The sequence below is a fragment of the Mus caroli genome, unplaced genomic scaffold (assembly GCF_978045245.1).
Source record: "Mus caroli unplaced genomic scaffold, Mus_caroli_1 scaffold_9, whole genome shotgun sequence".
NCBI lineage: Eukaryota > Metazoa > Chordata > Mammalia > Rodentia > Muridae > Mus > Mus caroli.
In genome coordinates this window covers 19118110-19386541 of record NW_028227264.1, presented here as the reverse complement: position 1 = coordinate 19386541, position 268432 = coordinate 19118110, and the positions used below count along the sequence as shown (strand labels likewise).

The following is a 268432-nucleotide window of genomic DNA, read 5'->3' as shown; positions in this document are numbered from 1 at the left end:
GGGACACCTTCATGATATCAGGGATTTTAAAGTATGGCTTCCCATGAGAACATACACCCCTCAAATGAACATTTGCACTTAGCCTTGTACAAAAGACTATGGCTTGGACCTAGGGTCTAGATTGGGTTCATTTTCTCTGCCAGTTAAATAACTAAAACAGGAGAAATCCACAGCATTACAGGCAGCAGTGTTGTGGGGATGTCCATTAAACCAATAGAAAGTCTTTATTAGCCAGCAGGCAGTAGTGCTGGGTGTTAGGGATCCCAGGGTTTCACCAAACCTTTCCCAGGGCGAGTTTTAAATACCAAAGCCATATTCTAGGTTGACATACTTCAAATGATAAGAACAGTTAGCCAGAAGCAGAAGTACAATAGCCAAAAACTCTGGTTAGTACATTTAGGAACCTTCTCAGAACTATGGACTTGATGGATTTTGCTTTTGTTTTATTTATGGTAAATGGTACTGTCTATGTGTTCAGTTTTACAGTCTGAATAGTAATTGTATCATATAGACAGTTGTGCTAACTACTAAGTGCCTACTAAGATCTATGGCCTGGTTCTATAACCCATTGGCCTTAGTTAATGATTTAAACCATGAACTCATCCTGCTTTAAATAGGCATAGTTGGTCCTAAGATGCATTTATATAATTAAAGTGCTACATAACTGGCCATATAGATTAACATGCAAGAACCTCTTGTAAACCAATCAGAAGGAGAATTAATGGCCCAGTAAGAGCAGATAGTGGAGTAGCTAACCAAAGGTAACAAGAGAACAGGAACTACGATCAATTCTTCCCTCTCCCTCTCCCTCTCCCTCTCCCCCTCCCCCTCCCCCTCCCCCTCCCTTTCCCTCTCCCTCTCCCTCTTTTCCTTCCTCCACCTTCTCTGAAGGCAGCAATCCATTTTTAAAAGGAGGCTCCATTGCCTAAAGGTTCCACAACTGCATAACAGCATCACCAGCTTTGGATGCAGTGTTCAAACTTATGAACTTTGGATATTATTTCACATCAAACCATAAAAACTAAATTTGGAGTCAAATGTCAGTGACCATGACATAGTAAAACAGATTAGATTAATAAAAATTTACTTTTCTGTATAATAAGAGTCTCATAGGCATTTTTTACCTACAATAAGAGAGCAAAGACAGTTAATAATAAAAGCATTTAAAATACATTAAGTGAAAGCATGACATAGGTGTTTTTCATCAAAGTAGAGAAATCCATCTTATAGACTTCAGACTGAACCTCATGAAAATGTTATTTGTCTGTAGGTGAACACTAAAGCATAATAGAAATGGGCTATGAGCCTCCTACAAGTTATGTGGACCTCAGAACAGATTACTTACAATATCACCATGAAGTTCAGTGTTTCCGTTCTTTTTTGGTGTGCTTGATCCACTTGTAAATGGAACCTAACAGAACCCTATCCCTACCTATGAGTTACGTTAACCTTAACCCTAACCCATTGGACACTTGGTCTTATTCGTGATAATTTACCATTTCCTATAAGTTGTGTGTAAACTTTTTAAAGTGGCCAATATGGACTTCAAGACTTTTGGGAAAGTATACTAACATCAGCTCTTGTATCCACCAAACCTTCTATGTCCATACCATTAATTTGGGTCTCTGATCATTGACCACTGTTTGCCAGAACACATATTTTCCAGGACTTCCCAAATCTCCTGTCCTTTCTATTAGAGAAACCACGCCCTTGATGTAAGGAAACAACAACAGTTGAACAATTCTATCTCCTGCATCAATTTACATATTTTCCACATATACCATAATTTTTATTTCTTGCTTGCTATTCTCATCTATTATGTCTAGATGTACAATAAATCCTTGAGAAGGTGTCTAAGCATAACCAGCAATCCTGTCTGGTTTCTGACTGGATTAACTCTATCCCCAGGGCCCCTTCCTGTGGCATAGAGTATGAGTCCCCTGATTTCCTGTTGCCCAAAGGTAAGAATGTATTTTTAAAAGAAATTTCTAGATTTTTTTATTTTATAGTTGTTGCGGCCCGCCCGCGGTCCACAACACGAACGGTTCACTGAGAATGGCAGTTCCCTGCAAAGAGAGGTAACTAGACGGGGCGGAAGAAACAATGGAGTCAAGACAAACAGATTCTGATCAAGACTCAATTTAATATTTCCAGACACTCAGTTTATAAAGGAGGGGGGAGGGAACCCAATTTCCCGCCGAGTAACTCAGGGTCCAGTAGCAGGACGAACACGTGTGTGCCTCCAGGCAGCAGAGTCAGGTTCCAGCAGTGGGCGTGGCAGGACGAATGAGCCGGTAGCTCCGCCCTAGAGCAGGCAGGTTCCAGGCTGGGGGAAGGGAGACCACATTTCCCCCCATTAGATAACAAAAATAAAAATAAAAAAGGGGTGGCCTGTGGCAGAAAGATTATCTATGTTCAATCGTTCTGCCTAAGTTCCTAGGGCTAAAGAAAAAACCTATTTCCGTGGGATTTCTTAACTATTCTAATGGTAAACTGTATCTGGCTAAGGCTGTAGGCTCTGACTTTATAATGCTAATTAGTGCTGAATAGGTAGCTACCTGTTTGCCTTTTAAGTAGGGCGTTGGAACCCTGGCTGAGTTTAGCTAAACAATTTTAGAATAACACTGAACTGATAATTATCCACAATTTTGGGTGACAGGCAGGGGAAACAGTGAGAAGCGAATAAGACTGGCTGGCTCCTAGTACAAGGCCAATTGGCTTTTTTATTTTTTGGGTGGGAGGCAGTGAAGGGCCTGCTCTTACGACAGCAAGGTCTCCAATCTCTCTCCCCCCTGTTAATTAAGTTTAAATAGGCAATGCTTAACAGAGGTGATCAAAAGATTTTCTCATCCGTAGATGAGTGGGCCTTAACCTTGACTTGGGTGGACATTAACCTGATCCTCCCGTGAGTAACAACTCACATCTGTGGCTCTTGGTATCTTTTGGGGAGGGGAGGCAGAGCCGTAAGTATTTTTGTTTTTATCTGGAGTCAGATACCAACCTCTTTTTAAATCAGGTGTGTCGCACAGGGAACTCAGAAACGGTCAAGCTGGACCTTCCCTCCGCAGTGATCTCCTGCGCCAAGCGGTACCCATACCGTATTCATATGATTATGAATTAGTATCGCAATTCTGAGTTATTGCGAGGCCTCTATGTGAGACTTGTCAACCTCAGATTTAGCAAGGCCTAGACAAGAATTATGTCAGTATTAACACCATTAATTTTGGTTAAAATAGGAGCTAAAAGTCTTTTCTCTTCAACTCTGTTATTCCCAGTAGCCTGAGGAACTAAGGACACCTTGCAGTAACAGCAAGGGTGAAAAGCCAGAGGCCAGTTAAGGGACTAAACCTATATCTATCAAAATAAGAACTAATCTTTGTAAATATATATGAAATTTCTACTTCCCTAGCTCTCCTGGTAAATCTAAATCTATCTTAGACTGAAAGGCCACATGCTGAGATTAGCAGAACCACCTGTTTGCTCTTAGGGGCGGAGAATGTAGATTTACCTGCTTGAGAGAAGAATACTAAACAATTAGAGTGTAGTAATGTAAATTTTGTGTTTGGAGAAGTCAAGGTACTTTATTTAGATGCAAATTGTAAAGCTAAAGTTTATCTCCGGCCTTTTGTAGGGGAATTGGCTCAGAGGAACCAGTGTTTTTTGAGAGCTTCCACTCCCAGCTCAAGAGGAAATTTTAGTCCTCAAGGTGAATACTTACGAGGAGAGACAGAATCTGTGTTTACCTGACGAATTAATCTCTCTGGTAGCCACCGTGCTTCATCTTCATCTCGTGAAAAAACACAAACCGACCCTCTTCCCCAAATTAGGACTGGATCTGGACCCTTCCATTTATTAGTCAGGGGGTCCTTCCATTTTACCAATGTATAAGAATTAGAAGTAACTGGGTGCCAGCGGCGTTCCGCTGCAGACTGACCTTTATTGTCAGTTTGCAAAAAGTTTAGGACAAATAAGGTAAAGGCAAGATGAGCCTTTGCTCTGAATTAACTTTGCTAGGTAATTTAGAATATAGGAATCTCTAATAATTGAACTGAATATTAGACCAGTTTAAGATTGAGTTAGAATGGCTGGTCACACTTAAGAAGAGTGAAAAATCATTATGACTCTATTAAATGACTAATTTTACTAAGTCTGAATATACAGTCTCTGATGTACTATTGCCATAAAGTTAAAAGGCTAGAAGCTAGTCCAAACTGGAAAAATGACAAGCAAGGATGGATCTAAAACATGAATTTAATCTCTTAGTCCTTTTAATCAGGACACTGAGTTAACTTACCTGTCAGCTCAGCACACGAATTACCAATATGCTTCTGTAGAGTTCTGTGGAGAGAACCTGTTTTTCCCTTTCCTAATAAGGTAGCTGTTTTAGGATCAATTTATAAGCCAATAAGTAGATCCTTTTAAGATACTAAAAGGCATTTATTAAATTTGACATTTTAATTTCAAATTATGAAAATAAAGGTATGTTTTAAATAGTGTGCATGGAAATGCACTAAATAGTATATATGGGGATACAATTTCTTTCTTTTGTCTTTTAAGAGGTTAAAGTTTAAAATTTTACAATATCTAACCTTTTGAATTAATAACTTTTTGGACAAAACATTTTAAATATTTGGCTGTAAAGGGGCAGTGACTAATTGCACTTTCAATCATTTTTCTTAAGGAACAGTTGTAACTAGAAGGCTTGAAAAGTTATTAAGAGTCACACGTGCATAATTTATTTATTTATTAACTAAAAATATGTATAAGCAATTGTAAATTTGAGCATTAATAGTATCTGAGGGACGAACAATTTTAGGTAATTATGAGCTCAGAGATATAGCATTGACTATTAATATATAAATTAAGGTTTGATTGTTCAGCATTTTAAAACACCATCTACAGCACACAACCAGATTATTTGTGCTGGAATAGGGGCAACTGTGTCTTAAGACTCCGCTCCACAGCAGCTAGTTGGGCCTACGTGGGCTAACGATTGGCTGGGAGGATGAGAAAAATGACTTTACAATAATGTTTTTTCTGGCCAAAGAATTGTCTTGGGCACAACTAATTTTTAATTACCAATTAACAACAATTATAAAAGCTTTCTTTATTTTTTGCAAAACCCCTTGCAGCAAATCAAAACACCAAATAACAAAAGGATACTGTCTCTGAATCTTTTGGGTGAGAGCAAGGATTTAAGGTAAACTTCCCTTGAGAAGCATTAGTTAATAAAATATTTTCCACGTAGGAAACAATATATACTGAAAGATTAAAACTTTTGGCTTCTTGTAAAGAAGCAGAAACAATAAACATTTTTCTTACATAATGTAAAGCTATATTAGCCATACATAGAGGCAAAATTTTCTAGTGAGTACCAGTTTACCAGAAGCAAAAATCTTTGAATTTAAGCATTATTTTAAACATCTGAATAGATCTGTAACACTGTTAAAAAGAAATTTTCTTGAACACAGGGAAAAACTTTTTTAGGCATTGTTTGCAAAACAAAAGAAAGTTCACAAGCCGCTCTGGGACTGCCCAGAGCCCTGTATTGACTCAAAGGTAAAATACTTTTTAATCTGAGCATCAATCTTAAATTTGCAATCAAACTGCAAGCTGCAGTCAATGGAACAATGGCAGATTTAACCATAATTTTTAAGTTTTTGTGCAAGGTTAGGATAATATCTACAACTTTGGGAAAGCAAAACCTATGTTTAAAACAATTTATCACTGTTAAAATCAATATTAGAAGCATTACTATCATATTACGAAGTTTGGATATCAATTAATACCTATGAATACCTATTAAAGCAAGCTTTAACGCTTTAATAAAGAGGCATTGCTTTGTATCTTATCTTAAATTTTACTATTTAGGATAGGAACCACATTTATCATTATCTAAACTAGAAATATCTTAAGAGACTCAGCCTCTAGGGCTGCCTTAGGCCACGTGTCGGAAGGACTCTAAACTTGAGTTATCAAATTTAACATTAACCATCTGTAGCAATGTAACAATTATTAATTTTAACCAACAACTTATGAGCTGAATGCGAAAACATGCAGAGCACATTTTTAATAAAGAACCAAATGAAGCAGTTAATTTTAGACCAATCAGAGAATATTAATCTTTGTAGCTACAATCATAGAATAAAAAAGCACTTTACCATTGTCAAACACATTAATTATGAACCATTTATCAGATTTGAAACTAAGAGGCTGTGTACTCGCTGCTTTTTCTTAAAACGAACATTTTTTCCATCAGGGGCCTTCCTGCCACGTGTCTGGTTTTTGGCTGAAACACGTGGCAGCTCTCGGCCTTGCAGATAAAGATTTTTATACCATTTTTATTATCCAACATAAAACATAGAACATTCATTCATACAGACTGGACACGAACATACATGAATTGAACACGAGAACAGATTGGTGCACCAGACATAAACAAGACACAAAATGGGGCAGAGTACTCCTGCTATTTGAGACAATTTCCTCCCTCATGATGCAGTTTTTATAACTGGGGCAATCCGCCTGTATTAATTTCCTTTTAATAAACCCTTTCCTTTCTCACACCTAACAATGTAGCTTTTTTCTAGCCACGGCCTACCGCCTGTGCCTAGCTCCTCTTAAGCTTCACTGCTGAACCTAAGTGAACCAGCGCTCGGGCTTAACGCTGTCTCAGCTTAGCCCATACCTTCTCCGGTATGAATTTCCTTTATCCTTAAGCAACTCCTGAAAACTAAACACAACGGCCTAATCATGATTTTGAACCCTTCTTTCCTCCACCTAAGCAGTTTTTTCTAAAAAAAACTGCGGCACACCGCCTGTCTCCGTATCTAGTTCCGATTTACGAACTGCTGAACCCAAGCAGAACCAGTGTTGGGTTAGCACTGCTTCAAACTTGCTTCGTATCCTACTGCATCCCCGCAACACTTTCAAAACTGAAAATTTTTTTGGGCTAGCGCTAGCATGTGTACCTGTCCGTTGCTCCGATGCTCCTCCTCCGATACGAAGATTCTTTCCTTTCTTGTGGAGCTCCACACAGCAATCGTTTCTCTTAGCATCTCTCTGCCATTCTTCAGGTCCCAGTTCTGGCGCCAACTGTTGCGGCCCGCCCGCGGTCCACAACACGAACGGTTCACTGAGAATGGCAGTTCCCTGCAAAGAGAGGTAACTAGACGGGGCGGAAGAAACAATGGAGTCAAGACAAACAGATTCTGATCAAGACTCAATTTAATATTTCCAGACACTCAGTTTATAAAGGAGGGGGGAGGGAACCCAATTTCCCGCCGAGTAACTCAGGGTCCAGTAGCAGGACGAACACGTGTGTGCCTCCAGGCAGCAGAGTCAGGTTCCAGCAGTGGGCGTGGCAGGACGAATGAGCCGGTAGCTCCGCCCTAGAGCAGGCAGGTTCCAGGCTGGGGGAAGGGAGACCACATATAGTCATCAGGTTATATTTTCTTACTTGTACTTTTGGGAGGGGGCTCTCTTTCTATATACCTGTTTTTGTTTGTTTGTTTGTTTTGTTTTGTTTTTTAGGAAGTCTCTGTTTTACAACCCCAACTTTGCAACGGAAACTTCTTATTTCTGGCAACTAGGATAGCCTAGACACAGGGCATTCATAGAATTTGTGCCATGCACTCTGGTCGAGTCAGCTTAAGCCGAGAGATTTGAAAGTCACTCATGAGGCAAAGAGTTTCAAGGAAGCTCTCCTCCTGGAGTCTGGCATTCCCTCTAACCCATACATTAATTTTCCATTCCCGAGTTAGTCTAGTGTATGGATCCACGTGCTCTCTTTCAGTATTTTCCTATTATAAGTGCCTTTTAAGATTGAATTCTGACATAGCTAAAGCCTTCTGCCAGTGTTCCAACAGTCCTAGACCGTCCTTGAGCAAGACCTTGGGCTTGAAATTCAGTAAGAATGTAAAAGCTAAGTCACTCCCTTACACAGGAATTTACCATCACTAAGGAAGAAGGAAGTTTCAGACCAAAGGAGAAACCAGAATAGATACTTAGAACTATAGCAGAGTTACACCCATACACACGTATTTACAATGGCCTAAGGGGAAGGTGGACTATACAATAGACTAAAATAGGAACTATGGCAAGGGCACGAAGCCCTTGACCCTGGCTTCCAAGATTAAGTGGGTCTTGGGTGGAGCCCTTGTTGAGTCCAGTTGTTAACTATGAATTCTATCCCAGGTGGTTCCTGTTAGACCTTCTGTGTTTGCATTCCTCTGATTTATGTAAGAATCCAGTAACCTTTTTGTACCTTGCTGGTGTGTCACCCAACTTCCTTATTGTCTTCTGCATAAAAAGTCTGATGCTCGATTTGACAAATTACATTCAGATCCAACACGACCTCTCCTGTGTGCATCTGTCTGTTGAATTCATCCGATGCTTTGCCCACCCGCGACTAGAGACCTGTTCCACACAGACATAGGGGCCCAGAGGGTCTGTGGCAGAATTGTAAATTCTGAATTCCTATCACAAAAGATAAACTCCCACATCTTTCCTTTCTTCAATACAACCAGACATTTACAGTACACATCAGTGAGCAAAGGTTACAATGAATATGGGTTGCTGGTCTGTATTCACATTAGCTAATAATACCTTCCCTATATCTGTCTTCCCAGTTCCCAGATACAGGACTGAGGACAGTGGGGATAGAACCCTATATTCACACCCAACACAAGTCTCAAAAGAAGGTAGAGGGGTAGGGAGTGGAAGGGCCTGGGGCCTCTATAAATACCTTATTTTAATGGGTTCATAATCTGGAGACAGTCTATTTGGCAGCAGCTGTGGCTTTCACTTCCTTGACCTGGGAATGGTGGATCCATGGTGTAATGCCAGCTACCTTCCCAGTCATAGGAATGGAGAGAATCACTGTGCATGGATCTCCCTAGACTTGTGTCAACTTGACACAGGCTAGAGTTACCTGAAAGAAAGGAAACTCAATTGAGGAAATGCCTCCATTAGATCCAGCTCTAAGGCATTTTCTTAATGAGTTGTTGACTGGGGAGGGCCCAATCCATTGTGGGTGGTATCATCCCTGGGCTGGTGGTCCCGGGTTCTATAAGAAAAGAGACTGTGCCAAAACATGGGGAGTAAAACAGTAAGCAGCACCCCTCTATGGCTTCTTTTTTGTTGTTGTTGTTTTGGTTTTGTTTTGTTTTGTTTTGTTTTGTTTTTCTCAAGACAGGGTTTCTCTGTATATCCCTGGCTGTCCTGGAACTCACTTTGTAGACCAGGCTACCCTTGAACTCAGGAACCCGCCTGCCTCTGCCTCCCGAGTGCTGGAATTGAAGGCGTGAGCCACCATGTTCAGCTCCTCTGTGGTTTCTATCAGCTCCTGCCTCCAGGTTCCTGCTCTCTTTGAATTCTTGTCTTGACTTCCTTAGATGATGAACAGCAATAAGGAAGTAGAAGTGAAATAAAACCTTTCCTCCTTAACTTGCTTTTTTTGTCACTGTGTTTTGTTACAGCAGTAAAAACTCTTAAACAGGGAATTTGAACAACACTATCTGACTGTGAACAACCACACTTGAAATTCAACTTTAGAGCACTTTCAGGTTCAGGAACAACCATGCTTGGAAGAAACCATTCTGGGGATGTTTGGTGGTAATTGAGACCTTAGAAGGGGAAGGAGAGGGAATCAGGGAAGGGAGGGAGCCAGGCCACACCCACCCAAACTGAGCTCAGCTATAGTTTCCAGAGCAGGCTTGTGTCTCTGCACTCTCTCAGTGTGAAGCTACTGCTTTGTGTCTTCTGCCCAGTGTGGACCTGTGGAGTTCCCTTTGCGTTCCCCAGTCTGTTGCTTTCCTTTTCTCCACATTGGTATTTCTTTTCCAAGACATACAATTAATTGTCATTTCCACACAATAAACTCTGCAGTGTCCTAGCCAACCACCCTGCACCCCAAGACTCCTGTAACAAGAATTAGAGAGGCTTCTGAGCTCTTTGGGCTCTTCTTTCCAAGGAACATTTAGCTACTGTCTCAAGAGTGTTTTTCCTGAAGGATCAGCCAGGTGAGATGTTGATTTGTATACACCCTGCCTGAGAAGCCGCACAGGTCCAGCTCAGGCTGACAGCTCAGCATCATGGGGTTTCAGTACCCTGCCCTCTAAGGCTGGGCCCTAGTCACTGCACACTCCCTTCCCTAGTGAGCAATCGGTCCTACTTCCAAAAAAGAAAAAATTCCTCAAGTGTGTCAAGCAAGAACTTCAGTTCTACCCTGGAGCCTCTCAAATATAAGATGTTAATATAAGATGTTTGGAAGGTATCTTTGAATTAGTCAAGTTCCTAGGAATACAAAAAGGACAGAGTGGGTCAAGAATATAGATGTTTTGCTCTCCGGCACTGCAGGTAGAACCCAGGGTCTTACACATGCCAGGCAAGCGCTGTACACTAACTGCATCTCTCAGCCTTCAAGAATACTTTCCTGAACTTAGGAGCATTTTTGACAGGGAGGATGCTAGGGAGTTCATGATACATATTTAAGACATACTTCAACAAATCTTCAATAATAATCTATTGTTGTTGACACTGAAAAGCCTGTCATTCTCCAATCTGATTTTCACCTTTCAGTGCTACACACAGGCTAATACAGTAACTGCATTAAATCATTATAAAAATGTGAGTTTTCATTGTGGTGTTTATATACTATTTCAATTTCTTTCTAACTATTGCTTACTATTAAGTTGAATTTCCCTGAAACACCCATTGATTTTGTTTGGTTTGTTTGTTTAATCCTCTACTTCTTCTGCTACTGGAACTGCTAAAGTTTTTTTTTTCTTTAAAAATTATAATTTACTAAAGGTACAAAGAAGACCAATACAAGCTACAGGTTTCTCCCAATTTTAAACTATAATATAATATTAAATAAGGCAGACTGAAAAAAATTTTTAAATATTTTAAATCTCAGAGCTTTATCTTTGAAGTAAAAAAAAAAAATCAAACTGCCCAAATTTGAGTCATAGTTTTCCTTTAAATCAAAAATAAAAATAAACTGGATTTGAAAAGACATAGCAAAGACTCTAACATTAGATGTTTTATGTTAGAATAAGCTCAAGGTTAAAGGTCTCTGTTTTAATTCAATTATGATGCCTGACCTCCCCTCAAAAGCCTGTATTTTTAGTTCTAGTGGTGGTAATAAGTTACTTTGAAACAGATGTGTAATTCTTCTGCCTTGGTGGCTTTTTTTTTTTTTCAGAGCTGTTTACCATGAAATTTATGCTTACCACCAGAAAGGAGCTCAAAGTCATAGTGACTGCTGAGGTAAAAGACACCTGCTTATGTTCCTTAACTTTCATATAATTACAGTGAAATTATCACATTTTGTATGAAATTCTGTAAGGACCACATACGTCTGACACTTGCTGTAGTACAATACCAAATTCCTCTGAATTACTTAGTGATGACCAGTGCTCACTAATGAAATATAATCTCTGTGCTCTGAGACATGGAAATTCAGAAGTTGGTTTTGGGTATATAAGTATTAATGCTAACAAAACCAGATGATCAGTAGAAATTCCTTGTCATTTTAATGCAGCTCTTGTGGCTCTGGTGGGCAGAAAATGCCTGCCAGCTGGACAACAGAAGCCATCATTAGTGTTTCTGCACCCATTATCCTATTCACACACTATTGGACGCCTGGTCTCTAATGATCTGTTCTCTTCTTATTCCCTGCTCATCTATAACCATAGGGGAAGTACCTTCCAGCCTTTCTGCTGATTAACTGTGATCTTCCAGTCATTCAGGAAGGGCAGATGGGCCAAAGTCTTCTCTTTATTTCAGATACATGAACTGAGCATCACAAAGGGCTAGCCCTCTAAAATAGTCCCTGATCAACTGAGGCCTGAAAGACAAGACCTGCCAACAGGGAACGCCTCAGTGGACCATTTCTCTTCTGGGAGCTTCAACAGCATAGTTAACACTTCTGACCAGCACTGCTGTTCTTGACAATGGCTAGAGATTTCAGGAAAATCTGATCATGAGGAAAACTGTCTAGTACTAGGCCAAGTGGTTAAACTGTAGACTCTTCCTTTGTGCAGACATTGCTACCAGTACAAATCATGACAGTTCTATGATAGGGGTCCTTTAAGATTGATCATCCTACTATAAGACATTGTAAACAGATGAGGAAAGGAAGAAAATGAGTGCCTTTATCTAGCTAAATCTGAATGTAGAATTCAGTTTGTACTTGTTTATAAATAACATTTTGGTTTAGAATTTCTTGACTTGTTTAATTATATTTCAAGTGCCTAAGCAGGCCACTGCATCAGGTGGCCTTAGGGGGAACAAAATACCCATGGAAGGAGTTACAGAGACAAAGTTTGGAGCAGAGACTGAAGGAATGATCATACAGAGACTGCTCCACCTGGGGATCCATCCCATAAGCAACCAACAAACCCAGACACTTGTTGCAGATGCCAACAAGAGCTTGCTGGCAGGAGCCTGATATAGCTGTCTCCTGAGAGGCTCTGCCAGGGCCTCACTAATACAGAAGTGGATACTCAGAGTCATCCATTATACGGAGCACAGGGTCCCCAATGAAGGAGTTAGAGAAAGTACCCAAGGAGCTGAAGGGGTTTGTAGCCCCATAGGAGCAACTACAACATGAACTAACCAGTACCCCCAGAGCCCTGGGACTAAATCACCAATCAAAGAAAACACAGGGAGGGACTCTAGCTACATATGTAGCAGAGGATGGCCTCATTGGTAATCAATGGGAGGAGAGGCCCATAGTCCTGTGAAGGTTCTATGCCCCAGTATAGGGAAACGCCTAGGCCAGGAAGCAAGAGAGGGTGGGCTGGGAAACAGGGGGAAGGAGGACAGGATAGGGGATTTTTCAGAGGGAAAACTAGGAAAGGAGATAACATTTGAAATGTAAATAAAGAAAATTCTAATAAAAAAATCCCAAACATTAACAAATGGGAAAAAAAATACAAGGTTTCAAAATACATTTCTGAGAATGCACCATATGTGATTTTCCAAACATCACAAATCTGAAGCAGGTCTTGGGAGCTACTTTAATTATAGCTTGGAACTGGACACTTGTGCCCTTCCTTTGCTTCAAAAAAAAAAAAAGTGTAAGAAAGAATAATGGGATCGACATTCGCCATTCTTGGATCTTCTGCAAATTCAGGGTCAATGTAGAAAAACACTGGCATATCCACTTCTTCTTGAGGATTCAACCTTTGTTCTTCAAAACAGAAGCAGTGTATTTTATTGAAATACTGCCCAGCTACAAACGGCACAACATTATATGTATAAATTACTGGTTTGTCAGTAGGATTCTTTGTTTTAAAAGATATTTTCTTTATTTACATTTCAAATGCTATCCTGAAAGTTCCCTATACCCCCCCCCTGCTCCCCTATTTACCCACTCCCACTTCTTGACCCTGGCATTCCCCTGTACTGGGGCATATAAAGTTTGGGAGACCAAGGGGCCTCTCTTCCCAATGATTGCGGACTAGGCCATCTTCTGCTACATATGTAGCTAGAGACATGAGCTCTGGGGGTACTGATTAGTTCATATTGTTGTTCCACCTATAGGGTTGCAGACCTCTTCAGCTCCTTGGGTACTTTCTCTAGCTCCTCCATTGGGGGCCCTGTGTTCCACCCTATAGATGATGGTGAGCATTCACTTCTGTATTTGCCAGGCACTGGCATAGCCTCACAAGAGACAGCTATGTCAGGGTCCCTTCAGCAAAATCTTGCTGGCATATGCAATAGTGTCTGAGTTCGGTGGCTGATTATGGGATGGATCCCCGGGTGGGGTAGTCTCTGGATGGTCCATGTCAGTAGGATTCTTAACTTTATAAAATGCCAGTGCAGTCTCTACTGGTACCACATAGATCTCTGTTTGCTGAGGTCTGAAGTTGCACTGGAGACGGCCATGAACGTCAGCATTAAAGGTGACTTTACTGATCGATCCTTAACAGGCACCCCGTTTTCAATCTGGTCCGATGAGTGCCCGGCCACTGCTGATCCTCAAGTCCAGTAGTCTGGCAGTAGAGCCTATAGAGGGGCACCTCAGCATAGGAGGCCCCTAGCATGCCCACGGGGGCTGCGGCCACGTAGGTGAGCACCATCTTGTTCCTCCGACCGCCACTCGTCCTCCTGTGAGCACTGGAAAGGGTTGCTGCTTCTCAACCACCTTGATGGCTGCGCAGGCGTTGGGACTCTGGCCTGCGTTTGGGTGCTTCTGTGTCCCCAGGCTTCTCAGTCCATGCCCCGCGCCTCCGAGCTCATTCCACCCGGCCCTAAGAACCAGCTCTGCATTCACCACAATCCTCCCTGACCATCGGGGCTGACTCCAGCCCTGGCCACACAAAGTTACAAACCTCCATTCCAGACACCAGAGCCCTCCAATAACCACCCCACCCCCAAAAAGCAACCTTCAAAATTTTTAGGTTTAAAGTATTTTCATAATATTAATGCTTAACACTGTTCACAACTGAGGTGACCTATTGGTTTAAACAATTGTTTTCTTGCTTTTTTATGTTTTGTTTGTTTAAAAGTTTCAAGCCTACAATGTAAATTGGTTCCTATAGGTGCAGGATGCCACAGTTGGCAGCTCCAGGCACTAAGAGAATCAGGAAAGATTACCTCTATCTCACGATGTTCTGAAAATGTTTTTATTCTTTAAATGTGTTTGTGACTAGCTGAACTCCTCATTTTCTATTTGCCCAAAGTAGCAGGAAATCTGTCTGAGATCCCCATTCCCAGCAAGTTGAGTGGACCAAGACTGTGACTTCTCAGAGCTGGTGATGTGACATGAACTGCAGAGTCAGCTTCTTTTGTATCGCAGACAACTGGCTTTATAAGCAGAGATGACCTTGAACTCTTGATTCTCCTACCTCTGAGACCCCCACCCCACCCCAAACGTTGAGATTACAGTCATGTATAACCACTGGACAATTTCATGCTCTCTGCACTTGGGGATGAAGTGAATAAGAGCAGAAGTGCTGTTTCCCATCTCTTATTTTCCAACAGAAAATGTGATTTAGAAATAAATGGCACTTTAGGTAGCCACCATCTCATGCATTTTACAGATAGATTTCATTCCTCTCAGGACTGTTTGGCTCATTTTTCTTAACTGAATGAAGGACAGTTAACATTGAATTGAGTACATACTTTTCCAAACATTTTCAAGTACAAGGCCTGGTACATTTCTTGCTGTTAGTGTCATCATCTGTCAGTATAGTCAGGGCACAGAGCAGCTTTGGGGAGGAGAAAAATAGCAGGCTCTGCTGGCTTATGAGAGCCACTTTCTTTGTTATATTAGTCATGTAGAACTCCTTGGGATATGGAAGGACTGTTAAAACTTTTAGTTAATGTCTCTCATAGTACATTGACTCTGAATGTATTTGTCAAGTTTTGGTACAGAGCTACTACAATAGACAGCCTTGTCCAGTTCCAAGCCTAGGCTGCTACTCAGATGTTTTGCCACATGTGTTGAGGGATACCAGTAGTCTGTTGCTGCTGGTTAGAACTTATTTTCTCCTGATGTTGTACTTCAGTTTATCACATGATGATGATGACTGCTGCCAAATCCAAGACTAAAGAATCAAATCCATCATTTTAGGTATCTCCATTTTCCTGTCACCTGTGAGGCTCTGGATGCATAGTTTTATACTTGAGTGTTTGCCTAACTAGTTTAAACTCTCAAATAGCAAAAATTTGGCATGCTAGTTCATATCTTTGGGAGTTAACATCAGGAGGGCCAGAAGTTCAAAGACATCATCAGCTGCATAATAAGTCCAAGGTCAGCCTTAGTTACGTGACCCCCATCGAAAGCAAACACATGCAAGACTGAAATAGAATCAGTATACAGATCCAAGAATAGGAATGCACTGTTTCTGTATGTAGGATATTGACCACAGAACAGAAGGGAAGCCTGCCTCATTCCAGTACTGCTGCATGTGAAGTGAGTAGTGGCCACTGTCCAGAGAGGTTACCTTTGGGAACTGCTGTCCGGCCAGCAGATCACAGCCTGGGTTCTAGCCTGGAAAGGCATTTTGGAAACCTGGAAGAGAAGAGGGGCTAGGCGACGAGAGAAAGAAAGGTAGCTAAGTCAAACAGATTCTGTTCAAAGCTCAATTTTACTGTTCCGCATGCAGTTATGAAGCAGGGGAAGGGGGCCCGATTCCCGCCAAATAATCTCAGGGTCCAGTAGCAGGGTGACCACATATATGGCTCTGAACAGCAAAGCGGCAGGTTCCAGCAGTGGGCATGGCAGAACAATTGAGTGGGAAGCTCCACCCCTGAGCAAGCAGGTTTCAGTCTGGGGGAGGGGAGACTACATCTCCTCCCTGTTGTTAATTAAAAAAAAAAAAAAAAGGCTGGCCTGAGGCAAAAAATTTATCTATGCTCAATAGTTCTGCCTGAATTCTTAGGACTAAAGAGAAAGCCCGTCTCCGTAGGACTTCCTAACTATTCTTATAGAAAACTGTATCTGGATAAGACTGCCCTTTCTATCCTAGTAAACAAATAACAGAAAAGCCCTGAGCAGTAGGCTCTGACTTTATAATGCTAATTAGTGCTGAATAGGTAACTTCCTAGTTTAATTTTAAGTAGGGCGTTGGAACCCTGGCGAAGTTTGACTGAACAAATTTGAAATGCACTTTATTAAGAATAACACTGAGTTGATATCCCTCCGCATTTTTGGATGACAGGTGGGAAACAGGGAGGAGGGGTATGACCGGCTCAGTAGTACAAGGCCAATTGGCTTTTTTAGGGTGGGAGGCTGTGAAGGGCTTATCCTTCCAACACTATGGTCTCCAACCTTTCTCCCCCCGCCCCCCTATAATTAAGTTTAATAAGGCCATGCTTAACTGAGGTGATCAAATGATTTTCTCATCCATAGATGAGTGGGCTTTTAACCTTGGCTTGGGTGGACATTGACCCGATTTCTCCCGTGGGTGCAGACACGACCCACACCTGTGGCTCTTGGTATCCTTTGGGGGAGGGGAGGCAGAGCCTTAGATATTTTGGGGTTTTAGCTGGAATTAGATACCAACCTCTAACAAACCGGGTATATTGCACAGGGAACTCGGAAATGTTCAGGCTGGACCTCCCCCTGCAGTAATTCTCTGCACCAAGCGATACCCTTACTGTATTTGTATGATCACGAACGAGTATGCATAGTTCTGAGTACTGTGCAGCTCCTAAAGGAGAATTGTCAACCTCAGATTTAGCAGCAAGGCCTAGACAAGAATTATGTCATTAGTAACACCACGATTTGTGGCTGAAATAGGAGGTGGAAGTCATCCTTCTCATCTCTGTTATTCCCACAGCCTGAGGAACTAATGGGACCTTGCACTAACAGCAAGGGTGAAAAGCCAGAGGTCAGCTAAGGGACTAAGCCCGTCTATCAAAATAAAAACCAATCTCTTTTATTATTCGAAATATCTACTTTTCTAGCCCTCTTGGTAAACCTAAATTTCAATTTAGACTGAAGGCCACGTGCTGGAATGTCTTTGGAATGAAGATAGCAGTTGCCACCTGTGTGTTCTTGGGGGCAGGGGATGCACGCCCACTGGTCTGGCTGGAGAATGTTGATTAACCTGCTTGAAAAACACAAGATCTAGACAATGAGAAAGTAGGAAAGCAGATCTTCTTTTGGGGAAGTCCAGGTACTTTATTTAGTTGCAAATTGTAAAGCTAAGGATAGTCTCAGGCCTCCTGTCGGGGAGCTAGCTCAGAGAGTAGCAGGAAAACTGCTTCCTGGGAGCCTGAGTCCCCAAGCTGAATTTTAAGCAAAAGAGGAATTTTAGTCTTTAGAATGATACTTAGGAGAAGATTCAGAATCTGTGTTCATCTGACAAATTAATCTCTCTGGCAGCCACTGTGCTCCATCTTCATTCGTGAAAAAACACAAACTGAGCCCCTTCCCCAGAGTAGAACTGGATCTGGACCCTTCTATTCCTTAGTCAGCGGGTCCTTCTATTTTACCAATGTATAAGAATTAGAAGTAACTGGATGCCAGTGGCGATCCGCTGCAGACTGACCTTTAATATCAGTTTGCAAAAATTTTAGAACAAATAAAGTAAAGGCAAGATGATCCTTTGGTGACCTTGGGGGATATAGCTGCCCCTGTTCTGTCTTAAAAAGCCAATTCTTTAAGGTGTGATGAGCATGTTCAACTATTCTTTGTCCCATGGGGTTATAAGGAATTCTAGTTTTATGTTTGATACCGAATTCCTTACCGAATGAAATAAAATTTTTACTACAATAGGATGGCCCGTTATCTGTCTTAATACGTTTAGGCAATCCCATGGCATTAAAGGCTTGCAGGCAATGATCAATTACGTTTTTAGAAGCCTCTCCTGTATGCAGAGAAGGGATCTTCACGGCATATTGAAGTTAAATGTACCACAGGTCTCAAATAAGGGTACTGATTGTGCAACATATAAACTGTCAGTAAAGATATTAAAAGCCTCATGTACAGACTAAAAGATCTTTTGTACTGCTGTTAATTCGGCTAACTGAGCCGAAAGGCCAGGAGTCTCTATGATAACTTGTTGATTATAAATAAGATATCTAGCTCGCCCTTTAGAGGAGCCATCAGTAAAAATCAATAGAGCACTATATAAAGGCTGTAAGGAAGTCATTTTAGGAAATATCACATCATGTACATTTAAAAATTTTATCAACCTATCTTGGGGATAGTGCTGTCTATAGTTCCCTTAAAAGTCTGAACAATGATATCTGGCTCTTTGCTGAAATAAGTTAATGTCTGCCTTCTTCCAGTGATCATCATCTGTGCCACTGCTTTGTGATATGGCAAAATATTCCATTTAGGAGAAATCTTTGAGTGTATCCACATTATAGGAAATTTTTTGCTATAGCAGTTCCATAGGCACATGAGTCGTATTAAAAATTAACAGATGCAACGGCAAGGAGTAATCTATATAAGTGACAAATTGCTCTTCAATAGCTTTTTCCACTAGCTGTAAGGCCAGCAATCCTTCTGATGTTAGGGATCTAGGGGAAGTGGGGGGTGTGCTCTGAATTAACTTTGCTAGATAATTTAGAATATAGGAATCTCTAACATTGGACTGAATAATTAGACCAGTCTAAGACTGAGTTAGAATGACTGGTCACACTGAAGAAAAGAGAAAAATCATTATGACTCTATTAAATGACTAATTTTACTAAGTCAGTACATACAGTCTCTGATGAACTATTGCCATAAAGTTAAAAGGCTAGAAGCTAGTCTAAACTGGACAAATAACAATCAAGGATGGATCTAAAACATGAATTTAATTTAGTTTTTTAGTCATTTCAATCAGGACACTGAGTCAACTTACCTGCCTGCTTGTCACACAAATTAATATGCTTCTGCAGCGTTCTGTGGAGAGAACCTGTTTTTCCCTTTCCCAATAAGGTAGCTGTTTTAGGATCAATCTATAAGCCAATAAGTAGATCCTTTTAAGATACTATAAAGCATTTATTAAATTCTTGACATTTAAATCTCAAATTTTGAAAATAAAGGAGAGAAGGAGGGGAGAAAGAAAGAAGGAGAGAAGAAGAGAAGTAGAGAAGGACTAGAGAAGGACCAGAGAAGGAGAGAAGGAGGGAATGAGAAAAGGAGGAGATAAGGAGAGAAGGAGTGAAGGAGGAGAGAAGGAGAGAGGGAGAGAAGGAGAGAGGGAGAGGAAAGAGGAGGAGAGAAGGATCTTAACAGTTCCATTTCCCCTAGAGAAATAGAAGTAGTCATCAATAGTCCCCCAACCAAAAAAAGCCCACAACCAGATAGGTTTAGTGCAGAGTTCTATCAGATCTTCAAAGAAGACCTAATTCCAACTCTCCTCAAATTATTCCACAAAATAGAAACAGAAGGTACTCTACCCAATTCATTCTATGAAGCCACAATTACTCTGATACCTAAACCACACAAAGATTCAACAAAGGAAGAGAACTTCAGACCAATTTCCCTTAGGAATATCGATGCAAAAATCCTCAATAAAATTCTCGCTAACCGAATCCAAGAACACGTCAAAGCAATCATCCATCCTGACCAAGTAGGTTTCATCCCAGGGATTCAGGGTTGGTTTAATATATGGAAATCCATCAACGTACTCCAGTATATAAACAAACTCAAAGACAAAAACCACATGATCATCTCGTTAGATGCTGAGAAAGCATTTGACAAAACCCAACACCCCTTCATGATAAAAGTCTTGGAAAGATCAGGAATTCAAGGCCCATACCTAAATATAATAAAAGCAATATACAGCCAACTAGTAGCCAACATGAAACTAAATGGAGAGAAACTTGAAGCAATCCCACTAAAATCAGGGACTAGACAAGGCTGTCCACTTTCTCCCTACCTGTTCAATATAGGACTTGAAATCCTAACCAGAACAATTCGACAACAAACGGAGGTCAAGGAGAAACAAATTGGAAAGGAAGAAGTCAAAATACCACTATTTGCAGATGATATGATAATATATATATATATATATATATATATATATATATATATATATAAGTAACACTAAAAATTCCATCAGAGAACTTCTAAACCTGATAAATAGATTCAGTGCGATAGCGGGATATAAAATTAACTCAAATAAATCAATGGCCTTTCTCTACACAAAGGATAAACGGACTGAGGAAGAAATTAGGAAACAAAACCCTTCACAATAGTCACAAAGAAGATAAAATACTTCAGTATGACTCTAAGGAAGTGAAAGATCTATGTGATAAGAACATCAAGTCTCTGAAGAAAGAAATTGAAGAATATCTCAGAAAATGGAAAGATCTCCCATGCTCATGGATTGGCAGGATTAATATCGTCAAAATGGATGTCCTGCCAAAAGCAATCTACAGATTCAATGCAATCACCATCAAAATTCCAAATCAATTCTTCACTGAGTGAGAAAGGGCAATTTGCAAATTCATTTTGGAATAACAAAAAACCTAGGATAGCAAAAACTATGCTCAACAATAAAAGAACCTCTTGTGGAATCACCATGCCTGACCTCAAGCTGTACTACAAAGCAATTGTGATAAACACTACATGGTACTGGTACAGTGACAGACAGACAGGTCAATGGAATAGAATTGAAGACCCGGAAATGAATCCACACACCTATGGTCACTTAATCTTTGACAAGGGAGCTAAAGCCATCCAGTGGAAAAATGACAGCATGTTCAACAAACGGTGCTGGCACAACTGGCAGTTATCATGTAGACGAATGTGAATTGATCCATTCCTATCTCCTAATACAAAGCTCAAGTCTAAGTGGATCAAAGACCTCCACATAAGACCAGAGACACTGAAATTTATAGAGGAGAAAGTAGGGAAAAACCTCAAAGATATGAGCACAGGGGAAAAATTCCTAAACTTAACAGCAATGGCTTGTGTTGTAAGATCAAGAAATGACAAATGGGACCTCATAAAATTGCAAAGCTTTTGTAAGGCAAAAGACACTGTCAATAAGACAAAGAGGCCACCAACAGATTGGGAAAGGATTTTACCAACCCTAAATCTGATAGGGGACAAATATCCAATATATACAAAGAGCTCAAGAAGCTGGACTCCAGAAATTCAAATAACCCCATTAAAAATGGGGTACAGAGCTAAACAAAGAATTCTCAACTGAGGAATGTCGAATAGCTGAGAAGCACCTGAAAAAATGTTCAACATCCTTAATCATCAGGAAAATGCAAATCAAAACAACCTTGAGATTCCACCTGACACCAGTCAGAATGGCTAAGATCAAAAATTCAGGTGACAGCAGATGCTGGCGAGGATGTGGAGAAAGAGGAACACTCCTCCATTGCTGGTGGGATTGCAAGTTTATACAACCACTCTGGAAGTCAGTCTGGCGGTTCCTCAGAAAATTGGACATAATACTACTGGAAGATCCACAAATACCTCTCCTGGGCATATACCCAGAAGATGTTCCAACTGGTAATAAGAACACATGCTCCACTATGTTCATAGCAGCCCTATTTATAATAAGCCAGAAGCTGGAAAGAACCCAGATGTCCCTCAACAGAGGAATGGGTACAGAAAATGTGGTACATTTACACAATGGAGTACTACACAGCTATTAAAAACAATGAATTTATGAAATTCTTGGACAAATGGATGGATCTGAAGGATATCATCCTTAGTGAGGTAACCCAATCACAAAAGAAGTCACTAGATATTCATTCACTGATAAGTGGATATTACCCCAGAAACTTAGAATACCCAAGATGCAATTTGCAAAACACAAGAAAATCAAGAAGAAGGAAGACCAATGTGTGGATACTTCATTCTTCCTGAAAATAGGGAGCAAAATACCCATGGAAGGAGTTACAGAGACAAAGTTTGGAGCTAAGACGAAAGGATGGACCATGCAGAGACTACACCACCTGGGGATCTATCACATAATCAGCCACCAAACCCAGACACTATTGCATATACCAGCAAGATTTTGCTGAAGGGACCCTGATATAGCTGTCTCTTGTGAGGCTATGCTGGTGCCTGGCAAACACAGAAGTGGATGCTCACAGTTAGCTATTGGATGGATCACAGGGCCCCCAATGGAGAAACCAGAGAAAGCACCCAAGGAGCTGAAGGGATCTGCAACCCTATAGGTGGAACAACAATGTGAACTAACCAGTACTGCCAGAGCTCGTTTCTCTAGCTGCATATGTAGCAGAAGATGGCCTAGTCGGAAAGAGAGGCCCCTATGTCTTGCAAACTTTATATGTCCCAGTACAGGGGAATGCCAGGGCCAAGAAGTGGGAGTGGGTGGGTAGGGGAGCAGGGTGGGGGGAGGGTATAGGGAATTTTCAGAACAGCATTTGAAATGTAAATAAAGAAAATATCTAATAAAATAAAATAAAAAAACTTTAAAAAACAGTCTAATAGCATTATTTTCTACTTGCCATGAAACAATTGTACCTTCAATTAAAAAACTTGAGCTCAATTATAATCAGTAGTAACTGCTTTACAGAACATAATTCTAGTTTCAACAGAAAAACAGCTTACCAACATTTATAATATCCAAACCAAATTTGCAACCCGGCCTAGAGAGCCAACTGGCTACATGATACCTGAACCATAGAGAGGTTCATTAATAATTGAGAAGTATGTTAAAGTAAAATTTGTCATTGTCTTTGGATAATACAATTAGGTTAAAGATAATGTGTGCAGAGCTGGGGCGTGGTGGCACACGCCTTTAATCTCAGCACTCGGGAGGCAGAAGCAGGCAGATTTCTGAGTTCGACGCCAGCCTGGTCTACAAAGTGAGTTCCAGGACAGCCAGGGCTATACAGAGAAACCCCGTCTCGAAAACATACAAACAAAACAAAACAAAACAAAACGATAATGTGTGCTTTTATACAACCTTTTCTACTTCATTTAAAAGCATACTATGGAGCTGGTGAGATTGCTCAGTGCTCTTCCAAAGGTCCCGAGTTCAAATCCCAGCAACCACATGGTGGCTCACAACCATCCATAACCAGATCTGACTCCTTCTTCTGGAGTGTCTGAAGACAGCTACAGTGTACTTACATATAATAAGTAAATAAATAAATAAATAAATAAATAAATAAATAAAATAAAAGCATACTACATTCCTAAAACAAAATTTCAGTGGTGTCTCTACTCTACAAACAACACTGTCAGTAAAGCAAGACCCAAAACTATCACTAGGTAATTCCAAAGAAAGATATTCTGAGTACACTGCAATAGCACACAGTTAAAAAACTACTCACTACCTCTTTTCATTTAAGTGCCTCAATGCTCTATGAAATCAGCCAAGTTATTGCACCAGCAGAAAAACACAGTAGAGCATGAGACTTAATCTCAGGTTCATGGGAGCCTGTAAGGAATTAAACACTCTAGTAGCCCATATAAAAGACACAGTATCCCAGTATTTTATTTACAAGCTGTAAGCCTAGATCAGGCAGGTTTAGAACTATACTAACCTATTTCCCAACCATAATGTCCCTTGTTACTTGCTGTTCCATGCACCCCCAGTGCCCTGGACTGAGAGGCAGCACCACAGTTTTCCCTTTCATTGGCCTAGCTAACCTGTTCCACAGTGCAGCAGATTGCATGGGTTTCTCCACCAACGGAGTGAGCTACTTGATGTGAGATTCATGGAAATGCAAGGATACACTGCCCTTTCTGGGGGCCAAACACATGACAGGTACATGGAGAAAGAATATGGAGGAATGGCTGGAGAAATCAGAAGCCAGGACACAAGAGTGTGAAAAACAAACCATTAGTCTATGACTAATAGGATTTTTAAACTTTGTTCTGTGGAATGAAAACTAAAGTTTCTATCCTGTTCTATAGAAAACACCTGCATCCTGGGAATCCAGGCAGGGGTAAAAAGCCCCAACCATATGCAGAGGTTAAATAGCTGTAAATGAAATCATCAAAGAGATGATTCAGGAAACAGCTCACAAAGGAAGACACAGATGGATCAGACACCCTGGTGACATTGACCTAATTTCTGAATATAAGGAACAAGAAATCAGTTTCCAACAAAAGCCACTAAGGATGCCCCATCTAACAACACAAGTCAAAATACTAGACCTAATTTTTATAAAGCTAGTGTGTAGAAGTCAACAATCCTAACTTCTAAACTAAAAGACAATCTAGTGGTTTCATCTATAGCAAATATTTTTACAAGCTCCAAATGAGTCAAAGATCTTAAGATATAAAAATGAATGTCATAAAGTTAAAACAAGGATATAGTATCAGGGTATAATATCCAGTTTTTCTAAGGAAAGATAATCACATTTTGTCAGTTCTCAATATCAAGTGGAACTTAAACATGTCCTCTAATATTTGGCTTCTGGTGCACCACTCAACATGAATGAAGGAGATATAAATTATAAAAGGCTATTAAATATTATAAAAATCCAGTGGCTAAAAAGATGAAGGTAATTAAGTAAACAAAGAAAATATTCTGCTGAAAAAGCATGTATAGCCAGACAGTGATGGAAAGCAAGACAAAAGATTAGTTTCCCGCTGCTTTCAAAGAACAAGTTCCTACCAAGGCCAAAATCTAGATGCAGACTTTTAAAACAAGCAGCTGACTTAGACTCTACCCACCAGACTGAGGAACAAAGGAATTTAGAGGTGCTACCAAACGTGCACATCTGTTTGTTTTCGGGTTTTTCCCCCCATTTTGACATATACTCACTAAGTATTTGCTTAGTGTTCAACATGAGAGAAATACTGTGTACTTCCTTCAGCTACACATTTCTTTGTGGTTTTAAAATTTATTCCACAAGTAAACCAATTAGAAAGACTTGCCAGTTTCTTTGGAATTGTAATGCAGGGTAGCAAAAACACATGAAGATATTATGATTGTAAAGAGTCTAGTTTTCCAAGAAAGCTATGAAAATATTTCTTGTAAGAAACAAGTTCACTCAAATAGGGTATACCATAATCCAGGCATTTAGATTCTGGTTCCTATAGAAGTTGTGTCTTTCCTTGAATCATGGTTTCTTTACTCTGTCTCCTTCCCTTGAAAGCACTATTTTCCTGGTGCCATCTCCCAAAGGCTGGGATTAGGCGCCATTGTTGTCTACGTTTAAATTCTTAAAAATCCTGAAGAACACAAACTTCATTGTCTTCACTGTGACATAATCCAAATGGCTAATAACTTATCTTGTTAGTACAAAAGAATCACCCCATGCTTTTCATTCCCAATCTAAATTTATACAAAGTAGACCGAGTTTCAGGAAAATACGTGAGGCAGTGCTGAAGGGCAAGCCTGCCCCCTCCCCACCAATCCATGCCACATAGCCACTGACAGGAGAACTGCTGCAGACTGCCAGTGCTTGCTGGCCACAAGGCCCCACTGTTCCCAACTAAGAGGAAAGGCAGAAAATTCTTGTAGAGGCTAGGAAGAAAATCCTGGGCACTGCCTATCAACATGGATGCTGGGTTCACCTGAAAGTCTATCACCAGGCTCTAATGGCTGGTCTCCGTGGGGCTGCGAAGTGTTCCACCAAACTGACCAAGGTAAAAGGAAATTATAGAAGTTGGAAGGAAAGACAGGGTAAGTCAGTAAGAAACTTTTGCAGGTTGATAAGAAAGTCCAGAGGAGGAGAAATGAAGGAAGGAAGGAAGGAAAGCGGCTAAGAAGTGAGCCAAGCAATGAAGAAAGAGAAAGACAAAGAGGATGAGGAAGATAGAGGTCTGGTAAGAAGAGAGAAAGATTAAACTCATAGAGAATCTAGGCAAGGAGATTTCAAGGGTATGAAAGAGCAAAGCTTCAGCAGACTCAGGAGAGATGGATGACAGCGGCAAATGGAGAGATTAACAGTGAGGAGAGGTGGAAATAGAGATGAAGGGGATTAGAGAGAGGTAGAGATGGTATAGGCGGGCAAGAGAAAGGGTTGCTATATAGAAATAGGAAGCATGATGGGAAGAAGGACAAAGCACAAGTGGTGAGACACAGCGACAGGATGACAAAGACAGAGACCAGTGTCAGATTCAGAGAAGTGCAGTGAGGCAGAAGGATAAACCAGGGCAGAGGCAAACTATAGGGGAGGGTGGGTCACAGGATGGGGATATGATAATTATATAACATCAAAAGGCATCAAAGACAAGGAGGAGGAAAAAAGGAGAGGTGGGGAGAACATTATATGAGATCTCTATTATAGTCAGGAAAACAGGAGCAAAGAGAGGTAAATAACAAAGATTAGAGCCTGGCAAGGTGTTTACAATGAGAGTGGCCACTACTCAAATCCTATCCATTGATCCCCTACCTGAAAGCCTATGTTCACATTAATTCACACTGTGAAGAACCTGCTTCTGTAATACACAAGGGAACAGTCTGATGAAGAGCTTCACTCATGGCTTCCCTGTCCAGAGATTCACCCATCACATCTTTGTCTAGCCTGTAGGTTATCATCACAAGAGGCTTCCTTGCAGAAGACTTGCTGGGGATTTCACACACTTTTGAGGTATTAACCAAGCAGCCTGGAGTTCAATACCCAATCTAAAAGCTGCTTACATAAAGAGAAAATCAGGAAAGAAATAAGTATGGTTATCAGGGACTTAGAGCCCTGCAGTGACAGCCCCTAGAAGTACCCAAAATACCAAGCAACCACCAGGAGAGAAATGACTGATCCTGTGGTGCCAATGATCCCATTGTACCTTGCATTTTTCAAACGATCTGAAATGTTTGAATGAACTGGCAGAGCTGAGAAGAAGGATGTACCCGAGAGCCCAGGGGACTCAGCCAAGAACATCACCAGATGTTGGGGATCAACACCCAAGGGTCCCTTTGCTTCCACTCTAACCGGTGCTGGTGCTGTTGGTTACACTGCTTCAAGTAATCTGGAGCAGAGGTGGAAGGTCCAACCTGGGAGGGTTTGTGTGTGCCCAGCTCGAACGAGGTGTTCTGTGGGAAAGCAGACATGAGCAGGGCAGCAGAGGTGGTGGTGCAGGGCAGAAGTGAGCAGCACTCTGGAGTCAGACCACACTAACTCAGTGTACAGCCTTAGGGCAACACACTTCATTGCACTGTACCTCAGTTTCCTGCCTGTAAAATAGGTACCAAGTTATCAACCCTATTTATGAGCAATGGTTTACAGTGCTGAGCACATCCTCCAGTTCCAAAATACATGCATTGGCATTAACTGACATGAACAGAGGGGAGAGGCTAGTGAGCTATGCAGTAAGGTTGGGAGGTCCCCACAACAATTGGCCACCACAGATGGGAGAGATCAGAGCATGAAAGACAGGGAAGAGATTTCTCTTGAAGGTTGAGAAATATTTATTGATGTTATTTCTTTATTTTTAGGCACTAGGATTTGTACCCAAGCTTGGCAAAGGATGGGCAAGTATTTTCATCCCATAGGCAACAGCTCCATCATGTTTTAGATGAGCACATGAGAGGAGTCTGACTGATCCTAGTTGGGGCAAACAAACCCATGTTTTGACCATACTTTTCCCTCTAGCCCCACTGTGATCAATTTAACCTCAGGCTGGCTGCATGACTGTAGTATACAAGGAAATCTGCTCTCAAGGAGAGCAGAGGAAACCAAGAAGCCTGGTGTAAGTCTCTGAGCCAGTGGCAAGAGTCTGCCTGTGAAGATAGGAACCTCTGTTTGCAGTTCCCAAACAGCCCCAGCCTTCTCCCTAGCTTGGTGTGGGTCCATGGCCAGACAGGCCCCTGGAGGTAGCATGGAGGGAGCCTCCTGGCTGTAGGAAAATGGCAGACACACCCTTTTCCGTGACACAAGCTGTAGGTTGGTAATGATGTTGAGTCCTAGTGTTGTTGAGCACAAGCTTCCCCTCTGACCTGACCTCAGTGACTTTACTTACTTAGAGGCCTATTGTGCAAAGAGTTGCCATAGAAGAAAGCAACTTAGGTGGCTCTCTACTGGTGGAGTGCTACCTTGGCCAGTAGGAAGGGGAGCTGTTTCTGCTGTTCCTCCCTGCTTCCAATACACCTGAGCCTAGCCTTCCTGGCTCACTGACTGCCTATAGCCTTCCATGACTAATAATGTCCTTCCTATTCCCTAGTGGCTACCTATGGCTCACTTTCTAAGAGACCTCTAATAAGTACCTCCTCTCATAAGCACCTCCACTGTTTGGTCTTGGCTGCGTTGTACCCACCCCAGGAGAACTCACCTTACAAAGTCCATAATAGCTCATCTCTGTGGAACTGACAGTGTCAATGATGGCAGTTTCTGTTGCGTGAAATAATAAAAATCAAATCACCATGTTCCTGTTCATGAGCTGGCAACTCCCTGTTCGTGTGGTCTAGCTGGCCATGCACTTTTGGACAATGGCCGACCTGTTTCAATCTCTCCACTAAGCTCGCTAGGTTCCCTCTGGTGGGTCATTATCACACTGACCCCATACTTCAAATCCCCCAAGGCCTTTGTGGTGTTCTTGGCGCACACCCACACTTTGCTGTCCTACCTCTCTCTCTTGAATCTGGATGATTCGCCACGTGACAGAAAACACAACACAACCTTGGGTTTCTCTGTGTAGCCCTGGCTGTCCTGGAACTCATTCTGTACACCAGGCTGGCCTCGAACTCACAAATTTGCCTGCCTCTGCCTCCCAAGTGCTGGGATTAAAGGCCTGTGCCACCACACCTGGCTCTAAAATCCTAATCTTGTAAGCCATATTAAATCTAAATCGTCTGCTGGCAACTCCTGACCAATCCACCATTGAAACCAGGAGATACTCGTAGCTACATCTTGCCCTCATGCTGTCAATGTCCAAAAGGAGCCTAACTCTCTCCTGCTTCCTCTTTTCCCCTGTCCAACCAGGAAGTCCTGCCAACTAGCCCAGGGATTGGCTCCTTTATTCATTAGGAGACTTGTTCACAAGAAATCCCCTGAGTATGAATCACTCATTGTCCACCACACCTCCCAGAAGAGATGAATTAGCCTCAATATACAAATAGCACCAGGCCCATGCACAACAGGTCTCACTATCTGGCCTGTGCTGTTCTTAAGCTTCTGGGTTTCTGTGAACCTTGCCTCAGCTTTTCAAGAAGCTAGGACTCCAGGCAAGCCTACCAGTTCATTTTAAAGAAGAAAGTGTGGCCTAGAGAGCCCAGCTAAGTCACTGTGTTTGGTAATGCATTTGTATACTTGCTGTGTCATACTTAACTTCTGAAGCACTTCAGACAATGAGAACATGCCAAGGAGCAAGGAGCAGAGCCCCAGGAGCTTCCTTTTGACTGAGGAAGAAGAAGGAAGTGACCTGTCGGTTATGGGAAGAGGAACGGAGAGCCATCAAGGTCCCTCAGAGGGGGCTGCGGAGGCCCAACATTGGTGTCAGTTTGTGAAGATCATGCAAAAAGATGTCAGAAGGCTGAGGGGGCAGCACTTCATGTTGAGAACTATAGGTCGTAGAGGGAAGAAGTGGATGGAAGTGTTTCGGGCATCAAGAGGAGACCCTGAGGAAAAGAGGAGGTTGGCCCACAATGAAGCTTTGCATTTTGTTTTTTGTCTACTCTTAAGAGTTGGGAATGGGGGCTGGTGAGATGGCTCAGTGGGTCAGAGCACCCGACTGCTCTTCTGAAGGTCCAGAGTTCAAATCCCAGCAACCACATGGTGGCTCACAACCATCCGCAACGAGATCTGGTGCCCTCTTCTGGAGTGTCTGAAGACAGCTACACTGTACTTACATATAATAAATAAATCTTAAAAAAAAAAAAAAAAAAAGAGTTGGGAATGGCTTCCCTATGGGGCCAGAGCCCAAGCAGTAGAATCAATTACACTTTTTATTTACTTAAAAGGTCTTACATGTCTGCTGTAGCATTGCATTTTTACTATATAAGCCAATGTCATCTCACCCTCTTTCAGTAAAGGCTGCTACAGACATGAAGGCCTTTGTGTATATTTCTTTGCACAGGAATGATAGAATTCCACACGTTAATAGATCACAGACACCAGCAGCTGGTGTGTCCTGGAGCAGGTATACAAATGAACAAGTACACACCAGGGAGGCACACACTGGGCAGGTGCACATGAGAAAGGCTCAGTGAACCATGGGTACAGCAATTGGCCAGTGCTAAAGGTCCTCTGCTAACACTTTACAGTGCTACTGACTAAGGGCACAGGATATAGTCAACATTCCTCAAACACTACAGTTAAATCAGCTACTGGAAAACCCTCGGAGACAAACTTCCAGCCAGCATTACTGTTTTATCCAAGAATAAGTGCATTACAAACTACCTAGGCCCTGAATAATCTATGGTCATCACTTTGCTGAGCCTCCAGCAGGGGGCTCCTTGTTCCATTTTTGAGTGCACAGCCCTGTGTACCTAATGGAAGAAATGGAAACAGAAATCATTTTATTAGTTCTGAAGAGAGGGGGTAATGGCAGGGCCTGCGGTAAAGGTGTGAACCTTACTCAGCATCTCCAGAGCTCTAATTCAGGACGTGACACAGACATAAAATGGCTTACTTGTCCGTAAGCAGCCCAGGACAAACTTATGGTGGGAAATCACAATGGTATGATTGCTAAGCTCATGTGCCACTCTAGTAGGTCACACCCAACAGCTACTCTTCCTGGACATTAGGACACTCTGTCTACTCTCTGGTATATTCCATCCTTGCAGGGGGCCTTTCCTCCATGGAAAAGCACTGGTGCATGAGGCTGACATCCACATTAATAGGAGTTGGATGACATTAAATGAGTGTGTACTTCTTTAAGTCCTGTGCCAAATATGGGGCTCTGGTTCTCCCATCCAAGGATCAAGAAGGCCAATTTCTAGACATTTATTAGCAGTAATCTCCTCTCTACAAAGAATTTCTTTTTGACCATTTTATACGTGTATATATGTTGAACATAGCCACCTTGAATTCTGCCCAGTACTTCCCTTCCCATCTTCATAGCTTTTGTCTTTTTCTTTCTTTGGTTCCCCACATGTCTCACTGCATCATGCAGAAATGTAAGGAGAACTCATTTATTCCACAGCACTCCTGGGCACCTGGCCATATCGAGTGCTCTACTGTGCTAAACTGAACTAGTCTGGGGTTCAGAGAGGTCTGATGCATAAGCCCCACCTGTACCTGCTGCATCTCTCACTCTGGTCCTGAGCAGGATTTGATGAGGCCTTGCCTGGATGACTGTGCCTACACTTCAGTGGACTCATTCCTCTTAGGACCTGACTCAGGAAGGACAACAGATTCTTCTTTGGGTTGGGAGTTGGGGACATGACTGAGAGGAGAGGTTGGGGCTGAGAAGAGAAGCTATGGTCAGCCCTGTGCTGAGATGTGGTGTGTATAGGGAAAGAAGAGTTGGAGAAGCAGGAGTGTGATTTGCTGTCAGTGGTAAAGGAAAGGTTTTGGGGCTAGGGGAGGTCAGCTGCTGCTCTTCACAGGGAGATGAGGATGAGGATGGAGAAGTGACACTTACAACATAGACCCCTGTCTCCTTTTCAAATAACAGGACCAGACCCCTGTGTTTTGAGAGACCATGGTCTCTCACAATAACACCACAATTCCCAGCTTCCACACTGCAGTCCAATGTGGTTATGTTTGGCAAGTGGATGTAAACATATTTCTAGGAAGGAACAAAATTCTAGGGAATTTTAGGGAGTATGATGTGATGTCTGAATGTAGAATAACTATGTAGGAGTATAGCTACATTGGACTCTGAGATGACCTTAACTGGCAATTACTCAGGACAAATCACAAAGACCACTGCTCTAAGAGATTTCATATGGAATACATTTTTTCCTGTTTAAGTCATTACAATATGGAATGGCACAATACTTAGCAATCAAACTTAATTCTAATCCATGACAGTATTCAATCTGGTAACAAATTTGGAGGCACCACAGTTAAGGCAAAAGGAGATGATACTAATGACAATGATGATGGCAAAGATGATGACAAGGACGATACCTACCTATACCTAACAAAACTTGCCATCCTGTCTCAGCCTTCCAAAGGCTTCCATTACAGGCATTCGCTGCCACGCTCTGCTCGTCCTTGCACTTTACAGTTTACAAAGCCCTTCTACAACATTTTCTAGCTTGATGTCCACAGCTGTACTGTGTTCTTGCAGATATTCTTTTTATGGACGAGGAGGCTGGAAGATCAGTGACTAACCATGGCCTCACTGTGTAATGTCTCTACAGGCGTGTGTGTTTAAACACTAGGTCTCCAGCTGATGGCGCTGTTCTGGAAAGTTGCTGAGCCTTGCTGGCAGTAGTATCCTAAAGCCAAGGCTTGAAAGTTACAAATCAGCACAGTTCTCTGTGTCCTCATCTACCTAAAGGTGACCGAGCTGTGCCACCAGCCCCACTGCTCTTGGAGTGAGCAGTTCCTGTTACCATATCTCCCATAACACCCTGTGATCCCTCAAACCATACCTTGCTTCTGACTGGTATTTTATCAGGGGCCAGAAAACTTACATACCTAGAAAATACATTGCAGACCTATTGCCTCCCTTGGCTCCTGGCTCCTCCTTGGCCAGCTCTTTGGAAAGCAAGTGAGCTGATGGTGCTTAGGCTTTTCCTGAAGCTGGGTGAAAGACTGGAAAGCCCAGAAGAGATACAATGTAGAGGTGGGAGGAGTTCAGTTGTGGAGCACTAGCCTAGCATATATGGCCCTGGCTTGCATCCAGGAAAATAAAACAGAAAATTAAAACAAGAAAAAGAAAGCTTTTTGTTGTTGGCTTTTGTTTTGGTACAGGAAACACCTTGTACATAAAGGACTTCTGCTGTTAAGGATGATATGGTGGCCAGGAGGCTGTGGGGCTATCAGAGAAGGCAATAGCGAATGGCCAGCTCCATTGGAGGGAAATGTGTTTGCCAGTTTCCTGGCATGGGAGCTCATTCTAGAAGGAAGCAGGAGTCCTCAGATGATTAGCCAGAGTCTGTGAGTGTCCTGAGACCTTTTATTTATTTATTTATCCTTCAGGCCAAGCTGGGAGTTAGAAAGTTGCCACAATCTTTTCATACTGCCTTTCCCCTTTAGTTACATTGTTTTGAGACAGGATTGTTCACATAGCTCAGGTTGGCTTTGAACTCAACATCTAGTGGAGGATGACCTTTAACCTTGACCCTTTTAAAGACTGGGATTGTAAATATGTGCTACCACCCTTGCCTTCAGTGATGACTTAGCAGACTTCTTTCCAGTCTTGAAATCTGCCTGAGAGGTGACAGTGAAACTGGGCTGGTATATGCCAGTTCTTTGGCCACAGTGCACAAAGACTGATTCCTGACTTCAGGCTGCTTACCCAGATTCTCACTCCCCTTGCAGATGGCCCTCTTTCTCCTATCTCCACATACAGTTTTTCCAAGTTCTGCTCTGGGGAGCAAGAAGCTACAGAAATCCCATTCTGCCCAGGCCCCATGGTCTCTGTAACTTTGAGTTGCTCACCCCAGCTTGGCTGTGGAGGCACATTAAAGCAAGCCTCACCCCATCCAACTGTAATCTACCAACTTGCTCTTTCTCTTTATCTCTGGTCTGGGATTCCTGCCTGTGCAACCTGGCTTTGATATTTGTTTCTGAGTTCTCTGATTTGACAACTTACCACATTGCCCTGTAACTTTGGGTGTCTCAGGATATTGATGGTGTGCACTCTGCTTTGTCCCCTGCTCTATCTTATCTACTTGGCCCTTCATGAGAAACATTCTCTCTGATTTGGGTGCTACCAAATCCTACAGCTAAGTAGTATTGTAAGTGGCCTTGCAGTCGCCTGTGGTACCCAAGCTCTGTCCCTGGCTCTAGTTGACCCGTGAGGGAGACACTCGGCACATCCCATAGCCATTTCTGGTTGTTCAGGAAGGCTCTACTCTCTCTAGCTGCTAAGGATGCAGCTGAGAAGAAATCCAAACCCCCTGCCCTCAAAGAGCATTTGCATGGAAGTCACAAAGTGTAGTCTATTAACTCCACTCATAAATGGTGACCATTGAATCCATCCCCTAATTTGGGGGTCTGTTCTCTATTAGAAGACAGCAACACACAATCAGCAAATGAAGTGAGCCACGAATGACAACAGTCCTAATATCTTAAATGAAGGTCCAGCTGTTGTGCTCCATGGGCAGTGATAGGATGGAGCTGAGGGTAATTCCTGGTGGAAAAGATCCTTCATGCCCCCAGGTGGTCTCCAAGGAAGACTGGCCACTTCCAGGTGGGGCTTGAGCCTGTGTGACCTGGGAACTCTTTTGAGCTATAAGGTCTTGCTGACAGTTTTGGGACTTTAGACTATCAGGTGACTTCTAAGCATGTTAAAGTTTGAGAAGTCACTGGGTTAGACTTTTTCACCAATTCCAGAGGCAACTCCACTCCCAGGCTATAATGACAATTTTTGTTGATTTCTTCTTCTCAATAGAGCAGACATTTGGGATGGAGTACAAGAGCCTGGGAAAAGTTTATGGTCAAACAGTATAGTCATTGGTGTGAAATTACTTTTCCCTTTTAGAAAGCGATAACAGGGGCTGCAGAGATGGCTCAGTGTTGCCCTTGCAGAAAATCTAGTTCAGTACCCAGCACCTACTTGGCAACTCTCCATTACCTGCAACTCCAGTTTCAGGGGACCAAGTCATGTCGTCTCCCATGGGCATTGTGTGTATATGGAGCACAGGTTTGCATGCAGCAACACACACATATGGAGAATAAAGGTAGTAAGAAAAATCTTTTCAAAAATAACAATAAAAAATGAATGTAAGAAAATGAAATTCCCAAAAGTTACTTTGACATATAAAACTTTTGTTTGTTTTTCTATAAGAGAATCTTGCACTGTAGCTTACCTGAACTAATTCAAGATTCTCGTTCTCCTGCCTTCATCTCCAGTGTGTTAGGCATATAGTAGTATGCTTTGCTATGCATAATCTTTTCAACTGTCCACATTTCAAAAAATCACATCATATGTACTGGTATTGTGTCTTCATTGATGTCTGTGTACCACATGCATGCAGTGCCCTCAGAGGCCCGACGAGGGCATCAGGACCCTGGAATTAGAGTTATAGACAGTTAGGATCTGACATTTGTGTGTTGGGAATCAAACCTCAATCCCCTGGAAGAACAGCCAGGGCTCTTACCTACTGAGCCATCTCCCCAATCTCCTATCCTTTCTAAACAAACAAACAAACAAACAAACAAACAAACAAACCTCTTTCTTCATTGCCCATGCAGATTTCATTTTCTTGAGAATTGAAAAAAAAGAGCTAACAGGTCTGACTCCACTGTATCCCCTTGTAACTTAAAATTATCAGCAGGGATTTTAAATTCTGAAGAGAAGTTTTTCCCAAGGGAAAGTGTACTTGAAGATCTTTGTCTATTTACTCATTTTGAACAAAGGAAGGACTAGTTTTGTTGGGTTCATCTTGCACACCATGTTACTTTGTGTATCAAGCTAGTGTTGTTATATTGTCTCCATCTTTTGCTCTTTGACTGATGCTCAGTTACCTCACAGGTCCTCTCAGATTTTAATACCACTTACAAGCTTATTTAAATTATTTTAGACTTCAGAAACTAATTTAACATGGTGGAACATGGCTCTAATTCCAGAACTGGGACACTAATGAGGTCTACTCCTGCCTTGTCTATAATGTAAATCCTATCTCACAAATCAAAACAAACAAAAATTTAAGAGAAGAGAGAGAAATATAAAATTTAGGATTTTAAACATTTACTATCTAACCTGTTATCTTAGGGTTTTATTGCTATAAAGAGACACAATGACCAAGACAACACTTATAAAAGGACAGCATTAAATTGGGGCAGGAATACAGGTTCAGAGGTTCGGTCCACTGTAATTATGGCAAGAAGCATGGTAGTATACATGTAGTAGACATGATGCTGGAGGAGAGTAGAGTTCTACTTCTTGATCCAATAGCAGCCAGGAGGAGGCTGGAATTTTACACTGGGTGGAACCTAAGCATAGTAGTCCTATAAGCCCAACCCTATAGTGCCACACTTATTCCAAGAAAGCCACACCTCTTGATAGTGCCATTCCTCTGGGCCAAACATTCAAACACATGAGTCTATGGGGGCCAAACCTATTCAAACCACTACATATGTCTAAAGCTGACGTGAAAATCTAACAAAATCTTCTACATTCAACATTATCACTAAATTAACTTAATACTAATCAAGTTTTGAAATGATTTTAGGAAAGGAGTGCTATGCCAATTAATTTGAACATTTAGAGAAAATAGACAAGTTCTTGTACAATATAACCTACCAAAAGGAAATAGAGGGGGAGAAGAACATTTATATAGCCAGTTATAGCCATTTATATAGAGAGTAAATCATTGCCACACCCACTCCAGTGAAGTCTGAGTGGCAAGCCCAAAAGCTTGGATGCAATCCTAACATATAAAGTTTCATGGATCTTAGTCTCCCAGAGCCTTGGCATCCCATAGCACTAATGCTCCAATCCTGTCCTTGCGTTAGTTGGTGAATGGATGTATGTGCATTCTTTCAGTATTGTTTTCTTATAGGTGCCTCTAAGAAATGATTTGTCAAATACCTAAATTAGGTTGAACTTTTTTCCTGGCGTTCACCATTGTCCTAGGCAATCCTTGATCTGACCCTGGTCTTGGAAATCAGTAAGAGAGTTACCTATTCAGACAAATAGCCTCCAGTATTGAAATAGAGACAGTAGAAGAAACCAGGCCTTACTATCTACTACATAGAGTTAGAAATTTCAGGGCTGGCACAGAGGCAGACAGCTTCTGGGACAGGCGGGAGCCACAGAGCCGCTGAGGCAGCACCCTTTTGGGGCCGCAGACATCCAGCACCCTCCCAGCCGGAGGACAGTGACCTGCCCTGCACGGAGCGCCATCTTGGCTCCGGGACTCCGCTGAACTTAGTCTGTACAGGTTAGAGTGGTGACCACAGAGGCAGACAGCTTCTGGGACAGGCAGGAGCCACAGAGCTGCTGAGGCAGCACCCTTTTGGGGCCGGAGACTTCCGGCACCCTCCCAGCCGGAGGACAGTGACCTGCCCTGCAGGGAGCGCCATCTTGGCTCCGGGACTCTGCCGAACTTAGTCTGTACAGGTCAGAGTGAGGACCACAGAGGCAGACAGCTTCTGGGACAGGCGGGAGCCACAGAGCCGCTGAGGCAGCACCCTTTTGGGGCCGCAGACACCCGGCACCCTCCCAGCTGGAGGACAGTGACCTGCCCTGCAGGGAGCGCCATCTTGGCTCCGGGACTCCACCAAACTTAGTCTGTACAGGTAAGACTGAGGACCACAGAGGCAGACAGCTTCTGGGACAGGTGGGAGCCACAGAGCCGCTGAGGCAGCACCCTTTTGGGGCCACAGACATCCGGCACCCTCCTAGCTGGAAGACAGTGGTCTGCCCTGCACAGGAGCCCTCTGCCTCAGGAGCAGGGAGCACATCTTGGATCCAGGACTCCACTGAACTTAGGAACTTAGTCTGCACAGCTGAGAGTGTGCACCACAGAAGCCTACAGCTTCTGTGACCTGCCAAAGCAACACAGCATCTGGGAAAGGTCCTGTTTTCCGCCTTCTTCTTCGGCCAGGAGGAGAACCAAAAGCCAGATATCTGTACACCTTCCCTTTAAGAGGAAAGCTTGTCAGCAGGGAGTGCTCTAACCACTGAAACTCGGAGGAGAGAGCCTGTCTCCCAGGTCTGCTGACAGAGGATACTCAGAATCACCAGAAGAACAACCTCTGAACAGAGACAACTATAACAACTCCAGAGATTACCAGATGGCGAGAGGTAAAGGTAAGAATCTTACTAACAGAAACCAAGACCACTCACCATCATCAGGACCCAGCACTCCCACTTCGCCCAGTCCAGGGCACCCCAACACACCTGAAAAACTAGACCTAGATTTAAAAGCATATCTCATGATGATGGTAGAGGACATCAAGAAGGACTTTAAAGAACTACAGGAGAACATGGCTAAAGAGTTACAAGTCCTTAAAGAAAAACAGGAAAACACAACCAAACTGGTAGAAGTCCTTAAAGAGAAACAGGAAAACACATCCAATCAGATGATGGAAATGAACAAAACCATACTAGACCTAAAAAGGGAAGTAGACACAATAAAGAAAACCCAAAATGAGGCAACACTGGAGATAGAAACCCTAGGAAAGAAATCTGGAACCATAGATGCAAGCATCAGCAACAGAATACAAGAGATGGAAGAGAGAATCTCAGGTGCAGAAGATTCCATACAGAACATCGGCACAACAATCAAGGAAAATGGAAAATGCAAAAAGATCCTAACTCAAAACATCCAGGAAATACAGGACACAATGAGAAGACCAAACCTACGGATAATAGGAGTGGATGAGAATGAAGATTTTCAACTCAAAGGACCAGCAAACATCTTCAACAAAATTATAGAAGAAAACTTCCCAAATCTAAAGAAAGAGATGCCCATGGACATACAAGAAGCCTACAGAACTCCAAATAGGCTGGACCAGAAAAGAAATACCTCCCGACACATAATAATCAGAACAACAAATGCTCTAAATAAAGATAGAATACTAAAAGCAGTAAGAGAAAAAGGCCAAGTAACATATAAAGGCAAGCCTATCAGAATTACACCAGATTTTTCACCAGAGACTATGAAAGCCAGAAGATCCTGGACAGATGTTATACAGACACTAAAAGAACACAAATTCCAGCCCAGTCTACTATACCCAGCCAAACTCTCAATTAACATAGATGGAGAAACCAAAGTATTCCACTACAAAACCAAATTCACACATTATCTCTCCAGGAATCCAGACCTTCAAAGGATAATAACAGAAAAAAACCAATACAAGGACAGGAACCACGCCCTAGAAACAACAAGAAGGTAATCCCTCAACAAACCTAAAAGAAGACAGCCACAAGAACAGAATGCCAACTTTAACAACAAAAATAACAGGAAACAACAATTACTTTTCCTTAATATCTCTTAATATCAATGGACTCAACTCCCCGATAAAAAGACATAGACTAACAAACTGGCTACACAAACAAGACCCAACATTTTGCTGCTTACAAGAAACTCATCTCAGAGAAAAAGATAGACACTACCTCAGAGTGAAAGGCTGGAAAACAATTTCCAAGCAAATGGTCTGAAGAAACAAGGTGGAGTAGCCATTCTAATATCAGATAAGATTGACTTCCAACCCAAAGTCATCAAAAAAGACAGGGAGGGGCATTTCATACTCATCAAAGGTAAAATCCTCCAAGAGGAACTATCAATCCTGAATATCTATGCTCCAAATACAAAGGCAGCCTCATTCATTAAAGAAACTTTAGTAAATCTCAAAGCACACATTGCACCTCATACAATAATAGTGGGAGACTTCAACACACCACTTTCACCAATGGACAGATCACGGAAACAGAAACTAAACAGGGACACAGTGAAACTAACAGAAGTTATGGATCAAATGGATCTGGCAGATATCTACAGAACATTTTATCCTAAAACAAAAGGATACACCTTCTTCTCAGCACCTCATGGTACCTTCTCCAAAATTGACCACGTAATTGGGCACAAAACAGGACTCAACAGATACAAAAACATTGAAATTGTCCCATGCATCCTATCAGATCACCATGGACTAAGGCTGATCATCAATAACAAAATAAATAATAGAAAGCCAACATTCACGTGGAAACTGAACAACACTCTTCTCAATGATACCTTGGTCAAGGAAGGAATAAAGAAAGAAATCAAGGACTTTTTAGAGTTCAATGAAAATGAAGCCACAACATACCCAAACTTATGGGACGCAATGAAAGCATTTCTAAGAGGAAAACTCATAGCTCTGAGTGCCTCCAAAAAGAAACTAGAAAGAGCACACATTAGCAGCTTGACAACACACCTAAAAGCACTAGAACAAAAGGAAGCAAATTCACCCAAGAGGAGTAGACGGCAGGAAATAATCAAACTCAGGGGCGGAATCAATCAAGTGGAAACAAGAAGAACTATTCAAAGAATCAACCAATCAAGGAGCTGGTTCTTTGAGAAAATCAACAAGATAGATAAACCCTTAGCCAGACTAACTAGAGGGCACAGGGAAAGTATTCTAATTAACAAAATCAGAAATGAAAAAGGAGACATAACAACAGATCCTGAAGACATCCAAAACACCATCAGATCCTTCTACCAAAGGCTATACTCAACAAAACTGGAGAACCTGGATGAAATGGAGAAGTTCCTAGACAGATACCAGGTACCAAAGTTGAACCAAGATCAGGTTAATGATCTAAACAACCCTATATCCCCCAAAGAAATAGAAGCAGTCATTAATAGTCTCCCAACCAAAAAAAGCCCAGGACCAGATGGGTTTAGTGCAGAGTTCTATCAGACCTTCAAAGAAGATCTAATCCCAGTTCTTCACAAACTATTCCACAAAATAGAAACAGAAGGTACTCTACCCAACTCATTCTATGAAGCCACAATTACTCTGATACCTAAACCACAAAAAGACCCAACAAAGATAGAAAACTTCAGACCAATATCCCTTATGAATATTGATGCAAAAATACTCAATAAAGTTCTTGCTAACCGAATCCAAGAACACATCAAAACAATCATCCATCCTGACCAAGTAGGTTTCATCCCAGGGATGCAGGGATGGTTCAATATACGGAAATCCATCAACGTAATCCACTATATAAACAAACTCAAAGACAAAAACCACATGGTCATCTCGTTAGATGCAGAAAAAGCATTTGACAAGATCCAACACCCATTCATGATAAAAGTCTTGGAAAGATCAGGAATTCAAGGCCCATACCTAAACATGATAAAAGCAATATACAGCAAACCAGTAGCCAACATCAAAGTAAATGGTGAGAAGCTTGAAGCAATCCCTCTAAAATCAGGGACTAGACAAGGCTGTCCACTTTCTCCATACCTATTCAACATAGTACTTGAAGTCCTAGCCAGAGCAATTCGACAACAAAAGGAGATCAAAGGGATACAAATTGGAAAAGATGAAGTCAAAATATCAATTTTTGCAGATGATATGATAGTATATATAAGTGACCCTAAAAATTCCACCAGAGAACTCCTAAACCTGATAAACAGCTTCGGTGAAGTAGCTGGATATAAAATTAACTCAAACAAATCAATGGCCTTTCTCTACACAAAGAATAAACAGGCTGAGAAAGAAATTAGGGAAACAACACCCTTCTCAATAGTCACAAATAATATAAAATATCTTGGCGTGACTCTAACTAAGGAAGTGAAAGATCTGTATAATAAAAACTTCAAGTCTCTGAAGAAAGAAATTCTAGAAGATCTCAGAAGATGAAAAGATCTTCCATGCTCATGGATTGGCAGGATCAACATTTTAAAAATGGCTATCTTGCCAAAAGCAATCTACAGATTCAATGCAATCCCCATCAAAATTCCAACTCAATTCTTCAACGAATTAGAAAGTGCAATCTGCAAATTCATCTGGAATAACAAAAAACCTAGGATAGCAAAAACTCTTCTCAAGGATAAAAGAACCTCTGGTGGAATCACCATGCCAGACCTAAAGCTTTACTACAGAGCAATTGTGATAAAAACTGCATGGTACTGGTATAGTGACAGACAAATAGACCAATGGAATAGAATTGAAGACCCAGAAATGAACCCACACACCTACGGTCACTTGATCTTCGACAAGGGAGCTAAAAACATCCAGTGGAAGAAAGACAGCATTTTCAACAAATGGTGCTGGCACAACTGGTTGTTATCATGTAGAAGAATGCGAATCGATCCATTCCTATCTCCTTGTACTAAGGTCAAGTCTAAGTGGATCAAGGAACTTCACATAAAACCAGAGACACTGAAACTTATAGAGGAGAAAGTGGGGAAAAGCCTTGAAGATATGGGCACAGGGGAAAAATTCTTGAATAGAACAGCAATGGCTTGTGCTGTAAGATCGAGAATTGACAAGTGGGACCTCATGAAACTGCAAAGCTTCTGCAAGGCAAAAGACACCATCAATAAGACAAAAAAACCACCAACAGATTGGGAAAGGATCTTTACCTATCCTAAATCAGATAAGGGTCTAATATCCAATATATATAAGGAACTCAAGAAGGTGGACTCCAGAAAGTCAAATAACCCCATTAAAAAATGGGGCTCAGAATTGAACAAAGAATTCTCACCTGAAGAATACCAAATGGCAGAGAAGCACCTGAAAAAATGTTCAACATCCTTAATCATCAGGGAAATGCAAATCAAAACAACCCTGAGATTCCACCTCACACCAGTCAGAATGGCTAAGATAAAAAATTCAGGTGACAGCAGATGCTGGCGGGGATGTGGAGAAAGAGGAACACTCCTCCATTGTTGGTGGGATTGCAAGCTTGTACAACCACTCTGGAAATCAGTATGGCGGTTCCTCAGAAAATTGGACATAGTACTACCGGAGGATCCAGCAATACCTCTTCTGGGCATATATCCAGAAGATGTCCCAACCGGTAAGAAGGACACATGCTCCACTATGTTCATAGCAGCCCTATTTATAATAGCCAGAAGCTGGAAAGAACCCAGATGTCCCTCAACAGAGGAATGGATACAGAAATTATGGTACATTTACACAATGGAGTACTACTCAGCTATTAAAAAGAATGAATTTATGAAATTCCTAGCCAAATGGATGGACCTGGAGGGCATCATCTTGAGTGAGGTAACACAATCACAAAGGAACTCACACAATATGTATTCACTGATAAGTGGATATTAGCCCAAAACTTAGGATACCCAAGATATAAGATACAATTTGCTAAACGCATGAAACTCAAGAAGAATGAAGACCAAAATGTGGATACTGTGCCCCTTCTTAGAATTGGGAACAAAACACCCAGGGAAGGAGTTACAGAGACAAAGTTCGGAGCTGTGATGAAAGGATGGACCATCTAGAGACTGCCGTATCCAGGGATCCATCCCATAATCAGCTTCTAAACGCGGACACCATTGCATACACTAGCAAGATTTTGCTGAAAGGACCCAAAGATAGCTGTCTCTTGTGAGACTATGCAGGGGCCTAGCAAACACAGGAGTGGATGCTCACAGTCAGCTATTGGATGTATCACAGGGCTCCCAATGGAGAAGCTAGAGAAAGTACCCAAGGAGCTAAAGGGATCTGCAACCCTATAGTTGGAACAACATGATGAACTAACCAGTACCCCGGAGCTCTTGTCTCTAGCTGCATATGTATCGAAAGATGGCCTAGTCGGCCATCACTGGAAAGAGAGGCCCATTGGACTTGCAAACTTTATATGCCCCAATATAGGGGAATGCCAGGGCCAAAAGAATGGGAATGGGAGGGTAGGGAAGTGGGGGGCGGTATGGGGGACTTTTGGGATAGCATTGGAAATGTAATTGAGGAAAATATGTAATTAAAAAAAAAAGAACACACACACACAAAAAAAAAGAAATTTCAGGGCTGGCTTAGCAAAGTAAGTTTAGAATTGTTATCATAGTTATGTATGGCAGACTACAGTACTTAATAGAAAGCCCCCCCCCATCACTTAGAATAACAGCAGATTCACTCCCATATAGAGGAATTTACAATGGTATAAGTAGATCGGGTTGTGGTATAAGAAGGAACTCCAGTATTGCATTATTCATGAAAAGTTCAGCAAGAACAGAACTCCCTGGTGCAAGCACTCCCAAGGCTCAGAGGAATAGCATACATTGTGACTAGGGTGTGAAATCCTCACCTTGCTCCGCAATAGCTGACTTTAGAAAGGGCCAATTTTTATCTCAGTTGTAACAATTGCCTGGTTCCTACCAGTTTTATGTATGAATTTCTCTGTTTTGTGTCAGATAACTTCAATGTAACTTGGCTGATGAATCACCTAACTTCTTTGTTTTCTTCTGTATTATATGTCTGATGCTCACTTTGAGAAAATATATTCAGATATGGCACTCTATGTCAGTGCCTATTTGTCACTTTCCACTGAATCCTTGCTCACCTGAAAACAATCCCTGGTTCCCTGCTGGTTAAGGGACACACTGAGTCCAGTCTGAGGCAATAAGGAGTTATAGTGTTTCCCCCAAAAGAAAGCACCAGAAATAGGTATCTTTCTAGAAAGTTCTGCCATACATCCAAGAAATATAAATCCACTAGAAAATAGCTCATTTGTAAAGTCTGTGTGAGATTCTGAGTTCATTCCTATGAACACACACAAGGACACTTACACACACACACACTCACACACATGGTGAAGGAGGGAAACAAAGTCATTCCCATTGATCCAAACTATTAGAAACTTTTGAGTAAACAACCACTGGAGACTACCAGGCTGGGAAATTGTGATGCCAAGACAAAAAAGGAAAAGCTAGATGTACGGTTACATGATTGTAATCTCAGCAATGTGGAAGCTGAGGCAGTAGAATCCCAAGTTCAAATCCAGTCTGGGCACCATAGCAAGATTAAGGCCAACAAAGGCTACATACGAACATCCTGTCACAAAAAAAAAAAAAAAAAAATAGACAAATAATAAAGTAGGGGAAAGCCAGGAACATGTTGATGTGATTCAATAAAACATGCAAATGTAGAACAAAAACAAACAATGGTTTAAGAAGAAATATCATCATCACATTCCAGTTCTTCCTAGGATCCAGAGCTGTTGGTGTTAGATTAAAAGGGGAAAATGATACAGTTGTCTCAAAGAGGGGGGGGGGAACCCCGGACAAATGTAAACAGCCATTAATAATTTAAACAAAACAAAAACAAAAACAAAATCTGTCTAGGTAGTACTATAAGAGAAATTTATTGACCTAATAAAACCTACAGTGGGTGGAGAAATAGCCAGAAGATCCCTTTCAACATCAGGAAGAAGTGAGGGCTGTGCTGAGGCTAAGCACCCTTGGTGAGGTGCCTGCCAGAACAGCCAACCAAAGGAACAGAAGTCTAAGAACGAGAAACTTTACTCTAAAGAGCTTGGACAATGAAGAGAAGGTGCTATGGGTCTGTGGTCCTTCAGAGATTCACCATTCTGACTCAAGTTTGCTTTCAGTAAATCAGAGGCATTTTTATTAAAAGAAGACTGACCGGAGCCAACAAGGAGAGAATTCTCTAGATTAGGCCCGGGCTATTTCAAGCTAAAGGATTATATGGCAAAACCTACCAAGTAACAATTTTGGGAAGCCAAAGTAACTCATATCTTCTCCCAGAGCAGGCTAGGCTTGATTTAGTGACATGTCCAGCAGATGCCTCAGACATGCAAGCAAGCAGGCAGTTTGTAAACAGCAGAACTTAACCATGAGCCTGTGTAATCTTGTGTAACCCATCACTTTATAGGAATAGCGGAGGCACTGAAATATTTTGCAACATTCAGCAATTATTTTGAAAAGTACCTCAATTGGTACCAAGAGGTGGTCCATCTCAGCCTACCTGACAGGGTTCATTCAAGATAGAGTAATTTCTTCAGGGCTTATGCAACTTAAAAACAATTTTGTTTTTACAAGCCTAGCACAATAAATGTATCCTCTAAACACAATGTTCACTATCACAAAGGCAGCCCTGCTAGGTTATTCAGAGATATAAGAATAATGTGGCAGTTTCAAGTTTTTTTTTTTCTTGGTATGGGAACAAATCCCTCCATGGTGTAATTAGAAAGAAGAGAACGAGGTCTGGTACAAACAAAATGATACCTCAGAAAATAGCAATCACAAGAAATTCAAACCTTTTACAGAAAAAAGTACATTTTTTCCTTACAGTAAAACAATGGTATAGATAAATGTGCACATTTTGTTAATATTTTCAGAGGAAAAAAGAAACATTTTGTGTCTCAACTCTTTTCTCACATTTTTGTAAAAATATCTCCATACCTTTGAGAGTAGATCAAAGAGATGCTCAAATTGTGTGTGTGTGTGTGTGTGTGTGTGTGTTTGTGTGAAATGGACCAGAAGGTAAAGTGCTTGCTGTTTAATCATGGCGGCTGGAGTTCAGATTCCAGGACCCATAGAAAATACCCACCTCTGTAACTACAGCTACAATTGAATTCTGCCTACTGTTTTCTAGGGAGGAGTTCAGGGATTGTGTTACTGCTAGGATTGTAACTGAAGTAGTTATGTATCTTTCTCAATGGATACTATTGACAATGGAGAGGTTTTATTTATTCTCTTTGGGATTGATCCTTGGTGAATTGGTCCCAGTTTCTCAAGTTTCCTCCCATATTGAAACTCTGAACCACTCCACCCTTCATTCGCTATGAAAGGAAGCTCATCAGGCAGGAAGGCAACTCAAAAGGTCTCCAAATGGTCCCTGAAACTGATCAAATTCATTAGGCTCCTTCTCTGCCAGAGAGCAATAAAAGTTGAGAGTCCCTCTCAGATGAAAGGAAGCTGAGCTGCCAAGAAGACTCTCAAAAGAGCCACCCTCATACCAGCTGTCTGGAAGAAGTTTAGACCAACTGAGCCACCTGAAAAGGACATTCTCCAGTCCTTTGAGCCATCTATAGGCTGTGCAGTTTCTCCCAAGTTCCCAGGTTTTGTGAGCTGTCACCCATGCTGGGTAGGGTTTGGCGATGCAGCTGTTTTTGACTCTTTTCTGCTCCTGTAAGTAACCCCTCACCCATATTCCTATATGTAACCCCAATAAAACATATCGGTTCATCAAGTAGGACTTTGGTGGTATGGGTACTTTGGTCTGTCCTGGGTTGTTTATGCAGAGGAGAAACACATTTTGTCACACAACACTACCTACTAGGTTTTATGACTGTAAAATTCTATTTATTCTTTGTAATTAGCAAGCATATTGTGTGTGAGAAGATATTTAGAAGGGCACTTAAATTTCTATAATTGACCATAATGGGACAGTTTCCCAAAAGACACATGTCCTAGTCAGGACCAGCTGAACTGTGCTGAGAGGATTTAGGTAACCCTGTACTCTGCTGAAGAACTGAGATATGTATCAATACATTCACATTTCCCACTGGGCAAGGGAGTGCTTTGAAACCCTGGACCAAGGTGGGGTTCGGGAGGGCTTCCACCCTCCAAAAACTTTGCTTAGTGTTCTCTCAGGTGACATCACACCCATCTATGGAACCTTGAAGGCTGTGTCTAGGGGCAACCCTGTGAGTTAAACATCATTTGTGAACTTGCCTCCAAAGTGTTAGCTGCTGGGTTTAGGCCTGGTGCCTTACTAGTGGTTAACTAGGACCATTAGTCTGAGTTGGAAATTTTCTACAGTTAGCTGGTTACAGCACCCAAGAAGGATACTTCTGAGGAAGCATTCTCAGAACTCCTCTGAGTTTTGCAGAGTGAACCCCTGGTGAACTGCCAGTCTCTGACTATATACCAATAGGTCTCTGATATTGACAGCTTAATTATCCCCATCCTTTGACTGACCCTGACCTGCAAAGTCAACTGTTTATAAAGGAGCCTCATAGCTTTGCGCCTTGGACCAACCATCTACTGGAAGAAGTGATTCTTTGGACATCAGGGTGAACAACCCAAGAATATCCACCCAGAGCCAGGTATAAGGTTGCTTTCGCTTGGTACTATACCGGAGTGAACACCCTCTAAAAAGCAGTCCAAGCAGTTGTCCATGTGGCAACCTAAACAGCCTGGGTTGGAGATCAAGCCTGAAGCTTCAGGAATAGGGCAAAAAAGAAAATACCACCATGAAAGTGGGACAGAGATAGAGTCTGAAGCTTTGGGACAAGGTCCAAAAAGGAAATGCCAGGATGGAACAGGGATGGTATTTAAAGAGCCCGGCAAGGCTCAGAAGAAGACCCCTCGGGAGCCTCAAGACCTAGAGCTCCCGAGAGAACAGCCTAGCAAGGGTCAGGTACGGAAACCCCAGGGAAAGACTCCAAACCAACTGAAACCCCTAGAGTTGACCGAAGGACCTCCAGAGCAGGCTGTAACTGGGAGGAAGCCTGCTGATGGTGGCAAGGGTCGCAAGCAGCTCTATTCCGTCATGGAAGAAAACGAACAAAGCCCCCAAAAGGAAAAGTACGGAAGGTTGCTTCAACACCTTCAGTGCGACCAAGATGTGAGGTCAGACCAACACAGGCCTCACCCAATCCTTACAAACACCTGGAAGATCAAAGGGGGCAAGTCAGGAGACAGTCGTGGATCAGAAAGAACCCAGAGCAATCGAGAACCATCTATTGTTGCTGCTCTAAAAGAATGACTTTCACCAGAGGAGGGAGAGAAGTGCTGCTCTGAGGAGAAATCTGTTACAGAGAAGAAAGATTGCATAAAGGGTGAAGGAAGAAGGGGGAACAGCTTGGAGCCTGATTTACCGGGAACACGGCGTCAGATCATCCTGGATAGTGGCAGAGGCAATAGCTTACTCCCCAACAAGGTGGCAGTACTTGTGGCAGAGAAAAAGCCTATTACAGACCAAGGATAGGGCAGAGAAATGGAACAAATCCTTGATATTACAGAGGACATGGAGAAGGAAATTGAGAATGCATTGGGTCCAGGACCTCAAGACGAAATCCTAAGTTCCAGATTCAAGTTGCAAATTACCAGAGGAGATATCCAGACCCTGAAGAACGGTCAGTGGCTCAATGATGAGGTCATCAATTTCTACATGAACCTTCTGGTTGAGAGAAATGAAAACCAAGGCTACCCGGCTCTGCATGTCTTTAGCACTTTCTTTTACCCCAAGCTAAAGCATAGCAGTTACAGTTCCGTGAAAAGATGGACTCGAGGCATCAACGTCTTTGAAAAAGAACTCATCTTGGTGCCTATTCACCAGAGGGTACATTGGAGCCTGGTGGTAATCGATTTAAGAAAAAGAAGTATTGTATACCTCGATTCCATGGGACAGACAGGGAAGTCTATCTGTGAGACCATCTTCCAATATTTACAAAAGGAGAGCAAGACACGCAGGAACATTGAGCTGGACCCTTTGGAGTGGAAGCAGTACAGTGTGACATCAGAGGAGATTCCTCTGCAACTGAATGGGAGTGACTGTGGAATGTTTACCTGTAAATATGCAGATTGCATCGCTAGGGACCAGCCTGTGACCTTTTCTCAGCAACACATGCCCACCTTCAGGAAGAGGATGGTCTGGGAAATCCTGCACAGTCAATTACTGTAACAACATCCACCTGGTTGCTATGGTCCCCATCCCTGTTCTTTTCCATCCCTGTTTCTAATATACCTCAGGGAGGATGAGTTGAAGAGATTTGAAACAGGTACTGAGCTGCCTGACTGGATGAAACCCACTCTCTTCAATATAGTCCTAACGTGGGATGTGGGACTGATGCCCTAATGCCATCTCTAGGATGCATGCAACTATTGCAAGCTTAGAAACTGCTGCTGCCAACCCACAGGAAACCACAGGTTGAAGAAAAACTGTTTTAATGCTGGAATTAGGCAATCAATTGTTGTTGTTTGTTTGTTTGTTTGTTTTGTGGTTTTTGCTTTGGTTTTGGTGTCTATTTGTGTTTTCTTTTTTTTCTTGTTTGTTTTTTATTGTGTCTTTGGTTTTGTCTTTTGTTTTTGATTGTTTGGATTTTTTTGTTTCTGTTTTTGCTTTTGTTTGTTGTTTTTGTTTGGGTTTTGGGGGTTTTTTTGTTCTTGCTTTTGTTTAGGTTTTGGTTTTTGGTTGTATTTTATTTGTGTTTTGGTTTTGTTTCTTATTCATTTGTTTTTTTTTTTTTCCTTTTGTTTGTGGTTTTGTTTTGGGGTTTCTTTTTGGTTTGTGTTTTCAGTTTTGTATTTTGTTTGTGTTTTTATTTTGTTGTTTTTTTCTTTGTTTGCGGTTTTGATTTTGTTAATTGTTTTCTTTTTCTGTTTGTTTGTTTGATGTATTTTTGTCTTTTTTGTGTTTTTGTTTGGTTTTGTCTTCCTGACCCTAACCCACTTACTGTTTTATTTTCTTCATTTTCAAACATTGGCCATTGTCAAATTCCAATCCTAGAGTCCTTTTTTGAACTATTTCTAAAAGGAATGTTCATCATGGTGCCATTTCCTGTTGAAGATCAGGAGGGACATCAGCAGGAAGCCACAGAAGCCCTTCACTAGCATCTCTATGTTAAATTGAATCAGGGGATAGTGGTGTGTTTTTTTTTTTTTTATGTTTTCATTTTTTTTAAACCTTGAAAATCGTTTGAGAAATGGAGTTGGGTTTCACAGACTGGTGCTGTTCGGCACCACTGTACTCTGCTGGACTTCTACAGGATGTAGAACTGCAGCCAAGCTACTGACTGGACTCCAGGACCAGTAAGAAAAGCACCAAGGTCATTTAAAGACTCATTCTTTCCCAGACCAGCCTTAGTTTCGGAAGTTGATTTGAAGTAACTATAATGGCAAAAGTCCATTTCTATCTCAGGTCTCATTGAATACAAACCCCAACTATTGCTGTACTGAATTATTTTTTGAAAAGTTCTATTCAATTTAATTTTTCACAAAGAGTTTTGGTATATATTAAGATGAAATTGAGATTTTTTCTCATTAGATTAATATTCCCACTGTGCATAATGGGGTATTTAGTATTTAGGTTTGAAACCCGCAGTTATCTAATAATTTCCATGTGATACTTTGTATTTAACTTTTCTACTCATTATCTTATGGTTTATGGTGTTTATGCAATTTTTACTTAATAAAATTTATTTAAACATTTCACATGATCTGGTGTCTCCTGTTTCTTTCATGGCATAGTAATAAAACCTGGTTTGTGAGGTGACCTGAGAAGCAGGTGTTGAGGGTGTGAGTCACCAGCTTAAGCCTTAGAAACATTGAGCACACCAGTGATTGTTACTCTGGTCTGGGCCTCTGCAGTGGAGTAGGAATGTTCCAGAGAGCATCTACTCCTTTACGTGGGTTGTAGAGGGAGAATATATGTGCAGCACAGTTGAGCAATGTGCAGGTGAGCTGTAGAGCGGGAGCAATGGAGAAACCTTTTGATGTCCATGGGGCCACTTGTCATTGAAGCTACTCTGTATTACTGTAAATGGGAAGTCAGGCAGGTCCACTCCTGACCCCTACCACAGACTGGGACTGAAATGGAATAGGAATCAGTATCTTCATAGTTTGGCCCAGAATGGGGGAGAAAAAAGTCTCAATTCTCTTTTGTCTATAGCACCTTTAGGATGTATAGAAAAGACAACACAGAGTTGGGGGAATGGATCAGTTGGCCAAGTACTTGCTAGTAAGTTTAAGGAACCAAGTTGCACCCAGGGCCCCATTAAGAGAAGCCATGATGGGTGGCTGTGAGCCGGAAGAGCCCAGGTCCGTTATGGCAGAGTGGTTTTCCATCTTATCTCTTTCCTCCTGCCCAACTCCTCCCTTGGGAATAGCTTTCTTCCTAATCAGCCATTCTTGCCTTTTCTGCAAGTAGAAGTCTGTAATGGATTCCTTGAGGACAGAAGATCCTCGAAATCCTCTGGAAGGTCTTCTGAACCTTGCTGTCATCCAATATCAGCAGTGTCTATTTTCAAATGCTTAATATGTTTGTGGAGAGATGGCTGACAAACCTGAAGCTAGGTGGTAGATGGGAGAGCTTACCCATGTATGATGTGTGAGTCCATGTTTTCAGTCCTCAGCACCTGAGGAAAAGGAAGACAAACAGAGTTTGGAAGGGTAATGAATGCATAGTAAAGGAAGTTTTTTCCATTGTCAAACTGCTAATTAATAAAAGCTACAATCTAAAATTTTATCATGAAATAAATACAACATATCAATAGACATACAATCTAATACATAAGCACTCAATAACAAAACGAAGTAAGGACACAAATGGGGGGAGGGCAGTCTCTAGAGTGATGGCTCATCAGTTAAGAACACTGACTGCTTTTCCAGAGGACATGGGTTCAATTTACAGCACCCGCAATATCACAGCTCTCTGTACCTCTAGTCCCAGGAGATCTGACACCCTCAGAAAGACATACATGCAGGAAAACACAAACCAATCAATGCTCATACAATAAAAATGAATTATAATTAAAAAAGGCTGATCATCATAAAATGTTTAGAAACCAGTCAGTTATCAAGAAAACACCAGAATAAATGTGTGTGTACAAAAAAACAGCAACCATGGCAGAGAGTTTTGAGCTAAAAATGAGAAAATTACAAAGACAAAGAACAAGAGCTTCTAAAGCAGAAAAGTGGATCAGAAATTACAAAGAAGAGAGAGTGGTATATTTAGTTCTGCTTAGAAACTTAAAATAAATGTGTACCTAAAGACAAGCACTAAGCCAGAAGTGGTGGCAAACACCTTTAGTCGCAGCAGATGTAGGCAAGTCAGAGTTTGAGGCCAGCCTGTTGTACAGAGTGAGTTTCAGGGCAACAAGAGCTATACAGAGAGACCCTGTCTTGAAAATTAAAAAAAACAATAACCCAAAAAACCCCAAAAGGCATGCAATTAAAATGCAAACAATATAAAAATTCATAGCAAATGTGACTAAAAAACCTCTATTGTCACATAGTGAGGATGTAGATCTCATAAAAGTCAGTAAAATGCTAAGACCTTCCCCTCCCCAAGACAACAAAAAACATACAATTGATGAGTAATATGTAAATAGTCTATAAGCATGAGAAAAGATAAACAAAACCAGAACAAAGCAAAGTTTTTCAACCTATACACAGACACGTGTTATCAAACACTTAAAACCAACTGTAGATTTATTTTCTGTGTAGAAGTGTTTTGGCTGCATGTATGTCTGTGTACCACGTGGATGACTGCTACCCTCACAAGTCAGAAGAGGGTGCTGGATCCCGTGGAACTGGAATTATGGGTAGCTGCCATCTGGTCCCCAGATTCTGGGAACCAAACCTGGTTCCTGTGCAAGAGCCACAAGTGATCTTAACTGTAGAGCCAACTCTCCAACACCTCCCTCCCATTTTTAAAACATTTTTAAAGAACGCACTTGAAAATGCTGAGCTAAGGGAATGGGGATTGAGCCTAGTGGTAGCATGCTTACCCAGCATGCATAGAGCCCTGGGATTGGTCCATAGCACACATGAACCAGGCATGGCTGTGCATTCCTAGAAATCCAGCCCTGGGGAGGCAGGGCCAGGGAGATCACAAGTTAAAGCAATCCTCAGGAACACGGAAGTCTGAAGCTAACCTGGGGTACATGTGTGTGCGTCTCCCTGAGTTTTCCATCGGCAACAATACTGCTATAGACCTGAATACTGCCCACAGATCCAAAGTCAGTAGTGCCAAGAGCTGGATGACACGAAGGATACTTTTACAGAAACCATCAATGGAACAACTGTGTTCTGAAGCCACAAAATAACTTAAATTGAGGTTATTTCTCATACCCTGTGTTGCCAATGCCATTAACACTCTTATTAGAGTACTAGCAGTGTCTAGTAGTTAAGATCCTGGCTATACCCCATGCCAAATGGCAGAGAAAGAACATCTGGATTGCTGGACTGAAGGACCTGACAGCTAAAAATCTGTTAGGGTATTCCAATAACCAAGAAACATCTGGAAATCTGCTGACATCTCTCTTCCCAGGATAAGTCCCTGAGAGCCTCTCCATCGAAACCAAAGACTGCAATGCTATTAATAGCCCTGTCTGTGCAAAACAGCACTGAGGCCTGGCAGCTTAAGAGACCCAGAGATGGGTACCTTTGGTGGGACAAAAAGCTGTTCCTTTAAAATGTCTGTGGATGTTTCACTCCACAGGGAGCATGTAGCAGACAGCCAAGCTCAGTAAGAAGATGAAGTTTCCAAACAGTGGTTGTATGCAGATGGCTCGGTTCCTTCACAGGACGACTCATCATGTTCATGTGGTGTGCCATTCGATGTATCTGGCCTTCAGTAAAGGCAATGCAGTCTTTGGAAGAGCAAAGTGGGCCTGCAAGAGAAGACATGATGTTACAGTTATGATTGGCATGCTTGAAGAAGCTTGGAGTCTCGGTGAGAAGCCAGACATGACAGCAATGAGTGGAGTCCCAGGACTGGGAGGCAGAGATATGGTCAGACAACCTAGTCAGTCAGTGAGCTACATGTTCAATGCACAAGACAAACAAACATACACTCAGGCCACACACATGAGATAAAAACAAATAAATCTTTAGGAGCAAAAATCAAGATGAAACGTCAAAGAGGGAAGAATTACATGTCTTGTAAAAGAGCTTACTTTAAATCAGGATATGGTGGCCTCTGCCTCTTATCACAGCACCCAGGACAAAACAACAAAACAGAGTGAAACAAAACCCAGGCTGTAGAGAAGGCCTAGCAGTTAAGGTCGCTTGCTGCTCTTCCAGAGGATCCTGGTTCAGTGCCCAGCACCTACATGCTCACTCACGACTGTCTTAACCCCAGCCCATGAGGATCTGATGCGCCCTTCCGGACTCTATGCATAAACACATAGAGCGAGAAAACACCAGAAACATTAAAAACACAAATAAATTAAAAAATATGAAACAGACTCAGAGGAGATGGCACAGCAGTATTCACCCTTAACTGTACATTTTTGTGCAGTTTTACTCCATGTAATGAAAATGTTCTACTGTGGATATCTATTCCTTTGCAATGAGGAACAACTATTAGAAAAACGACTCTGCAAATGACTTTTTATTATCTATCTTGTGCTTGGTCAATCAACTTTGCCAAAATATGATTTCCGCTCCCTGATTAGGACACAAACATGCTTTCAAATACAGAAAAGCGAGTACAATCTTCTGCTTGCTTACACAGATCAATACTCTCTGCAGTGCTCCCCCTGAGGATCTGCCAGTCACACTGTATGGGGTCCTTGGGAATAAAGCAAGGTCTGCAGCAGATCTTGCTGATGCAAACATGCCTTAAATGCTATGTTTACTGCAGCTGAGACACTAGGATATCGGAGGAGCCTGTCAAAAACCATTATGCAGCAGCTTTCCTTGAGATTTGTCCTGATTTAAAATCTGCCTGCTTTTAAAAATTCTTTTCCCTCTCAACATTGAAGTTAGATCTGGGTTCAAGGTTTGTACACTCTAACTCTCAAGCAGGAATAGCCTGAAAGGGATACACTCTGGCACCAGACATGCTTTGTCTACAAGGAATGTGCATACTCAGCTATGCCTTCATGAGAGTTTACGTTACCATCTGACATTGGGAACAATGTTATTGTATGTTCATTGAAATCAAAATACCAAACTGACATGAGATAGATTGATGCTGGTTAAAACAAGGGAAGAACTTGTAAGTCGACCAGAGGCTTATGAAGTTAGTATATTACAGTTAGACCAGAGGATGATGTAGTTAGCATGTCACAGTTAGACCAGAGGTTACTGCTGTTAGTATGGTACAGTCAGACCAGAGGCTGGTGCAGTTAGTATATTACACTTAGAGCAGAGGCTGTGGTACTTAGCATATTATAATCAGACCAGAGGCTACGGTAGTTAGCATATTATATTTAGATCAGAGCCTGGCGTTGTTAGTATATTATAGACAGACCAGAGGCTGTTGTATTTAGTATATTACTGTTAGATCAGAGGCTCGAATAGTTAGCACATTTCAGTTAGAAGAGAGGCTGGAATATTTAGTATATAACAGTTAGACCAAAGGCTTCTGTAGTTAAATATTACAGTTCAACCACTCAGACTTGCTGGGACCAGCAAGGCTGACCAAGGTGACTGTCAATCCTTCTCTGCTTTATTAAAATTCTATGTGCATATTATTCTTTGCCTTTACAATTTGCAGTTCCCAACATGCACCTGACACCATGGCACATCAGAATCCTGACACCATCAGTGTAGAAAAGGAAATTAAACCCTATTCTGGAAAATCCCAAACCCATCCCTGGATTTCCCATCTTGCCTCACTTAACTCACAATTTTCCCCATTAATGTTTTCCCATAAATTGAGCTTCCCAAAATCCTAAGATGCAACTCCTTCAGGAAACCTGAAACAGGCAGGGCAGAGGGAGATGCATACTTTTAATTCCAATACTTGGGAGACAGAGCAGGCAGGTCTCTATACATTCAAAGCCAGCCTGGTCTACAGAAAATTTCCAAGACAGCCAATGTTCCATGGAGAAGCTTAAAACAAAGTCCCTCACCAAAAAGAAACACGATCCACCCTTGGGGTGGGAACCTTTGTCCTATAACAGTCTTCACCCAAATTCCGTACTTTATCTCTGAAGTCTTTCTTTGATGGAGACAGGGAATACTGGAAAGAGATTTCTCCCTGGTTTCTAACTTTATGGCCTTCCCAGCCTACCCCACACATATACAATCTATGAAAAGTCACTGAAAGTACAAGGTGTAAATTGAAACAGTGAAAATAGCAATCTACAAAGGATACCCATTGCCTATTTTTATCTGAAATGTGTATTTTAGGGGATTTGACTGGTTTTTGTTTGAGACAGGGTGTGTTTATGTAGCCCTGGCTGTTCTGGAACAGTTATGTAGACCAGGCTGGCCTCTAACTCAGAGATCTGCCAGACTCTTTCTCCTGAGTGTGGGATTAAAGTCATGAACCATGACCACTCTGCTGAGTTTTTTCTTTAAAACATTGTGTATTTTTATTTCATATGCAATGATGTTTTGTCTGTGTGAGGGTGTCAGCTCCCCTGGAACTGCAGATATAGACAGCACTGACCTGCCATGTGAGTGCTGGGAATTGAACATGGATCCTCTGGAAGAGTAGCCAGGGTTCTTAACCCTTGAACCACTCTACAGCCCTGAAATGTATATACTTCATAATGGAATTACTGTAAACAGAGAACTGTCCATACATCAAAGCTGTGTTGGTTCATAAGTGATTATTGCTAGATAAAAGGAGCTGAAACAGACATCCAGCCTTCAGTGAGAAACAGAAAACCATCAGCTTGGTTACTGTGCCAACAGGCATGTATGCCCTCATCCTTCTCCTCAGGGAATCCAGCAAAGCTTACCCACTTCCAGTTGAACCCGGGTCCAGTTCCCAGCACTCACGTTCAGCACACATCCCGAAGCCTTAGGGCTCCCCACTCAGTTTGCACCTAAGGTACTCACAGTGAACCATTTTCTCTGGCCTGGTGTGGCCAGCAGGCTCTGTTACTATCCAATCATCTTGTGTGATTTCACTCTCTGCTGGAGCAGCCAGCAGCTCTTACTCTAGGGGATCTCCCAGCAATCTCCCAAGTACCACTTAGTTTGTGTTAGTATTTTGGTTGCAAAGTTATATATCTTCATTAAGTGGGCTTCCGCCGACTCTAGACATTCTAATTATATTTTATTCAACTTGATGATTCTTAGGCCATAGAATAACATCCTGTTATAACACTAGAGACTCTTGTTTGTTTCTATGTAACTCTGGCTGACTTGAGACTTGCTGGGATTGGCTTTGAACTTGCTGTGATCTTCCTGCTTCTGCTTCTGGCATGCTAGTGTTCCAGGACTACACTATAATACTGGTATTTTACAATAAAACTTGCCATAAAACAATTTAGTGGTTGAGAGTAAACTTTTTTTTTCAGGAAAAAGGAAAAAAATCCACAATAAGTACACTTCCCATAAAAAGAAACAATTGCTATATTATGAAATGTGTGTGTTTTGTTTTTCTTACACAGGGTCTCACTCTTCAGCCCTGGCTGGCCTGAAAGTTGCTATGTAGCTCAGAATTCACAGCGATTTTTGTGTCTTATTTTCCTTTTGAATGATGGGACTAAAGGCACATGCCATCAGGCACACCATAAAATATTCTGATTTTTATATGGGTGATAATTGAAATGGTTCATTTCAAATTAACATGTATTCCTATAATATTTCAAAATACAAGACATTGCAAAGTGGCTTAAATTAAAATCTTAGTGTTAGATCCTGAAATGTTATAGAAAATTTTTTTTTATAGAAATGACTACTACTTTTAGATTCAAAATGCTACTGAAGGAAGGAATATGTTAGCCTTGTAATTTCCTTCCTTCTATTCTTCTTTCCTTCCTTCCTTCTTTCCATTCTTCTGTCTTTGGATTTCTTTTATCATGAACTGACACCATGACTACTGTAACTCTTTAAAGGAAAACATTTCATTGGGACTGGCTTACAGTTCAGAGGTTTAATCCATTATCATCATGGCAGGAAGCATGGTGGTACGCAGACAGACATGATGCTGGGGAAAAAGCCAAGAGGTCTATATCTGCATCAGCAGGCCAGGGGAGAAGAGTACCACACTAGGCCTGGCTTTGAGCATCTTAAACCTCAGAGCCTGTCCCCAGTGACACATTTCCTCCAACAAGGCCACACTTCCTAATAGTGCTACTTGCTCCCTATGAGCCTATTTCTTTCAAATCAATGTTCATTCATCCTCTCTTTTCTTTCTTTCTTTCTTTCTTTCTTTCTTTCTTTCTTTCTTTCTTTCTTTGATACGGGTCTCTCTATGTACTCCAAGGTGTACTGAAACTTCCTATGTAGCCCAGGCTGGCCTCAACCTCATAGAAATCCCTTTTCCTTTGCCTCGTGTGTGCCAGGATTAAAGGTGACATGTCCAATGGTGCAACATTCGTAATGGACCAGTCAAGACTGAAACACCCACATTGGACACAATGAAAAAAAGGATTATTTTTCTAGAAAATAATTATTAACTGTGAACCCAACACTGCCTAGAGGACCTCAGGAAAAAAAGGAAAAAAAAAAAAGAAAAAAAAAAGGGTCTCAACTGAGTAATTAGTTGTATAAAGCTGGGCTGTGGGCATGTATCTGAGAGCTTGTCTTCATTATCTTAATTGATACAGGAGAGTTTAGCCCATTATGGGTGGCACTATTCCCTGGGCAGGTGGTCCTGGCCTGAACAAGGAAGCTAACTGAGCATGGCTGGAACATCTTTCCTCCACGGTTCTTCCCTCCAGGTTCCTTCCTTCTCTGACTTTATTTAAACATGAATGTGACCTAGACATGTAAGCCAAACGCACTTTTTCTTCCCTAGGCTGATGTTGGTCAGAGTGTTTTATCACAGCAACAGAAAGGAAACTAGGACATGTATGTTTAAGGAGAAGTTAGAATAAGGCAAATGTGAAATAGGTTATTAGGTTTCTTTGCAAGTTCAAAAAATAGAACTGACTTACTCTTTCTTTGAAGTAATTCTTCCATACCAAGTATAATATATAGCATATATTTAAACATACCCAGATAAACAATACCGAGGTTTAAAAACAAATTTTCAAGTACATCAATTTTTCTTCAGAGCTGGGACTGAATCCAGGACCTCACTGATGGGGGGGGGGAGCAAGCACTCTGCCAATTTACAATACCAGGAACAACAAAAAACCTTCCAGTCGTGAAAATGAAAATATAAAAAACAAAATATCAATTCTAGTGGAGGGTGAAGCACATTCTTCAAAGCAGAACATGATTATGATCAGCTGCTTCTAGCTGGTGATTTTCAAAGTAGAAACTGTGGCCCAACAAATCTTTGAGTCTCACTTTCACCTACCTAGGACATAGAGCGCCCCCTACTGGGAGTTCCTGACTGAATTCCAAAACTCACTTTTAATATATACTTGAGGAGTTTAACACCAATGTTTGAAACTTTCAGGGATTTTACAACTCATCGATGTATAGTTATTTGTTTCTTGGACCCATAAGATCATTTTTAACATATCCCATCAGAACCATCCTAGCCTCACCACAAACGTTAGGGCTTCCATATCTCTCTGCTTTTCCACTACTGCTCTGCAACATCTCATCATGCCTTCCATTCCCTCCCACCCTAGGTGAGTCTTGACCTGGGTGCTGAGAATGAAACCCAGGTCCTTTGCAAAAACAAGTGCTCTTAACCTCGGAGCCAACTCTCCATCAGCCTCCCACACTAGGAGTCGCACCTTCCAAATCTCACTTCAACTCAGACCCCCTGAGCCCCCGTGAGTTTCCGGAGCTCGGCTGGGTGGGTGGGAAGGTGGTGCCCTGGGTAGGGATTGATCCTTTTGCTCAGTTCCTGCCCGGAGGGTTGCGGAAACAGCACCCACAGATCCTCCCTTCCCAGCCATGGCCTAGAGCGACTAGCTTGGGCACTGGGCACAGACCGAGTCTGGCAGTTCTAAACCCCACCCCAAGCTGACCACTGTACCCCCGGGCTCCGCCTCTCACAGGTTGTTCAGTTCATCCCTCAGGTTGTTGCACCACTCACCAGCAACATACAGTCTGCCCCCAGACTGTCCTGTTGCTCCACACTCGGACTCCGCCTCTCACGCTCCAAGCCCCGCCCTCAATCTAATTGCTCTACTCCTGGACTCCACTTTCCGTGCTCCTAAGCCCCGCCTTCAGCCCAATTACCACAGACCCGGGCTCCGCCTTCATGGTTTCTAAGTTCTGCCCTCATAACTGTTGCTCCCCTCTGGGCTCCGCCTCTCGCGCACCAAGCCCCGCCCTCAGTCATTTTCTCCACATCCGGGCTCTGCCCTCTGGGCCCCTGAGCTCCGCCCTCAGCCTCTGGCTTCACACCGAGGCCCCGCCTCCCACGTGCGGGTGCTCCTCCCCCAGTGCTCACTGGTCCTTCCAGCAGTCCTCCTGTTGCATGGGACCAGCAGTGAACTTTACTGGGTAGGGGTGAGAAGCCAGTGGCTCCTGCAGCCATGATAAAACAGCACAGAAGTAGAGTCGCATTTCGGAGCGTCCACCCATAATGTGGCTTCTCGCACACGGAGCCCGTAGTCCAGGGGAGAGGAGGCCAGGGCGGCCCTGGACAGGTTATAGGTGCATGCAGATCAGCTGAGGAGACCCCTTCGTGCTCAGGAAGGCACTGTGAGCCACATGGAGCTGAACCCCTTTGCCAGACAGTAGAGTCTCCCCTGCCCCTCTGGGGAACTTTACCTGTCACCTCCTGAAGGATCGAACAGAGATTGTCCACTAAAGTGGCCTTAGGCACCATTTGTCTAGGGCACGCTGGTGGGCCTCAGAACTTAGTACTCTGGGCCATTGAGCTCTCCATGGAGAACAGGGAGCATCACTTTTATGTAGGGATTGTGCCTGGGGCTGTGGCATGGGCTGGAGCTGATGTCCACAGGCAGTGCCAGCAATATGCCAAATGCACCAAGCACCGAGGCAAAGCCACAAGGCTGCAGATGCCTTCTTTCAGGCAACTCAGCTTTGTGCTAAACCTCAATAGACTTTCTTTTGTCAGGACCAATCAAAGAGTGGAACACCAGCTATTCAAGGATGTAGATGAAAGTTGCTCCTGAAAACTAAGAGTTGTGTGAATCACATTTAGTCCCTGTCTCCAAAGGTTTATTAGGATAACCTAAAATGCCTTTGAGATGACAAACGTTAAGACTCATCATTTTACTTAGATTTGCCTCCTACCGTTATAATTTTAGGCTCCCTCATAGTCCAACTAACACTTTACTCTCTCGGTACTATTTTTTCATTAATTCATCAATATCATTTCATCTTGGCCAGGTTCTTTCAGCTCTTCCTTCCCTGCATGCACTTGGGTTTGCTGTAGACTCCACTCCCTTCAGTACCACAACAGGACTTCTTAATCCTTAGACGATGTACAGCCAAACAAGGTGACTAGCTGCCAGCCAGGAGAGCTTATTAAAAGATTTCATTTCTTCGCATCCAGGTAACTTACCCACGAAAACTAATTCTTCTTTTTTTTCTTCTTCTTCTTCTTCTTGAATTTTAATTATATGTATATTGGAGTTTTGACTGATATATGTCTACATGAACCTTTGGAGCCTTGGAACCCTTGAAACAGGAGTTACAGACATGAGCTGCCATGTGAGTGCTGGGAATTGAACCCAGGTCCTCTGGAAGACCAGCCAGTGCTCTTGAGTCATCTTTCCAGCCCCTGGAATATTTTTCAAGACATTTCTCCTCAGTGCCTTAAAGTCTAATAAAACTGTAAATTAAAAGTGTAACTCAAAGGGCATTTTTTCCCTTGAAGAAATGCTTATCGAATAAGGAAATCAATAGTCTGAAGGTAATTAAAATATTTTTAATTTATGCAAAAGAGGCTCATGTTTATGAAAGTTTTCATTTGCTGCATCTTAGTATTCAAGAAGTTCGGGAGAGGGCTGGCAAGATGGCTCAGTGGTTAAGAGCGCTGACTGTTCTTCTGAAGGTCCTGACTTCAAATCCCAGCAACCACAGGGTGGCTCACAACTATCTGTAATGAGATCTGATGCCCTCTTCTGGAGTCTCTGAAGACAGCTACAGTGTACTTACATATAATGAATAAATAAATCTTTAAAAAAGAAGAAGAAGAAGAAGAAGTTCTGGAGAATTTCAGATTTTCAAGATTAGGGACATTTAATCTTTTGGTTTTCTACTTTTTGTTTACTTTGGAGATTTTTGGTAGGATTACTTTCTAATACTTCCACATCTGGGGATGAGTGGTGTTGCAATATATTGCCTGTACCTGTCACTAACTCCAAGGCAGAAGCAATTCTCCAACCCCATCATATGCTGGAATTACAGAGTTGTGACTTCATATCTTGTACCTATATTTGATAAGACTTTGGATTTACAGTTTGACAGTGAGATGGGATAAGAATTTGAGGGCTGTCAAAACACACACACACACAAGAACTTAGAATTCTGGAGAGCAGAGTGTTATGGATTGAATTACGTTCCTTTAGAACTTATATGTTGGACTGGTATAGTGGCACATATCTGCAATGTCAGCACTTGGGAGATAGAGGTAGTAAAATTACAAATTCAAGACCATGCTTGATAGATACACACACACACAGTGAGTTTGAGGCCAGGCTTGGATACATGAAGCTTTGCTTCTAAATTAATTAAATTCTGCCTGCACATCTGCACCTCTGTTGAATATATTATTTATTTTATAAGAATCTCATGGTCTAGCACACAGAGGACTGTAAGCAATACTGATTGGTGAGTTTGGTGCAGTGAGAAAAGCCCCCACACAATCTGAGGGTCACTCATTGGTGGTTCCAATATTTCAGTTTCCTCTCCAAAAGATCTCTAGACTGTTGTCAGAAGCATGATGACTGCATGTCTCCCTCCTAAGGGATCTTGGGGCAAATTTCAAATGCTAAGCACAAGGCTTCATGAGTGTGGCCCCTACCACACACCCACACTGCAACCGGCCCTGCAGGCTCAGCCTGGATGAGAATTCGTGCACCTGTACATGAGGAGAGAGGAGTGGATTTTGGCTGCATATTCGAACTGGTATGATTTCTCAGTAGTTTTTAATGGCTCATATTGCTGATTGAGGAACATTTAAGGTCGGATGAGATATTTCTGAGAAGGGTTTGGAAAGGAAACACAGAGTTAGATATGTAGGAATTACTTAGGTGTTGCCGATCAAGCCTAGAAGAAACCCTGGCTTTGGAAGGAGGATATGCTCAATGGCTATGCCCCAGGAAAGGGCAGCTCAGCTTCCTGTCAGTACAGGGAGAACATTAGCAGTGAACCAAAGGCTCTATGTAGTCCATGACATCAGCAGTCCCTTCCTGAACATTCTATTGTGTCCTGGAGAGTTCTTAGCAACCTCTGTGATGTCACCAGTGTTGTAGTTACAACAAGGTGACTGAGATTTCTCAGTCAGAGACTGGACATTACAGTGATGACCATGCTTGCCCGACTTAGCAGACTTTTTCAGAGAGCCAATGTGGATGGGAGAGAGACCAGAGAGGGGAGGAAGGATGCTGGCCTTCCATCTGAGAGTAATGAAGGACGAAGGAGGTGGACTTGGCGAATGTGGAGTAAGTCCTGTGAAGTGGATGCTGAGCTTCCTGGGAGGGGTGGCCTGAGCTGGCCTTTCTAGTAATGTGGAACTGGAGACTCTGGTAGTGAAAAAATTTCCATGGTTATCATAATTCTTGAACATCATGGATTTCACATCAGTACTTTCTCCATCCTGTAAGGCAGGCGTTGGCAAGGTCAAACCTGTTATGCTATGAACTTCAAGTCTTACTTACACTGGGTATTGTGGGTGTTACATGGGGACAGAATGAGACCATCAGGAGTGACAGCGGGTTTAAGCTATGCCATTTTGGGGGAGGGAAATCCTGCACTTCAGTCCATGGCTTCTTTTAGCTCCTGTAGTTATCTGACATTAGTGCAGGGAGAGAATGGTGCCCCAGACCATGACCTCATGTTCTCAGAACTACTCTGACCTCCTGTTTGTGACAGTTCCTACATTACCTTCCTTTATCACCAATTGTGGGTGGAAGGCATTTCTATACTGTAAACAAAGAATTATCAGTTGATACACCCAGACAGAGGGGGATTCTATTGCTACTTCTGGGGTGTTTGGTGTTTCAGGAGGGGAAATGGATCATTGTGTTGACCATGTTCTCCCCCTGCATGGCTTTTTAAGCCAATTCCTTGGCTTAGAGTAACAGGTAGGATATCTGATCATCTCCAATACTCAAAGACTTTTGAATAGTGAATTTATCATCTGACTTGTGAAACCACAGGGCTCAGAGCTCTGAAGCCAAGTTGTACCCTGTGCAGTTGATAATCATCCTGGAGAAGACATCTCTGGTCCTCATAAGCATGTTTAGGGAGACTGAGGAAACATCTGGCTACTTACATCACCTGATCTCTCTAGAGTGATGGTAGAACTGAGATCCACTGAGAAGACATCTCATGCTGGGACCAATCTCTTGGTGGTGTCATTAGGTTACAGGCATGTTTTCCTTCTCTGTGGTCAGTCTACACTCTGCATTCTCATATCAGAGATTCTTGTATCCATCTACCTACAGTGGCCCACAGACAGACATCATCCCCTGTACCTGTCATAAGCAAGAAGCAGTTTGAGAAGGAAGAGGAGGAGCTGACCAAAGAGATCCAGCTCATTACCAAGGAGACAAAGGAGCTGAGAGATCGCCTGATTTACGTGACAGAGGGATCCATGAACAAGATGTATGTATACATTGCTCCAAAACCTGTGCTGTCAGTCTGGGGTCTGCAATGCCTCCCTTATTTTATGCTTTTAAAGGGGTGGGTTCTAGGAAGCTCTACCACCAGAACATAACTGGGCCCCACTTCCTGCCCCTAAATACTTCTTACAGGAGAGGCAGCACCTGAAGTTTTGTCAGGAGTGAGAAGGGAAATAGGCTCTTCTGCTCCCGCTACTTGAAAAGAGGAACTTGGAGTCTGAGTGAAGAACTCAGGACAGAGGCAGTGATGAGTCCCTAGAGTTCATTTGGGAAGCCTTTGACAGGAGGTTGCTAGGGGATGGGAATTTGTAGTTGTGTTTTTACTTGTCTGGCAGGTGACTGAATGCTGGAACCTCCAGGTAGCAGCTGGAGGGGCCTGGTCCCACATGGTTTTTCTCAGTGCTTGATTAAAATGCCTGAGGTTCATGCCTGTTCCTCTTTGTCTGTGTGCCTTATACTCTGAGGCAGTAATGTTGCATACATTTCTTCTACCTCTCATTGTGTTCTCTTTGTCTCTGTCTCTGTCTCTCTCTCCCATTCTCTCACTCTTTGTTTCTCCATCTTGTGTACAGGTCTAAGTCTGTGAGTCTGTGTGCGTGCACAGGTACAGTCCTGTGAATACGTTTTGTATGTTTTTATTTCTCTCCACAATTTGGAATCTAGGGGTAGGTGTTTTGGCCTGAGGATTTACCTGCCTAACAGTTTCCAAGTAATGTGGGTCCTGAGGTCTGGTAGTCCCCACTTTAGATAGCATTGCACTTTGACTATGTGGTCACAACTGTGCATATATTTTTATCCCTTGGGCAGATTATAAATCTGTGGTGATGTCTGGTCTCATCTCCAGAATTATGTGTAATATCTGCCTCTACAGTATTAGTTATCCAGGATTCAGAATCTCCCTTTTATGAAAACAGGGGAAATACAATCACAGGTGTCTGGTGGGCAAAGACTTGTAGCCTATGCTCCCGAGAGCATAACTGGTTAGTTTGCCCTTCCAGCCCTACTGAGTAACACAGGGAGCCAGGGCACCCTCCATCTGGATGCCTAGTGTACTGGCTAGTTTTGTGTGAACTTGACACAGCTGGAGTTATTCCAAAGAAAGGAGCTTCAGTTGAGGAAATGCCTCCATGCGATCCAGCTGTAAGGCATTTTCTCAATTAGTAATAAAGGGGGAAAGGCCCCTTGTGGGTGGTGCCATCTCTGGGCTCGTAGTCTTGGTTCTATAAGAGAGCAGGCTGAGCAAGCCAGTAAAGAACATCCTTCCATGGCCTCTGCATCAGCTCCTGCTCCCTGACCTGCTTCAGTTCCAGTCCTGACTTCTTTCAGTGATGAACAGCAATGTGGAAATGTAAGCTGAATAAACCCTTTCCTCCCCAAGTGCTTCTTGGTCATGATGTTTGTGCAGGAATAGAAACCCTGACTAAGACACCTAGCTTCTGGTGTTCTGGGGCCAGGATAGCAAGTTCCCCAAGGTTAAGAAAATCCCAGCATTTAGAATGCAGAGTGTGCTTTCCATGGCTGCAGTAGTCCAGGACCCGGCCTGAGTTCATGTGTTACTAAAAGCCTAAGTTCATAGAGTTCTGTCTTCCTGGGGCCAGGCCCTACCACAGGCAAAATCCTCTTTATGAACAAATGAAGTTAAAGGAGAAGGAGATCGTGACATTTCTACACAAATTAGAGATGGAGACCATGGAGCCACGAGAGAACTTCCAGGAGCTGGAGAAGGAGATAAATTTCTATCGGTAAGTTCTTGTCAGGGAGGCCAACACTAGTGAAATGGCCATTTCTACCTTCCTTTGTTTCTGGACTGGAGAGTCTGCAGGTCTGGCTCTATCCTTTCTGCTTTTTAGCCATCAGTGTGCCTTGGATCTTTTGGACTCAGTTTTCCTAGGTCTCTAAGAGACTGTTACCACTGCCAGTGTTCTCTAGGCATCCTCAGGAGCCTCTAGATAGACAAGTGATTCAGATCATGAAAAGGTTATTATGCTGTCCTGGGCCTCTGGGGCTCAGGCAGCGATTTACAGAGCTGAGCGAGATGTAAAACAAGGATAGAGCGCCCTCCCTTTGGTTCTACTGACTACCCTGATTGCATTGGCACCCTAATTGGTGTTGCCCCAATGCGTGGGCTGTCGTGGGTACATGGAGATCCCTCTTCCTTTGGAGAGACATGGACCCTTATTGGTGTTTGGGCTGCAGCAATAATTTCTTTTTCCCTGAAATGGCTGTTTGCTGTTTGTGCAGCTGTCATAGATGTATTGAGGTGGACTGTATTAGGTCTTCATGGGAGCCAGGGTACAGGTCAGGTTAATGGGACCTGTAAGTAGAAATGAGAGGAGGAGGCTGCAGGATCTTATCATGCAGAGTGTGTTTCCAGTAACCTGTCCAGCCGGCTCCTGATGGAGAAGAATCTTATAAAGAAGAATTTGGTGATATTGCAGCAGGACAGCAAGGAAGTACAGGCTGATTGGGCCATCATCCATCAATATTTAGTGGCCTTGAACCTGAGTGGTAAAGACGAACAGGAGAAGAACAGCAACCTTGAGACTCAAGAATATCAGGTAGGGACACACAATTCGGTCAGTCTATGACCGTCTGATACCATTGGCACATTAGTTCCTTCTTTGTTCCCTCCACCACCTTTCTAATCCATGTTCCCAAGCAGCCACCCTCCCCATGGAATGTATCTGTTCATTGCTCTGTCTTCACATAAGTATTCTGGGAAGTTAGCCTCTTGTGAGACACTGAATTAGCCTCTTTTGAGACACCATTACCACTGGCAAGTGTACCTTTCAACTCTGCTTTAATCTGCAGTCAACTAAGGGTGACAGGTGAATAACATGTCACATTCTTGCATGTCCTCATGATAGGTGGAATGCTATGCAGAGGTTTGAGTGAGGTCTGGGTCCTTAGACAGGAGACAGGCAGACGTCATATGACATCCCAGGTTCATACACCTTGGAGGGATTAGAGCCAATTACAAATGTCAAATGAGTGCTTCTCATTATCATTGATCTGGGTGTCATGTGCCCTTCTCCATTCTTCCTGTAATCCATTGAGGTCTCTTCCTTTGCCATGTTCTTGGTTGGAACTGATAGAAGCCTGAGTTGATCTTTGTCAGTCCATGTTTTTGTGACTGTTGTTGAATACTTTGCCTGTCTTCAGATTTAACATCAATAATTTCAGTTAAAATATTAATGTTGACTGTCAAGTACAGGTGAGGTGGTGGGAGGCAGCAGCCTCACAGCTGACATGCTGTCTTAGTAACTGCCTTCCTCTCCCAGGTCTCAGAAACTGCAAGAGAGCTGGGATTGGCCACAGCAGAAGAAGAGAGCATCTTGCAGAATGAGTTGCCACACCAGGAGGCCCCTACTGAACACCGTCCCCAGCATCCACAAACTTCCTTGGATGAATCTTCTTCCATATAATTCATTTTCTTAGGGTGAATAGGCCTTTTCTACGAAGCAATGGCTGATTCAGGGTGTTGTTCCCTTTTCTCTTCAGACAACTCCTCTAGGCAGAGAACTGAGGCAACTGCACTGCCACCAAGTGTCCAAGAGGAGTAACAGGCTGTAGGTCTGTGCTGCTAAAAGTGCAGAAAGAGAAAGCAGCTGCACAATCATTTTCTATTAAGAGTTTTGGTTAGAGTTTTGCTTTTTGTTTGAGTTGTTGCAATGTTATTTAGAAGTTATGTGTTCTTGTTCTTGTTTTGCCTTTTTTGTTTTTACTTTTAACTCTATATTAATTGAACTTTTATAACCTGTTTTTGAAATTTTCTATTTCTTATGAATAAAAATTGATTTGCAAGTAGTGACTCTTGAGACCATCTTCCTTATTCAGGTGTTCTGTCCCCTGCTGCAGACCTAGAATTCACAGCCAGAGATGGATCTCTGTAAGTTCCAGGCAGCCAGGGCTACATAGTAAAGTCATAGCCACCTAGGGGTATACGAGGTGATGGATGATCTTTTGTGTGTGGATAATGTCGTTTACCCCATGAACACACACTTTATGATGTAATCACTGCCATACTGTATCCATGCTTTCATAAATTCTCGTACTCCTAACATATAGTACTCTGTAACACACATTCATTCATGACCCTGTGGACCAGATACTGAGTAATATACTGTCATTAATGTAAAGCTGCTGAAATAAAAATATTCACAAAGGAATATAAAATAAATGAGGAAGGCCAGAGCCATGTGCCTCAGTTTTGCTTGCAATACAGCATCAGTGACAACCACACAGCAGATATAATGAGCTTCCAAGTCATACTGGGAAATAGCTTTTGATAGATGCTGCTGTCCTTGACCATAAACTTGCTGTGTTTTGTTGTTGCTGATTAGACTTATGTTTAACATTTATGTGAATGGGTGTTTTTCCTACTCAATGTCCTACTGTATGGGGCTCCTCCTTAGGGCAGTTCCCTCAGAGGCCAGAAGAAGGAATCACAGCAATTACTGCAGATGACTGTTAGGCACCATGTGGATCTTCTAGAGAGTAGCAGATGCTCTAACCTGTGAGGCATCCCCACACCACCTGCAGTTGGCTTTTGTCCTTCCAGTGCACATGCTGTATTAGGTGGACAGGATCAAGGCCAATTGAGTGGAGAAATCTCAGGAGACTATAGGTACAGTGCCTGACCTGTGCATGCTCATTGTCCTAGACTGCCAGGCATGTATGCAGGGATCTGATGTTACCACTCTAGTTCTGTGTTCAGGATATTGCCTCGGTATCTTTTATTTTCAATTTTAGAGCAGATCTTCCCCTCTCATATAGGATGACAATGTAGATTAGGCACTTCTGTAAAATTTAGAATTGAGATTAGCTTCCTAGAAGCTTGATTGGGAAAAAGAATCCCTCTTGATAGCATGAAATGTATCTATTGTTTCTTTTTAATCAGATATTTTTTTATTTACATTTCAAGTGTTATCCCCTTTCCTGGTTTCCCCTCTGAAAACTTCCTATCTACTCCCCTCTCCCCTTGCTCACCAACCATTCCACTCTGGCTTCCTAGCCTGGGAATTCCCCTACACAGGGCCAAGGCCTTTCCTCCCATTGATGACCAACAAAGCCACCATCTATTACTCATGCAGCTGGAACCATGAGTCCCACTGTACTCTGATTGGTGGTTTAGTCTCTGGGAGCTCTGGGGTACTGGCTAATTCATATTGCTGTTCCTCCTATGGGGTTGCAAACAATATCAGCTCCTTGGGTGTTTTTTTTTAGCTCCTCAATTGGGGTGTTGTGCTCAGTCTAATGGTTGACTGAGAGCATCCACCTCTGTATTTGTCAGTCACTGACAGAGCCTCTCAGGACACACACACACGAGAGAGAGAGAGAGAGAGACAGACAGACAGACAGACAGACAGACAGACAGACAGACAGGGAACATAAATACAAATATAGAGCTTATGAAATTCCTTGATTTACATGATCAGTTGATGAGCTGATGACATGGGTGAGCAGGTGTTCATCATTGCTATCAAGCCTAGAAACCTGAATTGTTTTCCTTGGCATGCACATAGTAGAGAGAACGATCCTCCCACAAAGTCCTATGGTCTTCACGTTTGTGTGTGTATGTGCATCTGTGAACCCATAGTATTTCTTTACAAACTGACATTGAGGACCATAGTGAAATCTAATGTGGAGGAATCCTGCAGCTTGCTATTAGTATTGTCTCATGGCTCCTTGCAGGTTACACTGACATGGTGGACTGCTTCAACATACCCTGAAACCTGCCAGTGTAGATGTTCCCCGTGAGACCGTGGTGTACATCACCACCATGGAGATGAGCAATGTTCTGATGTATTGCATTCTGCAGTTCCTAATGTGAGACAAAGCCTCATCTCATGGAGAGGTAGGTAGGATTCACTGTCAGGGAATAAAGGCTGAATTCAGTCAATTTGATACAAGAGAACAGTACAAAGAATCTGTGAAAGCAATATCCTGTTCTTTGAGACAATCAACAAGGTAGACAAATACTTAGCCAAATTAACTGAAAGGTAGAGAGACAATACCCAAAATAGCAAAATCAGAAATGAAGCAGGAGAGATAACAATGGGCACTGAGTAAATCCAAAGAATCATTAGGTCTTACTGCAGAAGCCTGTAATGCAAAACATAGCAAAATCCAAATGAAATGGGTGACTTATGGACAGCTATCGATTATCAAAGTTAAATAAAGATCTGGTAAAGTAACTAACAGTCCTATAACCCATAAGGAAATAGAAACAGTCATCAAAAGTCTTCCACTCCAACAAAGCCCAGGCCCAGAAGGTTTTAGTGCAGATTCTACCAGACATTCAAAAAAGACTTAGTGCAATACTCCTCAAATTATTCACAAAGTAGAAACCGAAGAAAGATAGCTAAACTCATCCTATGAGGTCATAGTCACCCTGACACAGAAACCACACAAAGACTCAACAAAGAGGAATTCAGTCCAATTTCTCTTTTTTAACCTCTCCATGCAAATTTACTTACCTTTATAATAAGGAAGAATATGTCTTCCTTTGTATTTAAAATTATGAAATTAGATACTGATATAGGACACATGGTAATTGGGTTCATAAGAAGTGATGTATAATAGAGAGGAACATGCTCATGGATTTGGAACCAGTCACAACTATGATGTGTACTGGTTATTGAAAATTAATATCAGAGTGACATAGTTGTATGTCTCTAGAAAGGTGACTGGTGGGTGACACTGATCCTAAAATGCCTCCTGTATTTTAGCCTATTCAGAAAAACATAGGAACAAAGAAAATATTGGGGTACATCCAGGAAACAGGTGTGGAAGCCATTAAATATTCCCAGAGGAAAAGTTTCAACCAGTTGCTAAAAGTTTTTTACCAGGTGGGATGAAGGATATCCTTTCAAATACAAGTGGTGTGAAGTGGGTGAGCGAAAGCTTTACCTATTCACTCTCTTTCCACTTTCTGTCTACTTTGGGGTTACTCAAATAATCCCGAAACCTTTCCACCAAAATGTGCATTTCTACAGGGGCAGAGATTGGAAACCGAGCTATGAAAAGACATGCAGAGTTCAGTTAAGGGCCTCTCTTGAGTGGAGGAAAACAGGAAAGTCTAGGGGAGCAGATAAGTTATTTTTCAGGGCCTGAGGATATAAAACCCCAGGTGTCGTGGGAGAGAACAGAATACTTTGGTGGTATCCCAGCTGGAAAGAGATGGTGTGTGCAAATCAGGATAAGAGCAAGAAGGTTAGTGACATAGAAAGATGTTCTACAGAAAGGTGTTAATTGAGGGAAACTACTACTGCCCTGGAGGTCGCAGAAGCAGAGCTGTTCCTTTTTTTTTATTAGATATTTTCTTTATTTACATTTCAAATGTTATCTCCTTTCCCCGTCTCCCCTCTGAAAAGCCCCTATCCCACTCTGCCATCCCCTGCTCACCAACTCACCCACTCCCACTTCCCTGTCCTGTTATTCCCCTACACTGGGGCATCGAGCTTTCACAGGACCAAGGGCCTCTCCTCCCATTGATGTCCAACAAAGTCATCCTCTATTTCATGTGTGACTGGAGCCACTGTTCCCTCCAAGTGTACTCTTTGGTTCACGGTTTAGTTCCTGGGACATCATGGAGTAGTATTTATATTGTTGTTCCTCCTATGGAGCCGCAAACCACTTCAGCTTCTTTGGTCCTCTCTCTAACTCCTCCTTTGTGACCTTGTGCTCATTCTAATGATTGGGGACAAGCATCCACCTCTGTATTTGTCAGGCAGTGGTAGAACCTCTCAGGAGACTGCTATACAGACAAGGAGGGATACTCATAAAGGTAAAATCTTCCAAGATGAACTATCAATTCTGAATGTCTATGCTCCAAATGCAAGGGCATCCACATTCATGGAAGAAACTTTACTAAAGCTCAAAGGAGAAACATGCTGAGAAAGAAATCAGGGAAAGAACACCTTTCATAATAGTCACAAATAATATAAAATACCTCGGTGTGACTCTAACCAAGTAAGTGAAAGATCTGTATGATAAGAACTTCAAGTCTCTGAAGAAAGAAATTGAAGAAGATCTCAGAAGATGGAAAGATCTCCCATGCTCATGGATTGGCAGGATTAATATAATAAAAATGGCTACATTGAGGATGTCATGTTCTTGTGGTGTCCTTTATCTCTTGTCTTCTCCAATCCTTCCTCCACCTTCTCCACAGGACTCCCGAGCTCCACCTAATGTTTGGCTGTGGGACTGCATTTGTTCCTATCAGTTCCTGGATGAAGACTCTGTGATCTCTTTCACATGATTGTGCTAGGCTCTGGTTCCTGCGTATCCTGCAAACTGTAGATCTGAGGTTTTGTGGTAGGGTCCAATCCCTCCATTTGAGATCTTGCCTGGTTACAGAGGATGTCCAGTTCAGCCTCTGTGTCCCTCATTACAAGTCCCTGCCAGTATGACCCTTACAGATTGTATGGAATTTCCATTGCATTACATTTCTATCTCATCCCTGAAATGTCCGCCAATTTCAGTTGTCCCTCCCAATACTCTCCCTCCACACTCTCTACCAGATCACTCCCGTTCCCATCCGCAGCCACGCCCAGTCTGCCATCGAAATCTATTCTATTTCTTCTTCCCAGGAAGATCCTTGTGCCCCCGCCAATACCCCCCCCCCATCCCCTTAAGCCTTCCTTGTTACTTAGCCTCTCTCAGTCTGTGGATTATAGCATGATTATCCTTTACAGCTAATATCCACATAGGAGGAACCACAATATCAACCAACCAGACCCCCCCAGAGCTCCCAGGGGGTGAAACCACCAACCAAAGCATACACCTGGAGCAACCCATGGCTCCAGCCGCATATGTAGCAGAGGATAGTCATGGCTGGCATCGATAGGAGGAGAGGCCCTTGGTCCTGAGAAGGCTCTTTGCCCCAGTGTAGGGGAATGCCAGGGCGGTGAGTTGGGAGTTGGAAAGTATGAGGGGGAACACCCTCATAGAAGCAGGGAGAGGGGGATGAGATTGGGGGGGTGTGGAGGGGTAACTGAAAAATGAAATAACATTTGAAATGTAAAGATGTAAAATATCCAATAAAAAGAAAAGAAAAAGGGTGAGTAAGAGAGAGAATATAGGATAGAGGGGGATGGCAATGGGTCAAAGTATCAGACATCAGACATAGAGACATTCTGTTTTAGAACTTATAAGACACAGCTTGTTCCTTGAGTCAAGTCTGCTCACTTATCCTCAATATGCCAATTAAAGAGCCAAACAAAAAGAAAAACAAACAAACAAAAAACAAAAAACAAAAAAAGAACTAACTGTTAAGGTTGAATAGTCTCAGACCCTGGAGAATCTCTGAACAGCAGAAGTGAAGCCAGCTCCTAGCGAAACTACCTGATCTGACGCCCCACTGAGAGGACCATGACAATCAGTGTGTAGCATAAAAACTTGCAGTCCTCCATGCTAATGAGTTAACTAGATAGGCCCTAATGTTCAGCCAATGAACATTGGCTTTCCTTCCTGTTCATTCCTTCCTGCAAAAGGTATTTAATCCCTCATTCACACTGAGTAAGATGTATGCATTCACAGTCACCATCAAATAAAATAGTCTGGACAAACAAGGACCCTCTCCTTCATCAAGCATCAGAATGGGGGAGGCTTTCATGGGAAAGAACAGTGCCTAAGTCTCCAGGAAAAAGTCTCCCAGCTTCTTGTACTCTCCGCACTCATTTGGAACCAAAATAGGTTCTGCCCACATCCTGGGCTTGCATCTCCTGTTCCATCTTTGGCTTTGCTGTCCCCTTCTCTTTTTTTTAATTTTTTTTTAATTTTTAATATATTTTTTTTACGTATTTTCCTCAATTACATTTTCAATTCTATCCCAAAAGTTCCCCATACCCTCCCCCCATTTCCCTACCCACCCATTCCCATTTTTTTGGCCCTGGCGTTCCCCTGTACTGGGGCATATAAAGTTTGCATATTCAATGGGCCTCTCTTTCCAGTGATGGTCGACTAGGCCATCTTTTGATACATATGCAGCTAGAGTCAAGAGCTCCAGGGTACTGGTTAGTTCATAATGTTGTTCCACCTATAGGGTTGCAGATCCCTTTAGCTCCTTGGGTACTCTCTCTAGCTCCTCCATTGGGAACCCTGTGATCCATCCAATAGCTGAGTGTGAGCATCCACTTCTGTGTTTGCTAGGCCCCGGCATAGTCTCACAAGAGACAGCTATATCTGGGTCCTTTCAGCAAAATCTTGCTAGTGTATGCAATGGTGTCAGCGTTTGGAAGCTGATTATGGGATGGATTCCTGGATATGGCAGTCTCTAGATGGTCCATCCTTTCATCACAGCTCCAAACTTTGTCTCTGTAACTCCTTCCATGGGTGTTTTGTTCCCAATTCTAAGAAGGGGCACAGTGTCCACACTTTGGTCTTCATTCTTCTTGAGTATCCTGCATTTAACAAATTTTATCTTATATCTTGGGTATCCTAAGTTTTGGGCTAATATCCACTTATCAGTGAGTACATATTGTGTGAGTTCCTTTGTGATTGGGTCACCTCACTCAGGGTGATGCCCTCCAGGTCCATCCATTTGGCTATGAATTTCATAAATTCATTCTTTTTAATAGCTGAGTAGTACTCCATTGTGTAAATGTACCACATTTTTTGTATCCATTCCTCTGTTGAGGGGCATCTGGGTTCTTTCCAGCTTCTGGCTATTATAAATAGGGCTGCTATGAACATAGTGGAGCATGTGTCCTTTTTACCGGTTGGGACATCTTCTGGATATATGCCCAGGAGAGGTATTGCTGTATCCTCCGGTAGTACTTAGTCCAATTTTCTAAGGAACTGCCAGACTGATTTCCAGAGTGGTTCTACAAGCTTGCAATCCCACCAACAATGGAAGAGTGTTCCTCTTTCTCCACATCCTCGCCAGCATCTGCTGTCACCTGAATTTTTGATCTTAGCCATTCTGACTGGTGTGAGGTGGAATCTCAGGGTTGTTTTGATTTGCATTTCCCTTATGATGAAGGATGTTGAACATTTTTTCAGGTGCTTCTCTGCCATTCCGTATTCCTCAGGTGAGAATTCTTTGTTCAGTTCTGAGCCCCATTTTTTAATGGGGTTATTTGATTTTCTGGAGTCCACCTTCTTGAGTTCTTTATATATATTGGATATTAGTCCCCTATCCGATTTGGGATAGGTAAAGATCCTTTCCCAATCTGTTGGTGGTCTTTTTGTCTTATTGACTGTGTCTTTTGCCTTGCAGAAGCTTTGCAGTTTCATGAGGTCCCATTTGTCAATTCTCGATCTTACAGCACAAGCCATTGCTGTTCTATTCAGGAATTTTTCCCCTGTGCCCATATCTTCAAAGCTTTTCCCTACTTTCTCCTCTATAAGTTTCAGTGTCTCTGGTTTTATGTGAAGTTCCTTGATCCACTTAGATTTGACCTTAGTACAAGGAGAAAGGAATGGATCGATTCGCATTCTTCTACATGATAACAACTAGTTGTGCCAGCACCATTTGTTGAAAATGCTGTCTTTCTTCCACTGGATGGTTTTAGCTCCCTTGTCAAAGATCAAGTGACCATAGGTGTGTGGGTTCATTTCTGGGTCTTCAATTCTATTCCATTGGTCTACTTGTCTGTCACTATACCAGTACCATGCAGTTTTTATCACAATTGCTCTGTAGTAAAGCTTTAGGTCAGGCATGGTGATTCCACCAGAGGTTCTTTTATCCTTGAGAAGAATTTTTGCTATCCTGGGTTTTTTGTTATTCCAGATGAATTTGCAGATTGCTCTTTCTAATTCGTTGAAGAATTGAGTTGGAATTTTGATGGGGATTGCATTGAATCTGTAGATTGCTTTTGGCAAGATAGCCATTTTTACAATGTTGATCCTGCCCATCCATGAGCATGGGAGATCTTTCCATCTTCTGAGATCCTCTTTAATTTCTTTCTTCAGAGACTTGAAATTTTTATCATTCAGCTCTTTAACTTCCTTAGTTAGAGTCACGTCAAGATATTTTATACTATTTGTGACTATTGAGAAGGGTGTTGTTTCCCTAATTTCTTTCTCAGCCTGTTTATTCTTTGTGTAGAGAAAGGCCAGTGACTTGTTTGAGTTAATTTTATATCCAGCTACTTCACTGAAGCAGTTTATCAGGTTTAGGAGTTCTCTGGTGGAATTTTTAGGGTCACTTATATGTACTATCATATCATCTGCAAAAAGTGATATTTTGACTTCATCTTTTCCAATTTGTATCCCCTTGATTTCCTTTTGTTGTCGAATTGCTCTGGCTAGGACTTCAAGTACAATGTTGAATAGGTATGGAGAGAGTGGACAGCCTTGTCTAGTCCCTGATTTTAGTGGGATTGCTTCAAGCTTCTCATCATTTACTTTGATGTTGGCTACTGGTTTGCTGTAGATTGCTTTTATTATGTTTAGGTATGGGCCTTGAATTCCTGATCTTTCCAAGACTTTTATCATGAATGGGTGTTGGATCTCGTCGAATGCTTTTTCCGCATCTAATGAGATGATCATGTGGTTTTTGTCTTTGAGTTTGTTTATATAATGGATTACATTGATGGATTTCCGTATATTAAACCATCCCTGCATCCCTGGAATAAAACCTACTTGGTCAGGATGGATGATTGCTTTAATGTGTTCTTGGATTCGGTTAGCGAGAATTTTATTGAGGATTTTTGCATCTATATTCATAAGGGAAATTGGTCTGAAGTTCTCTATCTTTGTTGGATCTTTCTGTGGTTTAGGTATCAGAGTAATTGTGGCTTCATAGAATGAGTTGGGTAGAGTTCCTTCTACTTCTATTTTGTGGAATAGTTTGTGCAGAACTGGAATTAGATCTTCTTTGAAGGTCTGGTAGAACTCTGCACTAAACCCATCTGGTCCTGGGCGTTTTTGGGCTGGGAGACTATTAATGACTGCTTCTATTTCTTTAGGGGATATGGGACTGTTTAGATTGTTAACTTGATCCTGATTTAACTTTGGTACCTGGTATCTTTCTAGAAATTTGTTCATTTCATCCAGGTTTTCCAGTTTTGTTGAATATAGCCTTTTGTAGAAGGATCCGATGGTGTTTTGGATTTCTTCAGGATCTGTTGTTATGTCTCCCTTTTCATTTCTGATTTTGTTAATTAGGATGTTGTCCATGTGCCCTCTAGTGAGTCTAGCTAAGGGTTTATCTATCTTGTTGATTTTCTCAAAGAACCAACTCTGAGTTTGGTTAATTCTTTGAATAGTTCTTGTTTCCACTTGGTTGATTTCGCCCCTGAGTTTGATTATTTCCTGCCGTCTACTCCTCTTGGGTGAATTTTCTTCCTTTTTTTCTAGAGCTTTTAGATGTGTTGTCAAGCTGCTAGTGTGTGCTCTCTCCAGTTTCCTTTTGGAGGCACTCAGAGCTATGAGTTTCCCTCTTAGAAATGCTTTCATTGTGTCCCATAGATTTGGGTATGTTGTGGCTTCATTTTCATTAAACTCTAAAATGTCTTTAATTTCTTTCTTTATTCCTTCCTTGACCAAGGTATCATTGAGAAGAGTGTTGTTCAGTTTTCACGTGAATGTTGGCTTTCCATTATTTATGTTGTTATTGAAGATCAGCCTTAGTCCATGGTGGTCTGATAGGATGCATGGGACAATTACAATATTTTTGTATCTGTTGAGGCCTGTTTTGTGACCATATGGTCAATTTTGGAGATGGTCCCGTGAGGTGCTGAGAAGAAGGTATATCCTTTTGTTTTAGGATAAAATGTTCTGTAGATATCTGTTAAGTCCATTTGTTTCATAACTTCTGTTAGGTTCACTGTGTCCCTGTTTAATTTCTGTTTCCACAATCTGTCCATTGATGAAAGTGGTGTGTTGAAGTCTCCCACTATTATTGTGTGAGGTGCAATGTGTGCTTTGAGCTTTACTAAAGTGTCTTTAATGAATGTGGCTGCCCTTGCATTTGAAGCATAGATATTCAGAATTGAGAGTTCCTCTTGGAGGATTTTACCTTTGATGAGTATGAAGTGTCCCTCCTTGTCTTTTTTGATAACTTTGGGTTGGAAATCGATTTTATTCCATATTAGAATGGCTACTCCAGCTTGTTTCTTCAGACCATTTGCTTGGAAATTGTTTTCCAGCCTTTCACTCTGAGGTAGTGTCTGTCTTTTTCCCTGAGATGGGTTTCCTGTAAGCAGCAGAATGTTGGATCCTGTTTGTGTAGCCAGTCTGTTAGTCTATGTCTTTTTATTGGGGAATTGAGTCCATTGATATTAAGAGATATTAAGGAAAAGTAATTGTTGCTTCCTTTTATTTTTGTTGTTAGAGTTGGCATTCTGTTCTTGTGGCTATCTTCTTTTTGGTTTGCTGAGGGATTACCTTCTTGCTTTTTCTAGGGCGTGATTTCCGTCCTTGTATTGGTTTTTATCTGTTATTATCCTTTGAAGGGCTGGATTTGTGGAAAGATAATGTGTGAATTTGGTTTTGTCGTGGAATACTTTGTTTTTTCCATCTATGGTAATTGAGAGTTTGGCCGGGTATAGTAGCCAGGGTTGGCATTTGTGTTCTCTTAGTGTCTGTATAACATCTGTCCAGGCTCTTCTGGCTTTCATAGTCTCTGGTGAAAAGTCTGGTGTAATTCTGATAGGCCTGCCTTTATATGTTACTTGACCCTTCTCCCTTACTGCTTTTAATATTCTATCTTTATTTAGTGCATTTGTTGTTTTGATTATTATGTGTTGGGAGGAATTTCTTTTCTGGTCCAGTCTATTTGGAGTTCTGTAGGCTTCTTGTATGTTCTTGGGCATCTCTTTCTTTAGGTTTGGGAAGTTTTCTTCTATAATTTTGTTGAAGATATTTGCTGGCCCTTTAAGTTGAAAATCTTCATTCTCATCAACTCCTATTATCTATAGGTTTGGTCTTCTCATTGTGTCCTGTATTTCCTGGATGTTTTGAGTTAGGATCCTTTTGCATTTTGTATTTTCTTTGATTGTTGTGCCAATGTTCTCTATGGAATCTTCTGCACCTGAGATTCTCTCTTCCATCTCTTGTATTCTGTTGCTGATGCTCGCATCTATGGTTCCAGATTTCTTTCCTAGGGTTTCTATCTCCAGTGTTGCCTCACTTTGGATTTTCTTTATTGTGTCTACTTCCCTTTTTAGGTCTAGTATGGTTTTGTTCATTTCCATCACCTGTTTGGTTGTGTTTTCCTGTTTTTTTTTTTTTTTTATATTTTTATTACATATTTTCCTCAATTACATTTCCAATACTATTCCAAAAGTCCCCCATAGCGCCCCCCACTTCCCTACCCACCCATTCCCATTCTTTTGGCCCTGGCATTCCCCTATATTGGGGCATATAAAGTTTGCAAGTCCAATGGGCCTCTCTTTCCATTGATGGCCGACTAGGCCATCTTTCGATACATATGCAGCTAGAGACAAGAGCTCCAGGGTTCTGGTTAGTACATCATGTTGTTCCAACAATAGGGTTGCAGATCCCTTTAGCTCCTTGGGTACTTTCTCTAGCTTCTCCATTGGGAGCCCTGTGATACATCCAATAGCTGACTGTGAACATCCACTCCTGTGTTTGCTAGGCCCCGGCATCGTCTCACAAGAGACAGCTATATTTGGGTCCTTTCAGCAAAATCTTGCTAGTGTATGCAATGGTGTCAGCGTTTAGAAGCTGATTATGGGACGAATCCCTGGATACAGCAGTCTCTAAATGGTCCATCCTTTCATCACAGCTACGAACTTTGTCTCTGTAACTCCTTCCCTGGTTGTTTTGTTCCCAATTCTAAGAAGGGGCACAGTGTCCACACTTTGGTCTTCATTCTTCTTGAGTTTCATGCGTTTATCAAATTGTATCTTATATCTTGGGTATCCTAAGTTTTGGGCTAATATCCACTTATCAATGAATACATATTGTGTGAGTTCTTTTGTGATTGTGTTACTTCACTCAAGATGATGCCCTCCAGGTCCATCCATTTGGCTAGGAATTTCATAAATTCATTCTTTTTAATAGCTGAGTAGTACTCCATTGTGTAAATGTACCATAATTTCTGTATCCATTCCTCTGTTGAGGGACATCTGGGTTCTTTCCAGCTTCTGGCTATTATAAATAGGACTGCTATGAACATAGTGGAGCATGTGTCCTTTTTACCGGTTGGGACATCTTCTGGATATATGCCCAGGAGAGGTATTGCTGGATCCTCCGGTAGTACTATGTCCAATTTTCTGAGGAACCGCCACACTGATTTCCAGAGTGGTTGTACAAGCTTGCAATCCCACCAACAATGGAGGAGTGTTCCTCTTTCTCCACATCCTCGCCAGCATCTGCTGTCACCTGAATTTTTGATCTTAGCCATTCTGACTGGTGTGAGGTGGAATCTCAGGGTTGTTTTGATTTGCATTTCCCTGATGATTAAGGATGTTGAACATTTTTTCAGGTGTTTCTCTGCCATTCGGTATTCCTCAGGTGAGAATTCTTTGTTCAGTTCTGAGCCCCATTTTTAATGGGGTTATTTGACTTTCTGGAGTCCACCTTCTTGAGTTCTTTATATATATTGGATATTAGTCCCTTATCTGATTTAGGATAGATGAAGATCCTTTCCCAATCTGTTGGTGGTTTTTTTGTCTTATTGATGGTGTCTTTAGCCTTGCAGAAGCTTTGTAGTTTCATGAGGTCCCACTTGTCAATTCTCGATCTTACAGCACAAGCCATTACTGTTCTATTCAGGAATTTTTCCCCTGTGCCCATATCTTCAAGGCTTTTCCCCACTTTCTCCTCTATAAGTTTCAGTGTCTCTGGTTTTATGTGAAGTTCCTTGATCCACTTAGACTTGACCTTAGTACAAGGAGATAGGAATGGATCGATTCGCATTCTTCTACATGTTAACAACCAGTTGTGCCAGCACCATTTGTTGAAAATGCTGTCTTTCTTCCACTGGATGTTTTTAGCTCCCTTGTCGAAGATCAAGTGACCATAGGTGTGTGGGTTCATTTCTGGGTCTTCAATTCTATTCCATTGGTCTATTTGTCTGTCACTATACCAGTACCATGCAGTTTTTATCACAATTGCTCTGTAGTAGAGCTTTAGGTCCGGCATGGTGATTCCACCAGAGGTTCTTTTATCCTTGAGAAGAGTTTTTGCTATCCTAGGTTTTTTGTTATTCCAGATGAATTTGCAGATTGCACTTTCTAATTCGTTGAAGAATTGATTTGGAATTTTGATGGGGATTGCATTGAATCTGTAGATTGCTTTTGGCAAGATAGCCATTTTTACAATGTTGATCCTGCCCATCCATGAGCATGGGAGATCTTTCCATCTTCTGAGATCTTCTATAATTTCTTTCTTCAGAGACTTGAAGTTTTTATTATACAGATCTTTCACTTCCTTAGTTAGAGTCACGCCAAGATATTTTATATTATTTGTGACTATTGAGAAGGGTGTTGTTTCCCTAATTTCTTTCTCAGCCTGTTTATTCTTTGTGTAGAGAAAGGCCATTGATTTGTTTGAGTTAATTTTATATCCAGCTACTTCACCGAAGCTGTTTATCAGGCTTAGGAGTTCTCTGGTGGAATTTTTAGGGTCACTTATATATACTATCATATCATCTGCAAAAAGTGATATTTTGACTTCATCTTTTCCAATTTGTATCCCTTTGATCTCCTTTTGTTGTCGAATTGCTCTGGCTAGGACTTCAAGTACAATGTTGAATAGGTATGGAGAAAGTGGACAGCCTTGTCTAGTCCCTGATTTTAGAGGGATTGCTTCAAGCTTCTCACCATTTACTTTGATGTTGGCTACTGGTTTGCTGTAGATTGCTTTTATCATGTTTAAGTATGGGCCTTGAATTCCTGATCTTTCCAAGACTTTTATCATGAATGGGTGTTGGATCTCGTCGAATGCTTTTTCCGCATCTAATGAGATGATCATGTGGTTTTTGTCTTTGAGTTTGTTTATATAATGGATTACATTGATGGATTTCCGTATATTGAACCATCCCTGCATCCCTGGGATGAAACCTACTTGGTCAGGATGGATGATTGTTTTGATGTGTTCTTGGATTCGGTTAGCAAGAACTTTATTGAGGATTTTTGCATCAATATTCATAAGGGATATTGGTCTGAAGTTTTCTATCTTTGTTGGGTCTTTTTGTGGTTTAGGTATCAGAGTAATTGTGGCTTCATAGAATGAGTTGGGTAGAGTACCTTCTGTTTCTATTTTGTGGAATAGTTTGTGAAGAACTGGGATTAGATCTTCTTTGAAGGTCTGATAGAACTCTGCACTAAACCCATCTGGTCCTGGGCTTTTTTTAGTTGGGAGACTATTAATGACTGCTTCTATTTCTTTGGGGGATATAGGGCTGTTTAGATCATTAACCTGATCTTGATTCAACTTTGGTACCTGGTATCTGTCTAGGAACTTCTCCATTTCATCCAGGTTCTCCAGTTTTGTTGAGTATAGCCTTTGGTAGAAGGATCTGATGGTGTTTTGGATGTCTTCAGGATCTGTTGTTATGTCTCCTTTTTCATTTCTGATTTTGCTAATTAGGATGCTTTCCCTGTGCCCTCTAGTGAGTCTGGCTAAGGGTTTATCTATCTTGTTGATTTTCTCAAAGAACCAGCTCCTTGATTGGTTGATTCTTTGAATAGTTTTTCTTGTTTCCACTTGGTTGATTTCACCCCTGAGTTTGATTATTTCCTGCCGTCTACTCCTCTTGGGTGAATTTGCTTCCTTTTGTTCTAGTGCTTTTAGGTGTGTTGTCAAGCTGCTAATGTGTGCTCTCTCTAGTTTCCTTTTGGAGGCACTCAGAGCTATGAGTTTTCCTCTTAGAAATGCTTTCATTGCGTCCCATAAGTTTGGGTATGTTGTGGCTTCATTTTCATTGAACTCTAAAAAGTCCTTAATTTCTTTCTTTATTCCTTCCTTGACCAAGGTATCATTGAGAAGAGTGTTGTTCAGTTTCCACGTGAAGGTTGGCTTTCTATTATTTATTTTGTTATTGAAGATCAGCCTTAGTCCATGGTGATCTGATAGGATGCATGGGACAATTTCAATATTTTTATATCTGTTGAGGCCTGCTTTGTGACCAATTATGTGGTCAATTTTGGAGAAGGTACCATGAGGTGCTGAGAAGAAGGTATATCCTTTTGTTTTAGGATAGAATGTTCTGTAGATATCTGCCAGATCCATTTGATTCATAATTTCTCTTAGTTTCACTGTGTCCCTGTTTAGTTTCTGTTTCCATGATCTGTCCATTGGTGAAAGTGGTGTGTTGAAGTCTCCCACTATTATTGTATGAGGTGCAATGTGTGCTTTGAGCTTTACTAAAGTTTCTTTAATGAATGTGGCTGCCTTTGTATTTGGAGCATAGATATTCAGGATTGATAGTTCCTCTTGGAGGATTTTACCTTTGATGAGTATGAAGTGTCCCTCCCTGTCTTTTTTAATGACTTTGGGTTGGAAGTCAATCTTATCAGATATTAGAATGGCTACTCCAGCTTGTTTCTTCATGCCATTTGCTTGGAAAATTGTTTTCCAGCCTTTCATTCTGAGGTAGTGTCTATCCTTTTCTCTGAGATGAGTTTCCTGTAAGCAGCAAAATGTTGGGTCTTGTTTGTGTAGCCAGTTTGTTAGTCTATGTCTTTTTATCGGGGAGTTGAGTCCATTGATATTAAGAGATATTAAGGAAAAGTAATTGTTGTTTCCTGTTATTTTTGTTGTTAAATTTGGCATTTTGTTCTTGTGGCTGTCTTCTTTTAGGTTTGTTGAGGGATTACCTTCTTGTTGTTTCTAGGGCGTGGTTCCTGTCCTTGTATTGGTTTTTTTCTGTTATTATCCTTTGAAGGGCTGGATTCGTGGAGAGATAATGTGTGAATTTGGTTTTGTCGTGGAATACTTTGGTTTCTCCATCTATGTTAATTGAGAGTTTGGCTGGGTATAGTAGCCTGGGCTGGAATTTGTGTTCTTTTAGTGTCTGTATAACATCTGTCCAGGATCTTCTGGCTTTCATAGTCTCTGGTGAAAAATCTGGTGTAATTTTGATAGGCTTGCCTTTATATGTTACTTGGCCTTTTTCTCTTACTGCTTTTAGTATTCTATCTTTATTTAGAGCATTTGTTGCTCTGATTATTATGTGTCGGGAGGTATTTCTTTTCTGGTCCAGTCTATTTGGAGTTCTGTAGGCTTCTTGTATGTTCTTGGGCATCTCTTTCTTTAGATTTGGGAAGTTTTCTTCTATAATTTTGTTGAAGATGTTTGCTGGTCCTTTGAGTTGAAAATCTTCATTCTCATCCACTCCTATTATCCGTAGGTTTGGTCTTCTCATTGCGTCCTGTATTTCTTGGATGTTTTGAGTTAGGATCTTTTTGCATTTTACATTTTCCTTGATTGTTGTGCCGATGTTCTCTATGGAATCTTCTGCACCTGAGATTCTCTCTTCCATCTCTTGTATTCTGTTGCTGATGCTCGTATCTATGGTTCCAGATTTCTTTCCTAGGGTTTCTATCTCCAGTGTTGCCTCATTTTGGGTTTTCTTTATTGTGTCTACTTCCCTTTTTAGGTCTAGTATGGTTTTGTTCATTTCCATCATCTGTTTGGATGTGTTTTCCTGTTTTTCTGTAAGGACTTCTACCTGTTTGATTATGTTATCGTGTTTTTCTTTAAGGATTTGTAACTCTTTAGCAGTGTTCTCCTGCAATTCTTTAAGGGATTTTTGTGCTTTCTCTTTATTGTCTTCTGCCTGTTTAGCAGTGTTCTCCTGCATTTCTTTAAGTGTGTTATTAAAGTCCTTCTTGAAGTTCTCTGTCATCATCAGGAGATATGCTTTTAAATCCGTGTCTAGCTTTTCCGGTGTGTTGGGGTGCCCTGGACTGGGCGAAGTGGGGGTGCTGGGTTCTGATGATGGTGAGTGGTCTTGGTTTCTGTTAGTAAGATTATTACGTTTACCTTTCGCCATCTGGTAATCTCTGGGGTTAGTTGTTATCGTTGTCACTGTTTAAAGATTGGAGCAGAAGCTGTGTTCCACTCACCAGCAGTCTCAAAATCCTGTGGCGGGGGTCGTGGGTAGCTGGCAGTACCCTGGTGCTGGTCCAGCCGGAAGAGGCCTGTGGTCCTACTCAGGCCGTTTTTCTGCTTCCCTAACTAATGCAGTCTCTGGTCCCGCGTGCAATTGGATTGGAGCAGAAGCTGTGTTCCACTCTCCAGAAGTCTTAAGATCCTGTGGTGGGTGTTGTGGGTAGCTGGTGAGTGTCAGCCGACCCTGCGCCCCAGCTGCCCCGGTGCTTTTCTGACCGGAAGAGGGTTGTGGCCCTATGTAGGCCGGATTTCTCTCTCCCCAACCAGAGCAGTCTCAGGTCCCACGTGATTGGACTGGAACAGAAGCTGTGTTCCACTCACCAGCAGTCCCAATAATCCTGCGGCGGGGGTCTTGGGTAGCTGACGGGTGTCAGGCAACCCTGCGCTCCCGCTACCCCGGCGCTGATCCGGCCGGATGAGGCCTGTGGCCCTACTCAGGCCAGTTTCTGCTTCCCTAACTAATGCAGTCTCAGGTCCCGCGCAATTGGATTGGAGCAGAAGCTGTGTTCCACTCACCAGCAGTCCCAAAATCCTGCGGCGGGGGTCGTGGGTAGCTGGAGGGTGTCAGGCAACCCTGCGCTCCCGCTACCCCGGTGCCAATTGGATTGGAGCAGAAGCTGTGTTCCACTCACCAGCAGTCCCAAAATCCTGCGGCTGGGGTCGTGGATAGCTGGCGGGTGTCAGGCAACTCTGTGCTCCAGCTACCCCGGCGCTGATCCGGCCGGATGTGGCCTGTGGCCCTACTCAGGCCGGTTTCTGCTTCCCTAACTTATGCAGTCTCAGGTCCCGCGCAATTGGATTGGAGCTGAAGCTGTGTTCCACTCACCAGCAGTCCCAAAATCCTGCGGCGGGGGTCGTGGGTAGCTGGCGGGTGTCAGGCAACCCTGCGCTCCCGCTACCCCTGTGCTGATCTGGCCGGATGAGGCCTGTGGGAGGCCTGTGGCCCTACTCAGGCCGGTTTCTGCTTCCCTAACTAATGCAGTCTCAGGTCCCGCGCAATTGGATTGGAGCAGAAGCTGTGTTCCACTCACCAGCAGTCCCAAAATCCTGCGGCGGGGGTCGTGGGTAGCTGGCGGGTGTCAGGCAACCCTGTGCTCCCGCTACCCCGGCTCTGATCCGGCCGGATGTGGCCTGTGGCTCTACTCAGGCCGGTTTCTGCTTCCCTAACTCGTGTTTTCCTGTTTTTCTTTAAGGACTTCTACCTGTTTGGTTGTGTTTTCTTGTTTTTCTTTAAGGACTTGTAACTCTTTAGCTGTGTTCTCCTGTATTTCTTTAATTGAGTTATTAAAGTCCTTCTTGATGTCCTCTACCATCATCATGAGATATGCTTTTAAATCCGGGTCTAGCTTTTCGGTTGTGTTGGGGTGCCCAGGACTAGGTGGGGTGGGAGTGCTACGTTCTGATGATGGTGAGTGGTCTTGATTTCTGTTAGTAGGATTTTTACGTTTGCCTTTCGCCATCTGGTAATCTCTGGAGCTAGTTGTTATAGTTGTCTCTAGTTAGAGCTTGTTCCTCAGGTGATTATGTTAGCCTCTATCAGCAGACCTGAGAGACTAGATCTCTCCTTAATTTCAGTGGTCAGAGTACTCTCTGCAGGCAAGCTCTCCTCTTGCAGGAAAGGTGCCCAGATATCTGGTGTTTGAACCTGCCTCCTGGCAGAAGTTGTGTTCCACTCACCAGAGGTCTTAAGATCCCGTGGAGGGTCCTGTGAGGACCTTGGAGGTGTCTGGAGACTCCCCAAACCAGGAACCCCGGTGCTGCAGTGGACCGAAAGGGACTTGTGCCCCTGATGAGGCCGGGTTATCTGCTTCCCTGGTTAATGCAGTCTCAGGTCCCGTGCAATTGGATTGGAGCAGACGCTGTGTTCCACTCACCAGAGGTCTTAGGATCCCGTTGGGGATTCTGTGTGGGGCCTTTCGGGTGTCTAGTGACTCCCCGGACCAGGAACCCGGGTTCTGCAGTGGACTGGAAAGGACTTGTCTGCTGTCCCCCTTCTTGCCTGGAGTGTGAATGCCCTGGGAGAAGTGCAAACCTGTGGACCAATTCATGACACAAGGAGGCTGGGAACCACAGCAAGGGTCCCAGTCCCTGCTGTTTCCCACTGGAGAAAACATGGACTGAGACCCCTATTACGGACTGTGTTCTGCCTTCCCTGAACAGCTTGCTGGTGACCCTTGGGCATTGCAGTGGAGACACATACACATAACCTGGCACCACATTTTCAGGATTTGAGTTGTATACTTGTGTGTTGCAAACAAAATATCTTCAAGTTTGCTTTAGAATTGTGCAAGCAAAGAATAGATCAAATTGTCAAGATTTCAGTTATCTGTTCTTCAATAATTGACCAATATCTCTGAAGATGATTTATTCTGTTTTGGTCAGATAATAACACTAAAAAAAAGTTCTTAAAGGTTATACTACCCTACACTTACAATTTCCTTGCTTTTGTTATTCTTCTGACAGGTAAGTTAAAACATCTCAAGTCCAACAATGAATTTTAGAGCTACTTTCTCTATCAAAGCATAATACATCAAAACCACAATTCTCATAAATGTTTAACACATTCAACATACATTATTAACATATTCAAAGGGCAGAAGACTGAAATGCCTTTACATAAAGATAACCACATCAGTTTATAATATATATGTATGTTATACATATATGTGTAATATATATATATATATATATATATATATTCATCAAGATTGTAATTTGCATGACAGTAACTTAGTTACAGTGCAACATATAGGCTGATCATGGAGAAGCCACTGCAAGAAGATATAAGAAAATAGATTGCTATAAGAAGTCTTTCTACAGAGATGGGGAAATAAAAGGACTATATAAAATTATAGTTGTCTAAAAATCAATTTGCTTATATATTTTACTTACAACTTTGTATTCTGACCAATATGAGCTATTTTTAACCAAAGCTACATAACTTATGTAAGAAAAATCCTATAATACAGCATCAAGATAGTGAGAGAGGCAGGCTTATTAATTCCAGTTAGGAGTATTATGATGCTATGCTTTTTACAGTTCATAATTATGTTTAGGGAATCACAAACATAGGTGCCTGATTTAAATGAGATGCCTAGATTCTTAGCATAGCCTTGCAGTTATAAAATTGCTTTCCCCCAAATTGCCAAAGAAGGCACAAAATCAATGTTTATTCTACCTTTCTGTCTCATTCTTACATGAAGAAAAAAAGAACAAAGCAAAATGAAGGAGATGAAAATGCTTGACATTATCAAATAGGAAAAAAAAAAAGCATGTTCAAATCTAGCAGCCATCAGTGAGAAGACAGCAAAGACAATACTGTAAAAAGAAACAAAACTGTTCCTGTCTCACTTTTGTAGTGATGTGTATAGTAAAGCTATGTCTGGCTTTAAGAGAAGTGTATGCTAAACCCTTTGTGCCTGGCTTTCAGTGATATGTTTCAGCAAAGCCTTTGTTATGTTTGGGCCAATCAGTAGAGGCTGAGGAATTGTTGTGAGACTGTTTGAACCTTGAAGAAATGCTGTCTCGATAGAACTCTGCACTTGGAGCTACACGACAGCTTGCAGCTGTGCTAATCTTGATCCTCAGACACTCTTAGCAAAACTGGAGTTCTTACTTTTCATTATGGCTAGCCATGGTCAAAGGGACTGAGATTTTTGTGGGTGGTCTGCTCTCACAGGCAGCAAGAGCAAGATAACTTTGGTAGTTGGAACCTTTCCCAGCCCCAGTTAACCTTGTATGACATTTGAATAAAGCAATTGGAGTGAGCTAGCTGTCAGTCTTTCCTGAGAAGGCTGTACCCCTCTGCTTCTTTGGAAAGTGAAGGCTTAGCATCTTCAGAAGCTTCTCTCTTTACTGAGTCACCCACAACTGACATCAATCAATACACTATCACATCAGCAAAACATGCTTCCACGTGCAGTGAAACATGGGATCTCTTTCCTGTCAAAGGTAACAGGAATGCAAGTTCTCATTCAAATGCTAGAGAAAGGGTACTTTTCTTGCAGGGGTCTTTCTAATCAGCTGTGACAGAACAGACCAGGAACACACACATCTGCAGAGTCTGATGATGGTATACTGCAATTATTTGATACTTGTAATTAGTAGACACTTCAGAAAAAAATGGGAAAAAATGAATCCAGAAGTACAACAAAAGCAAGTGAGACCTCTCTTATGACTTAGCCTCATTTATATGGAATCAAATTTAAATTCATTCCAGGCTACTTTAATGAGCATTTGGTTCTGTTCCCAAATCTGTATGGTTTGATACAGTCTTCTGTAAAAGTATTCAAAAGGTGGCTTCTTAAATAGCAATTCTGTATTAGGGATGGAGATGCTCTTCATAACTTTATTTGCTTGGGACTCAACGAGTTGTTACCTTTGAGGAAGTACTAACACACACACACACTACATACTTGCATGCACGCACACAGGAATGCACATGCACAGTCACACTAGCATGCATGCTCACATATACACACTATCACATGCATACAACTCTACACACACACATGCACCTGAATATTATACAAATGCAAATTATTGCTTTAAGCAAATTACAGTTTTAGATTGCTGACAAAATACATGTGGAAGTAAGATCATTCAGCATAAACTAATTACATGTTTAAAACCTATATCTTGGAATGTGGGGAACCACAATTTATGTCACAATAAGGTGGTGGTTACTGGTGGTTAGAACCTTCCAAAGGAAACTTTAAGAAGTGCATTCAAGTTGCTATAACAAAATACAAATGGATATATTTTTTAAAAAAACTTTGTATAGATTCTTTGTAAGTTTATCATGCACTAGAGACTTGGCTCATCTCCCTATTCCCTCATATTCACCCATCACCCTTGCAACTTCCTGCGCAAAAGTAAAACACACACACACACACACACAGAGAGAGAGAGAGAGAGAGAGAGAGAGAGAGAGAGAGAGAGAGAGAGAGCATAGAAAACTTCTCATTGTGAAAACTGTAGTAGGTCACAGTGTGTCCCACAGTATTTCTCTCTGTCCACACATGTTCAGTTGCAAATGCTCATTGCAAATGAGTCATTGGTCATGCTCAAGGTCTCTGGGTTCTGTGATGTCATCAATATTGAATCATTACCAGGATTCCTCCCAGTTATCCTAAAGTTGCCCAATGTTATTAAGATTCTGCAGCTTTGGATCAGCAGGACCTTTTCAAGCAATCGAACTGTTCATGGATGACTAGATTTGGGGGTGAACCAACTCAGAGCCCTGGATCTGGGCCTGGGTGGTAGCTGAGCTAGTCAGTGCATCCTTCCTTCCTTCCTTCCTTCCTTCCTTCCTTCCTTCCTTCCTTCCTTCCTTCCTTCCTTCTTCCTTTCTTCTTTTCTCTTTATGGTTTTTTTTTTTTTTTCCGAGACAGAGTTTCTCTGTGTAGCCCTGACTGTCCTGGACTCACTCTGTAGACCAGGCTGGTCTCAAACTCAGAAATCTGCCTGTCTCTGCCTCCCAACCCATTCTTTCTTAGCTGCACCTCCAGGGCAAGCTCTCCAGCACTGCTCCTGCTTGGCCACTCAGTGTGGCACAGATAGGAGACATAGTCAGCTTTCTTGGTCTCATGCCCTCAAACTGGCTCACCTGCCCCCACCCCTCCAGGGCCAACTCCATTGTGCTGCCTAGTCAAGATACAAGGCATGGGGTGGGGGCCTGTGGAGGACTGTGCTGCAGCCTATGAGGGGCTGGGCCAGTTCTCCTGCTCTCACACCCTCTGGGATGGCTCATGCAAGCCTTTGACATCAAGGCCAGCTTCACTGTATTGTGCAGGACACACTCTCCTGAGTGCTGCAGCAAGTGAGGAACAGGGACATCTCACCCACTCTCATCACCCAAGGGCTAGCTCTCCTCAGGTGGTAAGGGACAAGGCAGGGGAGGGCATCAACCCCACACCTAGGCCACCTCAGACAAGTGATGGGGCCAGCTCTCCCACTTGGACCTGGCTCATCTGTGCCTGCTCGACCAGGGGCAGCCCTCTTATGCTGGCCAGATAAGGTGCAGGACCTGCTTTCTTGAGTGCTGCTGGTGGTGAGATGTTCATCCACTCTCATGACCTTGGGGTCAGCTCTCCTGACTGCCTCAGGTGACAAGGGGTTAGGGTGTATAGGGCATACATCTCTGCTCTCTAAACCCTCCACCCCTCTGCTAGGCCACCTCACAGCAGAGGAGTGGTGGAGCCAGCTCTCCCTTGCTCTTGCCCTCTGTGCCAGCTCACCATAATGCATGAGTTTTAATCAAACAGCATTTATCACAGATCTGAAGACAAGGCATCCAAGGACAGGTTGTCAGTAGATTTTTGTGTGTAGTGACAGCCTGCTTCCTGTTCATAAATGTCCTGTCCATCTGTTCATTATGGGCTGACTTGAGGAGAAAGACAGCGCAGCCCTCTGAGTCTCTCCTAAGGAGCTAATCTCTTCTGTAAGGTTTTGCTCTCTGAATTATCTTCCAAATGCCCAACCCCCAACATCATCTCCTAGTAAGCAAAAATTAAAAGCTTTGAAACTTGGGTTGACATTAACCATCCAGGCCATGGACAGAAGAAATGATAATATTTTCTCCTCTAGTGTAAGTTTTTCCCAGGCAGTTACTGCCTACCAGCATGGCATCCATTGGCTCTTCCCCTAAAGGTCATGGATCAAGTATGGGTGTGTGATCTCCTGGGCAGCAGATGCAGCGAGAACAGACAACCTTTACTGGGTGCCCGTGTGTCGCAAAGTAGTGAGGCTAACTGGATCCCTCTCTTAGTAATCTGAACAACTCCAAGAATAATAAGACAGTTGTAAGAAGCTACAATAATAGCTGATAATTTATCCAGAGTGGTCATGAATTAGTTAGGAACATTCACCGAATTTAATAGATTTTTGACTTACAAATAAAAGTAGATGCTTTCACAATTTTTGAGTCATTTATAAAGTACCCTTAAATATACTAGCATGGTATATGATGACAGAGATTTCTGTACAGTTGAAATAGACAGTGTTTACTATGCATTTATTTATTTACTTACTTATTTATTATATGTATATGGATGTTTTTGCCTGTGTGTATGTATTTGCACCATATATGTACCTGTGTGTATGTATTTGCACCATATATGTACCTGGTACTTAAAGAGGTCAGAAGACACTATCTTATCCCCTAGAACAGGAGTTATGGATGGTTGTGAGCCACGATGTGGGTACTGGGAATAAAACCCTGGCTCTCTATAAGAGCAACAAGTGCTCCTAACCACGGAGCCATCTTTCCAGCTCCATGATTTTCTTACCTTTGATTAATAAGATGTGGACTCTTCTATATTTGGTTCTTTGCCTTTCTTCCTACTAAACTGTGACAAAAGTGTGTGTGTGTGTGTGTGTTCATTTGCATGCATTTCTTATCATCACTTTTAATAGGTTTATATCATGTAAACACTATGAGTTTTAAAATTACCATACAGATTAGGAATTCGATAAGGGAAGAATGAAACAGGTAGAATGTACCCATTTGTCATTTTCCCTTCTTTGACTGGTTTCTTTTCTGCCTTATGTTTCTTTGCAGCTACAGCTGATTTTAATCATTGAAAACCTTTTAAATGTGTGATTATGAGTATGGGCCACTGGTGGTGATGGGACGTGGGAGTTTTGACTGCACTTACCCTATGCTAGTGCCAGGTGGGTGTCCAGCTATGTGAAGCCTCTGGACACAGCTCCAGGGGATATGGGAGTGCAGTCTGAGGTCCCCGGCGACTGTCCGAGCTGGCTAGAGGGTGCCCGGGCCTGCAGAGAGGACTCTCTGGTTCTCAGACTCTTCAGTACCCAGACGATGTTGGGAGCGATGGAAGAGCTGAGAAAGGAGTAGGGACTCCCAGGCTGGATCTAGCCCCAGGCCGAAGGGGAAACGAGGGGAGAGCTCTGGCTGGGTCCTGCGGGGAGGAGAGTCCTTGGCTTGCTCCGTGGGAGGCTTGGCTTGGTGGAGGCCATGTCTTGGAGCACTGAGAGGTCTCCTGCAGGAGATTAGATGCTGCTCTATAGAAGGCCTGTTCCATTTCTCCCTATGGTGGATCCTGATGACAAGAGACAGTCCATGGTTTTAAAGCCTTTATTGTCGTGGTGGAGAGAGTTGTGCTGTGTGAAACCATTACCCATTTTCTCAGTGTAGGCCTGAGATTAAATACGTTTTACACGGAAGAGTGTCTGGGACGGACAGCTTATTGGCTAAGCCCTTCAGACCTTTACCTCATTAAAATGAAGATCTGTCTTGAGGCTACACGACCTATGGTCATGTTTTCTACTTATGGAGGGGCTTGGGTGTTGCCCTTACATGACTGATGGCCACAGACCTGTGGAGAGCTGCAGCCTCATGTCAGGAGCCTGCTGTCCAGGAGCATGGCAAAACGGTCCCACACTTGAAGCTTGTTTTCTTTCTCCCAGTCCTTACCAGTGTCCTACTATGTCTTTGAGGTGGTCAAGTTTGTAGTTTGTATATTACGAATAGTACAAAGACCTTATTATACATGACATTTGGATTGGTGAAGGATTCTCCTATGGCGAGTGGACACATCCACACAGAATCTCTGTAACCTTCTCATACTGACATAAATAATCTTCACATTATCATACTCTTGCAGAGTCTGGATGATGTGTTAGAATCGCCAAAAGCAGCACGCTAGGCCAAAGTGGTTCCATGTGAAGAGGTTCTAAAAGGGAGAGACAAAGGAGGGGCAGAGAGAGAGAGAGAGAGAGAGAGAGAGAGAGAGAGAGAGAGAGAGAGAGAAGAGGGGGAGAGGAGAGAAGAGACCAAGGAGGGGGCATTCTCCTTCTTTATATGGAAAATGATGTAACACAAGTAAGGGTGGAAGGTAAGCCAAGGGGGTTCTGGGAATATGGTGGTCATTGGCTTGGTAACTGGTCTGCACGTCCCAGGTCATGCATTACTTACTGCCTCATGGGTTTGAACTGCCCTGATGCCTACAGTGGATATCTTGTGGGCTGCTGGTGCCACTGAAGTAACAAAGGGCTAGTCAAGTGGTCTAGCTTACATACTTTACATACAGAGAAATTTCAGATACTTCTAAAAAGTTTTTATGGTCGTGTCTTCTTAATAATGTTGCAATGACAATTTCTGATTTTACCATTGCTAAAGTTCTTATGTTGTTCTCCGGAAAAACAATATATTATTTAGTTCTTATTTTTCAAGGACATGAAACCTTGCAATAAACAAACAAGTCTCCTTGCCTTCTAGTCTATGTAGTTATCTTCAACCACTGAAAGTATTTTAGGGATATACACAATATGAGATCTTTACTACACGTGGAGACAAAGTAAGAAAGAGGATAACTAAAAACGCACAGCAGCTTTTCTTATTTATTTAAATTTTTAATCTTTTTATTAGATATTTTCTTCATTTACATTTCAAATGCTCTCCTGAAAGTCCCTTATATCCTCCCCCACATACACACACCCTACTCCCCTACCCAGTAACTCCCAGTTCTTGGCCCTGGCATTCCCCTGTACTGGGGCATATAAAGTTTGCAAGACCAAGGGGCCTCTCTTCCCAATGATGACCAACTAGGCCATCTTCTGCTACATATACAGCTAGAGACACGAGCTCTGGGGGTACTGGTTAGTTCATATTGTTGGTCCACCTACAGGGTTGTAGACCCCTTCAGAACTTGGGTACTTTCTCTAGCTCCTACGTTGGGGGCCCTGTGTTCCATCCTATAAATGACTGTGAGCATCCACTTCTGTATTTGCCAGGCACTGGCAAAGCCTCACAGGAGACAGCTATATCAGGGTCCTTTCAGCAAAATCTTGCTGGCGTATGCAACAGTGTCTGCATTTGGTGGCTGATTATGGGATGGACCCCCTGGTTGGGCAGTCTCTGGATGGTCCATCCTTTCTTCTTAGCTCCAAACTTTGTCTCTGTAACTCCTTCCATGGATATTTTATTCCCTATTCTAGGGAGGAATGAAGTATCCACGCGTTGGTCTTCCTTCTTGATTTTCTTGAGTTTTGGAAGTTGTATCTTGGGTATTCTAGGTTTCTGGGCTAATATCCACTTATCAGTGAGTGCATATCAAGTGACTTCTTTTGTGATTGGGTTACCTCACTCAGGATGATATCCTCCAGATACATCCATTTGCCCAAGAATTTCATAAATTCATTGTTTTTAATAGTTGAGTAGAACTCCATTGTGTAAATGTACCACATTTTCTGTATCCATTCCTCTGTTGAGGGACATCTGGGTTCTTTCCAGCTTCTGGCTATTATAAATAAGGCTGCTATGAACATAGTGGAGTATGTGTTCTTATTACCATTTGGAACATCTTCTGGGTATATGCCCAGAAGGGGTATTGCTGGATCTAGCGGTAGTACTATGTCCAGTTTTCTGAGGAACTGCCAGACTGATTGCCAGAGTGGTTGTACAAGCTTGCAATGCCACCAGCAATGGAGGAGTGTTCCTCTTTCTCCACATCCTCGTCAGCATCTGCTATCACCTGAATTTTTGATCCTAGCCATTCTGACTGGTGTGAGGTGGAATCTCAGGGTTGTTCTGATTTGCATTTCCCTGATGATTAAGGATGTTGAACATTTTTTCAAGTGCTTCTCAGCCCTTCGGTATTCCTTGGTTGAGAATTCTTTGTTTAGCTCTGTCCCCCATTTTTAATGGGGTTATTTGAATTTCTGGAGTCCAGCTTCTTGAGCTCTTTGTATATATTGAATATTTGTCCCCTATCAGATTTAGGATTGGTAAAATCCTTTCCCAATCTGTTGGTGGCCTTTTTGTCTTATTGACAGTGTCTTTTGCCTTACAAAAGCTTTGCAATTTTATGAGGTCCCATTTGTCGATTCTTGATCTTGCAGCACAGGCCATTGCTGTTCTGTTTAGGAATTTTTCCCCTGTGCCCATATCTTCGAAGGTTTCCCCCACTTACTCCTCTATAAATTTCAGTGTCTCTGGTTTTATGTGGAGTTCTTTAATCCACTTAGACTTGAGCTTTGTACAAGGAGACAAGAATGGATCAATTCACATTCTTCTACATGATAACTGCCAGTTGTGCCAGCACCATTTGTTGAAAATGCTGTCTTTTTTCCACTGGATGGTTTTAGCTCCCTTGTCAGATCAGGTGACCATAGGTGACCATTTCACTTCCTTAGTTAGAGTCACACCAAGGTATTTTCTATTATTTGTGACTATTGTGAAGGGTGTTGTTTCCCTAATTTCTTTCTCATCCTGTTTATCCTTTGTGTAGAGAAAGGCCACTGACTTGTTTGAGTGTTGATTCATTTCTGGATCTTCAATTCTATTCCATTGATCTACCTGTCTGTCGCTATACCAGTACCATGCAGTTTTTATCACAATTGATCTGTAGTACAGCTTGAGGTCAGGCTGGGTGATTCCACCAGAGGTTCTTTTATCCTTGAGAAGAGTTTTTGCTATCCTAGGTTTGTTGTTATTCCAGATAAATTTGCAAATTGCCCTTTCTAACTCAGTGAAGAATTGAATTGGAATTTTGATGAGGATTGCATTGAATCTGTAGATTGCTTTTGCCAGGATAGCCATTTTTACTATATTAATCCTGCCAATCCATGAGCATGGAAGATCTTTCCATCTTCTGAGATCTTCAATTTCTTTCTTCAGAGACTTGAAGTTCTTGTCATACAGATCTTTCACTTCCTTAGTTAGAGTCACACCTGGTATTTTATATTATTTGTGACTATTGTGAAGGGTGTTGTTTCCCTAATTTCCTTCTCATCCTGTTTATCCTTTATGTAGAGAAAGGCCACTGATTTGTTTGAGTTAATTTTATATCCAGCTACTGCACTGAAGCTGTTTATCAGGTTTATGAGTTCTCTGGTGGAATTTTTAGGGTCACTTATATATACTATCATATCATCTACAAAGAGTGATATTTTGACTTCATCTTTTCCAATTTGTATCCCCTTGATATTCTTTTGTTGTTGAATTGCTCTGGCTAGGACTTCAAGTACAATGTTGAATAGGTATGGAGAGAGTGGACAGCCTTGTCTAGTCCCTGATTTTAGTGGGATTGCTTCAAGTTTCTCTCCATTTAGTTTGATGTTGGCTACTGGTTTGCTGTATATTGCTTTTATTATGTTTAGGTATGGGCCTTTAATTCCTGATCTTTCCAAGACTTTCATCATGAATGGGTGTTGGATTTTGTCAAATGCTTTCTCAGCATCTAATGAGATGACCATGTGGTTTTTGTCTTTTAGTTTGTTTATATAGTGGATTACATTGATGGATTTCCATATATTAAACCATCCCTGCATCCCTGGGATGAAGTCTACTTGATCATAAAGGGTGATGGTTTTGATGTGTTCTTGGATTCAGTTTGCGAGAATTTTATTGAGTATTTTTGCATCGATATTCATAAGGAAAATTGGTCTGAAATTCTCTTTCTTTGTTGGGTCTATGATACCTATGTGATACCTATGTCGTTTAGGTAGCAGAGTAATTGTGGCTTCATAGAATGAATTGGGTAGAGTACCTTCTGTTTCTATTTTGTGGAATAGTTTGAGGAGAATTGGAATCAGGTCTTCTTTGAAGGGCTGATAAAACCCTGCACTAATCCCATCTAGTCTTGGGCTTTTTTTTTGGTTGGGAGACTATTAATGATTGCTGCTATTTCTTTAGTGGATATGGGGCTGTTTAGATCGTTAATCTGATCCTGATTTAACTTTGGTACTTGGTATCTGTCTAGAAAATTGTTCATTTCATCCAGGTTTTCCAATTTTGTTGAGTATAGCCTTTTGTAGTAGGACCTGATGGTGTTTTGGATTTCCTCAGGGTCTGTTGTTATATCTCCCTTTTCATTTCTGATTTTGTTAATTAGGATACTGTCCCTGTGCCCTCTAGTGAGTCTTGCTAAGGGTTTATCTATCCTGTTGATTTTCTCAAAAAAACAGCTCCAGGTTTGGTTGATTCTTTATATAGTTCTTTTTGTTTCCACTTGGTTGATTTCAGCCCTGAGTTTGATTATTTCCTGCCTTCTACTCCTCTTGTGTGAATTTGCTTCCTTTTGTTCTAGAGCTTTTAGGTGTGCTGTCAAGCTGCTAGTGTATGCTCTCTCTAGTTTCTTTTTGGAGGCACTCAGAGCTATGAGTTTTCCTCTTAGAACTGCTTTCATTGTGTCTCATAAGTTTGGGTATGTTGTGGCTTCATTTTCATAAGTTTTTAATTTCTTTCTTTCTTCCTTGACCAAGTTATCATTGAGTAGAGTGTTGTTCAGCTTCCACGTGAATGTTGGCTTTCTATTATTTATGTTGTTATTGAAGATCAACTTTAGTCCGTGGTGATGTGATAGGATGCATGGGATAATTTCAATATTTTTGTATCTGTAGAGGCCTGTTTTGTGACCAATTATATGATCAATTTGGAGAAGGTACCATGAGGTGCTGAGAAGAAGGTATATCTTTTTGTTTTAGGATAAAATGCTCTGTAGGTATCTATTAAATCCATTTGTTTCATAACTTCTGTTAGTTTCACTGTGTCTCTGTTTAGTTTCTGTTTCCAGGATCTGTCCATTGATGAGAGTGGGGTGTTGAAGTCTTCCACCATTACTGTGTGAGGTTCTATGTGTGCATTGAGATTTACTATTGTTTCTTTAATGAATGTGGATGCCCTTGCATTTGGAGCATAGATATTCAGAATTGAGAGTTCATCTTGGAAGATTTTACCTTTGATAAGTATGAAGTGTCCCTCCTTGTCTTTTTTGGCTACTTTGGGTTGGAAGTTGATTTTATTTGATATTACAATGGCTACTCCAGCTTGTTACTTTGGACCGTTTGCTTGGAAAATTGTTTTCCAGCCTTTTACTCTGAGGTAGTGTCTGTCTTGGTCCCTGAGGTGGGTTTCCTGTATGCAGCAAAATGTTGGGTCCTGTTTATGTAGCCAGTCTGTTAGTCTATGTCTTTTTATTGGGGAACTGAGTCCATTGATATTCGAAGATATTAAGGAAAAGTAATTGTTGCTTCCTGATATTTTTGTTGTTAGAGTTGGGATTCTGTTCTTGCTGCTATCTTCTTTTAGGTTTGTTGAAAGATTACTTTCTTGCTTTTTCTAGGGTGTAATTTCCCTCCTTGTATTGGTGTTTTCCCTTTATTGTCATTTGAAGGCTGGATTTATGGAAAGATATTGTGTGAATTTGGTTTTGTCATGGAATACTTTGGTTTCTCCATCTATGGTAATTGAGAGTTTTGCTGGGTATAGTAGCCTGGGCTGGCATTTGTGTTCTCTTAGGGTCTGTATAACATCTGTCCAGGATCTTCTGGCTTTCACAGTCTCTGGTGAGAAGTCTGATGTAATTCTAATAGGTCTGTCTTTATATGTTACTTGACCTTTTTCCCTTACTGCTTTTTAATATTCTGTCTTTATTTAGTGCATTTGTTGTTCTGATTATTATGTGTTGGGAGGAATTTCTTTTCTGGTCCAGTCTATTTGGAGTTCTGTAGGCTTCTTGTATGTTCATAGGCATCTCTTTCTTTAGAAGAAAAGTTTTCTTCTATAATTTTGTTGGAAGATATTTACTGGCCCTTTAAGTTGAAAATCTTCATTCTCATCTATATCTTTTATCCTTAGGTTTGGTCTTTTCATTGTGTCCTGGATTTCCTGGATGTTTTGAGTTAGGATCTTTTTGCATTTTCTTTCATTGTTGTGTCCATGCTTTCTATGGAAACTTCTGTACCTGAGATTCTCTCTTCCATGTCTTGTATTTTGTTGCTGATGCTCGCATCTATGATTCCTGATTTCTTTCCTAGGGTTTCTATCTCCAGAATTGTCTCCCTTTGGGTTTTCTTCATTGTTTCTATTTCCATTTTTAGATCTTGGATGGTCTTGTTCAATTCCATCACCTGTTTGGTTGTGTTTTCCTGTAATTCTTTAAGGGATTTTTGTGCTTCCTTTTTAAGAACTTCTATCTGTTTAGCAGTGTTCTCCTGTATTTCTTTAAGTGAGTTATTAATGTCCTTCTTAAAATCCTCTACCAGCATCATGAGATATGATTTTAAATCCGAATCTTGCTTTTCGGGTGTGTTGGGGTATCCAGGACTCCCTGTGTTGGGAGTACTGAGTTTTGATGATGCCGGGTGGTCTTGGTTTCTGTTAGTATGATTCTTATGGTTGCCTTTCGCCCTCTGGCAATCTCTGGTGTTAAATGTTCTAGCTGTCTCTGGCTGGAGCTTGTTCCTCCTGTAAGTCTGTTAGCCTCTGTCAGTACTCCTGGGAATGGAACTCTCTCCTGAGTCCCAGTGGTTAGAAAACTCTCTGCAGGTAAGCTCTCCTCTTGCAGGGAAGGTGCACAGAGGTCCGGAGCTTGGATCTGCCTCCTGGCTGAAGATGAAGGCCCGAAGGGATCCTGCCCATGAAGCTCTGTTGCTTCTACATCCCACACACTCTCCTGCAAGGACTGGTCTCTGAGAGACCCGGGATATAGAAGGTGCTCTCACCTGAGTCCCAGGGTCAGAGCCCTCCCTGGAGGCCGACTCTCCTCTGGTGGGGAAGGTGCGCAAAGTTCTCCTCACTATCTTTACAAATTAAATCACATTAAAAATTCAGTCTCCTTAAATTACCCAATGTCTCTAAAAATTCAAAATCTCTTTTTAAAAAAAAAGCTCAAGGTCTTTCAGCCGTAGGCTCCTGTAAAAATTAAAATTAAATTTAATATCTTCTTTAAGAGGGAAGAACTAGGACATGATTACACTCTGAACAAAGCAAAACTAAACTCCAACAATTTAAATAACTCAAAGTCCAGTATCTGAGATCTACTTACCATCTTCTGGGATCCTCCAAGGAGCTTGGATCACTTCTCCAACTCTGCCCTTGTAGTACTCACAGTTTGTCTTCTAGGCTCTGGCTGGCTCCACTCCACTGTTGCTGATGTTCTTGGTGGTCATCCCATGGTACTGGCATCTCCAAAGTACTTGTGTCTTCTGCTGCAACTGGGCTGCACTTTCACCAATAATATCACACAGGCTCTCTTTCTGGTACCAAGCGTCAACTTCTCTGCATGACCCTTTCAGTCCTGGGCCTTCAACTACCACTCAGGCTGCACCTTCCCTAATGGTCTATCCTGTCCTCTCAGTGTCAAGCCTCAGCTGCCCTCCATGACCCCTTCATGCCTTCAAAACCAGTACCAAGTAGATGACTCTTACAAATTACCAAGTCCAGCTGCCAGCATGAGGTACAACCATGACTGCTTCGGGAACACAGCTTCTCTGTGCGCTCAGGAAATATTTCCCAGAAGATTTTGTCTCAGTGATGCTGGTCTCTTCTTAATTGATCCTAATCTCTTAGCTCCAGCTAATCAGCACCAATTGTCCCAGTAATACAAAGTTTCACTCCAATAGTTTTGGTACCTTGTTAAGTATTGCTGATTCTTTAGCCCCAGCTAATCAGAATCACAGAATCTTAAAATAGCAAATAGCCATGGTAGTCTTTAAACTTCCCTCTGAAACCTCGCAAGCCAGGCCTCCAGCTTCTGTACAGCTCTCATCGTTCTTATTTCCAAGCTCCCACAGAATATCCTACAGAACTCTCAACACTCAATGACTCTTCTTTTTATATATATATATTTTATTGGATATTTCCTATATTTGCATTTCAAATGTTATCCCATTTCCCAATTCCCCCCCCCCCAGAAACCCCCTATCCCATCCACCCTCCTCCTGTTTCCATGAGGGTGTGCCCGCACCTACCCACCCACTCCTGTCTCTCCACTCTCATATTCCCCTACACTGGAGCATCGAACCTTCACGGGACCAAGGGCCTCTTCTCCCATTGATACCCGACAAGGCCAGCCTTTGTTACATATGCAGCTGGAGCCATTGGTCCCTCCATGTGTACTCCTTGGTTGGTGGTTTAGACCCTGGGAGCTCTGGTTGGTTGATACTATTGTTCTTCCTATGGGGTTACAAACCCCTTCAACTCCTTCAGTCTTTTCTCTAACTCCTCCATTGGGGATCCTGTGATCACTTCAGTGGTGTGAGCATCTGCCTTTATATATGTCAGGCTCTGACAGAGCCTCTCAAGAGACAGCTGTGTTAGGATCCTGTCAGCATGCACTTCTTGGCATCCACAATAGTGTCTGCACTTGGTGATTGTATTTGGGATGGATTCCCCAGGTGGGGCAGTCTCTGGATGGCCTTTCCTTCAGTTTCTGCTCTACATTTTGTCTCCATATTTGCTACCGTGAATATTTTGTTCCCCTTTCTAAGAAGGACTGAAGCACCCACACTTTGGTCTTCCTTCTTCTTGAGATTCTTGTGGTCTGTGAATTATATCTTGGGTATCTGGAGCTTCTGGGCTAATATCCACTTATCATTGAGTGCATACCATGTGTGGTCTTTTGTGATTGGGTTACCTCACTCAGGATATTTTCTAGTTCCATCCATTTGCCTAAGACTTTCATAAAGTCATTGTTTTTAATAGTTGAGTAGTATTCCATTGTGTAACTGTACCACATTTTCTGTATCCATTCCTCTATTGAGAGTCAACTGGGTTGTTGCCAGCTTCTGGCTACTATAAGTATGGCTGCTATAAACATAGTGTAGCATGTGTCTTTGGACCATCTTCTGGGTATAGGCCCAGGAGTGGTAATGCTGGGTGCTCAGATAGTAAGTACTATGTCCAATTTTCTGAGGAACCACCAGACTGATTTCCAGAGGGGTTGTACCAGCTTGCAATCCCACCAGCAATGGAGGAGTGTTCCTCTTTCTCCACATCCTTGCCAGCTGCTGTCACCTGAGTTTTTGATCTTAGCCATTCTGACTGGTATGAGGTGGAATCTCAGAGTTGTTTTGATTTACATTTTCCTGATGACTAAGGATGTTAAACATTTCTTTAGGTGCTTCTCCACCATTCAAGTTTCCTCAGTTGAGAATTCTTTGCTTAGCTCTGTACTCCACTTTTAATGGGGTTATTTGATTGTCTGGAGTCTAACATCTTGTGTTCTTTGTATATATAGGATATTAGTCCTCTATCAGATGTAGGATTGGTAAAGATCTTTTTGCAATCTGTTGGTTACCATTTTCTTCTATTGACAGTGTCCTTTGCTCTACAGAAGCTTTGCAATTTTATGAGGACTCATTTGTTGATTCTTGATCTTAGAGCAAGGAAAATTGTTCAGGAAAATTTTCCCTGTGCCCATGTGCTCGAGGTTCCTCCCCATTTTCTCTTCTATTAGATTCCGTGTATCTGGTTTTATGTGGAGGTCCTTGATCCACTTGGACTTGAGCTTTGTACAGGAGATAAGAATGGATAGATTTGCATTCTTCTACATGCTGACCAACACCAGTTGAACCAGCACCATTTGTTGAAGATACTGTCTTTATTCCACTGGATGATTTTAGCTCCTTTGTCAGAGATCAAGTGACCATAGGTGTGTGAGTTTATTTCTGGTTCTTCTATTCCATTGATCTTCCTGTCAATGGCTTTTCTAGCCCAAAGTTCCAAAGTCCTTCTACAATCCTCTCCAAATTACATGGTCAGGTCTGTCACAGTCATACCTTACTATAATGGTGCCAACTTGTCTTAGTTAGGATTTCTGTTATTTTGATGAAATACCATGTTATTTTGACCAAAAAGCAAGTTGGGGTGGGGGAAGGGTTTACTTGGCTTACTATTCATTATTGAAAGACATCAGGACAGAAACTCAAATAGGGCTGGAAACAGAAGGCAGAAGCTGGTGCAGAGGCTATGGAGAGATGCTGTTTACTGGCTTGCTCCCCCTGGCTTGTTCAGCTTCTTTGTTATAGAACCCAGGACCACCAGCCCAGGGATGGCACCACCCACAATGGACTGGCCCTCCCCCATTAATCACTGAGAAAATGACTTACAGGTAGATCTTATGGAAACATTTTCTCAACTGAGGTTCCTTCTTCTCTGATGACTCTAGCTTGCAACATGTTGACACACAAAACTAGCCAGTACAAATAGGAAAGGAAGAAATCAACGTATCTTTAATTGCAAATGATACAATTTTATACATAAATGACCCTTAAAACTCCACCAAGGACCATCTATGGCTGATAAACAATTCTAGTGAGGCAACAGGATACAAAATTAGTTCACAAAAGTCAGTAGCCCTCTTATATAAAAGGTGCAAATGGACTGAGAAAGAAACCAAGAAAACAATACTTTTCCCAATATTCTCAAAAATAATATATGCTGTGAGTAATTCTAACCAAGCAAGTGAAAGAATTGTATGACAAAAACTTTAAGACAGTGAGAAATAAACTAAAGGCAATATCCGAAGACGGAAAGATCTCCCATGCGCAGGGATTAGTAGGACTAATATAGTAAAAGTGGCCATCTTACCCATAGCAATCTACGGATTCAACGCAATTGCCACTAAAATTCCAACACCATCCTTCACAGATCTTAAAAGGACCATTTTTATCTTCGAATAGAAACACATACAAAAGAAAGGAAAATAGGGCCATTAGAAGAATACTAGATAATAAAATAACTGCTGGAGGTGTCACCATCTAGACCTGAAATGGAATAACGGACTCGTAGCAATAAAAAGTGCAGGGTACTGGCACAAGACAGACATGTTGATCATGTTGATAAATGAATAAAAATAAAGACCCTGACATAAACTTACACACTGTGGAAACCTGATTTTTTTTTTAATAAAGAAGCCAAAAATATGCACTGGAAAAAAAAGATAGCATATTTTACAAATGATGCTGGCCAAACTGGATGTCTGCATATAGAATACAAAAGTTCCATAAGTATCACCCTGCACAAAACTCAACTCCAACTGGACCAAGAAAGTTGACATAAGGCCAGATACAGGAACCTGATAGAAAAGAAAGTAGGGAACAGTCTTGAACTTCTTAGCACGGCAAAACACTTTCTGAACAGAACACCAATAGTATAACCTCAAAAATAAACAGTTAATTAATGGGACCTCGTGAAACTGAAAAGCTTCAGTATAACAAAGGACACCATCAGGCTACAGGACTTATATGTAAAATATATAAAAAATTTATAGGGCTGGAGAGATGGCTCAGTGGTTAAGAACACTAGTTGCTCTTCCGGAGGTCCTGAGTTCAAATCCTAGCAACCACATGCTGGCTCCCAGTCATCTGTAATGGGATCTGGTGCCCTCTTGTGGCATGAAGGTGTACATGCAGATAGAGCGGTTACATAAAATAAATACATCTTTAAAAAATAAAAAAAAATAATAATTTATTAAAAAAACCAAAACTGGACACCAAGAAAACAAACAACCCAATTTTAAAAGTGGGGGACAAAACCTAACAAGTTGTGAGACATGAGTAGCTGAGAAACACTTAAGGAAATGTTGAACACCTTTAGTTACCGAGGATATGCAAATCAAAACGACTCTGAGATTTCATCTCCCACGACAGAATGATCATTAAAGCAAATGACATACACTCTAATGACATACACTTTCTCAGTTTCTTTTGTTTGTTACTTTGTTTATTTTGTTTATTCTGGTTTGTCTGTCTTTTTGTTTGTTTGTTTGTTTTTTCCTTTTTGTTTCCTTGAAAGAGAAAGAAAACCGGAGTTGGAAGGGGGGAGGGGGAGAAGGGAACCATGATCAGAATATATTGTATGAAAATAGCTTTATTTTCAATAAAAATCAAGTTTTAAAATAATACAAATGTTATTAATATTATCAATATTAATTAAATAATATAATATTATTAATAATACAAAAAGTAATAATAGAGTTCCTCAATAAGTAAGGTAAAAATCATTAGAGGACTGGTTCCGTTGGGGGAACCCAGCAGGTCCCCCTAAAGACAGAGAGGAGTCCCTTTGCCAACGGAAGTTTCCACTGCAGTCTCTTGCCATGGCTCTCTTGCAAAGGTCACATTCTTTTCTCCCTGGTAGAACAGGGCAACGGCCTAAAAGGGAAATCTAAGCGGATTTAGATGAATTATGTGGGCTTCTCCAAGTGCAAGAGCCAAATCCTCTTAGAACAGCTGAATCATCTCACGGGAAAGTTCCTGCCACCTTTGTTACTGTGGGAATATAAAGGTTTGTCGTGGGAGGGGGTAAGCTCCACAGAGGCCACGGGCTGAGGGCGGGCGAGACACCAAAATGCCATGCGTGTTAGGACGAAGCCCTGGAAACATTCCAACAGCAGACAGGTACTCAGGATCAACTGGATTGAAACGTGTTCATGAGAAGTGCGATTTCAGCAGATGGCGCTGAACTACCCTCCATCTCCCTTTCACCTCCAGGCAGGGCTGCCTCTAACCTTAGCCACACACTCCCTTTCCATTCTTCTTTCTGCTCCTCCTCAATGCAAAACCACGCGTGTCTTCCCAACAGCTCATAAACTGATTCTCGACCTAAACTTTCCAAAGTCTGACCCTCTTCTAAAAGCCGCCTCTCCACCCAGATGTCTGCTCTCCTTAACAGACAACAGCATCCAGCACACACACACACACACACACACACACAGGCCCCCAGGCTCCCTGCCCCCACCCCTGCACTGACCCCACTTCACAGGGAAGCTCGCACTTCCTCCTGGGCAGAAGTTGGTTCGACAGACTCTGTCTTTCTCCACGTGCATGGTTTGAAGGAAAGTTGCAGCAAGTGACATCAAAACCCTGCACTTCTGTCTGGCTGACTGTTCTGCCAATGTGGAGGAAACCCCTGATTCTCCATTTGCACCAGAAGGTGGACCTTAGAGTCGCAAGCTTAGAGTTCACAATGGTCAACGGCCGACTCACGGAGGCCTACCAAGTGTCTCTAAGCTGAGCATCCTGTGTTGGGGTGGCAGCTGTCATGCCTGCCTGCATCTTTGTGCTGTGGATCCTCCGCAGACACAGATCTGAGCTAATAGACAGGTTCTCGGTAGGAACGTGGAAGACCACCAGCTTGTCTGAGATTTCCCCTCACTCGTGAACAGGGTCTAACCGATTCCCTGCAGTGAATCAAGGATATGAGTGATCTGTATCTCTCAGACATCCCAGAAACCATTGCAATGGCTTCAAGAGAATATTAATTTAAAAAAAATCAAAATACTCAAACTAAAAATTATTCCGAAATACATAAACCCATCTGATTGTGGTGACAAATGCCTGCAATCCCAGCATTTGAGAGGTCCAGGTAGGTAGAGGAACAGGAATTGAAAGGTAGTCGGGGCTATGTAGTGAGTTCAGGACCATCCTGGGATGCACAGTGAGTTCCAGGCCAGCTTGGGATGCACACACAGACTCCATCGCAAAAGCAAGCAAGCAAACAAAGCAAATAAACAGACAAGAACAGTTTTTGAGAGAGAAGGTGGGGATGGCCTGGTGGCGGGATGTGCTGTGGCTATGCAGGCTGTGTGAAGGGCAGCCCTGTCTCTGTAGGGAGGTGGCTGTGTGCAGAGCCTGTGTGAAGGGGGGGAAGTGCACCCACATAGGCTTTCTATGTTGTTTTTCAGCCACGGGACTTGAAGTGAGCAGTTTGGTCTTTCCTTCCCCTCTGCTTTCTCTCCTTTCCCTTGTAGGGAGCACAAACCAGCTGGCCTTTTGCAGGTCCCTCCACTGTAGGAGGAGTTGGGTGTAGTTAGGGACAATGAGAGCATCCTGTAGGCAACTCAGAGCCACGCAATGAATGGCCTCTGATGCTGACTTAACAGAACCAAGAATAAAAGTGGATGCCTGTATTCATACCATTTAGGAGGCTGAGACATTGCCATAAATTCTTGGCCAGCCTGGGCTACATATATGAACAAGATATCTCAGGGGGAAAGAATCAAGTTGAAAGATACCTTGCTCATTACTCTCAGAGAGTCACCCTGTCACTTTCTCCCTTCGCTTGTGAAATAGAAATGAGGATACCACCAGAAACTGCAACACAACACCCCACAACACAACACTCCAGCAACACAACACCCCAACAATACAAACACCACAGCAACACAACACCCAGGCAACACAACATCCCAGCAACACAAACACCACAGCAACACAACACCCAGGCAACACAAACACTCCAGCAACACAAACACCACAGCAACACAACACCCCAGCTACACAACACCCCAGCAACAAAACACCTCGGCAATATAGCAGTGGAGGAAGAAGGCTCTAAACAGTGTTTCTACTCACCCACAGAATATTGCACTAGGACTGGCTCCTTTTGAAAAACTCAAAAGCATTTTACTGGTTACTTGACCTCAAAGTCTGTGCCAGGCACAATGGCAAAAACACAATTTTATACGCTGCTACAAAGCGCTGCCTGTTTGTGGAGCTGGGGGAGAGAAGCCTAAGACAGTTGGTGAGGCGTCAGGGGAACAGTTCGGAGAATATAGTGCTTTCTTCGTAAGCACAAGGACCTAAGGCCCCAGCACCCATATAAAAAGCCAGGCATGGTACTGAGTGTCTGCAGCCCAGTACCCATATAAAAAGCCAGGCATGGTACTGAGTGTCTGCAGCCCTGACCCTGGGCTGCAAGGGCTCACAGAGGCTGCTCAGTCAGCCAGTCTAGACAAAATGGCACATTCCAGGTTTAGTGACAGACCTTTTCTCAAAATATCAGGTGAAGAGCAGGAAGAGAATAGGAAGTTTGTATGCCAGTCTCTGGCCTCCACATGTACCTGCTTGGATGAGAGTGCCCCTCCTGCTACCACATAATCACCCCTCCCCATGCATACATGCACCACCACCCCTACTTTACTGTATACCCTCAACTGCCCTAAAGGAAGACGGGTTTAAAGGACATGACAATAAGGAATTGAAATAGCTGGGATGTCAGAAATCCTAGACTGCAGGAAGAAATAGATGAAGAAGCCAAGAGTAGAGGCTCCAATGGGAAAAAGACAGGACCTGTCCACAGCATTCTCAAAATCAGCTGGGGGCAGGGGCCGCGCAATGGCTGACCTTAGGAGCTGCTGGCCCTGCCTAGGGAAGTATTCTAAACTCCTCGTCGTTCCCACTGGAAGTGAGCTCTAGGTTTGAGTTTGCTTTTCGTCGGCTAAGTGTTGCAGACGGTTCTTTGTTGTTTTCTTATCGAGGATTCTGGAGTAGCCTTACCACAAGCCACAGCACGGTAGCTTCCAGAAGGAAAGCTGTGCATTTGGCAGGTATTTCTCTGGGGACATGACCTCCACTGAGCCTAGGAACCACCACACCTTGGCATCAGCACAGATTTGCATTCACGATGATTCCTTGACAGGGTGACCCTAAACTTTCTTTTTCTTTCCTTTCCTTTCCAATTTTTGTTTTTCCAGACAGGGTTTCTCTGTGTAGCCCTGGCTGTCCTCGAACTCACAGAGATCCACCTGCCTCTGCCTCCCGAGTACTGGGATTAAAGGCGTTCGTCGCCACCTGAAAACCTAACTGGTCTTGACTTTTACTTGATACTCCTGTTGTGGGAGCTAGCAACAGATGTGCCATGATTGCTCCACATACCTTAGTAGTGGTTCACCTCTCAGTGCCTGCTGAGCATTAGTCAGACCAATGAGAGCCCAGCTTGTTTGTTTAAAAACAGGATTTTGTATGTATCCACCATGGTCTCAAACCAGCTATGCAGCTAAAGTTTGGGATGCCCTCCTGCATTCAACCCCCCAGAAGCCAAAATTCTAGGTATATAGTCTCGAACTTCCAGAGGGTACCTGTGGACATTCTACAGGACACACTTCTTGGCCTTGGTTGGGTTTCCAGCACCCACATGGTGACTAACACCAGGATAGCTAACAGCTGTCAGTCCCAGGGGATCTCACACCCTGTTCTGGCTTCTGTATGTATCACAGGCAAGCAGCACACAGACATACATGTGGGCACATAAAATAAACAAATTTCTTTTAAATTTTAGGTTTTCTTTTCATGTATGCTGGCATGAAATCCCAGCACTCAAGAGGCAGAGACAGGTGAATTTCTTGTGAGTTCTAGGCCAGTCTGAGCTACAGAGCAAGTTCCAGGGCAGCCAAAGCTACACAGTGAGACTCTGTCTCCAAAAACAAAAACAAAACAAAAGATAAAAGAAAATGTTGCGCTCACCTCGTCCGGCCGGCAAGGAAAAACACAACACGGTCGGATTCTTCTCAACAGCTTTATTCCAGGAACGCCTCGATGCTACGGGAACCCCGGGAACCCAGGGAGGACTGCTTATATAAATATTAAAGTGCCAGCAGACTATGTGTCCTCCTGGGATTGGTCAGTCTGCCGGCACTTTAATTTGCATGCACCCACTCGGGAGGGGTTGGCGCCAGATTTGGGCTAGCGCCTGCGCAGTGGTGTTGTTTACGGGCGAAGGTGTACCGGAGACTGGCACCATCTTTTAGGCGCCGGCTGCCTACAAGAAAATGTGGGTACTGAGGATCAGTGACGTGTGGCCCCCTCCCCCCGTTCTATTGGCCTTGCCGCATCTAAACCTGCGCCTGTTTGCTTTGGGGCAGAACAGCCAACTTAAGATACATAAGATTTTTGTTGCTGTTGTTTTTTGTTTGAGACAACGTCTCATGTAGCCCAGGCTGGCTTTGCACTCAATATGTAGCCCAAGCTGGTCTTAATGATTCATGGAAACTTCATTTGTTCTCTGCTCAGAGATGGCAATTCGACTGTCTATCTTTCTTACTTGTTGTTAACCCCAACTTTCTTAGTAGTGAAGCTAGTTCTCTGGACTTTAAAACGATCTTTATTGTCAGATTTCATGGGTTTCATACGCACTATAAATTTTCTTGTGTCTGTCAATTATCTCTGATTTTTCCAGCTCTGTTGTATGACATATTAGAGCCCTGGTTGTCTTTCTAGTCTCGGGTTTTCACATCAGAATCCTGGGAGTTTCCTTTATCTTGACTGGCTGAGCAGTTACCACATGCACAAGGACAATCACGACTGCTGCCCATGCTCTGGAGCACAGACGGTCTGGGTGTCTAGAAAGTCTATAATGTGGCTGAGGAATTCACTCACGCAACAACCATTTTCTCAGAGAACTTACAGCATGCCAGGCACGTGATGCTAAGAACTAAGAAGAACGGACAGCCAAGGCTGTTGCTTCTACTTGAGAAGAGACAGCTTCGCCGTCTGCATTTCATGGCAAGTAATAAATAGGCACCGCAGGGAGAGAGACTCATAAGCAGGCAGCTACTTCAATGGAAGGGGGCTCGCAGCTTTACCTCAGAGGAAAAGGAGGGGAGGCAGAGTTTTAGGAAGAGGGAAGAAACTGGAGACCCCTGAGACTGGGGAGCCTCTGCCCAGGGTGTCTTAGGTCCCAGGGATGAATGATCTAGCTTGATTTCTGTCTTTCTATGCTCAGTGACTGCGCTAACTACAGTGTCCACTGCTATGGTGAATCACTGTGAGCAAAACAGCAAGTTGGGGAGGAGAAGGTTGATTCAGCTTACACTTCCGCACTGCTGTTCATCATGGACGGAAGTCAGGGCAGGAACTTCAACAGGGCAGGAACCTGAAGGCAGGAGTCTATGCAGAGGCCATGGAGGGGTGCAACTTACTGGCTTGCTCAGCTTATTTTTTTATAGAACCCAGGACCACCAGCCAGGGATGGCACCACCCACAATGAGCCCTCCCTGTTTCATCACTAGTTGAGAAAACGCCTTACAGCTGGACCTCCTGGAGGCTCCTTCCTCTCTGATGACTCTAGCTTGTGACCAGTTGACATGAAACAAGGCAGTACACTGACCTAGGCCCCCAAGTAAGCTCTCTTCCAGAGTGAAGCCTTCTGGAGCTTGGTCCTCTCGCCTGCTCTCTGCTAGCATATCTGAGACAGATGGTCTTTAACAGATCAATAGATTTACTTATATTTATTATTTATTTATTTCTCTAGGGTGCTCACACACGCACCATGTCACGTCACACATGTTCAGGTTGGAGGACAACCTGGGAGACGAGGTTGAGACATGGCAGCAACCATCTTACCCACTGACTCACCTTGCTGGCCCTAGACTTTGATTTTGAAGAGCCCAGAGCCAGGAATCACAAGCTGGAAGTCAGAGGCATTGATCTCAGATTCTTCTATGAGTTTAAGTCCCATATACAATAGACAAACAGTTGCAGATAACCTGTGCGCGTTTCTCATACACTATAAGTGTCTGTAGGTAACTTGGAGTATCTAACACAAAACATCGGCTATGCAAACAGTGGCTACGTATTCCTTCAGAAAATGGGTAGAAACACAAATCTGTGCAAGTTCAATACTGGCACACCGTTTTTCCAGAAAAATATCTTTAGTCCTTGATTGTTGAAGCAGAATCCAAGACTATGATTCTGGCTGCTGTCGCTTTTGAAGAGGTCCAGTTGCTACAGGGACTGCATGAGCCATGCACTTGGCCCCTAGTGTGTGCTGGGGGCGGGGAGGGTGGGGAGTTGCACCTGCCATTCTCCTGCTAGGCTTACTTCTTTTCAATCTCCTCACGTCACACTGGCGTGGTAGCGTAACTGAAACACCATTTGGCAATCAGAGCTTCCTTCTAGTGACACTTGGCTTGCACTTTCCTGCTTTCCCAGATCCTATTAATATAGCATCCAACCAAGGAGGACTCACCCAGTTGGGCATCCTTGGGAAGTCCTTGGTGTGAGGAGCCAGAAGGAAAATGGCAAACCCATAGCCAGATTAAGCTTCAGTATAGTGAAATATCAGCACGAACAGAAGTGGGCAGGCATCTCCCCAAGCCTACATGCACTTAAGGTAACAGACCTGCTTAGATTCTAGGAGTAGCCTAAGAAGAATCTTAGACTCCTAACTCTTTGTGGGGAAATGAAGAGAAAATATTAACAGTCTTAGATTTTCGGAGGCAAGAGAGAAGACTGGTGTTTGAGACCAGCTGCCCTGCCTTGAATTCTGCTTCTGTTCTAGCGCATGAACAATCACTTGTCCTTGTTAGTGTTGTTGTCCCCAGTACAACCACCAGATGGCAGCACGAACCTAATCCCTCAACACATACTGCTTCTGTGCTGCTGAAGCAATGGTGCCCTTTAACCTTGCCCTCTCTTTTAGGATGTTTTGGGGTGTGTGTATAAACCTGTATAAGCTTAATTAAAAGATTTTATTATAGGGACTGTGGGTGTGACTCATCTGGCTAAGTACATGCACGAAGCTAAAATCCAGTACAGCAGAATCGGGCAGGGAAGGAAGAGCGAAACCTCAGAGGCATTCTTAGCTACACAGAATGTTCAAGGCCATCCTAGGCTACACGGAACCCTGTTTTAAAAATCAACAACCAAACCCAAACACACGCACACGTTATACACAAAGCGGCATTCATGTACGGACTCATATTTGCACAAACATTCACACACAGACGCATACACAGGCTCTCACATACTCACACTCACAACCACACACATGCACACACTCACAATCAACACCCACCAAAATTCTCACTCACAGACCCTTGCTCACACTCATACTGGCTCAGGCAAACTCCTATGCACACACACATACACACACAATCGTACACCAATACTCAAACACACATCAACACAGTCTTTCAGAACTGGAACAACAACTTTTGATATATTTCCTCTGCTCTGAAAGTCTGCACAGGAAGACAGTTGACAGTGACATAGCTTAGACAATAGTCAAGTTTAGTTCCATGTCCCCCACTCAATAGTTATGAGACCTAAGAAAGTGCTAACATACACTTCTTCCTTTACCTGGACAATTAATGTATAACATCTGCCTTAGCCCAGCTGCAGAGGATACTGAAAATCTTGTAGTCACAGAGCACCTTTTAAAAGAAAAAACCCTGGGTGCTGGAGAGATGGCTCAGAGTTTAGGAGCACTAACTGCTCTTCCAGAGGTCCTGAGTTCAATTCCCAGTAACCACATGGTGGCTCACAGCCATTTGTAATGGGATCCAATGCCCTCTTCTGGTGTCTGAGGACAGCTACAGTTTACTCACATATATTAAATAAATAAATAAATAATTTAGTGAATATCTTGTTTGTATTCAGAGGCAAGGATGGTTCAGTGGATAGAGTGTTTGCATGCAAGCCCGAGGTCCAGAGTTCTATGTCCGGAACCCACATAAATGTTGGATGAATATGGTTGGTGGCCCAACCTGCAATTCTAACACAGGGAAGGATCTCAGAGCCACTGCCTAGCTAGATTAGTCAACATGAGTGAGCTCTGGACTCAATTGACAGATCCTGCCTCAAAAAATAAGGTTGCATACAATTGAGACAGGTCTCCAGTTTCCTCTCAGGCCTTCACATACACATGCGTACATGGTTCATATGTTCTTGTCTATAGCCACATATATGCAAACACACACACACACACGTACAAGAAATCCCCAGGCTGGAGAGATGGCTCAGTGGTTAAGAGTTCTAACTGAAGATTGAATCTTTTTCCTAAATGATCCAAGACCACATGATAGGATACAATAGTTGGTCGTGGCTGTTACCCCTAAGAAAAGTTAAAATATTTACATTTTACAGAAAATAGTGAGATCCAGGAGATAATGCGTAAGTGGTCACAGGCTTCAGACCTGGGTGTTTGGAGTCTGAGCCCCACTGTTGAGAGTGAAAAAGAGCAATCAATGTACTGGGGGAAGGGGGACCGCTCTCCTCTCGGTGCTGACTTCTACAGAAGAGCTTCCAGTTTGACAGCATGAGCTGCCCTCTGACACACTCTTGTTCATGGGGAAGTTCGACTTCTGCTGAGCTGCAGTAAATAAAACATTCTCATTTCCAGAGGCAAGCGAGGTAAGAAAGGGCGTTTGCATGATCACTTGATTGCCACACGTCTCTATGACTGGACTGAAGCGTTCCTGAAGGTGAGGCCCACATTTTATTTTAGTCACAGTGCAGAGTTCGACCTTCCAAAGCACTCACCAGATTTATTTTGTATTGATCTGGAAAGAGCAGGAGAGGCTGAACCACAGCAAAAGAAACTTCAAATGTGGGCTGGACCATCTGAGTGCCCTAGAAGAAGATCAAGAGGGAAACGGAGATCTTCAAAATGTTAAATGTTAAATGCTAAATGACATTAAACCCACAAATTGAAATTCTGGCCAGGACAGTTGCGTAGGATGAAGCATTCCGGGTAGAATATAGAGTATTGATCTAAAATTGGTTTTTGCCTTTGGGCCATGACTTTAAAAAAAACCAACAATTTGCAAAAAAAAAAAAATATGCAAACAATTTTTGTGCAAAAGAAAGTGCTGACAGAATGCTGTCTATGTTGGTGCCTGAAATGAACCTGGCTTCGTTGCTCACTAGATGGCGCTGAAGACTGACTCATAGCCAATTTAATGCCCCAATGTTATCAAGTAAGTTAAAACAGTTATTCTGTTTAGTAGTTCATTTAAATTCTTATTAGAAGATTTAAATTGAACACTGATTCTTTCTATGTAAAAATTATTTCCTTAATTCTGTTTTTGTTTTTCTTGGACCCAGGGTCTCAGTATGTAACGATCACAGTCACATGATCAGCTAATCATTACCTAGGTGCTCAATGCGTACATCGAGTGGAGGGGATTTCCTGAACACCCAGCCTTACCAGGGACTGAGAAAAACCCCCAGGTGAGTTCCATGGTTGCAGCATTGAATTGTGGGAAGAATTTTAGGGAGCAAGGAGGAAGCTGTCAAGGAGTTAAGATGATGTCCCCAAACTTCATGATATCAGGCTGGGATACAGGCAAGTGCTCCCATGCCAACCTCATTTGATTTTTACAGCAGGTATGTGTGAAATATGTGTCACTAGCCCTTAAACACAGACCTTGGACACCATTAAACAGTAGAAACCAACTCTCTGGGGATTTGCAACACACTTTAATAGGGCTATTCACTTTGAAATGGCCATTTATGCTAGAGCTACATGTTCTAAAGTTATTAACTGGCGACCTTTGGTTCCTTTCTCCAGTTTCAAGATTCTGCCCCATAAAGAGTCAGTCTGTGGCAGGGATCTTAAAACAGTCAGTCGATAGCCTCTGCTGACTATTCAGAAATGCTTCAAAGATGCCTTGCCAAGTAAGAGGAAGACTAAGAAACAGGAGACAGGGAGTGGAGAGGTGGCTCCAAATCTGTCCCCACCTCCTCCTCCATAGGCATCTCGTGGCTTACGCTTCCAGGGTATGGAAAAGCTGTACCTTAGTGACTTTCTGACAAGATGGTACGTTGACAATCGATAGCACAAAAACCTTCTGGATTTACAGGTCATCTAACTTCTTGACTACCTCTCACATGTTCCCTAAAACCCTTCCCAACATGCAATGCTCCAGCCTTAGGGCTCATCCAGGGAATGCTTTTGGTTCCTGATATAGGCGGAGGTGTAGAAAGGTAATCCCTCCCCCAACTTGGTGTACCCATGGTGCACCTAACCAGCAATTAGCTGATGGTCACATGATTCCTGGTCACATGACTTAGTATTCTTGAGCATTTTTTTCTAGTCACGGCACATTTCACTCTGCATACTTAGGGCTCGGACTATCTAGTGTTTATTTTAAAATGTAAACATTTTGAAATAGAGTTTCAACCTACTAGTCATTACTTCTCAAGATTACTTGGAAAATAACCCTCTTACTTAATTGATTTGGAATCACCGATTGCTTGATTGGGTGACCATGACATCTGATCTTCCTGCTTCTACTGCTTACGTTCTTGCTAACACTACAGGCTTATGCCACCACTGCTGGCTTACAGACAAGTTTTAAATACTAGTGAGTAGTACACTCTTATGTCACTTCTCTTCAAAAACCCATTTAGAGTCCATGGGACATGTATAGAAAGCTATAGAAAATGTTCAAAAACTCTTTGAAAACATCAAAGTTTTTGAAAGCTTTGGCATCTTAGCATATCTTTTTGTATCATAGATTTTATTCATGTATTTACAGACAAGGTCTCGGGTAGCCTAGGCTAGCCTCTTGCTACATGCTAGAGAGTGACAAGCACACTTAATCCTCCTGCCTCTACCTCCAAGTACTAAGATTCCAGGTCTGGGCAACCACAGCTGGTCTATGCTGTACTAGGTGTATCCTGGGGTCTAATAACTGACAGGCAGACATCTACCAACCAAGCCAAGCTGTCCAGCGTGGTCTTTATCTGCAGAATGTTTGTGTTTGTGTCAGGTTAATCCCTTGGCACTTTGTATTCCTGATGTATCTATGAACAACATGGTTTTCAATGAACTTCCACTCTGTACTCCTGAAAACAACTCTAATGAAGCTCATTGGGTCTTACACACACACACACACACACACACACACACACACACACACACACGCACACAGGGGGGGGGGAAGAGAGAGAGAGAGAGAGAGAGAGAGAGAGAGAGAGAGAGAGGAGGACCTAGTTGGAAAGAAAGATCTAACAAGGAGAAAGGGGATGGGGACACTTGGAGGATAAGGAAGATAAATATGATCAAAAATGATTGTGTACACTGTGGAAATGACGTAATGAACCCCATTATTACATAATTAGCATAGGCTAATGAAAACTCAAAGATATCCCATTACTGTTCATTTTGGGGAGGGGGGCTTACAGGTAACTCTGGGGTTTGGTGGTAGATGCTGTAAGAGGCTAGCCTGCTAAACCCTTTCATTTAGGTCTTAAACGTTTTTGTTTTGTTTTCATTATTTCATCTTTTAAGACAGTCTCATGAAGTTTAGGATGGTTTGGAACTGGCTATGTAGACAAGGGTGACCTTGAACTCCCAATCCCCTGTACCTCCCCTGTGCTGGGATTATAGACACATGTCATTTGGTCCAACTGGCCTGGTTTCTAATACTGTGCTTCTGTATAAACAAATAACATGACCTGTGTCAATGACAAATGTGCCTTTACTTACAGAAATTGTATGATCTCCTTGTTTGTTTGAGATCTCAGTAAATAAATAAATGAATAAATAAAACACACTGTCTGTTTTCCGTTGAAAGGAAGGTATGTGTGCCTGTGAGAAAGTGCATTGCCTGTGACTTTGATTGTCCTATTCTCATTTAATTTGAAAGCTGGGCTTGTGAAGGCATTATTTGTAATCCCTGGATCACTAGATCTCCTCTTTTGACATTTTATAGTTCCATGTAATTGAAAAAGACATGATAATTTGAATAGCGACTCATGGGAACATAGAAATGTTTTCAAGGAAAAATATTCCTTAATCAGGACACCATCCAGACAGCATGCAGGTACATCCCAGACAAGTAGCAGGGGAGTACAGTGCTTAGAAAGCCTGGTGCTCAGGCTGGAGAGATGGCTCAGTGGTTAAGAGCACTGGTTGCTCTTCCAGAGGTTGTGAGTTCAATTCCCAGCAACCACACGGTGGCTCACAGCCATCTGTAATGAGATCTGGTGTCCTCTTCTGGTCTGTCTGAAGACAGCAACGATGTATTCACATACACATAAAACAAATAAATTAAGGGAAAAAAAAGAAGAGAGAAAGAAATCTTGTTGCTCAAAGTAACCTTGCATGCTGGAGGATGTTTTTTGTTTGACTGCAAAAACAAAAAAACAAAAAAAACAAAAAACCCAACGCCAACACTCATGTCTCTGGGCACCTCTCATTTTATTTATTTACTTTCTCATAGCAGAAAAACCAACTCGCTGTGCTTATTTATATTTGGTGCTTTGTTCTCTCTCTCTCTCTCTCTCCTTCCTTCCCTTCTTCTTCTTCTTCTTCTTCTTCTTCTTCTTCTTCTTCTTCTTCTTCTTCTTCTTCTTCTTCTTCTTCTTCTTCTTCTTCTCCTCCTCCTCCTCCTCCTCCTCCTCCTCCTCTTCCTCCTCCTTCTTCCTTCCTTCCTTCCTTCCTTCCTTCCTTCCTTCTTTCTTTTTTGTTTGTTTTGGGCTTTTTGTTTTTGTTGGTTGGTTGGTTGGTTGGCTTTTGGCAGGATCTCTCTGTGTAGCCCTGGCTCTCCTGGAACTCACTATGTAGACCAGTCTTCCTGAGTGTCGACATTAAAAGTCTGTACCACCACACCTGGCATAAGTGAACTTCCAAACTTTCAAAACAATAAACAATGTGAATAACAACATGCTTATTAAAAATCAACCTGGTAGGCTGGAGATTTGGCTCAGCACTTAAGAGCACTGACTGTTCTTCCAGAAGTTCTGAGTTTAAATCCCAGCAACCACATGGTGGCTCATAACCATCTGTAATGAGATCTGATGCCTTTCTGCTAGTAAACTCACACCTTGGGATGAAAATGTGGGATGAAGATGACTGAGAGAGAGAGAGAGACAGAGACAGAGAGAGACAGAGACAGAGAGAGACAGAGAGATGTTTATGAAACCAGTTTCCAGTTCCCATCCACCATATTGTTATTTAACATGGACATATTACCTATGTATAAACTTTAAAAATAAAACATCTCATTAACACTTTTGTTTTGCTATATGTTTTTATAATAATGTATAGTTTTGGTCTAAAGAAATATATTTTCTCTTATTTCCCCAAAAGTGTTCACTATTAGGCAGGTTATAATTTAAACATGAAATAATTTCTGTTTGTCTCCTTTTTTTAAAATGATCTTTAAGAAGAAAACACAATGATTGTTTTTCGATTTAGGCCCCAAATCATTTTCAGTTTATCTAATTTAATCAACTGTAACTTGATTCTTGCCCGTATGATAGATTGGCGGTGAGCCAAGCTAACAACACTACCTCCTGCCTGTAATTCGCTGCTTTAGTTCAGGTTAGCTCCTGACTTTGGACTCTAGAATTCTATGGTATGAGTCAGAAATGGTTAAGAAAAAATAGCAAGAGAACCCATACCTGTCTGAGGAACTGCTGGCAGCTAATGGCTGCAGAAGTTACTCTCCTCTGGGGTCATGGCCAATAGCAGGTTGCTCATGTTCCGTGTAACAGCACACAATCACTCTCATGAGCAGCAGTAACTTGACTCCTGCTTGAACAATAAAAGACCGGGCAATTGTTAGAAAGATGGGATGAGTGTCCTCAGGGAAGGTAGAGAGCAGAGGGGTTGAACAGACATGATCAACATATGTTGTACACAAGTATACGATTTTCAAAGAATTAATAGCATTGTTTAAAAGGCAGAAAAGCAACATTTATCAGAAGTCATATTAAAACCCAGACATGATAAGCCAACAGCCACTCACCCTTTCTATAAAAATGTGTACATGAAGTGCCCTGCCTTCCCGGTAATGACCCTTGGTGTACCCTTCACAAAAGTGCCTGTCTGCATTTATGCCTTCTACTGAACAGACTGTACTTTGTGTGGTCATGATACATCATCTTCTGCTTGCTAGGACAAACCAGGTGGGGCCTGGACAGAGGACACAGAAGAAAGGAAACACAGAACCCTGCCCATCAGACACTGTAGTTTCCAAGGTGTCCAAACACACACAGACATCTGCCTGGACACAATGTAACAGATAAACTCTTAGTAAATACTGACATCACTCCCTGCTTTGTGCTCGAGCCCTTCACAGGAGAACCAGTAGAAAACAAGGCCTCATGCAAGTTAGCCATCTTGCAATTTAAAGACTGTCTTGGCCACTTTAGCCAAGTCTAGAACATGTTTAAGCCACAGTAGAATCCAATTGTTCAGTTTTGTGTTTAGATAACTAGTTAACATTTTTCTTGCAGTGAGAGAAACACTTCAATAATTTATCAAATCGGGCTCGTCAGATTCCAGCCAGCATGCTTCTTTTACGGTTCTGTTTACCACCTGAAAATGTGTTACCATCATTATGTCCCATGAAAAAAACAGTCACACGGTGGATACAATAGAATTTGATGGATGAAGACAAACGGGATAAGGTAGTGATGGACTACAGTCTAACCTTTTGCCTTTTGCCAGTTAACTTGATTGGTTATTGATCAGCTGGGTGGCTGGCCTTTATCCTGGAGGCTGTTGCAGCTGTGACAAACACTTTGATTAGTGGAGCACATTTAATTAAGGAAATAATAAATAGGTTTTGCACTGGAAGTGCCCTTCTCCCTCTGTCTCCAAGGCTCCCGTCAGGTTGGGCTCCTTAAAGGTGCCCACTCTTTTTGCTTTATGGGCCACCATGGCTTCGATGACTGTGTCAAGGCTCCAGAAGGCTCCTGTTAAAGCACCAATGCCAACTGCTGTCCAAGCCACTGTCTTCTTGGGGAGAACTGTCTTGCCTTCCTATCAATCACTTCCCATTCCTCTACTCTCTAAAACTCTACTCTCCTTCACTCCCTTCAGAATCTCAACTTCTCCTCCTGTGTGCTGTCCAAGAACAGAAGTGATAGAGTCCCCATTCCGATAGCATGGTATTCTCCATCATGTTTATATCTTCTTCCCCTAAAGTCTAGGAAATAGGAAAAGTTAGAAAAGGCAATGGTGGGGAGGGTGACTGTTAACAGTCTTCAAAATCCTGATTCCTCCTCCACAGCACTGGCCGCATTTCCCCTCCTGGAAAAACAAGTTAGGAGAGGCTGGTCCCAGTTTCTGCTTGCCTCAAGACAGAAAGCTGATCAGTAGAACTAGATTAGGACCCAGCTTTGTCAGAGTCCCTTCCTCTGGCAAAGGTGCTATTGATTCCACCCACCACCACTATCACCACAATCACCACCATCACCACCATCACCACCACCACCACTGCCATTACCACCATCACCACCTCCACCCTGGCCACTGCCTTCCCTACCATCACCCAGAACTTCCTTTTCTCTGCCTCACTTTCACAGTCTCCCTGCTTGAGTCTCCAGCTTCCCAAATCTCACGTTCCTAAGATTCTTCATTTAGCCCCAAGGCTGCCCCTAGATTGGGTAAAGTATTCCTTTGATGTGTTCCTTTAATAGCCTGTTTTCACGACAGCTCATGTTTTTATTCACATCTTTATTGTTATATAACAGATGTAGAGGAAAGTGTGTGGTGGTGTACTCCTATAATTCAGGCACTTGGGAGGCTGAGACAGAAAAATTACCATGAGTTCAAGGCCAGCCTAGGCCACATAGTGAGTTCTAGAGTAGTCTGGGATGCAGATTGGAACCCTGTCTCAAAAATCCAGCCAACCAAAATAACATAAAATAACAAAAAAGTACACATGCTATGGGGTACCCAGCCTGATCTTGACCAAATATCAAAACTCAAAGTGGTACCCAAAGCCTGTCCTCAGCACACATTCTCTTGGCCATTAGACGTTCACTCTGAGAATAAATCACATCCTTGCTTCCAAACCAGGTGGCCCTGCTTTCCTGCTTGTAATGTTTATAGAAGTCAAGTCGTGTGCTGTCATTGCTGTCTGTGAGATTTCTTTCCTGATACTTGGAGGAGTGAGTCTTCTTTGTTGTATAGTATTCCACTATGTGACAGCCATTGATTTATTCATTCTATGATTAGTGTCAAATCTGGAGTGCTCTATCTTAGAGCACACACACACACACAATGTATGTATATATACCAGTTACATACATATTCATCTTGTTCGTAATGCTGAACACATTTCTAACATGGTAGCTTAGTTTATCTCCACAGTGCATGTGGTTTGGCCACTGTATTTCACCAGCCACCCATAGAATAGTATCTGCAGAGCTTCTCTCTTCTCCCCTTCTCTTTGGCCAGTAGAATACAAGGTAGCACCTTTGCAGGGTTATTTAATTTGGTGAACTCTCATGGAAATAGCCAACAAGTGTGTATCTGTCTGTTTTAGATGTCAGGCAGCAGGGCAGGCTTTGTGAACAAAGTGCCATGGTTTAATTTGGCTGAACTGACTACTAGCAGACTACCTTCCTACAGTTTCTTGGCCTTTGATGTCACTGTTATTGTTATGAAGGAAGAATAAAACATAATGCTTGCATGGAGTCAGAGCTCAATGGGACCAACTGATGACTAGCACTGTCTCGGCTAGCAAACCCTCATCCCAGGAACGCTTCCAGAACTTCTGTTGATTAGTATGACTCTTAGGGAGTCCCCTGTCCCAGATCTCACGGGGGCCTCAGGGTTTCCACGGTCCCCTTGATTCCACATTCACTACCTCCTGTGTGGCTATGAGTGCGCATCATGTGGTGTCTCCTCAAGGATGTGGCACATCATTCAAGGAGAATGTCTTACTCTTCATGGTAGCAGAGGATCAACTCATTGAAGCTTAGTGGATCAGCTGGATAAATTGTCCCAAATTCACAGATGAGCAAACCCATAGCTGGAGAGCTATGAACATACAAACTGCTTCCTTTCTCTTTCCCTCCCTCCCTCCCTCCCTCCCTCCCTCCCTCTTGCCCTCCCTCCCTCCTTCCTTCCCTTCCCTTCCCTTCCCTTCCCTTCCCTTCCCTTCCCTCATTCCGTCCCTTCCTCCCTTGCCACCCCCATTCTCTTTCGAGCCACAGAATCTCTCTTTCTATAGTTCAGACTCCACTCTGCTGCCTCCCAAGTGTGAGGATGTGGAGCATATTTGGCCACACCTGAGCCAATTGCCCCCTTTTCCACCTCAGTGGCTGAGCCTCTGAGAACATGTTGGCAGGCACATGCCCCACTCCTGTAGATAAGCAATACCTTGGCACATGTGGTACTTGGCATCAGAATACTTAGCAAATATTTGCTGTTTGTCTATTGATCTCTTGTTCCTTCTTGACTGCAGTGCTCCCTCCCTGCACAACTGTGCTGGTCTAACCTCTCATTTGTTTGATAGCACTTGGGATACCTCTGGCATCTTTCAGTTCTAGATAAATTCATATCTGTGTGAAGTGATTGACTACACCCCAATAAATCATTCTTCCAACTAAAGAAAAAGAAAACAAAATAACCAAAGAAATAGAGACCTTCAAGTCAGGCAAATTCTAGTTCTTGACAGATGGAGGCAGAAGGATCAGGAGTTCAAGGCCATCTGTAACTGCCTGACATGTTTAAGGCCAGCTTGAATAATGTGAGATCTCATCTTTCAAAAAGCAAAGGAGGCCAGGATTAGAAGAGCAGGCCTTTAATTCCAGCACTCAGAGACATGTATCTCTGAGTTTGAGGCCAGCTTGATCTATTCCAAAACGGCCAGGCCTACATAGACTTTATCTCAAAATCAAATAAAAAAATATAAAGAAGACCTCAAAAACAACATTAAAAACCCAAGCAAAAGACATGTTCTAATTCACAACTGGGTCCTCTGGGAACCCAGTGAGATCATAGACCTTGGCCTCTGAGAACAGTGGAAACATTTTTGTTCAAGCAATGGTTTGTAACTGATGTTGCCAGTGTGAATGTGAGGGAAGGATCGAGCCCTCCGCCTAAAGCTGGCTGTACCTTTCCCTGGAGAACAGTCTGACATTCTTGTTGTTTGGGTTTGGTAGGGAATTTAATACACAGCTAATGCCCAGTACAACTGCATCATGCAATCTGTGGCCACTGGGAGCTGGCAGTCTTCCTCTCATTGAATGCCATTCCTTCACTGCACTCTATGAGACATGGTGGATAAGGGAAGGAAGTGGGGGGAGGGGGCTAAGTGGAGGCCTTCAATAAGTCAGAAGAGGGGAAAGGTCACAGCTTCCCCTTGGGGGAACTATATACTAATGTGGGGAGGGGCGGGGGGGGGGGGACACCAGATGAAAAGCTGCAGGTGACAGCAGGATCCACTGGGCATCCCTTGAGCGTGCATGTGGAAGGTCCAGAGGATTCCCTGACGGTGTTAATTCCTAGCTGGACAGACCTTGGAGGAGTGCTCTGTAGGACAGACTCACAACCTGGTGGCCCTTGAGTTGCTAGCTCCACTGATTTAAGCAGGTACTGGGTTCCTTTCTCCTGAGCCTGTTCTGGGATAGCTTTTTGGGAACTCGGGCACTTATGAATGTGCCGTGCCCTCTTTGGTGGCACCCTATGCTATGGTCCAGATTACCTTTCAGCAAATTACCTTTCGTCCAGAGCCCTCCCGTGAGAGCAATGACCTGTATCATGTCTCTAGCAGTCAGAGCAGAGCTCAGCCCCAAGTACTCATATTTGTTAAAAGAATTACCTGTCACTTGTTAAGCCAAATGTAAGGACAAGCTGTCCATAGGGCCTCACAAGACAGTAAACACAGGGAACATTATTGATATACAGTGCTACTTTATTGCATTGTTTGGATGGATTCATGACTGGCAGCACAGAGACTTGGGGAAAATGCAGACTATGTTCTCAGTGCTGGAAATCCAGCCCAGATCTTCACATGCTAGGGGGTCCTCCACCAGAAGTTACAAGCCAGCCTCAGTAAACTACGACCTGACCCTCCCTGAACAAAGAAACCACGGAGAACCGGGCAAACTGAGCTGATCTTAATTCTTCCGTCCAGGCTGTCCCCAATTCATAATCCTCCTGCATCAGTCTCCCAAGTGATGGAGATGGAAATTGTGTGCTACTATACTGAACTTACCAAAAGTATGTTCACATTGGTCCATTATTTTCCCCCCTCCTAAATCCAGTTTATCAATATACACAAAGTTAACACATGACACAATTTATGCAAATAGTTTTCAAGATTTTATTGCAAACCAAAATTGGTTTATCGCACACAAAAAAAGTTGTGTGGTAAGGAGGAGGAATTGTACATATTATAACCCATGTTAATTACAGTACATTAAAATGATGGTTTACAAATAAGCCTGTAAGTTTAAATATCTAGTGTTATAACCCAATGTACAGACTTCCTTTACACGATACATACAATAATCAGGAATGCAAAAGAAAATGAACAAAGGGGAAAAAAACATAAATAATGCCCGTTTTATAGGTGACATTTTAAACAATGAAAACACCAACGGCTTTGACTGACAACTGGGGCATTGGTCCATAAAAACCCTTTCTAAAAATAGAAATATTTGTAGCAGCAATGCTTTCCTTAAGCATCTGAATGCTCGTCATTGCAAGACCGTTTCAATAGGTTTTAGTTATTAACTATATCTTACAAAACAGTCTACACATAAATTTATCTTCCAAATGTGGAAGAAACAAACAATGTCCCACATTGTAGTGTCCTGCAAGTGTCACATTGATGCTCACAACAAAACCGTCTGTGATCAGGCATAGCACACTCACGCCACTGCACACACGGGAAATCCGCCAAGGGAAAAAAAAAACAAAACAAAACAAAACAAAAACAAACAAACACAAACTGAACACTCTGCGATAGGAAAAAGCTTTGGAGCTAACACGATCTCAGAAAAGGCACATTGCAGAATATTCTTGATCACAGCTCAGACAGACCTGCGGGGATTCCTCTTAGACCTGCATCTTCCTTCTAACTGAGACCAAGGTGTCTGTCTCAGGCGGCACTCTCACGCTCGCTCGCCTGGAGCTAGCACCACGTTGGAAGGAAGAGAAGAAAAGAAGACCTCACAAGCTCATTGAGAGGAGGGTGTGCTCTTCGGAAAGCTCCCATCAAGCAGCGCGCGCTGCGTCGCGCCACGCCGGGCAGGCGAGACTGCCAAGCTTCCAGGTGTGCAAATTCTTTTAAAATGTTCTGTCAGCTGGCAACTCCACCAAAGGCTAACGAAAACACTTTAGGAAACGCTGAAGAAGTCCTTCAGAACCATCCCGGGAGCACTCAGAGGAAGGAATCCACAGGAGGTGCATAGGAGAAGCCGAGGAAGGCTTCTGCCGCTTCCTTCACACTGGCGGTGACAAGGATGCTGTCAGGGGACCTGCCGATGGAGCTGGGGACCGGCTCCTCGGTAAACTCGGGATCGAAGTGCCGAAGGTCACTGGGCCCACTCTGTTACAAGAAGGGGAAATACACTCAGTGTCAAAAAGGGCACAGGGCAAAGGACAGGGAGTCCTTAAGTCCTATAATTCCCCACTAGAAGCTTAACTCTAAAGGCTCCAAAGTTCCGGAGGGTTTCACTGATAACAAGGTCTCACTATGTAGCCTAGGCTGGCCTCAAACTCTACCAGTCTCCTGAGGTACAGGTATTAAGGTATGTCTCTAGGCCTGGAAATTATAATACATGTATTTATATTCAGTGAGCTAGCTGGGATAAAATATATATATATATATATATATATATATATATATATATATATATATATATATAAAACTCTCCTCTGGGATGAGTCTATGGGATAGATAGCATCTGCTACTTATTTCTTCAAATTCTGACAGGAAAGAAACCTTCTGGGTCTCACTATTCTTATACCAGAAACACACCACACAGATACTTACCACATTTGGGTTAAATGGGGGTGTAATCTTCTTATTAATGAGATCATCCCAGTTAATTAAAGAGAAGAAAATATGACTCTTAATCTCCATCTGTTGGAAAGAAACAGATATTCATTTAGATGTGGAGAACTTAATACAAGGTCACAAGGTCAACCTTCTTCCCCAAGGTCCCATGACAGCAGGGCAACCAACACTCACAAAGTCATCCTTGGCACCCAGCCTCTTGGTCCGGTCCTTCTGCAGGAGGCCTTCCAGGAGGTGCCTTGCCGAGTTTGTAATATTTGGTTTCAACTGGAGAGGCTTGTTCAGAATATTGTCGTACATCTCAGCCGTGTTCCGGCTATAAAACGGGGGCTGGAAAAGGAAGGGAATTCCTTCTGAGTCAACTCAAGTTTTGTCTAGTGTCTACTAGATATAAAGTGCTGAGTTTCGAGTATTAAGCTGGACTTGAGCTGGCCCCTTCACCGACTATCTTACAACCCCTACTGGGGAGAGAGAGGGAGAGAGAGAGAGAGAGAGAGAATGAGCGTGCGTGCGATGGGGCTAATACTGGGCAGGCTAAGTAAACTGTAGTATACTGTGCAGAAGAAACCCACTCGAGAGGATGGGTTCAATTTTCAGTACTTGTACCTGCCCTGAGATTCAAACAAGACTATTGAAAAAAATCCAAAAGACTTATTTATAAAATTATAAAATGTAAAACAGCCAGTGTCTCCTTTACTAAAGCTTTTGATAAGGCGTCTGACACAGAGAAGCCACAGTAGCTAAGCCTGCACGAGCAAGTCCACATATGTCTTAGAAGTGTTCTGGGCACGATGCTGTGTGTTACTCACCAGGCCGTAGAGCATCTCATACAGGACAGCCCCAAGACACCACCAGTCCACCGTCCGGTCATACGGCTGCTTATGGAGGACCTCAGGAGCCAGATACTGAAATGACACCAGAGAGAGAAGTTAGCTCTCAGAACCTGGCAGTCCGCACAGCAAGCATGTGCTTTGAAAAGAGCCAGGTCAACTGGCTCCCCTCCCCACCCCCGTTGTGTGTGTGTGTGTGTGTGTGTGTGTGTGTTTGGATTGCTTCTTAGTTAAAACCTCTATGCTTTGTGATGTCAACTGGTCCCCTGTGTGTATACATCGATATATTTAGGGAACGAATTGATATCTAGTGGTTCCATGAGGATTTCTTAACAGCTAGTTGGGATAAAAACTAACAGAAGGCCTTGGGAATCCTCAGGGTGAGACAAACAATAAATGGGTATCTGTCTTGCACTGAGCTGTATAAAGGAATTGCTTAAAGTTTACTCTTCCTTTTATGGAAGGAAGGGAGTGGGTAGACCGGGCACTGTGTCAGACTGCCTACCTCAGGCGTGCCACAGAAGGTAGATGTTGTCCCGTTATGCTCAATGTTCTCTTTGCAGAGCCCAAAGTCAGTGAGGACGATGTGCCCCTGGGAGTCTAGGAGAATATTCTCAGGTTTTAAGTCTCTGTAGGAAAAAGCAGTTACACAGGTAGGTTAACTTGACTTCATGACAAACCCTCTGTAAAGATTGCTTGGGTATTAAGAAGATTGTTAATCCACTCCTCTTCCACAGCCAGCCACAGAAAGGAGCCTTAGTTGGGCTGTTAGGATTATGCACCACCCTCTTGGTATGGGCAGTTGAGACAACTCACATGCTAGGGAATTGTTAGAAGTGACCAAAGTGCACATAATATCTCATTATCTTAGGACTCCAAAGGCTCAGCCTGCCCTCCCTCTTTCCAGCATTCAAGGTAGCTTTGAACCTTTGGCTCACCTATAAACGATGTTCAGGGAGTGCAGATAACCCAGGGCACTGGCTATTTCAGCTGCGTAGAAGCGAGCCCGTGGTTCCAGGAAGCAGCGCTCCCTCTGGAGATGGTAGAACAGCTGCACGAGACAAAGAAACCGAGGCTTAGTGGGGTCGTTTAGTCAGGCCCAAAAGAGAAAGCTTGCAGGAAGCGGCCTGAAATAGCTTAATTCTGAGTAAGTTTCTCTCTCAAGTATCTTTTAAAAGCACATCTCAAACCCAAACCAAGCAAGACAAACAGGAGCAGCCCCCCTCCCACCATCAAGGTGGATGCCTCGGCTCACCTCTCCACCATTAATGTAGTCCAGGACAAAGTAGAGCTTGTCAGCGGTCTGGAATGAGAAGTGAAGGCCCACCAGGAAAGGGTGCTTCACATTCTTCAACAGAACATTCCGCTCGGACATAATATGCTTTTCCTAGGAGAGAGATGAGATTCAGTGGCAAATTCAGATTTCAACAGGGCAGCAAACCACAGGGTAGAAATTCTTCACCACGCCTGCCATCCCCAGCCACCAGGGGTCACCCTTACCTCCTTCTTCTTCAGGATGGCTTTCTTCTGTAAAACTTTGACTGCATAGAATACTTCTTCTGCCTTGTGCCTAGCCAGAAGAACCTGAAATGTCAATCGGACAGTCATTTTTCTATCCTCAGTCAGGGAGAAGATAAAAGTGAATGCATGAAAGAGTCGAGATGCAAAGTTTTCATCTTTTGGAAAAGACGAACTTTCGGTTGAACTTACCTTTCCAAAACTGCCCTTTCCGATCACTTTCAAGAAGTGAAAGTCGGAGGGTTTGGCGTGAGGATTGGAGGACGGACCCAGGTTGATTTGTTGAGAGGGACTTGGCTAGAAAACAAAGTATCATCTTTTAATATGTACGCTGCACACAGCCTTACTGTTAACACATAAAATACCTTATGAAATATGTCTTTCAAAACATCCCAGTGACTCAGTACTTAAACACTTAAGCCACTTGCAATGTGACTAGACAATCCCGCCTTGATAGTTTTTACAAATACTGCCTTGACTAACCCCTACAGGAAAATACGGATACATTTATAATTTTCCTCCACAGTCAAGATATACTTACCGGAGGAGAGGGGTTGGCGTTCATAAGCTCCGGCTCCTGAGGATGGGACATTTTCAAAATGGACTGAACTTCAGCGCTGTGGAAATCAAAGGGCCATTTTAGAAACTCCTAAATTCGCCACCAGAGGGCACACAGACATAAGTTCTATTTCTGACTCAACAGTTCGGTATTTTACAGAAAACATCCCAATGAATTGCTTACCAAAAAAAAAAAAAAAATGTAAGGAAAACCCAGTTAAATACAAATTAAGGTTTGTTTATTGAGGGACGTGGATTTTGGTGAACATTCACGAGAATTAATCTTAAACCTCCGAGCCAAACTCTACCCATAAATTATAATGTTTAAAATGTTTCAAATAAGCAAAATGTTCAAGACCAGAAGAGATCTATCTACCCCGGAGGAAAGATCTCAGCACCACCACCACTACCCCCGCCCCATGAAGTCTTCGCTGCTAGTAAATTTAAACAATTCTTTCTATTTTCCCCAATAACCCAAAACTTACTGTTTGCATGCATAGGTGTTGCTGGCAATCTTCTGAATAAAATCGTTCAGGCCCATCCTTCTCTGTTTCATAAAAGCTATAATTTAAAGAGAGGAAAAGGGGAGATGGTTAGGGGGCTCGGTAACATCAGACGCCACACGCTAATCTGATCCTGAACCTTCAAAACCGACGCCGGCTCTCCTACACACACAAGTCCGGTGCTTTTCCAGCACTCACCGATGAGAATCGCTACCATTCCCCTCATTCTGGAGTAGGTAAGGGTGCTTCGAGCAGCCTCAGCTTTGACGGTCATCGCCCCGATGCCCGGAAAGAGCCCAAAAGAGACTGGAGGGGAGCAGTGAAACCGGCTAAGCCAACTGTGCGCTCCGGCCGCGCGACCGGCTTTATAAGCCCTGCGCCGCGAAAGGGCGGGGCCGGCAGAAGGAGGAAGCGGCTCAGAGCCGCCCATCTCGAGGCTCCGCCCGCCATGAGGCTCCACCCCCAGCCCAGCCGCCTAGCAGGCTGTAGACCGAGTTGCGAGAAGATGGGCGACTGGCCACCGTGTCCTGAGTGAGCCAGGCGAGCCGCCCTGGGCAGGACCGAGGCTTCCGCGGGCTGCGTGAGCAGGACCCCGCGCCGGGCTGCACTCGGCCCCCGTCTGCCTGGGCCGGAGGAGGGCGCTGGAGGGGTGGAGAGCCTCGGTGATTTTCCATTTCCTCTCCCGTGCTTCCCGAGAGGACACCGCAGTGCACGGTCACCGCCGACCTCTCCCCTTCCCGGTGTCCCGTCCCCGGCCCGACGCGCAGCCTCCAGGTTCCCGCGCTGTACTCCATCCCGATCTCCACGCACCCCGTGTCCCTGCGAGCCGGGCGGCGACACTTACCCAGTCCGCTCAGCAGGACAGACTCGCTCCTTTTCTGCGCCTCCGCCCGCTTTTTGTGGCGGGGCCGGAGCAAGGACTCGAGCCGAGCCCGAGCCAGCGCGCCCTGCATCTCGCCCATGGCTGCGGACCGAGGGGCGCACAGTGGGCGACGGCGACCGGCGAGCACTGACGTTTCCTTGAAGGAGCCGCCGTGACTCAGGCCGGCAAGATTTCCTGCCCCAGTCCCAAAACAAACAAATGGCCCTTGTGCACGACCGAGTCGCTTCCGAAAACGCCTTTTTTGTGCTTTTGGCCAAAACTAAGCAAGGCTGAAAAATCCCAGAACTTGGAAGAGGAGGAAGGAAGGCAAGGGGGGGGGGGGTGAGGGGGGTCAGGAATGTGTAGGGGAGGGGGCGGAAATAAGTCTCTGCTCTACAAAAAAAAAAAGTACAATCTTCATTTCACTTTTTTTTCCAACTAATCTCTGAGAACATTCTGTCCTTTCCGCATAAATTTTGAGCCTTGCAAATTTTAATCCTAGCCATGCCAAGAACACGTGAGGAGGTGGCAAGTTAGGTAGCAGGGGCTTCTCTCCAGGGCCGACCTGGAGTGACCCTTGCGCGGTCAGTACCCTTGTCCGGGTCCCTCTCTCACAAAAAAAAAAAAAAAAAAAAAAACTGCCAAGATTGCATTGCACTGCCTTAAACCCCGTCCGTTTTTTCCTAATCTCCACTACCCTCCCTCCTTTGGGCTACCTGGTGGCAGATCCAGGTAGACTTAATTTTTATATCCCCTTGTTTTTTTTGCAAGTTCACATAACTGAAACCCTTTAACTCTTTAAATATTAGTAAGAGACTCATCTCAAAAAGCTGGGAACAGAGGGAAGCTGCAGTAGAGGCAGCCAGAGTTGGGTAGGAGTGAGGTGCCTTACAGTAACCCCGCCGCTGGGGGATGCCTGGCGCTGCAGCTTGACCGCCAATGTGGGGACGCGCGCCAGCGCTGGCTAGGAAGCCCAGAGCACCGGGTCTGGGCCAGGGCCGGGAAGGCGGCTACTTGGGCCAGTACCTGGCGCTCGCCGTGCTTTCTGCGGTGACTGCCCTGCCATGACCCCTTGCTGCGAAAGGCCTAGCACTTTAGAATTTGACACACTACAAAATACCAGTTGTCAGGTCAGGAAAAGCACGCGAAGCTCTTTTCCCTCCCTCTGTCTTGGGCAAGTTTGTTTTGTAGCGGCAGCCACCTCCCAACACCTAAAGCGATCTCTAGTCTCAGCTGCTTCTTGATTTGCTCACTTCGGACAGCTAGAAACCAGGAGAACTGACGTGCAACTCTGGAGACGAAATTTTGCTTAGTAGACGTCCTTCACAATGTACTTAGGGTGCCTGAAATTGACACTCCAAACTAAAACAAGGTGTAGGCGATTCCGAATCATAGCAACCAGCCCAGGCTTTTTCCGTGCTTGGATTCTGCATAAACTATGAATTTGTTATTGCCAGTGAGTGCTTCCAAACCATGTGGTACCAGTGGTTTGTTTAGCCCAGTCCTGCCCTGCCCCCTCCGCATCTGCTGGGTAACTTCCCCTCCAGAAAACGTTTGCTTTGAAACACCAATCTCCACAAAGATGTTTGCTTATTTGTTTTAAACTATTAAATCAGGAAGTCGTCCAGAGACCCTCCCTAGTGCATCACCTAGCTTTCAGGAGCTTCCTCCAGTCTCTCCCAGGTATCTGTTTTACTCATCCCATCCAAATTACAGTACTCAGAACACGAACCTTTCCAAGGGGATCTTAAGGTCTCCTCTTTCATTCTTCACAGTGCTGAAGAGGTGAAGGCTGGGGTTACTTTATGGAGGAAGAACTAGTAGTTACCGAAAAAGTTAGCCTCCAGGCTATGTGCCTCTGATGAGGCTGGAAGCGCCAGATGACAAGGGAGCTCCAGCCAGAGGCTGCTTGCTTGCCTTTTTGTTCTGAGTCCCACTTTATATCTAAAGGAAATTTACATACAGGAAGGGAACAAGCTGCAAAGTTCAACACTGGGCTATTTATCCTGCCGTTGCAACATCATCCAGAAAATTACAGTCATCAGCATCCTGGGCTTATTTCACCAGTAAGACATACAAGAAATGTAACTTAACTGATTAGCACCGCAAATCAGTCCAGAAAAAAAATAGAAACACATGCACAGGGTCTGGTCTCCCAGGGAAGAAGCTCTGGCATGCATTCCAAAAGGAACATGGAATTCAAATCAGAGGCCTCCAAGTGCAATGAAGAGAAAGCTCAACCATATATTTGTGGTTGGAACAGAAAAGGACCGATGTGCATGTGCCCCTTCCTCCTCATGCCCGGAATGGTCAGCGATTGGAGACGGATGGTCTGCTAACCTTATCATTTAACGGAGAGGGAATCAAGTTGTTGAGACTGGCTTTTCTTCCAACCGGATACCTGATGGGTGGGGCAGGCGCCCCCAGTTCTGTCCCAGCAACCTACTAAGACTTCCGAACAGGAAGATGACACACGGCAGTGGAGGGAGGGAGGTTTGGGGGGAATGTACGATACTCCTGTTAACCGGGCACAGACTTGAGGCCGCCCCTTGGTTCGACCACTTAATCTAGTCTTCCTTCCTTTGTCCAGGTAGTTCTGCTACCAGGAGGTTATCGGGCCACTTCCCAGAGTCTCCCTCCTAGCTAAGTGGCTGGACTTGTCTGACGACTTAGTGGATGTGCAGGCTAGGGGGCGATCGAGTTCTCTGGGAGAACTCCAGAAGATTGGATTGCCCTGGAGCTTTAATGTGTCCCGGAGCATAGCCCTGCAATTCTTCCCGGAGCCTGAAAGTGCAGAGCTTTGGTGGGAGACTGGCTTACTAACTAGCCCAAACTCCCCTAGCCAGTGGTCTCACAAGTATGTGTCAGTATGGGCAAACCGACGGAACTGGTTTACCAAGCTGTAAACAGAACATAACTGTTACTGTTTTGGAAAGCCGCCTTGTTCCTATTGCTGTTGGAAAATGGACTATGCAAACACTGAAACATGACAGTTTAATATAACTTATTTAATTCAATGCTTCACAGAAGACGATTTCTCCATATACTAGAGGAACTGGTTTGAAATGCATTGTCTAAATAAATACTCTGCTCCATCTACTCTTGGACTCCTTAATCCTCAAGTTGTGATGACCTAGCTAGATATCTCATCGATAATAAGAAAATATCGCCGGGCGTGGTGGCGCACGCCTTTAATCCCAGCACTTGGGAGGCAGAGGCAGGCGGATTTCTGAGTTCGAGGCCAGCCTGGTCTACAAAGTGAGTTCCAGGACAGCCAAGGCTACACAGAGAAACCCTGTCTCGAAAAACCAAAAAAAAAAAAAAAAAAGAAAATATCATTTTGTATTGCTCCAGGACACACATGTGTACAGTTTAGCTCCCCTCTCCCCTGGCCTTTTATACTCATTGATAATATAGGTACAAAACTTTCCTTGAGTAATCCTCAAAACACACAGAACCACCAGAGAAACCACAGTTATTATATAAAATATTGAGAGAGCAACTGAACTGATGAGTTTTTGTTAAGGGCTGTCACTCAGAGCATGTCTTTTTATTACAATAGTAACCCCCAGGAAAACTGATGACTTGATTCCTGAGAACGATTATAGACAAGTGGTGTCTAAGCATCTATTTCTGGAGCCCAGCTTCTATCATAATTGTTACCATCCATATGTGTAACTGTCGAAAGTGGCATGCATAAAGATGAGAGGCGCAGGAGAAAGCAAGAGAAGTATACACTGTCCTTAATGATGTCATTAAGTTATTAAGCCCACACTGCTAAGCTTATTTATTACAGAACTGCCCCACCCCCAAGAAATGATAACACTGATGTTCTACAAACATTCTTTCTAGAAAGAGAAGTTTTAAGTGTTAATAAGGGGCAGAGTGGAAGAAGCCAGGGCATTCTTGGAAGAATGAAAATCTAGGTAGCAACAGCGGGTAGGTCTGTGACTCTGCAAAGTCAGTTTCACTCCATCTTTGGAATGTGGCAGGGCCCTGATACAATGAACAACAAATAAAAAGTTTATAGAACATCAACAACCTTACCAGCCAGAATACATGTAGAACACTACCTATTTGCCTTGTGTTTAACTCTTAAGAGTTACCTGGGGGGGGGGGGGGGGGGGGGGAGATGGCTCAGTGGTTAAGAGCACTGACTGCTCTTCCAGAGGTCCTGAGTGCAAATCTCAGCAACCACATGATGGCTCACAACTATCAATAATGAGATCTGATGCCCTCCTCTAGTATGTCTAAAGATAGCTACAGTGTACTTACATATAATAATAAATAAAATCTTTAAAAAAAAAAAAAGAGTTACCTGGGGGCCAGGGGGCAGGGGGGATTGTTTTAGAAAATTTGTATCTAATCATGAAAAATAATGGTCTGTCTGACTAGAAAAGGAAATTGGGAGACTCTTGGAATCAAAATTAAATACTGTGTATGACCTAACATCAAGAGACCAAGGCCGAGCCGGGCGTGGTGGCGCACGCCTTTAATCCCAGCACTTGGGAGGCAGAGGCAGGCGGATTTCTGAGTTCGAGGCCAGCCTGGGCTACAGAGTGAGTTCCAGGACAGCCACGACTACACAGAGAAACCCTGTCTCGAAAAACCAAAAAAAAAAAAAAAAAAAAAAAAAAAAAAGAGACCAAGGCCTCACAGAAAGCCTTACATATGGTCAACAAAGCTGTTGGGCTACCCATTTATATTCTAAAAGGCCCCTTACCATTGCATACAAACTAATCCAAACAGTGAACAGGGTTGAGGAGTCTACTCTTCCTCCTCCAGCTTCAATTGCTCCAGGGTGAATCTACTTATGAAGCCCACATTCCAAGAAATCTCAAATCCTTGTCTTGATCATCATTAACACAGAACCTGGCATTTCTTTGCAGATCCATGGCTTGAGATTATGAAAATTAGATCCAAGATGGAGACGGTTAAGGGGCTCTCTTTCAACCCTCCCTATTTTACAAAGTGCTCATAGAAAGAAAACACCCCTCAATTTCTGACAAATCTGTCAAACTAGGGTGAAAGCTAAAAGCCTTCCTTGGCTCACATTCCAAGTCTCTCCTGAAATCTTTCCCATCCTGGACCCTGTAATTGTTCTATGAGGAAGCTAGTGCAGTTGAGGCCACCCCTAGGCTACAGTGTCCTACAAACCCTGCCCACAGATGACAGAAAGAAAAGACAACATGATAGTTAGTAGTAGTGGGGGGCAGGGGCTGGAGAATTGCTTGGTGTCTTTTCTTGTACATTAATGGTCTTTCATCTTGACCATATTTTTTATGTCCCTCGCACAAGCTCAGGAGACACAGTGAATACAGATGGTGAAAGAATGCCTGGTCAAACACTTAGCTCTAAGTGAGGCCTGCTATCTGCAAGAATTTCTTGTCATCTCTGTACAGTGGGGCTACTGATATTTCCATCCCATAAATTGTGAAAAATAATGAACATAAAGAAATTATATGCCTCTTTCAAGATGGACTTTCATATGGAAAACATAGCTTTATCTGTTGGTGATACACACACCTTACAACTTCATATAAAAGGCCTCAAACAAGGAGGCAAGGTGGCCCACACCTTTAACCCAGCACTCCAAGGACAGAGGCAGGCAGACCCCTATAAGTTCTGTCTGCCCAGGCCAGCCTGGTCTACAGGTAGACTCCAGCTCAGACAGTCAGAGCTACTCAGAGAAAACAAAGGTCTCAAACCCAGTTAGTAAACAGGTGTGTTGGGATTAAACCATTTGCATATCTCCATCCTAACAACAAGGAGCGGCCTGGGTGGTAGGAATTCCATGATAAAGGGTTGAAAGATTGCTACCTTTGTTCTTCAGCTTCCTGCTTTCGCTGTGGTCCCACCTACAAGGTTCCCAAAGATGTCACCTCCAGGAACTGAATGCCAGGATAATTTACCAAGTGTTTGAAGTCAAGGCTATGGCTGAGAGTCAAAAGCAGTGGAAAGTGAAGTGGGAGGTTTTAATTGTTCGCTGTTGTTGAGACAGAATGAAGGCTGATATGAACCTGTGGAAGGGGGAGGAGTCTGGAAGGTCAAGGAAGGACTGAGTGTTCCCAAGAGCTTTTCTAGGTCATTCCAAGGGCTCCTGGTTTCAAGTCTTCCTTCCATCAGATCTGGCAGGGACACAACTTCGATGGCACCAAAAATCTGTTTATCACTAGAAGACTAATGCAGGGTGACCTGGCTGCACACAAGGAGGCCACGGACCATAAGTTTATTACGTTGACAAACACACAAAAGCTTAAGAGAAGTTCCAAATCTAGCTATTTTTCCTAAGACCTAGCTGTGCCCTGATGTCACTAAAAATAAGACCTGGAGCGCATTTGATGCTTAGAAATGTCTACATTTCTTCTGTATTCTTTCCTTTCTTTGAGACAGTAGCCCATACTGCTTTGGACTTAGTGTTAGGTAAGGATAACTTTGAACTTCTGGTCCTTCTACTTCTACTGCCTACATTCTGAGTTTACCAGTGTGTACCCTCATGTCTGGCACTGGGGAAAACACATGATCTGGAGTTAAGACATCTGACGATGAGATGAAGGGTGTGTCTATACAGGTGAGGAATTCAAAGAAGACGCCTTTTCTCTCTTCCTCCTTTTTATTCAGGCCTCCAGCCAATAGCAGGTAGAACACTCCCACTCATTACACACACACACCCCTGGAAACACAATAATCCCAGTCCTTTACATACATCCCTTAACTCAGCGAAGGTGATACCTACAATTAGCCATCAGAAATCAATTTGCTGCCGATCTAAAACCAACACAGAGCTCTTTAAACCACGCTTAATTTCCAAACTAAAGACAACAACAACAATGTAGCAGTGGCTTTACGTAGCATGAAATATCCACTCCAAAATATCCACAACCAAAAAATGCAGTAATCCTCTTCTCCAAAAGAGATGATCTTTACTCCTCCTGATACCCCATGTCTTATGTAAAATACGAAGTCAAGATCTAGTCATGGGAAGGGACTAAAGAGGAATAAGAAGAACACTTGATCAACATACCCATGTATGTTCCGAGGTAATCTTAATAAAACATGGAGGTTACATCATGGCAGGGACAGCTCTTTCTGTAACTGGTCACGGTAGTGTAGTTGGTGTTAATTAACAATCACTTTCATCACCCTGTTCTATATCCCCTCTTTCCTCAGTAAACTCTGTTGTTTTGTTCTTTAAACTGGGAGAGTGAGACAGACTTCATTACTAATGGGTCTGAGCCTTTTGCATTTCGTCCTGTAATTTCCCAACGACTTTAATCAGGAAATAAACACTGAAGTGCCTGGACTCCACTCAAGTACTCATCCAGTCTCTCCTTGCTGGTCCAGATCAGTCATCCCCACCAGCACTATAATCCCCTTCTTACCATGTTGACTTGGAGAGAGGACCATCTGAATTGGCCAACCATCTGTCTAACTCCCAATTCAATGGAAACATTTTAACTCCCATCTCAATGGAATTTTTTTATTGTGTTTCCTAATAGAAACATTTTCCCTCTGGAACTAAGATATCCAGGCCAACAGAGCATGAGCTTAAAGACCAGAAGTAAAACTTTTGTTAATGAGTCATTAGGGAGGTAATGGGTGATATAATTTCCACTCTGAATCCTTCATCCTTGGGCTGATAACCATGGGCCCTAGCTATGGAGAACATACGGGAGGAAACGTACAGAAGGTCTATTGAGAACACATACATACAGCATCTCACTGTTGTATTCCTGTGAGGGGACACCATGGCCAAGGCAATTTTCATAATGAATCATTTATTGGGGGCTGGCCTATAGTTTCAAAGGGCTAGGCTATGGTCATTATGTCAGGAAGCAGACAGGCAGACATGACACCGAGACAGGAGCTGCAAGCTTTACAGTCTGGTCTACAGGGATCAGGTAGAGAGGGAAAGAGGGAGAGGAAAGAGAGACAGAGGCAACACCATGGGCCTAGCCTGGGTTTTTGAAACCTTAAACTCACCCAAAGTCACATATCTCCAAGAAGGCCACACATTTTAATCCTTCCTAAACACTTCCACTAACAGGGGACCAAGCATTGGAACATGAGCCTGTGGAGCCTCCCGTCTTAGCCACCACATACAATCTTCTGAAGAACCTTGCCCCACCCAGCCTGCTGAGTCCAGCCCTTGTAACTAGTGTTCCCTCACTTAGTCATCTGCCTCAGGTTATGGGAACCATGGGAAGGCTGATAGATTCCACAAGATCAGGCTCATTGCTGTGGATCTTCAGTTGTGATGAAGTCGCATCTGATCTTGGTCAGATGAGCAGGTAAGGGTGGAATGTGTCATACTGGAGCCTCAGCAGAAGTATGTGTGAAAGGCACCTTACTCTACATCCAGAATGTCTGTTCCAACTAAGACAAAATGTGACCTTATATATGCTCAGAGTGACAAAACAGAATCAGCTTGTTGGGAAAGTTGACTGCCGGGACTGTGACTTTGGGAAATGGTGCCACATTGGGGATTCAATTGGCTGACACTGTTAGCATAAGCTTAGTGAGTAAAGTCGGGGGGGGGGGGGGCTTTGGTGAGTAGAAATGTATGTTAACTCACTCTAGGATCTCTTGGTGGTTTTAATAAGAACTGTCTACTGTTCGTGTAGTTGAATACTCTGTCCCCTATTGTCCAGTTGGGTGGTGGGAATGAACCCACTCCCCTCCAACACAAGCTCTCAGCTACTGCTCCAGTTACCATGCTTGCCTGCCTGCTGCTATGGTCCCTGCCGTGATAGTTGATAATGGACTCAGCCTCTGAAATTTTTTTTTTTTTTTTTTTTTTTGAGACTCTGTAGCCCTAGCTGGCCTTTAACTTCTGATCCTACTACCTCCATGTTCCAAGTGCTATGGGTACATACCGTCAACCCATTTAAGTTTTAAAGGCCTTCCCTGCTGAGACCACTCGCTGGTTATCATTCACACGGGACATGAAAATGTCTTCTAGTCCTTTGCAAACTCAGAGAGGCTTAGCCCACACATCTCTTCCCCACGTGTCCTTGTCACTCTTTTTCCAACTATGTTCCTTCCAAGTCTCTGACCATTCACTGAACCAGTGGCCACAGCCCAAGCATTGATATACAGGAACACTTGGGGCCCTCTTGCTTGCAATCAGTGTGTGTATCCAGATCTACTTTCTAAAGTTCTGCCCACTGTGAAGAGGTCTCTTCACTACTGTCTTTCAGGATATAGTACTATGGGGAATTTATCCATTTGCAGTCATATATGTATGCATGACAGTATCAGTCAGTAACATGATACCACTATATACACAGGCTTTGTATCACAGAGATATGAAAATGCAGTATAGCCCTGGTTTCTTTCATACCAAGCAATTAAAAACCTTAGACGTTGTATCCTGAAACTTGAACATCTCCATTCTTCTTCATATGGTAAAGGGTACAGTTGAGTATTTCCATAACTTTTCCTGCTAGGTTTGATATGGGTTTCATCCCACTCTGTGGCCAGTAATTTCCAACATTCTTTGCAAGTCTGTGCAAGATGAGCATTGCACCATTTATCAAGCAAAACTTACAAATGAAAAAGATTATTCTGATGTCTGTCTATGCATTGAGACTTGTCTATCCATTCAGCCAATGGGTTTGAACACATCAAATGTCATCTCAGACAAGTTTTGAACCTTGAAAAGAATTATCACCACGTTGAAACATGAAAACTACAGTTTTCAGGATGCCAGGGCACATCAACTTACTTCTCCCACAACAACAAAAAAAAGCTCTGAAAGGCTGTGGCTCCTTCATCCTTTGTAGGAAATGTTAATTAGTGCTCCTGGAATTGGCTGCCCTACAGTTGCAGGAGACAGGTAGAGCTGCCCATTTTCCTCAGGAGTTTTTTTTTTTTTTTTTTTTTAAGTTTTGAAATGCATCCCGTCTGAGGGTTACCAATAAGCCTGGCTCACCAGGGAGCTTGAGTCTGTAGCTGTTTACAGTTTTCTAGGATTCTGAAACAGGAAGTGTGGGATTATCTTCTCCCGCCTTCGCATGCCTTGCAGTAAGTGATGCCCAATAACCACTGGAGGAATCTACGAATAAACCTCTTCTCTCCATAGCTTGCCACATTTCTCCTACTTATCTTTCCTTCTTGGCTACAAATGCTAAGACAAATTTTGGTGGGAATTATTTATTATCAAGGAGATCCTAAAGGCAAGCTGTTGTTTTTACCTTTATATAAAAAAAATTAAAAACCGCATGTTCAGAACTTCTGTGCTGAAGTTTCACTGCATAGCTCTGCATAAGAGCACATCTGCATAAGGGCTTAAATAACTGTGTTTTCAAATGTTGGATTGATTTCATTTTTAAGACAGGCTGCCATGCAGCATAAACAAGCCCAGAACTCCTCCATGGAGCTGAGGTCACCTTAAACTGACCTTTCTACCTATGCCATCTGATCACTGGGATTAGAGGCACACAACCTCACACCTGGCCTTGTTTTTATCATGACAATAAATAACAAAGGGCAGAAATGGACACAACAAACAGTGTTTACATAACTCCTACCCGATGTTCTTCTGTCTCCTGCCTCCATCCCCCTAATCCTATGTTCTTAAATTTTTGCATTTTTGGAGATTACAGGTTTCTAAAAGTTTGAAATGAACACTATACGGTCCTCTGGACTATTCTTCCTTTCTGTCTCTTTTAAAAATGGCATTATAGATGGGCAGTGATGGCACAGCATTTAATCGCAGCACTCAGAAGGCAAAGACTGGTGGATCTCTGAGTTTGAAACCAGACTGGTCTACAAAGTGAGTTCCAGGACAGCCAGGGCTACATAGAGAAACTCTGTCTTAAAACAAAACAAAACAAAAAATATAATATAATAAAAGCATCTCGCTGTCAAAGCTGCAGTGTGTCACAGAACATTACATTAGTATGCTTTTTTGTCCAAACAGCTTTTCTTACAAATATTCATTGCAAGTTCAAGGTGCAAGGCTTATGACTTATGACTTTGGCAGGACTCCTCTCAGCTATCCTGTTGTTACCCTGTGTCTCGGAGACCCTGTAGCTTTGGCTCTGCAAGGCTAGCCCCTTCATGTGCTCCAGCAGTTCATAGTAGACAGGATAGATGCTGGAGTGGGCCGACTCTCCCAGGTGGGCCCTAGATCTGGACCTGAGTGGGAGCTGAGTTGGTCAGCCCTCCAGTTCTCCCTCACCCAAGCCCCTTGCTTTGTCCAGGTAAGGGGCAGGGACAGCTCTTCCTCGTGCCACAGCCACCAGAGAGGCAGCTGAGTTGGTCATTGTAGAATTAGTATGTTCTCATAAGGCCGTTGGTAATTATAATTCAAGTCATTTGTAAAGGTCTTGTGGAATTTTTCTCATTTTTAAGATTTAGTTTTTAGCGTGTGGTGTTTTGTCTGTGAACCGTGTACATGCTTGGGGCTCAAGGAAGCCAGGTGTCAAATCTCCTGGAACTGGATGGTTATGAGCCACCGTGTGGGTGCTAGGACCCAAACCCACATCCTCTGGAAGGGAAGCCAGTGCTCTTAGCCACTGAGCTATCTCTTTACACACATCTTGTCTGATTTTCCATTATAATAGCCTGCATTTGTTGAATGGTTTTTAGTAAGTTCCAGACATTAAGCATGGTGGGTTTCAGACCAGGTTCCTATTTAACATATCAAAGTAGACCTTGACTTTAAAGTCTAAGGTGTGCCTGGCACACCCCACCCTCTCCCCAGAACTTTCTACCCCAGGGGCTAAGCCTCCCCCTCCCCAAAGGCTCTTCCCTTTATAATCCAGATATTTTGCGTGATATATCAATACCTATCTCTGTACCTTTACCTAAATCCATCTCTATCTCTCTATCTTGGCATGCAGATTGGCAGTTTCCCTGGCCCCACTCCTTGGAATCAGGGAATCCCCCTGAGAGCTGCCCCCAAATAAATCTGCACCCTTTTACTTTCAAGTTTGTTTGAGTTGGCATATCCTTCAATGGCGAAAACCTATTAATACGTAACAGTCTTTACGCAATTCTAACCCAGTTCCCATGACTGAAAAACAGTTCATTCTTCTTACCTGCAGCTTCAAAAGATAATCACTGCGCGATGTGATATAGAAATGACGGAATCAGAAAGCAGATCTGGGTGCTTCTAATGCTAAAAGCCCCGTTTGAAGCCAGTAAACCCAGTTCACGTTTAAAAACAAGTTGAAAATAACAGTTGTGTGTGTGTGTGTGTGTGTGTACACGTGCTTGGTGGAAGGATGGTGGAAGGTAAGGCCTAAGGATCTGGAGTTTCAGGACAGCACAGGATAGCAGTGAGATCTATTTCAACAGAACAAAATGAAACACAAAGCTATTTAACACAACTGCCCTATGAACACCTCTGTTGGGTCTACCATACCTTAAACATATGCATCAGCAGACACTGGGACACCATGAGAGCAATCTACAGCCTAGGTTTACTGTCAAGATTACTTCTCAGTTTGAATTGTCCTTTTCCCCAAACACCTGTGTGCACATTCGAGCTAATGTCACAGCTTTGACATCATTGAAGCAGTAAAGGAGATCGAGCAGGGTTTCCAGTTCTGTCAGCATTAGGACACATCAGTAGGCTGAGTGAAGCACTCGCTCTACTGTCCTCATGGTGAACAGCCATTTCACTAACCACAAGGGATGATGGGAAACACAGGTGAGAGTAGGTGGGGGAAGAGTTTGAGAAGTCAACGTACGTCATTTAATGCCCATGAGGGCAGTGCAACCTAGCTACTACCATATAATTCTCCTCTAACAAAACGAAACTCTAATCAGCAGAAACAGCTGACTTCCGTGCATTTCTGCAAAGGTAAAATTAGAGAGCCACATGGCTCTTGGATGCCATTCAACACCCCCAGGCCACCCTGTGACAACCTTCTCCGAAGTCTCCTTGTATTCTCTTTTCTGTCAGTCTACACCATAAAAATCAGAGTTTGAATCAGTACCATTTTGTTTGGTTTTGGATGAACTCTACCCTAACATCTAATTCTATTCTCATTTCTGTTTTCTCCACTTATACACCTCCCTCTCCACCCATTCCATTAAGAAGCTAACTCCACAGCTGGGCGTGGTGATGCATGCCTTAAATTCCAGTTCTTGGAAGCCAGAAGCAGGTTCAAGGCTACCCTGGTTTACAGAGTGAGATCCAGGACTGCCATAGCTACACAGACCCTGTAAACAAACAAACTAAAGAGAGAAGCCCTGTCCTCACCTGCCTTTCAGTGAACCATTTTCATTCCTGGGATAACTACCTACTGGTTATAAGCTATTTTTACTATGTACAGTTTTAAAGTTAGAAAATAGCTTTGTAAGTGTCCAAAGTATATTCTGCCACATGTCTCATTATATGCTTGTGATTCCAACACTTTGGAGGCGAGAGCAGAAGGACCAAGAATTCGTAGTTATCCACAGGCACATAGTAAATTTTAAGCCAGCCTGGAATATATAATATCTTGTCTCAAAACCTGTATTTTATCTAACAAAAAATAGTCCCGTTGTTAAGAACAAAACTCAAAAAAGAAAAAAAAAATTGCCTCATTAAATCTTTTCTTTTCTTTTTTTTTTTTTTTTTTTTTTTTTTTCGAGACAGGGTTTCTCTGTGTAGCCCTGGCTGTCTTGGAACTCACTCGATAGACCAGGCTGGCCTTGCACTCAGAAATCTGCCTGCCTCTGCCTCCCAAGAGCTGGGATTAAAGGTGTGCACCACCACACCCAGTCATTAAATCTTTTCTTATATTTCCTTATATATTCGTGTTTATAATGTGTTTATGTGCATATGTTGGTACAAATATATTAATAGACATGTTGTGCACATGTTTTGTATTAAAATACTTTTTACTCAAATGTTCCTTTTGCCCAAGATAGCTCTGTCCTTTGAGACTGGATTCCTCTGTGTAGTTCTGACTGTCCTGGAACTCTCTCTGTAGATAAGGCTGACCTTGAACTATCTCTGCCTCCTAAAAGCCAGGAAAAAGGTAGGTACCACCACCACCACAGAGCAATCTCTTTTCTAAAGCTTGTCATTTTGTTTCTTTGAGACCTGCTTCCACTATATAGCACAGGGTGGCCTTGAACTTATGACTTTCTTTTCCTTTACCTCCCAAATACTGAGTTTATAGGCTTGCCCACCATTCCTGGTCCTGAGTCTCCTTTGATTCTGAAGCCTGGATAAACTTAGAACCCTTTGCTTGACCTGGAGCAGGTGAATTTCTGAGTTTGAGACCAGCACAGTCTAGAGAGTTCAAGGACAGAAATGGCTACACAAAGAAACCATATCTTGGGGGGAGGGGAGGGGAAAGAATTCTTTGCTTGAGTAAATCCAAATTTAACTTGTTGAAAGCTTCTCTCTCAACAATCTGTATTAGATGTTATAAAATGTCTTTCATAAGAATAAAGAAAACTACCAGAGGCTTGATATTTCAGCAAATTAATCACATGTATAAGACCTTAAAAATAAGATCATAGGCTGGCCTGGGTCATCATTTGGTGGCAGGTTGACCTTTAACTGTGTGTAGCTGGGGGTGCCCTTGAGCTTCTGACCCCTTATCTCGACCTCCCAAGGGCTGGCTTATGTGGTCCTGGGAATGGAGCCCAGGGCTTTGTGGATGCAGGTTATAGTCACCACCAACTGAACTGTATCCCAGCACAGTAGAACATTTTAACCTTAGCTGCAACTAATATCACTAGATATTCTTGATGCAGTTTGACATAAGACAATAAAAATGAGGGAAATTTGTTGAAAAATGAGATAACTTTCCTAAAGCATGAATTGTCATCAATCTATCTCACATTTTAAAATGACAACATATACTCTTGGGGTTTCTTTAGAACAGCAGTTTCCCACCCCTTTGGGAGTCACATATCATATATCCTGCATATTAGATATTTTATTATGATTCGTAACAGTTAAAAAGCAGCAACCAAAATAATTTTATAGTGCTGAGTCATTACCACATGAGGAACTGTTAGGGTCACTGCTCTAGAGTAACAGAACTTTTAGAAAGAATCGATAGATATAGAAAGGAGATTCATTAAAATGACTTACAGGCTGCAGTCCAGATAATTCAACCAAAGTCGGCTGTGAACGGAAAATCCAAGAATCCAGGAGTTGCTTATCCACGCGAGGCTGAATGTCTGGGTAAACGGTGTGCCTTCCTGCCTCAAGATATGGATTAAAAGTAGGCTTCCCTACCCCAAATTAAGCAAAAATTCCTCACAGATGTGTCCTCCATTTCCAGATGGAGTCAAGCTGGTAACCAAGAATAGCCATCATACAAAGTTTCCTGATAGCATTCTAGCAGTAAGAAAGAACTATGGAAACCAAGAGTCTGTCCTCCAGACACACCGGAGGCGGCAGCAGAGGCACAGGAAGAGGCAGAGACAAAGGCAAGGCAGGACGAACTTCACAAGTTCAAGGTCAGCCCGGTCCTACGAAATGACTTTCAAGCCAGGCAAATTCATGGCCAGCTATGTAGACAAACTGTTTCAAACAGACCGGCAGACAGACCGGCAGACAGACAGACAGACAGAAAGAGACTTTGAAACATCAAAGCTCTTAGGTGTGAAGTGAATTATTTGAAAAAATCAGGCAGGCGCAAGAAGATCGTCAGTGACTTATAATTGTTCAACTTACAAGTTTTTTAAAAAGCATTTCAGTGGTTTTGTTTACATATTACTTGTTTTGTTAGATTTCCTCTGTGTGTGTGTGTGTGTGTTTGTGTGCGCGCGCGCTCATGTGTGTGTGCCTGTACGTGTCACAGTGTGAATGTGGAGCTCTGAGGACAACCTGAGAAACTTGATTTTCTCGTTTCACCATCTGGGTCCTGGGGCTGGGACTCTGGTTGCTGGCAGGCACCTTTTACCCACTGAGTCATCTGTGAACGCACGTCATGATTGGGGTATTTTGACATGATTGTGATAGATTGATATGTCTTCAATAGAAATTACATTTTATATTTTAAAAAAATGTGATGTTTTCCTGGCCAGTGATGTATAGACAAGATTTTTCCTCGTGATAGTTACTGTAGGCTAACATAAATATTGGTAGAGCAGGCAAACCAAATTATAATGCATGGTAGGTTGTGTGCGCTAAGTGCTTCCTGACAGTATGCTGTGTGTTTTATTGGGATGGCCTTTCGTTGTAAGTAGAATAGTACCTGTACTGTATAAAAACATTTTCAGTGAATTTTGGGAACCAGACAACACAGCCGTTGTAGAATACTGTCAGTTCATCCCCTAGTCAAACAGCAGAAATAACAAGTAAGTTTAGGCAGAGGAAAGAGGAAGATACATTCCTGAGCCCCACAAAGGCAGAACAGATCTTGCTCCATTTGTAGAGCCACAGAAGGCTGAACCGTTAGTTTACTCAATCTGAGGGAACGTGAGGGGGCTCCTCTGTGAGTAGCTAAATTGGTTCTGTAGTCACACATGCATCTGGCAGGGGGGTAGTCATGAGGCTGGGATTTAATGTCAAACAGCTCAAATGCTGCATAAGCTTGACTCTCAGCACCTTCCAGCAGAGGCGTCTGAGAGGACACTCACTGTACCCTGGAACGGGTACCCTGTCCTCAGTCTAGAACTGCACATGCCGCGCTGAGATAGAGCAAAGTTCTTTCCTGCATTCCAAATCCTGGCTTTAGAATTCCACTGGTTTTCCCAGCTTTTGTTTGTTTGTTTGCTTGTTTTTGAGATGGGGTCTCACACAGCACAGGCTGGCCTTAAGCCCACTATATAGGTTAAAATGGCTCTGAACTCCAGTCGTGCTGCCTCTGCCTTCTTAGTGCTAGGAAAACATGGACTTACCATCACACCTAGCACAGAACCCAACACTCCCTATTAAGGATGCTAAGAAGTCAAGAAAAATGTGTTCCTGTCTTTCTGGCTGTGGTAGCCAAGAGTACACGGAAGAATATGGGATGGCACATGCAAGGAATAACGTAGGAGAGGCTGCTTCAGTCCAAAGGAAAACCTAGAGTCTGAGTTTACACCTTACCCTGTCAATTACTTGTTTAACAGCTTAAAGATTAAAAGCCAAAACAAAAAACCAAAGTGAGCTATTTTATCTAGATGAACAGGCAACACCTTGTGTAATCTCCAGCTGCAGGACTTGGGTCCCAGAGCATGTGTCGCAGTGTGTCTGTCTGTGTCTCCAGGATGCTTGTCACTCTTGTGTCTGGAGCCCTAGATAATAAGGCTCAATAAATGATGAAGCTTTAAATTTCAAGAGAAAAACCCCACTAAAGGTCCAGTAAGGAACAACATAGTGAAAGCATCAATAAAGCAAAGCATAGGGCTCTTTTGCTCACAGCAAAGGGAAATGTGGGAACTGTCCTATAAAAGCAGAATTCTTCCTCCACACATGCACACTGCCCACTAAGAACACGTTGCACCATTAACTCTGTTGCATTACCTCCTTGAATACATGCACTGCTCACAGTCTATTATTACAGTTCCGTTCTTGCTAGTGGAAGAAATGAAATCACCCAGGGGGTAGATCGAGGCAGGAAGCTGCTGAGGCGGAAGTCCAGATTCTGTGGCAGTGGCAGGAGGTCTTATTCTCAAGTTCACCACATGAACCACAGCAGGTAATGCAGAACTCAACTTGGCTGCTTCCTGCTACTCTGGGCATGGACCACCGAAAGAGACATGCTTCCGGAAAAGGAGAGTGCCTATGGCTAGCAGTTTCCAAATGTACCATGTTATCTGAACATGCCAGCCCATGCCTGTAATGCCAGTACTTGGAAGACTGAGGCTGGAGATTGCCATGACTTTGGATCAGTTTGAGACCTTGGATGACAGTAGGACCTTGTCTTACAGGCGCGCACACACACACACACACACACACACACACACACACACACACTCGCACGCAGACGGAAGTGATGGATGTCTGTTTTGAAACGTTTGAGTCTTAGAAAGAGATGGTATAGGAGCAGCATATGAGAAGTGGAACACACCTCTGTCCTTCTGATGGATTTTCTTCAAATTTCAACTTCTACAAAGCAAAGTAGTCTGACTCAAGAGTTGATAAGAGAACTGATTTTGTGGCTGAGGTGCGCTCCGCCTCCTGTGTGTGATAGGGTGTTGACAGCTCCCGGTGTGTGGGGCTCACACAGGAAGCCACACCTGTGAGCCCCAGAGTGTCATAGCTACAGAGTGCTTGGGAGCTGCTGTCTGCACTCTGCAGCCCACCCCCACATTCTTCTCTAGATTTTTCCATTCTTTCCACGCCCCTCTTCAACGGTGTTCCCTGCACTGTGAAGGGCATGTTAGAGACACCCCATTTACAGCTGGGCATCCAACATTCATTTATATGTGTGCCTTGACCAGTCACCGCTGCTCACGGCAGAACAGAACCTCTCTGGCCAAAGCCAACAGTAGTAGCACTCTATGGCCACAAACACAGTTATAGAGAAGACAATTTGGGAGGCATATCATGTCCACTTAGAAAATATAAAAACTTTCTCACTAGGCCAAATAACCTCACAAGCCACAGGCTTTCAACTAGGTTTATAATACCAGAAGTCAGTTTCTTCTTATGGACCTAGGACCAAATCCAATCAGAAAGCAGTTGGTTACCCCCATAACAAACCTGACACACTGCACCAGTAGGCTCACCTTGAACAACGGCTCCAGAGCTGAGTAAGACTTACTGAGAATCCTCCCCTGGCAGCCTGCATAGCACCTTCTGGAATTCTGAGGGCTGACCAGCAAGGAGGAAAATTCCAGTCCAGTTCCAGCTTGTCTTTCCCTGTCCTATGATCAAGGCCTGTGGTGTTTTATCAATGGGGTATTGCCGTCTAGTTCTGGTCAGCAAATAGCAGCTTGGACAGTTGCCTGTGTTACTTTGGGCTCTGCAAGGTCTTTCCTGGCTAATAACTTATAGAAAGGCGGCCCACATCTGGAACTGAGATTTCCACTTAATAATATGTTAATTTTTTTCCCATCTATACAAAGTAACTCGATTCACTCTTTTTGAGGAACCTTATTGTTTGATTTAATTACCAAGTGTATTTTTTTTCTGGTTTTTCTCACACATCACTACTGTGGATTACGTTTCTCCTCTACATCCCCCCCCCTCCCATCACCCTGGCTCCCCTTCCCAACTTGTTCCTTCCCACCCAGGGGGCCCCTCTTCTATTTTCATGTCACATTTATTCTACAGCCAACACGGACACATACACACACACATACCATCACACACGGAAGCACACAGAGACACACAAACGTAGAAACACATACAAATCACACACATACAATTCTGAAACACAATAGAACATTAACTTGTCTCCTCAGGAAAAAAAAATACCCTCAGTTTTGACTATGGCTCTTAAATTTTTCCTTCAAAATAATCTAGCTGTGCCCAGAAGTTTATGTCTATAATCCCAGAGATCAGAAAGCCTAGGCAGGACAATTGCTGGGCGTTTGAACATAGCCTGGATGACACAGCAACACCCTGTCTCAAACAGCAAACAAATGAGCACTCGAAACTAAATCTAGACATTTTGACAGATGTAAGGGTTAAAGCAGCTTGTGATAAGCAGACTTGAAGAAATGCAGGAAGAGTTTCAGGGAGCCATTCTCTTACCTGGCAAGCAAGTGCCCGGATAAAAGTGTGGTCCTCAAGGCGGGTCTATGGTTTGATCATTGCTTATCGTCACTGGCTTCTCAGCACAGAGAACGCTATCAGTATTGCCAATAGTAGCACTGGGAAAAACACACTGTGAACTTGGAGGGAGACTCATTCTGTGTCAAAATCCTAATTTATAGTCTATTCCAGACCACAGGGCCGGCAACTTAAAACAAATATGTACAAAAAAAAAGCAAATGGTGCGCACAAGTTTCAGTCTACCATGACAGCAGAAAGGAGTTTGAACTTGTGTAGCCTGTTCACTCGTCTGAGTGAATGCTGAGAAGGTGTGAAGGACTCTAGCCCCAGAGAAGAGGGTGGACTTGAAAGCAGGCTGATTCAATTCTTCATTTCTACTCCTCTCTCTTCCTCTCCCTCCCTCCCCTTCTACCATCCTCCCATCCTTCCTTCTTTCTTCCTGGGATGATTTGCTCTTACCATGAGGTCAGGCTGCCCTCAAGCTTGTGGTGACTGACCCCATGCCTGCTGGAATTACCACGTGACCCTCAACACGTGGCTCTCTTCCTTACACTCCGTATGAAGTCTGAAACACTTATAAATCCTAAACGTAAAACCGAGACAAAAGAGTACATTTGTGTCTCTCCAGCAGCTGTACATGGCAGAGAACATGCCAGTCTTCCTCTCGCAAAGAATGCTGGGTGGGAAAATGTTCCTACCAGACTTCAGGGTGAGCTGATCTTCAGAAACTCCTTATTCTTAATAAAATAATATTTGAATGGGTGTGATGACACAGGCCTTTATTCCCAGCACTTGAGAGGCAGAGACAGGCGTATCTCTTGAGTTGGCAGCAATTTCCAGAACAGGGCTACACAGAGAAACCCTGTCTGGGTAACAAATAAACAAGAGACTATGTAGTTTATTTAGGCTTACTGTATCTGTGATGGCTATTCTTGGTTGTCAACTTGACTACATCTGGAATGAACTGCAATTCAGAAATGAAGGGCACACCAGTGAAATATTTTTTTGCTTTGTTTGAAGTGGTTGGATCCACGTCTTGTCTGGATATCTAAGGTAGGAAGACACATACATGCCTTTCATTCAGATCTCGAGGACATGGGAAAAGGAAGTTTTTGCTCTGTGTCTGATTGCTCCTGTCTTTCTAGCAGGTCCATGCCTCCACGGGCATTAGAGCCTACCTCTTTGGGATTCTAGTGGCTACTGAGGACCAGCTGAGACAGCCAGCCTCGTGGCCTAAGCAACTTCTGGATTCCTGGACTTCCCATTCATTGATTCTGCCTCTGTAGACAACCCTGACTAATACAGCACTCAAACTGGGGACAAATATAAAGATTAAAAGTAAGTAGGTGAGTAAATAAATAAATCTCACTAGGGATATAGCTCTGTGTAAGAACACTTGATACACTTGATACACAAAGTCCTAAGTTCAAGTCCCTAGTGCAAGCACACACACACACACACACACACACACACACACACACACACACACACACACACCAGATAGATGTAAAGAAAAAGAGAGAAGAGGCAAGCATGGTGTCTCATATCCTGGAAGTTGTGGCAGGAAGATTTTGACGAGCTAAAGACTGTACTCTTAGCGGGAGTTCAAGGCTAGCCTGGGCTACAGGATAACTTTTTCATTGTCTTTCTTTTTCTCAAAAAAACCAACCAAACAAACAAACAAATAGTAAATTTTTTAAAGAAATGAATAAATCACATGTACCTAACAATGAAACTTTAAAATACATGTGGCACTCTCCAGAACTTGTATAGAAGCCAGATGTGGTGCAGATGTGGTGCTGACCTTGGGTTCCTGCTGATAGGGTATCAGAGACAGTGGATGGAGCCCTGGGGCTTGCTTAGCCTAGGCTCCTTGATGAATTCTAGGTCACATAGAGACCTTGTCTCAAGAAAAAGTTAGATGCTGTCTGAAGAATGACACAACTTGTCCTCTGAAAGTACCCAAATACAATATATATTTCTCTCTCTCTTTCTTTCTTTCTTTCTTTCTTTCTTTCTTTCTTTCTTTCTTTCTTTCTTTCTTTCTTTCTCTCTCTCTCTCTCTCTCTCTCTCTCTCTCTAACACACAGACACATACACATACAGAATTTGTGTGACAAAAACTGACTAAATTAAGCATCCATGGGACAATTCCAGTACCATACCTGGAGGTTTTAATGCTCCTGCCTCAGTAACTGCATGAATGACTATGTCAGGGAGGAGGTGCTACACGAGAGGCCCTGTTATACCCCTCAAGTCACACAGAAAATTTCAAAGTGAGCAGACACGGCAGACTTCTTGTTTTATCTCTGAGACAGAGATTTGCCCTGACCCCAGGCTGGCCTTCAACTCACAATCCCACTGTCTCAGACATGTTCTGATGTTCTGCATTCAGTGTTCTTCCATCTACAAGTAGCCCAGGTCTCTGTGCCTGTCCCAGCTGAGCCCCCTCTCCTTGTGTTCTCTCCACACCACATCAAGAATCATTCACACCAAGGCTGCCTTCTGCTTTGCTCCTCCATCATACATAGTGTGGATCTTAGCAGTCTCAGCCGGCAGGCGGTTTGTTTATTAAGGTGTTGCTTTGCTAATGGACTGAAGGACAGCGAAGGCAGGCGAGGCACTGTCATGTTCTCTCATCATCCTTCATAAGACACACATAATACAAAACAGAAAAAAAAGGATGATAGATAAAATGATAGATAAACTTAGTCTTTCAAAGAAAATAGTGTTTTACACACATGCACACACATTCACACACACCCTCCCCAAGTCCCTGGCTTCTGTTAGTAATATACCCTTTGACTCTGTTTTTTCAATTTAATTTAATTTAATATTTTACTTATTCACTTTACAACCTGCTCACTGCTCCCCTCCCAGTCACCCCTCCCCTAATCCTTCCCTCCCCATCCCCCACCCCCTTCTCTGCTTGGGTAGGTATTCCCCACACACAAGCACTTCAAGTCTCTGTGAGGCTAGGTGCTTCCTTTCCCACTGAGGACAGTCAAGGCAGCCCAGCTAGAAGAACAGGCAACAGCTTTTGGGTTAGTCCCTGTTCCTTTTGTTCCTTTTATGAATTAAAGATTAAAGCCCACAGGTAGCCCCCACTGCTCCTCATGGGAGAGCAGTCTCTCCCCTGGTAGTGAGTGGAGTATAACTGCTGGCACTGGCTCTGCCTTGCTCCCAGCCTTCCGCTGTTCTGGCCTTGGGCTTTGGATGGTATCAGATGTTCTAGCCTGTCACCTCCTTTCCAGTCTCCTGGGGTTACTGCCCCTCCTGTTTCACAGGCCTGCTGCATACACTGAATTAAATTTTGTGAACACACTTCATAAATGTGTGAGGCATAATATAAATATTAAGGCTCAGCGCCGCTTTCCTGTTTCATTAGACCCTACTTAATTAGAGAAAGTGAAAGCCGTTCTCACTCTCTTAGTGGTTTTGGCTCCTCGCTGCTTCAGCCCAGCTCCCCTCATTTCTAGTGTCTACATAGTGCTATTTGGCATTATGGGTCATAGGAAAAAAGTCTTCTCAATTCTAGAACACACTTTGCCCTCTGACCGATTTTTGTCATCCGATACCTTGAACCTAAGCCTGATGCATGCTAGTTAAGCCCCTCTACCACAGAACATCAATGCCAGCCCAAAGCCAAGGACTCTTTTGTTTTCCTTAGTTTTTATTTTATTTGTGCTGCTGGGAACCAAACCTAGGGCATTGCACATGTTAGGTAAGTGTGCTACCTGTGAGCTCTGTCCCCTGCTGGTCTGGTATAAGTTGAAGCATAGTAACTCATCTCACAGAGCAGTGCTCCTCTCATCTCACAGAGCAGTGCTCCTCTCATCTCACAGAGCAGTGCTCCTCTCATCTCACAGAGCAGTGCTCCTCTCATCTCACAGAGCAGTGCTCCTCTCATCTCACAGAGCAGTGCTCCTCTCATCTCACAGAGCAGTGCTCCTCTCATCTCACAGAGCAGTGCTCCTCTCATCTCACAGAGCAGTGCTCCTCTCATCTCACAGAGCAGTGCTCCTCTCATCTCACAGAGCAGTGCTCCTCTCATCTCACAGAGCAGTGCTCCTCTCATCTCACACAGTAGTCCTCCTCTTACTCAGAAAGCTTCAGACCATTTGACAGCAGTTATTGTCTGCTCTCCTCTAAGGACTTGAATATATGATTTATTTCAGGCTTTTATACCAGGCTGGCCTTATACTCTTGGCCTCGATCCTCTTGCCTCAGCCTCCTGAGTACTGAGATTAGAAACACGAACCATCATGTCCACTAAAACATTTGAGCTAACGTATTGGCCTATGTTATTCCACTGATCTTCCCAATCACTCTAGGAAATACAGCCACTCTTCAGTCCCCCAGCTCTGGAATATAGTTCACAGTCCACAGAGCTTTGCAGATAGTGCATGTTCCTCAGATGCCGAAGTAGAGAAATATAATAAAGGGATGCTTATGGGAATAAAATTAATAGTGAACCATAAGTATTTGTCAGGCTAGGCACAAGCATGCAAGCCAATGACACAGCATGTACCCCGCACATTGTAGGATCTGGGTACATGAATGTAATAATACCTGCATCATCATTAGTCCAGAAGGTTCTTGGGTCCGGCTTGGTCAGGATGTTGGCATGATTACATTGTTCTTTCACCTTGAAAACATAAAGGGGAAAGAACAGCTGTGAGAATCCAGTCATCATGTCACTGCTTCAAGGCCTATTGTTCTACTGTGGACCGTCCAGAGGTAGTAAGGCTTGTACAAAAAGCATACTGGGTCATAGCTGGGTTGTTTAGGATTCTGCCGACTGTAGCTCTGGAGTCCCATATGTGGGAAACCCTTTAGTCCTTCACAATAGGGGACTGTTGCTCACCCCAGGACAGGGTAGCTGTCAGGCTAATAGCTAAATAAGTAGTTGGGGGATAATTTTTGTTCTCTCCTCTGTCAGTACTATGTACAATGCACAGACCACACAACTGCTGCAGAGGACCACAATGATGACACATAAGCTGTTTTAGATCCGCCTGTAACAGAAACTGTAACTTTAATAAATACTGCCTGTGAAAATGTATAGTAATGAAGAGAAATTCTTCTAGTCGGGCATGGTGGCACACACTTTTAATTGAAGCATTCAAGAGGCAGAAGTAGGAGGATCTCTGTGAGTCTGAGGACAGCTTGATCTACATAGTGAGTTCCAGGTTAGCCAGTAGTACACAGTGAGACACTATCTTTAACAATAATAATGTGTAAACAAAAATAAAGTGAAAGAATTCTTCTTTTGTAATTTGTAAAGGTTAACCCAGTCATCAACTTGATGACACTAGAATCACCTGGGAGATGAGCTTTTAAACATGTCTGTGGGGGAATACCTTGATTAGGTTCATGAAGTTGAAAGACCCCCACCCTTCACTCCCCACTGTGGGCAGCACCATTCCCCTGGCTGTGGGATTCTGGACTTCCCAAGGTAAGAAAGTGAGCTGAGCACAGGAGTTCTTTGTCGCTGCTTCTCAACTGGATACAATGTGACCAGCTGCCTCAGGTTCCTGCTGCTGTGGCTTTCCTACCCTGATGGAGAGTACTCTCAAACTTTAAGCCTAAATAATTCCTTTCTCTACCAAACAGCTTTTAGCAGACACTTTCTTGGAGTAACAAAAAAAGAAATTAAGACATAATTACAGTAGAATCTTAAGTAATTTATATGGGCATGTGTAATATTTGCTATTTAATTTAGAGATTCTAGTACAGATTCAATTTATAATCCTAAATTTTTCAAATTCTCTTTTCTTGAGACAGAGATTAGTTCAGGCTTGCCTCACCCTTGCAGTTATTCTCCTGCCTCTGTCCTAGGTTCCTTTCTAAGGAGCTGCAGTGATACATTTTGGGAAGCAATGTCCTACTTTCTTGATGTATAGATTTCAAATGTGACTTTACTTAATGGAATATATCTTAATGGTAAAATGGACTTCATATATTTCATAGAAACCTCTTTAATAGGACATTCTGAGATCTGGATCTTAAATCTTTGGTCACTGGTTCCAGTTCACAGTTATTTGCTTTGTTTGTTGTAGCAGGGTCTTGCTCAGTCTGGCCTTAAACTCCTGCCTCTACCTCTTTAAAGTCTTGGGATTATAGGTGCACATCACCCACCCTGGAGTTGGCTTACCTCCTGGGCTTACACAGCATTTTGTACTTCTTTTTCTTTATGTAGCAAACACCTCAAGTATTTGAAAATTGTTGTTGTGTCTCATGTAGCCTAACCTTTCCAGGTTGATAGAGCTCTTCCCTTTAGTCAGTGGTGTTATGTCTCTTTACTGAGGTCACTGATTTAGAAGACATTCTTTCTGCAATATGAACTTGTCCTTGAGAGCTCTCAGCTTAGTGCCAAACAGTCTCTGAAATAAAGTGCTGATTTTGAAGGGCAGCTCCCAGGTAGGACCACCAGTAGCATCCTACATCCATAAGCAACTGTTTTTTTCCACTCCTATACCTTTTTTTTTTTTAAAGATTTATTTATTTTTATGTATTTGAGTACACTGTAGCTGTCTTCAGACACACCAGAAGAGTTCATCGGATTCCATTACAGATGGTTGTGAGCCACCATGTGGCTGCTGGGAATTGAACTCAGGACCTCTGGAAGAGCAGTCAGTGCTCTTAACCACTGAGCCATCTCTCCAGCTCTTGGGGAGCTCCTTTGCTTGTGAATGGTTCCACATTACATTTGCTTTCAAAATGTCTTTTATGTGGGAGAGCATTTCCTGTTCACACCAGAGACGTCAAGAATCCCTTGTTCTCTGTGTCTGTGGCAGGTGAGTATAAACAGGCTATTCTTCATGAATCCCATCCAGGACTGTTTAAGTATGAACCCATGAATCATGATACCCACTGTCAGGGTTAATTAGCCATGCACTGTAGCTGTAGATACTCCACAGAAGTGAGAAAATTCATGACTGTGGATCCTGCAGTGTCTTCATGGAATACCTGCCTCTGAAGTCAGGTCAAAACCAAAGAAATACCAAGTGCCTGGGACTTCATTCCCCTAAGGGGAAATTTGGTCCCTTTGGATAAATATTTAAGAAGATTTCTTTAATGAGATTTCCACTCTAAGGGTGGCAAAGAGAGAAATGTAACTATTGTTTGGAACTCTTAAGTGTGTGGCTCTGGAATGTTCCAAACATATCTCAGGGCATTTGATTTCTAAACCTGTCTACTACTACTGTTTACCTACTGTCTAGTTTACAGAGTTATCAACACTAGCTAGTTGATTTTATCTTGGTTGCTATATATTTATCTAGTCAGTTATTTAATTAGCTTTTATAAATCAGGATGACTGTGAATGAATATAACAGTGATAACCAACTGAGAGCTAGAGTCTTTTACTATTATTATGTGTTAATTATCATTACTATTATTTTTGTCCAGCCTAGTATTATTTTGTTTTCAGGGCTGAGGATCCATCAAACCGTGTTCTGCCTCTAAGCTACAGATGAGTCCCCAGAATCCAAGTCTTGACTATAAATTTCAAGCTATCACCTGAGAACTTACTTTAGTTTATTAAAACTCGGGTATGTACTCAAGTATATTCAGTTGTTCAGTAACCCTTCTCTTCAGATAACGGGTGGAACATGAGAAAGTACTTGGTGCCAAGGCAGAAGTGTGGACAGAGGGGTAATCCTCACTCTCGTGAATTTATTCCCTGATGCTGCTGACTGAAGCACAAGTAGGTGGCAGGGTTAGGCAGTGGGGTGGTAGGGGTAATTTTTGGTTTTGTTCGGGTTTTTTGTTGTTGTTGTTTTGAATTTGGGGTTTTGGGGTTTTTTTGTTTTGTTTTGGTTTGGTTTTTTTTGTTTTTTGTTGTTGTTTTGTTTTTTTTTTTGTTTTTTGATTTTTTTTGATTCTCTATAAAAAAAAAAACTTATTTTCTTACAGACGTGTTTTCAATAGAATCACAACAATCAATGATTGCATATCTGCATTTGTAAGTTATAGTCATACCAGAAGACAGCTTTTCAAGATGTTTAAAATGGGTGCTTGTCACCAAGCCAAATTTATGCCTTCACTCCACTCCAGCCACTAAAATGTCCTGTGCGGTCTTCAGGCATTGGTGTTTCCAATCAAGAGTCAACAGAAGGCCAAGATATCTGGACCAAACTTCTGTGTTTCTACTCCACAGCACTTGATTAAGTTCTTAAGTAAAATTTCCTTGCAGCATGGTGTTTGTAGACTGTGTCCAACTCCGGGAGACAGCAATCAATGTATGTTTATTGACCAAATCATTGATTTGGTGGGACTCGAAGTGCATTAAAGTCGCTAAAGCTAATGCTATCAGAGAATCTCAGTATCTGTGTCTAGAACGTCGGAGATGACTTAGTTGGATCAAGATGGAGAAAGACTGAAAGGGAAGGAATGACTAAGCCCTGGAGACACAGGTAGGTAGATGGGGGAACGTGGTACTGGTCATGCAGTTTGGTAGGAGAAGCTCCTAGCATTTCTCTTAGAGCATGGTGGGTAAAAATACATACAACTGGAATGTAGGCTTTGGAATTATATGGACCGGGTTAAAATGAAGATTGTCTTACACTTAACCATGCATGCAAACACACACACACACACACACACACACACACACACACACACACACGGGGATGGTACTTCATCTCAGCATTGGAAAGAAAGAAAGGCCAAATTAAGAGGTAGGATGAGGGGTAGAATTAGGTTGTAGATTTCAGTGATTGGCAGGGTGATTATCATCCATGCTCAGACCATCAGATATGTCTACAGGTTAGTGATGACCAGGAGGCTGGAAGCTGTGAGGAAATAGAAACTTTTGACAGAAGAACTTTGCTGTTCAAAGCTCACATCTACAATTCATTTAGGCCTTCACAGGGTGGAAGCAGGAGGATTGGCATGAGAGGCTGAGGCCATCTTGGGTGTAAAGTGAGTTCCAGGCTAGCCTGAGCTACAATGTGAGATACTTTTTAAAAGTCAAGAATATAGTTCGCTCTTTATTAAATAACTCTACATATATAAGGCAATAAGAAGGCTTCCTTATCACCAACTCTTCACCCTGGTGCTCCCTCCCACAGGTACATACACACTCGTCCCTACCTGTTAGCTAGGATGTCACGTTTTTGTCTGTCTTTTCTGCATGCTCAATGGAGACAGAAGCTTCCTTCCTCTTTCCTGTCTATGTTTTATTATATACTGAAATACAGTTTTCTCATTTGTTTTTTTTTGTGGCATTTTATAAACACTGAGTACTTAAAAGGGGTACTTGATACACAGTAGTCGTCAGTATTTGGTGAATGAAAGAATTATAATCCCTAAGCTGTTAAGATAAGAATCAGAGGGGCTGGAGAGATGGCTCAGTGGTAAAGAGCACTGACTGCTCTTCCAAAGGTCGTGAGTTCAAATCCCAGCAACCACATGGAGGCTCACAACCATCTGTAATGAGATCTGACGCCCTCTTCTGGTGTGTCTGAAGACAGCTACAGTGTACTTAGATATAATAATAAATAAATCTTAAAAAAAAAAAAAAAAGATAAGAATCAGAGCCAGGCACAGTGGTGTGTGTAACCTTCACTCCCACAGTGAAGCTGAGACAGGAGGATTGTCGTGAGGTTGAAGCCACTTGAGTCTACAGTATATGGTTCTGGCTTAAAACCCAAAGTGAAGATGAATCAGTCCAGAACCTAGAGCTCATTCAGCTCTGGAATTAAAGGACGCACCAGTCATGCCCAGATGTGGTTAGCACTTGCATTTTTTGTTCTTCTCCGATACACTAAACCTCCTAATTTTACAGCAATGAGTGGAGAGTAGTAGATGCCACCATTCTTAATGTTTTCCCCATAAAGGATCGGCAGTGGCAGGTGACTCCCCATCTCCCCTTTGGCTACCACACTGCAATTCTTTTTGTTTTGCTTTGTTTTCTTCATCTTCTCTGCAAAAACAAACAAACAAACAAAACCCAAGAAACCCTTAGGCCTTTTCTACTACTAGACACAACAGTACATCTGTCGAGTGCATCTTCCAGAGTGTATTCTATGACAGGACATACTATGTGTCTGAAAAAAACAAAGCAGAGCCCTCAATACCTTGAAAATTCTTTGCACAAATTCAAATATAATTCGTAAATTATTGGTATCTACCCCCCCCCCCCGCCCCAAAGAAAACCAGCACCAAGATTACTTTTGCCCATCTAAGGCAGATTCCTTTCCAATTGATTCTATTCTGGTTTCATTAAGAATGGGCAGCTTCAGGGCTGGTGAGCTGGCTCAGTGGTTAAGAGCACGGACTGCTCTTCCAAAGGTCCTGAGTTCAAATCCCAGCAACCACATGGTGGCTCACAACCATCCATAATGAAATATGATGCTCTCTTCTGGAGTGTCTGAAGACACACTGCTGTGTACTTACATATAATACATAATAAAAAAAAGAATGGGCAGCTTCATCAGGGTCCTTCCAAAGGATTGGTTTAAGGTACTGGTTTATTTTTAGACGCCAAGACTGGCTTTGGCCAACTTGTGCCTGAAGGCAGTAACACAGCTTGAGTAGGGTATGTCCACTGATCTGGGCTACAGAGTGAGCTTGGTGGCTTCTCTGAGGACACTGTTTGACAAAAGCAAATGAGGAACGAAGCCAGAAACAAGTGTCCACTGACCAGCCTCCGAGGAGAGAAAGGTTTTAAATGTTTCCTGTTGCAAATGACACTGACTTCCTTGATATCTTTCTCCATGAGCCTTTGTGCAAAAAGACAGTTAATAGAGAGAGGGGAGAGGGGAGAGTGTGGGTCTGCGTTTTATGTAACACTGTAGGAGAATGTTTTCTACTTCCCTAGAAGGGAGCTGTGTCAGGTTCAAAGCCGACGTGGTTCTCCAGTTTGCTCCATGCTATGATTTATCATACTTAGTTTTCTTTTCGGGAAGGAAAAGCCTGGTGCTCAATCTTCCATTCACAGTTTAGCCAGAAGGTCTGGCTTGCCAGATGCCAGTGTCAGCAAACGGGTGATTTTTTTTTCCTTCCTGTGATAAATGGGACTAAACATTTGCTGCTTTTCTCCCGTACTCGGCAACTGTACAGCCCTTGATAGTCTGAAGATCTACAATATTTCTCAGATGCCTTGGCTTACATAAAAAAAAAAAAAATTTAAAAATGTTTCTGCAAAACTGTCTTATAATCCGGCCATCCCACGAATCCAGTACATTGAATTAATTTTCAAAGCGACCCCTGGATGGTCAGGCAGTGATCGCAGAGGAGCCTGCCATTAATTTTTTTTAAAAAGATTTCTTGTGACCTTTCTTATATTTGATATAAAGCACATGTTAAAGCCAATACCCAAAAAGCCTAGAGGAAACTTTCCTTCATAAAGAGACATCCCACAAAGGCACCTTTTACAGCGCTTTGAGTAACAGGGACGTGAGCTTTGCGTAACTGGGTTAGCACTTAGCCAAGCTAGTCATCAGTCTCAACAAGGGCTCTTTATCCAATGTCTCGTAGGTATTCAGTGGGTCAGTCATTGAGCTCGTGAAGAAAGAAGTGGGAGAGGCTCCAAAACAATGGGAAACACCTGTCAACACACGGGAAGGTGGAGCACCTCACCGAGATCCTGAAGTCAAGTTTAAGACTTGCGGCTAGTGAACGCCATTGGAGCACTCGGCCTTGTTTCTGGGAAGTTCAGGGGAAAGCTGTGAGGCTGTGAGCAGACCTGAAGGAATCGGCTTCCCTTCAGGCTACTTCCTAGGACTTCCCAGGGGTCTTCTTAAGGGGTCCTGGCAGGACATCACCTGCTGCTTTATTTTGGCTTTTTGCCTGCATTTCTTTTTGGCCTCTTGAGAAGACCAGGCCGCCATTTGTGTCCTTTATTCTTCTAAGAATTTAATTTGTGTTTCGCCCATTCTTTTTGTTCAGGGCTGGCTTTAGAAGTCCCATCTTTGTTAAATACAACTGTAGATCTAGACTCTGGTCAAAGATGAAACCTGCAATCCAGGTACTTGAGGACAAGAAGCTGCCGCTGAACATGAATGAAGCTACCTTACACCCTGAGCTTCCCAGCCTCCTGCCTCCTACTTCTTGAGTGCTAGGATTACAGGATTCAAGACTGTGTTTGGAATATACAGTGGTGGCTTTGTGCAGCCCTCTATCAACTGAGCAACCTTCTTCATCCTCTAACTAATCTTTTTTTATGACATTGACAATGAGCCAGACACATTTATGATCTCACGTTCTCTGTTCATCCTCATGCACAAACTCACTTGTCCCATTTTGAGAGGAGGAGGAATCAGGGTCAAGTTAACCTTTAAAACCTCACGGAGATAGCAAAGTTGGTGAAGTGCTAGTGCTATAAGCATGGCGACACATTCTTACAATTCCAGGACCAGATGGGCAGATCTCTGGAGCTCAACAGCCAGCCAGTGTCACCTACTTGGTGAGCTTTAGTCCTACAAATGACATTGGATTCCAGGGGAATCCTCTGGGCTCTGTGGGCACTGTGCTCAGGTACATACCCTGACACACATACACTTGTGCACACACACACACACACACACACTCACACCTTATCCAGGGAAGTGGTTTGAGGAAGATGGTGAGGAAACACCTGTAAGCCCCAGCCCTCCTAGGAAACAACAAAGATCGAGCAGAACATGGAAGGAGCAAATCTGTTAAAATTCTAGAAAACAGTCAAAGGTTTTAAACCACCATGCAGACACATCCCGCCCCAAAGAAAGCATCCCAGACACGGTAGGAAGGTTCCACAGAATTCTCTAACCTGCTCTGTTACAGCAGGCCACACCCTGGTTCAATGGCCCCCTTGGGAGTAAGACCTTATCACCCTCCCAACCTGTCTGGAAACTATCTGAAGAATGGGGCAAAGGCATGTGCTGCTGAGCAAGGCTAAGAGAAGGGAAAGGCATTTCTAGAAAACCTTGAAGAACGGTGTACCGTGTTGTTCTGTGCCTTACATGTGTTGTTTTGTTTTGTTTTCCTGCTGATACTGTCTCCATGGTGATTAAATTATTATTGGATTATTAGTGCTGTCTGCTTTACTTGAGGAAACCAAGGAACTCAGGAGAAGTTCCTTGGTTTCACCTTTCTTTGTTTTCTTTCATCCTTCCTCTTTTGTTTCTTGTTTTTGTTTTATTTTTTAGATTTATTTATTTATTATATGTAAGTACACTGTAGCTGTCTTCAGACACACCAGAAGAGGGCGTCAGATCTCATTACGGATGGTTGTGAGCCACCGTTTGGTTGCTGGGATTTGAACTCAGGACCTTTGGAAGAGCAGTCAGTGCTCTTACCCTCTGAGCCATCTCCCCAGCTCCATGTTATGTTTTTAAGATGTGGGTTTCTCCTGCTTTTCTTATTCTCCTCCTTCTTTAAGATTCATTATTATTGCCGGGCAGTGGTGGCGCACACCTTTAATCCCAGCACTTGGGAAGCAGATGCAGGTGGATTTCTGAGTTCGAGGCCAGCCTGGTCTACAGAGTGAGTTCCAGGCCAGCCAGGGCTACACAGAGAAACCCTGTCTCGAAAAACCAAAAAAAAAAAGAAAAAAAAAAAAAACCAGATTCATTATTATTGTTGTTATTGTGTTGTAGTTTATGGGGGTTGAACAAGCCTAGGCTATCCATCTATTATATTCTTCTTCTTCTTCTTCTTCTTCTTCTTCTTCTTCTTCTTCTTCTTCTTCTTCTTCTTCTTCTCCTCCTCCTCCTCCTCCTCCTCCTCCTCCTCCTTCCTCTTCCTCTTCTTCTTCTTCTTCCTCTTCTTCTGTTTTTAAGTATGAGGTCTCTTAAAGTCCAGGCTGGCCTCTAGCACCCAATAGCCAAGGATAGCTTCAACATCTTATTTTCCTGTCTTCACCTCCAAAGTGCTGAGATTACAAATGTATGCCCCCATGCCTGGCTGAAATGCAACATTGTTAGAATACTTTACTTTCTTCCTAGATGCTGCAAAATAGATCATTTTAATGATCAGTTTCTTCTGGGGAAAATAATGATGATAAAACAGATGTTTTTTTTTTTTTTTTTTTTTTGCCAGGCAGTGGTGGCACATGCCTTTAATGCCAGCACTTGGGAGGCAGAGGCAGGTGGATTTCTGAGTTCTAGGTCTACAGAGTGAGTTCCAGGACAGCCAGGGCTACATAGAGAAACCCTGTTTCAAAAACAAACAAACAAACAAAACAACAACAATAAAAACAGATTTTTTTCCCCTCACAAAACTATGTTTAAAAAATAATTAAGGACAAGCCTCCATTTCTAGGACATAGAAATAAAAACAGTGGGGAGAGAAAGGAAGAACCATGTACGTCTTGAAAAAGACAAAGCATTGTTATTGCTTATTATTTGTCATTTATATGTTGCCAGAGGGTAAGCTGTGCAGAAAGACTGCACCCTGAATTATTCAGAAACCCGTCCCAGTATCTTAGCACAATAGCATACAAACATAGAACACAAGGGTGGACTGATGGGTGCCTATTAAAAGAATGAAGGAAAAGCTGGGTGTGGTTGTACCCATCTGTCCACCAGGAGGTTGAAGAAGGAGGATTGCAGATGCCTCAAGAGTTTGGAATAGCCTAGGCAAATAGAAGCTTTGTCTCAAAAAGGCCAAAATAAGCCAATAAGTAATGTTTATATGATACGAATCTGTTTTGTTTGTATACGTCTCTCCCCTGTACAGACAGACAGGAGGGTATTCATGCTGCCTTACTTTCAGCAGGCATCAATGTCTTCCAAGAGTTCTAAGTGCTGTTTGCAGTGGGATGAAAATTCAAGTTCTTTGCTTGCTATTGTCACACATTCGGTGTGGGGGTGAGGTGGGGTGGGGTGGGGTGGGGGTGGGGATGCAGAAGAGAGATTAAAAGGGAATCCCTGGCAGAGACTTGCCTCCTATCTACTAAGCTCCTAAACTCAGCAGTCACCTCACTTTGTTCTGCAAACCTGCTTTACCTTACTATCCCTGCGCACTCCCGGAAAGCTCCTAGCATTCCAGAGGTCAAACAAAAACACCAATTTGGAGCTGCTTCCTACTTAAAATCTATGAAAGTCGCTCTGTTCTGTTGCCTTCACTGTGTGACTGCACAAAAGTCTCAGTTCCATTTAGATTTCTCACAAATGCTTGGTTTCTTAGAGAAAAATGGATTCATCTCTCTTTGGAATACTCGTGGAAGCTATCCAGTTTTATACTAAAATGATTTTCATTTTATACTAAATGAAATGAAAAATTATAATTGACTTTCAAGGGAAAAGTAGCTCCTATCAGATGATACAAACAGACAAGGAAGAGAAGACACTCCCCATGTCTGACTGACCACCATAGCAAACTTCTGGTGCGCTCTTTCAGGAAAATGTTCACGAGTGGATATATACAAATATATATCAGCAAGTTTTTCCGCTTGGTTTCTACTAATGGGTATATGCTGGCATGTGTGCATTGGGGCTTTGTTCTTTGTGGGGAACAGCGGGAATGAGGTCTCAAGGTAAGGAGTGGAAAATTAAAAGAAAAAAAAAAAGTTCATTAAAATCTTTGGGCCAGCAAGATGGCTCAACAGGTTAAGGCACTTGTTACTAAGCCTGATGCCCAGAGTTCAAGTCCCCCACATAATAGAAAGAGAGAATGCCTGTAAATTTTCCTCTGACATCCACACATGACCACTGTCGTATACACACAATACATAAGTAAAAAGGAAACCAAAAAAACCAACCAAACAAAAAAAACAAACTTTGGAATTTTCATTCATGATCTAGGCACTTCATTTCTCAACCCTCAGATTCCTCAGTTAACACTATTATTGAAGTATCTATATGTGAGAGAGGGGGGAAGAAAAAAAAACAGATTCCTTTCGGACATGAGCATGGCGCACATCTGGTGGGAGGAGAGATGCTGACAGGGTTTGACCTTGCAATAATTAGATGCTGAGAGCCAAAGCCCAGCAGTTTATGTAATTCTACTGCGGACACGTTAAGCTCCTGCCCTTGCTGTGATGGAAAAATGGCCTCAGAGATTGCTGATGCAGATCAGAAATTAGTTTGAGGATTCATCACTGCTCATCCCAAAACACCAGGTGATAGATACAGAGAAAAGCTGAGGGAAAATGCCTAATCTGTGGATTTCAAATACTGCATACTTATCTTTCTTTCCCATGCAAAGACAAGGGCTAGCAATAATGATAATTAAGTAGACTGCCTGTATTTAGAAAGACAATGGCATCAGAATAATATACAGACATAAATGTTAAAATAGCAACGTTTCAATGCAGGCTTGACGAAAGCCCGCATTCTCACAGACTGTTTAACATTAATTTTTAATCGTTTTTGAAAGCCATTATATCTCCAGAGCTTTAAGATGTTCAATGATCCTACCCCATTTATCTCAATTTGGATAATGTGCCCTAAATAAATAATTCATAAATCTAAAAAAATAATTCGTAAACTTAGCTGGGCTAAGTGGCATACATACACCTGTAATCCTAGTACTCAGAGAGCTAAGGCAGCGGGATAAAGGGTTCAAGGCCCCAATTAAAAACAAACAAACAAACAAACAAACAAGAGGTACATGGAGCTGCAGGAGGAACTTGACCTAACACTTACCAGGGAAATGACCGAGTAGATGTGGACTGTTTACCTGCAAACAGCCATTTCTAAGTTTGGGATGGTTTTGATTTTGCTTTGAGACAGAGTTTCTCTGTGTAGCTCTGGCTACACAGAGAGGGCCAGCCTAGAACACCCAGATCTGATGCGTCCCCCCCACCCCATCCCCACAGTCCTGGTGTTAAGGGCCTATATTACCATTCCTGGCCCTTGTTGGTTTGTTTTGGGATATCATGGCTCTTGGTAACCCAGGCTAGCCTCCATGTTCGCCTGGCTCAGCCTCTCATGCACTGAGACTAAAGTTTCCGGTGACCACACTTGGCTGTGAGGTGATTTTAGTAATATGGAGGAATATCATCCATATCATGTTAAATAAAAGCAATCATAATATAAACTTGCACTTGGAGGAAAAGATGAATATTTAAATTAACGCTTATTGAGATCATTTGTATATTTTTCTTTTGTTTCCAAGTTTCTCAAATAATTTCTATTTCTATCTGGAAAGACAGAGTCCTTGTAAGCCAAGACTGATTTTTAAACCCATTATGAGACTTTAAACTCTGATCTCTCTGTCTCCACATCTCAAGCGCTGGGATTACAAGCATGAATCCACAGGCCTTACCACCTCAATTACAAGCAAGTAAGCAAACAAACAAACAAGAAATCAGGGACCTATGAGATGGCTCTGCAGGTTAAAGCTGTATTCAGGGAATCCTGGAAACCTGTGGTCCATTCCCAGAATCCATGTAAAGGGAGAGAGCGCCAACTCCACTCCTAGGCCTCTGCCTCTGCCCACACAGCTCACATGCACACAATTAAACAACATCTACTATGTACTATCTTTCTATTTTCAAAATTACCTATAATCTGCATTTGAAAGTCAGTCTCTCTTCCTCTCCCCTGTCACTGACTGGCTGTCTTTCTGTCTGTTTTTCATATCTTATTGAAAACAGAACAGATATATTGGACTGGAGAAGTAGCTGAGTTGGTAGAGTTGTCTAGCATTTGTGACTTCTTGGGCACCAGGTAAGACATGCTGAGTGGCCCAAACCCACAATTCTGGCATTCCTGGGGTGCAGATAGGATCAGAACAAGTTCCTTGTCAGCTTGAGTTAAGTGAAAACCTATCTCAACAGATTAAAGAAACAAACAAGCATAAAGTGTCCATCCAGTCTGTTGGTTCTCAGGAGTAGAAAGACGAAAGCCATCATTGGAAGAAGCTGTAATGTAAGTAAGCAGCATCCTAAGAAATAAACGATGTGGGCAGAAATGACAAACCTGTCGACTGTTGGGCCACCTTGGACGCAGGCTCATCACGCTCAGTCTGTAATTCTAACGTGGAGCTCAACTTGTACTCAAATAAGGCTGTGTGACACTCATCCCTCATCAGGAAAAGGGGACAGAGAGCCTCATTGCCTTTCTGTAATGATTTCCTTTAAGTCCCTATGGGCTTCAATCACTACTTTTGTTGGACAATTTTCCTATGGATTCTTTCCAAAAGTAAACCAGCAGGCCAGGGAAGCACTTTCCAACTCCCCAAAGGCTCACAACTGAGTGAGACAAGATTACCTTCAGCTACAGTTCTAAGGTCCTCAGCTCCCACGGGATAGAGGACCTCCAGCTGGCACACTTAGGTATGCTGTCCTCACTTTCAGCTGGAGGAGAAAAACAACTGGACATTGGATTTAGAGGTCCCCAAAACACCCCTAAGCCTGTTTAAAATCCCACTAAGGTCAAGTGAAATTGACATTATTGTCTTACAAGTACGCAGATAATTTCTGGTTTTAGAAAATTATTTTGACCAGAAATTTTCTGGAAAAAAAAAAAAAACAAACAAACGAAAAACTCACAAAACTAGAAAGTCACCCATGAAGGAATAAAGGAAAAATGTCAGGAAAAGAATAGTGGAACAACAACCAGGGTTTTGTGATGTCGATATAATTTCTATATTAAATACCCTTATTATTTACACTAAAAACAATTCTAAATTTAAATAAATTATTAACTTAATGAGAAACTTTAAAGGATCAAAACAAAGTAGAGAGCTGAGGGTCTCCATAGCTATGAAACTGGCTGTGAAGACAGGGCTGGCCAGAGACTCACAGAGATGTGCCTGCCTTTGTCCCCCAAGCAGGAGGATTAAAGGTATGTGACATCACGACCTGAATTTAGAGAATGTTTTAGTGAGAAATGTTTGGTTATCTTCAGAGTCTAACAAAACAGGCAAGACCTGGAGCATGAGGTAAAAAGAGTCAGACCACAAAATAACACAATCAACAGGTTTAGGTTCAGGGATGTTCTCAGGAGCCTCGAAAACCAAGATACCATCCCCCTTATGTGACTGAGCTCAGGACAAGGGATGTGTTATGCAAACTTTCCTGAAGCCTCCAAGTTTAAAGCCAGCCAGGATTGCAGCGAAACTTTGTATTTTCTTTCTTTCTTTCTTTTTTTTTTTTTTTTTTTTTTTTTTTTGGTTTTTTTTCGAGACAGGGTTTCTCTGTGTAGCCCTGGCTGTCCTGGAACTCACTCTGTAGACCAGGCTGGCCTCGAACTCAGAAATCCGCCTACCTCTGCCTCCCAAGTGCTGGGATTAAAGGCGTGCGCCACCAACGCCCGGCTTTCTTTCTTTCTTTCTTTCTTTCTTTCTTTCTTTCTTTCTTTCTTTCTTTCTTTCTTTTTTTTAAAAAAAGACATGCAAATTTGTTTTAACACGTCTTACATAATATGACTGTGGTGGTTTGAATATGTTTGACCCAGGGAGTGACACTATTAGGAGGTGTAGCATTGGAGGAATGTGTTACTGTTGGTGTGGGCTTTAAGACCCACATCCTAGCTGCCTAGAAGCCAGTCTTCTCCTAGCAGCCTTCAGATGAAGATATAGAACTCTCAACTCCTCCCGCACTATGCCTGCCTGGACACTGCCATGCTCCCACCTTGATGATAATGGACTGAACCTCTGAACCTGTAAGCCATCCCCAGTTAAATGTTGTTTTTTGTAAGAATTGCCTTGGTCATGGTGTCTCTTCACAGCAACAGTAAAACCCAAACTAAGACAATGGCCTAATTTCCTCTCCTAGAATTGCATCTCCTTCATGTGCTGTTTCCATCAACAGCCCAAGAAAACCAACTGTAAAAACTCACTAAAGGATAACTTAATATATTGTCTTGCCAACAACTCTAAAATAACCTTATTCTAAATAGTGAGTGCCACAGGGGTTTTTCTTTTAGATAGTTCTGCTAATTGGGTTTCCCTCCATGTTGAGCTCAAGTTATTCTTCTCAGAGTTCAGAAGGCAGGTGGCTCCCAAGTGCTCCCAGGATGCCAGTGGAAGCCAGCAGGCAGACACTCAGTTGTTCTACACTTCCCACCACTATTTGGGGCAGCAAATATTCTTCCAAAATATTCTCTTCTCTCAAGCATCAGGATATCAGAGGGGGTAAATGAAGTATGGGCTTACAGTCTCACTTAAATGAGAACAAACTTGTCATTGAGAATAATACATCATAAATAACCCCCCCACACACACAAAAGTTTATAGCAATAAAAATGTCTCCTTCCCCCAACATGGAGTTACTTCCCCTTTGTTGCACTGACTCAGTGATTTTTTTTTTCCTAAAAATTTTTAACAAAGATTGTTCATTCCATCTCTGAGAAAAGCCATCATCTACCAGCTGAGAATATCATCCCCTGCCTGCCCGCCCGCCCGCCATTTTACAACCTTATTAGTTAGGGTTTTACTGCTGTGAACAGACACCATGACCAAGGCAAGTCTTATAAGAAACAACATTTAACTGGGGCTGGCTTACAGGTTCAGAGGTTCAGTCCATTATCATCAAGGTGGGAGCATGGCAGTATCCAGGCAGGCATGGCGCAGGAGGAGCTGAGAGTTCTATGTCTTCATCCAAAGGCTGCTAGTGGAAGAGTGACTTCCAGGCAACTAGGGTGAGGATCTTATACCCACACCCACAGTGACACACCCATTCCAACCAGGTCGCACCTATTCCAACAAGGCCACACCTTCAGATGGTGCCACTCCCTAGTCCAAGGATATACAAACCATCACAACAACAGAAAAGTGAATCATCTGTTTCTCGTCCATACAGACATGGAGGACCCCATACAGACCTGGAGGACTCCATACAGACCTGGAGGACTCCTCATGAGAACAAGAAATGGAGTTGATTTATGAATTCAGAAAGTAGCCATTAGGTCTTAGAAAAATAGTAGATTTTGAGAATAGATACGAAAACCTCAATTGAAAGCTTGTTAGCAGCAAGATTGAGGCATGTTCCTTTCTGAAGCAATTACAGCCATGCTGTGTAAATCAAGGGGTTCTGGTGACTCCATCCAACAGAGCAGAATTCCAGAACAGACATAAAATATTTTAAAATGAGACTAATTTCCCAAACCAGTCTTTTTTATTAAAATGTTGATTCCTTCAAAAACTTTCATGCGTGGAAAGATGATCCTGGAATTCTAGCACAGAAATAATTAGTATTTTTAATTGGTACAAGTGGGAAATAAGGCAGACCAGCTTTAATAAACAAATCCAATCTGTGGCACATTGAAGTGAATTCACAGTTTGTTTTTTTCCTAAAATCAAAGTGCATTGTACTTACTAACGAACAAAATGAATGATCTTGTCAAATGGAAACAGTATAATTGAACTGGGGACAAGTTTGGCGAATTAAGAAAGGAGAAGCCTTGAACCCTGGGACTCAGGATTGAGTCCCTTACAGGTGTTCATCAATGCCTTATCCACAGAGCAGCCGTTCATCTACTTAAAATGTAAACATTTTAAAACCCCACACGGCGCTTATTTTGCAGATCAAAACCAGAAGTGAACAATGATCAAATACATTATAAGTGTGCGTACCCACGGTTATGAAGTGTAAAGGCTGACTCTGCAGGAAGGAGCTGCCTCCTCCTAACTGTTGAGCCTCAGAAGTGAGCACATCTGGATCCCTAGTGATCCCGGGAGCTTTGGGGGTTGGGAGGCAGCCATCTGGTACAAAGGAAATCTGGACAGAGTGTCCCACCCCAAAGAAAGCACTGTATTGTGCTGCTATGAAAAGCAGCCACTACACTTCCCTCTGATAAAACACCAGCCTCTCAGCTGGTAAAGGATTCAAAGAAATACATGTGCAAAAGTGTTCACTGGCTGACCAAGGCTCCAAAACCACCACCGACCTGCAGATAAGAAACATGAAATCAGTTACTTTCGGAAACAGCCTAGGAACAGCATGCTGCCTTCATTAGCTCTTTTTATAATTCCTGTTGGTTATGGGCTCCTCCTGACCTTAGGTGTCTGGTTGGTTTTTAATCCAAAATGAAAAGGCTGGACACCTTGAAAAATGTGGGCCCTTTCTAGTCTTCGTATCTCATCTGTGTGGAGAACAGATGCTTACAGAATATATTCTGAGGTTGGGTGACAGGTCAGTAAGAAAGCTCTTGCCTTGAAATCATGAGGACCCAAGTTTGGTCCCCTTCAGAGCCCATTTAAAAAGTAGGTGTGCTCGTGGCTGCTTGTAATTCTAGGGCTAGAGAGAGAGCCTGGCAGATCTTTGGGGCTCCAAGGCCAGCCAGCATAGGTATATACTTGTATGGAAAAAGTCCTTATATTACACAATTCCATATACAGTACATTTATACAATGGAAATGCAAAATGTTTTATTTTTTTAAGTTTTCAGTCTCTATGAATATGTGAAATATGGAATTGATAATGATGGATTAATATACAATTATGGATTGATGAGAAAGTAAAATGCAGCACTTGGAAGGAAAGTTAGTTCAAGGCTATCCTCAGCTATTGACTTCTAGACCATCTGAGCTACATGACAGCCCCTCAGCTCCCTCTCCAACATTTCTTTTTAAATATCATTTTTAATGCTCTAAAGATTAAGTTTTATTGCTAAATTATATGGGATGAAGTCGTATTAAAAATAAATGATCAAATTATAGCTGGAACGATTCATTATGAGACTCAGGAGCATTTCATTGTGTCTTATAGTTTTATAGCATGATCCTTGCAGAAACCAAATTATCAGTGGTTTTCCCATCTAGACTGCTCATTACTCTTGACCTAATCAACGATATAAACAGGCTTGTTCTCAGAAAGCTCAGCAAACTTGGGCATGATGTCATAGTCTGTAATTCCAGAGTTGGAGACAGGCAGGAGGATCACCATTCAAGGCGGCCTCTTGTAAATTGAGAGTTCAGGGCTAACCTGGGCTGTATGAAACCCTATTGCAGAACAACAACAACAAAAGATCTTTAAAATAGTCTCATTAATCTATAAGTGATAATTACCCTAGTGCATGTTTACCTATACATGTGAGTGTAAGGGAAGTTCATTATTTTCTTTTGTGTGTATTTGCTTTTGTGAGACTGTGTTGGCTAGTCATATGTCAGCTTAACAGACAAACAAGTTATCTGAAAGGAGGGAATCACAATTGAAAAGGTATCTCCATAAGATACAGCTGTAAGGAATTTTCCCAATTAGTGATCAATTGGGGAGGGTCCAGCCCATTGTGGGTGGCTCCATCCCTGGGCTGATGGTCCTGGGTTCTATAAGAAAGCAGGCTGAGCAAGCCACGAGGAGCAAGCCAGTAAGCAGCATTCCTCTGTGGCCTCTGCATCAGCTCTGCCTCCAGATTCCTGCCCTATTTGCATTCCTGCCCTGATTTCCCTTGATGATGAACGGTGATGTGGAAGTGTAAGCCAAAGAAACCTTTTCTCCTCAACTTACTTTTTGGTCATGGTGTTTTGTCGCAGCAATAAAAACCTTAACAAAAACAAGCTGGTACCAGGATTGTTGGGTATGGCTGCAATAGACTTGATCCTGTCTTGGGGGGAATTTTGGAACTTTAGGCTAGAAAAGCTGAGAGCTCGGTAAGCTGTTCTGTAGGAGTTTGGAGGATAATGATGAGAGCAGTGCAGAAGATGGAGGCCTGGCTTGTGAAGTTTCAGAGGGATGTTTAAAGGCTCTATCACGGGCATTTGCTATTTTAACGTGCGATTCTGTCACACGTGTCAGCTGGAGCTGAAGACTCAGCCATAATTAGCAAGAGATTGGCAACACTGAAGTGAAACCTGGGACAATAGATACTGGTTAGCTGGAGCTAAGAAGTTAGAGGTGGCCGTGCAGTGGTGCCACACGCCTTTAATTCTAGCACTTGGGAGGCAGAAGCAGGTGGGTTTCTGAGTTTGAGGCCAGCCTGGTTTACAGAGTGAGTTTCAGGACAGCCAGGGCTACACAGAGAAACCCTGTCTCAAAAAAAAAAAAAAAAAAGTTAATGGTGATTGAGAAGAGACAGGCATCACTGAGGTAAGATCTTGAAGTAAGTGTTTGTTCAGGGTCAATACACACAAGCTGGGATCCAGAAGCGACCAAGGTTTTTTACTTCATACGCAGCCAGACTTGATAATATGTAAGACACACCAGGCGATACTAGTTCTGAAGGCATGAAGGGGTTTTGGAGATCAGCTGAGGTTTGGCACTGCGAGCAGTTAGGAGAGGCTGTTGGTGAAGGCACAGCCTCAGTACAGGTGACAACCCAGGACTGAAGGGGTCATGCAAAGAAGTTGAGGCTTGGCACCATGAAGAGAGCCTGTGAGAAGCTATTGGTGAACGTGCAGCCCAGTTGCAGCAGAAGACACAAGTACTTTGGAGATGCCAGTACCATGGGATGACCACCAAGAACAGCAGCAGCAGTGGAGCCGAGCCAGACAGAGCCTAGAAGACAAGCTGTGTGTGCTACAGAGGGCAGAGCTCCTTGAAAGAGGCTGAGAGATCGTGAATGAATCCCAGATAATTGGACACTCAGTTATTTATGCTGTAGGAGTTTTGTCTTGTGTTGCGTAGTTCAGATTCTGTTTCCTGATTCTTCCTTCTTGAGGAAGGTATTTAATTTAATTTTGATTCTTGCCACAGCTGAAAGACTGATTTTTTAAAAAGAGATTGTGGATTTTCAGAGAGAGATTTTTTTTTCAGCAAAATAATTTTATTTTCTAACAGAAAACGTACTCACCCAACATGTGTTCACCTAACACATCTATGCTCAAGGGACTTCCATGTCACATAGGGTTAGAGAGCTGTTCAGATGTCAAGTGTCTGGATGGCTAGCCTTATACATTCGTCGCAGAGTCGGCTTCGTTAGGTGAGTTATAGACCTTTAAAGCCTAGAAAAGCTACTTTCACTTCCGCATCTACTGCTTCCAAGTGAACAGAACACTGTGGTTTCAGTTTGCATTCCAGGGGAAACTTGTCATGTTTTACTCTGGTGCTGGAACTACTTATCCACATCTGTCAGTCGTGAGCCAGCAGACTCACATGGCTGTGGAAAAGTATCCACAATGGCTTCAGCAGCATCAGGACTGCATATAAAGTGGCTCTCTGACACCGCGGTCTTCACACAGCTAATTCCCACTTCCATCCGTTTTCGTACTCACTGATGCTTTCTAACAGTCATGAGCACTTTAAATAATGTCAATTACAAAATCCATGATTTTACATTTTGCACTGAATGTAAACCTGTCTGGTTCTCTGTCAGGAATTTTACACGCCCAAACCAGGCTGTACGTAGTAGCTTCTAAGTAGCCAGAACATCAGAAGCATCATCATAGCTGGCTGTGTCTGGGTCATCCCCATCAATGGCAATGACTTTCCAGTCAGGGCTGCGCCCAGCAATCATGGCCAATATGCCCAGAATGCTCCTTGTGATCATTTCCCCTCTTGAACGTTCTTGCACACACCTGGCTTACAATTTCACAAGTGTCAGTTGGGTCATTGCCACAGCAGCAGCCAGAATGTTTGCCACTGAGTCCTGGGTCTTCCTCTGTCTAAGGGATGGCACCATAGTTCAGGCATATTTTTCACAAGGCAACAAATTTAAAATGGGATTTTTTTTCCCGTAACTTGCTTAGCTGAAATTAAAGGGTTCTTTGCAGCAATATCCAGTTTTGCATTTGAACAGTGCAGACCCTCAAACATCATGTGAAATGCACCCTTCTCTGCATAAATCAGAACATGGCGAAATGTTGAAATATGCTGCCATTTCTCATCTGGGAGAAAGACTGGTGCTCCAAGGTGAAGGGCACAGTGCGTGCCTGGCTGCTGAGCCACCCATGGTGTCTGGGGACACGCCACTGCCACCAAACAGTCACCCAACCACACAGTCCCAATGCAGAGCTACCGGTATGACAAAAGGGGAAAATGAGGAACTGAAATTTTAATGTGCTTGAATTTGTAAAGATTGGGGGACTTATAAAATTATTTATGTTTTTAATGTGAGATCCTGGGGATCAATAACAAAGGAAGGGTTGGGGCTTAATAGTGATGTGTTTGTGTGTCAAGTTGACAAGGGGCCAGTTGTGATAGCTGATTTTATTGACACACAAATGAGTTAGCTGAAAGGAGGGTACCTTAACTGAGAAGACGCTTCCATAAGGTCCAGCTATAAGGCATTTTCTTAATTAATGATTGTTGGGGAGGCCCAGCCCATCTTGGGTGGTGCTATCCCTGGGCTTGTGGTCTTCAGTTCTATAACAAAGCAGGCTGAGCAAGTCATGGAGAGCAATCCAGTAAGCACCATTCCCTCCATGGCCTCTGCATCAGCTCCTGCTTCCAGGTTCCTGCCCTGTTTGAGCTTCTGCCCTGATTTCCTTTCATGATGGAGATGTAAGCTGAATAAACCCTTTCCTCCCCAACTTACTTTTTTGGTCATGGTGTTTCATTGCAGCAATAGAAACCTCAACTAAAACACACAGGGTTAACTAAATGACATCTGTGTCTAGAAATAAGAGCCTTGATTGGTTAAAAAACAAACCTCTCTTGTGTAAATACTGCACAGCATCAGCTCACTCAGTCATTCGGTTACTTTGAATTTCTCCTTCCTTGTTTTGATTCTGTATTTGCTGAGCAAAAAAGACCCAGAACACAGGCCTGGGGGGAGGGGTAACAAACCTATCCAGTGAAACACAGGACAGGGGTGGGGGAGGGACAGCAGTAGGCAGAGCTCTGTGCCCACAGCTTGGATCTGCCTTTTTCTATTCATGATAGGCCTATTTGTTTTTGTTTTTGTTTTTGGTTTTTTGGTTTTTTTTTTGCTTTGTTTTGTTTTGCTTTGTTTTGTTTTGGTTTGGTTTGGTTTACTTTTATTTATTTATTTTTTATTCATTTATGACAAAGAAGCTGAGGAAGACCTATAAAATGAATAAAAGCAGAAAGAAGTCAAATCAATGTCCAGACATCTCACCTAAGCCTCACAGCAACACTTTAAGATTTTATTATTAATCTTATAAATGAAAAACTCAAGAAGTTAACTCGTAAATATAAACTTGACATATACAAGGTCCAGTGTCATTTTTGTATTTATTTGGATGACTCGTATATTATTTATGTATTTATTTATATAATCTCATGTTGGAAAATAGTCATTCATTGCCATGCCTGGTTTTATATGGTGCTGGGAATTGATCCCAGGGCATTATAGATGCTACAAAGGCCCCTTACCAACTAAGCTACTTTTCTAACCTTAAAATAAATTCTACTAGGTATAGTAGCATACCTTTAATCTCAGTATTCAGAGGTAGGCAGATGTCATGAGTTCAAGTCCATGGTCTACCTAGCATGAAAACAAGCCATGGATACATAATGAGACACTGTCTCAAAACAAAGATACTTGGTAATGCAATAGCAGGCAATGTGTCTAGTGAAATGTCAGACTGGTCAAAGTGTTGCTGCCCTGCCCAGTCCTCAGTCAGCACCCTGGTTTTGCCCTTCCCCGCCCTACAGAGTCACTAGGACAGGGTAACTGTTTTGAGAACACTTGTTATTGTAAGCTGTGAAAAGTAAAGAAACAAAGTCTTCAGCGCCACAATGAGGAAATTCCTCTTTAGATGAAACTTGCTGGGTGAAAATTAAGAAGCTGGGATTTCCCCCCTCAAAAACTACTACTGCTCATCACAGGGGCCCAGGCTTTGAAATCTGCCTATGCAGAGTTAACAAACACAGGACTCACAATGGCATCTACCACTTCTGAGACGTTGAACAGAAAAAAGCACACACTTATTAATCAAAGGCCTGGTCCGTGTCACAAGGAGGAAGTGAGCCCTATTAGCCTGAGTGGTTAGTTTTCATGCCTGAGATTAGTAATGCGGTTATTTTTGTTTAGATAAGACTGCATATAACTTAAGTGATTGGGCAGCAGGCACTACACAGATGTATATGAAGAAGACACTTGAGTCCTGACCCTGACCTACACTTCTTCCTTACCAGCACAGAAGTCAGTGCCAAGTTTACATCACACAATTAAGTCCAGTATTGCTATTACAGATATTTTCAGCCTGGCATTTGTAAACAGAACGGAGCATTTTTGTTTGTTAATATATTTATCACTGGCATTTCTGACTTATCTTAATAAATACTGTTATCTATAATAGCCATGACCCAGTCATTAAAGCACTTCATGGCGTTCATACATTTTAGACTCAATCTATGAAACGGGCACGTGACTTTTGCAGCTAACTTTGATAAACAACTGAGTTCTCAGAACTGCTAGGATTTCACTAAGAAGAAAATTAGAAACTGAGGGTCAAGAAGGTATAGTATAAACAGATTTGTCCAAAGCCAGTCTTTAATGCTAGCATATTCAATTTTTTTCACTACTGTTTTTCTTTACATTTATTTAGTGTGTGTATAGTGTGTTGTGTGTGTATATGTGTATGGGTGTGTATGTGCATGTGAGGGCATATGTATATGTGTGTGTATTTGTGTATAAGTGCATGTGTATGTATGAGTATCTGTGTATGTGTGAGAGTGTGTGTGTGTGTGTGTGTGTGTGCAAGTGTATGTGCATACAAGTGCATGTGTATATGTGTGTGTGTGTGCATGTGTGTGCGCGCGTGTGTGTGTGTGTGTGTGTGTGTGTGTGTGTGTGTGTGTGTGTGTAGGTAAGAGGACAACTTTTGGAAGTCAATTCTCTCCTTCCAGAAGGGATTGAACAAAGAATTCAATCCAGGTTCTTTGGATTGTCAGCCAGTATCCTAAACACTGAGCCACATTACTGGCTCAGTTTGGATTTTGTTTTGTTTTAGGCTTGTTGGGACAGGGTTTCCCTAGGTAGTGCTGGCTTTCCTGAAACTCTATATACCAGACTGGCCTCAAACCCACAGAGAACTGCCTGCATCTGTCTTCTGAGTGCTGGGATTAAAGGAATATGTTACTGCCAGCCAGCAGAGATTGTCAATTTTTGTTTTTTGAGACAGGATTTCTCTGTGTAGCCTTGGTGGTTCTGGAACTTGCTCTTTTAGACCAGGCTGGCCTTAAACTCAGAGATCTCCTCTGGCTTTTAAATTTGGATTTTTGATACAAGCTTTTGCTTTGTAGTCTAGAGTGGCCTGGAACTTACTCTGTAGCCCAGGCTGGCCTCATGCTTGCCACAATCTTCCTCTTTCAGTGTCTTGAATGCTGAGATTACAGACAAAAACCACCCACCTGGCCACATTCCATCCTGATAAAGAGTCAGTTTGAGTGTTCGGAGAGTCCTTATGGCTGAAGACGTGGATCAGGCTATAAAAGTACTAGCTTTAGCTACCAGGAACAAAGACCTGGATTCGACCCCAGAAACACAAAAAATGGGTGTGCCTATACTTCCCAGTAATCCTAGCACATGGAGGTAGAGTCAGAAGGACAGCCTTGGCTATATAGGAAGTTTGAGGCCAGCCTGGGATACATGAGATCTTGTCTCAAAAACAAATGAGTTGGGCATAGTACTACACACCTTTGATCCCAACTTGCCAGAGGCAGGGGGATCTCTGTGAGTTCCAGGACAGCCAGGGCTACACAGAGAAAAAAGAAGAAGAGGAAGAAGAAAGGGGATGGAGCTGGAGAAATGGCTCAGCAGTTAAGAGCATGTACTGTTGTTCTTCCATTTTCACTGTCCATGTCAAGTAGCCCACACACAGTTGCTTACAACCCCAGTTCTAAGGGAATCCAATGTCTCTGGTTTCCACGGGTACCCACATGTAGCTCTCCCTCTCTCCCTGCCCCCTCCCTCTCCCTTACAAATGAAATCTCAGAGCTAGAGAGATGGTTCAGTGGCTAAGAGTACCAACTACTCTTCCAGAGGTTCTGAGTTCAATTCCCAGGAACCACGTGGTAGCTCACAACCATCTCTGATACGTTCTTCTGGTGTGTCTGAAGACAGTGACAGTGTACTCCTATACATAAAATAAATTATCTTTTAAAAAATGAAATCTTAAATAGTCAATAACTACAATAAAACCAGAAGGATCTTGGGAACATCTGCCCTTTGCCCGTTTTATACTTGATTTACTTGGAGGTAACTAGCTTCAGCAAAAAGAATTCACAAGCTCTGGTCAAAGCGACCCCGCCACCTCTTGATTTTACCTGCTTCCTTATGTAATGTATAGGAACAAATTTGGTAAGTAAAGTTTGTTAAGGCTTCACATTCACGCTCATCTTGTAATCCCGTGTCCTGTTTTAGGACTGAGAACTCTTGTCATTGTTACAAGCCCTAAACCTGGTGACCTGAATCATTTGAAAAAGAGAACAGACTCCCCAAAAGTTGTTCTCTGACTTCCATACAAAAAGTCCCAGGAGACTGGAGAGATGGCTCAGTGGTTAAGAGCACCAGCTACTCTTCCAGAGGAGCCAGGTTCAATTTCCAGAACCCCACATGGCAGTTCACAGTTGTCCACAAGTTCAGAGAATGCAATACCCTCACACAGGCACACATGTATACAAAACACCAATGCACATGAAATTTAAAACAACAAGAACAACAACAAAAAGAAGTCCCTGGCACAGACATACCCTACTCCCAGCCCAGACAAATATAATTTTAAAAATAGAAGACCATTTCAATATTTCTGTAAACATAACCAAAAGTCACCTTTTTTAGGGCTGGAATCTTTTTGTTTCTCTTTGTAATAAATCCCCAGCATATTTATCCTTATGATCAGAGCCATAAACCTTAATTCAAAGTCACCTGTCTCCAGTGAAGGAATGTCAGAAATTCACCTCTTTTTCTTGTCTATTCTTTATTTCTACCTGTGTATCACTTCTGTGACTGAGTCAAAGTAGACCCTCATTTTCCGAGGAATGATGAATTATGTAAGATGCCATTTAAAAACGCTCAGTGATCTGAATTCTCTTTTCCACAGAGCTGTACCTTGCTTGTTCCAGTCACCACATCATTCCAGACCCTGGCCCTGGCTGACATGCCCCAGCTGTGAGGTTGTCTTCTTTAGCCTTCTTCCGTTTAGCAAACCCCACTTCTTGGTTTAGATTCCTGTTCTTCTGGGAAGACTCTGTGGGTCCCCAAAGAATAAGAAGTGATATGCTCTTCTGTGTCGCTGGCACCTTCTCCTAAATACCACGTACACAGTATATGTGATCACCTGGTCACTGCTCAGTAGCAGTGTCAAACCCACAACAGAAGCTTTGAAGTCGTTTTTTAAGAACTATCAAGGTCCTTTGAGGGGGTAGCAGAGAGATTCTACATCCCAGAGTCTGGTTGCAGTGTGTTGTTTTGGGATCTCTCTACCTGAAAGACCTGAGGGAGACTGCATCCCAGTTTCTGGTCACACAGTATATTGTGATCGCTCTACCTGAAAGGCCTGGCTTCATGCTCAGGTCAGATTTCACCTGTTCTAAAAATAATTCAGAGCTGCTGATTCATGCAATTTGAAGCCAAGAAGCAAGCTGTCATCAATTTCTATCCTTATTTTTTTTTGGCTCTGACCCTCCCAAGCTAATACATTTTAGCAATTTCTAATCTGCAAAGTCCTGTAACCTGTATTCCTCAAGTAGGGAGCCACCTATCCACCGCTTCTCTATCCCTCCCAAAGGTGTCACATTCTTCACATAGAAATCTACTGAACCTACTGAAATCATCATTTAAACACCCACCCATGGGAAAACAACAGGAAATACCCATTGGGGAAAAAGACACATGTTTATGGTGACTAACTTGTGTATTTATAGCTGTCAAGGTTCAGGGACATTGGAAAAATAAATTAGAATTATAGATAACAGGCCATGGAATCTGGCTGGACTTGAAAGAGAGTTAATATATTCTCATATGGGTGGCTGGAAGTCTAACTCAGTACGGGAATTTGTTCTTCATAGAAGAGAGCTGAGCCTCTCCCAGGACATCAGTAGATTCCTGATTTCAGATGATGCTTTGAAGACAGCAGTTCTCAACCCGAGGGTCTCTACCCCTTGGGATGTCAAATGACCCTTTCACAGGGGTTCCCCTAAAACCATCAGAAAAAAAAAAACCAGACATTTAAATTAGGATTCATAACAGTAGCAAAACTACAGTTATGAAGTAGCAATGACATAAGTTTATGATTGGGGGTGAAGGCAGCCTGAGGTTCTGAGTTAAAGCAGCTGAGAACTGCTGGTCTAAGAGATGGTGTTTTATAGACTGAGGTTTGCTACAATCTTACCTAGAAGCCTTTTGTTACATCTACCTCGCAAAGACAAAGGAATCTGATAGCTTTGCAAAAGTGACAAGTGAAAATTGGAACATTGACTTACTCTGGACATCAGCAGCAGATATGTATCACAGGGAAATTTAGGAGTTATCCTAGATTCTCCGCAGAAGCCCAATGAATGAAAAGCGGTTGCCTTCCTGTGACTTAGAAGTGGTAAGGAGCTGCCGCCAGCCAGCACTTCCTACCTGACAACTCCTTTAAAATCTGAGGAAGGGTCTTGCCAGATCCCTAAAGGCAAATTTTAGAATTAATGACTTTGACAAAAATATTACTTTAATAAATTACTGCAGCTGGTTATGATGGTTCACACCTGTAATTCCAGCCCTCAGGAAGCTGCAGCAAGACACTCTGGGCTGTACTGTGAGTTCCAGGCTCCCAGCTGGGCTTCCATAGCGAGAGCCCATGTCAACATGCACATGCATGCATACATATATACATGCATGCTTACTACATCTTGTCTTTCCCCAAATCCCTCTTAGTTTTTCTAGACCCTTTTCTCTATACAACAGTTTCTGGAGAGGATCCTTGACAAATTAAATTCTATTATCACTTTAGTACACAGTCCCAGCAAAAACTATAAGCTTTGAGAAAAAGGAGAAGCAATGTCTTTAAAAAAAAAAAAATCAAGAGCTGGGCGTGGTGGCGCACGCCTTTAATCCCAGCACTTGGGAGGCAGAGGAAGGCGAATTTTTGAGTTCGAGGCCAGCCTGCTCTACAGGGTGAGATCCAGGACAGCCAAGGCTGCATAGAGAAACCCTGTCTGAAAAACAAAACAAAACAAAACACAAACAAACAAAACAAAAACAAAAAACAACTAACATAAAATTACACTTAGCTCTATCCCTTAAATTCTTGTACTTTTTTTTTTTTTTGTAATTTGTAAAATGTCTTCTCATTGATGAGAGCTGGCATGCAGGCTGGATAGAATTTACAGGAGAGATCCATGAGTGAGAGCCTGAATGTGTCTCACTCCAGTGTCCTGGCCCAAACATTCTTTTATCTAAATTGATCCTAGTCTGTCCTGTTTGGTTGGTAAAGCAATGGTTTGTTTGGTGGTTGAAGAGATGAGAGTGACCTAGATCCTGTTCCTGCTTCCCCATTCTTCTAACTGTATAGATTCTCATCTCTGACCGCTGAGGAAGGGCAGGGCTGGAGCTCAAAGAGATGACCTTCAGGGCGCAAAGGAGGGGAGCTTGGAAGGATTGGCAAGGAGAATCCAATGTCCTGGTTATCTGATAGGTTACAAAAATGTGCCCCTGGGGCAGTCAGAAAGCCAGTTGGACAAGAATCCTTTTATATGAATCTCTGCTGTTGGGAGCAGGGCTTGCTTGGTCTATCTATGTGTGAAGCACAATTTAGCTTCCCACTAATACTTGTTTCTCCTCTGTTAGAAAGAGAAAAGAAATTATAGTTCATCTTACCATAGATAAGATTGAAAGAAAATTTAGATCTCTGTGAAAATAATTTATTTTACATTGTTAAAAGTAAATACAATAGTGTCTGGGTTTGGTGGCTGATTATGGGATGGATCCCCAGGTGGGGTAGTTTCTGGATGGTCCATCCTTTCATCTTAGCTCCAAACTTTGTCTCTGTAACTCCTTCCATGGGTATTTTGTTCCCTATTCTAAGGAGGAATGAAGTATCCACACTTTTGTCTTCCTTCTTCTTGATTTTTCTTGTGTTTTGCAAATTGTATCTTGGGTATTCTAAGTTTCTGGGCTAATATCTACTTATCAGTACATATCAAGTGACTTCTTTTGTGATTGGGTTACCTCACTAAGGATGATATTCTCCAAGAATTTCATAAATTCATTGTTTTTAATAGCTGAGTAGTACTCAATTGTGTAAATATATCACATTTTCTGTATCCACTCCTCTGTTGAGGGGCATCTGGGTTCTTTCCAGCTTCTGGCTATTATAAATAAGGCTGCTATGAACATAGTGGAGCATGTGTCCTTATTACCAGTTGGTACATCTTCTGGGTATACGCCCAGGGGAGGGATTGCTGGATGTTCCGGTAGTACTATGTCCAATTGCATATGCCAGCAAGGTTTTGCTGAAAGGACCCTGATATAGTTGTCTCATGTGAGGCTATGCCAGTGCCTGGCAAATACAGAAATGGATGCTCACAGTCATCTATTGGACGGAACACAGGGCTCCAATGGAGGAGCTAGAGAAAGTACCCAAGGAGCTGAAGAGGTCTGCAACCCTATAGGTGGAACAACAATATGAACTAACCAGTACCCCCAGAGTTTGTGTCTCTAGCTGCATATGTAGCATAAGATGGCCTAGTCGGCCATTATTGGGAAGAGAGGCCCCTTGGTCTTGCAAACTTTATATGCCTCAGTACAGGAGAATGGCAAGGCCAAGAAGTGGGAGTAGGTGGGTAGGGGAGTAGGGCTGGGGAGGGTATAGGGAACCTTCGGGATAGCATTTGAAATGTAAATAAAGAAAATATCTAATAAAAAAAGGCAAAAAAGAAAAAAGAAAAAAGAAAGAAAAAGGACATGCTTCTAAGAGATAATGTCAAAACTTAACAAAATAAAATAAAACTTTTTTAAAGTAAAAAATAAAAAAGTAAATACAAAACTCACAGAGAAATACTGCTACAAGGAATCAGAATAAATTTAAAATCAAAGAAATATTTGAAATTTATGATAATAAAAAAATACAAAGGCAGGTGTGGTGGTTCACACCTATAACCCTAACACATTTAGGAGACTTAGGCAGGAGGATTGGCATGAGTTTGAGGCCAGTTTAGGCAATGTAGTAAGTTCTATACCAGACTGAGCATAGAACAATGTTCTGTTCTTTGTTTTGTTTTATTTTAATTAAATCCAGTCAAAAGTAAATCATTGACAAAAACATTAAAACATTCCCTTCTGGGACGTGGAAGAAGTGAAAGCATTGGTGGGGTGGGGTTCATTTTTGTAGTGGGCAGGAGTTTTGAACCCCCCCACACCCGTTTATTGATTCAGCTCTTTCTAAAATTGGTCTGGGAAGGCTTTTGAATCACCATTATTATCTTCAAACCGCTAGATTCCTGGGAACTTATACAAAGATTCAATTTATCCTAAGATTATTCCAAGTGAGAAACACCCCATAATTTTAAGCCTTTTCAAAAAAGGAAAAAGAAAAAGGAGAGAAAAGAAAAGAAAAGAAGAGAAGAGAAAAAAAAGGAAGAAAGAAAGAAGGAAAGAAAGAGAAAGTGCTAATCCTAGGGTCTATGGTTATATAACGTAATCATCTGGTAGAACTGGTAGACTATTACCCATAATGCTAATCATCACATTTATATTGTAATATATGAATGTGCCAAAGGTTAAGTGAAGAAAAGGGTAAGTTTACATTAATACACAATAAAAACAGTTGTGTGCAAAATAAGTATACATGTGAAATAGGGAGAGAATACATATACAAAAGCAATTAGGTTGCTTTTAAAGTTTTCAATAATGTGATTATAAAAAAATCCTACATGTGTTTTTTAATCACGGGAAAGGTCAAGAAGAACTGTTACAGAACCAACCAGGTAGATTTATATTGGAAGACATATTAAACCTGGCAGTAGAACCTGTAACTCCCCACTGGCTCATAGCAGGAGGTCCACATGCAAAGTAATCTTTTTCTGGTTCTGATCCAAAAAGAAGTGCTTGAATGGAGGGTACTTAGGCCATTTCAGGTGACTGTAAACCAAAGGAAAAAATTGCAAAACCTCAGAGAAAAAACAGTAGAGTTTCTACTTTTACAACTGGGATAAATAATCTTAAAATGCTGCTTTTCTAGAGAAAAGAATTGTAAGTTTTGGGGGTTAATTTTTTTTCTCCAATTTTGTTTATAGCAACTATGTGCAAACAAACATTGGCAAGAATAGCTATCTGGATTTTCATGACCTAAAGGGGCATTTTAAAAATATTTGCCATGACTTTTCAAAACGTATTCCTTATAATCTCCTTGGTGGGTCGAGGGCTGTGACTTGGACAGCAGGCTGCTGGAATGGCCGGCATTCACAAAGCCCTAGGTTCTGGTTCCAGCTCCATACACATCCCGCCTTGCTGGCCATGCCTGTAATCCCAGAGTTAAGAATGTGGAGACAGAAGACCCACAAATCAAGGTCAGCCCCAGCTACACAAATGAGTTCAAGACCAGGCTGCTTGCTCCTCTGTTAGTGTTCAAATTTTCTATTTACTCTGATAGGGCTTTCTCAGGAAAAATACGGGTAGAAACTTGAGGAACAGTGACAGCTGTAGGTGACAAACTTAGAATTCTCCTGACCCCCATTCCCTTGGAGACTCTATTATATCATATCAAAAGCAGAAAAACTTTCAAAGAGGGCAATTTGAAATGTGTGTATGTGTCTGTGTGTGTGTGTTTTAAATCCATACAAGCCTTCATAAAAATATGATATAAATTAAGGGGAACCAAAAACTTCCAAATCCATCTGGCTGATTGTAGTGTATTTTTTTATAGTATTTTTTGAAGAAAGATCAGAAAAACTCACAATGTCATAAAAGTCAATCCAAGATGGAAACTTCTCTGACAGACTCTTTCCTTTCCAAACTTGCTGGGCTCCTGAGTTCAGTAATACAGAGACAGAATCTAAGGGACACTTGTGAGCACAGGTATCCTGGATGAGTGAGATGAAACTGTGCATGTACCAGTAATTAGACGCCAGCCCTGAACTGCATGAAGTCTGATTAATTAATTAATTAATTAGTTGATTAAAGATGGTCTTCTGCCAATGTCTTTCATAAACTGCTGATAAGGAGGAGGTCATGACCTGACACTTAATCTTGTCAGAACTTCAATGTTAGGTTTTTTTTGTTTGGTAGTGACATGGCATGGCTCCTTAGAGAGGAGGGGGAGTGGGGGGCGGGGGTGGGGAAGCACCGACAGCTTTTGCTTGCTGAGTCAGCACTTTCTAAGCCAACTTAGTGGAAAGACAGACAGAGGCCTTGGAATCTGAGGAAATCCTCACTCAGCCAAATCTATCCCATATGAGAGGGTAGACTTAATGAGAATCAGCCCGAACTTTGGCAGGCAGCTGCTGGAATGTAGGAGATTTACAGCCAGCCTGGGCCGCTGAGGGTTTTTGCTTAGCCTCTCGTTTGGTATTAGAAAAGTTTGCATGAGCAAAATTTCAGCTTCAACTAATAAAGGCAAAGAGGTGGGGGGAGAAGCACACTGCATACCAACTGTGTATCCTGTTGGCAAGGCTCTGGAGGACACGAGGGCGTGAGAAAATGAGCGCCTTGGATTTTGTGATTGCTAGAACCTCACTGAGACCCATGGCCAGAGCAAGCCCCTGACAGACTGAGCACAGTAAGGGTGCTGTGGGAGTGGGAGTTTCTACAGAGACTTTCTTAGCCCTGGTAGACGGGCTTCATGGTGGGAGACCATCTTTGTCTCGTGCCTGGCCTCCTCCCAGTATGGTGGAATTGCAACTGTTTCCTTCTACAGGTGGGGTTCCTGAGAGCTGTGCTGTTTACCACAAACTCACAAGTAATGTATTAATGTAATCTTAAAAGTTTGGATAATAGAGGTAAAGCCAGTCCTTTTGGACTGACATCCAGATCCATTTTAATCGAGAGGAGGCAGTTATCACCAGGGCAGGGTTGTTTACATTTCCTGTTCTTTTATCTGTCTGTAAACATGAGAGAAGCGGAGTGTGTAGGCACATAGCTTTAGTCTCAGCACTTGGCAGGTAGTGGGAAGAGGAGTAACCTTCCTTAGCTACAGTCAGTTCAAGGCCCATCCAGCCCCCATGTGACTGTGTCTCAAACCCATTAACTTACGGAGAGTTAAAATGTTACAGGTTCAAAGCCACAGCTACATTGAGCAATTGTCCCTAGTCTGCTTTCCTGTAACTATGGTAAACACCATGACCAAAAACAACTTCGGGAAGGAAAGGAGTCAGCTAATGCTTCCAGTTAATAGTCCATCCCTAAGGGAGCTGAGATAGGAACCTGGAGCAGACACCATGGAGAAAGGCTGCTTACTGGCTTGTGTGCTGGCTTGTGCTAAGCTTCCTTCCCTTTCCTTTCCTTTCCTTTCCTTTCCTTTCCTTTCCTTTCCTTTCCTTTCCTTTCCTTTCCTTTCCTTTCCTTTCCTTTCCTTTCCTTTCCTTTCCTTTCCTTTCCTTTCCTTTCCTTTCCTTTCCTTCCTTTCTTCCTTCCCTTCCTTCTTTCTTTCATCCTTTTTTCCTTTCTTTTTTGACATGAGTGTGTGTGTGTGTGTGTTTTGAGGCAAGGTTTCTCAATGTAGCCCTGGCTGTCCTGGAACTCGCTCTGTAGACCAGGTTGGCCTCGAACTCACAGAGATCCAGCTGCCTCTGGATTAAAGGCACATGCCACCTTCATGGCTTTTTCTTATATATCTTGAACCCTCTTGCCTAGGAATGGTTTACACAGTGGGCAGGGTCCTCCCACACTAATCAAGACAGTCTCACAGGTCAGTGTGATTGAAGCAATTCTTCACCTGACTTGCCCTCTTCCCACATGGCTGCAGGTTGTGTCAACTTGACAAGACTAAGCAAGATGTCTATTTTAGCCATTTAAATAGCCAAAGCTATTACTTTCCTCTGCATATGACGTATCACTTTTGCTCCACAACACAAGAACAATGGAATAGGATTGTCTGTTAAGGAAGTCTATAGCAGTGCTATTAAGACGACCTTGTCTGTCTGCCGCTCCCACGATCTCCCTTCTCTGATGCCTATCATTAACTCAATCTCCACCCTTTCTCTCAATAATTCCAATTCAAACCAATTTCAAAGCTTTCCACGGACTTTCTGACTTATATTTGTGATTATTCTTTTAATAACTGTTTTGACTCCATAGATTAGACCCTTGCTAATTGGCATGCTAATTCATTTCCTTCAGAATACTGTCCAGCATGCTGCTTGGACCCAGTAACATCCCCTAGACACAGGAGTATAGATACCAGGCTGTGCCTCCCCACTACATCTGATTATTTGCTGTAGATGGGAAGGCCCCATCCTAATCCCACGCTAATTTAGAAGTTAGACAAAGTGGATGTGCTCTCCTTTGGGTCTCCTCTTTTCCTAGCCCAGTAAAATCATTCACCTACTCTTTTTTTTTTTTTAATGAATAAACACAATCTGGAAATGTAGGCATGTAACATTAGGATCTAGCTGTCGCTCAGGCCAGAATGCCTGCCCCATACTCTCCCATCCTGCAGATACTGACAGAACCAGAAGACATTGTCTGTGAGTCTCAAGCAAACAGAACACCAGACAGCAGGATTTCTCACCTGGGAAAGCGATTGTATATCAAAGAGGATATTGGTGGTCACATGTCCTGTTCCCTGCCTGAGAAATCAGAGAACCAGAGGCTTGTGCTGTGAGACTACCCTCAGGTCTACCTCAGAGAGACCCCTCTCTCACCTGATTTTTCTTTTCAGAGCCCCTACCATGCTGTCTGTCTCTGGTGCTAGGCCCTGAACTATATCCTCAGACTCCTCCACTATGCTGCTGTCTGTCTGTCTATCTGTGGCCTTAACAACTCTTAATACAAATACACTCATTACCTGCCCTTCTCCTCCCCCCCCAAAAAAAAATCCACCGCCACTAACGAATCAAGCCCATACAAAATAATTTATTAACTAATTTTCCTAGTTCTATATATACCTTGGGACACATCAGTATGTTCCAACCCCTCCTACTCCTGCCTTCCTTTTGAGACACAGCCTCAAACATCTTAGGCTAGATTCAAACTTGCTATATAGCTAAAGAGAATGACCGTAATAAGTCCTGATGCTTCTGGCCTACCCCACCCTAAGTGCTGGGGTTATGGTTTCCACCTCCATGCTGTCTGCGCTCCACCTTTTCTTGTTTACCTTCTGCATGCCACAGGGATTTGTCATTACTAATTTCCTATGGGTTTACAATTTTGCTAGTCACTTATATTTCCATTTTTCCTACCATTCCACTATTGTACCTGACACCTCTGCCATGTAAGCAAATATTAGGGGTTAATATGGAGACATGATTTACTACGTCAGAACAATGTTACCATTTTAAATGAAGGAACACTGGCACAAACCTCTTCCGAGAACAATCATTTTTTTTCAAATAATATTTTCACCAACACAATATTATTACGGAACTTTTGATAATGCAATGGATTAAAGAAGAATAGGGCAGCTGGATGATAGAGTGCTTGCCTAACAAGTCTGACATTGAAGGTTCAATTTCCAATACTGCCACAGATTATTTTTTAAAGAGAGAAATGGAAGGTTTCAGAGCGCATTTCCTTGGTGGTATGATACCTGCTTAAAATAGTTCTGAATTTCCTGTTCTTCCTATATTCCCAGAGCTGATGGGAAGTGAGATTGTGACTTGCAGGTGGCTGAATTGGCTGGAGGTGCTGGTTAGCTTTCATATTGTTCCCAGTTTCTAATTTTATCAAATTGAATGCGATTCATGTTTGGAGGAATTTGATGAGCTATGCTTCATGATGCAATTTTTGGCCTGATTCTATAACTGCCGTGCCTCAAATAAATTTATATTATTGGTTTATTATATGCAAACATATACATGTAGGTCTGCATAATCTATGTAAGTCACAGCTAATTATTTTATTATATACTCATTTTGAAATAGGCATTGCACTATAACACAAGATGGCTTTGAATTTATGATCCCACCCCTCCAAAGTGCCAGGGTTACTGACCTCCACCACCACCACTGCAGGCTTGTTTAACTAACATTCTGTGTACTGTTTTCAGTATTTACATTGTTTTTCAGTCTTAGTGATTGAACCCAAGGCCTCAGACATGCTAGGCCACTGAGCTGCACTTCAGCCCATCTCCTTGGACTTGAGGTAGATGTTGCCTGCATAACCTGAGTGTGGGCAGACATCTGTTTGTTTGCACTGTTACCAGTTTTTGTTCTAGATATTTCCACGTTATATTGTGTGCAGATGTTTTATGTCCTTGGTAGATAGTCCTTTCTGATATGAAATGTCCTCATTTGACTCTTCCAACTTTTTGGTCTTGTATCTTTTATTTCATCTGGCATTTCCACTGTTAAACTCCCTTCCCTGTGTTAAAAACTGTGCCTGGACAATCTCTAGTCCTTCCCTGTAACCTCCTGGTCCTTTTGAATATGCGGCCATGCAGCCATTCTCCATTTTGATATTTTACTTTGTGATCATTGGGCTCTCCTACCCACCTGCTGTTTCTTACGCACTTCTACTGAGCTCTAATCCCATGGGCTTCCTTGCTTCAGGACAACTAGAACAGGAATGAGGTTTTCTGTCATCTAAGGAAGGAGGGAGCAGCAATCCTTCCCACTGAGGCTACTGCCATGATCCAATCATATGTTTTCTTCAACTGCAGACTTCTCCCTCCCCACACCCACATTCTTTTCTCCCCTCTGGTGAGGATTCCATAGACACTGAAGGTGACTTGGGAGACATCAAGTGAAGCAGATGTCTGTGAATGTGTTTACTGGCGTGCTTTCATTGAGAAAACACTTGGATGCATGCCTTTACTGCCTGGTTTAGAAAGTCAAGGCAGGTGAATCTCTGTCAGTTCCAGGCCAGCCTGTTCTACATAGTGAGTTCCAGGACAGCCAGGGCTACATAGAGAGACCCTGTCTCAAAGCCTGTACATGCACACACGCACACACACATATACAAGCACGCAGGCACACATGGCATCACGACTAACAATACACTTGAGTCTCGCTGATGCTGTGGCTGATGCTGATGCTGTGGCCAGAGCACATTACTTAGTACCAGCTTCCCCAGTACTGCGTTATCATCTTTCCCTGCCTCATGCCCAGGAAGAGCTGTTTAATGTATAAACAGTTCCCTTTAGATAGCGATTCCTATATTCACAGTATCGCCATTCTTGGGTGATTTAGTGGTAATATGAATGTTCTAGTTTCTTCCATGGGTAAATACAAGTAATGGCCACCAACTAAACTGTGGGGAGGCTTGGTACAAAGTGCAGTACGACTCTTAGCCACTGGCCATTAAGAGCAGCCATTGGCCACTAAAGGCAGACATTGGTCATTAAAGGCAGTGTTTAGAATGTATTCCTTTTTTTTTTTTAAAGGTTGGGGGGGGGAATCATTACTCATAAAGGAATTTAAAACTATTTTTGGTTTCTTATTTTATTTAAAACATCTCCACCTCTTTTTCCACTTTTTTAAAAAAATAAATACATCAAAGGGAGTTTATTTTCATTTGTAGGTCATTAAATGCCCACTGTAGGATCTGAGACTTTAAAGGGCTTAGCTTAGACCGCTCGTATGACGTTTGCAAGGCTGTCATTAGACTAAGTTGATCTATTGACCTAGGCTAGAACAGGCATAAGGGAAACAGATCCCTATAAAGTATACACAGATAAACTGACATTTGCAAAAGATTAAAAAAAAAGTATATCCTATCCCAGCTGGGTGTTGTGACACAGGCGCAGGCCTTTACATGTACCCAGTGGGCAGAGGCAGGCGGGGGTCTGTGAGTTCCAGGCCAGCTCTGGAAAGCAGTTCAAGGGCAAGCATGCACTGCTTTAATTTTTACAGGTGAGTGCTGATCAGGTAAATGAAGGATTCCCTTAGGACAGGCCACACAGGAGATGGCAGGAGAATGGCTTGATGACATGCCTAGAAAGCATCACCTTCTCCACTGCCACCTTCAAAGGTTTCGCCTGCCTGCAGCACAGCTTCACTTTAAAAGGAACCGAGTCGGTCAGGCAAGATGGCTCATCGGGTGCGACCTGTGTTTGATCCCTAGAACCCACGTGGTGGAAGGAAAGAAATAAACACTGGGTTGTCCTCTGATCTCCACACATGCTTGGTGGACTGTGTGCACATACAGACATATACACATGTCACATACAAGGAGTGCATAAGAAACATAACAAAAAAATGTAAAGGACAGAGTTGTGTTTTCAAGGAACTATTTCACTCTTATTTTATTGTTAGAGGTGTGCACACTATGACTCTGTGTTTTAATTTTGAAAGGTATCTTCTTGATCGGTGTGACCTTAAGGAAAACCCATCGAGGCCCGAGAAGCAGCTAACATACAGTGAATTTGAGAGTGATGCGCCTGCATTCCCAGTAGAGTGGAGGAATGGAGTACAATGTTGGCATAAGTCCCTGCCAGTCTTTAGTTCTATCTCTAGTTCTATCAGTCACGTGGTAGATGGCAGGCTCTGACTCAAATACTTAGAGGCCTTTGCTCTGTAGGATATGCAGAGCCCTCTCTTCATACGACAATGAATTGCTAAACCGCTTCCAACTCTAGGAGCCTGCAAACGCTAGCCAGTGGACTGGCTGAGATTTTTGTAAATGGAAGTCTGTCAGAACACAGCCAGGCCTGTTATTTCTTGTGTCATCCAATGACAGCTTTCTCTACGGACAGAAATGCCTCAGCAGGCCACAGACTGTGTCAGTAAAGCCAAAAACATTCAACATCAGAAAAAAAATCAGCCTTTTGTGGCCAGCCCAGAGCTGAGTCGGAGTCTGATTCCTGTGATTAGCCCGTTCGTAAGCCAACAAAGACCGGCGCTCTTACAATGAGCGTCCTCTGCATGGAACCTTACAGACTGTGGGAGGCTTGGCAATGCTTCATCTTTTGATCCCTTCTTACAAGTGACTAGGATGACTTTTTCATGAAGACATTGCATGATGTCCAGGACCAAGAACTGAGGGTCCAGGTTTTCAATCTTTAAACATCTAGAACAAGAGTCCTTTGTCTCTGGGAAATGCTTATCATCTTCAAAAGAGGATGATGCTGAAGTAACCCTCTGGTGGTGCACTGGCTTGAAACATCACACTGGAAGATCTGCAATTGCTGCACCTTACAGAAATGGTGGATTTTTTAAGACTGTTTTTCCTGGCCCTGATTTACCTACCTTTGCCTCTCAAGGACTGGGACTAAACCCATGTACTACTTACTACCCTAGGACTCTTTATCACTGTATTGACAGTAAAATACAGCCTAATTATGGGACCGTGTTTGCACTTTAATCCCAGTACTGTGAGTTCAAGTCCAGCCTGATTGATAGCCTGAGTCCCAGGACAGCCAGGGCTACACAAAGAGAAACTCCTGCCTCAAAAACAAATAAACAAAAAAGATAATGAAAGAAATATATAGATTATATGTAATGCCTTATAAAAAATAAATATAAACCTAACTAAATTACAAATTAAAAATATAACTTTACCTTAATCCTCAGTCTTTAAATAAAACCCCTTAATTTTTTAAATTTTAGAAGCTGTGTGATAAATTCGTTATCTTATCTTCCTGAAAATAACAAAAATAAACAAAAATAAGGAAAGAGAAGAGAAGAGAAAAGAAAAGAGAAGAAAATAAAAGAAAAGAAAAGAAAAGAAAAGGACTCTCTTTCCAAATTCTTTTAGAGTTACAGGAGAAAGCTGTAAGTGGGTCAAATTGTGTTGAACTAAATATTATCGGTAGCGGCAAGTCCATCGGTGATGAGTACAATACACTGTGTGCATCATTACAAGTTGATCATGGGGCTGGTGAGATGGCTCAGCGGTTAAGAGCACTGACTTCTCTTCCAGAGGTCCTAAGTTCAAATCCCAGCAATCACATGGTGGCTCACAACCATCCATAATGAGATTTGATGCCCTCTTCTGATGTGTCTGAGGACAGCTACAGTGTACTTTACATATAACAATAAATAAATCTTTAAAAAAAAAAGTTGATCATGTACATGACTGAACAATGAACCTAATCTAGATGACCAGTCGTTGAGCATCACAAAACCTAACACAATTCTAAGAAGGTTCAGTTCCCTAGCAGGGAAAGCAAACCCATGGAGAAATAGGAGTTGGAAAGATTAAGTGATGAACGGGGCATCTTTTTCTACAGTAATGCTATGGCACAGGATGGCACATGCCCCTGACTGTACACCATTACACAGCTGCCAAAGCACCAAGAATGAACTAAAGCTGGGTATAGTGGCACCTGGGTATGATCGAAGTCCTCAGAAGGCTAAGGAAGGAGGATGGAGAACTAAAGGCCAACCTAGGATACAGAATAAGTCCCCGTCTCAAACCAACAAGGACACATTAATCCCAACATAAACTACAGTGCTGAGTAATGATGTATCTATCCGCTGGGGATGCTGATAATGGAGGAGGCTATGCACGGGGAGGGAAATGTAAATTATAGAAAGTTTTTGTACCTCTGCACAATACTTCTACGAGTCCCAAACTAATTAAAGGTTGATTTTTTTTTTTTTAATTAGATAACACAACAGGAGGCTGGTGAGATGGCTTTGTGGGTTAAGGCCCTTTGATCCAAGCCCAGTGACCTGAGTCCTCAGGACCCACATAATAAAGGAGAGAGTGAAACTTATGCAAGTCACCCTCTGACTTCCATATGTGTGTTAAGGTGCATATGCAAGTACACACACACACACACACACACACAAACATACCACATAAACACACATGTGCATGTACACACACAAACGCACATGTGCACACTTGCACACCCAAAAAATAGGTATAATTTTAAAAGCATAACAGGTGTGTGGTGCAGACCTTCAATTTTATCCATAAGGCAGAGGAAGGAGAACTGTAAATTTGAGGCTAACAAGTTTCAGACCAGACCAGTATTACATATCGAGAACCTAATTTAAAAAAAAAAAAAAAAAAAAAGGAAGAAAAGAGGAAAAGAAGAAAGGAGGTGAAATAAAAGTCTAATAAAACTTGCTGCTGTGTTTCCTACTTACAAGCATTATGAATATACATCTTTTTTTAAATTGGCACCTCTGTCACAAACACAAGGAAATGGTTTCCAATTCCAGAAGGATGTGCCCTCAGCAAAATAAAGAACTTACTTCACACCCAGGTTGGATCTCCCAGGAACAGGACTCCTCTGGAGGGAGCATCCCCCTTTGGAAAGCATGGTCACCCAGGCATGATTGACACAGAGTGGCCTCAAAGTCTGACTCCCCAGGGGGAAGATGCACCCCAGCAGGGCCAGTGTACTTCAAGTTGGGGCTCTGATGCTTGTCCACGCTGACCATGGGGCTCTTGATCCATCTTCGTACCTGAGAGTGCAGAAGGAGAGAACAGAGAGAGGCATTTGCTAAGGTTGTCCTTTACAGCACACTGCTGGGAGATTTGGTGAGACAGAGACTAAGGTGAGGAAAATTTTGTCTTACAGCCTCTCAGTCCTTCCATCCATCTCTTCTAAACCGGTCCATGCTGGCTGTTCTTCCATCTCCCCGAGCCTCTCCTCAATTCTAGGCCTAAGATAATGATACTTCCTCTTGTGTTGTAACAGTTACAACATTTTCTTTCATCGCTCATGTTGTAACAGTTACAACATTTTCATCTTGCCCTATTGTTATTGTTTGCAGCACTGGGAATTGAATGCAGGACCTCCTGGAGGCTAAGCAAACACTATACCACCAAGCTAGGGCCTTAGTCTGAGAGTGTTTCTATTCTTAAGTAATTATCATTTTAAAGGGGCAGTGCTTATCTTGGCTTACAGCACAAGCAGATGGGATCCATCATGGTGAGCAAGGCATAGGGACAAGTAGCTGCATAAGTGTGTGTGCAGCTAGGACTCCAGTCCAGGAGTCGAAGGAATGGGAAGCAGGAAATAGCCAGGAAGTGGGGCCAGATCAGAGAAGTCCCAAGACCAGGTACTGGAAAGATGGCTCCCAAGTTAGGAATTTGGACTGTTTCAACAGAAAATCTGAGTTCAGTTCCCAGCTCCCACATTCATTGAGCAGCTCACAGCTGCTGGTACCTTCAGATCCAGGGGCTTCTCAGACCTCCTCTACCTCCCACATAGAAACAAAAATAAACCCTAACACCTTATGGTTACCTGGGCATGCTGATGCACGCTTTTAATTCCAGCACTTGGAAAAGACAAGAATAAGTATGTATTTTTCACTATTATAAAGCCTCACTTTTTTTTTTTTCTAGTGAGGTTGTAGACAGGGATGGTGGCATGCGCCTATAATTCAAGATCTCAGGAGGTACAGTCTAGATTGCTGTGAGCTCAAGGCTCTCCTAGTCTATATAGTTGAGTTACAGGCCAGACAAGGCTAGAATAAGGCCTTTTCTTTTAATACACACACATACACACACACACACACACACACACACACACACACACACACACACACACACAAGAATAGTAGCCAGGCTTATTGGTTCATTCCTGATATCTTGGCTACTTGAGAAAATGAGGCAGGAACACAGAAGTTTAGAGCCAGCTTGAGCTACTGGGGATGCTCCAGGCCAGGATGGGTAAGGAACATTTGAGCTGCACGTACAGTCCCTCCATTTGGGGGCCTGAGGCAGGGGGAACACTGCCAGTCTGAGCTACAAAGTAAGATCCCGTCTCAATAGCTGGGAGGAAGATGAGGCTGGTTGGTGTAATTCTACCAACTGAAAAGAACAAGTTCAAGGCCAGCCTGGGCTACTTGGGAGCCTATCTCAACATTCCTCTGTCAAAAGTCTATAACAGTGGATGTTATCAGTACAATGTTTAGACTATAATAGACACAGCTGTAATCCCTGTTAGAATCAGGGGTAGGTTTTTTCTTTTTTCTCCTGTTTTACAACATACAGTCTTTTACATTTTTATAAATGTCAGGTTGCATCATAATTGCTGCTCTGGGCTATACTTTCATTTCTTAGGGAATAATTTTATCATTTGCAAAGGCTCTTAAGCAATTAAAGCCATATTTCTCTACTTGTTTATATTTGTGTTTTAATTTTTTCTTTATTTGCCTTATGGATGTGTCCATTCTCCTCTCTCCTTCTCCTCCCCCTCTCTTCCTTTCCCGTGCCCCTCTCTCTGAGAGAGCTTACTATATTACCCAAGGTAGCCTCAAACTTGTGACATTCCTTCTTGCTTTAGTTGTCAGAGGACAGGGATTAAAGCATATCTGACGTCATCATACCTGACTGAAAAATCTCTTTTCTCTCCTTGTCACTGGTTTTTGTCCCTATTTTCCTTTCCTCCCTTGCCCTCCCCTCCTGACCTCCTCATGCCCCTCCTCAAACTCCCTGCACTGCTCCCTGAGCAGTTGGGAGAGAAACAACCCCTGACCCTTCCTATACTAATGCTCTGTCTCTGAGCTGTACCCCAGCCCTGAATTCTTTTCCACATCTGTTTAAACTATCATTTTTGGAGTCTTAGCAGGTATTCATGCCTACAATCACAGTACTTGGGAGGCAAGAGGATCAGCATGAAGGGAAGAAGAACTGATGCCCAAAGGTTTCATCCATCGGGGATGCTTTGTTACAGATGTGCCCACACTTACAAGTCACACTCGCTCACAAGGCACACTCACACAGGCACACTCATACAGACACTCACAAGATGTACTCACAAAGTGCACTCACTCACAAGGCACACTCACACAGGCACACTCAACAAGCTGGACTCACAAGGCATACATACTCACACAGGCACACCTACACAGGCACATTCACACAGACACACCCAAACACACCATATATGCATACACAGGGAGAAATAAAAATGTTTAATTAAGGCTTAGGGGTACAGCCAAGTGCAGAGTGCTTACTCTTCCCGGCATTATAAAAGAAAGAAGTTGTCTGTATCATGGGTGCAGTCTCAAACCTAAGATTCTGAGACTAGAATACAATAGAATATCCTTGATCTAGTCTCAAGTGTGATTTTGTGTTGGAGTTTTAGGCAGTAGTAGTAGGGACTAGATTGACTCTGTGTCCCCTTGAATGCTAGGCAAATGCCCTACCACTTAGCTACGGCCCTAGCCTTTCAAATGTGTTTCTGATCAACCTAGAAATTATTAAGTTTTATTTCAGATGGAAAATATTTCTTCTTCTCCTTCTCCTTCTCCCTCCTCTTCCTCCTCTTCCTCCTCTTCCTCTTCCTCCTCCTCCTTCTTCTTCTTCTTCAGAGGGCTTTAAGCTTGAAGCTGGTAACGTTTCCTGCTTTATTTCCAAACTTGAATTTGAAGTTAATCTTTTTCCTCTGGATTTCTTGCCATCCCTTTTACCAAGTTGATTTAGCTTTGCAGGGACGAGGTACAAGATGTGAGCTGATCTGTCTTCCATTTTATTCACAAGTCACAGGGTCTGACCATAATTATTCCTGGAGTTTGAAACTGTAAGTCTCCCCTTGTCTCTACGGACACTGAATTATAATTTGAGGTGTTAATATATAAGACAGGACATGAAGCAGGGTTCTTCCTGGGCTGAAGGCCCTTGTTTCCACCAACCTGAGGCCAGTGCTGGGCAGTAAAGGTGGAACTGTGGCTACAAGGTGTCACATGAGTGGGCGAGTCCCCAGGTCTGCATTTTGGGAGGGTGGAGGGTGGGGAAAGCCAGGCAGTGAACACCGAAGCTTGAGATGGAAAGCCAACCACAGCTGCCAGAAAAGCAAAAGAAAACAATGGCTGTTGCGGATTTATTTGGGAAGTGTATGTCCTCTATCTGCCCAGTGTTGATTCTTTGAATCCATTGCGCATCTTTCTCTGAAGCTAAGAGAAATCTACGATTTGCGCATGTGCCAAGAGCAGGCGTGTCTGCTGTTTTAAATCAGTCTGCTGTGGGCACAGTGAGGATGGGTCTCGGACGCCAAGACTTTTGACAAATCAACCCATTCCAGACCTTAATGAGAATATGGTCACCTCTCTGCAGAGAGTGTAGCTAGGGAAGGAAGTAATCTTTTTGTTCAGGGGTATTAGAGAAAAACATCGCAAAAGCGACATTTTCTAGCAGGAATGGAAACGGCTGCATGCTTTTTCTTGGTTTAGTCTTCACTCTGACTTCAGTATGTTCCCTCCTGTTACTTGCTGACGATTTTCGATTTTCGCTAGCTTTGTAGCTATGGGGCCTTAATTAAGGACAGGGTTTATGGTATTTACTTTAGCCTCAGAAATCCCTGGAGAGTGGCTGGGGTGTGAGATGTGAATACACTCATAGACTCCCTCTCCAGCCCTGCAGCCTGGGCAAGGTGCCCTTTAAAACTGCTGAGCTGAGAGCTTCTCCATCAGGCCCCTAGGGAATTCAAGCTGCAGCCCGCCCCTTGCGCTCCTGGGGGCAGCCGGAGCTGAATTGCTTGGGTGGAGGGAGGGTTGTGAGTGGCTTTGGGGATCCTCAGAGACCAGCCACAATGGCTCTGAGCTAGAGACAGCTGCAAGACTCTTCGAGATGTGAATGGCCGGATACAGAAGCAGCCCTGGTTGTGTGGCCACCTGGGCCTCGTTTTCTTCATGGCTGCGCCACAGTTGTGAAGAGCATTGTAAACAAACGCAGACTGGAGGATATGTCCGTCTAAAACAAAGCAACAGTTCCGTAGACAGGGGTCTGGAGGAGTCTAGTTCCAAATTAAACCGGAGTTCGGAAGCAGCTATCTCGGGAGCCTGGAGTTAAAGCTTAAGACCATAGCTAGATTTCTGGGCAGTACTTAGGTAAAACACTAAATGTAATTCTTTGCTAAATCTAGTCTGCCTTGGTTTTTATTAATTTATTTGAAGGGAGAAAAAAAAAAGTTATCCAGAAACCACAGTCCCCTCGGAGAGCTGCCAGATACGATTAAGGAGATTGGCCAGCTTTTAGGGATTTTCCACTTGTGGTTCTTTTTCCTATTATGTAATAGTAAACAGATATTACTCTTCATATAAAATGGCTTAGTTGATAATGATATTATCAACTGATGCGGAAAATTGATAGCTAGTCGGCACTTCTGTGTGATCCCAGCCGGCAGAGCCTGTCTGGATTTCCGGAGGGAGAGTTGCCTCTTTCTCAAAAGCCATGGGAACCAGACATAGAGCAAGTGTGATTTCAGAGAGACACCATTCATCATGGAAAACCTACTGCTTATACACTGCCATAGTAACTTCCAATTCTCCCAAGTTGGGGGACCCAGCAAGAGCTTGTATTAAACAAAACAAACCCAACCAAATACCTCAATCCCCAACAACAAAACAAAGCAAAGAATTAAAAATAAATACATTTTTAAAAAGCCTTTTAATCCTGATATAAGCCAGTTTGCTAGTGAAAATATTCAGGCAATTATAAAAGGAAGACCCTGCTCACACACCCCCACCCCCACCCCCACCCCCACCTCCACCACCACTACCACCACCAAGTACTTGCAAACTGGATACCTGATGGCAGACAGGTTACAGGGAATATATGGTCTCTCACCTTGGTGCCCAGAGAGCTATTCTACAGTCTCCAAAACTCTGACAATGCAGTAACATGAACTTAATCTCCTTACCTCAGCTATAGCTGCCAATCACACAACCTTTTTTTTTTTCCTCTGAACATCTTCATTGTGTATATGAAACCACATGATTTGCTTTTTCTATTTCTTCTATGTCTGTGGACTGTGAGGATAAGATTCACTGCTTGGATTCTTTTAGGGCATAAGCAATATGGACTTACAAATAAAATAGTAAGCACTCTGTTGTTTTTAATGAAAATTATGTTAGTTTATGGATGTCCACAAGCTTTGCTAAGATCCCCTATTGAGGTAAGATATACACACATTTAGTTTCGTCCCTTATATAGCCTGCCCTGAAGAGGCACCCTGAGAAGACTGAGTGGCCTCTGGAATTCCCCAGCTTTCGGTGCCTTTGGGATTTCCCAGTCCCTTCCCATGCATCCTGTTCTAGATTCCCAAGGTCTAACCTTGCATTTCTCCAGGCCTGGTCTGGGGGATGGCTGGTGAGGGCCTAGGAGGAAGAGAGTAAAAAGGAAGGGAGACATGTCTGTACCATCCTCCATGTTGGAGCTCACAGGAAGCCCCACCCCCAGAATCAGTGTGTTGTGAGTGTTACACACCACACAGTCTTAGCCTTGAACTCAGTAATTTAAGGTCCCCTTCTGACCCCACTAAAATACCACCCACTGATCGGTGACAGGCAGAGCTCAGGGACTCATTAATATGAGGATTTTGAAATGAAGATAAAGTTCTTATTATTTCTTAAAATCATAGGACTGATCCTTTCTTTGGAATTAGCCTGTCTTGGGCAGAGGAAATGAAGAAGAGGAAGGGGGGAGAAGGTGGAGGAGGAAAAGGAGAGAGAAAAGGAAGTCGCTGTGATGACTATCTGTAAGGGTCAGAGTGTGCTGTTTGTTTGCGGGATTAGAAAATAAGATTGAAGAAGAAGAGAGGCGCTGGGCTAATCTCTGAGCAGCAACCTTGGCTCCTCCTCAGTAACCCACAAGCTTTGAGAACTTCCTCTCCTCTCCTCCAAGAAATTCCTCTTCCAGTATTTTTAACCTCTTTTTTCCTCTGGGCTATTGATTCTAAACATATTAAACATGTTGTTTTTGCAGTATCTCTCAAAGCTAGCAAACTAAAACCAGCCCCTTTACACCCACGAACTCTGCCTTGTTCCAGCGCCCCTGTCTCACCACCACCATGACTTTTCCTGTTTTTTGTTTGTTTGTTTGGTTGTTTTGTTTTGTTTTGTTTTGTTGCCAACTTTCACAAAAAACCAGTCTTCATTTCCTTACCTCAAACTCTCGCATACCAGTGCACATCAATTTTGTACCAGGGTAAATATGAAAATCCCACGTCTGACCATTTTAAATTGGGGACATCTTTCTCTTTCTCATGTAGCATTTAAAGAGGTCAACAGAACTCGACTTGGTATCCTTGCCCCGCCCAGTACTAAGGGGGCCAAAGCAAGAGGATCAGGCCACCCAGAACAGTCATTGGTTCACAGAGAGGTTTAGGCTAGCCTGGGATACATGGGCCCCCGGAAACAAAAACCCACAACAAAACAAACAGCAACTTTTTTTTTAACAGGAGGGGGACATTTCAACAAAAGCTAATGACTGTCGTGCCACTGTTACGAGACAAGGACAGAAAGAAACATGTGTGACCTTTAAAGAGGACGCTGGCTGCATCTCAGAGGGGACTGAGAGGAGCCTGTGCTTCCTCATGCAGCAAACATTTAACAGATGTACTCCAGAAGAGTCTCTTGGCCTGAAAAGCCCAAAGCCACACCCAGAACTCGGCTCCTACCTCTGTAAGACAAAGAAACTCATCTTGGGGCTGTCTCAGGGTTAAAGGAGAAGATCATGTCAGCCTGGCACTTGGCCCTGATGAACAACATGTCTTGGTCTGTGGTTGATCCTTACTACTATGATTAAAGTGGTCTAACTCTTCATCCATCGAGAGTTTTATATGGTATCATGGGACAAATGAGAGTAGGTATCTCAGTGCAGTCGGGAGAAGTCAGAGAAGGCCTCTAAAAGGCAGTGGTGATTAAAGTAAATATTTACGGCTAAGTAAAACCAAGGTGGAAAAAGGAAGGAAATTTGCATTCCATTTCCAGGACTTATATTAACAGGACAGGGGCAGCAGAATCAGGATATGTATGGGACGCTTGAAAGACAAGTCCAAGAAAGGAAAGTCAAAACTTATTTTTCTTAATTTTTATGTTACATTTACTTATTTTTGCAGATGTGTGTGAATGTATTCCTGTTGTGGCAGATTATGCCGAGGTTGGGGTAGTTGGTAGTTTCCTACTGTGTGGGTCCTGGGATGCTGAACTCAGGCTGTCAGCCTTGGCCACAAGTGCCTTTACCTGCCTTTACCTGTCTGTCTCTCCTGCCCACTGCTTTTTAAGGAGAGATAGGAAGAGTGAGTCACGAGGCAACTCGGTGCCTCTGAAGTGTCTGCAGCAGGAGAGCCGGGTTATTAGATAACCATGGGACCGGAATGCAGTGCAAGATGATCATCAAAGCTATCGACTGTTTCTCAAGTCTCTGCCCTTTCCCATCCAGGCACCAATCTCATTCTCAGGACTCTCTTATGGCTTCTTAAAACTACATGGACGCAGTAGCTTGAATCCCTTCTGCTTGTTCGAACCCTACCATCCAACCCAAAGCAATAGGCAATCTGGCCACTGAAACCCTCGCTGCCCAACATGTCCAGTAACGTCTTTCCTTTGTGTTTAGTATGAAATACATTGGCATTCCCTACTCAAGTCCCTCTTCTAAAATGTTGACTGTAGTTGACTGAATTGATGTCACGACTCACTAACAGATGTCACAGGAACAGAAACACCCATGTCAGTGGTAGTCTGGAATACCAAGTTGTAGAGGTTTGGTCTGTTGCTATGTATTGTAATGTTAAATTCTGTATCCCAAGGCCTAGTTGTCTCAAGATGAGTGAATTCTCACATATGCCAGCTTTTATTGTGCAAACCTTGCTCCTTAATTTAAAACTATTGTTTAATAAAGATGCCTGCAGCCTGTAGTTGGGTAGAAGAGAAGTAGGCGGGGCTTCAGTTCCTTGGCTTGGGGTCTGAGGCAGAGACCACAAGGAGAGGAAGAAAGAGGAGGAGGAGGAAGGCGCCTTGGGGAGATGGATTGTGAGCACAAGGCCATTAGGGTCAGCCTGCTGGAATAGGAGGGGCTTAGGCAGAGCATTGCAAGTGATATCTCAGGGTTACTGACAGGGAAGTGGACAAATTAGCATAGAGGGTTGATATCTGCTCAGCTCTAATGCTGTAAGGCTTATTATAAATATAATGGTGTATGTCTTTTATTTGGGAACTAAATGATCTAAGGTAGGGTAGAAATCCCCAGATAATACTTACTGCAAGACCAAGTATGCTAGGTTATAAACTCCCCGGAGCACCCAAATCCTCCCCGTGTCCTTTGCTCTTCCATTGCATCAGTGGGAACACAATTCAGTCATATACTTAGGACAATCATCCAACCATTGTGCTTCTCATCAAAGTTTGACTGACTTGAGGGTTTACTTGAAATGAAAAAAACACATGCCCGTTGTTCTACTTGTCTGTCTCCCTTCTGAGTGGTGGCCACACCGCTGCCTCTCACTGGCCGGACATTGATGAAGCTCCTTCTCTGTGCCCTCTCCCAAGCTTGCTTCCTATCTCCTTCACGTTGAGTCACTCACAAGGCAAGAGTCATAGTCAGGGGCAAGCCCTTGTGGAGAGCAGGTGACCCAGCCTCAGTCTGTAAGTGGTCTCACCCTGAACCTGGAGTTCACATTTTCTCATCCAGGCTGGAAGCCAGCAAGGACCAGTGCTCTCAGTCTGTGCCCTCCCTGAAGGTGGGCTACAGGCATTTATGGAGACATCTAGCTTGTTACATGGGGTCTGACCAGAGCTCAACTCCTTTTCTAACTCCGGCAGAGGACAGCAGAGGCTTTGCAGGATAAAGGCATGCTTTGTCCAGAGCTTTATCTAGGGAGAGCTGGCCTTGGAGGTGTGCTTGAATGAGAAGACAGTGGGGTGGGGTGGGGTGGGGTGGGGGCACAGGCAATGAGACTGGAACACTGAAACACTGAGCTACTAACCACAGTTGCTTTTGTACTGTGCTCTGCAGGAATTTGAGCCAGCCCTGTCGGGACCTAAGAATGAGCCTTGTCTCATTCAGACTTTTCTTTAGGCTCCCCTAAACATAGACATTCTAAGGGCGACCTTTAAAAGTCACATGTGTTTGTGTGGAGGTGCAGTTCAGGTGGTAGAATGCTTGCTTAGCGTGCTTAATGCCACAGTTGGGTCCCCAGTACCACAAAAATCAGCCGTGGTAATCACCTGTAATCCTGGCTCTTGGGGGGGCAGAGACAGGAGGATCAGAGGTTCAAGGCTAGCCTCAACTTTCAAGGCTGGACTGAGAGCTTGTCTCAAAATAACAAGGAAACACTGAACTGGGTGAGATAGCACAGACTTTTAAATTCCAGCAGTAGGTAAGGTAGAGTTCTAAATTCAAGGCAAGCCTGGTCCACAGAGTGAGTTCAAGGATATCCATGGCTATACAGAGAAACCCTGTCAAAAAATTGAATAAATAATAATCAAAAAAGTCAAAACAAAACCAAACACACCAGAAACCATGAAGCAACCATAGCCAAGTAAAAAACAAAACAAAACAAAACAAAAGCAACAAAAAAGACTTTCTACAGTGATGACCTGAATTAAGAGAACTGAATTTTAGTGGCTGGAGATGCCAAGGTTCAGAGCCCTTGCTGCTCTAACAGAGGATCTACATTCAATTCACAGCACCCATATGATGGCTCAGAACCATCTATAATTCCACTTCTAAGGGATCCCACACTTTCCTCTGAGGTTTGCAGTTCTAGGCACACACACACACACACACACACACACGCACACACACACATACACACGCTGCACACACACACACGCTGCACACACACATCCATGTGGGCTAACACCATCCATGTAAAGTCAGAATTAAAAGAGAGTCAGATTGTAGCTCTAGCTGTGCAATGGCCTTGAGGAAGACACTTGATGCTTCGGAACTGTTTTCAGTGTCGTTAGTCCTTGTAGATCCTCTGGCCGTGTCATAGAGTTGAGACTAGTCACTGGAATACTGCTCATAAGAGTTTGATCTCCGTGTGTGAGACACATGGCATCAGTCTAAATTTGTTGAACGAATTCATGATCAAAGGGCATTTGCTCTATCCTGAACATTTCCTCCCTGCCTGGCTCTTCCACCACACTTCCACAACTCTGAAGTTCCCCCAATAAGCTTACTATAAATAAATAAATAAATAAATAAATAAATAAATAAATAAATAACCAAACGGTGTTGAAAATCATCTCACCACGTTCATGAGAGTTGTCAGAAAAGCCATTTCAATTGCAAAGCTAAAGGCCGAATGAAAGTTTTTTTTTTTTTGGTTTTTCGAGACAGGGTTTCTCTGTGTAGCCCGGGCTGTCCTGGAACTCACTTTGTAGACCAGGCTGGCCTCGAACTCAGAAATCCACCTGCCTCTGCCTCCCAAGTACTGGGATTAAAGGCGTGCGCCACCACTGCCCGGCATGAAAGCCTTATTGTTAGAACTGTGTACATTACTTAATTGAATTGAAAGAGGTAAATATCAGAAAGATTAATGTGCAGAGGGTTAAGTGCGGCTCTGACGGCTCTGCTCGCTTACAGCATCCACTTATACAAACTGCATACACGCTCCGTTTCAGTTTTCTCCAGAAACAGCTCTCTCCAAATTCCCCCTGTGCTGTCTTGGTAATAGTTTCTATTTCTGTATTCTATTTTTTCCCTTCACTTCATGTTTTATAAATGAAGAAATGGTGAGGTTTAATTGTTCCCTGAAAGCAAGAACAGAGCCAAAACTAAGAGTGGGGGTGGGGGGTGGGAGGGAAAGCTAGGGCCTGAATACCTACTATGTCCAAGGGTTGTGCTCAGCAGCGGGAGGCAGACAGTGGGAGTCTGAATTTGGATTGGCACAGCTGTTTAGAGATATCATGGAAATTTCTGAAGTTAGATGATTCGCTGTGCTTAATGTTGACACAGGCATGTTAGGCCAGCAGGACCCTGATCAGAAGTTCAAGGTCAGGGTTTGGGATATAACTTGGTTGGCAGAGCTCCTGCCCAACATGCACAAAGGTCCTGGGTTCAATACTCCAGATACTCCATCAGGCGTGGTAGAGCAAGCCTGTGAGGTCAGTATTTGGGAGTTAGGGCATGAAGACCAAAAGTTAAAAGTCCCCCTCCTCAAGCCACAGAGGTATGTGGTTTATCAGGAGTGTGCTGAAGCTGGTTTTACGGCAGGAACTCTGACCACAGCTATATTTCTTAAACAGCCCAGGCTCACATGCCCACAGAAGGCACTGCACACAGTGGACTGAGCCTTTCTACAATTAGCAATCAAGAAGGTACTCCACAGACATGCTCATAGGCCACTCTGATGGAGGCAATCCCTCTATTGAGACACCCTCACCTAACTCTGGGCTGTTACGTTGACAGCTGAAACTGACTATGGGAGGGAATAATGAAAAACAAAAACAAAAACAAAAAACCAGTCATCCTCTGCCATGTAGTGACTATGAGGCTAGCCTGGGATACATGATCAAAACAACATGAAACGAAACAAAACAAAAATAACTACAAAAGCAAACAAACAAAACCTCACAACAAAGTAAATGAAAAGGAAAATGAACACAGCCCAGTTGAGGGAAGAGACTAGTCAGACAGTCCCCGCTCCCAGTGTCAGGAGTCCCACATGAAGACCCAGCCGCTCCCAGGGTCAGGAGTCCCGCAACTGTTACAGATGTGCAGAGGGCCCAGGTTCATCTTTAAAGGACAACTAAATTAAGACAGAGGGATATGGGGTGCAGCTTATCGCTGTTGGGGGTGCTTTCAGGGTAGTTGGTGGGCAGGGGCTTACTTGGTGTCTTCCCTGGTGCTGACTGGCCTCAGGGAAAGCATGGGGTGGGTGGGGGGAGGGAAATGGGTGAGGGGAGGATGGGAAGGGGAGGGGGGATAAAGTGAGAGGAGGATGGAGAGGGTGAACTGAAATCAGTGGCAGTGGGGTTGGTGGGGGGAGGGCATCTCTGGGACAATGGAAATGCCAGGAATCTATGAAGGTAACCCTAGCTAAGGCTCCTAGCTACTGGGGGATATGGAATAGCCATCTCCTGCAACCAGAAAAGACTTCTACAGGAGGTACTGGGACACCAACCCAGACACAAAACCCTAGGCCCACAATGTGTCCTATCTACAAGATGTGCAGGGGTAAAAGATGGAGCAGAATTTGAGGGAAGGGCAAACCAATGACTGGCCCAGATTAGACCCATGCCATGAGAGGAAGCTCACCCCTGATGTTGTTAATGATATTCTGTTACAGTTGTAGATAGGAGCCTAGTGTAACTGACATCAAAGAGGCTTCACCCAGCAACTGATGGAAACGGATGTAGAAACCCACAGCCAAACATTTGGAGGAGCTTGGGGAATCCTGTGAAAGAGGGAAAAGGACTGAAGGGAACCAGAGGGGTCAAGACACCACAAGAAAACATACAGAGCCAACTAACCTGAGCCCACGGGGGCTCACAGAGACTGAACTGGGATCATGGGATGCCCCTGGGCCTTCTGCACATATGTGACAGTCCTGCAGCTGGGACTCCATGGGAGACTCCTAACCTAACAGCAGGAGCAGCGGATGGGTCTCACTCTCTTACCAGCCTTTGGATCCCTTTCCTCTAATTGGGTTGCCTTGCCCAGTCACGATGAAAGAAGATGTTCCTAGTCTTAGTTGATATGCCAAGGTGGGTTGGTATCCACGGAAGGCCTCCTCTTTTCAGAGAAGAAAGGGAGGATGAAAGAAGGAAGAGAGGGGAGGGAAGAAAGAGGGAGGGGGAAGATGTGATCTGGAGACTGAGATGTGAAGTAAATAAATTAATTAACAAAAATACAAAAAAAGGAGGTATATGACTGTTAACATGGATCTGTGAAACAGAAAGAAAACAGAAGAGATTTTTAAAGTCAGAGGCATCTAAATAATTGTAATAAATAACAAGTCAAGGGGCCAGAATGAAATGAAGATTTCCCAGGAGACAGGTGGATATCAATACTGGGCAGCAGAGGCTGACTCGGGGGAGACGGGAGATGGCGGGGGGGGGGGGGTGGGATTCACAGGACCTACTCAGTCCCAGAAGGAAACAGTCTTTCCATAGGTTAGAAACTGATTGATAGGAGATATGGCAGGAGATGATTCGGGGATGCTCCTGACCATGAATACTCATCACCCATCCTTTACTATAGAATGAAATAAATCAGCTACGGAGGCTCCACAGCGTATTAGCAGATGCTGTCATCACTGTATGGCAAGCTGGCAAGAAAAATGTAAACACTTGCTTAGCTTTGTTGGGAAAATTCACTATTTTGTTTTTTAGCATCTTGGTACTTCCTTCAATTCCTGCACTTACGTTAGAACACACACACACACACACACACACACATACAGTTATATGCTCACTCACTTTCTCTCTCTTTCTTTCTCTCTCTTTTTGTTTCTTTGTTTCTTTATTTCCCTCTCCGTCTTCCCTTTCTCTTCCTCCCTTTCCCTCCCTCCCTGCCTTCCTTAATAAAAAACAATGTCTCATTCTGAAAGGCAGACTGACCTGCCTCAGCCTCCCAAGTGCTGAGATTCTAGGCACACTGTACTATACTCAGCCTGATAAAGTAAGGCCTCCTCTATGTTCTCCTTTCTTAAGCTCTTCTTAAAGCTGTAACTGGGTCAAGGTCAGTACTCAGGACACCTGCCTGCTGGGATGACTGTGTGCATCAAGTAATAACATTCATGAAACTCTACAGACCGACACTGGTCATGTTGGTTCATCAGTCCGTGTGTGTGTGTGTGTGTGTGTGTGTGTGTCTGTCTGTCTGTCTGTCTGCTTGGAGACAGTTTTCCTGTGTATTCCAGGCTAGCACTGAACTTATATTATATAGCACCGAACATATTCACAATATAGTCTGGGTTGCCCTGGAATTCACGGCCACTCACCATCTTCCTCACCCTCAGACTGCACATGTCTACCACTTAGACTACCACATGGAGATGCCCCCAGAAGAGATGGCAGCAGCAGTATCCTTGAGCAAGTGGAAAGGCTTGAGATAAAGGTACACCTAAGAGACAGTGAGAGGCAGAATCCCAAATGCAAACCTCGTGTCGCTAGGTACAGGAATGAATGAAATCATGTGGTAAGAAAGCCACTCTTAGTTCCAAAGACTTCACAGGGTCGGCAGCAGGGACACTGAGCACAGCTGTTGGCTATGTGATCCAGGTCTGGCTCTCTTTTTGCTGTTCTTGTCGTTTGGGGGTTTATTTTGGTTTTGGTTTGTTTTAGGGCTCATGAATCATCTCTTTTGGGGGCTGAACAGCGGAGTTATTGAGGTGTCCCCTGGGGCTGGCAGGATCAGCTGGATCTGTTGTGGGCAGGCACTTAGAGGCACATGGTAGTGGCAACTCACCTTGTTTCTTTCTATACTTCACGTTCCTTGACTGTAGCTCAGATCCGCTGTGTTTATGCACTTATCTAGTCGTTTTTTTAGTGCTGGAGGGGGTGGTGGAACGCAGGGCCTTACTGTTGTCACACAGGTATATTGACTGTTGTCACACAGGTATATCGTTTGTGGAGATGATTCTCATTACTACCTTCCAACTCAAGTTGGTCTCAAACTCATGATCTTCCTGCCTCAACCTCCTGAGTGCTGGGATCACAGGTGTGTGCCACTCTGCTCAGCTTAGAGGACGATTATCATGGGTAGGAAGCATATGTGCCAAGTTCACAAGGTGGGAAGGGGCGGTGTCTTGATGAGATAGCCCCCACGGACTCATATTGCTGCATGCTTAGGCCCCAGTTGGTGAACTTTTGGGGAAGGGTCAGGAGGTATATCACTGGGGTGGGCTTTGGGGTTCCAAAAGTCCTAGCCAGGCCTGATGTCTCTCTGTGCCCGTTGCCTAAAGATGAGGACGTAGCTCTCAACTACTGTTCTACCTGCCTGCATACTGCCATACTCAGAGCCATGATGACAATGGACAAATCCCCTGAAACTGTAAGGCAGCTCCCAGGTAAATGCTTTCTTTTGTAAGAGATGCCTTGGACATGATGTCTCTTTGCAGCAATCAAACAATAACAAAGACAAAAGGTATCTGTGGTGTAGTTAATATCTATAATCAGTTGATGTTAGACAAGTTTATCTTTAGTTACCAGGGTGGGCTTCATTATATCAGTTCAAAGACCTGAAAATCAATGCTGAAATATCTTTGAGTAAGAATTCTTTCTCACTTTCAGACCACCAATATTCAGCCTGCCCTGCTGAGTCCAGATTTGATGCCCCACCAGAGACACGGCCATATCCACTCTTTTTATAGCTACCCACTAACTGTTACATTTATCTAGAGAACCCTTACAGACACAGAGATCAAACAAAAGCAAAGATAAAGAAGTCAGGAGAGGAGAGCCACAGGTTTCCAGTATGTGAGCAGCCATGCTGTGAGAGGTGCTCTGGAGATGGGGGTGGGGGTGGGGGGAAAAGGGGGTTGACGAGGGCACAGGAGGAGGATGGAGGAAGACCCATGTCCACTTCCCATATACCTTAGTTAAAGGGAGCCTTCTCGTAAAGAACGCAGCTGCCTTGCACAGCCCACATCAAAGAGGACGTCTGAGATCATCAACTCTCTGAAGTCTCAAAATCGTGCCGTTTTGATTCCCGGCATTAGCCAAATCCTTTCCTTACGGTCCTTTGCAGCTCTTTGGATTTCATTTGCTCTTGTAATGCTTCCCCCATCCCCAGCGACCCGAACTTTGCCATGGCCTATATAAGTATAAAATATAATAACCCAGTATGGTCTGCAGAATGTCTTAGACACATGTGCAGCCAGTACTGATGTTCACATGGCTCTTACTTCACAGACCATAAAGCTCAGGCTTTTCTGGGTGAGTCCAGCCATGCTGTAGCAGATCAGAACTTGGATATGGTTAGTAAATTTGTAAACTTTCTGCTAATGTTTTTCTTTTTTAAGATTGTTTAAAATTCATTTTATGTGTATGAGTGTTTTGCCTCTATGCATGTCTGTGTGCCACATGCGTGCCTGGTGCCTGTTAGAGGCCAGGAGAGGACATCAAATTCTCTATTCCAGATGGTTGTGAACTGCTGTCTGGGAGCTAGGAATAGAACCTGGGTCCTCTGGAAGAGCATCATGTGCTCTTAATCCCCAAGACATCTCACTAGCCCTGCCAATGTTTTTCTTTCCACATTGGTCAAAACCCTCCGCAGTCAAATGCTCTTAGTCTTGTGTGAGTTTCACAAATATTTCCTACAGAACAATACCCAGGAAAACATGTTCTTTAGCACACAAACAAACAAGATCTCCCCTGTCCTCTGCTCCAGGGACTCTGGTATCACAAACGGGTGTTAAACCAGATGTACAGCAGCAGAAGATCTTGGATCTCTGACCCTCTTGCCTCTACCTCCCAGTGCTGAGATGACAGGCCTGGCCCATCAAGCTTAGTGTGAAATTTTATTTGAGACAGGATCTCTTCCCAGGTTAACCCGAAATACATCATCCCTTTGTCTCAGCCACCTGAATGCTAGGATGCTGTGTTTGTAAGGATAAGCCGTCACTCATAACTTGAAAAATAGACTCTTAAAACATCTTTGAAATCTACAAATAGTATTAATTATTGTTTCGAATGCTTGCCACCCCCTTACAAAACCATTGAGTAGATTTTAGGAAAATAGTTCGGATGCTGAGAGGTGAATTCCTGTGAAATTCATACTGTTTGTGTATGTGTGCGCCCCACCCTACATGCCAACAAGCAGTCACACGCTCTGGGGTGGGTGCCTTGCCCCCTGAGCATTAGGTGCTGAAGTGCCCATTCTGCCAGACTACTTGCTACAGTTTTTCCCTCTACTCTACAGCAACTCTGACTGAGCTATGTAGCCGATATAAGGAATAATTATAACATAATAACAATCCCTTGCCAGTGGAGATGAAAATAATGGATTTTCTTATTTGAAACGAGACACCTTTTAACTGGAATCATTAGTGCTCAGATGGAAATTATGCACGTTTTAACTCCCTAGGTCTAGTCACCTTGAAGGCTATTGAGTGTGTTCTGGTACTGGTTAACATAATTGTGTTCCACTTTCTTTTATTTCATTAAATTATCTACAATTATATTAGCTCAGACTTTGAAATGTTTTTAAAATGAATTTCTAAACCGGGAAAGGTGCTGTTTCCTATCATCTGCAGGGAGCTAATACTGGGTTTGAATACACTTTCATCATTTGTCAGCTCTTAGAATCCAGAGTGTTCCTAGCTAGCTGCTCTTTTCCATCTGCCTGGAAATGAGGATATTCTCAACAGACTTATTTAGTATTTTCCAGAGCGACGGTGTTGTACAAATATTTTTAGCTACTGATTAGAAGGTAAGCTTGTTTGTTTGGAGGTTGAGGTCATCCTAAAATACAAGGTCACTGACATAGTCTTCTACGTAACGTGGGTTTCAGATCTTGTTCCACAGTCTTCCATAGTGCCTACACAGTCATTCATATCTTAAGATTTCTGACTAAAATAATCAATCCAGGTTAAAACACACAAGTAGGCCAAGAGGAAAATACTAACTGTTCTTTATACTGCATACCAATGTCAATTTCTATAGATGCTGTTCTTCAGACAGGGTCTTGATAGGTAATCTAGACTAGCCTCTAATTCACATCCTCCTGCCTCAGAGTATTGAGATGATGTACATGAGCCCCTAGCCCAACTCAAAGACTAGTAGACATCTAAGAGAAACAATGTACTTCTTCCTCAGCATATTAGGAGCTATTGGAACTAGGACCCTAATTTTCCTCTGATATTGGAGACAGAGCCAAGAGTACCAATAGAGACCCTAAATGGACAAATACTCCACCCTATTGCCAGGAGTCCAGCCCTACTCCAAAATAGCATCCATGGTCATCATGATTGGATGAGCCTTGGAAGCTGTCTTAGGACAGTTCCATTGGAAAATCCCAGAGGACACAGGGAGCATGGCCTTAGAAATATGGACTTTTGGGGGAGACAAGTTCTACAGGGGCTACCAATGAAATGAGCCTCGTCTTGTCTCCTCATACATGGCTTATAAGACTGATGGTCACTACCATACATGGACAGGGGCAAGGAGCAGGATTCCTGTGGCTCTGGTCCTATGGACAGTGCCTGTAACAGACTTTCTCCAACTTATACTACCTTTGATGCCCTCAGTGTCTCCCAAGTCACTGGTTCTCAAATGCAGGCCTTCTTTGAAGATCCAGCCATTCAGAGAAAATGAAACAACTGAGCCTTCATCAGACTAACAGAGGAAGCATGCGGAATTGGTGCTGGGCCCATAGCTAGAACTTCCAGTTCAGTAGGTGGGGTCAGAGCTTGGAACTGAATTTCTGTGATACTTCCTGGGGAAGGGACCACACCTTTGAAAGCCACCAAATAGTCTTTCTTTGGTTCCTGTGGTTCACCTCTGTGTCTCTGCCCCTCCCTGATCAACTGAAACCCAGTTTTGGTTTGGCTTGTTTTTTGTTGTTTTTTTGTTTTTTTCAGTTCTGATAACCCTTTTCTCCAACTGAACTTCTTTTCTTTCTTTCCCACAGGGCTAAGTTGTCAGGTGACTATTTGCTAATCTGATTAACTGCTTTGAATGCGTCCCAGACCTTACATACCAACTGGTAAAAGGAGGCCACTTCAAATCCTGCTTGTCTGTATCCCGTGTGGATATGTATGCATATGCTGCACCAGTTAACTGCTTCTGAGCCTCTAACACCACGTCTGTTAGGTTGCTGTGCACAGTCAGACTTGCTGGTGACACTTGGTAACATCCTTGGATGCTCTAGGTCAGTGATTCTCAACCTGTAGGTTGAGACCCATGGGCCTGCATATCAGATATTTACATTATGATTCATAACAGTAGCAGAACTATGAAATAGCAACGAAACAATGTTATGGTTGGGGGGTGAGGGGAGGGCAGGTCACCACAACACCAGGAACTGCAGCATAAGGAACTGCAGCATTTGGACAGTAGAAAACTGCTGCTATAGCTATTCTCAAAGGCTGTATCTCCAAATACATTAATTATCAGGGAATGTGGAGATCATTTCCAAACACAGGAATCCAGGGAGATACATTTGATTTACAACCTTCTGAGAATACTTTGGGAGGAATTTGGCCATAAGACATTCAGCTGAGCCCTCTAACAGGTCATCAGCATGGAGGCCGACAGGAACAAGCAGGGCTGGAGGAAGCAGAGGCCGTGGTGACATGAGAAAGAAGTAGAGAGGAACCTGGAGAGAAAGCCATTAAAGCCACACCCTTTCTGAAGCAAAGTTCACAAGCACAGGTACTGTAAGTGGCAGAGAGGTGCTTCTAACATTCTGTGGTAAGGTCCCTCACACAAGAAGGAGTCATTGGGACAAGGGCTGAATAGGCCATGAGGACAGCCACTAAACCAAGGGGAGACTATCATAAGATGGGGTGTTAGGAAGTGCTAAGCATTTTTTCTCCTACCGTAAAAGCTTCATGTCTTTGGCACTGTCCATAGGATCTAATTTTGTTTTAAAGATTTATCTATTTATTTTATGTATATGAGTACACTGTTGCTCTCTTCAGACTCAGTAGAAGAGGGCATCAGATCTCATTACAGATGGTTGTGAGCCACCATGCGGTTGCTGGGACTTGAACTCAGGACCTCTGGAAGAGCAGTCAGTGCTCTTAATTGCTGAGCCATCTCTCCAGCCCCCTAATTTTGTTTTATAAGCCATGCATGTACACACACACACACACACACACACACTAGTGTGCATATGGAAGTCAGAGGACACTTTGCTGGAGTCCATTCTCTCCTTTCACCACGAGGGGCTGAGAGATTAAATTCTGTGACAAGCACTTTACCCTTCAACCCTCTCTCTGGCTCTGTATTCTGTATTCAATACTTGTTCGTGGTGATATCCAAGCCAACACTGGGAAGTTTCCATTAGTAAGGAAACCACAGTTTACTTCCTTACTCACAAACCCTGTTGTCAGTGTTGTCGGTGTTAGCCGGAGTGGCAGAGCCTGCAGTAACTACAAAGGCCCTTTGGATATCAGTTTCATTTCAACTTTAACCTCTGAGTTTTTCCACAGACCTCATGTGAAGCCACAAAGATCCTCTTGTCCTGCTGTGACTCTGCAGTGGGAGAGGCCTTGTTTTGGAAACAGACACCTGCCTGAGTCGAGTCTGAGGCAGCAGTGGCTGAGCCCATTTGCCAGGCTACTCCACAGGTCCCATGCTCTCAGCCTTCCTGGCCCGGGGAGAAAATTATGTCTTAGTTTTACTGTGGAGTTCTGGCTACATCTTTTAGAAGAGGAAGGGGGGGGGGGTGGTGTGGGGAGCAGCCTGTTAAAATTGCAAAGTATGATTTTAGAAAACATTCAGAAAATGTCAATGAATTTAAGCAGAACTCAGTCTTTACCATGGACAAATGAATATTCCTTGAGGGGCTGTCTAGATAAATGATTGAACCCACGTTCACTACTGAGAAGTGCACAGTCTGGCGAGAAGTGTGCTTCCCATAGGGATAACATGTGAAGCTCAGAAATCATTTTATAGATTCTGCACTGAATAAAGTAAAAGGTAAAGTGAAAATAATTAGCTGGGTTTTGTTTGTTTGTTTTGTTTTGTTTTTTTTTGAGACAGGGTATCATCATGTTGCTCTGCTGTCCTAGAACTTGATACAGAGACCAGGCTGGCCTCAAATTCACAGAGATCTGCCTGCCTCTGCCTCCTGAGTACTGGGATAAAGGGTGGGCTACTGTGGCCAGCAGAAAACTGATTGCAATGATGTAATTGACTCAACTCAATATACCCCCAGATTTATACTCTCAAATATACTCCAGATAAAACTGCTAACAGTATATTTTATGTTGATTTGGTTTTTTTTAGATAGTTTAGTGTTTTGTACTAAATAAATTATTTATTTTATTTGTTTTATGTTTTTTTTTTTAAAAAGATTTATTTATTATATGTAAGTACACTGTAGCTGTCTTCAGACACTCCAGAAGAGGGCGCCAGATCTCGTTGCGGATGGTTGTGAGCCACCATGTGGTTGCTGGGATTTGAACTCTGGACCTTCAGAAGAGCAGTCGGGTGCTCTTACCCACTGAGCCATCTCACCAGCCCCTTGTTTTATGTTTTTAAAGCCTGATTTGTGTTTTAGACTGGAAGCACACCCCAGGTCAGGCTAGCTACTCCTCATGGGCTCTGGGGCTGAGCATAACTAGTAGCTGCTACACTGGACCAACAGGTCTAGTATGTTGAAGAGAAAATGACACAAAAGACTGAAATACCAGCTCCAGCTGCTTTAGGGGGAGGAGGGGGCTTCCAATGGGAGAGAAAGCACTGGAAATGGTCATAGCTCAGTGGGAGCACTCAGGCAGCAAGCTCAAACTCCTATTCAATCCCCAACATTACAAATCAAAAGTGGAGGCAGACAGACAGACAATGCAAAGTGCAGACTAACAGACCTCCAGGGCAGAACATCAGGCTGATAGGTCTCCCTACAATGAAAATCTCACTGTACTTTAGATGTACAGCGCCCACAAGACCACATCCTGTTTACAGGCTACTCTGCTCTCTGTACCGACTGGTTTTGTGTGTGAAGGTGACACAACTTAGAATCACCAGAGAGGAAGGAGCCTCAGTTGAGGAAATGCCTTCATGAGATCCAGCTATCAGGCATTTTCTCAATAAATGATTAATGGGGGAGGGCTCAAGCCATTATGGGTAGTGCCATCCCTGGGCTGTTAGTCCTGAGTTCTATAAGAAAGCAGGCTGAGCAAGCCAGGGGGAGCAAGTCAGTAAGCAGCATTCCTCCATGGCTTCCGAATCAGCTCCTGCCTTCAGGATCTTTTCCCTGTTTTGAGTTCCTGTCCTGAATCCCTTTAATAATGAATAGCAACTATGGAAGTGTAAGCCAAAGAAACCCTTTCCTCCTTTTCTTGCTTTTTGGTCATGATGCTTTGTCGCAGCAGTAGAAACCCTGACTAATACACTCTTCAAATGTAACCTCGAGTTTTGGTCTCTCTGCTTTAGATACATAAATCTAGATGTCACCTTCCAGACGTTACTGATATCTTCCCACCTGGGGCACGCCCTGCCTAGAATCTGTGTGTGTTGGCCACATTATGTCTAACACCTAGCAGATGATAAACACATAGTTCTCAATAAGTACAGTATATTTGAAGGAAGGCAGGCAGGAAGGCAGGAAGGAAAGAATGATTTAGGACAGGGAGGAAGAAGAGGAGTTGATAGTGAACCTATTGCTGAGGATTGTGGGCATCAGACCAAGATTTGTAATAAATTCTGTGGACAGTCTCCATTTATATCTTGCACATTACATATTGATATGCACTGTGCTGCAGTGTGCACGTGTATGCTGCAGTTTCAGAGAGAAGAAGGCAATGGCTTTCTTCTAGAAGTCCAGGAGCAAATAATCCAGCCATTAGAACTTACACAAAGAACAAATCCTTTTGTGTAAATTATTCGGTCTTGGGGGCTCTGTTACTACACATTTGCCAAGCATGCATGAAATCCTAGGCTTGATCCACAGTATTGCATAAAACAGAGCACTGTAGCACATGTCTACAAACCCAGGGAAGTGGACCAGGTCATCTTTAGTTACAGAGTTCAAGGCCAGCCCAAGATTCTGTCTCAAAACATTAACAACAACAACAAATTTAAAAAGAGAGAAAAGAAAGTATTCACTCTTAGAGGTAACTAAGTGACCTTTTGTTACTTTGTAGACAAAAGGAAAGATTGTTCTTATAAAACCTTAAAGGAATGGTTCTCAACTGTCCTAATGCTGGACAGTTCCTCCTGTCCTGACGGCCCTGAACCATAAAACTAATTCAATGCTAATTTATAACTGTAATTTTGCTACTCTTATGAATCATAATGTAAATATCTTTGTTTTCCAATGGTCTTAGGTGACCCCTTTCGACTCAGGTGACCTCTTTCGACTCCAAAAAAGGTTGTGACACAAGTTGAAAACTGCTGCCTGATAGTCCCTTACTTTGCACAAATGGAAGTCATCATGAAAATGACGCCCCTCCCCGACCCTGGAAGGGCTTTTACATTCTAGGAAATCAAGTAAATGGAGAAAAGTGAGATTTTTTTTTTTGGTAAAAAAAGCAAAATGCATTTGAATAGGAAGAAGAAGGAGGAGAAGAAGAGAAGGAGGAGGAAGAGGAGGAGGAGGAGGAGGAGGAGGAGGAGGAGAAGGCGACCTTAAAGTTAGTTGAAATGATTCAGTGAGTAAAAGGCACTTGTTGCCAAGGCTGAAGACCTGAGTTTGAACCCTGGAACCCACATGGCACTTAGGAGGTAAAGGAAATAGATCAATAGTTCAAAGTTATCTTCAGCAATCCAGCAGCAAGATTTGGCCAGATGTGAGCCCATATCCATTCTATCCCCTAAAACAAAAAAAAAGAAAGAAAGAAAACGGGGACTGGGGGAAGGGGGACAGCAGCAGACTACCACCATTAACTCTTCACAAAGGTAAAATGGTGAAGGGTTCCCATCTGATGGGAGAGCTGGACCTGCAATGCAGGTTGTGACCATGGGAAGCTCATCTCTAAGTCATACTCCATCCCTAAGAGTTGGGCCATTCTCTCATTTCTAAGCTGTGTTTCCATCCATCCACCATGGTTTTGTCTGGGTGCCTCAAAAGAATTTGAGCAGGAGAGAATGTGTTTAATCTGGAATCATTAAACTCTGGTAGTCTATGTTTAAGGATCTAGATGTGGAAGGTGGCTCATAATTTGGCAGCTTCTAAAGAGCTATCCGATTCTGGCTATCACCCTGAAGAGAAGTTAGTTAAGCCTTTGACACCTTCCACGGTTACTATTGAGCTGACAGTGAAGGGATGTCCCAGGGGCCTTTCTGAAGGCCAGTAGCTAAACATAGTGAAATCTTTGGGCTACAGTCAAGCAGGAGGATGTTTTATTGGACAAACTACTAAAAACTCAAATCAATTAGTCTGTATGTGTGGCTGACCTTGTTAGGCCAAGTCAGCCATTTTGATTCTGTCCAAATCGATTCTTTCCAAATCAAACCACTCAATTTGCAGGTATGGGACTAGTAATACCATTAGGAAAGCGCTCCTACTCACATGTCAAAGAGAACAGGAGCCAAACCACTTATGCAACATGGAAGTCTTGGAATCAATGTACGTTATCTTCTGTGAATGAATAGAAACTAAATAAAGCCAAACTCAAGGAAGCATGGATATTAAAGTGATTTATGGAAATGCTGAAAATAGAAATCAGTTATCGTTGCCTGAGATCTGATAAAAGCTGGCCATTGTACTTCCTCATACAGCCTCATAATTCCCGGATGACAGAATAATGCTTAAACCAAATGTGGACATGGAAAGATAAAGCTAGACTTGGTGACAGTTTGGAGACCTCCATATTCCTCTTGAGGTTTACATGAGTGTGTCTGAGGGTGGAGACATAGCAACATCCGGGTCCGAGGAGTTGAACACTGCATGCTACAAAGCTGTGCTGTCTGTCTGCTGAGGGTCCCATAACGACTCACGCCATGCTGATTCTTCAAGTATGTGATTGCATTTGCTGTAGCCCAGTGCTGGAGCAAGAGCAGCCGGCAGGAAGCCCAGTAGCTGCAAATTCTAGGCTGGCTTCTGAGACCTCCACCTCCTTCTTCCTCTTGCCAGCTTTACTTGCCTCTGGCATCGGTCTCCCAGCTTATTATACTTTAAATTTCTTGTTTGAGACAGGATGTAACACATTCAAGAATGACTTCCAACTCCTGGTTTTCCTGACTCTGCCTCCCAAGAGCTGGGATTATAAAGGTAAGCCAGCACACCTGGCCAAAATTCAACATTTTAAACGAGCTAGACCTAAATGTATGCTGTTCAGTAGAACTAAGTGCCTGCATATCATCATGCAAACATTACCACCACCCACTCCTTCCCATACTGAAACTCCATATCTGTCCAATAGCAACTCCTCAGCTCTCTGCCTACTTCCCTACCCCTGGGTCCTGTTCTAGCTCTCTCTCCCTCCTCCTCCCCCATTTCTCTCTTTTTTGCCTTTTTCTTTCTTTTTGAGAGAGAGAGAGAGAGAGAGAGAGAGAGAGAGAGAGAGGAATGATTTTGCATTATGGATTTTCCTGATACCACTTTCCAAGCTCTGAGATTGCAGGTGTGTACCACCGCACCAGGCTGACCATCTAACTTTCTGTCTTTGAATTTGAAAATGCATACACATACACATATGACTCATGCGAGTGAAGGAAGAAGTGAACAAATTTCCAAAAGTCATCCTTGACTTCTACACGCCCCACCCCCCATAAGTGAATAAATACAACAAAGAGAAGATCTCAAGATTTGAAGTTGTTTTTTGCAGTGGGTAGCAGTTACTGCAGAGATCATAACTGGTCAAAATAAGGAGAATAAGTTACTAGTGAGTGCTGAGCCCTAAATGGGACATCTGTGTCAAACTTTTGTCCCACAATGCCCAGAGAACATTGAAGAAGAGAATACAGAAAGAACTTAAGAGCTATAAGATGCGGAGGGGTGCAGTGACGTGCTCTCTTTAGGACATAGCAGGCTGTATACTCGTGAACTCACGGGAGCCATAGCCACCTCTACAAGATGAAGTCCATAATCATCCAGCATGAATGTGTGTATCTCATGAAACCCCACCTCTAGCTGAGCTATCAGCCAATGACAGCTGCTAGGGAAAGTATTAGAAGGACTTTGGGGGAAGTGATAAAGGATTTATGTTAGATATAACCAGGATATGTTCCATACATATATGAAATTGCCAATGAATAAATAAAAATTTTTAAAAGCCCCATGTAAGTAGAAGTAGGCACAAAATGCTTTTGTGATTTTATTGTCTTATGTATTGACCAAGTCAGTTTTTGAGAATGTTAACACCCAGGAAAGCTGGTTCTGTCTGTTCTTCTCTATCTTACTCTCCTATTCAATACAGTCCCAGAGATCCATAGACTCCAAATATTTACATGAATGAGTGAATGGTTCAGGATGGGGCACACTGCTATCATGGGCTAGAGTGACTTAAGACTGAACAGAGGGCTCCTGAGAACTCAATGTGGGGCACCGTGACTATTGAAGTAACAAGGTCCTAGGACCCCCTTAAAAAGCCTGGGTCTGTGCTAGACTCAGTAGAGGGAGGGTAATGGGGGCTATAGTGACATCAGTGATGTCACCAGTGACACCGGTGACATCAGTGCCACCAGAGAAAAGCCATTGCTAAGGAGACAGAAATGGCTTTGGGGTTTGAAGGGTCAGACACAGGACTTTCAAAGGCACACCCTTACACAAGCCCCAGGAGATAAATGGTGTTGGCCATGGCAGCGGTTTAGAATCCCAGGTCCAAGGGAGCTTCTTTATTTAGGCAAGGGCTGCTTTCTGCACTTTGAACACTTCTGAAAAGTCTGGGGAAGGCTCAGGGTCCCTTCCTAGAATAAGAGTTTAATGAATAAAGTAAAATTCATTAGGAACACAAGCCCAACTATTAGATCAGACTACACTTGGCAAAATTCCCCCCTGCCTGGTTTTGTTTCAGGTCTTTGATACATGTTATCATGTAGCCTTGAACTCCACAGCCCACCACCAGGGATATCGCATGCTTTCTGTCCTAAGTGCTGAGATTTTAGGCCTTGTGGAAAGTGCTACTACACCCAGCTGACGAAATACTTTTTAAAAAAATATCTTAGAACAACATTAGACTCTTTGTTATGTAGATAAGCCAGCCTAAAGAAAACCTAAGAGCTACCACAAAATTCTCAGTAATAAGAGGAATAAATTAAAGATTTAAATCTACCTCTAATACCTGTCATATGATATAAAAATACCTCTGATTTCTCCAAATGGCAAAACTGCAGGTCCTGCCAGCAATACTGCTATGAATCATTGGCTGTGTCCATGACGGGAGAAGACACTAGTTTTTAGTTAGCATATATGTGTATTTATATTTTCTATAATTACATTAATATAACTATATTAGCAAAACACACACACACACACACACATACATATATTTTCCAGGTAAGTCATGAATTCCACCCACAGACATCTCCATGCCTCCAAGGGGTCCATGAATTCTGGGACAGGGATGAATGGCCTCCTCTTCCTCTGGAACCATGGTTGAACGGCAAAGAAGGCTCAGATGGTGACAAGTATGCTATTCAGTAGGGTGGAAAATGGAGCTTAATGACCAAAGAAGCAGCAACAAACGGCAGGTAGAGGAGTGCAAGGGCCCAGCACAGCCTGCTCTGTCATGCCCAAAGTGGGACGACAAGATGCACAATGGACCTTTGGAATTTTTAAACATTTAAACGTTTATTTATTTGTGTATCACATGTAGGAGGGTAGGGGACATCATGGTGTGCGTGTGGAGGTCAGAGACCAACTTGCAGGAATCTGCCCTCTTCTCTTCCTACCATGGAGGGTCTAGGGATTAAACTCACATCATCAAGCTTGTAAGCGCTTTTTACCTTCTAAGCCATCTCCCTGGCTCAGGTCTATAGATCTTTATTGTTCTAGATATTGAACCCAAGGCCACCACCCACGCTCACAGAAATATTTTAACCACAGAGATGCCAAGTTCTGACCTGTGTTTCTAGAAATGCAGTTTGCTAGATTCCATGGGGTTTAATTAGCAGTGAGGAGGCCAACTGGAAGGTAGAGGCCATTTTGTAGGGAAGGACCATGATTCCTGGATGCACTGTAATCCAGGGAGATGGCAGTACAGGCTGTCTGGAAGCAGGAGTGAGGAAGAGAAGCCACTTAGAAGGAAGGATGGACATTAGTGGATGTCCTTCTGCTCCTAGATGGAAGAATCTGGCAATGCAGGCAGGAGGACCATGAGTTTCATTTCTGTTTTATCATATTCTTAAGGTAACAGATTCCCAGGCAAGGCAGGCACAGCAGGATGGTTCATGCCTTCAAGGCCAGGGCTCAGGAAGCCGAGCCAGGAAAATCGCTTCAAGTTTGAGGCCTGTCTCCATGAGTTCCAGGCTAGTCTGCACTACAAGGTGATACTCTTTCTCAAAAACAAACAAACAAAACAAAAATCAACAAAAGCAAAGAGAGAAGAGCCTGATGTAATGATGAGACCCCTGTCATCCACTGAGTCTTCTAATTTGTGTGAGTGTGGGGAAGTTACTAAGTGTCTTGTTGATGAATCTCCCTTCTGCTACAGCAAAGCCAAGGAAACCTGCACTCCAGGGTTGTGAACCATGAGGGAGGAAGAATTGCTGAAGACTTGAGGATTAAGAGCCAAGGCATGTTACTTGTACCAATACATTACAGTCCATCAGTGAAGGACTGATTGCTTTGAATAGGTGCTTGGAGTTCAGGAGCAACTAGACAGCAGTGCATACAACTCATATACTTGGGAAAAATGAATTTTAGGATCCACAGCTAACTCTGGAAAATGCAGAGAATTTAGCTAAGTGAGGGGTAAGGCTAAGTAATAGAAGCACAGAAGAGGTGATGAGAAGTGAGGGCAGGCAGTGAGGGACCCATACACACCTCAACGATTGCAGAGATGGGTCATCCATACCGAGGGGTGTAGGGGATGGGTGAGTGGTGGTGGGGGGACTGTGAAAAACACAAGGCAGGACATAACTCCAGCACTCAGGAGGCAGAGGCAGAAGGATCTAGGGTTTGAGGTGAACTTGGGCTACACCGGAGATGCTGTTACGAAAGAGTGACGGGAAGGGAGCCAGAAGGGGTGCACACGCTTGTCATCTTACAACTTGCTTGACTACACGGTGAGCTTCAGGACAGCCTGGGCCACACAAGACTCTGATAGTAAGTAAGTACATAAATAAACAAACCAACAAACAAAAGCAATGTAAAGAATGTGTCCATATACAATAATACTTCTGGAAAGCATGGTCCCTATATCAGAGCATCACGTCTTGGAGGTATACTCCAAATAGAATACTGTGATGAGCTGCCATTGGTTTTGGAAGGAAAGGAAAGTGGGATACTTTCTACAGTTCTGGTTCTGGTTCTAGCAATGGAAACAGGGAAAACCGAGGAAGGAACAAAATTAGGCAGAAGGAAATTGAGCATTCAGTTTGGAACCCAAGAGATGTATTTTAATGGGAATATTAAAGAGACAGCTGGGAAGATAAGGTTGGTATTCAGAGAGCTGCTGAGCGTGTGAACGATGGGTGGATTACAGTGAGACCACAGGAATAGATGGACTTGTGTGTGTTGGGGGAGGGAGAAGAGGAGGCAGGGGAGTGGATGAAAGGGGAAAGAAACTGAGAAGGAGGAAGAAAGTTGTGGTGGGAGACTGGTTAGACAAGGGTTAAGCCCGAGTTGTACCTTGGTGGTGGTTTGGTTGGACCAGACAGCCCAAAAGGAAAGAGAAAACAGTCAGAGGTCCAAGGAGGACTGGGCACAGCAATCACACCCACCGGAGCTTCCATGGGAGAGACTGTTCACAGGGAGTCATGCTAAGAGAGAGGTCAAAATGAAGATGGGTAGGTGTCCACGAAAGGAGCAAAAGAAAGGGGCTAAGGAGCTGGATCCTTAGCACTTAGGAGGAAGAGGCAGACAGATCTCTGAGTTCAAGGGCAGCCTGATCTACAGAGTGAGTTTCAAGACTGCCAGGGCTACACAGAGAAACCCTGTCATATAAAACCAAAATAAATAAGGAGCCAGACCCTTGAGTTAGAGAAAACAGATGCCTTTCAATATATGATTTCTATCTTTCACAAAAAAAATCTGGTTCTCCAGGTCTAGTGGCACATACATAGCATTTGGGAAGCTAAGACAGGAGGATTACCTTGAGTTTTCAACCAGCCAGGCTACATAGGTTCAAGATATCCTGGACTACAGAGTGAGATCTTGTCTAAGAAAAATAAAACAAAATAAATCACAATTACCAGCAAGCACAACAAAATAGAAAAAAGAAACGAAGTCACAGTAAACAGAAATAATGAAAGGATTTTAACGATTATTGAAGTTCCGATGCAAAGAGGTTTCATAGTAGCGCACCTATAAAAAGATTCGGGAGTGACATCATAAGACGTTTAGAGGGCCTAGGTTGAAAGTCAGTGTGCTTGCTTGCTCAGCATGTGTGAGACTCTGTGTGCAGTCCTTAGTACTGTAACAAAAAATTTTTCAGCTCTTTTTTGATGCGGTACAACCTCGTCTGTAGTGCTTAACACAGATTGAGTACCCAGCATTGGGGTTGGGTGACTCACGTGTGTTGTCTGTTGAAGCCTCATGTCTTAGTTAGGGTTTCCATTGTTATGGAGAGACACCATGCCCACAGCAACTCTTATAAAGGACAACATTTAATTGGGGCTGGCTTACAGGTTCAGAGCTTCACTCCATTATCATCATGGCAGGGAGCACGGGAGTTCCCAGGCAGACAAGGTGCTGGAGAAGGGGCTGAGAGTTCTATATCCTGATCCACAGGCAGCAGAAGGGGGCTGTGTGCCACACTGGGAATAGCTTTGAGTATAGGAGACCTCAATGCCCTTGACAGTGACACACTTCCTCCAACAAGGCCACACCTACTAATAATGCCACCCCATATGGGCCAAGCATTCAGACACATAGGGGCCAAACCTATTCAAACCACCACTGCATACTGTTTTTGCCTATATGTATATACCCTGGATAAACTTTAATCTACCCACTAGGCATTATAAAAGATGGGCAACGAGAAGCAGTAATAAAATAAAACAATCACACTCATATTCTACACTGAGATGGTTACCAACAGGCTCACGGCATATAACGCATCGCCGGAAGGATGAATAAAGGAATTATTTGTTCTCTGGGTGGGATACAGTCACACAGTGTGAGATTTCATCTTGTTATCTTTGCAATCAAAAGCTTATGAGTTATTTCTCAAATATTTTACTCATTCCTTTTGTACAATAGTTGGCTAAAGGAAACCCATTTCAGAAAAGAAAACCACAAACAAAGGTGTGACTAGTGTAACTTCCAAGATCTTCAGTGTGTTTCTTTAAGAACGATATTGGCCTTAAACTTGCAGAAGTATGTTTGCTTCAACCATTTAAAACCATGATTCTGTAGACAGATCAAGCTATATGGTGAGATAAGAAACCAAGAGAGAGGGTCTGCATATCAGACATGGAAATGAAGCCTCCTTGAACTCTGTGGCCTAGGTCGGCCCCTGTCTCAGTGGAGTCAAGAAAAGTCCCAGCCAATGTTAAAGGAAGCAGAACTATCCAAACGAAACCAACCAAATTCTAATCCAGATAATTTAAAAGAAATAAGTGATGGTTGCATTTAATCACCAGGTTTGGGGCGGCTTATTATGCAAGAATAAACAATAAAAATTTAATACAGTTGGGGCTGGAGAGATGGCTCATTGGTTAAGAGTACATACAGGTCTGTAGAGAACCCAAGTTCAGTTCCTAGAGCCCTCATCAGCTGGTTTACAACTCATTACTTGTAATTCCAGCTCCAGGGGATCCAGTCTGGACTTCTCTGACATGTGCACACACACATACACACACACATACACACACACACACACATACACACATGCACATACTTACACATAGGCACACTCCCACACACATATCCACATACATGGACAAACCCACACATAGGCAACCCCCCCGCCCCCCCCCCACACACATATGCATGCACACACATGCACGTACCCACACACAGGCACATACTCTGATCAGGTGGTTAATTTCAGCAGACATCATGTGAGCATTTTATTTTAATGCCGCTCCCTCCCTCATTTGCAATAGCTTGTCACTTGAACTCAGAGATCTGTCTGCCTCTGCCTTTTGAAGGATTAGACTAAAGTTGTGGGCTAGCTCCCACTTCCAGCTATGAAAGCACTTTCAGGAGTTGAGCATTGCATGCCTGAGAACAGCATTTCTGAGCAGAGATGAGCCTTTCTGTACTTCCAGATCAACCGAGATGTGAGTGAGCAGTTGTGGACAGGAGCTAGTCCACAAGCCTCCCCTGCTATGGTGGACGCTTCCATGACTCAGTAGAACCAAACAGTTGTCAATGACAATAACATTAAGGCCGAGTAAAAATGGAAAAGGTCAAAAACAATGAATGCTGCTTGTGAGTGCAGGTTATTGGCTAACGTTAAGGCGATACATGAGCAGAATAAGGTTCTGTCTTAACGTTTCAAGCTAGTATTGGTAATTGCATTTCTTGTTTGCTCCTCTTTACTTGCAACAGCCTGTGAGGAAGTTTACAGTGACACAACTGTAACAGGAGGATAAAAATAAGATTCGACGTTCAGCCAGTGTCAGTGACTACAAAGCTATTTGTAAAGGTTTGCTGATTTGTTCACTGAGATTTACCTGTAAATGTAGCTCTGAGCTTCCTGTAACTGGGACAAACCTAAGGGGTTGTTTCATGCTAAATGTGGTTCTCTTCAAAAGAGATCCCCCTCCATCCCACTGCTGAGTTCTGTGGTCACCTCTCTGGGTAAATCACAGGAGAGACCTTCGCTTTGCAAATGTGCCACAACAGAGCTTAACACAAACCACTTTTAACTTTTGTGTGGATTTAGATCTTCTTTTCTCTTCTCCCTTAAGGATAGAATGACATCATTTCTTATTCTTTTTATTTCAACAACTGTTTATTAACAAACCTTCTAGAGCCAAGACCAGAAGGTATATTGATAACTGAAAGAGAAAAAAAAAAGATTCCTGCTGTCATACAAATTATAGTTGGGGGTGTGTGTGTTAATTACCCCTTAATTAGTGCTGAGAACATCAATTAAAAAACCACATGGCTCACTGTCTTAGTTAGGGTTTCTATTGCTGTGATGAAACAGAAAGTAAGTAGGGGAAGAAAGGGTTTATTTATTTGGCTTACACTTTCAGATCTCAGTCCATCATTGAAAGAAGTCAGGACAGGAACTCAAGCAGGGCAGGAACCTAGAGGCAGGAACTGATGCAGATGCCATGGAGGGATGCTGCTTACTGGCTTGCTCAGCTGGCTTTCTAATAAAAACCCATGACCACCAACCCAGGGATAGCACCACTCACCATGGGCTGGGCCCTCCCCCAATGATCACTAATTGAGAAAATGCCTTACAGCTGGATCTCATGGAGGCATGTCCTCAACTGAGGCTCCTTTCTTTTTGATAACTCTAGTTTGGGTCATGTTGACGCACAAAAGCAGCTGGTATGCTCACAATCCTATGTGATTCCACTTCTAGGGGGTCTGACCTCCCTGGGCACTAGACACATATGTGATGAATTGATATAGATGTAGGCCAAAACCAAAAAATAAATAGTGGAGCAGTGGTGGCACACACCTTTAGTCTCAGCACTATGGAGGCTGAAGCAGGTAGATCTATTGAGTTCTAAATTCAAGGCCAGTCTAGTCTACAGAGTGAATTCCAGGACAGCTAAGACTACATAGAAAAACCTTTTCTCAAAAAACTAAAACTAATAAATAAATAAACAAATAAAATAAAGTGAACAAAAGATTGAATAATAGTGATTATAAAATGTCAGATGCCAGCCGGGCATGGTGGTGCATGCCTTTAATCCCAGTACCTGGGAGGCAGAGGCAGGAGGATTTCTGAGTTTGAGGCAGCCTGGTCTACAAAGTGAGTTCCAGGACAGCTAGGACTATACAGAGAAACCCTGTCTCCAAAAACCAAAAACCAAAAACCAAAAAAAAAAAAAAGTCAGATGCCATAAAAAATATAGAGAGCTATAAAGAGTATATATCAAGAGGAGGCAGACTGAGTTCCTGAAGGACTAGGGTTGGGAACAGTGAAGGACACTGAAAATTCATTGCCTATGTCTTTATTCCTATCACAGTGCCTAACAAATTCTGAATTCATGCTGGCTGATGCTGAGAATATCAAGAAGAACAGGAAAACTTTAAAATATTTTTGAAAGGAGAGGAAATTGGAACCTTTCTTCTTGGGTGGATTTGAAGCTATCATTTGAGAGTAGCCCCTTGAAGAAGGGAAACACCAGGATTGTGTATTTCTGAGCCAGGAATGTAGCTTAGCCCTCGGCTAGTGTGTGCAAGGCCCTGGGTCTGATTCCCAGCACTGTGGACAAAAGAAATGAGAGAAAGACATTTTTATTCCCCTGGTTTGTGGAAAGAGTGAAATAAATCTTATCAGAGGTAACTGCAAGGCTCTATAATGAAAAAAAATTACAGCCTAACATTTTACATCATTGAGATTAGTTCTGAATTTCAAATGACAGATTCCACAAACTCACTTTATGCTGAATGCCTGGTGATTGGGCGTGGTTTCCTCATCAATGGAGAAAAGGTGCAGATCCAGTTGAGTAAACATTGGCTAAGCAGACAAGTAAATCAGATATGGCTGCCCTGCCTGTTGGCACTGAGACCTATGATTGAGACCTACAGCCCTATACACAATGAGTGCCCGGGCCCACTTGTTGCAGCCTAATGTTTAATATTTCAGGTCAAGTGGCTGAGTGGGAAAGCAACATATTAAGTTCATTTACCGTTTGCTCTAACTTAACTGGCTGTAAGCTTTCAAACGTCAGGTTAGGTGCCTCTGAACCACCCAGCCCCGTGCGCTTTACTGTATAGCATTTAACCACACCCCTTCCTCTTACCAGTAATTCAGCTCTTTCAGGGGTCTGGGAACTGATAGACAGAGTTCATTAGCTCTGGGCTGGCCTGAGGTTCCGTCTGTAGAGAAGACGAGTCTCAAACTCATAAACATCTGCCTGCCTCTGCCTCCCAGGTGCTGAAATTAAAGGCAGAGGCCACAACGACAGCTAAATTTCACACAGGGCCCACCAGTTACTTTAAAATTTCTGTCCGATATAAATATATTCTAAATACAAATCAATGGATTCGATGATCTTAGTATTTCCAGAAACTAAAGGTCTTCCATTTGGATGCTGACTGACTTCACTCAGATATTCCTGTTCTCTGAAGCCTCAGTCTTGATGTATCACTTCTGTGACTTTCTTCCCTTGCCTTGCTATAAGCTAATCTTATAGGGAGGGGGAGCGAGGGGGACAAAGGAGGACGGGAGGGGGAGAAGGGAGGATGAGGAGGGGAGAGGGGGAAGAGAGAGAGAGAGAGAAGCGAACCAAGCACATTTGTCTGACCTGGGAAAGGAAAAGAGGCCAAGGTGACCTCAGCCTCAGCAGTGGGCCCTTCCCAGGAAGAATGTCCCAGCAGGCTCTAGAAAGCAATTAGAATAATATCTGACAGCCTGCGTGCGATATGAAACGGAAGCCTCCTGCTCTCTGTATCCTTGAGATCATTCATCCTGTAAGTACTTAAGAAGTCGTCTTAGGATGCTGTGAAGAAATAGGTGTCAAGAATAAACAAGCTCAGGGTAACCAGGTAAACAGCAGCACTGTGGGCCTCCTCCTCCACACGCTCCTCTTTCATCTCTCCCTCTCCTCCTCCTGTCGCAAGGGAAGTTCTAGGGACTTGCCAACATCATGGGGTGCAGTCTGTCATCAGGCCTGGCCACTTACTGACTACACCTGCTCTCAGGCCCCAAAACAAGGTCATTGTGTCCTTATTTCTGGAGTGAAAAGAGGCACAGAGGCTGAGGTCTGAGCAGGCTGCTGTCCCCACTGTAGGGAATCTCTAGAGACGCTGAATCTACTGCTTCAGCTGAAGTCCTGCTGGGTCAGGAGAATCCTTGGTTGCTGTGATGAATGAACATATAACAGTCTAACCTTTGGGCTTTTAACTGTTTTTAAAATAACATACTAAAACATGCTCTAGTGAGCTATGTCATTAGTAATCAGTCAATTAGTTTGGCCTAAATTACATGGTCTCATGTAGGTCATGCTGGCTTCCCCATTGCTATCTAGTGGAGGATAGACTTGAATCCCACATCCTCCTGAGTATTGGGATTATACACCCAGCTTAAAAACAAAAGCAAACAAACAAAATGTACGTGTGTGTTTGAGGGTAGGTGTGCACAGAAATGAAGGCAGGTGTCTGTCTATCTCCCTTGGAGCTGGAGTTACAGAGGCTTGTGACCCTCTTAATGTGGTCGCTGGGAAAGGAACTCAAACTCTCTGCAAAAGCATTACCTGCACTTAACTGCTGAGCCGTCTCTCTAGGCCCCTCATTGTTTTAAATTATACAGGTGATAGAAAAATAGTGTGTCATGTATAAAGATGGGGCAGAGTGGGCTAGGGTGATGGCTCACTGGTCCTTGGCCCCAATGTCAGATGGCTCACCATCAACTGTAACTATAGCTGTAGAAGGATTCGACACCTCTGGCCTCAGTGAGCACATGCGCTCAGGTGTGCATAGCTACATGCAGGGGTATATGCATGCACAGACAATTAAAATAATAAAATTAAACCTTAAAAAAAAAAAGAAACAATACAGAACTTCAGGCTACCTACTTCTGCCTAAGAAAAACAATATTCCATTAGCATGATTGCTAGCGTTTGATTTTTTTTTTTCTTTCTTTCTCTCAATCCTTTGGCACTTTGATCACTGTATGGAGGAGCCGCTAGCAAGTCCTTCTTCATTTTGTGAGACTGACTTGTCTGTCCCAGACTCACTACTAATGAGGATGACCTTGAGTTTTTGGTCTTCCTGCCCTGCTTCCATCTTCCTCTTCTCACCGTCTGACCTTGACCTCTCGAAGCTCTTTTAACAGGAAGAAGCCCATCTTCTGTCCTCCCCAATGTGAAACTGGCAGCTACACTGTAGTAGTTCCTCAGAATTCTGCTGGCCTCTCACAGCCTCCCAAAGCTCTGCAGCATACATGGCACAAGCCTATCTTAGAACTTTCTTGAGAGTTACCGGGGAGAGAAAATCACCATTTTGTGGACATAGCTCATCATCCACATTCTATAGTACTTGAGGCTAATCCCCTCCTCCCCACAATACACACACACACACACACACACACACACACACACACACACACAGACAGCCTAATCCATCGGCCCTGCTCTGTCTCGCTCCAAACTATAAGCCTTAGAGGTCACTGTGAAAACCATAGTTTGAGTTCAATCATTTCTAGACATTGAGTCTCCTAACACATAAGAGGGAGAAGTCTGGAAGTGTAGTTCACTGGTAGACTAGGGAATTCAGCATGAACCTAAGGCCCTGGGTACCACCCTTAAGGTCAAAATAATTCACTATAATAATCAGAAAACTAGGACTAGAGAGGTGGCTCAGTAGGTAAGAGTACCAGCTGCTCTTCCAAAGGTCCCGAGTTCAATTCCCACCAAAACCACAGTGGCTTACAACCATCTGTAAAATAATCAGAAAACTATTTTTATGTTTGAGGTGGAAGAATGCATAAATGTCAATCCATTATAAGTATTGTAATGCTGAAGGCAGTAATTTATATTAACATAAAATAAAGAGATGAGTGAGCTACAAGGTCCCACTTTGTTTCTATGTAGGGATAGAGGTCAAATCCAGAGGCTCATTTGGCACTTAGCAAGGGCCTCTCTTTTGTTCCTCTTCCCAGAGCAGTCCTAGAAGAAAGAGGAAGTGTGGAGGGGGTGGGGGAGTCACACCCCTTTACTTCTCTATTCACCCCTGAGTTTGATGTCATAGAGAATAAGAAGTATGGGGGCAGGAAGGAACTGGATTTTGGAAAGTGAAATTTGAGTCCAAATCTTGACCTTGTCACTAACTAGCTGCATATGTCTCAGAACCAAGGAACAACTTTCTCAATCTGGGAAGTTAAAATAAAAAACTCTCCTTGGGGCTTTTATTTGTAGGAATTTAAATATGTAGTCTGCTCAGAACTCTTGGAATAGCAGCCAGCAAGTCTGAGGTGGGATAAAGGATAAGGAAAGTCAACCTGGTGTGGGGCACAGGCTGTACAGTCCTAGCACATGGGAGACAGAGCAGGGGGATTTCGGGGCTAACCTGAGCTACAGTGTGAACCCCATGCCAGCTGCCCATACAGAGTTGAGATATTGCCTCAGAGAGGGGTGCTGGTGGATGGGGTAGGGTAAATGCAGGGGTCACTGAGTGGATAAGAGGGGCAAGAACTAACTGAGAATGAAGGAGACCTTGGTTCAAGATGGTGGGGTACATCTGTAATCCCAGGACTCAAGACATACGACTGGGAGAACCACTGTGAATGTGAGGCGAGCAGGGATTGTGGAGTCAGATTCTGGTTTGGGGGTTTGCGCGTGCATGTGTGTGTGTGTGTGTGTGTGTGTGTGTGTGTTATTGTGAGGGTGTGATAGTGTGTGTTTCTATCTGTGTGAGTGTGTTACTGTGTGTTTTACTGGGTGTTTGCATGTGTGTGCATGCTACTGTGTGGGTAAGTGTGTTTCTGTGTGTGAGTGTGTTTTGTTAGTGTGTGTGCATGTTACGGCATATGTGTGAGTGTGTTAGTGTCTGTTAGTGTTAGCGTGTGTGTGTGTGTGTGTGTGTGTGTGTGTTGGGAGTGGAGCAGGGTTAAGTCAAATCCTCATAAATGAGATTCCTGATCATAATTATACTCCAAACACAGCCCTTGGCTTTCTTGTGCCTTGTTTACAGTAAGAACACTTTTATCTTTGGTCTATGCTTATCATATGAGCCTGCAAACTGTATAAATCATGTCAAAAACGGTCTCACACTTTCATCCACTAAAGAAACATTTTCCAGGTGAAAAATAAGCAACCTTCAATTTTTACTTAATTCTTTAAGCCCTTTGAATAACGCAATTGCAGAAGCCACCAAAAAAGTTTCTATAGCTTTTGCTGGTTCACTTAAACTGGGCTCTCAGGAAAGAGATTTCTTGAGAGCCCCATACTCCCCACCGAGGCGTGTGCCTCTCCTAAGTACCCGTCCTCCTTTCACATTAATCAAGTTAAAATCTGCATCAATTTTGTTTTCTTTGTTTGTTTTCTGAGAGATGGTCTCATGTAGCCCAAAGGTCCTTATCTCTTGATTCTCTCACGGCTTCAGACTGTACCCTACAAACGCTCACTCTTTCCTCCTTCTCCTCTTCTGCTTTTGCAGACAGGATCTACTTGTGTATCCTTGGCTGGCCTGACCTCTCTATGTAGAGCATGCTGGCCACCATCACAGAGATGACAATGGTATGTACTCTCAAGCTCTGCTGATGGACCTAAGTTTTTCTTAGGAAACTCCAGTCTCTGGCCATGATCTTAATTGTGTTCAATCTCGTCTAATTGAGAGTGATAGGCAGTTGGTTAGCACCCTGATAGCAGAAACTCAAATTTTCTCTAGCCATGGTGACTTACCTACCCCATTGCTCTCAGCACTTGGGAAGCTGTGGTCAGAGGTTTGAGGCCAGTCTGGGCACCACAGCAAGTCCCAGCTTCTCCCAGGGCCACAAAATGAGGCCTAACAAGACAATGAACCAATAAATTGACAAGACCAATACTTCAACGTCATTCCGCACCAATTTATCACAAAATTGTTCTTTGCTGTGTTGTCAGGAATCTGGTCTCACCCTGAGTTGTTGGGCCTTGGAACAGATCTCCTCAGGCTGCTTTGGGAAGGGGTACCACCCAGCATGTTCTGCTGGGTTCTGACAGATCACTGTCATATCAGTGACAGATTTTGTAAAAGCCATTGTTACTATGGAACAATAGAAGGGATTGCTCAAGTTCATGTCACCATAAAACACTGAGTCAGATCATAAGCTTCTTGTCAAAGTTGGTGAGCGGTCTGTAAGCGACTCCATGAAGAAAATAGCAGAACAACTGTGTTTGTCCCTACCCTGTTGAGAAGGGAATGAATGGGACAGGACTGGTTTTGTAGCATAATGAAGAAGACATTGCTCTAGATCTGCAAGGAAAACCTTGGAATGGGAAGCTAGTTTAGCCCCATTCTAATCTGAGTCCTTAGTTAATATCCTCATAATTGGCTTTGTCATTCTTGCTTCAGGGAGGTGTGTAAAAGGATGCCTGAGGGGCATTCTTCCTTCACCTGCTCTCCTTGGTGTGTGTGTGTGTGTGTGTGTGTGTGTGTGTGTGTGTGGTGTGGTGTGTGTGTGTGTGTGTGTGTGTGTGGTATGTGGTGTGTATGTGGGGGTTTGGTGTGTGGTATGTGGTGTGTATGTGTGTGTGGTATGTGGTGTGTATGTGGGGGTTTGGTGTGTGGTATGTGGTGTGTATGTGTGTGTGTGTGTGTGTATGTGTGTGTTTTCTTTGAGGAAGGGTCTTATTATGTAGGTTATAAGGCAATTCTACACACTTTGGCCTCCCAAATACTAGGACTGTAGCTCCTGGCTCCTGGTTCCAAATCTGAAATTCTATCTGTCAAATACCTTTGAAATTTGATAAAAGGTAATAATAGCAGCATGGCTGTTATCAGATTTCGTTCCCATACTTGGTGTATTTCCACTAAGGATTATCAAATTCAAGGCAATATCATTTGTTTGTGTTTTCTGGGTCATTCTGCAGGAATCCACGTCAGGGAGGAATCTTTAACACCTTGGAAAGGGATAACCTTTATCAGAACTGATATATTCTCCAGCTCTCAGATTTTCACATAAAAACTGAGAATAATAATTTTTCCATTCATGTTAACTGAATTTTGTAGGCTCTCAGAATAAAATAGAACCTAGCACCAATTTGTCATTAACACATAGAATGAAAGAAAGTCTTACCTAGTTTAGCTTAGCAATTGTAAGCTAAGTGAAATTAGTCAAGCTTTTAAAACATCAGAGAGAAAGGCATTAGTCCAGAGGATTGTGGGGAAAGCATCAGACTAGCTTTGCTCAGACATTGCTCCTCCAGTCAGCAGAGCTGTCTCCAGTGACTGCTGCTGCTGAGGGGAGCCCAGAGAGCTAGGAGAAGCTTGCCTCCTGAGGCTGGGCTTCAGAAATTGAGTAGTGACATATCTATTTCACATGGGGGTGGAGGAGAGTCTGATATGAAACAAAGAAAGAGGAGAGGGGGATGATATGAGACGAAACATCCAATTTGGAACTGGGCATGATGGTACCCTCAGCATAAAATCTTAGCACTTAAGAGGTGGAGTCAAGAGGGCGGGAGTTGAGGCCAGCCTAGACAACAACAACAACAATGACAACAAAAACCACACTTAATCTTTAGACAAACAAACTGACATTAACCAATTAAGTGTTCAGTGTCTCTACATTACACTTTGCACAGTGAATCATTTTTCTTCTGTTGGGTGGCTATGAGGATTAAATGAAATAATCTACAGAAACTGCTTGGTCCATGGGATTTAAAACACAGTCAGAATGAATACAGCTCCTGGTGGGCCACCATGGGAGCACATTAGCTATAGTCCCTTCTGGTGGCTCACTGGATTCCGTCTGGATAGCTGAGAAATGTAGGAAGCTGTCTTTTAGCGTTTTGCAATCAAAAAATTGTGTTCAGGACTCAGTTGTCTCTTTGGTGAGTGTGTGTGCACAGCCCTCCCCACTTCCCCAGAATCCAGTTCTGTTCACAGCTCAATGTGGGCATCAGACAAAGGTTTACTTTGTAGGACTGTCTAGCTGGGCTAAAACTAAGATATGCAGAAATGTGTGGAACTTCAACAGAACATAAGGAAATGGATTATTCTTGGCCAAAAACAAAGACATTATAGAATATGAATTTGTATGTAAGGCACATAGAGTTGTTCAGCAAAGTATTAGCATCCATGACAACAATTATTTCTGAAGAGGGAAGGAAGAGTTCCAGAAAAGGTGAGCTCAACTTCTCTACTGTCTTCTAATTGTACACATTTATTTTCCTATTACCTGTGTAATAACAATAATAATAAATTTAAAACCATGTATGCTGGAGCATGGCTGGGATCCCAGCACCTAGGAGTCACAGGTCCTCAACGATCAGGAGTTCAAGGTCAGCCTCAGCTACGCCATGAGCTGTTGGAAGCTAATCGGGGTTAGAAGAAAGAGACCCCGTCTCAAATCAGTCAAACAAAAACACCCAAACTAGAAAAAGCCAAGGCAAGGTCATAGTACAAGCAGTGAGCATTTAGAATACAGAATAAATCGGATGTGTAATAAAACAAAGTAGACAGGAATCAAGGAATTTCTCCCCAGGGCTGTCAATGACGTGACACATGTCACATTCTACTGTCCTTGAGGGGCGAGGAGAGCAGAGGGGGGCAGGGAGATGTCAGACCCAATCTCCAGCAGGCTGAACCCAGTGAAATGGCCTGCTGGACCTCATGGTGTAAATCTCTTTCTCCCTGCAGTTTTTGAGAAGACATCTGTACCCTGTCTCACTCTTTCCAAAACCCAAGGTCTGCAGAAACACTGGCTGAAACACACTGGTAAATTATGCTCGCAAGCAAAATGCAACCAGATGTCAAGCGAGGATTTCTAGTAGTATATTTTGATGGCAAAGAAAATAAGAAACTATTATAATAAATAAACAGTATGTAACTGACACTTGGTTGACTGACAATATACAGCTGAAAGGGTTCTAAACTCCCCAGGGACTGTGAGCATAGTTCACTGTTTGGGGATGGCGTTTGTGGGGGGTGGGGTGACTTGCATGCTTGAGACCCAGCACTGTAAAACAAAATACCCTCAATAGCACCAAATAAATTAGTTAAGATAGGCATAAGCTCATAAGCCTAAGCCTATAGTTCCAATACACAAGAAACTGAGGCAGGAGGATCATTTCAGCCCAGGCATTCAAGACAGCTTGGTCAATGTAGCTAGAGAAAAAAAAAACAAAAACAAAACCAGCAAACTTTGGCTAGTTAGTTAGAAGGAAGTAAAGAATTTAAGGACTAAATAAAAGGGTCCTTCCCTTGGAAAAGTATCTTTTGACTACAGGGGAGATCTTGGTAGGGCGGGAGGACCAAGAAGCTGGGCTGACGTGCTTTTATATAGGTTGCAGACTCTACTGGGGAAAGACCTCTCAGCCGACACTGGCTGCAGGAGTTAGCGTTACTCGGATTTAGTGCGTATCGCTTGCATTTGGCCATGGATTTGGGGATCTCTAAGCCAGGATGTGAGAGAGCTTCTGCTGGCGCTTGCAGGCTGCTGGTTTGCAGACCTGCCTTTCCAGCTTGACCCTTCAGTGCTAGGAGGCCGTCCAGCCAAGCCTGTAATTCATTACGTTCTGTTGCCATTTCAGCCGCGGCACACACAGTCGCGGCCTGAATGAAGGGAAGGGTGAATGAATGGAAGGAAGCATCTGGATAGGACCGCCCCGGGCACTAAATAGGACGGGACAACTGGGGCTGCAGGAGCCTCCTATTGCTGAAGAGACACTCCCCATAAGGATGTCAATGATCAGTCTTTCAACAACCACTCATTTCTGAGTCCCCACTCATGTATAAATTTGCAGAACCACAGACCTCCAGTGTGGCCATTGCAATGAACTGAGTTTATCTGTGAAACAGAGAAAGGTCTATTCATTTACAGCCCTATGACATTACTAACATTATGAATGAAAGGAATTTAAACAAATGTATACAGCAAATGTACACAGCAGCAGAACCCTCCCCGCACCCCCCCCCCAATCATAGTTCGGGCTATAAAACAGGCTATCCCTTATTCTTTTGGTGAGGGCACGTGTGTTAGGCAAAATTGAGGCAACTTGAAATAGAGGGTTTGAGATGTTGGGAGTCCATCATTTCTGTCAAAGGTCACTCTGGTTCTTTCCTGTTTATACCAAAGATAGAGATAGTGGCAGAATGGATTTGAGGAGCCAAAGCTGCTTCTAACAATTGAAGACGAAAATGCAGCAGCCCTTGAGACGGAGAGAAGGTGTGGCAAAGTTGAACCCTTCAAAGATAAGAGTGAGAGAGCTACTTAATTAGCCCAGACTAAATTGCTTCTTATTAACTGCACTCGGGCCAGCTGTCTTTGAAACTGCCTTGTAATCCTGGGCATGGCTTTGATTGAGAAATCTCAGTTCCCATCTTAAACCCATTTGAAGGCATCTCGGCCCAACCCCCTTCTTCCAATGCAACTCCTCTGAGCCCCCCCCCCCTTTCCAACAACATCTCCCCTACCCACCCCCCAACAAATATGAATCTCAGCAGGGCCAGCGCTCACCTTGACCACTGACACCAGAAGCTCTGCTTTCACGAAGGGCTCAGTAACAAAACCCGAGGCTTACCCTAGGCAAGCCTCCAAAAGCATTTGAGAGAAGCAGCGTAGAAAACAAAAGCAACAACCACAACCTGGGCTTACCCGTTTCTTAAAAAATTGGAACGCTGAGCATTTCTTGACCGGGAATCCATTCATGTCTTTGTTTACCATCTTCCACAGAAGGGACTTCACAGTTATAGATCCAGGGTGGCACCGGCTTGGTTTACTGCATCTGTATCCCGATCCGCCTTCCTGGAGACGGTGAATGAAGACCGAACGGGATGGAGAGGCTAACGGGGCTCAGTTTTTCACTCGCTCATCCTGCTGCGGCAGCGACTGCAGTAACTCGCCCCACTTTCAGAGGCCACTGGCAATGGCTTTTCTCTTTCCATCATTGCTTTGAAACGTAAGCATCACCACAACAGGACCCCGGGGCCGGATGGCGGGATACAGCAAATCTATCCAGAGATGCTCTGGCGGGCGCTCAGGCGAGAGCAGGGTACCGTCCCCGCCCCCAGCTACCGAGCTGCTCCCGGGCTGTGCAGGGAGCGAGCAACTCGCTCTGCTCCAGGTGATGCGCTGCTGGAGGCTGCTGGAGGAGAGCTGTTTTTGATTGTGTAGGTTCCAGTGGGAGCTGTAGTTAAGCAGCTGGGGGAAGGAGTAAGAAAGAGCTGAAGCCAGAGGGAGGGAAGGAGGAAGGGAGAGAGCCTCCTCAGAAAGGCAAATGGAAAGACAAAGCAAGGCAAGAAGGAGCAAGGATGCATGCATGCATATGTGAGTAAGATCAGAGGATGGTCAGGAGACACAGAAAACACAGAACAACGGATTCCCTTGGGAGGGTTCTTTGAATTGGTTTTTCTTTGCAACAATGTGGTAACCAGAGTTTCCTGTAAAATGCAGACCCAATAATGTAATTCTCAATGAAGTTCTTCAGATTCCGGTTCTGATACCAAACCCCGGAGGCAGGGGGTGGGAGGCATCAAACGTGTTCCTGCCCTATGAAACCTTGAAAAATAAAATAATGTGCCTGCACAGGTGTAGCAGTGAATGGTCTCTTACTCTGTAGGGTCTTCGGATGCCCTTCCTTCCGCTGTGACATTAGAAGGAACAACTGGGGAGGCAAGCCCACCCTTTTCAAGAGAGAAGCCGGCAGTAAGAGAAAATCAATGAACAGAAACAAAGTGTGGAAAACCAATAGGCAGAACCTTGCCCAGACCTTCACCAAAAATTCGTGCTGAATCCATTCAATGCAAAGGGAGTCACAGGAAGCAAGGACGAGTCTTTTTACATGCCCCACTTACCCCTGAACCTCTGCAAAGTGAATTCATTTAGCAAAAACATTTACTTATGCCTAGCTCGTTTCCACGTATGCTCTTTGATGCTGATATTTTATGAGTTGAGTTTTGTTTTTTAAATAGGATTTATAGCAAAAAGGTTTGGGGTCCCTGTTAGCATGTGGTTTTGATCAGCTACTTCACCTCCAGCTGTACTTTGGTCTATGAGATAGACATACACGATCATTCACTCACTCACTCATTCATTCATTCATCCACTCAATCACTTGTTTGACATCTCATTCTATTCAAATATAGCATTCAAATCCAAAAAGCAGTAAGCGTTCATCGGTAGGAAATACAATAGAACTATCCTTAAAAATAATTGTTGATTGAGTGCTTGCATGAAACCATGAGTTTAATCCTCAGGACCACAAAACAAGCAAACAAACAAAAGGAAAAACAAAACAACAACAGACACTGTGGCAACATGGGACAAAAACCCCTGCAGTTGGGAGGTAAAGGTGGGAGGATCAGAAACTCAAGCTTATCCCCAGAGAGCCTGAGGCCAGATTAGAATTCATGGGATCCTAGCCAAAACCAACACCCAAACAGAACAATAACAACAACAAAACCCACACTGTTACACCATTTATATGGGAAATGTGGATTAACCGGGGAAGAGGTGCCTGAGTTCCTTTCGAGTATGAGTTTCTATGAGGTGTGGATGAAGTTGTGCAAGACACAAGGATCCATTATGTAATCTACAGCTTTAGTGGGCCGTGATTTTCCTAAAGGGGCCATCTAAAAACACCAGAGAGAACTCAAAGAGAATCATTCTAAGATGAAAGAAATGTTCCCCATCGGGATTATGGTAATCACTACAGTAAGAACCAAATTTCATCATGAAACGAAAAAGAATTTGTTTTGCACAGTAAAATTATACCTCAGTAAGTTTCATTAGAAAACAGTGAAAGCCGTTCAATCTCTTTCCTGTTCCTTTCTTCACTGTTCCTCACAAAGTGTTATAACAGCCATTTATTGAATGCGGGTGATATATATATATATATATATATATATATATATATATATATATATATATATATATATCTCCCAGGGAAGGGGGGATTCTGGGGCCCTCAATTGGATTTCCTGTTGTTCTACCACACAGACTTGCTTTGGCAGATTCTCCATTGACCTAGGGTGAAGAGAAATGTCTCATGGAGTCTATAAGGGGAGGAGATGAAGACAAAACTAAAGACCAATTCATTCTTCCTGTCCCCAAAGGCCACCTCCAGATGCTAGCCTACACTAGACTTTACACAAGGTTATGAGCGCAATGGTGCATACTTTGTATCACAGGAGAAATGTACATATCATGGTTTGAATGAGAATGGCTTTCGGAGGCTCATAGAACTGCATGCTTATCCCCTGGTTGGTGAACTGTTTGGAAAGGATTAGGAGGTGTGACCTTGTGTCACTGAGGGGTGGCCTTTGAGATTTCAAAAACCCATTCCAGGCCTGCTCCCCCACTCCCCTACCCACCCAGCTTTCAGGTCATGTCAGTTTATAAAGCTCTCAGTTACTTCTTCAGTACCTGACACTCTCCCTACCATGATGATCACCCCTCAGAAACCATGAGCAAGCCCCCCAATTAAACATGATCTTTTATAATATTTGCCTTGGTCATAGTGTCTCTTCACAGTAATAGAACATGACTAAGTATGTATACATGTGTGCATGTACTTAAGCATTAGATCTATTCTCCTTTGCTGGTGACAGGATGGGAAGGAAAGGCAGGTGACGGCTAAAGATTTCCATGAAGGAATGATGCAGGTGACAGCCTGGGACAGTAAAAGGAGCTCAGTTAGATGGAGGAGGAACAGAGAACAGGGGCTCTGAGCAGGTAGAGGGATCCATAATTTAGGGCCATAGTTTGGTCATTACAACAACAATAAAGTGTTTAAAGTACACAGTTAGCTCTCTTGGGACAGCAGGCTCTCTCTTTCCTCTTGAACTTTCCTTGTCATAATGAAACCATTAGCAGATAGGCTGTAGGTTTGTATATGCGTGGCCCAGGAAGTGGCACTATTAGAAGGTGTGGCCTTGTTCAAGTAGGTGTGGCCTTGTTGGAGTTTGTGTCACCGTGGGCATGGGCTTTAAGACTCTCATCCTAGCTGCCTGGAAGCCAGTATTCTGCTAGCAGCCTTCAGATGAAGATGTAGAACTCCCAGCTCCTTCTGCCTGGATGCTGCCATGCTCCTGCCTTGATGATAATAGACTGAACCTTTGAACCTGTAAGTCAGCCCCAATTAATTATTGTCCGTATAAGAGTTGCTTTGGTCATAGTGTCTTTTCGCAGCTAAGACATAGGCCTACTCTCACCTCTGTTTACTAAGTATCTGTCTTGGTAGCCTCAATACAAATGCTTTAAAAGGAAGTACAAGGTAGTTTTTGTTTTACGTATCTATTTATGCATCTCTTTGTTATGTCTTGCAGTGTTGGAGATCGGATGTGATTCTTCATGCATCCTAAACAAACTCTTTACTGTTGAGCTATATTTCCCTCCTCCTTCCTTTTCTTTCTTGGTTTTGAGGCGGTATCTCACTAGGTTGTCTCTGGCCTTGTAACTTGTTCTGTAGTGCAGGCAGGACTTGAATTTGAGATCTTCTTGTCTCAACCTTCTAGGCTGCTGGAATTAGTGACTGTACTACCAGGCCTGGATGTTTTTTGCTTTTTGTTTTTAAAGATGTAATTTTTGCCCAGTGATGATACCATTCTGGCTCCTTGTGCATTTTGAAGCTGGAGGTGACAACATAGCTTTTCTTGGGACAGGCCAGTTGGACAACTGCTTGAGGCTTGAGGGCAGTGTCCTGAGAGTGGGGGGGGGGGAAACTATTTATTTAGTTAGTTTAGTTAGTTATTAATTAGTTAGTTTGTTTGTTTGTTTTTGTGTGTCTGTGCATATGTGTAAGTATCTGAAGATGCACTGGGAATTGAACTTGGGTTCTTGGAAGTGCTCTAAACCACTGAGTCATTGGACCAGCCCCTCTTTCTGTTCTCTTCTTTAATTTTCTTTTTCCCATCCTCCCTCCCTCCCTCCCTCCCTCCCTCCCTCCCTTCCTTCCTTCCTTCCTTCCTTCCTTCCTTCCTTCCTTCCTTCCTTCCTTCCTTCCTTCCTTCTTTAAACCGAATAGATATAGATTTATCTATCTGAGAAAGAGCCAAGAGGCTCCAGGAAGTAAATACGCCCAATTATTTCTTATAGCAAAATAATCCTTGGTTTTATTAAATTAGTGAGTTGACTTCCCTCTTTTTATCAGGAAATATTACTTGTTCAGTTTTGTGATCCTGACACACTATGGAAGCAGCTGAGTGCAGTAGGCAGTGTCTTTTCAAATGAATTCAATAAGAAGACAAATAATCTGGCCCCCGTGAGCCTGGCCCTGGGCTCTGCTCGGGAATCATTGGCTCCCCCTGAGCATGTGAGAGGGCTGCATGGCTGCAGTCCCATCCTCTGTGCTGCGCTTTGGTAACAGTTGCTGCCCTCCTCTCTTCTCTTATTTCCTTTAAGCCGCGTGATACTGTTTTCCTTCCTTTCTAATTGAATGTCTAATTTGTAGCATCTAATTGTCACAAAGAACACCTAAAACTTGGTTTGATCTTCTTTCCCTCTCCCTTTCTGTGCGTGTATGGGTGTGCACACACATTGGGGGGTAGACAGCAGATGTATCTCCTCTATCTCATTGGTTTTTTTTTTTTAATTTTAAAATACTTTCTTTGACAGTTTCAAGCATATCTACGACGTGTTTTGGTCATGCTCACCCCAGCTCTGTTACCACCCCAGACTCCACCAGCACATCTTTGCTTCTGTCCACATTATTACTGTTGTCTTTGCTTTATTATTATCCTACGACAGGTTCTCACTATGTAGTCCTGGCTAGCCTGGAACTTGATGTATAGACAAAGAGCTCTCCCTAGGGCTAGGATTTAATGTGTCCTCCACCACCTGGCTTCTCCACCCTAATTTCTGGGGCAGAGCACTTACCTGTACTACCTGGTTTTGTGTGTCAACTTGACACACGTTAGAGTCATCAGAGAGGAAGGAGCCTCAGTTGAGGAAATGCCTCCATGAGATCCAGCATTTTCTCAATTAGTGGTTAACGGGGGAGGGGCCAGCCTATGGTGAGTGGGGCCATCCCTGGGCTGATTCAGGTCCTGAGTTCTATAAGAAAGCAGGCTGAACAAGCCATAAGAAGCAAGCCAGTAAGCAGCATCCCTCCATGATATTGGCATCATCTCCTGACTCCAGGATCCTGCTCTGTTGGAGTTCATGTCCTTAACTTCCTTCAATAATGAGCAGCAATATCGAAGTGTAGGCCGAATAAACCCTTTCCTCCCCAATTTGCTTTTGGTCACGGTGTTTCGTTGCAGCAATAGAAATCCTAAGACAATCTCAGACTGGATCCAAAGCTCATCAATTAGCTAGACTGGCTAGGCAGAGCCCACCCCTCATCCTCCTGTCTCTGACTCTCCAGTCCTGAGATTACCTACAAATGATATTGTACCTGGCATTTTCTGTGGAGGCTGGGAATCCACACTCAGGTGCCCAGGCTCACACAGCTCTGTACTCCCCCCCAACCCCAGACTCACACAGCACTGTACTCCCCTTCCCCCCCCAAACTCATACAGCACTGTACTCCCTGACCCCCCCACCCCAGCTCACACAGCTCTGTATTTCCCTCCCCCTCCCCCCAGCTTCCCATTTGCTTTTTTACAGTTTATCTAGTTTCCCTGCTGGCAATATTATGTAAGTTATAACACAAATAATAAATAAAGGAGCTGTGTGGTACTGATCACATTATATACCCAGAATTGTACGGACTGTGACAATCTTCCCTCAGCTACTGAACTCATTTTCTCATCTGTAGAATAAGAGTAATGAAATGCTTCTCCACCTGCCTCATAAGGTAAGTGTCAATAGTAAATTATACGTGAAGGGCTTTGTCCCTGTTTGCAAAATTCTCAATAAATCTATCCTTTTGATCTTAATCAGACAGGAGACATACATCAATATAATGTAGAAACTCCTTACAGACTTAGAGAGTGTCAGCATGTGATATATTTAAGTTTTGAATGGAATGTGATTTTCCTATGGCAACTGGAACACAGAAAAGATCATAAGAGAATATTTATTGAGGAACTGATGTCCCACTGAAGAAAGGCATACAAATAGATCATGTCATAAGAAATATTTTACAATCTTCTCTGACACAGGTAACTTGATTATACAGGGATGCATGCAATCAGGGCTTAGCAAAACCCACTGGGGATTGGATATCTCTTTGTGGACATGCTAAAGATTTCTCTTATTATCTTTTGTTTCAAATTTGTAATTCTTTCGTTTCATTAAATTGGACTTGTTTTTTTTAAATCTTTGTGTATTTACTGTATATATTTATGTATGTATATTTACTATGTGTATATTTATGTGCGTGTATTTATCATGTGTATATTTTTGTGTGTATTTTCTATGTGTATGTTTTTATGTGTGTATTTACTGTCTGTGTATTTGTGTGTGTGTGTGTATTAACTGTCTGTATATTTGTGTGTGTGTATTTACTGTATGTATGTTTATGTGTGTTTGTGCTACTGCCCATTGAACCATCTCACTGGCACATCTTGTTTGTGTGCATTTTGTTTGCTAAGACAGGGTCTCATACTGTAGCTCAAATTCTAAGCAATCCTCCTGCCTCAGCCTCCTTAGTAGTGGAATTACAGGTGTGTGAACCATCATAAACTGCTCAGTAAATTGGATCTTCTGCAGAAAAGTAATCAGATGAAAAGTTACAAAATCAATACAATTTCCAAAAGAAAAACCCAAAGTTAAAACTCAGCCAGTGGTGTTTTAATTTATCTATTTTCCATTTTGAGACAGGGATCACCATGTAACTCTGGCTAGCCCAGGACTTAATATGTAGAACAGGCTATCTTCAGAGTAGGATCAGTCCTCCTGCCTCTGCTTCCAAACCACTGGGCCCATTGGTATGAGCCATTACGGCCATCTCCAAATCCTTAATCCTTATCTAATCACACACACACACACACACACATTCTATCCAGAGATAGGGGTTTTGCCAGACCATCAGGTAGATTTGGACTTCATTTATCCCTATTGCCTACACAATGTTCAGGTGCAACTATAAGTGTCCCTCAGTTGAGGTAGAGCTGTAATTGCTGGTTCAAGCCCCACCCTCTCCCCAGTTCCACCCCTTGCTTCTTACCTGATCTGCTTGCTCGCTCATCATTGCAGACACCCGCATGTGCCTCTCTGCTTTTTCTCTTCGGTTCTTTCTCTTCAATAAAGTGGTACCAAATATGTTCATGGCATAGCTTCTTCTGTCACAAAGGCAGAAAATCCAGTCTTTCTTGTGACAATATATAACCCAAGGGACAAATCAGTTTTTAGGAATTGCTCGTTTGAATATCAGCGATAACTCATTTGACTCTAAAATGATGAATTTTATAGCTTTCCAAGACTTTATATCCCTGCAGTTATTTTATCTGCTTGTTTAAACTATACAAAAGATTTAGAACCAGCCGGGCGTGGTGGCGCACGCCTTTAATCCCAGCACTCGGGAGGCAGAGGCAGGCGGATTTCTGAGTTCGAGGCCAGCCTGGTCTACAAAGTGAGTGCCAGGACAGCCAGGGCTATACAGAGAAACCCTGTCTCGAAAAACCTAAAAAAAAAAAAAAAAAAAAAAAAAAAGATTTAGAACCTACAAAGACTGTTCCTTTGAAAGAAGACCTGTTTGTAGAGGATCCATTTGAGTCTGACCCTTCTTGTTAGAACAATCTCTGTCTCCCCAGACAATTGCAAGATCTTGCCAATGTGTGAATCTCGTCAGTAGAGACCTGGGAAACATCACTGGCATGCATTCCTTCCCGAAAACACCGTGAATGTGCACATGTGGTGAGAATGGTAGAATAGGTTAGCAAGGGGTCCTGGGAAGGTCATTATCATTTATGAATGGGATGGCCTTGTGATTTTGAGAGATGAAATAAAAATTGCAAATGTTAATGGATTTTTATAGCCGTTTTAATAAGATGCTTTTACAAAATTGGTAATTATGCTTCTCTGTTTGCTTTCAACGACCATCCTTTGAGATCGAGTTCAGATGACCTTTTGGCTGATGGGCAGAAGGTTACAGTTTCAGCTTGACTTGTACAAAAGTGTACATTAGCTATTTTTCCATGTTCGGCATAAATGAACACTTGTGTGAGAGAGTTGTTATGTGGGGGATAGAATTGTGATGTGCACCGAGTGACACGTACCAGAGAAAAAGAAGAAACCCCAGTCCTGCCTTCTCTGCTCTGTGGACAGGATCTGTGTCCTTGTTTTATGTGTGCCACAGAACACAGAGCTGAGCTAATTTCTCAGATAATTTGAATCAGCTGCTGCTTCTAGGGAAGGAAGCGAGAGCTGGACAGATACGGCCACTGACTGCAGCCCCAGAAAAAAACACAAAGAACCACCCACAGGGTTTCATCCTATTATTCTCGAAAAATATGCCTTAGGATGAATAAATCTCTGAAGATGATTATGTTCAATTTGAAACGCAGTCTGCCTGGGTTTCTTCTGTTTTGTAAACTGTGCTTATTTAATTCGAACACAATTCGTGTGTGTGTGTGTGTGTGTGTGTATGTGTGTGTGTGTGTGTGTGTTTAACTTTCTAAGGAATCATACATACTGATACCAACTCAAAAATTATTGGGATGGCAATATAAGCTTTAAAACAAATGGAGTATCTTTTGAAGTGGCTTAGTAGGACTAGCTAGCCTGGGAGTTGCTGTGGGGTACCTGAATCCTGCCTCTGCTTCTTAGATCTGTGACCCTGGGCAAGCCAAAATTGCCCAACAATATGCTTCTGAGCAATTGGTTTATTGTAAGAATTACAGGGCACTGAATGCAGATTTAATACACGTATGTATGCACATATCTGTATCTACTTATAGGTTTGTATTTCAGTGTGCCAGGTTTAAAACACTCCTCTAGAATATGTTCCCATTGACAGGTAAGAGCATCTTGTCCTGTTGACTGTGGGTTTGGTTGGATTCACCTCCCAACCCCCTTCAGCATAGTGGATGTGATGTTATTTAACTTCTGCCTCCTTCACTGAGACAGTCTCAAATGGAGGTCTGAGCCACGGGGCCAAAGTTTGGCTTCCCAGAAGTTATAATGATATAAGGAAAACCCTGTCACATGAAGAAGACAGGACCAGATACTATAGTCAACGGTCTTGGGATATCCTAGCCCAGGCAACAAACATGTGAGTGGAAAACTGTAGTAAGAGTTTTGAAAGGAAAATGACCAAGTAGCAATAAGCAGTATATTGGTAATTAGTGAAGCTGAATAATCTTGATGTTTCAATCTGTGTGTCCTGTCTGTGGATCTTTCTGTTTGCCTCTGTCTCTCTGTCTCTTTTCTTATCTCCTCCTCCTCCTCCTCGTCCTCCTCCTCCTCGTCCTCGTCGTCGTCCTCCTCCTCCTCCCTGCCATTTGAGACAGGGTCTCCTTATGCAGTCCGGGCTGAAATCTCCAATCTTCCTGCCTCAGCCTCCAGAATGCTTAGAGTTAGTCAACATACTCTGGTCAGCTAGCTCTTTTAAATCTTCTGGTGTGTGCATTGCTATCTTATGCTAATCTTAGTCAGCTCAGGATGCTGTAACAAAATACGATTAGAGCAGAATTGCTTAAATGTCAGAAATGTGTTTCCTCACTGTCTCAAAGCCTAGAAATCCAACTCCAAGATAGCTGGTGTGGTTGGCTTCCAGTGAGGATTGTTTTCACGGTGTGTAGATGGCCCTGCTCCTCCTTGTATCTTCACATAACAGGGAGCGACACTCTTCTTACAGAAGAGCTGGCCCCATTATGATGACATTTTCCTGCTGATCTTACTGAAGCACAGTCATCTTTCAGAGTCTCATCTGCACACATGTGCATCAGGGGTAAGACTGCAACACACGAATGGTGATGCAACCCGACTCATGGTCCTTATTTCACCACGTGACACTGTTTCCAGCACTGATGCATTCTTGACTGTAATAAACAAATATAGCTAGAAAAGGTTTTCAAAGTTCATGCCAATCCATCTGACCTAACTGATAAAACTTCTACACAAAACTCTTAGAAAGTTATAAGAAAACAATCACTTAATAGAGAAAATGTATAACCCAGGCTGTCCTCAACATTGCCATATAGGCCTGGCTATCCTTGAATTCTTGATTTTTCCCAACTCACCTTCCTGAATGTCAGGATTGCAAAGAACATCACTTTGCCTGGATGACAAATGACTTAATAGAGAAAGCTTATAGGAATTAAAAAAAAATCAGAAGAACAAAAATAAATTTGAATAAATATATGTACATGACATGCATTCAAAGCTAGCGAGACACGGAAGAAATAGTTACTTTTATATAGTTCAGTGGATATGAATATTTATGAAAACAACTGAGTAATATTTATGCAAAATGAAAATATGCTCGTCTACTGACTCAGCACTCTTCCTTTGTAAGCTAGGCATGGTGGCGCACACAAGCAATGCCTTCTGTGCACCATCGTCCCTTGGGGACTGCCACAGGACTGGTGAGAGTTCCAGGCCAGCCTGGGCTATAGTGTGAGACTCTGTATGAACAAACAAAAGCAAAGCAAAACAACAACAACAAAAATCAAAAATTCTACCTCTTAGAATAAACTCTTTGAAAAGATAAGCACTCGCATGTGTGATACATCATATAAAGATGCTTGCTGCAAGACAGTTACACAGTAAGAGTTTGGGCAGACAGAAGCATGGTGAAATGACCTGTGCAATCATACTAAAATCCCCCCTCCCCCCCCATCTCTCTCCTTGTTCTGTCTCTATCTGTTTGTCTCTCTCTTATCTCTGTGTCTCTGGCTCTGGCTCTGTCTTTCTCTGTATGGAGAGGGAGAATATCATGTAGCTCAGGTTGATTTTAAACTTGCTGAAGGCAGCCTTGAACTCCTGATGCCCCGCCTCACCATCCGTGGGCTGGAAGTATAGGGGTCCACCGCTACACTTGACTTTATTTATACAAATCTTAAAACTTTCATTATGTGTTGTTGCTATGGCTTGAAAGTGCCCACCCCCACCAGGATGCTGCAAAACTGATACCCATTGTGGTGGAAAGGAGAATTGGGGAGGCCTTTAAAAGATGCGTAGGATCTGACCCCACTGTTCTGAAGGGATTGGTGCCACCTTCCTGGGAGTAAGAGAGTTCTTGAGAGAGAGTTGTATAAAGTGAGTCTGCCCCTTGTGTTTAATTTTTCTGATACCTGTTTACTTTCCAGCTTCCACAGCCCTGTTACAATGAAGCACAAACCCGGTACCAGATGTCAAGGAAGTTGCTGGAGCCATGCTCTTGAATTCCAGCTCCCAGAACCATAAGCTCAAACAAACTATTCTGTATAAATCACTGGGACTCTGGATTTTGTTATGACAATAAAAATAAACTACTGACAAGCTAAGAATGAATTAATCCTAATATTTTCTTAGGAAAAATAAATCATTCTATTTCATAAAATACATAGAGAGAAAGATGAGAATGAATGAAAAGGCACACATACCCAAAGGTTAACTCAATTATTTCAAGTGACAAATGGAAGTCTACAATGTCATAGTTATTACAAGTATGTACTATTGCAAAAATGTCAAAGTGCTGAAGTTTAGTGTATATATATATATATATATATATATACACACACATGTATCTATATGGTGTGTTGTGAGTACATGAGTTACCATCTTCATATATAATATGATGTAATATATATGTATTATGTAATATATATACATTATATATATTACATATATATAGTCACATTGTAGCCTTGAGCTGCCTTAAATATAGTGGTCCTCCTGTTTGTCCTTCTAAATGCACCCCCAGCCCTGACTTTCCCCTCTATTTGGAAGCTTCCATTCGTTCACCCCCCAACCATGTTTTGTAAATCTTGGGTACCAAGTGTGGTGTCAGAAAATTTACAGATTAGCATTAAACAACAGCTGGTGTCTAGAACTAACAATGCTGGAGAGGATTTAAGGATCCTCTAATCCCACCCTTTACCGTGCAGGCAACAGAGACAGAGATTGCCTATGTAGTGGAAGATGACCTCAGCCTGAATCCCCGAGTGCTAAGATAATGGGTTCCTACCACCATACTACAAGATTTTTGATAAGATTTCTCAAAAGTCTTGAAACTAAAATTATATTTATATCTTTAAAAGATTGTATATGTTAAATTTTATTTATGCATTATGTAATATAGACTATGTACATGTTTATATGGTTTGAAGCCCTATTCCACCCCATATATGTATTCCAAATGGAATGGCAAAATGTATGTGTGTGACTGAGTGTAGGTATGTGTACCATGATTATGATCATGTGCAGGTGCCCACAAAAAATACAAACAAAACCAAAACAAACAAGCAAACAAACAAAACCCAAAGGAGGGCACTGGATCCCTTAAAGCTAGAGTTCCAGACAGTTGTGAGCCACCCGACATGGATGCTGGGAACCCATCTTTGGTTCTCTGAAGAAACAGCACTCTTAATCCCTGAGCCATCTCCCAGGCCTCCAAATGTGTCCTGCTTTTATAATGAAATGGACCATTCAAAGGTTTTCAAAGTTTAATACACATTTATGCTTTTTTTGGAAGCCATTCTTTATGGTGAACAAACATGAAATCTTCAGAGAAAGGGAAGTGTCCCTTTATTTTTCAGGCACACAAGCCAAGCTGCATTTATTCAGATTGCTACAAATATTCCACTGCCGTGTGGGTGAGGAAGAAGAAATAGTCTAAATAAGAGTCAAGCGTTTTATCTCTTTATCTCAATGATTCAATATGCATATTTAAACCATCCCTGTAATTATCATCCAACAGTGACTTATCAGACTAGGGGCTATGCATATAGTTTAATGGCTGAGTGTGATAATGCGTGGGGTCTGAGAATGCCTTCACTAGGAGCCTTCTAAGTACACAATACACTGCTTAAGCCTTCTAGATACGCTCTCCATCTTTAGAAAGGCGATAATGGCTTGCCTAGCAGACAGGACGTATTAGGTTCAATCCTCAGCCTCAAATTATCCAAGTATAGAGTTGCATGTCTATGTGTCAGCTCTTGGAAGGTAGAGGTAAGACAGTCAGGAAAGAGTTCAAGACCATCTTCTGCTACATAGTGAGTTTGAGGCTAAGCTGGGCAGCACAAAACTCTATACAAAAGAGAAACTGAGACGAGGGAAACTGGTACCCTGCAAGGCTGTTGCTGATATCTGAAAACATCTGTAGGAGATGTTTGTTGATACCAGTGGCTCGGGATAGTCCTCAAAGATCAGAAAGGAGGAAGGTCTTTGACTAACTCTTGGATGCTGGACAGAACAGTCACTGGGCTGCCGACCTAGTTTCCACGGGAATCTGAGTATGTTAAATTAAAGCCACCATCTGTAAGTCAGAATTGCTTTACATTGTATCTTTTGAAAAGATACAAAGTTACTTCAAACTTGGAAGGCTCCAGAGCCTCCAGTGTTCACACTGGAGCAAATGCCTCCTTCACCTTGAACTCCAAGACACCAAGTTTGGTTTCTGCTCTTGAGAGTTGTGACCTATTTATCATTCCCCTGCTTCTGGCACGCTCCCACTCATGCCAGATGGACCAACACAGGTCGGAGATGAGAAATGAGCCAGGCACTCATGCTGGAGGCAGGAGCTTAGGCAGGGTCTAGCAGAGCCTTTGTAAGAAGGATATTACATGAAATATTCAAGTATCAAATGGCACACACTTTATTGTGAGTTCCATTCAGTGTCAGGCTCTTCAGGAGAATTTTCTCATTAAATCCCTGAATCGTTGAGAGCAGAATGTTATCTGCATTTGTAGATGGGAGTGTTGCTATGGCAAGACAAGTCCAGAGGCAACAATACTCTTCATTAGGCTGCTCTACTCTCCAGTTTTGATAAGATGCCCCCTTGGCCTGAGGATACAGACAGATGGTTCAAAAGCACCTATCTTGTTCTTTATGCACGTATGGTGTGTGCTATGCACCGCATGCTGGCCAATAACACTCTTCCTTGCTTCAGAGGTAGACAGAAAATTTATCTAGAAATTTCAGAGTTATATAATGAGAATGACTATGGTGATAGGAAGTGGGGTGTTTAGGAGCTCAAAGTCACCAAAACCTTTAGCTTTTTTGTTTGTTTTTGTTTTGAGACAGGGTTTCTCTTTGTAGCCCTGGCTGTCCTGGGCCTCACTCTGTAGTCTACGCTGGCTTCAGACTCAAAGACCTGCCTGCCTCTGCTTCCCAAGTGCTGGGATTAAAGGCCTCCAAATATGAATTTTAATTGAAATCAATTAGAGGTGGAGTTTTACTATGTAGCCCCAGCTAGAGTCAAAACTCCTAGGCTTTAGCAATTTTCCCATCTTAGCCTCCTATATAGCTAGAATTATAGACATAACCCCAGGGTCTTAGTGTTTTATTGCTATGAAGGGACACTATCACCAAGGCAATTTTTTAAAGGAAAATATTTAATTGGCACTGGCTTATAGTTTCAGAGGCTTAGTCCATTATCATGATGGCAGGGAGCATGGCAGCATCTAGGCAGACATGGCACTGGAGAAGGAACTGGGAGTTCTACATCTTGATCTGCAGGCAGCAGGAGACTGTCTACACGGCGTGGAGCCTGAGCATATAGAAGAGCTCAAAACCCACCCTGACAGTGATACACTTCCTCCAACAAGGCTACACCGACTCTGAAAAGGCCACACCTCCTAACAATGCTACTCCCTATGGGCCAAGCATTCAGTCTGTGGGGACCATTCCCCACACCCAGTACCCCTCAAAAACTGAAAATGTAACTGTCAAGGTATGAAAGCATACAGTTGAGCCTGGACGCTACACTCTGGTGTTAGACACTTCAGTTCCTGGCCCTGCTGTTTACTAGCAATGATGTCATGCGAATTCCCTGAAAATCTTCCCTGTGGGTTTCTCCTCTGAAAATGGAGCTAGAAATAGTTTCTATCTGTTATGATTTGGATATGAGATCTCCCTTGTACCAAGAACCAAAACAGGACAAAATAATCCTGTCAAAGGCCTATTACTCAGCTGTGAGGACACTATCATAACCAATAGGCTAATCTACTGATGAACTCATGGAATTATTGAGACTGATGGGAAGTTTTGGAGGTGGAGTCTAGCTACAGGACGTAGGAGCCTCTCTGCTGCTTTCTCTGTTTCCTCCAGACCAGCTAAGCAGTCCCTGTCACAGTCATGCTCCTGCCTCCCTCTGGTCTCCACATGACTCCAGTCAACTTTGGAGGGAAACCTCCAGACTGCCAGTCAAAACATGCCCTTCCTCCTTTGAAATGGTTTTTTGCAGCTACAGGTCACAGCAGTGGAAAGCTGAAAAACACACTATCTCAGCACTGCAGTGAAGATGGAAATAAATCAATACATGAACACTGAAACGATAGCCACCTAGAGTAAGTCCAGTGTGTAATCTGCATATTGCTGGAGGAACTGGAGAGAGAATCTAGTTGTGAATGCAAATATATGACATGCTATAGGAACCAATGGTAAGGGCAGCCACAGTGGCCACGGAATTGGTATTCTTTAGCATCTTTTCCTATGTGTGCATGAATGCAGATGTCCTCAGAGGTGAGGAGCATCTGATGCCTCTGCAGCTCAAGTTACAGGCTGATGAGTGCTGGACCTGAGCTCAGGTCCTCTGCAGGAACAGCATGCCACTCCCATCGCCCCGCCCCTGCCCGAGCCAGCTCTGCAGCCCCAGGCAGCCCTGAGGTTTTGCTTACAGAGATAGTTTCCCCTTCCCTGTCCTCCATTTCACTGATGCTTCAACTGGGTTGTCACAGGAGAGCAACTGAGGTGAAGGTGGTGATCTGAAAAGGATCCTGTCACTCAGCTCCGGCTGGTACTGTACTGGCACCAGGTCCCTTCCATTCCAAGAGAAGTTGCTTGTGATGGTTTGAATATGCTTGGCCCAGGGAATGGCACTATTACACGGTGTGGCCTTTTTGGAGTAGGTGTGTCATGGTGGGTGTGGGCTATAAGACCCTCATCCTGGCTCCTTGGAAGCCAGTCTTCTCCTGTTTGCCTTCAGAACAAGATGCAGAACTTCCAGCTCCTCCTGCACCATGCCTGCCTGGATGCTGCCATGTTCCCACCTTGATGATAATAGACTGAATCTCTGAACCTGTAAGTCAGCGCCAACTAAATGTTGTCCTTATAAGAGTTGCCTTGGTCATGGTGTCTGTTAACAGTAGTAAAACCTTAACTAAGACACTGCTAAACCTCATATGCATATAAACTCTAAGGTTAACTAAAGAGTATATGCGATGTATAGGTTCAATTTAGTCTTTTCAGTCTCTTTTAGGCTTTCTTTTAACTCTGGGGTATTGATAAAGTAGCTTTTTATTTCACATTCCTCACCAAAAAAGATAAAAGAAAAAAAAGAAATAGATGGAGTCTGTGGAGCCAATTTCAGATAAGTCCTAGTTTCACCAAGTCCAGGCCCTTTGTATGATAAGCAGTGGCAGCTTTGCTGTGCAGTGTAGCCTGGATCAGGGCCTCCTCAAGCCCAGAAATCCGTGTGTGTGAGTCAATGTGGGAATGTAAGAGAAAGTTTCAGATACTGACATTTACCACACGTTCAATGCCATGGGACAATTCAGGGCTGGTCTCCAAGTCAATGACTATTTTCAGTGTCATTCAGGTTAAAAAAATAAATTATTTTTATTCTTTAATCTGTTTTTTATAGTCTAGTTTTTATCTCCCTCCAGGTCTGCCCTCTGACTGTTCCTCATCCCATACCTCCTCTCCTGCCCCCCACTCCCTGTGTCTCCCTCTCCCCATCTCCAAGAGGATGTCCTCCCACTCCCATCCCACCAGACCTCCCCACTCCTCGGGGCCTCTAGTATCTTGAGAGTTAGGTGCATCTTCTCTCACTGAGTCCAGAGCAGACAGTCCTCTGCTGGATATGTGTTGGGGCCTCATATCAGCTGGTGTGTGCTGCCTGGTTGGTGGTTCAGAGTCTGAGTGATCTCGGGGTCCTGCAGTTCTTTCAGACAGGAACAATTCTGGGTCAGAGTTTCCACTATAGGATGGCAACCCTGTCCCTCTACTTGATGCTCTATTTTTCTACTGGACGTGGATTCTACGAGTTCCCTCTCCCCACTGGTCATTCAGATTCTTATTGTTGCACATACGTACTCCATATGTATATGAAAAGAGTCAAATTTAGTTTAAAAGGCATGACAGTTATCAATAACTGCCACCAACTATAACAGTTGAGGCCATGATTTCAACCAACAACCCCTCGGCAACTCTGTTAAGCCTTAGCTGAGTGCTGCTCTCTCTGTGGCCACTCCTTCATCTGGTCCTCCTGGCCACAAGTGGTGGGAATGCTACGTGCAGCAGTGGAGGCAAGCGGGATTGGCAGGGGTGTCAGCGTGTGTGCAGTCTGTACAAAGCTCCACGTCCTTGTCACATATGCTGATTTGGAAGGTCATTCTCTCCCAATGCTGGTTTCCTTCCCTCTTGGTGCACACTCTTTGTGTTTTCCATGAATGTTTTCTGCACTCCTGTAGGTTCTATAGACTACCGATCATAAGGACTATCCTAAGTCACTCATATAAAGGAGTTAGAACACAGCGAACAGTCACATCTTATCATCCAAGCGAACATTTTCCAGAACTTTCCTTCTTTAAAAAGTTGTGTGATTCCTACTTAGTGTATTTTTCTTTTCTTTCTTTCTTTTTTTAAAATCCACTTTAATTTATGTGTTTTGTGTTTGTTCACATGTGTGCATGGATATGGAGGTCAGAGGTCAACCTGTAAGAGTGCTATGTCCGGGGGCTTGAACTCAAGTCTTGGGATTTGGCAGTAGGTGTCCTTACTTGCAGAACAATGGCATCTTGATGGCCTATAAATAAGGATTTTTCTATGATAATAAACAAGGTGTGTGTGTGTGTGCCTTGGATATTATTTTTTCCATTTCTGTGATAAAACCTCAAGACCAGGCAACATATAGAAAGAAGGTTTGTTTGCTTGCTTGCTTGCTTGCTTGCTTGTTTGGGGGCAGGGCTTACAGTTCTGTAGCAGGAAGTGTGGCAGCAGTCAGGCATAGTAACTGGATCAGCAAGCCAAGAGCTTGAATCTGAAACCACAGTGAGGAGCAGAGAGTGATGTGGGAATGGTGTGCAGCCAATGGTTTTGAAACCTCAGAGCTGGGTCCCAGTGACGCACTTCTTGAAGCATGGCCGCAGATCCTAAAATCTCCTCAAACAATTCCACCAGTTGGAGATCAGGAATTTAAATGCCTGAGACGATGGAGGGAGGAACATTTCAATTCAAATGACCACATCTTGTTTTGAGTCAAGATCTTGCTGTGTAGCTCACACTGGTCTCAAATTTACAACATTCCTGCCTGAGTCTCCTGATTGCTAGGATTACACACCATCACACCAGGCCACACAAGGCTTTGAAATTCCGTTCAATGTTAGATTCCTTCAGAAGAGGAGACTCAATAGACCACACACACACACACACACACACACACACACACACACACAGTCTTTCACATGCTAGGTAAACACTCTACCAATGAGCTACACCCCAAACCCTCTATTTACTTTTGACTATGGTCTCACTAAGTTATCCAGATTGGCCTTGAACTTACTGTGTAGTTCAAACTGGACTTAAAGTTGGGGATCCATCTGACATAGCCACCAACTGGCTAAGATTCCAGGTCTTTGCCACCAAACTCAGCCATGTTTATGGTGAGAAACTGGCTTATTCATTCATGAGATTGAAATGGGTCATGGCCTCTCTCCATAGAACATGCTGTGTGAAGGCAGTTGTGTTCTGCTCAGAATGTCAGACACTCATGGTCCAGGAAGACCTTTCAGCTTGGGTTAGAGGGTATCAAGGCATGAGGCAATTCTTTTTGAGAAGGCAAAAAAAAAAAAAAAAAAAAGTCTTCTCCTTGTCTGTCTTTCTGATAGTTTGTTTAAGATAGGTTTTCCTATGTACTCTGGGAATCCTCCTGCCCCAGCCTCCCGAGGTGTGTATTACAACTGTGTACCATTCGTGCCAGGGAACTCTGTGTTCTCTTGTGCCCTCACCTGAATGACTTACAGCCACCTACACTAAAGAAGGCAATATGCTTTATTCAAGTCCTTACAATGATGAAGAGACAGTCCTCGCTTGCCCAAACTGTTTTGTTTAATGGCAAATGGAAATGCATAAACCTTACTCAGGGTGAACCAGGGATCAAATATCTTTTGTGGGAAGGAAAGCCCAGGAAGGAAAACTCATTGGCTAAACACTCGTGGCCCATCTAGACCCCTCATTAGAATGGAGAACTTCAGGTTTTTATGCTACATGACTGACTGCCACGGTCCTCTCAGTGGGGTGACATGGTAACATGTTCCAGAGCAGGTAGAGTTTGGCAGGGAGCTGGCCCCATGCTTATCGTGCTCAACTCTGAGTTTCACAGGGTTTGGGCTCACTCAACCTGGCCAGCCCTTCTGTCTGTGCCACAGTCCACTTGTCCCACAGTGGAGAAAGATGGTGTCTTTGTTAGGGTTTCTATTACTGTGATGCAACACCGTGATCAAAAAGCAAGTTAGGGAGGAAAGGGTTTATTGGGCTTACACTTCCACATTGTAGTTTATCACTGAAAGAAGTCAGGACAGGAACTCAAGCAGGGCAGAAACCCGAAGGCAGGAGCTGATGCAGAGGCCTTGGAAGGTGCTGGCTACTGGCTTCCCATGGCTTGCTCAGCCTGCTTTCTTATAGCACCTAGGTCCACTAGCCCAGGCTACACCTCCTAATCCTTCCCAAACTATTCCACGGATTGTGAGCAAAACATTCAAATACATAAGCCTTGTGGGGAGAGGGTGTGTGTGTGTGGGTCCTCATTCAAACCACCACATAAATCTAAAAGTAATTTTAAAAAATCTAATATCAATGGAGCTTGGCTTGGTGGCTCATGCCTGAAATCACAGCTCTTTGTGGAGACTGTGGCAGGAAAATAGCAACATTGCCATGAGTCCACAGTGAGTTCTGTGCAAGCTTGGCCATAGGGTCTCTGATAATACCTACAAACAAACAAATGCAATTCAGTTTTGAAGAGTAGACAGGAAGATTGTAAGTTTGAACCCAGCCTGGGCTACACAGTAAGATCTTGTCTCAAAACAAACAAACAAGCCAGTTCAAATTTACCCATTCTAATGACAGTTTGTGCTTATTCCATACCTGTAATTTTCTGTATATACCAGGAGTGGTTGGCCACCAAGGTCCTCACTCAAGTAGGAATCTCCACTTTGTTTTGTGAGGCCCCACTCTGATCAAAGGCTCTTGCATGATACCCCTATTCTCATAAGATGCCCAGACACGTAGAAGGCAGATATATGGGTCAACTCTCAAAGATAGTGAGTCCTGCACAGTGGTGATAGAAGCTGGGCCACTGCTCAAGGCTTCTCATGCTGCAGCCCATGGACTCGTAAGTGGCACTTGTGTGTTCCCACTGGATAACTACCTGTGCCAGAGCTTTTCCTGCTCAGCTTGTCTGGGAATTCCTCCCAACTCCTCTCTGGCTCTTCCTTCCCAGGTTCTTGTGGCTGTGAGCTTCCCCTCTTCTGTTTCCATGCCCAAGTCTATAAAGGGTGAGATAAAATGCTGTTCCGTGCACCCTAACATCTTCCCATTAGGATGTGGTTTTCAGTAAGCCTTTCTTGGTGGCTGCAGGAGAGGAAACTTCCAGAGGGAAGGATGCACTTAGAAAGTACACATATAGATTTCCAACTGTATCCTCCCCATGCTGAGTGAAATCCTATACATCCTTACTCTGAGACCATCTGTGCTGGCTAGATCTATGTCAGCTTGTCACAAACTATAGTCATCAGAGAGGAAGGAACCTTGATTAAGAGAATGCCTCCATAAGATAGGGCTGTGAGCTCACCTGTAGAGCATTTTCTTAACTAGTGGTTGATGTAGGCTCAGCCCATAATGGGTAGTGCCCATTGTTGGAGGAGACATGTCTCTGGGGATAGGCTTTGTGGTTTCAATAGCCCATGCCATATGCAGTTAGTGCATTCTCTTTCTATCTCTCCACCCATGACTGTGGATCAGCTATCAGTTCTCAGCTACTGTTGCAATGCCTTGTCTGTCTGCTTGATGCTCCCCACCATGATGGTCATGGACTCACCCTCTGAACTCTAAGCAAGCTCCCAGTTAAATGCTTTCTTCTATAGGTTACCTTTGATCATGGTGTCTCCTCACAGCCATCGACAAAGTGATTAAAACACTCTGTGCATTTTATTATTTTGTGTATATGAGGTTTTTGCTGGCATATATGTCTGTGCACCATGTGTATGCCTGGTGTTTGTATGGTCAGAAGACAGCATCAGATTCCCTAAGACTGAAGATCCTGAACTATCATGTGGATGCTGAGAATGAGACTTTGGAGATCAGCTAATATTCTTAATTTCTGAGCCAACTTTCCAGCCCTGAGACTGGTTTTTAAATGTATAAGAAGGACGTTTGACAGACATACTGTTGACTGTTGACAAAATTCTACCATCGAGGGCAGATACTTTGTTGGCCTCCGTAGAAAGTCTTAAGATTCATCATAGACATAGATTCTACTGCCATTTTCATCCCTTTCAACCAAGCTAGAAAATTCTCTTCTTTTAGATTGCTCCAAAGGATTATAGAATCGTCTTGGACACACAAAAAGCGTTGATATGTTCAACTGAGCATTCTAAGACCGAAACGGTGGTGGTGGCCTACACAGGGGACAGTTTAACAGCTGTCAAAAACCAGATAGAGAAATAAGAAATCAGCCCTCACCTTGTTTACTCTTGAACACCTATTGTCTGTATCAGATTGCACCCAACTTGGAGTTTTGGCAATACTGACCATCCATCCATCTATCCAACTCCCTTTCCAAGGCATGTTTATGAGTGGCCATGGGATTGGTTACTTTCCAGGTTGTTAGCATCAACCACCTGACAAAAGAAACTCAAATAAGGGAGTGTTTAATTTAGCTTATAAGGCAGGGATAGTGTTCATCAGAGGAGAGAAGCCTTGACACCAAGAGCTGGAGGTGGCTCCTCACGTCTGTAGTCAGGAAGCACAGAGGGATAACTGCTGGGACTTCAGCTTGCTTTCTTGTCCCACCTCAGTTAACCTAGAAAATCTATTTTTCTGGTCCCTCACTGACATGCTGGGATCTTTGTCTCCAAGGTGATTCTAGATTCTGTCAAGTTGACAATCACTGCATTAATTATGTTCCAGGTTGTTACCATCACAACCACTCACACATTGACAAGCTGTTCGAAGGTAGGTATTTTAGCAGTTAGATCAAAGACAAAAGTCTGCCTTCACATTTATATATTAGTGGAAAGACACAGAACTTTCCTATAAGTAGATATGAAATACAGTTGATGGCAGAGGGTAAGGGAGTGGAGGCGGAGCGGGGCAGATGGAGGGAACCCTCACTTCAAGGGGATGGTCAGAGAAGGCTTCTCTGCAGAGGTGGCTGTGAAGGCAGAGGGCAATGGAAGCATCACATAGCTAGCTGGGGGTCAAAAAGGCAGAACAAAGGCGCTGAGCTGATTTATAAGAGGTAAAAGCCGGAATTAGGACAGGCAATGATACAAGATGGACCTAAGTATACTCTTCACTTAAGATTATGTACCGAACTCACTTTTGCCAGCACTGAGAAAGCTGGGTCTGGACTATTGTGATGTCTGGGCCAGCCTGGGCTACATAGCAAAGGTTTGGTGTGAGGAGGGGTAGGGAGAGGAATAAACAAAAGTAGAAACAGGGAGTCTTCACCTGGGGCCATATTCCTGGTACCGTTAGGAAACTGTCTGAATCCCTTTTATTCGAAGAGTTAAAGCTATCATTTTAGTCTGCACTTCAAGGAAAGCAAAGCTCACCAAAGAGAAAAACTGTCACCCTGACTCTAACCCAAGTTTCTAGTACCCCGCCATCTCCCCTGTGCCCCTTTGCAAACTCATCCTTATCTTTTAGTTAAATTAGCAATCACCATGACCAGTATGTTTAAAACTTGGGTAAGTCTCATAGTGGGCTCCGCAGGAATTCTGTTTTCACCGGCAACCTTTTTTCCTAGAAGCCTTCTCTGTGTGTTTCTGTGTGGCCTGGACAGATTCAAACCGTTGGCCAGGATAAACCTTCCCATCCCCGACCCTCTTTATCTCTATTTCCTCATCAGTAAGAGGAGGGCAGCTTCTTCTTTAAAAGCCCTTGGTAGGGCTAATGGAGTTGGTCTATGTGAAAACCATTAAGAGCTATCGTCATTGTCATGGTTTGCTTTGTTGACTTTGAGATCTCATCTGCTAGCCGAGGATGACCTTGACCTTTTGACCTTTTGATCTTTCTCCTGCTTCCCGAGTGCAAGCATTAACTCTCCTGCTTTTATGGGGTGTTAGGGACTGAATGCAGGGTCTTACGCATGCCAAGGAAGCTTTCTACCGAACAAGCTGCAAGCTGAGTGAGGTCATATCATGGTTTATGAGCCACTCAAGCCTGGAGTCGAAGGTATTTGTTCAATACAGCTTGTCTCGGCATTTTTTTTTTGTCTGAAAAACCCAGGTAGGGAGGATACTGATGGACCCAAGTCCATCTTGGCAAACCAATGAAACTATTGGGGTTACTTGCAGGAACATAGGGTAGCTAAAGGCGGCAGTTACATCAGTGCAGAGTCCCACCCACAGCACAGACTCATGGAAAGCTATTCCACTGATGATTCCCTTAAACAACCCATAGGCAACCACACCACCAAAGAGTCCCAGGCAGGCAATTATTTACCTCATGTAAAGGGGGCAGTGGAGCGGGGTTGGGGGGTGGGGACAGGAATAGGAGGGCCTTGGATCCCTATCTACCTCTCCTCTCCCTCTGTGATTGATAGGGGAATTCACTGGGCCGGGCCTGGTCTCCGGAGAGCTTCCTGCCAATGAAAACTGCTCCAATCAAGATGGAAACAGTAATCAAGAAGAAACAGCCACACCATTGAGCTGCACACCAGATTGGAGGCATTATTTCAAACAGATTGCAGGTAGGCACTCTGCACAGGGTAAGAAAAGTTGATACTACATAGCTGTGCAGCATGTTGTCCCAGAACAAGCACTAAAGTTATAGTGCACAGGCTGTGGGCAGTGTGCCGGGTTTATGCAAGGCTATGTCCAGAACCAACAGGCCTCACACTGTGCCAAAGGCCCGGGACAAGCTCAGTGGTGTCAGAGCTTCTGGTCCCTGGGGCCTGCAGTGGAGCCTGGAAGGGGCTGAGCATCCTGCCGCTGTCCCAAGCTGGTGGTGGCTGCCCTGCCCTTTCCTGGCTGGGTGCAGACGTGCTGGCCTCTGTGAGCTCAGGGCAGGCGCCAGGGCGGAGCACGAGAGGACTTCTTGGATGCCTCCTCCCTCAGAAACAAATTCCAGTGCCTGAATGCAGATTGCATGCATCCTCACAAAGGACTGCACCTATTCAGCCTTAGGAAAACGTTCTTGTTTGATATCAGAACCTAAGGGAGGTCAGGCCTGATACTTAGATGGGGACGTGGGTGAGAACTCTGGGAGCAAAAGATGCATACAAGGTCTGCTATGCTTTCCTTTCTGGCTAGTGGCTCAGGTGTGTGCTATCAGGAGGGTTGTCTGTGGTACTAGCCCTGAAAAGGAGACACTGGGATACCTCTTTCCCCACCCCACCCCCAAACTGTGTGAATTTATTGACTGCACTTAAAGGCTACATGGCAAAATCATTTTTTAAAGTTAGAATTTGGTAGGAAACCCGTTATCAACAGGCTATTTAAAAGGTGCCTTCTAGTATTCAAGCAGAGGTTGGGTTCCACTAAAGCTGATTACAATCTTTAGTATATTTGAGCAAAGACTTGTTGACTAGCCAAAGCACCACACTCATCATGAAGTGGGCAGAGATGCTTGTGAAGGGGCCTGGCTTGTCCTCAGTATTCCCGAAGTGATTCCAGGTCAGGCTGGTAGAAGGCAGCAAACAAATGCTCTCAAAGAATAAATGTTAGCCAACTATCATGGCTCACATAAGTCATCCCAAGGCCAGCCTGGGCTACATAGTGAAACCCATTTCAAACAACAACAAAATCAAACTATAAATATACTGAAGGGGTGAGCAGAGACAGTGAGGGCAGAGAAGAATCCAGGCTGAGCATGGGAAGGAGGCTGGGCTGGGCTGGGGCTGAGTCTCCATGGATAAGTGAAAGTTGGCGAGCGGAATTGATGGGCGGATTGGGGAGTTCTGGGACCCAGCAAACAGGAGAACCTGTTGATCGACATGTGGAAAAGCATTGTGTCTGTGAGCAAAGAGGAAAGGAACAGGTGAGAGGGCCTGTGGGTGTATACCAAGGGTTGCCTGGTGTGCACAAGGCTCTGGGTCTTAACCCCAGTGTATACACATGCCTCACATGAGCCCTGCAGAGGTGGGAAGAGGAAGATTGGCTGTTCGAGGCCAGCAAGGGCTACTTGGCAAGTCGGTGGCCGGTATGAACTGCATGAGATCCTGTTG

The 268432-nt window shown here is 43.1% G+C and overlaps 2 protein-coding genes, 1 long non-coding RNA gene, 1 other non-coding gene and 3 pseudogenes across 6 annotated transcripts; 3 read left to right on the top strand and 4 right to left on the bottom strand.

The window, feature by feature from the left end:
* Positions 1 to 13025: 13025 nt before the first annotated feature.
* LOC110289220 (cytochrome c oxidase assembly protein COX11, mitochondrial-like) lies at positions 13026 to 35009 on the bottom strand (annotated as a pseudogene).
* Positions 35010 to 48388: 13379 nt separating this feature from the next.
* LOC110296692 (sentrin-specific protease 2 pseudogene) lies at positions 48389 to 49635 on the top strand (annotated as a pseudogene).
* Positions 49636 to 51283: 1648 nt separating this feature from the next.
* Positions 51284 to 60591, bottom strand: LOC147002575 (uncharacterized). The gene is made up of 3 exons (XR_015048517.1): positions 60406 to 60591; positions 53941 to 54169; positions 51284 to 51910 (listed from the first exon to the last, which is right to left on the bottom strand). It is a non-coding gene; the product is annotated as an uncharacterized LOC147002575 (long non-coding RNA).
* Positions 60592 to 63813: 3222 nt separating this feature from the next.
* LOC147002574 (disks large homolog 5-like) lies at positions 63814 to 68574 on the top strand. The gene is made up of 5 exons (XM_085843337.1): positions 63814 to 63952; positions 64958 to 65117; positions 66733 to 66876; positions 67509 to 67692; positions 68416 to 68574. Exons 1-5 carry the CDS (start codon positions 63814 to 63816, stop codon positions 68557 to 68559), a joined length of 771 nt encoding a protein of 256 aa, XP_085699463.1. The 3' UTR covers positions 68560 to 68574.
* Positions 68575 to 126484: 57910 nt separating this feature from the next.
* Sgk1 (serum/glucocorticoid regulated kinase 1) lies at positions 126485 to 243068 on the bottom strand. 3 transcript variants are annotated; one of them, XM_021173628.3, is made up of 14 exons: positions 242611 to 243068; positions 198029 to 198241; positions 156655 to 156730; positions 131591 to 131666; positions 131089 to 131164; positions 130740 to 130844; positions 130530 to 130613; positions 130285 to 130416; positions 129968 to 130080; positions 129535 to 129658; positions 129009 to 129104; positions 128374 to 128529; positions 128176 to 128265; positions 126485 to 127728 (listed from the first exon to the last, which is right to left on the bottom strand). In XM_021173628.3, the coding sequence occupies exons 1-14, from the start codon at positions 242677 to 242679 to the stop codon at positions 127561 to 127563; spliced, it is 1578 nt and encodes a 525-aa protein (XP_021029287.1). In that variant the 5' UTR covers positions 242680 to 243068; the 3' UTR covers positions 126485 to 127560. The 3 variants fall into 3 exon arrangements, with proteins under 3 accessions (XP_021029287.1, XP_021029288.1, XP_021029290.1); XM_021173629.2 differs by lacking the exons at positions 156655 to 156730; positions 198029 to 198241; positions 242611 to 243068 and adding an exon at positions 132453 to 132630; XM_021173631.3 differs by lacking the exons at positions 156655 to 156730; positions 198029 to 198241; positions 242611 to 243068 and adding an exon at positions 131807 to 131968.
* LOC147002573 (inorganic pyrophosphatase pseudogene) lies at positions 176952 to 184589 on the bottom strand (annotated as a pseudogene).
* Positions 243069 to 246541: 3473 nt separating the features above from the next.
* LOC115032259 (small nucleolar RNA SNORD23) lies at positions 246542 to 246650 on the top strand. Its single transcript, XR_003837905.1, has one exon. It is a non-coding gene; the product is annotated as a small nucleolar RNA SNORD23 (small nucleolar RNA).
* Positions 246651 to 268432: the final 21782 nt, after the last annotated feature.

Bases quoted from the DNA above. Each gene is read 5' to 3' on its own strand.
- LOC147002574 (XM_085843337.1), top strand. From the start codon at position 63,814: ATGACCATGCTTGCCCGACTTAGCAGACTTTTTCAGAGAGCCAATGTG. The intron at 63,953-64,957 runs GTAAGTCCTGTG...ATCTACCTACAG, and splicing joins GTGGACTTGGCGAATGTGGA to TGGCCCACAGACAGACATCA. The intron at 65,118-66,732 runs GTATGTATACAT...TCCTGGGGCCAG, and splicing joins GAGGGATCCATGAACAAGAT to GCCCTACCACAGGCAAAATC.
- Sgk1 (XM_021173628.3), bottom strand. From the start codon at position 242,679: ATGGTAAACAAAGACATGAATGGATTCCCGGTCAAGAAATGCTCAGCG. The intron at 131,667-156,654 runs GTATTATTACAT...TTTAAATTATAG, and splicing joins CTGGACTAATGATGATGCAG to CTTTTATGAAACAGAGAAGG. The intron at 127,729-128,175 runs GTAAGTATCTGT...TTCTTGTAACAG, and splicing joins CCCCATTTAACCCAAATGTG to AGTGGGCCCAGTGACCTTCG.